This window comes from Suncus etruscus, chromosome 5 (assembly GCF_024139225.1).
Source record: "Suncus etruscus isolate mSunEtr1 chromosome 5, mSunEtr1.pri.cur, whole genome shotgun sequence".
Classification (NCBI taxonomy): Eukaryota; Metazoa; Chordata; class Mammalia; order Eulipotyphla; family Soricidae; genus Suncus; species Suncus etruscus.
Genome location: NC_064852.1, coordinates 18,991,615 through 19,277,332, shown reverse-complemented (window position 1 = coordinate 19,277,332; position 285,718 = coordinate 18,991,615). Strand labels below are relative to the sequence as shown.

General features: G+C 50.5%; 2 protein-coding genes and 2 non-coding genes across 4 annotated transcripts in view; 2 read left to right on the top strand and 2 right to left on the bottom strand.

Moving 5' to 3' along the window:
* The window catches only part of NTNG2 (netrin G2), a 47,960-nt gene extending 6,683 nt beyond the window's left edge, over nt 1–41,277 (bottom strand). The window contains exons 1-5 of the mRNA XM_049774108.1: nt 41,209–41,277; nt 40,190–40,877; nt 17,789–18,432; nt 1,436–1,608; nt 495–518 (exon numbers count right to left, since the gene is read on the bottom strand). Coding sequence (XP_049630065.1) covers nt 495–518; nt 1,436–1,608; nt 17,789–18,432; nt 40,190–40,402 — 1,054 coding nt within the window. The 5' untranslated portion in view covers nt 40,403–40,877; nt 41,209–41,277. The remainder of the gene's footprint in view (nt 1–494; nt 519–1,435; nt 1,609–17,788; nt 18,433–40,189; nt 40,878–41,208) is intronic.
* Nucleotides 41,278–112,999: 71,722 nt separating this feature from the next.
* LOC126010445 (5S ribosomal RNA) lies at nt 113,000–113,118 on the top strand. Its single transcript, XR_007496475.1, has one exon. It is a non-coding gene; the product is annotated as a 5S ribosomal RNA (ribosomal RNA).
* A 3,577-nt stretch (nt 113,119–116,695) lies between these two features.
* Nucleotides 116,696–116,858, bottom strand: LOC126009841 (U1 spliceosomal RNA). Its single transcript, XR_007496030.1, has one exon. It is a non-coding gene; the product is annotated as a U1 spliceosomal RNA (small nuclear RNA).
* Nucleotides 116,859–127,293: 10,435 nt separating this feature from the next.
* MED27 (mediator complex subunit 27) lies at nt 127,294–276,221 on the top strand. The gene is made up of 8 exons (XM_049774077.1): nt 127,294–127,537; nt 129,579–129,723; nt 183,051–183,181; nt 230,938–231,031; nt 255,970–256,077; nt 262,212–262,253; nt 274,532–274,609; nt 276,011–276,221. The coding sequence occupies exons 1-8, from the start codon at nt 127,335–127,337 to the stop codon at nt 276,143–276,145; spliced, it is 936 nt and encodes a 311-aa protein (XP_049630034.1). The 5' UTR covers nt 127,294–127,334; the 3' UTR covers nt 276,146–276,221.
* The last annotated feature ends 9,497 nt before the right edge of the window (nt 276,222–285,718 follow it).

Sequence of the window (285,718 nt, the reverse complement as noted above, 5' to 3'; positions counted from 1 at the left end):
GGACCCCAAGATCCAGCTTCTTTCTGTGTCTCCTGGTGCCCCTTACGGTTCCATCTCAGGAGGTGTATGCCCCAAAACGTGTTTCTGAGGCTGGGACAGGCCAGCTACTGGCTAGGGGCTTGGTCATGGGCCAGGAGTGGGCCAGGGCCCCAAGTCTGCCTTGATGCCTCACGATGTGCCCTAGCCCCGTTCAAGCCCCACATGACAGGGCTTTGGGGGAGAAGGAATCCTACACTTGCAAAGCAGGATGAGCTCAGGTTCGGAGAAGTATGGTGCAGAGCCCCCACATTTCAGAGCAGCAGTAAGGAAGCAAGAGGGGCTCAAAAACTGGGTGCACTCTGAGGAGAGAGAGCTCAGGTTTGGGAAAAGAGAAGCAGGGTGCGGAGTCCCCCACATTTCAGAGCAGCAGGAAGGAAGCAAGAGGGGCTCAGAAGCTGGATGCACTCTGAGGAGGGGGAGCCCATCTTTCCTCCCAGCACACAGTCTGTACTTACTGCCAACTGAACCTGCAGCAGCACCTGTGGAGAGAGAGGCGGGTCAAGGGTGCCCTGCAGGGCATGGGGTCCCTGTGGGGCACACACTCTGGTGTTAGGCCATTGTGGGCTCTGCTCCTCTCCCTGGGTTTGTGATTTTATGAAGATGCCTCTGGAGGAGGCTGGGGCTCCCCCAGGGTGTCAAGTCCTGGACAGGGATGGGTGTACCCCAGGATCACTCCCTGGTCTAGCTGAGTTGAGAGGAGATGAAGATGTGTACACATGGATCAGGGGGACACAGGCATCAGGGGCTACTAGACACAAAGGCACCACGGGAAGGCCCCCCCCCCCCGAAAATGTCAGCAGGAGGCAATAGCAGCCTCTAGGATGCAGATTCCCCCACCCCAGCTCCCCACTGCCTTGGGTCAGGGAAGGCCGAGCACAGGGCGTCTCCTCGGTCTGGGATTCAGGGCTTGAGGGAAAGAGTCTGCAGAGTGCAGGCTGAATTACAATGCCTGCAGGTGGAAAAACAGGAACACTCACACGAGGACACGCAACTTGTATTCATACATGTGCTTGTGTGTACATGCCGTGCCCATGTTTATGTTTTTACTAGGTGGTGTATGACACGTGTCTATGTGCCGGGCATATATGTGGCCACATGTTTGTGAGCATGTACACAACTGCATCCCCATCCCGTATATGCATTTGAGCACTGCACACGCAAATGCCCCTGTATTAGCATGTGCATATGTATACCTATACTTGAGCGCATGGTATCTGAGCACACACGTGTGGATGTGTGTATTCAAACATGTATGCAGCTTAGTGTGACTCTACCCGAGTACCCCTGTGCACAGGTGTGCCTGTTATCCAGCATCTCTGTACACGGATGTCCTGCCCCACAGCTCTGGGCTGACGGCAGCACCCCGGGGACTCAGCAGCTGCTCCGTGGTACCTACAGGCATTGGGCGAACCATGAGGCAGCGGCAGGTAGGAGCCGGCGCGCCAGGAGCGGGTGCGGAAGTTCTTCTTGCACTTGCCGCAGTCGGGGCCTGTGGTGTTGTGCTCGCACTCGCACTGCAAGCTGCCCTCGCGCACCGAGCACAGGTTGGCATGCAGATTGCATTTACACCTGCACGGGGCAGAGACAGCAGAGCCTAAGCACAGCCAGGCTGGGCGGAGAGTGGGCGACACCTGGGCATGGACTCCACTTCGGGGGTCCCAGGGCCTCCTCAGCCAGGAGGTGTTCAGGAAGCTGAGGTGACCTTTGCCCTCAGTGCTGGCTCAGTCCCAGGAGACCCCCGAGGGCAGACAAGGGAAGTCCTGCCCACCCATCCCCACACCCCTGTTGCTCCCTCCACTTATGTATTATTCATTCACGGGCTGAAATATTCATGGGCAACTCATTATTCTGGAAACTGGTAAATAAAGAGAAAGATCAGGCATTTGTCCTGCCTGTCCTAGGGAGACGGTACCTCAGGCAACCTCTAGATGTGAGGGGAGGCTGCTTTCTAGAAGCTTCCAGCTCAGAATTGCATAGGGTAGGAGAGAACTCAGAGGGCTCCATTTAACACCTGCTATTCACTAAATAAGTACATGAGGCCTATAGAGACAACTGGAATAGCACAGAACACACGAGCACAGACACAGACATAGGCATACAGGTACAGACACACAAATACACGCACACACACCATGTATATGTAGACATACACCACAGATGTGTACACACAGATAGACACAGACACATGCTTACATAGACACACAGACAGGCATACAGACACACGAAGACATAGAAAGACATGTACACACATGAAAATATATGTGTACAAAGGTTTACCCAGATACAGATACACACAAATACACATATGTACACAGACATACACAGGCCAGAGAAACACTTCCCCACAAAAGGATACCATCCCCACCCCTGCCCCACCTCCCAGTCTCAGCAATACAAGCTGAACTGGAACCTGATCAAGTCCCTGGGCCTAGCTACCCATTTCCAGGAATCAGAGGCCAGCACAAGGCAAGGGTGAGCTCACAGGATGCATGCAGAGCCAAGGCCTGCATTCAGGCTGTGAATGGCCAGGGGGACCAAAAAGAGGAAGGACAGAAAGGACAAGATGAAGGGATAGGACAGGAAGGAGGAGGAACTGGAAGGGGAGGAGGAAAGACAAGAGGGGAAGAGGGAGGATGGGATAAAGAGAAGGGAGGATGGGACAGGAGGAGGAAGAATGGATCAGGAGGAGGAACAGGATGGAGAGGAAGGAGGTAGGGATATAAGGAGGAGGAAGGATGATATGGGGAGGAGGGAGAATGGGACAAGAAGAAAGGAGGACTGAAGGGGAAGGAGAAAGAACAGGACAGGAGGGTGAGGAGGACAGGGAATGAGGAAGGACAGATCAGGGAGGAGACACAAGTCTCTGCCAATTTAGGGAACTCACAGTGACCTGCTCAGATCATCTCTGCCCACCAGCAAACCCAGCACTGACTGATGCTCACAGTGTTGGCAGATGAGCCTAGCTCCAGGCATGGAGAGGGGGACGTGGTGGGGTCCCTTGCCCAAGCATTGCTTAGGTTTCAACCGTCCTTATTTTCAGAAAGTCCCACTGAGACTCCCGCAGCCATGGCAATCAAGCCGATTCTGGGATCCTTGGGGACAGAACCTGGCTGGGGACAAAGGTAGACAGCAAAAGCCACAAGTCGACAGCTGCTGAGTGAGGTGGGGATGGGTCCCGTCAGTTCAATCTTCTTTTGCCTCATGTTGGAAGCTCCCCCACAGCCAGTTAGAGCCAGCTCTAGACTCGGGCCATCGCCCAGGTAGATCGTCAATATTTGCCAAACGCAAATTGCAGAAGAATGTGTGAAGGAAGAGCCTATTTCCATTCAAATATGCACAGGACAATTTTTCTTGGGCATCTGTTTGTGGTGTTCGCTGAGCCAGGATGATGCCTGTTGTGGAGGGCTGCAAAGCAGAGCAGGGGTGGGGGTGCCAGATAATCAGGGATATAGGAGAAGCATGGAGTGGGGAAACTTATTCGGTCCCACAAGTGTGGAGAGGGGCCCATAATGGGCTGCCTCTGCCTGAGCCCAAAAAGGGTGCCAGCCCAGAGTGAGCCCCAGTCCGTTCATGGATTAACTCAGCGTTTCGTGCCAGCGTGGGCCGGGTAAGCGTCAGCAGCCGAGTGTTGGGAAGATGCATGCGAGGACAGAGCTATGTGAGGGGTAGCAGGAGGCATGAGGGCTTGTCTCTACAATCTGTTAAACTTTCTGCCAACCTACAGTTGCTCTTCAAAAGTCCCCGAATCCACTGCATCACAAGAAGGAGGATCCTGCAGCTGCCATGTGCGGGACTCCTCCATGGCAGGCAAGCATTGGTGGGCTGTGCCATCCAGAGAACTTAGTGCCTGACATTTCCCCACCGTCTTAGCCAAACCCGACTCAAATATCAATTGTTAGTAAGTTCCTAAGTTAAACAAGGAACGAGGGACAAGCATGGGGAAGGGGGATGGGCAGCTCAGTGAGGACGAACCAGGACAGCTTCTAGGAAATACAGGTTTTGTTTTTGGGGTCACACCTGGTGATGTTCAGAGGTTCAGAGGTTTCAGAGGCTTTGCACCAGGGATCACTCCTGGCAGTGCTTAGGGAACCATATGGGATGCTGGGGGGTAGGATGGTGGGATCAAACCCAGGTTGGCTGCGTGCAAGACAAACACACTCCACTGTGCCAGCACTCTAACTCCAGGAGAGACACTTTGTTTTTCTGTGGGTTTTTTCTTTTTTCTTTTTTTGTTTTTTGGGTAACACCCGGGAGCACTCAGGGGCTACTCCTGGCTCTACGCTCAGAAATTGCTCCTGGCAGGCTCGGGGGACCATATGGGATGCCGGGATTTGAATCACCGTCCTTTTGCGTCTAAGGCAGAAGAGAGGCCTTACTGCTGTGCTATCTCTCTGGCCCCAAGGAGAGACACTTTGAAGTGAAGACCCAAGAAGCAAGCCAGGGCAGGAGGAGAGAACATTCTAGAAGCTCAAAGAAGAACTCAGCCAATGAAGTAGCAGCGGAGTCAGAAAGAGAGAATCTGGCTTTGAGCCCTTGGAATCTCCCAAATTCTCCAGAATGGGGTCCTCTGGGCTCAGTGGAAGTTTCTGGTCCTGTGTCCCAAGGTGCCAAGTCTGTTCCAGAACAAGGCTGGACCTGGGAAATAAGAGCCAGAGGAGGGAGGACCAGCAATAGGGCACAGTGGCCTGGACAAGGGGTTCAGTTGGGCAGTGCCAACTCACCCTTCCCTGCTCCCCTTCTCTAGCACATCCTTTATGTGTTTATGTGGTTTTGGGGGGATCAGTGCTGGCTCTGCACTCAGGAATTACTCCTAGTGAGCTCCAGGGACCATATGGGATGCTGGGGATTGAATCCGGGTCAATCGCATGCAAAGGAAGAGCCCTGCCTGCTGTGCTATGGCTCCAGTCCTGTTTCTATGTCCATGAGAAGTTCCTGTAAGCAAAAAACTAATGTTACTAGAAATAGAAACACAGGGTCCTGGGTTCCCACACAACTTTCCTCTCAGCAGACACCCCTGAAGGCCTGTACATGTATGGAAAAGGTGTGTATTTGTGGGAGGGAGTTTGAGAATCTGGTTAACCACATGCACAACCTGAGTCTCAGTCCTTCACAAAAGGGGATCAAGGTTGAAGGCATTGTCCATGGTGCTGAATATGGGCTGCCTTTCTTTGGGGAAGGGCAGGGGTTATACCTGTCAATGCTCAGGAATTATTCCTGGCCCTGCACTTAAGAATCATTACAAGTGGTGCTCGGGACCATAATGATACCTGAGATCAGATCCAGGTCAGCCACATGCAAGGCTCTTGCTCAAGGTTGCATTTTTTGTAGCTGCAACACCACCCATGCCCCAGTCCTTGGTCTGTTGGAACATGGAACTGGCATGAAAGGAGCAGGAGAACCATGCCAAGTCCTCCCATGCTGGGGACCAAGCCTTGGCTCTGGAAAGACACTAAAAATCATGAGGATATGGGACAGCAGAGAGAGATGCCCCTTGCAAAGACCAGTCTTTTTTTGTTTGTTTGTTTGTTTTGTTTTTGTTTTTTGGGCCAAACCCGTTTGATGCTCAGGGGTTACTCCTGGCTAAGCGCTCAGAAATTGCCCCTGGCTTGGGGGGACCATATGGGACGCCGAGGGATCTAACCGCCATCTTTCCTTGGCTAGCGCTTGTAAGGCAGACACCTTACCTCTAGTGCCACCTTGCCGGCCCCGCAAAGACCAGTCTTGTGCCTAGACCCTCTAGGTGAGCACACAAAAAATGCCCTAGCTCCTCCCCCATGTAGCATACAGGGGTCCTAAAGATCTAGTAGGCAAGAAACACTTCCCACTTGGACCCACAGAAGTCTGAGATAGATGTGAATTCACAGTCTTCACTTGCCCTCCGAAGCTCTATTTAACATTCCACCAAGCAATCCAGCTGGGCACCCAAATGTGTGGAATGGCCACAGGCCTCTGGCTGGCCCTGGGGTATTTTTAGAGTCAGCAACCTCAGGAAAAGATTGCTATCCTAGCACGCCTCAGAAATCTGACCTTGGCTTGTTAAAACACACAGGCTGGAGGCCAGAGCAACAGCACAGCAAGGAGGGTGTTTGTCTTGTACATGGCTGATAATGGGTTTGAGCCCCAGCATCCCATATGTTTCCCAGAGCCTGCCAGGAGTGATTTCTGAGAATAGAGCCAGGAGTAACCTGAGTGCCATGTGTGTGCCCCCCAAAAAAAAATCAAAAAAAAAAATCAAAACACCCAGGTGGGTGATGGTTGAACTTGAGCAACATAGCATGCTGGTGATGGGGTGGATTGGGGTTTAGTAGAGCTCTGGAAGAAACTGCCCAAGGTTAAGTCTTGGGCTCCCCTGTTCCCCTCTAGCCATCCTTGCCTGACCTGAATCTGCTCCAGTCTCCCCATCTCTCTGTTCCTAGCTAAACTGAAAGTGGGGATGCTACAAGGATGCTAAGAATTCTCAGCTGGGCAGCACTGCCAGCTGGAGCCCACAGAATATAGGGGACCCTTCCCAGAGGTGGGCTAGCCAACACCCATCCCCTGGCTTGTCAGAAGCTCTGGAGGGCACCATGAAGGCGATATTGAAGTGAAGCTGGCCTTCCTCCCTGCTCCTCTATGGTCTGTCTCTCTGCCTTTTCTCTCAGTCCAGCCAGAGGTCAGATCTCTGCGCCTGTGCACTGGTCTGTTCCTCTGGCCCCTGGAGCTTTATGAACTAGTTGGCTGAGGGGTTGTGAGGCTGGCCAGTCACAGGGCCTTTTGAAGACCCAGAGAAGATTCTAGCATGAGGCTGCTCATTCAACAACCCTGCAACTTCAACTCTAGAAGGCTGCATGCAGGAGAGAGAGAAGGAAACAGCAATAGACAGACATGAGGAGGGGAGAGGGCAGAGTTGGAACTTGCTCTTGCTTAGGCCTTTTTTGGTTTTGGTTTGGAGCCCCCTGGGGGTGCTCAAGAGTTACTCCTGGCTCTATGCTCAAAAATTACTCCAGACAGGGTGGGACCCTAGGGGATGGAAGGGGTCAAACTTAGGTTGGCTACATGCAAGGCAAACACCTTCCCCATTGTGCTATGACTCTGGCCCCAAGTCAGGCCCCTACTGCCAGCCAGACAAGCTTGTCTTGGTCCCCTTATTGTTGGGAAATGCCCACATGGGCAGCACTCCTGATCTTGCTGACTAAGAGGGATAGATGGAGGGCAGGTAGAAGGCAGGGCTCCTGCGGGCACCGCGGTCCCACTGGCTGGAGCATCATGTGGTAGAGGATGATTTCTTGGGATGGGAAACCAGAAAATGGGAATGTAAGGGGAGCCCTTAGTGCCCCTGAATGCAGCTGTGTGTGATGTAGGGGGGGATACACTGAGTCTCACTGCCCCCAGTTCAGCCTTGTCCCTACCTTCCTACCAGCCTTACCCAGTGTCTCTCTAGGTGGCGGAAGGCTCCCTTGGGGTGCCCGAGGGGGACATGCCCCTTACACTTCCTTCCCGAGGAGATGCACCACTGTGGTTTGGCAAACAAAGAGGCTGCCGGGCCAATGGGCATGTCAGGGATGCAATAAATATCAGAAAGGGCCCGAGACTTCTTATAAAAACTTGGTAGCTGGAAACAATCACTTGGACAAGAACTGGATGCTAGGGATCAACGATAGCACAGTGGGGGAGAGGGCTTGCTTGCATGTGGCTGGCCCAGGTTCGATCCCTGGCACCACACACGGTCTCCTGAGTCTACCAGGAGTGATCCCTGAGTGCAGATCCAGGAGTAATCCCTGAGCATCACCAGGTAGCCCTAAAACAAAACAAAACAAAGGAAAAATAACTTGATGCTGAAAGGAAGGAAAATGAGATGCATGATACCCCTTCAATAACAAGATTGCAAACCAAAGTGCTTAAAGGAAAAAAAGAGGGAGAGAGAAGAAAAAATGTCTGCTACTGAGGCAGGCAGGGGGGAGGGCAGGAGGGAAACTGGGGACATTGGTGGTGGATAACATGCACTGGTGAAGGGAGTTGGACACTATATGACTGAAACTCAGTCACGAACAACTTTGTAAATTTAAAAAATGTGTTTTAAAAATACCCCACTTGAGATCTATGGACATTGCCCATGATTTGTTGCTTCTCTGAAATCAGAACTTAACTAGGGGCCCTGCATTTTGTCTGACTGCCTGTCCCCACCATGTCCCAGGGCTGAGACAGAGTCATGAGGCTTGAGCCCCAAACCCTGGCAATTGCCCACCTAGAGAACCGTCTTCTTTTCCTGCCACGCAGGGGTCCCTTGCCCCATCCTGTCTGTGTGCCTGAGGCCCAGGCCTGAGCCCTGTGGGGAGGGGGCCATGCCTAGCACCGCTGTCAGAAGCACCATGTGGATGGAGGCCTGGCACGGGTGCGGGGTGGCTCTGGTGAGCGGGGCTCTGTGAGCGGGGCTCTGTCCTCTGGACTTGGAGCAGCTCCCAGACGGGCAGGCGGGTGGGAGGAATGTAGGTCAGGCACGGCTGCCGGAAACACTGACGTCATCCTCTTGTGGGGGGGAGCAGAGAGAGCCCAGGAACCCAGGGGTGTTCTGCATCCTTCCAGAGTTCCAGGGTGCACACAAGACAGGGGTTCGAAAAAAAAGACAGAGGTGCACTATCTGGGAGGACCAAGGAGCCCAGGTCCCCGGAGATTCCAGGCACTTCATCACCCCCTGCTGGGCTCCCCCCAGTCTTAGGTCAGTTCTGGTCAGTGGCACGACAGTGACCCAGCAGATGGCTGCTACCGTGGAGGCCAGAGTGGCTCTTAAATCATGGTCTCGAGTGCACCCGCTTGTCTTACTCGGGAACACAGTTATTTTGATTGATTTGATTTCTGTGGGGTTGATAAAACAGCAAACCTCAAACCTCTACCGGCCTGGGGCTGTTAGCAGGCAGGTTGTGTGTGTGTGTGGGGGGGGGGGTGTATGCTGCACACTCGTGCCTCCCCCACTCCAACTCTTCAGGATGAGTGGAAGCAGCTGAGGGCTTGGCCCATGGTGGGTGCAACCTTTCTCTCTGCCTTCTGCTCCTTCTCACGGGTCTTCTTCAGGTCTGACCCAAGGCTGAGGGGCTGGGCAAAGCCAGAAGAGAACAAGAGAGGTGTCTGGTGAGGCAGCAGGCTGGAATGGTTGCAGTGAGGATAGGGCTGCATAGGACCATGGTTAAAAAGCTGCATTTCGGGGCTGGAGCCATAGCACAGTGGGGTGGGCTTTTGCCTTGCATGAAGCTGACCCAGATTTGACCCCCGACATCCCATAGGGTCCCCCAAGCACCACCAGGAGTAACCCTTGAGCACTGCCGCATATAGCCCAAACAACCCAGAGATAACACCCTGGGACCTGGGTTCGATCTTTGGCATCACATGTTCCCTTTATACTGCCAAGTACAGATTGGAGGCCTCAGAGTTGGGGCCCCCCCAGCACTGAAGGGCCTGAGAAGCATCACTGAAGTGAGCCCAGTAGACCAGCAGGGTCCCCCAGTCCTCCTAAACATCACCTGAGAGACCCCACCAAACCCTGGGTTTCTGGTTTCAAGGATAGATGTAGGATGGGGTATATTGGAAGGGAGAAAGAGATTCCGAGTACTGAAACCATCTGTGCTAAAGCTGCCCCTCGCCTCGCAGCTGGGCCTGAGACCCTAAGAAGGGAGGGGGCCTGTGAGGTTCAACTACCTCCCTAGTGGGCATTTCCGGACTATCAGGGACAGATGTCGCAGGAACTTCTGGAACAAACGAGGCCAGCAATTGAGTTCACTGGTCAAATCAAATCTGGCACCGGTGGAGTTCTCTCAGTGAAGCACTTGAATGTGGCTTGCCTCCTTCCTCTAGCTGAGAAATCCTGTTATTCAGCCACTCCAGTGCCCATGGGGTTGGCTGGCTGGCAGCTGTGGGGCACAAGGTGCTGGGGCTCTGACCTCCATATGCCACCTGCAGTCAGGCTCCCTCCCTTTACCTGACATTAATAAGGGGGTTTGTTGTTCTGTCTCCTGCTGACTGACGGGGTGGGGCCAGGGCCAAAAGGGGTCTGGAGTCCCCTAAAGAAATGTGGTTTTAGCTAGGCCAGCTGAGCACTACGTCCCTACACATAATAAAGCTCCCCAGGTTTCAAGCACCCTAGGTGCTCTCAGACTATAGTCACATTGCACAGAAGGGGAAACTGAGGCTGCAGGCTGGGAGAGACTGACCCGGAAGATATAGGCTGACCCAGAAAAGGGAGGGAAGGCAGCTGCCAACATCCCCTGCAACCCAAAAGCCTCCAGATCCTCAGAGTTTTACCTTCACCTCCACCTTTCCCTGAGTCATTCTCGATGAATTTCTTATATGTGTATCAGTCCGTACCCCAAGATGTGCTTAGTGTCTCCCCCCCAGGTTGGAAATGCCTGCTCCCCTGGACACCTCTTTTCCTTGGCTCTGAGTCAAGCCCCTCTGGACAGTCTTCCTCTCTGATTCTGTGTCTTGGGGGTACTGCCTTTACTCCCCATATATCTCCCTCTCCTTCCCTGGGGTAGTCACATCTTCTCCCCTTATCTGACCTCAGGACATCCGGGCATCTCCTCACCTGCCCTTATAATCCGCATGTCCAAAGCAAAAGTAACCCCTATGTTTATAACCATGGTGCTTAAATAAAGTTATTAATAAACAAACCTAAAAAAAAAAAAGAAGTAATCCCTGAGCACCACCAAAACCCCACCCCAACCTCTTTGTAAGTGCTCATAGCACTAGATTTAGTAGGACTTCCTGCCATCTGGCAGGAGGAATAGGCCCCAGTACTCCAATGTGGGAGGGGGCTTCTGGGCAGAGGCAGGGACCCCAGGAGAAAGAACAAATACTGTCAGGGTAGGTGGGGTGCAGAGAAGATGAACAGAGTACTGCACGTGGGGGCTCGCTCACAAGTTATAAATAGAGGAAGAGGTTCCAGGGCTGTGATGTGGGATAGCCCAGTTCTACCTCCAGACAGAAAGTCCAGAGCACTGAGCTGGCAACAGTCCCCCAGCACCACAGGATGGATGTGACCCTAAACAAAACGCAGAGAACTGAGAAAGGGGAGTGGTGACGTAAAGGGCTGGAGCACAATCCTGGCATGTGTAAGGCCCCAAGTTTGACTCCGGGTACCTCAAAGTCTCCTGAGAACTGCTGGGTAAAACCCTACAGAACTGGGCCCCCAACACCGCTGTACCAGGCTGGGTACTGACCATTTAGGTCTACACCACTGGGCCTACTATCCCTTGGAATGAGCTCTGACCATCTCCCCAGAACCACTGGGGGCAGCCACTATTAAAACTATTAAAGGGGGACACAACTCTAAGGGGCACTTACATTGTGTCTGGCACAGCATGGTGTGAGCCTGGTCCCCACAAATGTCAGCAGGTTGGAGGGAACAAAACAGGCTGATAAGGACCATCCTTCCCTGGGGATGCCAGACCACAGGCAGCCCTAGAGAAGGGCAGCAGAAAAGGACCAAAACACTATGGATTGAGAGGAGCAGGAGATAAGCACAGTAGGAAGGGCCTTGCCTTGCACGAAGCTGATCAGGGCTCCCCTAAACCTGCTAGGAGTAATTTCTGAGTGCAGAACCAGGAGTAACCCCTGAGTGCCACTGCCACTTTATGTGGCCCCAGAAAACAAAACAAAAAAAATTAAAAATACGAGTGGCCAGAGTACTAGTACAAATCAGGCACTTGCCTTGCATGCAGCAGACCCAGACTCAGGTTCAATCCCCAGCACCCCATAGGATTCCCCAAGCACCACCAGGAGTGACACCTGACACAGAGCCAGGAGTAAGCCTGGGGCACTGCCAGGTGTGGCCCTGTAACTCCACCCTGGATTTAGGTGTAGCTACCTGAGACCCGCCCATTTTGGGGAGGGGTCTTGGGAACCAGATATTACGTGTAACCTTACCTCCAAGACCCCTCCCATTCCAGGGAGGGGTCTTGGAAGGTTATATAAAGCCTTTGACCCAGGGGATTAGGCTTTCGCCTTTGCCTTTTTGGTCTTTGGTCAGAATGGAGGTCAAAGGGAAGATGGCTGAAAGGAGTTAAGATGCAGGGCTAGCTAAGAATAGCAAATGCTTAAAAGGTTATGATATAAGCGACACATGTGGTGGATAGGGTATGAATAAAGTTGATGCATCCTGATGCCTGCCTGTGAGTGAGTTCAATACCTGTCGCTTTCCTGGACCCCAGACCCACCAGTTGATGGGGGATGAAGCCACATGGCCGGAGCCTAAGGACAAAGGCCTCCATCCTTCACCATTCACCACCATCGTTAATTATTTAATTCTACATGGCCCTAAACCAAAAACCCCAAGCTAAACCAAAAGAAACTTCTTTTTTTTTTTTTTTTCTTTTTTGGTTTTTGGGTCACACCCGGCAGTGCTCAGGGGTTATTCCTGGCTCCAGGCTCAGAAATTGCACCTGGCAGGCACGGGGGACCATATGGGACGCCGGGATTTGAACCGATGACCTCCTGCATGAAAGGCAAATGCCTTACCTCCATGCTATCTCTCCGGCCCCCAAAAGAAACTTCTATCTGTTCACCTGATACCCCTAGTTCAAGTCCATGGGTGTTCCCTGCCCCCCACGTTTCTCTATGAGGTCTTTGTCTTCTCCAGGCCCCACCCCAGCTAGAACTTGGTCCAGGCCACAATGGTGCTGGAGGAACCCAGCTGGTGCCCTCCTCCCCAACAACTCTGGGTTCCAAGCCAGGGACATCAGAGCCATCATTTAGTCTGCATTGTTGCCTGATTAGCAACAGGACCATGACTGTGTGAAGTCTCAACACTGCATCTCCTTGTTGCTGGACACCACCATCCTGCTGGGGGCCTGCATACCATAGGGAAGGCTGTTAGTGCCAACCTTCCCTGTCGCTGTGGCAGGATCACTCTGCACTGGGAGCAGCGTTGCTCACCCTGACCAACCCCGTGTCCTTCGAGGGCTCGGCCTACAGGAAGCAAGGCCTTTGGACGACACCCTTGACCAATCCCCCACTTACTCCTGCTCCCCTCAACCCATAGTGTTTTGGACTTTTTCTGCTGCCCCCCTCCAGGGCTGCCTGTGGTCTGGCATTCCCCGAGGAAGGATTTGTTCCCTCCAACATGCTCACACTTGTGGTGACCCAGCTGTGCCAGACACAATATAAGTGTCCCTTAGGGTTATGTTCCATGCTGAAGAGGTACTAGGGAGTTATGTGCCAACAGAAATGCAGGAAGGATTGAACAGAGGGGAGGCTGGACCCAAGGACACATCAGAGACAGCTCTGGGGGTTGTCCTACAAACAGAAACTCTCAGGCCAGCAATAGTCCTGTTGCTCTGCACCTTCAGGGACCAGCAACTTGCCTATAGCAGCCCCAGGAAACCATGTGCCAGGTAGTAGTTGAAGGCATAGAGCAGACAACGAAAGCCTGTCTTCAGAGGAAACACCCCTGAATGAGGGCCCAGACCCTGTGCATCTTTTTTTTTTTTTTTTTTGGTTTTTGGGCCACACCCGGTGACGCTCAGAGGTTACTCCTGGCTATGTGCTCAGAAGTCGCTCCTGGCTTGGGGGACCATATGGGGCGCTGGGGGATCGAACCGCGGTCCGTCCAAGGCTAGTGCAGGTAAGGCAGGCACCTTACCTCCAGCGCCACCACCTGGCCCCGACCCTGTGCATCTTAAAGAGCAAATGCCGCCTGGAGCCGAAGCCTGAGTATTTAAAAATTTTTTTTTGTTTTTATTATTTTTTTGGGCCACACCTGGTGATGCTCAGGGGTTACTCCTTGCTATGGACTCAGAAATCCCTGCTGTTAAATGTACATTTGTTGGGACCAGAGCACAGCAGGTAGGGTATTTGCCTTGTACACAGCCAACCTGGGTTCAATTCCTTGTTATCCCAGGTGGTCCCTCAAGCCTGCCAGCTTCAAGTTTGGGGCTCAGATCCAGAGCCCCTGTGTGCTCAAAAACCAAAAATAAAAAAAAATATATATATACATTTGTTAAAAAAAAAGAAAGAAAGAAAAGAAAGAAAGGAAGAAAGAAAGAAAGAAAGGAAGAGAGAAAGAACGAAAGAAAGAAAGAAAGAAAGAAAGAAAAAGAAAAAGAAAAAAGAGAAAAAAGAAAGAAAGAAAGAAAGAAAGAAAGAAAGAAAGAAAAAAGAAAGAAAGAGAAAAAAAAGAAAAAGAGAAAGAAAGAGAAAGAAAGAAAGAAAGAAAGAGAAAGAAAGAAAGAAAGAAAGAAAGAAAGAAAGAAGAAAGAAAGAGAAATAAAGAAAGAAGGAAGGAAGGAAGGAAGGAAGGAAGGAAGAAAGAAAGAAAGAAAGAAAGAAAGAAAGAAAGAAAGAAAGAAAGAAAGAAAGAAAGAAAGAAAGAAAGAAAGAAAGAAAAAAGAAAGAAAGAAAAGAAAAAGACCATATGGGACATCAGGGATTGAACCAAGGTCCATCCTGGATCAGTTGCTGCATGCAAGGCAAATGCCCTACCACTGTACTATCGCTCCAGCCCCCCTTCTTAATTTTCTGATATAAAGCAAAAGTTAGGTAAATGTGTTTAACCCTCTGTGGACTGGAGTATTGTAAAGATACTACAGCCTCATAGGCTGGTTGTTCCTAGCTGTGGCCTCCTAAACACATCTCAAGTTGCACCATTTGCTTTAGAATATTTTTTTCTTGTTTTCCTTCTCTAAAAATGATGTGCGTCTTATGGTCAGGTCTGTCTTATAGAACTAAAAATACAGTACTTACTGTTTCCACACCTAAATTAGTTTCCACATGTAAATGACTGACTGGATCTCTCTTCTGCTTATAAATTACTATTTCTGCTTTAAGTAACTGTTTCCTTTCCTGTTTCCTTCACTCATTGCTAAGTAAGTACCCATATAAAGCTTCCAGTACTAGCCAGAACTTTTTCTTCTTCCAGAATAGAAATTTTGCCCCATTGGTTGGCATTTCTCATCTTCCAGGCCCTGTGGCCCACCACTGTCTGTCTCAGAACTGGGTCTCTGTTGCTTGTGGACATGGGACCTGTAGGATGTGTCCTTTCTGTTCTACTACACTTATTGGGCTTGGCTGTGTGCAGAAACACTGCTTCCTTTGCATGCTGAAAGCTGGTCTGGAACACCTGCTGGGTCATTTACCTGTAGAGACCCTCCCAAGACTCCGCTTTTATTTCTCTGGAGGTTCTGTCAGAGCACCAGGGCTAGGGCTCAGAGAATTCCCTTAACTTGGGAGACCCCAACTGGGAGATCCACCAGCAGTACATGGGGGCCCAGCTTCACCATTCTGATATCCCATCTGCCTCCAGGCAAGGGCCACCCTGGGTGTACCTCCACTTTCTTAGCCCCCAACCTCAGTTTCACTGTCTGTCCCCCACCACCACCACCAATAATAGTTCTCAGCCCCGAGGTCAAATCACTCCATGTCACTGATGTAGCTGTCTGGGCCATGTTTGTTGCAGGGATACTCCCAACCCAGGAACCGCAGCAGATTTGGGCTGGTTCCACATTTCTCAGTTCTGGCTTCTCCAGTTGCTGTCTCTACTCACTCCCTTCCACCATTGCCCACCTTGGGCCACCTGAAATGTAGTAGTAGGAAACAGATCTAAATGCTGGTCTCAAGGGTCAGTAGAGAGAAGCCATGAGGCCAGGCAAGATGATATGCTTTGGGTGGCCCCTGAGGGCAGCTTGGATTGGGATCCAACTTTGCTGTAAGATTCTCATGTCTCTGAGCTCATCTAAAAATCCCAAAACAGGGCTGGAGAGACAGTGGTATAATGCAGCTAGTTCCATCCCACCACCCATGAGCATTGCCAGGAGCAAGCTTTGAGGCACAGTTTGAGTTTGAGTTGTGGCCCAAAACCAAACAGCAACCACCACTAAAATAAAAATAAAAATAAAAAACCCTCCAAGAAGGAAAAGGGAACAGTACCACTGGGGATATGTCCTATGAAGGAGGCATCAGGTCTGGCTTTCTCAAGGCCGTACCTTAGGGTTTGGGGAACTTTGAGGGCGACTGACTACATACAAAATTGTACCTGAAGTTCTTCTCTCGGCGCTCAGGAGGAAAAGGAGGCCAGAGCACAGACTGGCTAAGGCTCAGTGGCTCTTGGCAGGCCTCACGGGAGCGGTGCCATTCTGAGTCACGAAATTCCATGGGAATCCATCCCAGTGTAGTGGGAAGTCCCAGAACTTAAGAGGTAGGTCCAGGGACCTGCTTGGGAACAGCAGGGTCTCACCTGGAACTTGGGGGCTCTCTTGCCCAGCTGGGTTTTCCCATCTGATTTTGAAAAGGAGAAAAGCACAGCCTTTGAGGAGTCCATCAGATCTGGTGCTGCCCTGCCAGCCACCTCAGGACCCATTCATGCATGGATGTTATATTTCAGCCACCACCAGGAACCTACCACCCACGGGGGCGGTCAGGAGTTGCCAGACAAAGCTGGCAGGCAGCCCCTTTCCCCACTGCCATGTCACAAGAACTGATGCCCAGTAAGGAATGTGGCTGGCGAGCCTGAATCTAGATCTGAAGGGGCATCACATCACTTCCAGGTGTGCATCTCTGGCCCAGAACTCTCTCTGCTGTGGAGAATCACTCCTCTGACACGCCCCCTGCACCCTTGAGGTCTGGATCCACAGCCCCTTCACAAAGCTGACCATCTCCTAAGGATGAGGACAGTGTGGCAGAGGTGGGTAGGTGGGTGGGGGGGGTGTCAGCCTGAAGCAGATCTGAATCAGGCCTGCAACTCGTAGAAGGCATAGGGGCTCCCCTCCAACCCAGGGCAGCTGAACCCGTACAACCACAAGGTGCAGAGAGGAGCTGACATCAGCCCGTGTCCCCTAAGGACCCAGACCAAAACTTGGATTCGGTCAGGGAGACACTGCAGGCACTTGACCCCCAGCTTCTAGGAGAGAAGAGGGGCTTGAAAGCACAGGTGTAGGCACTGCAGGTCCTCACCTGTGCACCTGCTCCTGCACCTGCTGGTCCTGACCCCCAAAACAGACTCCCCACATCTTGGCATCTTGATATGCAGGTGCAGCTGGGTGAAATTAACCGAGCAGGAGTGAAATTAACAGGGCTGAAATCAACCAGGCTGATGACGTGAAATTAACAAGGCTGAAATTAAGCGGGGTGAGTGAAATTAACCAAGGAGAAGTAGGGGGAGCCGAGAGATAGCACAGCGGTAGTGCGTTTGCCTTGCAAGCGGCTGACCCAGGACAAACGGTGGTTCGAATCCATGGTCCCCCAGCCTGCCAGGAGCGATCTCTGAGCACAGAGCCAGGAGTAACCCCTGAGCACCACCAGTTGTGGCCCCAAAACAAAACAAAACAAGGAGAAGTCAAATGAAATCATAGCTGAACCGCTAAACCTACTAGCACAGCTTGGGAGGGAGGCTGGGGCACAAGGCCTACCTGCCTGTCTGTGTTCACTTTCTCTCCACTTCCTCACACAGGAGCCTCAGCAGTCCACGTAGGACACGCTTTTTATTTGACAGCCCAGAAGGCACACTGCATCTCTACTCCCCAATGCAGTGTCCTGAGCTTCGTCCCCACCTCTGCAACCTCCATCCAAACTGCCCTGAGTCCTGCTCCTCACCCAGAAGGTGCCCAGCAACCTCTCCCAATCCTAGCTTCGGCCACTTATATTATCAACAACCTTTCAGCTTCAGCTGCCTGTCTCTGGAACCACACACCTGTCCCGGGAACTAGGAACCGTCCTGAGAACCAGGCATCTATCTACCCGGCATCCAGGCATTATCCAGCCCAGCCGCCTGCCCATGTCTGTGGCTCACCTGCCCACGACCTCGATGTTGGAGATGGCGTAGAAGTACTTGTAGAGGTTCTCCCGCTGCACGTAGGTGCCACCGAGAGCAGGCCGCAGCAGGCGTAGGCGCAGATCGGTGAGCGTGAAGAAGTCCTTGAGGCCTTTGGCGCTTTCCAGGCGCGTGTACAGGTTGTCCATGTGGCGCAGGCCAGGCCCCGCGAAGATGGCGAAGCGATCTCGGACCTCGAAGCGCACATGTTTCTCCTTCTTGGAGCCGGCCCAGCGCGAATAGTCCTCGGTGCACAGGACGCGGTGTGCACCCGATGCTGCCAGCTCCCGGGCCCGGCGTGCTGGCATGCCGAAGGCCTCCATGCAGTCCTCTGCGTAGAATTGGTAGGGCTGCCACGTTCGTCCGTTGTCCAGCGACTTCTCCAGCACCATGGCCGTGGGCCGGCCGTACTCGAAGGTCACCACCACGTCGTCAGTCAGCTCCACGCTCTTGTTCCAGGACAGCGTGATGTTGGCCTCTAGAGGGCTGGGGTAGCGGCTCCAGGGCACGCTTTGCCAGTAGGTGGCCAGACCCTCGGCCTCCCGGTCCAGCATAAGCCTCGGTGGGTGTGCCAGATCCGGGTTGGATGCGTCACACTCGTTACTGCAGAGATACGGGTTCTCCTGTGGAGCCAAGGGAGAGGAGAGGTGAGGCCTGTCGTGTCCTCTTGGCACCCCTGACTCTGTCCTCTGGAAGGGGCCGTTTTGTGCTTTGTTTCTGGGCTTCACACAGGCCATGGGGAGAGTCCCAAGGAGGAGAGCCCTTTACCTTCCACAATGCCCTGCTCTAGGCCCTTGATCATGCTGTGGTGGCTGCAAAGTCGGGTCCCCTCCAAGGCCTGAGTGTCCCTAACATCTGGCCATCCAGGGTGGGAGGAATGAGTTGGGGGTATAGGGAGTGGGGGATGCTGGGACATGTTTCCACATCCCAAACACAGCACAGTGCACCACCAGGAGTGAACCCCAACCCCAAGATCACTAGGACTTTGACCTGAGTGTGCCCTGGGCAGGCTCCATGGCAACAGGTGTCTGGCCACAGGGAGCCCACCACAGTGCAGGAGGCTGGCCCCAGGTGCAGGACGGTTGAGTTGGGAGGGACGAGGCATTTGCCCTGACAGTTTCTCTCAGCTCTAAACTGCTCTTGGAAAATAGACCTGATGAAAAACACTGTCCCTGAGAGCTGCCCAACCTCTCTCAGAACCCCAGAATGCTGCGGCCTCTTTGATGAATATTTCAGGGGCTGCTTTGCTCAGAGACAAAACGGCTGCATTGGAGTTCAAGCTTTTCTCAAATGAGCCTCTCTGCTTGCACGGGAGGGGTGTGCGGCCCCCTGGGGGCTGTGGCTGTCCCCCATTCCCCCCACAATCCTGTGGGGACCAGCCTACAGCTCTGAAGTCCCTCAGCACAGGGACAAGTTCTCAGGTCACCCACGGCCCCTCAGGGTGCTCGGCTACAAAGCCAGCCTTGACCAAAATAGCTCTGTCCAACCCCCTGGAGCTGCCGTCCATCCCCCTTGCAGATCCTGGAGTGTGAAGAAAGGGGGCACCATTAAAGGGGGCACTGCATTGAGCAAGTGGAGAAACTGAGACTTAGGGTGGGTGAGACTGTCCTGGACTGGGAAGGAAGGTGGATTTCTGTCCTGGGGTAGCTGAAGATCTTGGTTGTCTCATACACAGTCAGGATTGCCCCGGGGTGCAGATGGATTATCTCTGTGTGTCACCCAAATGGAGAGTTGCTTTGAGCTCAGCAGCCTGCAGTGACCAGGCCTGAGGTCTGTCGGGGCACCAACCCTGCAGCTGCCCACACAACAGCAGGGAAGAGGCCCTTTAGCCCATTGGCAGGAACCATTTGGTGGGGGAGGAGGGAACCCAAGGTGGGAGCCAGCTCACCATGAGACATGGAGGCTGGGGGTAGCAGCTCACCCTTCCCTCCCCACTTCTGTTTTGTTTTGTTTTTGGGCCATACCCGGCGATGCTCAGGGGTTACTCCTGGCTGTCTGCTCAGAAATAGCTCCTGGCAGACACGGGGGACCATATGGGACACGGGGATTCGAACCAACCACCTTTGGTCCTGGATTGGCTGCTTGCAAGGCAAACGCCGCTGTGCTATCTCCGGGCCTCCCTCCCCACTTCTACCACCCCTATGCTTCACCCTGCAGAGTCCTGAACCCTACAAAGCCTACTGCGGGGTTGACCCCACCCCCATCTGCTCAGATAGGGCTTCTTTAGAGGTAGGGTGCAGAGACGCAGCTCAGCTGAGCTATGAGGGACACTTGTGCGCACCTGGAGGGGTGTCCCAGGGACGGGAGGGTCTGATACAGGGCAAGGAGGGAACCTGGCATTTTCACACCCCATATCTGAACCCACCAACTGAGGGGGTTCATGTTAGCAAAGCCTCCCACCGTAAGGAAGATGTCACAGGGAGCAGCCCAGGGGACCTACCTACCCTCTGTGCTCTGGGGATTGAACCAACCTTGACCAGGTATTTCCTTCCTCCAAAATTGGAGAAAACTGGTTATGGCAGCTTCAGTGGTCAGGCTGGGCACCAGTGAAGGGGTGTTGGGCAGGGTAAGGGGAGGCAACTCTGGGGGGGAAGATCCCCAAGATGATCTCTCTGAGACCCCTCCTTTAAGCTCACTGCAGCCTGTCCCATCCACCCTCCACCCAGCACTGACCAACTGTCCTTTGCCCCTCACTTCCAAACTGGTGTCACTGCAGCAAGCCTTGTCTCCCAGAGCTTCCCTGTCCACCTCCACCAGGAAGCCCTTCTGGCCTGGCTTGGTCTCTGGGGTCCCTTGTCCTGGGCTCTAGGGCCTCTAACAGTTCATCTGTGCTGAACCTCCCTCTGGGCCCGGGCTCCCAGCCACCACGCATGAGCTCACTGTGATCATTGCCATCATGTTAATTAGTCAGAGAATTAAATGGATCCGGCGCCTCTTGAATTGCTATTACCCCCCCTGGCTCCTAGCCACACCCACTCCACATCATGCCTTTTTCCTGGATCCTCTGCCCTCCCCTCCTGATCTCCCCCTCTGCTATCTTATTCCTGGAGGAGCCAGGAAGGGGGTATGGCCAGGTTCCCCTACACTGAGCCCCCTCCCCACCCCCAGCCCCACCAGGCCAGGCAGCAGATGGTCGGATACTAATGAATCAGCTTGTGTATTTACCATCCGGGCAGGCTGCAGCAGCAGCAGTGAGGACAGTAAATAAAGACCCAACCACGGCCAATGCAGTCCCCACTTTCTCCCAGCCCCCCAGAAGCTCGGCATCCCATTAACTGTTGAGGGGTATAGGGTATAGAATGAAGGCATGCAGGGCACCCTCTTTGCAACTATTTGCATGTATGCCTTTCCTTCCACTCTTCACTAGGAAGGTTCCAAGAAGTAGGCTGGGGTGGAATTCAGGCCCCAGAAATCCTATCACCTCTGAGAGCACCTTCAAGGTAGAGCTTTTTTTTTTTTTTTTTTTTTTTTGGGTGGGGGGGTCACACCCGGCAGTGCTCAGGGGTTACTCCTAGCTCCATGCGCAGAAATTGTTCCTGGCAGGCTTAGGGGACCATATGGGATGTCGGGATTCGAACCACTGACCTTCTGCATGAAAGGCAAACGCCTTACCTCCATGCTATCTCTCCGGCCTCAGAGCTTATTTTTTTTTATATTTTAGTTTTTGGACCACACCTAGTGATACTCAGAGATTATTCCAGCTCTGTGCTCAGAAATTATTCCTGGCAGGCCTATGGGGACCCTATGGGATACTGGGGATCAAACCCAGGTTGGCAGCATGCAAGACAAATGCCCTCTCTGCTGTGCTGTCACTCCAGCCTGGTAGAACTATTCTTTTTTCTTTTTCTTTTCTTTTTTAGTTTTGGGTCACACTTGGCAGTGCTCAGGGGTGACTCCTGGCTTTGTGCTCAGAAATAGCCCCTGGCAGACTCAGAGGACCATATGGGATGCCGGAAATCAAACCTGGGTCCATCCTGGGTCTGCCATGTGCAAGGCAAACTCCCTACTGCAGTGCTATCTCTCCAGTCCCTTGCAGAGCTATTCTTTTTTTTTTTTTTTGTTTTTGGGCCACACCCTGTGACGCTCAGGGGTTACTCCTGGCTATGCGCTCAGAAGTTGCTCCTGGCTTCTTGGGGGACCATATGGGACGCCGGGGGATCGAACCGCGGTCCGTCCTAGGCTAGCGCAGCAAGGCAGGCACCTTACCTCCAGCGCCACCGCCCGGCCCCTTGTTTTGTTTTTTTTTTTTTTTTTTTGGTTTTTGGGCCACACCCGGCGGTGCTCAGGGGTTACTCCTGGCTAACTGCTCAGAAATAGCTCCTGGCAGGCACGGGGGACCATATGGGACACCGGGATTCGAACCAACCACCTTTGGTCCTGGATCGGCTGCTTGCAAGGCAAACACCGCTGTGCTATCTCTCCGGGCCCAGAGCTATTCTTTTTTGTTGTTGTTGTTTGTTTGTTTTTGTTTTGTTTTGTTTTTGGGTCACACCCAGCAGCGCTCAGGGGTTACTCCTAGCTCTACGCTCAGAAATCACTTCCTGGCAGGCTCAGGGGACCATATGAGATGCCGGGATTCAAACCACGATCCTTCTGAATGCAAGACAAATGCCCTACCTTCATGCTATCTCTCTGGCCCCCGTGGCAGAACTATTCTTGAGACACGTACTTGCCTCATCCCTGAGACCAGATTCAGCCAAAATGAGACACAGCCCGAATAATGGGGCCCCAGGCAGGAGTGGGGGGGCTCTCCTAATGTTGTAGTCACACCTCTATCATCTAGGCGATGCTAAAACCAACCTTTGACTCTTCTGGAAGCAGGAACTGTTCCTTTTTAAAGACATTTCATTAGGGCTGGAGGGACAGTACAGTGGGGAGGGTGTTTACCTTGCATGCAACCAACCTGGGTCAATCTTTGGCATCCTATATGAACCCTGGAGCCCACCAGGAGTGATTCCTAAGTGCAGAGTCAGGAGCAATCACTAAGCACCACTGATGTGGTCCAACACACACAAAAGATAGAAATATGTATAAAATCAAAATGGTCCCCCAGATTCAAGGTCAGGAATTATCTTCAGAAAAATGCTAACATTCCACAATTTCTAGGAAAATTCAGGGGTTCCCAGAGCTCCCCTGAGAGGAAGCATCACTGCGAGTACGAGTTACTGGGGGAGCCTGAGGACACCTCGCTAGGCTCTGGGCTCAGGGCCGTGTAAGCTGACAGAGGTTGTGCTTGCTACCGAATCCCATCCTGTCTTGGGGGACAGTTCGGTGGGATATCCCCAAATAGCAGTGCAGAATTCTGGGACCCCAGTTACATAGGGGTCCCCCAGCAACCTGCAGGAGACAGAAAAGTGAGGCTGAGGCCAGACTCCAGGCATCACACATCAATGCTGGCCCCCACACGGCTCTGAAGCCTGAGGGTCCCAACCAAGGGGATATGAGGAAGTGTAACCCTTCCCCTAACTTCCAGTTTCCCTAACCTCTTCTTTTGGTATGTAAAAGCCCACCTGGATTACAGGGCCTTCACAGGGAAGTGCAGCACCTCGAATCTGTCTCTGGCCTCTCAGAGCTATCCAGGACCCCTCACATCTGTCTCCAGCCCCTGCAGGCCAAGCATTTCGAGAAGGACGAGAACAAGATTCTCGCAGGCACAGGGTCCTGTGAAACGTTTTGCCACTGCAGATCAGACCCACACAGCTCTGGAGCCGAGATGGGTGGGCTCCCAGCAGCCAGCTGCAGGACTGAGAGCAGTGGCCACAGCTGCAGGGTACTGAGTGCTGAGTTTTGGACTCCAGGCACTGCGTAAGCCTTGGAGGGACTGTGATGCTGAATACGCAGTGCGGACAGGCCTGACTGCTGCCTCACACCAAGCCATACCTCCAACGCAGCTGTGGGGTGTGAGGAGAGGAGCTGAGCCAGGCCTGTGCGGGGCAGAGCTAGCTGGGCACAGCCCTGGCACAGTCATGCACTGACTGCCAAGCACAGGACAGTCTCTGTTGGGCAGACAGGTTGTGGGCTCAGGGCCAGGGCTCCCCCTATTTCCCGCCACAACCTACCCAGCCATGTAGCCCATGCAGCTGCCTTCTCAGCCCTGCATGAGGCCCCCACTAGGGGGCAAGCACCCCCAGGATGACAGATTAGGGGCATGTCATGACCAACCCCAGCCTTGGGTCATGTTCACGGCCAGTGAACATCCATGCAGGAGTCCATGAGGAGGAAGGGGGTATTGTGTCTCAAGATCACTAAGCTTGGGGCCGGAGTGGTAGCACAGTGGTAGGGCCTTTGCCTTGCCCTAGGGCTGACCAGGATGCATGCAGGTTCGATCCTCAGCATCCCATATGTCCCCCAAGCCTGCCAGGAGTGATTTCTGAGCACAGAGTCGGGAATAACCCCCAAGTTCAACTGGGTGTGCCCCCCCCCCAAAACCAACAACAAAAAGATCTCTGGGCCAGGACGGTGGTGCTAGAGGTAAGGTGTCTGCCTTGCAAGCGCTAGCGTAGGACGGACAGTGGTTCGATCCCCTGGCGTCCCATATGGTCCCCCCAAGCCAGGGACGATTTCTAAGCGCATAGCCAGGAGTAACCCCTGAGTGTCAAACAGGTGTGGCCCAAAAACCAAAACAAACAAACAAGCAAAAAAGATCTCTAAGCTTGGGGGGCCAGGGCTCTCTCCCACGCCTGATGCCAGGCCTTAGGCCCCGCCTTCATGTTCAGCTGAACTCTGCTCCTTTCAGCCTGGCAGCCATGTGGGGCAGGATCAGATCTGCCAGTGGGTGAGACTGGCAGAGGGGGCTCAGGGAGTGCCCAGAAAATGGAGAGGTGGCCAGGATGGCTTCACTCCACTCTGCTTGAAGCAGGATAAAGGACACCAACTGAGCCTAAATGAGCATGCCTCATCTCCTGGCTCCAATCACCAAAGCCGGAACCTGACACCCTGTTTGTGGTTCAGCAACCCCCACCCCTGGGGTGGGAGGGCTCAGGGGTGCAGCCCTTGGGAGAGAGCTCACTGAGAGAGCCCTGAGGTGCTGGGGGAATTCTTTCTAACATGTTGTTTCCTACTTCTCGGTAAGGAAAGTTGCAGCAGGGATGAATAATTCACAGAGCGGAAGCAAAGGTCCTGGTGGGAGCCGCTTCTAATTCTGGCAGCTCTGACTCTGAGACTCTGAAGGTCTCTAACCCCCAATCCCATCGCCCCCACCCCACCCCAACTTCATTGATCCCCAGCCCTCCCGTGCCCCCTCTGCACCCGTAGGCCCCTGGACACTGGCAAGGTGACCGTGGGTGTGTATGAATCAGCGGAAACTGATCCCAGGCCCTCCTGGCCCCGCCTTGGACTTCTCTGCCCTGGCACCTCCTCCCTGCTCTGAGCTACTCGGGCTGGGGAACCCTGGAGCCCCGGGAAGGCCTTTTCCTGGACATGCCCTTCCTGGACATGAGCCCCCAGAAACCCCAGGAGGGCCCCACGCACTGGTCAATGCTTGGCCAGTCAAGGTGGGCGTCTCCCCCGTCTCAAGGGCAACACATCCTCTTCCGCCGAGGGGTCCCCAGTCAGCTCCTGCTCCCAGATTGTTCTGGAAAAGAAGGGGTGGAGCATCCCTGCATATGCAGCCCACTGGACTGCTGTACAAGCACTCTGGTGCGGGGTGGGGTGGGGGGACAGTCTCTTGCCCACACCCCAAGATTGTCCTCCATGTTGTCAAACCTTGAAGACCCTCCCTGAAGCTCCAAGCTACTCACATTCCTTCTGGCTCAGCAGCTGGGGACGAACACCTGACCCTGGGATGCCTGGCTGAGAGGTTGGTGCACCCCATCCGGGCCCGGAGAGATAGCACAACGGCGTTTGCCTTGCAAGCAGCCGATCCAGGACCTAAGGTGGTTGGTTCGAATCCCGGTGTCCCATATGGTCCCCCGTGCCTGCCAGGAGCTATTTCTGAGCAGACAGCCAGGAGTAATTCCTGAGCACCGAGGGTGTGGCCCAAAAACAAAACAAAAAACAAAACAAACAAAAATGGTGCACCCCATCCAGCAAGTCTGTACTATGACATGGGGTGGGGCTCTGAGGTGCAGAAGAACTTTCCTGAGCAACCCCAGGAACACAGGAATTCGTGTCAGGCAAAACCTTGCGTCTCTGGGCTTGCATGCCTTTTGTGATGGGCAGCTCACTACCTCACAGAGCAGAGAGCCAACTGAGTAGCTCTGTTCCTTAGGGGACTCTGGGGAGTGGGTAGCAATGCATGTCCCCCCCAATTTTGCTCTGAGGCCAGCCCTCTTTTCTCTGCACTTGGTGCTGTGTGCTTGGCTTGTGCTTTCAAACTGATCAAGAGACTGGGGGAACCCATAGAGCTGGCTGGCCTGTTGGGGAACACTCCGAGCTCCGTCCACCCCCTCCACCTCTTCCCTGCTCCCCCATCCAACCTGCTTCTACAAGCACAAACCCAGAAGGTCCTTCCAGCTGCTCTGCCTTGGGGAGTGCTTCACCCAAACTGCCCCACACTTACTTAAAAAAGGAGAGAGAGAGAGAGAGAGAGAGAGAGAGAGAGAGAGAGAGAGAGAGAGAGAGAGAGAGAGAGAGAGAGAGAGAGAGAGAGAGAGAAGGGAAATGAAGCCGCCAGGAAGAAGGGGAAATCGAGAAGGGTTGGAAGGGGAGGCCAGAGAAGGAGGGAGGGAGCTGGCTCAGGACTCAGCCGCTTACATTATTGATTCGGGCCCCAGAAAATGCTTAGAGAGAAGGAACCTGGTCCTGCTCTCTCTAAAAGCCTGTACAGAGCCTCTCTCTCCCTAAGCACAGCTCCCACAGCCTTCCCAGGGAGGCAGCACTGCTGACATGAATATTTTATCACCAAGGAAAAACGCAAAAGTGGCTTTGGGTTGTGGGGGAGGGGCAAGGGCTGGAGCCCAACAATGGGGGGTCTGAAAGAGTAAGGGGGGGGCCCAAGGGGCTGGGGGTCTAGAAGAGGGAGAGAGGCCCAAGGAGCTCTGCTGGAAGCTTGACCTTCCCAACCTGGCCCCTGTGCAAGGGGAAATGGGGGGTAGGCATTCCCTGGTTCTGGGGTCCAGCTCCTTCCTTACCTGCTCTTTTTGTTTTGTTTTATTTTGGGGCCACACCCAGCATGCTCAAAAATCACTCCCCGTGGTGCTCAGGGACCATATGGGATGCTGGGGATTGAACCCGGTTGACCACATTCGAGGCAAAAGCCTTACCTTGCTGCAATGGTAAGGCTGATGATAGCTGATCTTTAGCAAATGCTGGTGTGTCTTCAGCTCCCCTGCCAGCCCTAGGTCCCTCCTTTCAGAAAATCCAAACAGGGCAGGGAGGGGTGTCGGTGGTGTGGGCATTTGCTTAGCTGAGCTGAGTTCAATCCCTGGCATCCCATATGGTTGAGCCTGCCAGAAGTGATTTCTGGCTAAACAAACACACACAAAAGCCCAAACAAAGCTGGTCCTGACCCTCCTCCCCACCTCCCCTATACCCTAGGTTCCTCGGGGGATCTTTAGCTGCGCAACTCTGGAGCAGAATTTCTCAGCTTCTCCATTAAGAGCCATCTCCTGCTTTTCTAGGTGGAGCAATGAAGGTACAGATTTATCAGGGCTGGATTGATTTGGGGTGCGCTGTTTTCTGTTATTTCAGTAAAGGTGGGTTTCCAGGAGTAGGGGTGCACTGAGATTTTCTTTTTGAAATGGCCAAATAAATCTGGGAACCCCTGAGGTTGGAGATGGGCTCACCCCTTTGCTGAGATAAAGCCACAAAATAAATAAATAAACAAACAAATAAATAAATAAATAAAACTGGAGGAAACACTGCTTTTGGCCACTGCAATTTGGCGGAAGTTGATGACTTTTTTTTTTTTTCAGGCCACACCTGTTTGATGCTCAGGGGTTACTCCTGGCTAAGCGCTCAGAAATTGCCCCTGACTTGAGGGGACCATATGGGATGCCGGGGGGATCGAACCGTGGTTCTTTCCTTGGCTAGCGCTTGCAAGGCAGACACCTTACCTCTAGCACCACCTCGCTGGCCCCAGTTGATGACGTTTTTTTTGGGGGGGCCACACCTGGTGGCACTTAAGGTTAATCCTGACTCTGTACTCAGAAATTACTTCTGGCAGGCTCAGGGGATCCTATGGGATGCCCCTATCTGGACTGAACCCAGGTCAGCCATGGGCAAGGTAAACACTTTTCCGGTTGTGCTACTGACAAGTTCCTGACTTGATGACATTTTTGTGACCTTGCAAACCATGTGCAAAATTCTTCCCAGTTTTCTGGGGACTCTAGGGGTGCTTCCTTCAGACCCTGGGGCCCCTCCAAGTCCCCAGACTTTCCTGACACCCCCCATGACAGAGTGCTAGGAGGAGCACTCTGTCCTGAGTACCCAATTCACTGTGGGAATCTGCCTCATTTTTCTTCCCCAGCAAGTCTCTAGGTTAAATGTACAAAGGGGTGGGGTAGAGGTTTGGGGGTCCCCTCATACAGTATAGGACTCTCCTGCAACAGGGCTGTTTTAGGGGGTGGGGTGAGGAGACCAGTCCTTGCCAGTGGCCTCCAGCCCTGACCTGTTGTTGCCTCATGGGGGAGGAGCCAGGCTCCTGTCATTCATTCATTTATTCATTCAAGTGAATTCACCTATTATTTCCAAACATCTAGAGAGACAGATAGCAGCAGAGACATCAGCACTGGGGAGGCAAGGGCCCAGACCAGCACTCCGGCCCAGCTCTGAAGCAAGCCAAGTTGCCAGCTAACCCCCAAGCAGAACCCCAAATTCTGCACAGGTCTGGCCAAACTAGGGGTGCCAGGCACAGCTGGTTCAAAGAGGATCTCCATGGTGACCATTGTCACCAGCCACACCCCACTTTACCCACAGGACAGCTAGTCTGCTGTGAGGACGGGAAGTCCCCATGAGTAATGCCCAGGTCATCCTGTGGGGAACTGGAGGCTGGGAGGGATCTATGCTAGTGGGATTCAGAAGGATGGGAGCTGGTTGTGGGGAGCTGGCCAGAGGTCCATGCTGGCCTGATAAAGCCAGTGTCCTTCCAGGAAGGGCAGTGAGGAGCCAACACCCCCAGTCCCCACAGGGGTCCAAATCAGAGGCAGGGGCATATCCTGTACCACAAGCTGCCCAAGATTTGGGGGAACCAGCAAAAACTCCTGGGGGCAAAAGAAAGGCTTCTGAAACTGGGAAGCACCTGGAACCCCTGGGAACTCTGAGTCTTCTGGAGCTGGGGGTGTAGGAAAAAAGCCAAGGGATGTTCAGAGCCCCCAGTGATATCACAGTGCAACCGCTTAGTACACTTCTGGGGGGCTTTGACCCCTTCCCATGGTGGCAGGGTCCCTGGAGTACCCCATGATCCTGGGACAGGTGCTGGGAAGTCAGCCTAGGTGCCCTGAATTCTGCTAAGAGAGAGAGAGAGAGAGAGAGAGAGAGAGAGAGAGAGAGAGAGAGAGAGAGAGAGAGAGAGAGAGAGGCAGGGGAGCCAGAGTGGTAGAGCATTTGCCTTGCATGTGGCTGACCCAGGAAGGGTGCGAGTTCAATCCCCAATCCTCGGTATCCCATATGGTCTCCCAAGCCAGGAGCAATTTCTGAGCGCAGAACCAGGAGTAACCCCTGAGTACTTCCGGGTGTGGTACAAAAAATAAAAGAGGGAGGGAAGGAGGGAGGGAGGGGAAGAGGAAGGAAGGAGGAAGGAAGGAAGGAAGGAAGAAAGGAAGGAAGGAAGGAAAGAAGGAAGGGAGGGAGGAAGGAAGGAAGGAAGGGAGGGAGGACTGAAGGAACGAAGGAAGGAAGGGAGGGAGGGAGGAAGGAAGGACTGAAGGAACAAAGGAAGGAAGGAAGGAAGGGAGGGAGGAAAGAAGGAAAGAAGGAAGAACTGAAGGAAGGAAGGAAGGAAGGGAGGGAGGAAAGAAGGAAGGAAGGAAGAACTGAAGGAAGGAAGGAAGGGAGGGAGGGAGTGAGGGAGGGAGGAAGGAAGGACTGAAGAAACAAAGGAAGGAAGGAAGGAAGGGAGGGAGGGAGGAAGGAAGGAGTGACTGAAGGAAAGAAGGAAGGAAGGAAGGAAGGAAGGAAGGAAGGAAGGAAGGAAGGAAGCAGGCTGCATGGTCCTAGGAAGAGCAGTCCTGTGTCTTGGGGTGGCACATGGCCCCCCAGCTCCCTGTTCTTCTGCATCTGATTCCGGGCTGAGAATTGTCAGACTCCTGGGAACCGAGTGGGGAAGGGCAGCCCCCCATCTCTAGCTCATTGCTGGCCACAGATGTGGTGAGGCTGGGCGAGGGGCCCACCCTAAAGGTCAGTGAGCTCCGAAGGTTTTTGCAATCTGCATGTGTGCGCAGAGTCTGGGTTTGTTCAGTGTGTGTGTTCAGTACATGTGTTCCGTCTATGCTCAGTGTGATCAGTCAGGGTATTCAATGTGTGTGCAGCGTGTTCAGCATGCATGCACGTGTGTTCAGTGTGATCAGTCAGGGTGTTCGATGTGCATGTGTCATCAGCACATATTAACCATGCATATGAAAAGTGTAGTTTTGTGCATGTGTATGAAGAATGTGCATTTTCCCAGGAAACACTTCCTGCTGTTTAAGAGGGGTCTGCTGCCCCCCATCAGTAATCCTGTTCTGGGGTGCCACTCTGTGGCCTCCCTGCTTCTTCTGTGACCCAGATCCCTGGGGCCTGGTGCTGATGGCTCTTCTCACTTCTCTGGGTGTCTTCAAGTTCAGAAGCTGATCTGGGGAGACAGCAGTCTGAGGGCAGACAGATCCCTTTACTGCTTGCACTGAACTCAGGTCCCAAAGGTGATGGAAGAAAGAGCTCCCCAGGAGCACCAGGGCCAGCAGCAGCTTCAGAGTGAGCCCAGCTTTGTGATGGGGCTGCATGAGGAGATAGATATGGGCAGATGGCGGTGGTGGTGGAGAGGTAGCTCACTCCCCCAGAACCTGCAGTTCCCAAATGCAGGGGTAACCACCGTGCCAGGTCAGGCCACATCACTGTTATAGTCACCTACAGCATCTTCTGGGGGATGATGGACCCATGGGGTCATGGCTCATCCCCTTTCATTTGCTGACCCATGTGGGGACAGATGGACAATATGAGAGGTATCAGGACAGAAGGATCCAGAACCCCAAGAGAGTGGTTTGAATAATAGTACATTAGGGAGAGCGTTTGCTTTGCACGCAGCCAACTGGATTCAATCCTCGCCATGCTATAGGGTCCCTCGAGTCTGCAGGAGTAATTTCTGAGCACTTAGCAAGGAGTAATCCCTAAAAGCCGCCGGTGTGGCCCCAACCTTCCACCAAAAAACCCAAAACAACAGATCCCAGAGACGAACTATGCTTGGGAGATGAGCCAGGACTCAGGGATAGCCAGTCCCAGGGCTGGTGGGGGCAGCTCAGAACATCCTGGACACATCTTCAGGGTTTAGAAGTCTGACTCCTTTGTTCTTCTCCCTGAGAGTAAAGCACCCTTCGGCCACTACCAGACACATGGGGCCCCGCCATGAGAGTCTGGAGTACAAGACATGGTGGGCTGGGTGGGACAGACCAACTTGTCTCCAGTTGTGCACAGGCAGGTCAGACCCTCTAGTCCGAGATCCCCATCCTTCCTCCTAAGCAAGCTTGTCGCCTTCCTGTCATATGATGGTGGGGGCCTCTTGGAAGTGTGACCTAGAATCCCAGTCACATCTGATGGCTATGGCCACTCCTGCTGTGACAGCCCCGGGCAGGGCTCACACACCCCACTGAGCATCCCTGTGTTAGAAAGGAGATACTGACTACCCCAGGGGCTGCAGGGGCTCCCAGATGCCTCTGTTGTCCCATTGCCAGCATGTGGGGTGACATCCCTGGACTGAGGGGCTGAGGAGACGTCATCCTCAGAACCCTAATGTGCTGTCCCAGGACCCCTCACTAGGGGCTAGAAAAGGTAGCCCATGCTTTCAGGTGTCAGTTTCCCAGGCAGGAAAGGTAAGGATAAACTTTGGGACTTTGTTATGAGGTTCCCAGCACCCTAAGGAGTTCCTATGATCCTGGAAGGGCTGGAGGGCCACACAGCCAAGGTCAATGCCCCTAAGGGTTGAGAGATGTCCCAAAGGGCTATGGTGTCACCATGAGGGGTCCCCAGCCCTCTGGGCATTGTTGAGAAATCCCCCAAAAGTGCCTCTAATTAGTTTATTCCCCATGAAGGTCCTTATAGGGACAAAGACACCTCTAGCCTCAGATGGCTCTCAAACCCTTTCCAGACCTCCTCTGTAGTCATGGGCACATGTGTGCCACCTACCATTGACAAACCAAGTCCTGAGGGGCAGAGGGGACAGAGGCTGGGGGTACAGAGTGGGGCCGCAACCCAAGGAAGTCACGGCTCCTCCAGAGCCCTCTGCCATGGAGCCCTCTGCAAGCTTTCAGCCAGAAAAAGAGAGGCAGAGAGGGAAACAGAGAAAAATGGGGGTGTGGGGGGAGGCGAATTTGAGCCTGGACTCTGGCACTCACCTCTGGAAGCTTGATTTTTCTCAGCTTGGGTCAACAGGACAGGACAGGAAGACATAGGAAGAGATGGGATGGGATGGGATGGGACAGAAAGGGACAGATGAGATGGGACAGGAAGGGATGGGACAGGATGGGGAGGGATGGAATAGGATGGGATAAGACAGGTCAGGACAGGAAGTGACAGGAAGTGACAGGAAGTGAACAGACAAGATGGGACAAGAAGGAACGGACTGGGGTTGTGTCTCCACACCAGCAAGTCGCTTAAGTCAGAAGTCTCTAGGACACATTGTTCCCTGAACACTCCTGTCTTCAGCACCAACTTACGAGCACAGAAGCATTCCTGCCTAGGGATGGTGAAGTGAGGTTCCATAGGGCACCAAGAAAACAGAGCAGGGAACACAGTCTCTCTCTACAGATGGTGCTGACAGGGCTGGGGACCCCCTCGATAGAGGGGTGATCTCCCCCATACCCTAAAAGTAACCCAGCCTGAAGCAAAGATTGAAAAGCAAACAAAGCTAAAGTACAAAAGCCAGAGCCAGAATGATAGCACACCAGGGTGGGTGTTTACCTTGCATGCAACCAACCCAGGTTTGATCACTGGCTTCCATAGGGTTCACCAAATCCTGCCCGGAGTGATTCCTGAGCACAGAGCTAGGAGTAACCCCTGAGCACCACTGGTGTGACCCCCAAACCATAAAGCCTTAGATGGAAACCTGGGGGTGAGCATTCATGGCCGTGAGGATATCAGTGTGTCTTACATACACAAGGAACAAGCCACAAAAGGAAAACTAGACCAGTCTGACTGAAAATCCTGAGCCCAAAGAAACAGAGAACTTTGCAAATCATCCATATCACAAGGATCCTGATCCCACAGCTATTATACAAAGCATGCACCATCCAACAACCAAAAGGCCCCCAATTCCAAACGGGCAAAGGTCATGCACCAATATTCCTCCAGAGAGTCAGCCCCGCTCATCATGACTCACTAGGAAATGCACATCCACACCCCAGTACGCTACCACTTACACCCACAGAACTGGCCATAATAATAACAACAACAAAGCCAGAATTACACACTGGGAAGGATACGACACAGTGGGGACTCGTACTCGGCCGATGGGGACGCAAATTGGGGCAGCTGCCTTGGAAATCTGTTTGGCAGAGTCACCCAAATTCCAATCTACAATTACCATATGACTCAGTCACTCCTCCTGGAGGTATAGATAGACCCAAGAGGGAAAAAAAAAAAAAAAAACCAAAATCATTTTCCACTGCAAATGCCTATATAAAGGTCCTTCCCACTGCTGCACACGAGCGCCACCAAGAGGAAACAACAGGGTTGTGCAAGGATTGATCCAAGAGGTACTGGGGGGGCGGGGGGAGAGAATATTACTCAGCCTTGAAGAGGAAGTTCTGCACAGGATGGGCCAGAATCAGACTGCAAGGAAGAAGCCAGGCATAGAATCCAATAGACTTGATTCCATTTGCCAATGTTTGGAATTGGCTGCACTGTAGTGCCACAACTGATGGGGTAGAGGGATATGGGGGAGCTGCTGGTACTGGGCATGGGGTTTCTGTATGAGGAGGAAAATATCTTGGAAGCAGAGGGAAGTGGTGCTGGCATTCTGTGAAGGTGCTAAATGCTATTGAAATCTGGCAAAAAAAGAGAAAATGTGATGTTACGTGGTTTTTACTGTGGTAAAAAATTAAAATGTTCAACTGTTAGTTTCATTGCTTGGAAATTTCACCTCAATTAAGAAATGTTTAAAAAAAATAAATTTGGGGGGCCAGAGAGATAGCATGGAGGTAAGGTGTTTGCCTTGCACGCAGAAGGTCGGTGGTTTGAATCCTGGCATCCCATATGGTCTCCCAAGCCTGCCAGGAGCGATTTCTGAGCATAGAGCCAGGAGTAACTCTTGAATGCTGCCGGGTGTGACCCAAAAACCAAAAAAATTTTTTTTTGTTTCAAAAATGTTTAATTGCCTTCCTGGGGCCAGAGTGATAGCACAGTGGGAGGGCCATTTGCCTTGCACTTGGCAGATCTGGGTTTGATACCCGGCATCCTATAGGGTCCTTCAAACTTGCCAGGATTGATTCCTGAGTGTAGAGCTAGGAGAAACTCAAGTGCTAAAGATGTGGCCCATAACTATATGAACAAACAGAAGACAAAACATTTGGGCCTGGAGAGATAGCACAGCGGCGTTTGCCTTGCAAGCAGCCGATCCAGGACCAAAGGTGGTTGGTTCGAATCCCGGTGTCCCATATGGTCCCCCATGCCTGCCAGGAGCTATTTCTGAGCAGACAGCCAGGAGTAACCCCTGAGCACAGCTGGGTGTGGCCAAAAAAACAAACAAAAAACCCCAACAACAACAACAAAAAAGAAGACAAAACATTTAACATCTGTGCACTGTGCTGAATTTCATCCTGAGAATATTATACTAACAGGGTTTGGAACAAAGAAACTGCCAGGTACTATTCAGCACAGTCCTCAGACCCTGACTCTGCATCAGGGGTACCCCCTTTTATCTGAACCAAGGCTGTGTCCCAGCCAAGATTTCCCCGAAATCTTAGCAGGCAGCTGGCAATCACAGGAAGTGCAGGATGAAGAGCCAAAGCTGGGTGTGCTCAGGCACCCAGGCATGTTTGGGATCCCCAGAATGTTCCATTGAGTTCCACGCTCTGACACTCCATGCCCTGCCAGCAGCTGGTATTGGAAACACATTTTCACATGTTTAAGCAAACCAGCCACAGCTACAATCAAACTCACCCAAGGCCAGAAGCAGCCATTTCAGTGCCTTCACCAGCACTTGGGCCCTATAAGGAAGGATTTAGTGTCCCTCATGGGAATGAGGACAAACTCTGGGAAAGAAGCAAGTGTTGCAACTCTACCTGGAGTGCCACTATCTGCCCAGCACACTTGGCACCACTCCTGAGTCTGCCAGGCCTTGTGCCTACCCTAGGCCTGGGCCTTCCTCACCTGATGGCTCGCACGACCTCAGGCCAGTCCTGCTGCACCACTTAAGGGTGTCACTTGGGTCTTTCTTCCTTGAAACCTTCCAAAACCTTTGACCCTACCTGACCCCACCATTGCACCTCCAGAAAATGGGGCCTTCGGGCCCCCTAATCCAACCTGCTTTGTCCAAGAGTCGGATTCAGGGGTGACACATGCCAGCCTTCCACTGCAGGTTCTCCGGCCCCAACTCCTTTAATTCTTACAGCTTCTATGGGAGAGGAGTCTTGGAAGAACCATGCCCAGTTTCAGAAGAGAAATCCAAGGTTTAGGCCCGGAGAGATAGCACAGTGGCATTTGCCTTGTAAGCAGCCGGTCCAGGACCAAAGGTGGTTGGTTCGAATCCCGGTGTCCCATATGGTCCCCCGTGCCTGCCAGGAGCTATTTCTGAGCAGACAGCCAGGAGTAACCCCTGAGCACTGCTGGGTGTGGCCCAAAAACAAAAAAACAAACAAACAACAAAAAAAAAACAAAAACAAAAACAAAAAGAAATCCAAGGTTTAGGGTAACTCAGGACTGAGGCAAAGTCTCACCATAACCCATAGGAATGGCACAAACATGAGTCCTGCTGTGAGCCTGGGGTCTGGGGAAGTTGAAGAAGGGGGTTCAGGGGCATTGAGCAGGTCAGCGGAGTCTGCAGGATGGACCCAGCTCAAGAGCACACACCTCTGGCGGGAGGAGGTACCTGGGTGGGGCCGTGTCACATTAAATGACATCTGTGACCTTGGTTATATCTGATGCTCCATGTCAAGGCTCAAGGTGAGGGAAGCTGGAGCACCCCAGCACTCGCCTGCCACCTGCATTTTGAACCCAAGGAAGGCAGGAAGCAGGCTCTGTGGAAGAGCTCAGAGGTGCACATCAGAGGCTCCCTGCTTCTGCTTCCAGCCTAGGAAGTTCCAGGCTGCCCTGGTGTTCAAGTGTCTGCAGAGAAGGATGTTCCATGTTCTAGGTCTCAGGATGGTGCAGATGAGGCATCAAAATAGAGCAGGTGAGATGTCAGGATGGCCTAGATGAGGTGTCAAGATGGTGCAGACGAAACATCAAAATGGTCTAAATGAGATGTCAAGAAGGCCTAGATGAGACATCAAGATGGCCTAGATGAAACATCAAGATGGTGCAGCTGAGATGTCAAGATGGCGCAGGTGAGATGTCAAGGATGGCCAGATGTCAGGATGGCCTAAATGAGGCATCAAGATGGCACAGTTGAGATGTCAAGATGGTGTAGATGCCCTATCAAGATGGCCTAAATGAGGCTTCAAAATGGTGCAGATGAGGTATCAAGATGGCTTAGATTAGGTACTTGTGAGTATCCAGGACCCCATGTTGCAAAACTCACACCTCACTCTAAGCATGATGATAAGCTTTGTATTCAGAGTAATTTTTTTCTCCCAGGACACTGGTGGGATGGACAAAGCGGCACCACTATTACAGAGGGGGAAACTGAGGCTGGAAATTTTCAAGAATTGCTCAGCCTGAAGGTGGCAAAGCAAGGAGACAACTCAGATCCTAAAGAATCTGTGGCTGTAGCCAGGGCTGCCACCAATCTTCTCTCTAGAACCTTCCACCATGGGGTTTTGTAAGACGATACCCAGCAATTAACCCCAAACAAAGATGTTCCCCCATCTTCCTTTTTCCTTTAAACCTATCCCTTTAATATGTTCAAGTCCACTTGGATAGGTACTTCTCTTCCCCATCCCACTCTGGACCTTCCCCCTCCTGATGAATGGGTACAGGTTTAACAAAGAAAGAGTCTGGCTTTGGTGCCCAGAGAGTGCCACGAGGCAAAAAGCAAACTGACTCAATGAGTCTCTCCTGGTTGGCTTGGTTTATTAATTCTTCGCAGCTACCTACTGTCATCAGACCCATCCGCCTGGGGGTGGAAACACGGTGCGTAGGATGATTTCACAATGTGGGGAGATATTTTACAGGTTTGACTGCAGTTGAAGACATATACTCAGGAACTATTCCTTCCTGGCGATGCTTGGGGGACTCTACGGAAAACTAGGGACTGAACCTGAGCCAGCCTTGTACAAGGCCAATGCCCTCCCCATTGTGCTATCGCTCTAGCGCTGTTGGGTTATTTCTGTGATGTATCTGGATCTCCCAACCACCAGGCTCTCTTGTTTCAATGCAGATTCCAACTCTGCGGGTTGATGGTGGGGGATGCCAGGGGCTCTGCATTTCTCACCAGACTTATTTTTGGGAGCCATGGGCAGGCTGGGCTTTGAGGCTGGTCCAAACACCAGCCTGCTCCAGCCTGGCCATTCTTCCTCACCTCTGCATTCCGAGGCTCAGGGACTGACGCTGGTCTCAGGCACCAAGAGGACCTTCTCTGGTTGGGAGCCATAGGTGGGGCAGGAGCATGAAGACCTCCTTCACCCCACCATAGTCTTATTAAAAATTTGCCCTTGCTTAAGACTCTGCTGCTGCAAGTTTGTCCTTATTCTTTTCATTGTGCATTTAGAGCCATTAGGCTTTATTTTTCCTTTTTGTGTGTGTGGGGGTCACACCCAGCAGTGCTCAGGGTTACCCCCTGGCTCTGTGCTCAGAAATTGCTCCTAGCAGGCACGGTGTGTGTGTGTGTGTGTGTGGGCGGGGGGGACTATACGGGATGCCGGAATTCAAACCACTGTTTGGCCTCTTGCAAGGCAAATGCTATCTCTCCGGCCCCAGAGCCAATAGGCTTTTATTTATTCATTTATCTTAGTCTCCCTTCTCCTGCCCCTTCCTCACGAGTTAGAATTTACAATTTCACTTTAGGTGCCTTTCAGGACAGAAATCAAGGGGTGAGGGATGGGAGCACAGAGGGTCTCTACCCTAAATCCCGAAAAAGGCCTGTGGACCCTCTTGTACCCTTGAGGGGGCTCAGTTCCAGGGTCCTAATGAGGTGGAAAACTCCTGCTTACAGGCGGGGGTGGGAGTGGGGGGCTAGGGACGGGGAATCCCTGGTTTGCAAAGCTGAGGAGGGGGGAACCTGGGACCTGGGCTGCCGTTAGGGCGCCCCCTGGTGGCTGGTCAAACTCGAGCTTCCCTTGAGCTCCAGGACCAAATGTGCTCAAGGTAAGAGACTGGCCAGGAAAACTGTCCGGGAAGAACTGTGACCCAGGACATACAAGGAGTGCACAGTGGTAGCCCCCAGAGCTTGCTCCACAGTCCACTTTACAACAGAAGAAACGCAGCCCAGGAGGCAGGTTGGGCCATGGGGTAGGCACACACAAGCTTCTGGAACCTTCTAGAGTGGGTGCCCTTGGCAGGAATGAGACTAATCTCTCCTAATCCCTAAAGCAGGATCAGCAGGGTGTGCCCTGAATGTGGCCCAGAGGTGACAGTGAGGCACAGGCACAGGTCCTGCCCTGGGCAGCTGCAGACCTTCTGGCCAGGGGGCTGAGTCCAGCAAGATGCATTCTCCCTGCAGAAGCCCCTCTTCCTTCCTCCCCTCCCCAGGGATCCTTTGTAATCTGGGCTGAGATGGGGGGAGTCCCACCCGTGGTGAGAATTTAAATACCTAAATAGGGGTGGACTCACAGAGCCCCAGCTTTGTGAAGATAGTTTCCCAGGATAAAGGGAGCTAAAAGCTCCACTGAACCTAGGATTTGGGCTGGGCCAGTCTCAGACCCCAGGCAGGGGTGAAACTCCCCACCCAACCCTATTTCTGGGGCATGACAGGGGCTCTGACGTGCAGCCCAGAGTTGAATTTGGCTTTGACCTTGACCTATAGGGGTTTCTTCTTCCAAGACACACATCCCCATGATTCCCCGGGACCCTCATTGCAGCCCCAAGCTTGTGTCCTGGGCTCCTCCTTTCCTCTCCTGTCAGCCACGATGAACCACAAACAGTGCTTAGGCCACTGATAGCTTATGTCCCATGGGCCCCCCATCAACACCATGACCTGAGGCACCCCGAGCATGACCTTAATCCCCTCCTGCTGATGGGGAGGCCCCAGAATCCTGCTTGGGCCAGGCACTTCTGGGGGACAATTTAGCCGGACCTTCACTCAGTCCCAGCTTCACCATTTCCTGTGGCAGTTGGGGGTCTCAGTATTGTCCCCAGCAAAGAAGGCCCACCAGGATGTCTCCGTGCTCACCAAGCACAGTATATCCACATGATTCATAGCACAGAAACCACGCAAGAGGGGTGTAGAGTCTCCGCCTACTGCTGCTCCCTCCTGTCCATCAACCTGGCCCAGACATGACAACACACCCAAGGGGGTCCAGGGCCAGAGTCCCCACCCTCAGCATCAGTGGCCAGAGACACCGGAGCTGTAGGTCTAACTGGGACTCAGGTGATAACACCTAAACACAGCCCACCCCTTGTCCCCCTTAGCCAGTCACTGCAGCAAGAATGGAGCTGACAGATCAGGGCCCACTCACTACCCCCATCCTGTTCTTGCATTGCATTAACTCTGCAGCCCTTGAACCTGTGCTTGCAAGGCCATTGTGTGGCATGAGCCCATGGCCACGTGGCACAGGGTTTGTCCGGCCTGGCCAGGCAGAGTGATAGGAAAGTGTCCAGGGCACTGCCTGGCAGGTCCGAGAGGCTTCTTCAGTCCAGGGGGGTAGGCAGGGTACACGTGGCAGCCTGCAATGGCTAAGGTCCAAGGGTGATGGCACCCCCATTGCGCATCCTCAGCTGCCCCAGGATGCTGATATCTCCAGGTTAGCATAAAGACATGCTCCCAATTCAAACAGCAGAGCACAGGCCTGAGCAATAGCACATCGAGAAGGGCATTTGCCTTGTATGCAGCTGAGCCAGGTTTAATCCCTGGCATTCCACAGGGTCCCCCGAGCACCACCAGGCATGAGTAATTCCAGAGCTGAGAGCCAGAAGTAAACCCCTGAGCATCATCGGGTGTGACCCAAAACCCAAAACAAAACAACCAAGAAACCCTGCAGAGTGGGTGGCCCGACTTACGTGGGAGCAGAACCTCTCTGGGGGGTCCCCACATGTGATGCCTGAGGGCTCCACCTTCACCCTGACGTAATCCTTCAGGCGCATCACCTTGGGCTGGCAGGCGTAGAACTCCCAGGTGGGGCCCTCGTCCGTGCTCACCCACGACTTGCAAATGTCATAGTCAGCAGCGGCCAGTGAGAGCCAGTGCAGAAGGACGAGGAACAGGGGCTGCATGACTGTGGTGCCTGCGGGTCCCCTAGCAGAGGAGCAGCAGCTGGGTCAGCGGGGACCGGTGGCCTCAGCATGGAAGGACTGCTGGAACTGGTGACACTGACGCCAGATGGTCTCGGGGCCTCGGGGCTGGGTGGCCGACGGGCGGGTGGGACGCTGCTCTCTTTCTCTCTCTCCAGCAGGCAGGAGGGAAACCTCAGAGTCAGCTTTCTCCTGCGCCTGGGCACACCCCAAAGTAGTGTCCTCCTAACCTTGTCATGGTACCTCCCCCCCGGCGAGATGAAGCTGATCAGATGGGGGGGGGGCACCTCTCAAATTGTGACAGTGGATGGAAATGGGATAGGGAGCGACTCCGTGGGGACCTGGCCCAAGGCCGGATCCGATGGCTTTGAAATTTTTTGTCCTTCTAATCAATCCAGGTCTTGAAAGGGCCTTAATGTGGGCTGTGCTCAACACAGCTGCAGCAGTGCCCTTTGGCCTGTAGGGTCAAAGATAAAATCACGAGAGAATGAGTGCGGGGAACTGCACATTGGAGAAACACACACACACATATACACACACACACACCAGAACACACAACACACATATACACCACACACACACACACACACAGCCCCCAAGAGGGACTGGCCTTGGTGTCTCACACCAGTTAGTAACAAGATTTCACAGAGGCTTAAAGTGACTCTGATGTGTGGCTGGACAGAGACATGAAAGAAACAGCTCTCACAAGGTGTGTACTAGGGCCACTCTGCCTGGGTTGGGGGGTGGTGACAGACATGGATGGGGGGGTGGAGGAGGAGTCCTCTAACCTTGACCGGGTGCCATCAACAGCTTAGGATGAAGTTTCCAAAGCACCCGCTCTCCATCCTTCCAGGTACACTAGCTTGTCTTTCATTGTAACCGGGAGGGAGAGAGAGAGAGGAGAGGAGAGGGGGAGATCATTAGCAACAACACCTGCAACAAATTAAAGAGACCGAGAGAAGGACGCTGAGGAACAAAAGTGACTGGCAAAAAATGCACAAAAAACAAAACAAAACAAAAAAACAACAACCCAGGTTGCATTAGCAAAGTCTCCCAAGGAAACTGGATGCTTTTCATTAAATATTGGAGTTGCACATTTGGAGATAGGTGGAAAAAAGAGGGGTAAAAATGGTGGGGTGTGTCTGCTCCCCATTCAACACCCCAGGGGTAGGCGGCCAGGGCTCTGTGGGGGTCTGTGGCTTCCAAAGACATGCCCCAGAGCCAAGATTTAATGGTTGGCTTTCAAATACCACGAGTCACAAGTCAAAATGTCAAAGTCGTTAGCACACCGGGACTATGTGCCAGCAAGTGGGCGTGCGTGGCAGATAAACAGAGGGGCTGTGACATCAGTCAGCTGCCCAGAGAAGGTGGCTTCCACCCCAGATGGGAAGGACCCTGGGGCTGGAGCAGGAGGAAACTACTACATGACATGCGACAGATCACTGTGGATCTGGCCCTGAGGGTCTATGTGCTCTGGATCACGCTTGTAAGCAGCATATCCCTGTGTTCAAGGAACCAGCCAGTAGTTTAAAATGCTCCTAGCTGATTGTTGCGATGAGGGAAAGCCCGGCTCCAGCCTGAAGGGGATTTGCTACAGGCTCCATCCATGACCAGAAACCGGGTCTGGCCCATGCCAGAGTCTGGCCCAAGCTGTCTGCCAATGGGGCAGAGGGAACAGCAATGAATCAAGGCACTAGCAAAAGGGCTGAGGAGTCATTCCAGCTGTTCTGCAGACCAGGAGTGCCTGAAAGCCCTGCCTGTCCCCCTCACCTCGGCCTGAACCTCCTCATCTCTCATTTCAGAGGGTCCCTAAAGAACTGACGGCATTTCCACAAAACCCCATTCTGGGCCCAGAACAGAAACTCACTCCTGGTACAAGGGCCAAGAAGTAGACGTTGCCCGAGGGGAAACTTGGCATGTGGCACCTCCGTTCCCTACCAGAAGCACCCCCAGAGTCTCTTCCCAGGCCAGAGTGAGGTGTGTGAGAGATTATAAATCTGCATTAAGACTGCAACCCCTGGCCCTCTCCCTGATGGAGATGGATGAGAAGCTGGACCTTGCCCCATGTCCCTGCCCCACGGGGGCCACCCAGGAGAGCGGAAGCCAACTTCCATGGCTTCCAGGGCTGCCCAGCCTTGAATGCGTGCTCCTTGCTAGAAAACTCCGCCTGGTGACTATTTTTACAAGCTGAGAAAATGTAGTAAAAATAAAATAGCGGCCGGCAAAGGTTTGGATGCCTCTCTCTTTGAGCAGCCCAGAAAACAGCAAGATCCTAATTAATTCTCCCAGCCACGGGCTCCCAACTGTTCCCTCACAGGTAGGGAGGCACTGATGCTGGGGACACCGATGCTCACCCCCCCCCACCCCAGGGCCCAGCTGCCAGCTGCCTTCATCAGCCCAGGGTGTGTGTGTGTGTGTGTGTGTGTGGAGGGGTCCTGGACAGCCTCTTGGGGGTGTTGGTGACTGGCATTCGGGAGGTGAAGAGAGCAGGCTGGGGGTGAGCTAGACTGAATGGCCCATCTATTCAGCGCTTTAGAGCTTGGGTTGGTGTAAAAGCCAATATTCCCTGGAAAATGGAGAGTGGGGGAACCAACACAGCAAAATCTGCTGGGGGAAGTAAATGTGTTTACAACTAGTCAATCAATTGGGCGTTGCTGGCATGGGAAGGGGAATTGTGTTTCCAGTTCTCTAACATTACTGGGAGCTTTAGCCAAAAAGAAAAAGGAAAAAAAAAATAATAAAATCCAACAAACCATGCTGGAGGGAGGCGGGCAGGGAGAGATGTAGCGCCTGCGACGGGGACTAACAGGCGGAAAACTGGGAGCCAGAAGCCAGTAGGGGAGATGTCCGAGTCGGCAGATCCCCACGGATCGCTTTCTCCTTGGCAAATAAATAAATCTTCACCTGATATTATTAAAGAAACTGCGGCTCTCAGAAACAAATAGAATCAATGCGCTTTCTTCTCTTTTAACGGTCCTCGGGAAGCGGGGTGTGGGTGTGGGGGGTGCTGATGGCCAGGGTATTAAAACCTGAAAATTAGATTTTGCCAGATTTCTGAACTCGGGTTTCTCGGTTTGATTGAATTAGCGCCTCTCGGAGCTTGGCTGGGCTCGCGAGCGGCTGCTCCCGAGTTAACCTACCGGCTGCGCCCTGGTATCGTGGGAAACTTGGCACGAAGGGGCGCGGGGGGATCCCGGGAGGAGGTGACCCGAGGCGGGGCGGGGGAAAGGGGTTCTGTTCTGCCTTGGGGGCCGGTCCCGGTCCAGGCACCCCGGGAAGCGGGATCTGCCCGCGACATGCTGGAGTGAATGAAGGTGCGGGAGTGAAGGAGAAAAGAGCTGGAGGAGCTTGGAGAGCCCCGGGTCAGGGTTACTTTCTCGGGGCCCACCCTGCCCCAAGCTCCCCTACTGCCCATTGGGGGGGAAACTCTCGGTTTGGGGCTCCTGGGCTCTCCCCAATAGGAAGCTTCTCAGCTTCCAGTCCAGCGTGTCCTCCTACCCCAGACGCCCTCTCCGCTGGGTGGACGAAGGATCCCTAAAAGTTGGATTCGGGGCGCTGGGCTGCGATCTGGTGGACTTGGCGCCGGCAAAGCCCATGCACAAGGTTGGGGAGACGCTCGCCCCACGATTCTGCAGCGGCTCCCGCTTTTCCGAAGTTGGGCGCGAACGCCCCACTCACTCCCAAGGGCCCGGCGGGGCGCCGACAGTGAGCGAGCGAGCGAGCTAGCCAAGCACCCGGGAACCAGTTGCCTCGTCTCCCCTGCACCCAAGTTTAGCCCAGCCTAGCCAGGCAGGGTCCCGGGGCTCCCGCAAAATCTCCTGGAGCCAGGGGGGGACCCTCCCGGAGAGCCGCGATCCTTCTACACCTCTTCCAGCCGCGTCTCCCCGCAGGTTCCCGCGCCCCCAGACCCGTCCCAGGCCACCCACCCAATGCAAGGCGCAACCAGAAGTTTGCAGCCAGGAGGGCGCGGAGTTTCCGAGCCCACGCACACTCACCGGGTCCGGCGAGGAGAAGGGGTGCCGAGGGAGGCTGAGTCCCCGCTTCACCGGCCCCGCAGCAGCCTCCACCCATCCCCGCCGCGAACACGCAGGACGGGGCGCGGAGCCCCCGGGTGCGCGGGGAAGCGGTCGGGAAGCGCCGAGACTACTCGCTCAGGCTGCGGCAGCCCTGGCACCCCGATCTCGCTGCCAGGAGGAGGAGGAGGAGAGGAGGAGGAAGAGGAGGAGGAATAGGAAGAGGTGGAGGAGCAGGAGCAGGAGCAGGAGCCGCCGCCAAGGGAACTTTTGCAGCCGGCCAGACTGCAGCGGCCGCTGCTGCCCGGAGCTCAGAGCCAGGCGATCTGAGGATCGGGCTGCACCGGGCGAAGGCGAGGCCCGAAGGGCTGCAGCCGGGCGGCTCCCGCTGCGGGCTCAGATCGCGGCCCGAGCGCCCCGCAGCCTCCGGGAGCCCCGCGCACAGCCGCCCCTGGAGCGCGGGCCGGAGGCAGGGGCCGCGCGCGCCGCCCGCATCGCTGGCCGGGCCGGGCCGGAGGTCGCGGCTGTCAAGTGCAAACTTTGGGGACCCCCCTGGGCAGCGCGCCGAGGACCGGTCCCCGAGCCGGGTGCGCTTGGCGGCTGCCAATCCGAGCGCCCGAGCATCGCCCCCTGGCCAGGGCGCGCGGCTTTGGGCCAGATGGTGCCAGCCGGCCCACGAGCGCTCAGGTCAGGCTGCAAGTTAAAGCCGTGGCTCAATCCTCTCGCCGGCCCCGGCCGGCCAGCACCATCGCGGCTTTTATCTCTCGGTCTGATCCGGGCTGCGTAACTTCCTCTGTGTGTCTCCAACACACCATCCCACCTCGGAGCAGCGGTCTTCTTAAAGGTGCAGGAGAGAAAACTGGAGAAGCGACGGGGGGGCGCGCGCGTGGGGCCCCGCGGGAGCGAGCCTGGCCTGGTGCTGCTGCAGCTTCTGAGGGTGCATAGGGTATGGGGGTATGGTAGTGGCTAAGCATCCCCACCGGGACCAGAGGCCGGTGGGTCCCCGCGCATCCACGGCCTAAGAACCCCACCCCGGCCCGTGGCTTTCCTATGCGCCCCCACCGCGCCCAGGAGCTGTTAGGGTGCAGGGCGCACCCCTTGGGTGTGGAGGGCTGCCCCTTTTGCTGTCAGGAAGGGACCCCCTTGGGGGTGAGTCAGTCCGCCCCTCCCACCCCCCATGGGCACAGCTCAGGGCTCCACTCTGGCTCCCTCTGGTGAAGGGCCCCACGAGCAGTGGGTAACTCGGAGTGGGTGGGTGGATTTGGGGAGATGCGGTGGGGGAGCATCTAAGCACACGGCAGAGCCTGAATACCAGCTGACACATCCCGCCTCCACCCTCATGGGCCCTGCTTTCCACGAGCCAAGCCAGCTTGGGAGTGGGGGGGGGATGAGCACTAAAGAGGGGGGCAGGGGGCCCTCACTCCCCACTCCCCAGAGCGAGAAAGTCAGGTGTAGGTGGACCCCTCCTTCTGGGGCCAGGGCTGAAGTCAAGGGGAGCCTGAAAGCCTGGGCAATCAGAGGAATGTTCCCTGCCAAGAAGCTTCCCTTGGCTGCAGAGAGCACCCCCCCCCATCACTTTCCAAGAGGGACCTGTGGTCTCAGGGTACTTGGACTTCCACAGGGGGGTTAGGGGTCTTGTGGGGGTGCAGGTATAGGAGCAGTAAGAACAAACTGGGAGCCTGGAAGCAGAGAGGGAAGGATCCAGGGCCCCAAGGTCACAGAGGGTGTGGGCTGGGGAACAAGGTTTGTACCCTCAGTTCCGCCCTTTAACTTGCCTTCACTAACCCTACATTCCTTCCCAGGGCTCCCCTTGGCTGGGAGTGGGGGTCCTCAGCCTTGAATTACATCCAGGAGCCTGTGAGCAGGCAGACAGACGTCAGGACAGAGGCCAGCCAGCTTACTCCTAAAATACCAGTTTCTCGGCCACCAGTTTCTTGCCAGGGCTCCAGGCAAATCGCTCTGGTGTGTTCCCCAGATTGTTCCCTACAAGCCGCGGGACTTTGCTTCTAGGAGCGGAGGCCTGAGTTACAGGTGCTGTCAACAGACGTCCAGGAACTGGCCCAAGGTCACACAGATAAGAGAGAGAGAAAGGCTGGGCCTCCACAGTCGATGCCCACCTCTCAGATGAGCATCTCCAGTGGCTTCTGAACCTCAGTTTCCCCACCCACTGCCAGGACACTGAAGTGGGAGAAGTCTTGCCTTTCTTTCCCAAAGATGGTTCAAAATGAGGGTGTGGAGTGCCCCCTTCTGCAAGGAGTTCTCCCATCCTTTCTCAGCGTTCCCCACCCAGAGGCGCCCACCCCACCTGGAGAGCAGAACCCCCTCCCTCCTGCTCCATCTCGGGCTCCCTGGCCTCAAAGCCACCAGCAGGAGGAGAAGCAGCTGGGAAGAGAGCCGAACTCAGCGGTTTGATTTTTAAGCATTCAGCCTGCAGGCAGCAGCGAAGGGCACTGGGCGGATTCCCGGCGGGCAGGGTGAGTGATGGCCAGGTCGGGTTGCAGCCGCTGCCGCCGCCCCCCCCCCCCATCGTCCCTTGCAGGGGCCTCATCAATTCCTATGAGGCCCCCTCCCTCATCTCCATCAGGACTCTGACTGTCAGGAGGAGGGTGGCTCTGGGTTCTAAGCCAGTCAGGGGCGGGGGGAGGGGGGGGGAGATCCCGGGCACACCCTCTCAGTTACTGCAGGGAAGATCAGATCGGGCAGGCCATCCTGGAGCAAAACCGCCCTGGGAGGCGCCCGCTTTCTCCCAACTCCCTGCTCTTCACCATGCTGCCACCAATAGGCCAGTTTGTGTGTCCTGTTCCCTCCTGGCCTGTCCCTGGAAACCAAGGATCAATGCAAAGATCACTGAGCCTAGAGTTAGGCTAACGGGTCTCTCAGTTTCATCATAAGGAGCCATGTGTCCCGCGTGGGTTTGTGTTTGGGGGGTGTGTGTGTGTTTGTGTGTGTGTTTGTGTGTGTGTGTGTGTGTGTGTGTGTGTGTGTGTGAGAGAGAGAGAGAGAGAGAGAGAGAGAGAGAGAGAGAGAGAGAGAGAGAGAGAGAGAGACTTTGCCTTGCTCAGTTTCTCCATCTGCAAGGGAGAGAGCCTTGTCCCCATAGAAAGGTGGTCCCCTGCCAGGGCTGACAATTCCGGGGTGTCAGCAGGTCAGAGCCTTTTCAGGACAATGAAGAGCTGAGCTGCCAGAGCCGGGGACCAGGTGGCAGAGTGCCGACCATTCTGGAACTTCATTAAAGGGGCCCTATGACAAATGACCTTTTCCCTGCCGCGAAGAGCAGCCGAGAGACCAGGGGCACAAAGTGTTAATGAATCTCCCCCCCCCACCTCACCCCCGCAGCAACAGCCCCTGCGGCCCTCCGTCCTGGGTCCTGGTGGTGTATTCTGGCTGCTCTGCACTGTTCTTGCTGCAACTGTTTTTGAAGAATCAACGATGGAGAGAGAGAGATAGCGGCAGAACAATGCATTTATTTCATTGGACTCTGCCGTTTGGAAAAGAGGTAGCTGGCTCTCCTTTCTAATATATTGTATACTTGCTTGTACGTGGAATTTGTTATAAAAATGCAATCAAAAGTCTAAGCGGTGGGGGGGGTTCCCCAGGGTAGTGACATGTTTCATGACACAAATCTTCATCTATGGACATTCCTATTCCACTACCTTGGTTTTTCAGCTTTGTGAGAAATACAGATTAGTTAAGTTGTAGGGAAAGACAAAGTTTCTTGGAAAAATGATTGACTACTGGGGTGGGAGGCTGGCCTTGCATACAGCCGACCCATTTCATCCCTGGTAGCACAGGGGCCCCTGAGAAAGTGAGCACAGAGCAAGAGAGCAGCAGCCAGCCCACAGCACCTCCAGGTGTGGCCCAGCCATTTCTCTGGGTCCCCCGTAGTTCATGGAGAGAAGCCCCCAATGAGATCCAGGATTTTAGGGCTTTGGGAGAGAGAGGCTGGACAAAGGAGCAAACTGCACTTTTGCACAGAATGGACTCTAATGGGTGCCCCCCTCTATGTGTCTCCCCCCTCAGACCATTCTTAGCAATGCCAGACAAGAATCTGATTTGTCCCTTTGACCTTGAGTAGCTGAGACTCCTGGGAAGATGCTGGGAAGCAGCCCAGGCCCAAGAAGGGGTTCGCAGCCATGGGTCCACAGCCCAGCCAGGGTGAGGGCAGAGGGAGCAAGCAAGCATCAGCCCCCAAGGTCCTCAAGGTGATGCCTGTAGGCTGTGACAGAGACTGTGCAAACACAACAACGCTTCCCCACTGGCTCGGGGCGCCCAGCTCTATCCGGCCTTTCATTAATTATGGTTACTGTATTAATCATACATGTGATTAATTCAGTAATGGTGATTCAGAATGGATCACATGTTACATGGAGCCTTTTATCCACACATCTTACTCTTTTTCTCTCTCTCTCTGTCTCTCTCTCTGACTCTCATCTCTCTCTCTACCCACGAGAAACCCAGAAACAAGCCTTGTGCTGCACTGAAGAAATTTTGCAACAGCAGAAACAAAAACAAACTCATAATTTTTTTTTCTTTTTATTTTTTCTTTTTTTTTTGGTTTTTGGGCCACACCCGGCGATGCTCAGGGGTTACTCCTGGCTGTTTGCTCAGAAATAGCTCCTGGCAGGCACGGGGGACCATATGGGACACCGGGATTCAAACCAACCACCTTTGGTCCTGGATCGGCTGCTTGCAAGGCAAACGCCGCTGTGCTATCTCTCCGGGCCCCAAACTCATAATTTTTTTTCATTTTTGTTTTTGTTTTTGTTTTGAAGGGCCACACCCAACAGTGCTCAGGGCTTACTCCTGGCTCTGTGCTTAGGGATCATTCCTGGGCAGGCTTAGGGGGTCGACCATATGGGGTGCTGGCGGTCAAACCTGGGTCTCCTGGGTGGACTGCATGCAAGGTCAGCATACTGTACTAAATATATTGCTTTGGACCCAGAGCTCATGGTTTTCTGTCAGACTGGACTGGGCTTGCCAGCTACCCTCCAGGCCCATCTCCCTGGATTGTGGCTGAGCTTGTTCCCTTGGCAGGAAAGCCTGCCTGGACCCACAACTGATGGGCTGCTGTAGGGGGTGAGGAGGAGGGACCAGCCGGGTGTGGTTCAAAACCAAACCAAACCAAACCAAACCAAAACAAAACAAAACAAAAAACAGCCTCTCAGAAAAATGTCTGACCCAAAGGCAGGCAGTGGGGAAGGTAGGAAAGAAACTGGGGACATTGGTGATGGGAAATGTCATACTGGTGAAAATGTTGGACATTGAATGGCTGAAGCTCAACCATGAACAACTTTGCAATTGCGAAAAAGAGAAAAATGCAACTGTGGGGCTGGAGAGATAGCATGGAGGTAAGACGTTTGCCTTTCATGCAGGAGGTCATCGGTTCAAATCCCAGCATCCCATATGGTCCCCCGTGCCTGCCAGGAGCAATTTCTGAGCCTGGAGCCAGGAATAACCCCTGAGCACTGCCGGGTGTGACCCAAAAACCACAAAAAAAAAAAAAAAAAAAAAAAAAAAGAAAAATGCAACTGTATTATGAACAACCTTATAGCCTTGGTATTTAAATAAATAATTAAACAAACAAACAAACAAAAAGAACAGTCTCTTTCTGGGGTTCCTGTAAAATTTACATGCAATGCACAAAAGGCTCTTTGTCCCAGCGCTGAATGAAAGGCTGGCCCAGCCTATATCCAAGTCCCTCTCCCTCCTTCTTTTTGTGTTTTTATTTTTTTATTTTTGGACCACACCCTGCAGTCCTCAGCCTTACTTCTGGCTCTGTGCTCAAGGATCACTCCTGGCAAGCTTGGGTGACTCTATAGGGAGAGATGCAGAAGTCAAGGCCAAGTCAACTGCATGCACCTTTCCCGCTGTACATTTTCTCTGGTTCATCTCTCTGCTTCCTGAGTTTCTTAGCTGTAAAATGGGAAGATGGGATGGGTGTCGTGGGACAACTCTGGTAACATCAGGGGTTACTTCTGATTCTATATACACGAGTGACAGATCCTTGGCGGTGTGTTGTCCAGGATCTGAGCCAAGACTAGCAGGATGCAACCCTGTTCTATCTCTCCTGCCTCCCCATAGGAAGACCCCAGGAGCACTTCCTCTAGGCACGGCTGGGATTTGGGGTTCAGAGTCCAGCACCCCAGACTCACCATCTCCTCATTGTGTAATCATGGTCAAAGGCTCACCATACCAATCAACCCTCTGTTGCCGCTGCTAGGACAGGAATTGTCATGCAAGTGGCCAGAGCCAGTGTCAGGACTTCCTGAGTCCACACACAGACTTGTATGGCTTTTGGGGAAAGAGTCACCCATCTTATTGGTGCCAGGAACAGGTGCTTCTGGATGCTCTTATGTTTTTCCTTTCCCGGCTCTGCACAAAGGCTCCAGAGCTGAGTGCTGCACAGATAAGCCCATGGATGCCTGGAACCAGCCATCCGATGTGGGATATGATCAGGACAACTCCAGCATCCCAAGAAACCTGGGTTCTTTTTTGTTTTGTTTTGGGGCCACACCCAGCAGGGCTCAAGGGTTACTCCTGGCAGGCTCGGGAGACCATATGGAATGCCAGGGATAGAACCTGGGCAAGGAAAGCACCCTCCCTGCTGTACTATTGCTCCAGTTCCATGAAACCTGGATTCTGAGAGTGAACTTGGCCCTACCCAGGAAGCAACTCGGCCAACCAGGCAGACTCCCACAGCTCAGTGATGCCATTTCTGGCCTCAACCTGCTTTCAGCCAATCTCTTCTGCCTAAGGGTGGGCCAGAATGATATTGCCCTGCACACAGTTAACTCAATCTCCTGCATCCCTTGAGCACTGCCAGGAGTAATCCCTGAACACAGAGCCAGGAATAAGTTCTGGATACTACTGGGTGTGTCCCCAAAACAAAAAACAAAAAGGAAGCTGGACTCTTCATCTGAGAAGCCTGCTTCTTTCTTTTCCTTTTCCTGGCACTGGGTCTAAGGAATGGAAAAGAACTCAGCTGTGGGCCCTGTTCATGGGCTCATGACCTTGCCACAGCCCCTGTGATCTCTAAGATATCCACACTACTGCATGCTATCCACCCGCACCAGTGGGCCCCTCTGTGGGGTCCCAGTGTGCCCCTGTCCTCACCCATGTCTTCCGACCTTTCAGTTCTCTGTTTTTATCTAAGGGTGCTCGGTGCCAGGGAAGAGAAACTGGCTCCATTGTTTTGCTCTTCCCTCATCTGAGATGAGAGAAGGTGGTTCTGGTAATTGTTTCATGGAGGACACTCCCAGAGCTGGTTTATTCTTTATATTTATTTTATTTTTTATGAGACACACCCAGCAATCACACTCAGGCGTTACTCCTGGTTCTGTACTCAGGGATCACTCTGGCAGTGTTTGTGAGACCATACAGGATGCTGGAGATCAAACCTGGGTTGGCCACATGCAAGGCAAGTGCCCTCTCTGCTGTGCTATCAGTACAGCCCTTTGACATGTATTTTAATCTGGAAAAAAACAAGCCATACTTCTAAGAAGGTTGGTGTGAATAAACAAGAATCTTGTCCCCTTACACCACCTGACAACCTGAGTGTTTCTGTTTGTTTGGAAGCCACACACAGCTGTGCTCAAGGCTGACTCCTGACTGTACTTAGGGATCACTCCTAGTAGGCTCAGGAGACCCTGTGGTGCTCAAACTTGGATTTGCTGTGTGCAAAGGAAGTGCATTATCCGTTATACTGTCTCTCTTGGCCCTACAGCCAAGTAACCCTGGCCAGACCTGCAGCTCTAGTTCCTGATCCACTTTGTCCCCTATGAGCTCCAATACCCCCCGATACCCCACACCCCACTCATCAGAGCTTTCGGGTCTCCATCAAGCTGGGAGGTTGATGCTGTCTGGGAGTCCTCTTTGCACTTGTTAACAGCTTCAGATGCTCTTAGCCCCTGTGCCTCAGTTTGCCCAGCACGAGTGTTTCTGAGTGATCAACAGACAGACAGCTCCCCAAGGGGTGGAGAAGCAGGCAGGCTTGGTAGGAGCTGAGCATGAACATGAGATGCCACAGCACACATACCCCACATTCACACACATACATACACTCACACACATTCAGACACACACACTCATATACATGTACACACGCATACACACACATTCACACACACACAGGAGGCCCAGAGCAGTCACACACACACACACACACACACACACACACACACACACACACACACACACACACACACACACACGGCCCAGAGTAGTCAGAGCAGCAAGTGTGGCCACCAGGGACGCAGAGGCAGTGGCCGGGAGCAGGCCTCGAGCTTCGAGCTCAAACAGAATTGCGCTTACAACACATGGCGGAGCAAGCATTGGACAAGCACTATGGGGAGCTCCTGGGCATGAGGCTGGAACTCCTGGGCCCTTTCCAGAAAGATCCTCCCAGGGCACCCTTAAAGCTGGGCTGCTGTTGCACTGACCTGCAGAGGACACTGCTCCTATTGGTACTTCAAATGCCCCATGCAAAGACCAACAAGGCCCTTGGGGACAGTCTCCACTCACATCCAGGTCCTCTTCCTGGAGACCACTAGGCCCTCCCCAACCCACCAGGCCTCACTAGATGCTACTTTGATCACTCAGTCCCGCATTCTCAGGGCTGAGACACTTCGAAGTGTCTGGAGAGCAGAGTGGACCCTCCCGTCTCACAAGACACCTCTGGGTGGCCTCCTCCTGGCCTTCACTCAGGCCCCACTGGAGGGACAGGCCACAGCAGAAAAGGAAGGGGGCTCGGGTCTCATGGCCTCAGAAGGCAGCACCCCCCACCCCACTCTGCTCCCTACCAGAGTCTCTGGGTCTCTTAGCGCCTGCTGCCCCCACAAAGCTCCCTGCAGGCTCGTGAGCCACCCACCACGTGTGTTTATAGCCAGAGAACACAGAGGCCTCGGCTGTGGGAGCCTGAGGGAGTCTCCAGGGCTGGCCCACCCCTACGTCGCTCACAGTTTCCCCCAGAGATGGATCTAGAGTAGACAATTCCCCAGGAAAAAATGGGTCCTGTTGTGAGGATCAGGCACGGAGGTGTCTACAGCTTAGTCACAGTTAGACAGTGTTGGATTTGACATGTGGGCTGGGCAAGGGGAGGCTTGTGGGGGGGCACTCTAAGGGCTGATCTCAGCATAGCAGGGAAAGCTCACTACCCCAGCCTGATGGTCCCACCAGCATCAGAAGAAATAACACTGGGGGAGGTGTTTGCCTTGCACATAGCTGACCCCAGTTTGATCCCTGATATCCCATAGGAGTCCCTGAGTCCCACTGGGAGAGATCAAAATCAAATCCAACCCAAACTTGGCTGAAGATGATTACAGATACCAGTCAAGCAACCTGCCCTCACCTGCTTCTTGGGGATCATGCCTTGGGGGATCAAGGCCCCTTCCTGCCACGAAGAGGGCAGGTGGTCTTCTCAGCTCTGCACCAGGCAGGGTGCAGAGCAGGCAGTGTGGGGTGCTTCCAGTCGGTGTGGGAGCGGAGTAAGGTGAGCCCAGGTGGGCCAGCCATGCTGTTTTCGGTCCTCAAGCCCAGTGCGGGTTATTAATATACTGCTGAGTCAGGGGGCTCTTGGTTTCAACATCATGAGATAAGCAGCTCTAGGGCCACGTGCACCCTCCCTTCCTCTCCCTTCCCACCTGCCTGGGGGCCAAGTACTGTGCCCAGAGGGCCGCTGTTGGAGAGTGAGAAGTAGGGGAGGAAATAGACTCCAGCCCCCCTCTACCTGCTGAGAGAATCCTCACCTCCAGTGAAGTAGAAGCCTCATCCCCCAAATCCAGGATATTGAGGAGACTCAGGTTTGGAAGCAAATGCCGGAAAAGGAAATAATCCACACACAATGAAGAGGGCAAAACAGGTTCAGGAACTTTTCTTTTCCTTTTTCTTTTTCTTTTTTTTTTTTGGTTTTTGGGGCCACACCCATTTGATGCTCAGGGGTTACTCCTGGCTAAGTGCTCAGAAATCTTGCCCCTGGCTTGGGGGGACCATATGGGACACCCGGGGATCGAACCGCAGTCCTTCCTTGGCTAGCTCTTGCAAGGCAAACACCTTACCTCTAGCGCCACCTCACCAGTTCCAGGTTCAGGAACTTTAACATGTAAGCCTTCCACTCCCAAGAAGTAGATAGTTCAGTGCTGGAAAGCCAGACACATAAGAGAGCTTTTTCTGAGACCCAGGGTCTTTATTAGAAGCCCCAGATCACACCTGGGATGGAGAACAGAAAGTCTAAGGCACCAATCCAAAAGGTGCTTCATCCAAAAGTGTTTCTGACTAGGCCATTCATCTACAAAACGGTGAGAAAATAGTCCCTGCACATGGGGCTGGAGAGATAGCATGGAGGTAGTGCATTTGCCTTACATACAGAAAGACGGTGGTTCGAATCCCAGCATCCTATATGGTCCCCCGAACCTGCCAGGAGCCATTTCTGAGCGTAGAGCCAGAAGTAACCCCTGAGTGCTGCCAGGTGTGAACTCCCCAAATAACAACAACAAAATAGCCCTACACAACTTGGGTAAGTGGAACCTGAGCACAGCCATTGGAGGGGCGCAAGGCAATGGCTTGATGTCCAGGACCCTGGAAAGCCCTCATGGGTCTCTCTGGGGCCTCACAGAGAAAATGGTGTCATTGCTTCTTTGTAAAACCAAGGTTCCAAGATGAAGACCAAAGACCCTGTAGCTCTCACCAGATCCCACCAGATCCCATGGGATCTCACCAGGTTCCATTGGGTCCACTGGTCCCACTAGACCCCCATGGAACTCCACAAGACCCAACGAGATTCCACCAGATCCCAGTGGATCCCACCATGTTCCCCATTGGATCTCACCAGATCCCCCACTTGATCCCACCAGATCCCCTTTCAGACACCTTTTAGAGTTTCTCCCAGGCTGTGATGGAATTTCCCCTTACTTCTTCCCTGCACCCTTCCCTCTGGATTTTAAACTCCAGGCTTCACCTCTCCTGGGCTTTGAACTCCCAGGGCCTACAGTAGATGCTCAGTAAATGTTTGGCAGCTATGCACAGACAAGGAAGGCAGGAAAGGCTGGAGTCTGGTACTAGGGCTGGACTCAGGGTGCCCACAGGTGGGGCTGCATGTCAGGAGCTCACAGGATCAGCAGGGTTGATAGTCGGAGCATTTATAACCAAATAATTTTGAGTTCTTACTCCGCAGTGCTCATTCCTGTTCCTGTTTCTACTCAGATTTGTATGCTTGGAAGCCAATGGATATTGTCCACTGGGAACATCACAGCATCATCCTGGATAGTTCCTGGGGACATGGAGCTTCTACAGGGCTCCTGGGGGCTCCCCTGATTTCCAATTGCTTTCATTGTCCCAGAGGAGTAGGAGAAGCAGGGAGGGGAGAGGCTATAACCTGCAGCCACCACCTTATTAGCAAAGGAGAAAACTGGGCTCAGCCAACACTTTGATCCCCTGCTGCTTGGAAGTGGAGTCCAGGACCATTGACTCTGGGCCAGGCATTGCTTCAGGCTGCTCCGGTGGCCCATGCCATCTGTGCAAAGACCAACTCCTCTTCCTCGAAGCAAGTCTGAAGCCAAAGTTAGCACCAGTGGTGCATGGGTGTGGAGCTAGGGGATTACACACGTTTCAGCCCCTTGATGATGGTGGCAGGGGGATGGGACATGGGAAGAGGAGGAATTTGAAAGGTGTCCAGACGCTCACACACTGGCCCAGGATCTGGCTTCCTCCACCCATGGTCCAGGCTGGCACTCAGTGCCGGGACCCACCAGGGAATGGGAGCCAGACAAAGGGAAGCCAACCCATGGCTTTTTCTCTGTAATTCCTGCGCCCCGGGTGTAAGGCTGCCATCCATGGCAACAGCATTCACACTCGACGAATAAAAGCTCCTACCAGCTGGACCAGTTATTAAGTGGAGCCCGGGGATTAATGGGCAGGCGTGTGCCAGCAGCAGGCTGTCCCCCACACTTACCCTGGCCCTCCTGACAGCCGGCCTGGAGGGAAAGGGCTTGCTGGGTCTTTGGCCCCTGTACCCTGGTCCTGGCCACCCAGGACCCACATTTGCACCCCAGGTTCTGGTCTGAACTGGTGGTTTCCCCTGCTGGGACTCGATTTTCATTCTTTTGAATGGGATTGTGCCCTCCCCCACTTCTCCAAGGCTGCATTTGGATCCCACAGAGCATTTAGTCTCCAAAGCACTTAGCACACAGCAGCCATTGATACTTGCCTATTTTCTAGCGGGTTCTTCCAGACAACAGCTGACTTTTTAGGAACGACCCTGCCGGGAGTATCATCAACAGGGCCTGGGCTATGTTATATCCTCTGACTAACTTCCTCTCGGCTTCCCAGTCCTGGTTACGGCTTTTGTGACAAAGATTTGGGGGTGTTCTATAATGTAATTTAAGGGCTGGAAAGATAGCACAGTGATAGGGTGTTTGCCTTGCATGTGGCCTACCTGGGACAGACCCATGTTTGATTATTGGTATCCCATATGGTCCCCCGAGCCTGCCAGAGGTGACTATTGAGTGCAAAGCCAGGAATAACCCCTGAGCATTGCCATATGTGGCCCCAAAACAACAACAACAACAACAAAAGTGACTCAAGGAGCCAGAGCAATGGCACAAGTGGTAGGGCATTTGCCTTGCATGTGCTAACCTAGGACAGACTGCGGTTTGATCCCCCAGCGTCCCATATAGTCTCCCAAGCCAGGAGCGATTTCTGAGCACATAGTCAGGAGTAACCCCTGAGTGTTGCCAGGTGTGGCCCCAAAAACAAAAAACAAAATGAAACAAAACAAAAAAAAAGTGACTCAAAACAAAGCCAGAGCAATAATACAGTGGGGAGGGAGCTTGCCTTCCGCGCAGTCGACTCAGTTTGATCCCGGCATCCCATAAGCCCTGAAGCCCACCAGGAGTGATTCCTGAGCACAGAGCCAAAAAAATAAAACAAATGAAAAAGGAATGTGACTCATGGCCATTTTTGTTTGTTTGTTTTGGTATCTTTGAGGGTCACTTCTGACAGTTCCTGGGTCTTATTCCTGGCTCTACACTCAGAATTTCATCCTGACAAGACTCGGGGTAATCTATGGGGTGATGGGAATCAAACCTAAATTGAATTGCATATAAAGCAAGCACCCTCTCTGCTATGCTAGCTCTCCGTCCCCCTATTTTGTTTCTTGTTAAATTCCTTTCTCCTTGCCCCTTCCCTCTATGCTTGATGCCCCACACTGACTCTGATGCTCAAGGCAGGGTGCTCTCTGACATTTGCAGCCTTCATTCCTGGGGCCTCACATGTGCTTACAACCACAATCATGTAACATGATCTCAGTTATTATGGTAAATCTCACACACGTGTTCACCAGGGACCATATTTCCTGGCCCTGGAGTTCAGTGGCGTTTGGGCTCTTTTTCCTAGTCTCCCAAAATTGTTGTGGGGCTGCAGGAGACTTTTTTGGCACAATGGAATGATCAAGCATGTGGGACCTCAGGATTTGAACTTCTGACTATGCGTTTGTAAGGCAAGGGCTCTAATCCACTGTTCTATGCCTCTAGCCCCCACACAGTCTGACTGAAGGAATAAAAATGACTCTTGTGGTGGGCCAGAGAGATAGTTTTTGTGTTCCCTGAGTACTGCTGAAAGTGACCCCCATGTACCGAACAAAATTGAAGTAGTAACAACGCGGGAAAAAAAAAAAAAAGAAAAAAAAAGAAAAAGCAAAGACAGAAAGCAACACTGGCCTGGAAAGAACCAACATTTTTTTTGTTTGTTTTTGTTTTTGGGCCACACCTGGAAGCACTCAGGGGTTACTCCTGGCTCTACACTCAGAAATCACTCCTGGCAGGCTCGGGGACCATACGGGATTTGAACCAACGTCCTTCTGCATGCAAGGCAAATGCCCTACCTCTGTGCTATCTTTATGCCCCTGAAGGAACTAACTTTGTGTCTTTCCACAGGCCAAAATAGCAATATCAAGGGCATCCCAAGAACAGTAACATGACTGAGCTGGAGTTGGGGGGAGGAGATAGCATAGTGGGGAAGGCATTTACTTTGCATGCAACAGACCTGGGTTTGATCCCCCCCCTAACCTAATGGCTGAGTTCTTCATCTCCCCCCCAGTCCTGTCCAGGAATGACTCTTGAGCTCAGAGTCAGGAATAAGCCCTAAGCACAGCTGGATGTGAACCCCCACCACCACCACCACCAAACCAACCAAGAAAGGAAATTAACCAAGTGAAAACTGCATGAAAGACTGGAGTCATTTCCGGCCAATCTCATTTCAGAATTAGGAATCTGTGAATGAAGGCCACCCACAGAGTGGGAGAAACTACCCAATACCCATCAGATAAGGGGCTAATATCTAAGATATACAAGATAATTACAGAACTTAACAAGAAGAAAATCTAACTCCATCACAAAATGGAGAGAAGAAATGAACAGACATTTCCTCAGAGAAGAAATACAGACGGCAAAAGGCACATTGAAAAATGCTCCGCATCACTAATCATCTGGGGGATGCAAGTCAAAACAACAATGAGGTATCATCTCACACCACAGAGACTGGCACACATCACAAAGAACAGGAACAATCAGTGCTGGCGGGGATGTGGGGAGAAAGGAACTCTCATTCACTGCTGGTCGGAATGCCATCTAGTCCAAACTTTATGGAAAGCGATATGGAGATTCCTCCACAAACTGGAAATTGAGCTCCCATATGATCCAGCGTTACCACTCTTAGGGATTTACCCTAGGAACACACAAACACAATATAAAAAAATGCCTTCTGCATGCTTAAATTCATTGTAGCTCTATTTACAATAGCCGGAATCTATAAATAGCTCAGATGCCTGATAGCAGATGAGTGGCTAAAGAAACTATGGTACATGCGTACAATAGAATATTATGCAGCTGTCAGGAAAAAGGTAGTCATGATATTTTCCTATATGGACTTGGAAACTATTATGCTGAGTGAAATGAGTCAGAGGAATGGATAGACCCAGAATAGTCTCATTCATCTCTGGGATTTAAGAAAAGTAAAAGACAGTATGCTAATAATACAAAGAGACAATACAGATAAGAACTGGAAGAACTGGACCACGATAGAAGCTTACCACAAAGAGTGGTGAGTACAGTTAGAGAAATAATTACACCAACAACTATCATGACAATGTTAATAAGTGAGGGAAATAGAATACCTGTTTTGAATACAGGCAGGGGGTGGGGGGAGAAGGAAAATGGGGGATATTCCCTTCCTTACTCCTATATTCATTGCAGCGCTATTTACAATAGCCAGACTCTGGAAACAACCAAGATGCCCTTCAACAGATGAGTAGCTAAAGAAACTGTGGTACATATATACAATGGAATACTATGCAGCTGTCAGAAGAGATGAAGTCATGAAATTTTCCTATACATGGATGTACATGGAATCTATTATGCTGAGTGAAGTAAGTCAGAGGGAGAGAGAAAGACGCAGAATGGTTTCACTCATCTATGGGCTTTAAGAAAAATGAAAGACTTTTTTTTTGGGTTTTCGGGCCACACCCGTTTGATGCTCAGGGGTTATTCCTGGCTACGCACTCAGAAATTGCCCCTGGCTTGGGGGGACCATATGGGATGCCGGGGGATCAAACCGTGGTCCTTTCCTTGGCTAGCGCTTGCAAGGCAGACACCTTGCCTCTAGCGCCACCTCGCCGGCCACTGAAAGACATTTTTTTTTTTGAAAGACATTTTTAACAGTATCTCAAAGACAAGAGAGATGACGGCTGGTAGGGGCAGCTCATGACATGAAGCTCATCACATAGAGTGATGAGTGCAGTTGGAGAGATGGCTACATTGAAAACTATCATAACAATGTGAATGAATGAGGGAAGTAGAAAGCCTGTTTCGAGTACAGGGGTGGGGGGGTGGGGAGGAGGGAGATCTGGGAAATTGGTGGTGGGAATGTTGCATTGGTGAAGGGGGGTGTTCTTTACATGACTGTAATCATACAACTATAATCATGTTTGTAATCACGGTGTTTAAATAAAGATAATTATAAAAAAAAGAAAATGGGGGATATTGGTGGTAGGAATGTTGCACTGATGAAGGGCGGTGTTCTTTTTATGACTGAAACCTAACTACAAACATGTTTGTAACCATAGCACTTAAATAAAGATATTATTAAAAAAATAAAAAAAGAAGAATTTGTGGATGGAGGCCCTGGATCAGACACACAAACCTTACTCAGCAGAACATAGGGAGGCAATGTGGGTGCATGGTCAAATGTTGCTGAAGAGAACAGTTATGGGAAAAACAGCCAATTCGATGTGACAAGGCCAGGGCTGTGTCCAGTCTCTGTTCTGAGCCCTGAGTCCCTGCTGCTGCCGAGAAGGACATGGGGGCCTTGGGGAAAGATGAGGAAATTGCTTCACTGCATTGACAGAGAAGCAGCCGCAGGGCTGGACTTGGAAATATTAAGGATCTGGGGCGGGTGGTGGGCGGGCATGCAATACTGCGGAGTGCCAAGGAACCGCTTGCTTGTTCCTGTTATTTATTTATTCTTTTGGGTTTGAGGCTGCAGCGAGTCATATGCAGGGCCAACTCCTGACTCTGTGCTCAGGGATCACTCCTGGTGGGCTAGAGGGAAACCCTTATGGGACCTTGGAGATCCAACCCAGGTCACCACTTGTAGGCAAATGCCCTATTCATTGTACTATTGTTCCAGCCCCAATTTTTTTTGTGTGTGTGTTTGGTTGGGTTTTGATTATTGAGTCACACATCTCACTCCCAGAGGTGCTTGGGGATCATGGGATGCCAGAAAAGGAACTTGGGGTTCCCATGTGCTCTAGCACTTGGTGCCAATTCCCTGTCCTCTTTAAAAATGTGTCCTGAGGGCCCGGAGCAATAGCACAGCAAGGAGGGCATTTGTCTTGCACACAACTGACCCAGGTTTGAGTTCTGTCATCCCATAGGGTCCCCCAGACTGGCCAGGAATGATTTCTGAGTGCAGAGCCAGAAATAACCCCTGAGAGTTGCCCTGTGTGACCCTAAAACAAACAAACAAACAAATAAACATGTCTCAAGGGCCAGAGAGTCAGTTTATCAGGTAGCAAATGAAATATTTGCTTCTAATGTAGCTGACCTGGGTTCTATTCTCAGCCAAGAATGATCCTAGAGCACTGTCAGGAGTAATCCCTGAGCATTGCTGGAGTGGCTTCCAAACCAAAAATGTACCAGCAAATAAAGAAAGAAAGAAATGTATCTCAGAGAATGGGGAGGTCTCTCAGAGAAAGAGCACCAGTCTGGCATATCTGCAGCCCTGGGCTCTGTTCCTGGCACCATTTGGTTCCCCTGGGCACTGCTGGGCCACAACACCTGAGCACCAAGCCAGGAGTAGCTTCAGAGAACCCCCCCCCACACACACACACACGAGCTATTTCTGAGCAGACAGCCAGGAGTAACCCCTGAGCACTGCCCGGTGTGGCCCCCCCCCAAAAAAATACATACATACAAAATTTCAGAATCTGAGTGGAAGTTTAAGTTCAAGGGAGACAGAGCCCAGTGTTGGAACGAAGAAATCCTGGGTTCTACCCCTGGCACCCCATGATTCCAGACAGACAGAGGTGGGGTGAATCAGGCAGGCACCCCCCACTACTCACAAACCACACCCTCAGCCCCAGGGGACTTTGCTACTGACCTAGGAGGTCCTCAGCAGGGATCCAAACAGAAGATCCCAGCTAGGGAGTGAGGGAGGAACAGGTCAGGAATATGCAGGCATAGAAGAAAATGTGGAGGGGCCAACCTGGGGGGGGGACTTCGGGAGCCACCCTGCCCCACCACCCTGTGCCATCCTAAACCACTGACTGATTTGAATAGAGTCAGAGGCCCAGGAAGCCCAGAATCAAGGTTCTAGAAGATTCCCGACTTAGGAGACTGTCTAATGGGCTAGGAAGTGGCCCTGAGTGAACAGGACAAGGAGGGGCAGATGGGGGGGGGGGTCACAACCATTCCTGCTGCTAGTCAGGGCTGGATTCTGTCACGACAGTCAGTGCCAAGCACTGCGTTAAAGACAGCAATCGGGTTAGAGGCTTAATTGGATCATTCGATTGCTTTCCTGGGAGAGCTGCTGTTTAATTAAAGAGGGCCTGAGACAGAGCGGGAGGCCGGCAGGGTGAGGGGCCATGGTGCCTGTAACACAGCCATGGGCTGCTGTGGGCAAAGGGGTTGGTGAGACCTCAGGCTTCTCCAACCAGCTGAAGCTTGGGCCTGAGGCAGCAAAGCCAAAGGTGATGGTGCTGGCCAAGGGTTAGCATGTATTTGCATATATTTACATCAATTAAGGCTTGTCTGTTCCACTCTTCCAGCCCAGCTGTGTGACCTCAGGGAGGTACTTAACCTCTCTGAGCCTCATAGCTGCTGGGTAAAGTAAGGGATTTTAAATAGTTGGGCTATTTTTTAGGAACACCCAGCAGAGCTCGGGGCTCCTCTTGGTTTGTAGCATGGGTGCACTTCTGGTGGCGCTCCAGGCCCCCCATGCTGGGGCAATCAAACCTGGGCCTCCTAGATACAAGGTGGATGGAAAGTTCATGTTCACTGAGCTCTCTCTCTCTCTCTCTCTCTCTCTCTCTCTCTCTCTCTCTCTCTCTCTCTCTCTCTCTCTCTCTCTCTCTAGTTTAGGGGTCCTCAAACTTTTGAAATAGGGGTCAATTCACTGTCCCTCAAACTGTTGAAGGGCTGGACTATAGTTTTTTAAAAAAAATCTATAGGGTCTGGAGATATAGCACAGCAGTAGGGCATGCAGTCAACCCAGGATGGACAGTGGTTTGATTCCTGGCATCCCCTATGGTCTCCAGAGCTTGCCAGGAGTGATTTCTGAGCAGAGAGCCAGGAGTAACCTCTGAGCACCAGCGGGTGAGTTCCAACCCCCTCTATATCTCCTCAAGAGAAGGTTTTAGGGGCCAGAAGGATAGTACAGTGGAACAGGTATTTGCCTTGAATATGTCCTACACAGGTTCAATCCCCAGCACCTCATATTGTCCCCTGAGCCCCACCAAAAGTAATCCCTGAGCACAGAGCCAGGAGTAAGTCCTAAGCACTGCTAGGTATAACTCAAAAAGCAACAACAGGGCTGGAGCGATAGCACAGCGGTAGGGCTTTTGCCTTGCATGCGGCCCAATACAGGATAGACCCTGGTTCGAATCCCAGTTTACGATATGGTCCCCCAAGCCTGGAGCCTGCCAGGAGTGACTTTTGAGTGCAGAGTCAGGAGTAACCCCTGAGCATCACCGGGTATGACCCAAGAAGTAGGGGGAAAAAAGCAACAACAACCAAAAAAGTTTTCTATGAGTTCAGTACTTAGTGTGGTCCATGAAACTCTGTGTGTGTGTGTGTGTGTTTGTGTGTGTGTGGTCTGTTATTCAGGACACACTGGCTTCTTTTACATCTGGCAGCTAGCTCATATGATGAGGCAAGGGGCTGGAGAGATAGCACAGCTGTAGGGCGTTTGTCTTGCACAAAGCCCATCCACGATGAACCTGGGTTCAATTGCCAGCATTTCATATAGTCCCCTGAGCCTGCCAGGAATGATTTCTGAGTACAGAGCCAGCAGTAAATCCTGAGCGCAGCTGGATGTGCCCCCCCCAAAAAATCCCAACCAAACAAAAAAACATGATGAGGTAAGGTGCCCTCGTGAAGGGGCACATCAGCTTGGTCTTGCCAATATGTGCCAGTTCTACTCACAGAGAAATAAGTGGCTAGCACCTCTCAGACATGGAGAACATTCCTGCTATACCACTGACCAGGCACTTAGCAGAAAGCAGAAGCTCTGAGACCTACGACAGACGCCATGTTCCTGCCACCCCTGCTGCTTCCCAGGCCTGTGCAACCAGGATGGGAGTCCAAGGACCAGTTTTCCCCCTTGTTTCAGGAGCATCATGGGCTGAGGCTCCTGAGTGTCAGGACCAGGCCTGCCCTTCCTGGCCCTGATGGGCAGTACCAGGCTGTGCCCCCAAGTGGTTTCTGTCTTTGTTTTTGTTTTGGGCCACATCTGGCAGTGCTCAGAGGTTACTGCTGGATCTGCATTCAAGGATCACTCCTGGCAGTGCTCAGGGGACCCTGGGTCAGCTTCATGCAAGGCAAGTAAGTACCTTATGTGCTGTCCTATCGCTTCACCTTCCGAGTGACCTTGCTTCCTTTCTTTCACAATCTCCGGTAAGACACCCCAACATCTTCCTCGACACAGCAGAGCCATCAGTGGTTCTGCACTGTGATGGGAGCTTTGTGGGGGGCGGACAGGGCCCCCTCTGCCCTGCAGGGGCTACAGCTCTGGTTGCTGTTTTGTTTTTCACAGTGCCTGTCCCCACCCGCTGCTGATTAGGGTAAGCTCAGCCTCCCCCTGCCATGCCCTAGCCTCTCTTCCAGAAGCTTCCATGGCGCTCAAGTCCAAAATCAAGCTGTGAATCACACAGTGCCCACCTGACCGCTGCTTTCTGGCCACAGGGTGTGGGGTGGACGCTTTGGAGCTACTTCTCCTTGAGGTTGGGAATCTAGGCACACTGGGGCACAGATCCTTTGTGAGTGAGTGGCCAGTGCTCTCCCAAGGGGACCATTTTTTTTTGGAGGTGGGGGGAGGGATGTGAGCTCTGGAGAGTATGGGGAAGGGCTGAGGCCGCCTGTCGTGAGAGCAGAAATCAAGGGCGAGGGCTTGTGTGTGAAGTGGTTTTCTGAGGGGCATTAATATTAATAGCGCCGTTCCAAATAGAATAATGAGCAGGGCTCTAATTAATCATGTTTATGGCAGCCTTGCTCCCATTTTCATGCTGCATTTTTAATCAACAAGTCTCCCAGGGGCCTTCCGGCTCGGGAATATTAACAGGACAGAGCGGCTGCTCCCCTGAGGAGCCCCACCCCGGCCAGCATCACAAAATACACACATACACACACACAAAAACACACATACAAATACACACATGCACACATACAACCTGCAATCTGCTGTCATAAGAACACTGGCAGAAGGGACGCTCACACAGTCATTCAACCAACACTCAAAGTTCTGCTTTTATACCAAATGTCAGGCACTCTGCAGCGCAGAGCCCTCCGCAGTGCAGGGAGGCTTCCTGGAGGAAGCTGTACATCGAGGCTGAGCTCTGAAATGTGAGTAGACGTCCCGTGAGGTCTGCATGCCCAATTGGAAGGTGGGCGGGGCTGACTATGCATAATGCAGGGTTGGGGAGTTGCCCACGCGTGTTCTCAACCCTGTGGTGCCCACACACTGGTGTGGATAAACAAGAAGAGGTCCCCTCTGTGAGGGGACATCGCTCAGCCACCCAAGAAAACCGACCCGGCCTGCACTCTGCCTCAGGGAGACTCACGATCTTTCCCCAGATCAGAGAACCAGGCATAAAAAGACCAAATATCGCGAGGCTACCTGTGTCTGAGATTCAGGTCCAGAACAGGCCACTGCAGAGGCCACATGGTGGACAGTGGGGAAGGAGAAATGCCTGCTGGGTTTCTGGTTTGACAGACTTGGGGACGAGGAACCTGTTTGGAATTAGAGGTGGTGGCTTTGCAACTGCGTGGAAATCCTAAATGTCACTAAACGGTTCCTTGGAAACAACAAGAGTGAGGGAAGCGGAAGGAGGGAATGCAGCCAAGCACACAGGCTCTGAGGCCTCCCTTGGATGAAGCACAATAGGGGGGCCCCATGGGGCTTGTGCGCCCTCCCCTGCCAACACTCACTTCCGGGGGTCTGAGCCATAGCACATTGGGGAGGGTGTTTGCCTTGCACATGGCCAACCTGAGTTTGATCCCCGGCATTACCCATAGCCGGAGCACCACCAGGAGTGCAGAGCCAGGAGTAAACCCTGAGTTCCGCTGGATGTGGCCCCCAAACAAAACAAAACAAAACAAAACAATACACAGAAACACTCACCATCCTCTCAAGACAAACGCCTTGAAACCTGCAGTGGGTCTGCCCACGTGCTGAGATTTGCAGTCTGTGAGCTGCAGTACAGAAAGGGGCTGAAATGTGCCCAGCAGGAACAGACAGATAGATGGAGGGAGGGCTGGACTCTGCTCGGGACAGAGACAGAAACTTGCTATCAGACGGGCAGCCACAGTCCTGTTTCCAACTCATCCAAAGGTTCCAGGATTTCCTCTTTACTGATAAAAGAAACCAGGTTCAGAATTGGCCCAAGCAATAGTACAGCTGAGAGGGCATTTGCCTTGCCCACACCCAACCCTGGTTTGATCCCCAACATCCCATAGGGTTCTCTGAACCTGCCAGATGTGATCCCTGAATGCGGAGCAAGGAAGTAAACCTTGAGCACCCCTGGGTATGGCTCAAATGCTGAAAATAAAATTTCTTTCCTTGAGTCATCAGTTGCTGTCTCATAGCTTATAGGTACCCACAAGCCTGCCTGGTTGCCTCCTTCGGGACCATCACAGGGGCCTAGCCATCTGCTGCTGACTCTTTATTTTGCTTTGTCTCATTTTTAGGGCCACAGCCAGCAGTGCTCAGGGCTTACTCTTGGCTTTGTGCTCAGGAATCACTCCTGGCAGTGCTCGGGATGCTGAGGGTCAAACTGGATAGGCCACATGCAAAGTAAATGCCCTCTATGCTATACTATCGTTCCAGCCCTATTGCTACAAGTTCTTGTTCGGCCTGGATCTTGTGTGGTTGTGCATACCCCATCTGCAGACAGTGATATTCCTTCCCACACACAGAGGGTGCTTGCAGCCAGCTCTACGATGGCCTTAGGTGAGTACAAAGTCACACATGGCTGTCGTGATGGGCAGAGAAGGGCCACTGGAAAGTAGAGGCTGAGATCAGCTGACTATATAACTCATGTATTGACTGGCCAAGAGCCCCAGTATCCCTGGAGAATCTTGTCATCCACCCAGACCGCCAGGAGAGGGGCAGCAGCGTGGGGCGGGGGCACTGGCTCTCAGAAGCTGAACTGGCCCCAGGGCCAGACTTCCCTGCAAAGACTTGAGGTCCCTGTAGTAGGCTGGTGGCTTTCAGGGACAGACTTTGGGGTGGAGCCTGCAGTTTGTCACTGCGGCTCACACAGGCAGGCCTGGTGGTGGCAGAAATGAGAGTACATCGGGGTCCCTGTGGGGCCACTTTGAGCTGGCCATTTTCTGGCAGAGCGCTTGGTCTGTTCCTGGCCCTTCTGAGGCTGATCATGGGGCTTGGCTTTGGCTCCGCATCGATCTGAAATCTTACTGCCACCAAGAGCAGAGTGCGGCAGCATTTTTAGGACTGAAAAGGAAGTCGGGGAGCAAGGCCGCCGGCCGGCAGCCCAGAGACAGGGACAGAAACCCTGAGAGGGAATCCCATTGTGGCAGGAGGGAGCCGAGGAGGAAGATTCCAGAACATTTGCAGATGCTCATTTTTTGCTTTTGCATTTTTTTAGGGTGTGGGTGAGGCTTTTTGACAACAATCAGAAGGGGAAGATGCAGGGTATAGACACCTACCCCAAGGTTATTATCCCCCCCCAGGAGGGGATGGAACATGGGGTATAAGTGAGAGGTTTCTAATGGACGGAAAGATGGACAGCTGGACAACTAGACTGAGGGTGAACAGTCTGGCGAGGGAAGGTGCGGTCCAGCAATCAGTGTCCATTGTGACAGGAGAGCTGGGGTGGGGGCAGCTCTTGGGGCTTGAGGCCCCGCTCCCCATGAGCTGCTCAGAGTGGGGGGCTGTGGAGAGGCCCAGAAGCAGGGCTGAGGGGGTGGGCGGGCGGGCAGGCAGGCAAGTGCACGAGAATCCCATTAAGGAACGTGGTGGATCGATCGATCGCAGGAAGGTTTAAAAGCTTCTCCGGCTGCCCGGCCACGGGGGCACTGGCAGGGGAGCTGTTTGGACCAGCCTAGGCGGGAGTCATCTCCGGTGGGGGCAGGGGGGTGGGGGCGTTCAGGCAGCAGGTGCCTGAATCACTGGGGGAAGTGAGACAGCTGCTGGGTGGGGGGCACATGGTCCAGCCCCAGAAACCTGCCCTGTGACCTGTCCCGCCACCCCCACTGGCTCCTTTATCCCCTATTTGAGAGATGAGATGCTGAGCTGGGGCCAGGGCTCTCCCTAGGTGATGTGGCTAGAAGGTTCTAGGCCTCTGCATCTTTTGCACCTGGCTATCCCTTCTCATCTTTTTTCTTTCTATTTTCGTGTGTGTGTGTGTGTGTGTGTGTGTGTGTGTGTGTGTGTGTGTGTGTGTTTGGATGCCATACCTAGTGGTGCTCATCGGTTACTCCTGGTTCTGCGCTCAGGAATCACTCCTGGCTGGGTCCGAGGACCCTATGGGATGCCAGGGATCGAACCCAGGTCAGCTGCATGCAAGGCAAACACCTTCCTATTGTACTATTGCTCCAGCTCCTATTTTTTTTTGTTTTGTTTCAGGACAGACCAAGGTATGAAGTATGAGGTCTCCGTTACCCCTTATTTGAGCTGGCCTCAGAGAGTACCTCATTTCTGCTCATCTGCGGGTCGAACATGAGTCACAGTCAGGGTGGGGGGGGTGTCACAAAATCTAGATGGTGTCTATGCCCTTACTAGCTCAGCCCCATCGCAAGTGTCCCAGGAACACCATTACTGGTGCAGGCATCTCCCAAAGGTGGAATTGGGGTTCTGAGTCAGGTTTTCTCATGGCCCTGGGACACAGCTCTTGAGTTTAGAAGCTTTAAGGGTACATTCTCCACAGGGGGCTTCCAGCTGCCAGTCTCTAGAGCTCTCCTTGGCTCTGGCCTCTTCAGAGAGATGCTCCCCTCCCAGAAATGGTGCTGCCACCCCGTCAGCCATTCTCTTGTGGTCTCAGGAGGCCTAACACCCCTACTTGGCTCTGGGCCTTGAAGGTCCCATCCACTGCCCCTCTCGGAACAGCTGTAGATTCTTTAGGACTGACTTCTCCTCTGTCTTTGCTGGTGGCTCCATCATCGTGCCCCTTTCTATAGGCTGGGCCCTTTCCTTTGGCCCCCAAACTTGAAGCACCCCCTGTTTGGTCCTCCCTGTGATATTGTTCCCAAACTATCTGGCAGATGGGAACTCTATATAGCAACTGTTTTGGGGGACCTCATACAGCAACAGTTCCAGAGATTCTCCTTGAGGTAGAAGCTTTTGAGACAGTTCTTCAGAGATGGGAAGGACAGCACTAAAAGGGGACCATCTCCCCATGATCAGTGGTTACTCTCAGGCTTGACTCTGAGCCATCTCTTTCCTCCCTTACAAAGAGCTCTGGTTAAGGGAAATTACAAGTCACTTGTATTGCCCATGTGTTACTATTGAGACATTCCTAAACCTCAATGTTTATGCTTATTTTCTCCCTAGCACCTCATTCCCCTGGTTATTCTTCTGCGATGGATGTTCCTGGCCCTGCCACCTGCTCTTTCTTTCTTTCTTTCTTTCTTTCTTTCTTTCTTTCTTTCTTTCTTTCTTTCTTTCTTTCTTTCTTTCTTTCTTTCTTTCTTTCTTTCTTTCTTTCTTTCTTTCTTTCTTTCTTTCTTTCTTTCTTTCTTTCTTTCTTTCTTTCTTTCTTTCTTTCTTTCTTTCTTTCTTTCTTTCTTTCTTTCTTTCTTTCTTTCTTCTTTCTTTCTTTCTTTCTTTCTTTCTTTCTTTCTTTCTTTCTTTCTTTCTTTCTTTCTTTCTTTCTTTCTTTCTTTCTTTCTTTCTTTCTTTCTTTCTTTCTTTCTTTCTTTCTTTCTTTCTTTCTTTCTTTCTTTCTTTCTTTCTTTCTTTCTTTCTTTCTTTCTTTCTTTCTTTCTTTCTTTCTTTCTTTTTTCTTTTATAAGCATTGTTAGCATTGAATGGAGTAAAGTGTCTCTCTGGTCATCAGCCTGGAGACCTATACTTTCCCGAAGAATGTTCTCAATCTGGAACATATCAGGGGAATGGAAGTTGACCCTCGCTGACTAACAGGGTTGACACACTTATCATGATCTCCTTACTTCACCCTGCCCATTAATTCATCTAAGGAGGACCCCAAAGTTGGGCCTCGGGTCATTTCTTTCAGTACCCCAGAACCACACTGCACACCTTCCAGTATTGTTAGCTCTGTACCCCGAGCTCCACCTGTAAGATGGAATGACAGATTCTGCCATTTAAAGGATATAGGCCTTTATATAGGCAGTTTAGAAAGTCATGCCTGTGGTTGACTCAACTGTTCCCCTCACCTCACAGATACCAGTGTTATAAACATACCCCAGAATCTTTGAATCTGGCATGTGGCCAAAAAGACTTTATAACTGGAACCATGGGGAGGATCCTGGGATATGGGAGGTATTCTGGGACATGGGGGACACTTCAGGTATCACAGGGTTCTTATGACATGGGAGGAGAAGGGACAGGAAAGCAGAGGTTTGGCAGGGTGAGGAGTGGGTGTGTGTGTGTGGAAAAGGACAGCAGGGTCCTCCCCAGAGCCTTTAGGATGAGGAGTCCTGGGGGAGCCACTACCAACGGGACCCTGTTTAGTTCCCGTATTTAGGTTTTGTACATCTAGCTGCCAAGGGTGGAGCTATTTTCTTCTGCAGGGTGGGTATGTTACAGCAGCTGCCAGTAACTAATACTTTCCATAGAAATTGATCCCTACCCCTCCTCCCCAAATAATCCACCTGATTCTCAGCACTGCTTCTCCAAGCCACTTCCCACCACAGTGGCTTCATAATAAGAGGGAAACTTCCCCTCAGCCTGCATGTCTGACTTTGGGGAACCCTCCATTCAGCCCTTCTTCCATCTGCCTTGAATCTACAGGGGGAAGAGGGACCAAGAACCCAGGAAGATGCCCTCTGGCTGCCTGAAATGGAGATGCCTGAATGGGCAGCAGAAGCTCCTTCTTTATAAAGATGGGGATAGAAGAGTCCAAAGGGATGGTCAGAGAGCTCAGGGAGCACCGACACCTCAAGACACCTCAATGCTCAGGTCACCGGAGTAGGGTATGGGTGAAGAATGCTGGGGAGGGCTGTGTGCAGCCCAGGATAGAGTCAATTCATGCAAGTCCTCTGTCCCTCTAGGCTATCTCTCTGGGGAGGGCTTCTGCCCTCATCTCTGTCCACCACTGGGAGGGGATGGGATTTAATCTCCGATCCCTGGATGGAGTGGATGGACTGTTCAGCTCTGGGTCAGAACCCTCCCCTCACCCAGCTCAGTGAGGATGGTCCAGAAGTGCTTGTGGAATAGGGCCGAGCAGCAGTGTCCACCCTTCCTTGGCCACTGTTCGACCCAGCTTATCTCCCAAGGAAGGAGCCCAGCCAGGAAGCTGTGGAAAGGCTACTGCCAGCACCGAAAGACGGGAACACTTTATCATAGAGAATTGACACAAATCAGTGCAAGGGAGAATGCGCAGCCCATTTGTCAAGAGAAGGGAGGTCTGCTAAGTGCAGCATGGAAATTTCTAGGAGGGCCTGAGGCACTCCAGACCTGATCTTTTAGTGAGGAAACTAGCCAAATGCCTGAGTAAACAGAAAAAAAAAAAAAATGGTGGGAGGCGGCTGTCAAGGTGGCTCAGCCCTGCTCAGGCTCTGCTGCACGAGAGAGAGAACTAGGTTCAGGGGCCGAAGAGATAGTACAGTGGGGAGGACATTTGCCCTGCATGTGACCGACCGAGGTTCCATTCCCCGAATCCCATATGGTTCACCAAGCTAGCCAGGAATGATTCCTGAACACAGAGCCAGGAATAACCATTGAGCATGGCCTGGTGTGCTTCATATCGCTCCTCCTCCCAACATACATTCTGGTGTTGACTTGGCCATTCATGAACCATCACATGCCAATGCCATGTGTGGGGCGTGGCCTTTGCTGGAGCTCCACCCCAACCTCAGGACTACATGGGGCAGGGACTCCAGAAGGCCACGCCCTTCCGTGTGGACATGTCCTCTGTAGTCCCAACCTTGGGCCAGGCCTCTGTAAGTGGCTGTGGGACGAGGAACATGGGGGCATGGCCTCTGCAAGTTGCTACTGGACCAGCACCGCTGACCCCAGCTATGGCCTTTTTTGTTTATTTGTTTGTTTTTGGACCACACCTGGTGATGCTCAGGGGTTACTCCTGGATATGCACTCAGAAATCGCTCCTGGCTAGGGGGACCATACAGGACGCTGGGGGATGGAACCATGGCCCGTCCTAGGTTAGCGCATGCAAGTCAAATGCCCTACCGCTTGCAACACCTCTCCGGCCCCCAGCTGTGGCCTTTTAAATTGCCTAGAGAATTGGAGCGGGCTCAACTTCCATGGGCAGAGCAGCTTCTATGGCCTGGGTGCTGAGAAACCTTACACAGGTGAGATGCAGAGGCTGGAAGGGTGGGGACTGTGGAGCCAAGGCTGGGTGGGTGAGCCCTTGTTCCAGCACAGATGCATGTGGAGAAGGGTGGAGCTTCAGGCTAGTTTTGCTCAGTGCTGACTCCTGGATTCAACCTCTTCTGTCGTGGTTCCCTGCCATTGACACCAACAATCAGAGGGACACAACCCTGTGGACCTTAATACCTTGAGGATATCCATAGTGCCCATTAATCTCTATGGAGGCCCAGGACTGTAACCTCCTATCTCTCCTTTCCATGGACTCAATGCACTCAGAATTTGCAGGTTTTAGGAGGGCGTGGGTCTCTGTGGCAGTGCTGGGGGCCACCCCTGTGGTGCTTGGGGGCCACCAGGTACCCGACACCCTCCTTCCAGTGCAGCCTTAGGCTATACCCCTCACAACCCTGCTGGCTTCTCCTGTGTCTCTCATTCTCTTCCCCCTCATTATCGTTGGAAATTGGGGGTCCTGGGGTCACACTTAGAACCCTTTTCTTCCAACAGGAGAGGGCACAAGGTGAGAGTAGGAGGGTACCGCTGGCATTCATTCCCTCTTCATCTACTTCACAGGTAGGTATTCAGCTATGTTGTACTAGGTACCCGGGAGCTTGTCAAAGCAGAGTATGTGACCCCCATCCAGTGCTCTAACGAACATAGGCATGAAATCATTGTAACCCAGATAATGCCTGTGTAAGAAGCCCTGGGGGTTCTTGCTCAATGGGCCTGGACTGACCCCTAGAGTCTGGACTGTTCTTGAGTTCCACAGGCAACTCAGCACTTGGGAGGACAGGGAATTGCTACCTGCAGATCTGGCACTTCCCCTTTGGCCCAATGGCTTCATGGATGCACACGTATGCAAAGCGAGTGTTTGTGATGAGCACTCATGTTTGGGATGAGCATGACCAGGTTTTCAGGACTGGGCTAGGTGGAATACCATGCAGCTGTGAAAAAGGGCTGGAGTAGTGGTGCAAGCACTAGGGAGTTTGCCTTGCACGCAATAACCTAGGACTGACCAAAGTTCGATGCCCTGGTGTCCCATATGGTCCCCCAAGCCAGGAGTAATTTCTGAGCTCATAACCAGGAGTAACCTCTGAGCTTCAGGGCTGGTTGGTGGCGCTAGAGGTAAGGTGTCTGCCTTGCAAGCGCTAGCCAAGGAAGGACCACAGTTCAATTCCCGGCATCCCATATGGTCTCCTCAAGCCAGGGGCAATTTCTGAGCGCTTAGCCAGAAGTAACCCCTGAGCATCAAATGGGTGTGGCCCCAAAAACCAAAAAAAAAAAAAGAACCCCTGAGCGTCACCAGGTGTGGCCCAAAAACCAACAACAAGAAAGGAAGGAAGGAAGGAAGGAAGGAAGGAAGGAAGGAAGGAAGGAAGGAAGGAAGGAAGGAAGGGAGGGAGGGAGAGAGAGAGAGAGAGAGAGAGAGAGAGAGAGAGAAAGAAAGAAAGAAGAAAGAAAGAAAGAAAGAAAGAAAGAAAGAAAGAAAGAAAGAAAGAAAGAAAGAAAGAAAGAGAAAGAAAGAGAGAGAAAAAGAGAGAAAAGAGCCAATCAACACACAGCTGTGGACATGTCCCAGGTTCTTTGCTTAGGAAAAGGAACAATACTTAGAGCTTGTCACTTTTTGGACAGACAGGCAGAGAAGAAATAAGAATGTATTGCAGGGGCCGGAGTGGTGGTACACACAATAGGGCATTTGGCTTACACACGCTAACCTAGGACACGGTTTGATTCCCCAGAGTCCCATATGGTCCCCTAAGTCAGGAGTGATTTCTGAGCACACACTCTGTCACTGGGTGTGGCCCAAAAACCAAAACAAACAAACAAACAAAGAATGTATTACATCTAAAACAGAACTCATTATTTGTGTATGGGGGGTGAGAGAGAGAGAGAGAGAGAGAGAGAGAGAGAGAGAGAGAGAGAGAGAGAGAGAGAGAGAGAGAGAGAGAGAACACAAAGGCAATCCAGAGAATTGAAGTGACACGATGCTCGTCCACAGAGGAGAGCAGTGAGGACAGTAGGGGCCACCATCCTTAATTGTTTCATTTGGGAGTCGCCTGCTTTTCAGAAGTGAGGTTGGAGGGTATCAGGGGGTAGGTGGGTTTGAGCTCAGTCTTGGACAGGGACCCGGTGTGTTTCCTTCCCCTGGGTCTCTGCCTTTGAGGATGAGAACAGGCCCCTCCCCTCCAGGCTTATGGGGAAGAGAAGTGAATGTTCCAGCACACGCTTTAGCTGGCGTGGCTTTATGCTCCCAAAGGTCACTCACTCAGGAGGGGCTGCATCCAGGAGATGGACAAAGTGTGGAAAAATGAAGCGCAGGTCAAGAACCTCCCTACACCTCTCAGTAACAGCCCAGACATTCTGCTTTGCCTTTGACATGTCTTCAGTGTCCCCAACTGCAGACCAGGAATCCCAGAAGGCCTCCCCTTCCCTGCCTCATCCATCTCTCCTGTGCCAGCACAACCACTACTCACTGTCCAGATAAAGCTGTGCTCTGTGCTGCGGGAGAGCCACATAGAGCCAGAGCCAGCGGAACCAGTGAGGTTGCAGGGAACCCCAGAGGGCACCCCAGAGCAGCTAAGGGGCATTGGCCATTTCCTGTCACTCAGCCACTGTGTTTCACACAGCATGCCCATCACCAGGCAGGACTCAGGACTGGGCATCATGTGCTTTGGGGTTAGAACTCCCCTCCCCATAAGAGTAACTTTAGTGGGGCCGGAGAGATAGCACAGTGGTGGGGCATTTGCCTTGCATGCGATCAACCTGGGAGGGCTCCAGTTCGATTCCCGGAGTCCCAAATGGTCTCCCAGCCTGCTGGGGGCTATTTCTGAGAGCGGAGCCAGGAGTAACCCTTGAGCATCGTGGGGTGTGGCCCAAAAAACCAATCAATCAATAAAGTTTAAAAAGAAGATTAACTTTATTTACTTTAGTTAACTTTAGTCACTGAACTTTCTTAGACTGTGCTTCTTGGGTTGGAGTTACTTCCTGAGTGTTAGGAAGGAGCACCCTGAGATCATGTATGTAGAGTGCTCAGAACCCCAGCAGACTCTCCTTCATCTTCCTTACTGTCCACTTCACCACCTGTGTCCTGTAAGAAGGGACAAGCCAAAGGGGGAAAAAAAAAGAAGTGACAAGCCAAGGGACCTTGGATTGCTTTAGTTCCCTACAAGGAAACCACCAAGCAGGGACCAGAGCGAGAGCACAGTGGGGAGAGCATTTGCCTTGCAAGCGTCCAACCCAGGACCAATGGTGGTTCAAATCCTGGGCATCCCATATGGTCCCCCAAGCACTGCCAGGAGTGATTTCTGAGCTAGGAGTAACCCCTGAGCACCACTGAGTGACTCCAAAAGAAAAACAAACAAAAATAAAAGGAAACCACCAAGCAGAAAGTACAGATGGACTCTTCAGTCATGCCACTAATGCTCTGTGTCTCAGATTTCCCAGGCATAGCACAGGACGGCCTCCCCTCCATCTTGGAGCTTGGGTGGTGGAGCCCAGGAGAGGAGGCGGGCACGTGTGTGAGGCACACAGCCTGGCACGTTCTGAGGGGCCGATAAATGTCAGCTATTAATTATTGTGATCATCAGCTAATGAGGCAGCTCGTCTGCTTTTTTTGCCAGCTGGACCACATCAGCCCCTGTGCTGGCATCATCCATCCAGAGCCTGGTGTAGGATGAAACCAACTTCCTGTGCACCCCGAGAAGGCGTGTAGGGCAGCTGGAGACAACTCAGCGGGGACAGTTTTAGCTGAGACACACACACCCTCATGGGGATGCAGTGAATCGTCACTCACATTAGCAGGAGAAGATATGGGGTTATCCAAGCCCTAGGCCCTGGGGTGACTCCTTCAACTTCTAGACATTCCCAGCATGCACAGGGACCCACATTCTCTGCACACACACACACACACACACACACACACACACAACTCACAACTTCCCTGACTGGAATTTCCTCCCCACTGTCTCCTCAGCTATACACGTTTACATTCCAGGAAAGGAAAAAACTCAGACTCAAAGGGTGACAGTACCTGGCACAGTGGCTCCTGGTGACCTCAGTTTGTTCAGGGGTTCCAGTCATACCCAGAACAAGGGATACTAGGACAAGCCTCCTCCTGGGACAGGAGATAAAAGAGTCACCTACAGCTCATGCCCAGGGAACATACGTTCCTTTGCAAACAAATACTCTTACTCTGGGGGACCAGGGCGATAGTATAGCAGGTAGAGCATTTGCCTTGAACACAGCCAATCCAAGTTTGATGGCTGGCATCCCATAGGGTCCTCCGAGCCTGCCAGGAGTGATTTCTGAGTGCAGAGCCAGGAGTAACCCCTCCTGATTTCTGAGCATCACTTGGGGTGGCCCAAAAACAAAACAACAAAAACAAATACTCTTACTCTGGGTCTCTTTAGAAACAACTTTATTAAGATGAACTTCATGAATGGTGGAAATCGGTCACTTCAATGCTACAATTCAATTGCTTTTATCTATTTATTGGTTTTGGGAGGGGGGACAGTGCTTGGGCCACTCCTGGCAACAAAAATTTAATTTTTTTTCTTGGGGCCATACCTGGTTGCCCTCAGGGGTTACTCCTGCCTCTGTGCTCAGAAATTACTCCTGGTAGGCTTGGGGGACCCTATGGGATGCTGGGATCAAACCTGGGTCAGCCATGTGCAAGGCAAACACCCTACCTACTGTGCTATTGCTCAGATAAAATTCAATTTTATCTCTTTATTGGTTTTGGGAGGCCACACATGATGGTGCTCAGGGTCACTCCTGTCACAAAACTCCAGGATCACTTCTAGTAGAACTGGATCATGCTGTGGAGCTGGGGATAAAACTCAAACTTCCATTTTTCAAGCCTTTCTCAGCCCTTTGCACCCTCTCCCAGGCCATGTGTGTTGCACCCAAGGGAAATTGCTAGAAAAACCTTGCTCCTCTAGGGACCTGTCAGACACTCTCCTGAGTGACTCTGAGCCCCCCACATGATAAAGGACAGCACCCCCTCTCTGTTGCTCCACCCTAGCTCTCCCATGCTGGCCATAAGGGAGTGTGACCTGTCTTTTCTTCCTGGCCAACAGTGCCCCATTTCCTGTCCTTGTTTTGTGAGGTGCTTGGCCGCTCAGGACAGAAGCACCTTAGATGGGCTGAAGCTCAAAGAGTGTGTCGTAGCTGAGGAGAGAACAAAGAAGCACAGAAGCTGCTGGAAGTTTCCCTGGGCTAGAGCCTGTGTTTCTCCTTGGCCCCTTCTCCCTTTTACCAGCAGTGGGGTACAGGCTAGCCTGGGACTTCTATGGGCGTGAGTCTTGGGGTCACCAACAGATCAGTCTCCAGGTCTCTGCTAGGGGGACCAGCCCTGGTCTGTCTACCAGGATCTGGGGGCACCATTGTAGGAGAGTGAGAATCAATAGTGTGTGACTCTCGAGAATCCTCATCTCTTTCCTTTCCACACTGCTTTGGAGACTGAGTCCCAGGTTGAGCCCCTCAGCAGACTCTGCGCCATCTGTGTGACATTTGGCCTCTGCTTGTTGAACTTTCAAAGTTTCCTGCTGTTTTTTGTTGAACTTAATATGTGCACTTCTTTTTCTTTCCTTTTTTTTTTTTATTTTTGGTTTTGAAACCATACCTAACTATGCTCAGGGGTTACTCCTGGCTCTAAGCTCAGGGATCACTTCTGACTGTGCTAATGGGACCCTATGTGATGTCAGGGATTGAACCCAAGTTAATTGCACGCAAGGCAAGCACTCTCCCCACTGTGCTATCACTCTGGCCACAACATTTATTTTATTGTTTAAGTAAAATAAAAATTTTTTGTGACTTTTGGGCCACACCTGGCAGTGCTCAGGGATTACTCCTGGCTCTGTAATCAGAAATTACTACTGGCAGTCTCAGGGGACTGAGATGTCAGGAATCAAACCTGGATTGGCCACATACAAGGCAAAAGCTCTACTGGCTGTGCTATCATTCTGGCCTAAGTCAAAAATATTTTTTGATGGGCCAGAATACAGCAAGGAGGGCACTTGCCGTTTAATTTTCATATGATCCTCTTGAGCACTTCCAGGAGTGATTCTAAGCTCAGGGTCAGGAGTAACTCCTGAACACTACATGGTGTGGCTCAAAACTATATATATATATATATATATATATATATATATATTATACATATGTATTTTATAGTTTATACATGTATATATGTGTATAGACAGATAAATCATGGTATGTCCCCTGCTAGGTAAGTATATATGTATATGGGCTGCACTATTGCTCTGGTCCCAGGAATGAGTCTTGAACTCAGAGCCAGGAGTAAGTAACCCTTGAATACCATCAACTGTAGCCAAGCAAGCAAGCAAGCAAGCAAGAAAGAAAGGAACAAAGGAAGGAAGGAAGGAAGGAAGGAAGGAAGGAAGGAAGGAAGGAAGGAAGGAAGGAAGGAAGAGAAGGAAGGAAGGAAGGAAGGAAGGAAGGAAAAAAGAAAGAAAGAGAAAGGAAGGAGGGAGGAAGGAAGGAAGGAAGGAAGAAAGAAAGAAAGAAAGAAGAGAGAAGAGGAAGGAAGGAAGAAGAAAGAAAGAAAAAGAAAGAAAGAAAGAAAGAAAGAAAGAAAGAAAGAAAGAAAGAAAGAAAGAAAGGAAGAAAGGAAGAAAGGAAGAAAGAAAGAAAGAAAAAGAAAGAAAGAAAGAAAGAAAGAAAGAAAGAAAGAAAGAAGAAAGAAAGAAAGAAAGAAAGGAAGGAAGGAAGGAAAGAAGGAAGGAAGGAAGGAAGGAAGGAAGAAAGAAAAAAAGAAAGAAAGAAAGAAAAAGAAAGAAAGAAAGAAAGAAAGAAAGAAAGAAAGAAAGAAAGAAAGAAAGAAAGAAAGAAAGAAAGAAAGAAAGAAAGAAAGAAAGAAAGAAAGAAAGAAAAAGAAAGAAGGAAGAAAGGAATTAATTTGCCTCTAGGCACTGTGGAAGGTTGAAAGAGAAAATTGGGAAGGGGGTTTTCTGGCTGACACAATGCTGGCCAACTCCATGTGCTCTTCCACACACCCCAGGGGGGCCCCCCATAGCCCTGCTGGCTCTTGCCAGAATGGCCAGAAGGAGAGAGAGTGGGGAGCCTCTGGGCCAGCTTCCAGAAGCCACAGCCCTGGAGCTCCACCCACTGTCCCCAATTTGCCCTTGGGAGTGTGGAGCTGATTTCCAGGTTGGGGCCAGCCCCCCTCATCCATGTACAGTTAGAGCTCAACTGTGGGCCTGTCCCGGCCCCTCCAGTCACCCCACTTCCTCTGACATGCACTCAAATCCTTTGAGATGTTCCTACTTTGGATTCAATAATTAATATGCTGATGATGGGGTTGGAGAGGGAAGCTGGGTCGCACAGTGCGGCTAGCATGGGGCAAAGGTGACAAGGCCGCTACTTCTCTCTCTCTTCACTCCCTCTCTCTTCTCTCCCTCTCTCATCTCTCCCTCTTTCTCTTCCTCTGTTCCTTCCTCCCCCCTCTCTCTTTTTTTTTTTTTTACCCTTTCTCCTCCTCCCTTTCTCTCTCCCTCTCTCCCTTTCTCTAACTCTCCAGTCATGGGGTCCTTGCTAGCAAGGCCCGGAGGAAATCCCCACTTTGAAAGAGAGAGAGAGTGAAATGGATCATGGGGCACTGGAGGGGGGGGGGTAGGGCCACCTATTGACTCACTAGGTTTATTTTGGGGGCTGTTGGTGGAACATGAGACTCGCTGATTGAAACGAATTGATCCATCGCTGGAAATTGATCTCAGTTCAGAGTTTTGTCTCTACTCCAGCTGCGATGGCCTGGGAAGTGGCTTTCTTCCTGGCCGGCTTTCTCTGCTTGGGCTTGGAGAGCCCAGAACCCCGTCCTCTCATTGTCCTCTCCCCAGCTCCCTGGATTTGGAATGGGGCCGGGTCCCCAGGCTGTCAACCTTCTGCTCGCCTGTCCCCACCGCAGGAGCCCCACATGCAGACATCGAGGCCCAGGGATGTTGCAGATGGGCTGTTTCACAACCTCAGAAGAACCACCATTGAGTTTCCAGGTGCCACCTCTGGTGGCCAGAGGAGAGGGTACGGGAGGAAGTTGGGTCCTCCTGAAATAATACATTTAGAATCTGCTTATGCCTTGGGGTCTCTTGAAGCCCACCCTTCTGTCTGTGGTGAAGGGAAGGCTGGACGAGTGGAGAAGCCCTGCCAAAGGTGAGGACAGGGTGAACCAGCTCCAGGTGCCCAGCCAGCTGAGTGTTGACCTGCAGAAATTTCCCAGGATCAAAGCTGGCTATAAATGAAGAATTAACATGATCAATGTTGGCATCATGGATGCTGCCAACAGCAGCTCAAGTTTCTCTCCATTCTTATGTGATAGGCCTTGTCTAGGCAGGCTTTTAAGGTTGACTTTCCTCCTTTTGGTGTGGGGGGAGGAAGGGAGTCCCCCCCAACTACTGCTGGGCCTTCTCCCTTATCTAGGAGAGCCTAGAGGAAGGTGGGATAAGGCAGCGCTCACCTGGATCCCTCTGGGTAAACAGTTACAGCAACCAGGGCCCTGGAGGAATTACCTAACCTACTTAGTATTTTGGGAAAATCATAGTAGCTACAGCTGCAACCCGGAAATGCCAGGGAATGGGGACGTGATAGAAATATCCCTGAGGGGACCCAGGGGTCTTCTCCAGGATTCCTTGTACTCTTGCACCTTTGCCTCTGCCCTCTGGATTCTATATGGATTGTCACCATATAGAGTGCTGCCAGTGCCCATTTGTTTGTTTTTGTTGTTTTTTGGGCCTGCATGCTCGGGGTTTACTCCTGGCTCTGCACTCAGGAATCACTCCTGGCAGGCTTGGAGGACCACATGGGATGTTGGTGATTGAACCTGGGTCAGCCTTGTGCAAAGCTAACACCCTCCCCCACTATGTTATGGCTCCAGTCTCATAGAATCGCTTTTTTTTGCTTGTTTGGTTTTAGTTTGGGGGCTTACTCCTGATTAGGCACTCAGGGATCACTCTGGCAGTGCTCAGGGGTTATTCTTGTCTCTGCACTGAGGGATCGCACATTATGATGATTGGGGGACCCTATGGGGTGCTGGAAATAAAAGCTGGGTCTGCCCTGTGTAAGGAAAGTACCCTCCCTGCTGCATTCTAGTTCCAGCCCTAGAATCCAATTTTATTAAAATGTTTGCTCTCATATCTTATGCAGCTTTCCTTGGAAGGGAATTCTGGCCAGGGTGGCCAGAGCCTGATTTTGAAAAAGGGTTCATGCACCCGACACCCCCAACTGACAAGGGTCTGGCCAGAGCTCAGTGGACAAGTGTTTGTTGGGCCTCTATTTCCCATCTTTAATAAAGATCTGAGGACAGAGTAAACAATGAGTGACATTTGCATAAGATCCTGATTTGGGAGGCCCAGCTCGTTCTCTCCTCTTGAGTTCGCTCTCTGTCTCTCTGTCCTCTCTCTGATCTCTGTCCTGTCTCTGTCTCTGTCTCTCTCTCTCTCCTGGGAGGGCCGGGAAGTAAGTCAGGGAGAGTCCTGGAAGGTGGGGGGAATGTTGAGCCATCAGTGGAAAATCACAAAAGAAGGCTTGGCTCAGAGGGAGAAAGACAAATTCAATTGGGAAGTGAATCTAAAACAGGCTGTTCCCTGGAGCAAACAACGTGAATATTCTGCTGGAAGAGCCAGAAGAGCAGTCAGCACTGGACGGGGGTCATGGGGGAGAAGGGGTGACAGGTGACAGAGGTGCAGGAAGGCTCTATGTGGGCCAGTGGGGGATCCCTATACCCCACTGCTCCTCCATGCCTTAGTCTCAGTGACTATGTCTACACTTGGGGATGGTCCGGTGGGGTGGGAGGGACTCTGGGGCAGGGCATCCTCCTGGTTTCTTGGAGTCCCAATCTCCCATAATCTTCCAGAAGGCCCTGTAGGCTGCACTGGAGGGGTGGCTCCCAGGTTGGGGAATATTTGGGGTTTCATGGGTGCAGGTCAGTCAATGATCATCAGGACACAGCCTGCAGCAGAAGAGAGCTTCTCAGAGGTGGCAGGTGTGGTCCGACTTGATCCCTTCCTAGCTGTGTGACCTTGGGGAATGACTTGGCCTCTCTTGAGATTCTCTCTCTCCTCGGGAAAATGGGGACAGCAATAGGCAGGTGGGGGAAGGGACAGAAGGCATTGAAGGGGCTTCAGGGCCTCCGTGGACCTAACAAGTGATGAGATGGGGTGACCCTCTGGCTTTGCTGCCCTGTATAAGTACTTCTTTCCCCTTCCTTACCCCCCACATCTACCCCAGACTTTTCTCACTTGGCCAAGGGCGGAGCTTCTGGGGTGATGGCAACACTGATAATCCGGAAGTGTCAAGGTGGGCTTTGTGCCTTCGGTAGGCAGTGCCCCCTTTGCTGACATCATCTCCCAGGCTCCCCTCAGCCAGATGCTCAGAGTTTCTGAATGTGCTCCCTGTGCAGATTGGACTGAAGCTGCCGCCTGTGGCCAGCATGGTAGAGGGCCAAAGGAGCAGCCAGCTTGGTGTTTCCTTGGGACCCAGCCTTGGGCTTGGCTGTGTAGATACCCCAAACTTAGCCTATCACCCCATCAGATGCTCATCCTTTATCTCTGAGCAGTTCCCTCTTTGTCCTGATTTTTTTTGTTTGTGTTTGGTTTCTGTTTGTTTGTTGGGCCACACCTGGCAGTGCTCAGGGGTTACTCCTGGATCTGTGCTCAGGAATCACTCCTGGCAAGCTCAGGAGACCCTCTGGACCCTCTGGGATATCAGGGGTTGAACCTGGGTCACCCACATTCAAGGCAAGCATCCTTATGGTTCTGCTATTGCTCTGACCCCTCTTAGACTTTCTAAGCCTGGGGTTTTTCAGCCAGGAGCCAAGGATCATTGTGCCCACCCCATGGTGGGGTGAGAGAGAAAGGGACCAGCCCCTCCCCTGGAGAAGTTTTGTTTATGGCTGGTGCTCATAAAAAGCTAGTGGTTGGGACTAAACAAAAGCTTTAGGCCTGTAACCTTAATTAACTATGACAGAAATGTGCATCGTTTTATCCAATAAACTCCAATCAAGTGTTTTATTAAATTTTATATTATCATGGAAAGGTCAAATGTCTTACAAACATGGGTCTTTGGGATCCATATGATATAGTACAGAAGCCAGAGTGATAGCACAGCAGGGAGGGCATTTGCCTTGCATGGGGGGCGGGAGGGGGGACCTGGGTTTGATCCTGGTCACCCCCTGTGTTTCCCCAGCATACTAGAAAAATTGTTGTGTAAAGATCCTGGAGTAATCCCTGGGTTACTGGATGTGGTCAAACCAAACCAAAACAAAAAAAGGAGATATTACAAAAGGTATGGTGTTTGCCTTGTGTATCACCTACTTAGGTTTCCTACCACATATAGTCAGTTCCCTGGGCACTGCAGGGTGTGGGCCATATAAACTAAAAAAAGAAAAGCCATCTTTTGTGGATTGAGATGGCCCTGAATGTGTATACAAAGAGCACACTTTGCATGTGGGAGGCCTGAGCTTGCTCCCCAGAACTATGCAGTCCTCCAACCTCTACCAGGAAGGATCCCAGCATAGATCTAGGAGTAGTTCCTGAACACTACTGAGGCTCAAAAATAAAAAGAAAATCAAACATACATAATTAAACATGAATTTGGGGACTAGAGTGGTAATACAGCAGGGTAATATTGCTTTGCATTTGCCTGACCCAGGTTCGGTCTCTGGCATCCCATAGGTCCCCTGAGCACTGCCAGGAGTGATCCCTGAGCTCAGAGCCAGAAGTAACCCCTGAGCATTGACGCTGAGTGTGGCCCAAAGACAAAACATAAAACAAAAAATATCACATATATCTTGTCATCTTTCCCAAACGGGTCTTCCTTTTTCTGGCCTCAGTTTCACCTCCTGTCAAACAGAAACCCTGGAACAGAGTAGTGGCTAAAGAAGTTATGGTCTGGGCCAGAGAGATAACACAGTGGTAGTACATTTGCGTTACATGTGGTTGACCCAGGATGAACCTCAGTTCGATCCCCAGTGTCCCATATGGTCCTCCAAGCCAGGAGCGATTTCTGAGCGCATAGTCAGGAGTAACCCCTGAGCGTCACCAGGTGTGGCCCCAAAACAAAACAAAACAAGAAAATAAGTTATGGTCATTTGAATAAACACGGAGCACTAAATACTCCTCTGGGAGAAAAGTCAGAATCTGTCTTTTTGCTGCCCCGAACTGGAACTAGGGGTGACGCAAATGAGGGGAGTCAGGGGGAGAAGGACCAATGGCTGAGCCCAGTGGGAGCTGGAAGGAGCAAACAGGGGGAATGGACAGTGTGAAAACCCCCACACAGACAGACAAACTAGGGTACCTGAGTAGGTAAATGTAGGACCAGGGCAGGAAAGGGAGGGATGAAGTGATCACAGTAATGCTAATCAATTGTTTAATGTATATAAATTATACAAACACTTATAAAAATTATAAATTTATGTATAAAACTTATATATTTATACATTTATTTATAAACAAATTATATACATTCATATAAATAATTTTATTATAAACCAAAAAGAGATAAATATACTAACCAAATAAGAAGGGCCATCAGACCCAATTCCAAATAGAAAAACTGAAAATTAGGAAAGTAAACAGACATACAACTAGTGGGCACAGTCTCATTTTGGATGCCCCATTTCTGGACACAGTGGACCCATGTGAAAATGGGGTGGGAGGGCAGTCATAGAGGGGAGGAGTGATGGATGATCCTCAGAAAAGCCTGGTGTAGACGGATTGCCCAGGGACAACTCGCAGCTGTGACAGTGAGGGATCAGCCTTTTCAGACATTCCAGACATTTCCAAGCAGGTTGCCCTGTCATTCTAAGCCCGTGCTTGCTTGGGGCACTTCAGCTCTGTTGCTGTGGCAAGGACCGTACCTCAGAACTTGTGATGTCCAGAAGGAGTGTAGAGGTGAGTGTCTGGGATCCCCTGTTCCTATCAGCAATAGCAGCGTGAGAGCAGGAACCCCAAGCATGCCCCCCATAAGCCACTTGGACAGACAGATTTGGGATCTGTTGTTCTCTCAATCCCGGGGGTCTGCAGAGCTGCATCAGGACTATCCTAGAAAAGCAGTAAGCAGGACACGCTGAGAATGGGGGGTTGGCAGAGCCATTAAATGCCTAGTTTGGGGTCCTAGCATAAGGCCGAGGTGGCAGTGCAGCCTAGCCTAAGTGCAGTGGGGGAGCCAGAGAGATAACATGGAGGTAAGACATTTGTCTTGCATGCAGAAGGATGGTGGTTCGAATCCCGGCATCCCATATGGTCCCCAGGAGCGATTTCTTTTTTTTTTTTTTTTTTTTTTGGTTTTTGGGCCACACCCGGTAACGCTCAGGGGTTACTCCTGGCTATGTGCTCAGAAGTTGCTCCTGGCTTGGGGGACCATATGGGACACCGGGGGATCGAACCGCGGTCCGTCCAAGGCTAGTGCTGGCAAGGCAGGCACCTTACCTTTAGCGCCACCGCCCGGCCCCCCCAGGAGCGATTTCTGAGCGTAAAGCCAGGAGTAACCCCTGAGCGCTGCCGGGTGTGATCCAAAAACCAAAAAAAAAAAAACAAAAAAAAAACAAAAAAAAAAATAAAGTGTGGGGGTGAGGGGGCTGGACAGATGCCCCAAATTTATTCTAATCCAGGTGCTACTCCTGGCTTTAGCACTCAGAAATCACTCCTGGCAGGTGCAGGGGACCATATCCCCTTCTCTGCCCAGGACTGCTCTTTGCAAGAAGGGAGTATACTGGGACCTGAACACTAGCACTGGGGGAAGGATATTTGCCTTCCACATTGTCAACTTAGGTTTATTCTCCAGCATCCCTGATCCCTCAAGCCTGTCAGGAGTGATTCCTGAGTGCAGAACTAGGAGGAAATCAAGTGCCACTAGGTGTGAACCAAAAAAAAAAAAAATCAAAACAATGAAAATAAAAATAAAAAGGGGCTATAAATAAAAAGGGGGGCAGAGAAGCAAGTGATGTCCAGGGAAGATGGAAGCTTGTTCAAGGCACCACTGTCTTGTTTTTTTTTATTTTTCATTGTTATTATTTTGTTTTTGTTTTGGGGACACATCCAGCTACATAATCCTGGCTCTGCACTTAGAAATTACGCCTGAGGGGCTGAAGAGTGGCTCAAGCAGTAGGGCATTTGCCTTGTACACACTAACCTAGGATGGACCTCGGTTAGATCCTCCAAGCCAGGAGTAATTTCTGAGCACATAGCCAGGAGTAACCCCTGAGCATCACTGGGTGGCCCAAACAGAAATTACTCCTGGCAGGCTGAGGGGATCCTATGGGATGCTAGAGATCAAACCCAAGTTGGCTATTTGTATGGCAAACACCCTCACCACAGTGCTATCCCTCAGGCCCCTTCACCACTGTCTTTTTAGGAAAAGCCAGCCAGTGCTCTGCTAAAGCCCAAGCCCCTGAAGCCTGAATAAAACTCCAGCTGGACACATTTTCACAAACTCCAGAATATCAAAGTCCCTGGGACTGCAGGCAATGACTGAGGTTCATTTCCAGGTAGCTCATGGTCAGCACGATCCAATCTGGTGTCCAGACCCATCTTGGAAGGGTCTAAGCAGCCTCCAGCCCAGCGGGGAAAATCAGGGGCAGGGCCCAAGCTGAGGGGTGGGGGGACAGTCTCTTCTGATCCCTGCCCCCCTACCCCCACCCAATGCAGTCCACCCCCCTATTTGGGCAGGTATTTGCAAACCGCTTAGGCACACAGGCACACAATCAATATCAGAAAAGATAAATCTACGGCAATTGACTCCAGGCTGGACTGTCTCTAAGTGACAATGAAGAATGATCAGCGCTTGAATACATTGCATTTTGATCTTGAAATCTTTCTCCAGAAGCCGTGTCGATATCAGAGCACTAAATAATCTCTAGATAGCAGAAAGACACAGAAACAATTTTTTTCTCTCCCTCCCCCTCAACCCAGCCCCTCCATGGAAGATGGATGTAGCTTTTTTCAAAAGGCCCTTTAAATACTCCAGCAAGGAATTAGCTCTCTAAATGCCCGACAACGACTGGCCGCCTTGTCAGTCCTTGGAGGACGATTTGAATATCTAACTCCGCTCTTCCATCAGTGTTCTTTAAATAACAGTGCTTGGCTCTCAGGCAGGGCTCCAGGCCCTTTCCAAGCCCTGATGAATCCATCCATCAACGCTGCCTGTAACTTCATCCCTCAGCCAAGCTCCGTGAACCAAGGGGGGAAATTGAGGCAGGGGGAAAGATGATAGTCTTAGCTAAGCCAAGTCACTTAGAGACTCAGTTTCCCCCTCCAGTGTCAGACCTCCAGTTGGTTCTGGGGACTAGAACTGGGTCAGTCCAAAATGAGGGTCTGGGGGCCAGAGTGGTAGGGTATCTGCCTTGCAGGTGTTAACCTAGGAAGGACTGCAGTTCTATCCCCCGAGTCCTGTATGGTGCCCCAAGCCAGGAGCAATTTCTGAGCACATAGCCAGGAGTAACCCCTGAATGGCACTGAGTGTGGCCCACAAACCAAAAAGAAAGGAAGGAAGGAAGGAAGGAAGGAAGGAAGGAAGGAAGGAAGGAAGGAAGGAAGGAAGGAAGGAAGGAAGGGAGGGAGGGAGGGAGGGAGGGAGGGAGGGAGGGAGAGAGGAAGGGAGGGAGGGAGGGAGAGAGAGAAAGAGAGAAAGAAAGAGAGAGAGAGAAAGAAAGAAAGAAAGAAAGAAAGAGAAAGAAAGAAAGAAAGAGAAAGAAAGAGAAAGAAAGAAAGAAAGAAGAAAGAAAGAAAGAAAGAAAGAAAAAGAAAGGAAAGAAAGAAAGGAAAGAAAAGAAAGAAGAAAGAAAAGAAAGAAAGAAAGGAAGAAAGAAAGAAAGAAAGAAAGAAAGAAAGAAAGAAAGAAAGAAAGAAAGAAAGAAAGAAAGAAAGAAAGAAAGAAAGAAAGAAAGAAAGAAAGAAAGAAAGAAAGAAAGAAAGAAAGAAAGAAAGAAAGAAAGAAAGAAAGAAAGAAAGAAAGAGGGTCTCGTGAGAAGCAGGCCTGGAAGCAAACATCGGCACAGGAAATAATCCACACAGCGAAGAGGTACAAGAATGGTTTCAGGAAATCCAATGCTCAAGCAAGAAATTCAACCACCGAAGCTTTCTGCTCCTAAGATGGAGTACAGCTCAGTGGAAGAAGACTGAAAAATGAGCCCCTGTCTTCCTCAGACCCCCGTTTTTATTGACAAGAATCAGGCCCCACCCTAGGGTGGGAGAAGAATACCAAGTAGGGAATAATCTAATATCCCATCGCCAGATCACACCGTAGAGTGGAGTACAAATATTGATTAGGGTAGGATTAGTAAGGTGTCTTGTATGTGGAAGAAGCCACACATATATAAGCAGGTTACTACATTAGTTAGGCCCATAGAATACTTGCATGTCTCTGTAACATGTAAGGCTTTGAGGAAACAGAAAAAACAGCTTCTTTCCAGCCCACTAGGCATTGGGGTGAAGGAATGTTGGTTGAACAATAAAAACAACCATTATGCATTGAACCAATGTCAGTCCTACAAACTGTGCTAAGTAAGATATAGCCCTGGGAGATTCACAAAGGACTCATAGTGACTGAGGCAGGGCAGGGCAAGGCAGGACCGCAGACTTGGTCTAGTCCCAAGTCTGTCTGTGTGTGAGCTCACACAAGAAGAGATCCTCTTCTTCCAGCTCCCTCAAACGCAAAGCAAGGGGATATGAACCCAAAGAAAACCTTTGTAATTGTCAGTGCTATGAATTCTATAGACAGGCCACGGTCGAGTGCTGCTGGGCTGTGTAGAACTGGGTGTCTACATAAAGTGCACTAGCTTTGAGCAATACATCTTCGTTTACTGAACTGAGAGAGTCAGTAAAGCAGCTATAGACAGCTGCCACCCCCTTCCATAATGCTACAGAAAGAAAAAAAGATTAAATATTAATCTACTCTAGTGGTACTGGGGAAAGGAGGGCTGCTAGAGAACATGTTAAAAAAGACAATAAAGTTTCTGACATTAAAACACACATACACGCACACACACAACTGCAGTTATGCTGGAGAAAGGAGAGTGGTGCTCACTAAAATATCCCCCACCATGAGATATGGAAATAGGAGTACCAAGCAATGGAAGCAGTACTGCAGCAGAAACCCCGAGTCCGTAGGTTTATAGTGAGTCAGGGGTATAAGGAGGAGGGGCTCCAAGTTTGGGGCTGAAGACCCTTTTTCCACGAGCATCTTGTAAGAATCTCTAAAGGTTGATATTTTGTTTGATTCTGAGCAAATTGCCCCTCAGCGCCTTGATGACTTGGGAAATACTCAAATCTAATCAAGGGGCCCAGGGCCGCTCATCAGGACTGATTAAGAAAGTCGTAATCTAATCGATTTGCTCTAACCTGTCTGGAGATGAACTAAGAACAGAAAAGGATTAGTCAGCATCCAGCACCAAAAAGGGGCATCGTGGAACAGGAGCTGGTCCATCCCCAGCCAATGCTGCTTCGTAGAGAGTCAGTCTGCAGTCATGGAGAGTCAGGTCTCCAGTCCCTGGGACATTTGGGAGAAGAGTCCCATAGGCCAGCATGGGACAATAGAGGTCAGCCCACTAAAAAAAAGTCCTCTAAATTCCAGCAAAGTGCTGCCTTAAAATCCAAACAAGACTTACTCATCATGTCTATGGGATATGCCAAGTAATTGGAAAAGGGAAAGCAGTGTTTGAAAGGAGAGGATGCCAAGATTACACTGGGCCCCTGAGAGTAAGGTGGAGAAGGGCAGAGAAGGAAAGTAAGTGAGATATGAAGAAGAGAGAGAGTGAAGAAATGGAGAGCAGGGATCGAAGGGGTTTGAGTGCATCGGAGTGTAAAGGAAAGGAGAGGTAAAAAACCTAAAGCACAGAGTTAATAGCACCGAAAGCAAGAGGTCAGAGTTTCAACAACCAAACTTTAAAAATGGGGCCTGTTGAGAGAGGTGGGTGGCAGGTGGTGGAAGGGAGGTAACAGGGTTCCCTGGTGGAGGAAAGTTGACACTGATGGGATTGGTGCTAAACACCAATGTCTCAGACTCAACTATGAATAACTTCATCAATCATTGGGTGTTAATAAAATTATTCCATTTGTGTTTTTTTGGGGGGGGGTTGGGCCACAACCAGCAGTGCTCAGAGGTTGCTCCTGACTCTGCACTCAGAAATTACTCCTGGCAGTGCTCAGGAGACCACATGGGTTGCTGGGGATCAAACCTGGGTTGGCTTCTTGCAAGGCAAGAGCCTTATCCTGTACCCTGATGTATTTTAACAATTATAAAAGTAATTGATTCTAAGCTTATTAAAAATCAGATGCAATTAAAAAAAACACTTATCCTGGTTTAACCTGGAATTTTCCAAACTTATTCAGAGGTAGGGTGGGAAGGAGAATGTCTGTGATTACGAAACACTGTTTAGGAGAGAAGGATCTAAAGATTTAGATCAAAGGCAATAATTGGCCCTGCAGAAAAAAAAAGATAATGAGAAATAGGAGAAAACAATTCTGGAGAGATGAGAATTAAATGCTAAATTAAGATATACAGCTGATGAGGAAGATCTTGCAGATAGTCTGTCAGAATGGATATGTGGGATGTACGCTTTCATTAAGTATTTTAATGATAGAAAAATAAATATCAATAGATAGACATTTAAGACACAAACTATCTCTGAAATTTGCAAAATGCAAACAAGAAATTGTGAGGGAAGGTGCTCAAGGCTTACTCCTGCCTCTGTGCTCAGGTATCACTCCTGATGTTGCTTGGAAGGTCATACATGAAGCCAGGGATGGAACTGGGTTAGTCACATGCATGGCAGGACCCTTAACTCCTTGCTACCTTCCCTAATATTGAGAAATAAGTCCTAATATGAAGAAATAAGTTCGGAGTGGTGGGGCAGGTGGTAGAGCGTTTGCCTTGCACATGCTAACCTAGGATGGACCACGGTTCAATCCCCTGGTGTCCCATATGATCCCCCAAGCCAGGGGCTATTTCTGAGTGCATAGCCAGGAGTAACCCCTGAATGTCACTGGGTGTGGCCCAAAAACAAAAAAAAAAAGAAAGAAAAGAAAAATGAAAGAAATTTTAATAATAAGAAGAAAGCAATAATAATAATAATAAATAGTTAAAATAAAGAAAAAGAAGAAAAAGAAAGCAATACTGATTGACTCTAGGGGTAGGAATTGGGGTGGGGGATAAGAAAAAAAAGGTAGAAGGAATTTCAGAGCATTCATTCGCATTTGAAACCAGGTAAATGTCTGTGTGCCTCAAAGTAAAATAAGAATATTGTGAATCCAATACATCTCATTCTGTGGGAATGAACTGAGGAAGGAACCATGGTTAAGAGTCACAGCTTCTAATCAGAGATTGCTTTGAGAATCTTTATGCCACAAAATAAGAGAACCTACAAGAAATAAATAGGTAAATTCTTGGACTCCTATAATCTCCCAAGCTTGAACTAAGGTGATCTGGAATACCTAAACAGACATCACTATTGAGGGAATTGAAATGGTAATCAAAAGGCTTCCCCCAAACAAAAGCCCAGGCCCAGATAAATTCACTAGTGAATTCTCTCAAACCTTTCAGGAGGACTTACTACCTATCCTTTTCAGACTTTTCCAGGAAATTGAATAAGCAGAAACACTCCCAAATAGTTTTCATAAAGCAAACATCATTCTGATACCAAAAGCAGACAGAGGCATCATGAGAAAGAGAGAGAGAGAGAGAGAGAGAGAATTATAGGCTGATATCCTTGATGAACACAGATGTAAAGATCCTCAACAAAATACTAGCAAATAGAAACTAACAATTCACAAAGGTCATACATCATGACCAAATAGGAGTCATCCCAGTGATACAAGGATGGGTCAATGTACATACATAAGTCAACATAATACACTATATAGATAAAGGGAAAAAAATTGGGTCACACCAAGCAACACTTAGGGATTACTTCTGGCTCTGTGCTCAGAAATAGTTCCTGGCAGGCTTGGGGGACCATATGGGATGCCAGGAATCGAACCCAGGTCCATCCTGGGTCTTCTGCATGCAAGGCAAACGCCCTACTGCTGTGCTATCTTGCTGGCTCCAAGAAAAAAGTTTAAACAAACAAAAAAAAAAGTCACAGCTTCACTCTTTTTGTTTCTGTTTTGGGGCCACACCCAATAGTGCTCAGGTGTGTTACCCCTGGCTCTGCACTTCAGAAACCACTCCTGGCAGGCATGAGGAGCATATGGGATGCCAGAGATCAAACCCAGGTCTACAGCTTGCAAGGCAAATGCCCTCTCCACTTTGCAATGACTCTGGGCCCCATAGCTCTATTCTTAAGGTTTTATAGCTTGGGGCTCAGCATGTGTGAAACCCCGAGCTCTATCCCATCACAGCACCATATGACCCCCAATACACACACCCATACATCACTGGGTGTGAACCCGGTTAACTTTTCAGAGAGACCTCATGACTTCCCATATCTCTTGAGAGACTCTCTGCCTATACAAGGCCCTGTATAATCTTTCTTTTCCCTCCTTATATTCCAGCATCCGCAAAGTACTTCAAACAGGCCATTGGCTCTGTAGCTTCACGCAAACTGGCTGATCTTTCGAGTTGGATTATATTCCACTTCCTAAATGTTTTCAAACCAACTCATGCCTACAGATTCAACATTCAGGTTTTCTAATGCAGTGCCTGCATTCAAATTTGTTCATTGGGTTCTTTGCCATTTGTTCTCAAAACGGGAGGTATTATTGGGAGGTACTGGGAGGGCTGCAGAACCGCTATCCATGGTCCTGATTTCTTCGTGACTCTGTTTCTAGTTCTGGCTGTGAGCACTGGAGGTTGGACACTAGTTACAGAATCTAAATGTAGACATAGAAGCCAACCAAGACGAACTCTCAGGCGTCCCTTTTTCACTCTCATTGTGTCATTTGGATTCTAGGCATGAAGAAAATAAAGCATGGCCTTCCTCCCCCACCCTCCCAATTTGTTTAAGTCACTGCCTCACGGGCCAGGGCTTTTTCTGACCCTTGAGTTGAATGTGCGTGAAAAACAAACATCCAGAAATGAGAAACATGACCAAGAGAAAGGGCTACTTTCAAATCCTCCACAAAGAGACCTCTAAAAGCTGGGCCTTGTCCCTCTCGAGAATTACTTCTGCTCTGTGTAGCTTTTCTTAGATGACATCTCTTTCATCTTTTAGCAGTCAAAGAGAAACCGAACTGAAGTGAAATAAAATCTTGATCTGGGCAAAGCTGGGGTGAGATCACCCATCTTGGGGTGGGAGCTGGGTCAGGTACTTTGCAAACACATTTTAGATGTGCATCTTTCTCTTCAACTCATTGGCGAGGGTTGCCTTGGGAACCAAGACACAAAGAGAAAGTTGGGTGATTAGAAGAGTAAACAGCTCTAATTCCCTTCTCCTTCCTGACCCCGTGTTTTAGAGGGAAGCAGCTTATTTATGAAAATGTTATCATTATGTTTTTTTTTAAATTGGCATTGCAGGGACTGGAAATGAAGCCCAGGATCAAGCACTTACCTTGTCCACGAGAGGCCTTGGGTTCAATCCTAGCACCACAACACAACTTCGCAGATAAAGTAAAATAAAGGTTTTTGTTTGGTTTGGTTTGGTTTGGCTTGGGGAGGGGGGCATACCTGATAATGCTTAGGACTTACTCCTTGATCTGCACTCAGGAATTACTGGTGGTACTTGAGGGACCCTATGGGATGCCAGGGATCAAACCCAGGTTTGCTGTGTGCAAGGCAAGTGCCCTCCATGCTGTATTATCACTCTAGCACCAAGTGAAATGAAGTTGACATTATAAATCTGGACAGATATTTTTCCATAGCTGCTTGTTTGTCTATTGATTCTTTTGGGTTGATCATGTCTCAATCTTGATCTGATTAATGTTTAGAAGTGTATTCTCTTGCCAGGATGAGAAATACACATTTTTGAGAGCTGAAACCAAAGAAGGTTTCATCTGAATCAAAGGAGAGATGATATATGTGTAACTGACAGTCTTTTTTATTTTCCTTTGGCAGAGGACATGGGGGCACACCTGATGATACTTAGATTTCACTCCTGGCTCTTTGCTCAGAAATCACTCCTGGAAGTGCTCAGGGGACCAAATGGGATGTTGGGGATTAAACGTGGGTCAAATACCAACTATACTGTAGCTCTAACCCTAGAATTTGTGTAGTTGAAGGTCTTCTTTTTGGGGGGGGTCATACCCAGCAGCACTCAGGGGTTACTCCTGGCTCTATGCTCAGAAATTGCTCCTGGCAGGCTCGGGGGACCATATGTGATGCCGGGATTCAAACCACCATCCTTCTGCATGGAAGGCAAACGCCTTACCTCCATGCTATCTCGCCGGCCCCATAGTTGAAGATATATTTTTTTTTTAGTTGAAGATTTTTTTTATTGGTTTTTGGGCCACACCTGTTTGATGCTCAGGGGTTACTCCTGGCTAAGCGCTCAGAAATTGCTCCTGGCTTGGGGGGACCATATGGGATGCCGGGTGTTCGAACCTTGGTCCTTCCTTGGCTAGCGCTTGCAAGGCAGACACCTTACCTCTAGTGCCACCTCTCCGGCCCCTTAGTTGAAGATCTTAATGAGGATTTGGATCCAATTTCTCAGGCCTTTTCTTACAGATCACAGTACTAAAGAGTCAGTACTTTCTTTGTAAATACATGTGGTTTCTGACGTATTGTTGTTGTTGCTGATGTTTGCATTTTGTTGCAGGCATTTCTTTTGTTTGTTTTTGTTTTTTTTGGGGGTCACCCAGGAGGCACTCAGGGGTTACTCCTGGCTCTGCACTCAGAAATTGATCCTGGCAGGCACAGGGGATTATATGGGATGCCAGGATTCAAACCACCATCCTTCTATATGCAAGGCAAATGCCCTACCTCCATGCTATCTCTCTGGCCCTGAGAATCAATTTTTTTTTATAATTGTTAAAGCACACAACAGACCCAGGATAGATTTTTTTTTTGAGAAAAAACTTGGGTCTTTTGGAGGCACCAAATGACTGGAGGTCTCACTTGTAAATGAATAGCCTGAAGCATCCCACTGCCTCGCTGTGTGCAGGTCTGGCTTGGACCTGGCTCCATCCTTGGCTGACGAATTCTGAGCTAAGCTTTCAAGCCAAAGAGTCCCACTCCCCCAATTCATCCTTCTCCTGAACTTCATCTCTTTGCCTGAAAGATCTTCAGAATTCTAGATGCTCAGATTTGACATCCCTTTACAGTTCAGGTCCTCGAAGTCAAGAACTCCCAGATTTTGAAAGTATGCAGTTTGTTTACTGAGAGTGACTGTTTACTAGAATACTAATTTGATAGTAACATCTATATTTAACATCTATATTTAAACAAAAGCCAAAAAAAATTCCAGTAGTTATTCTAAGAAAGTGATTAGAGAATGTCTTCATAGAGAAAAGGCTCAAGTTCTACTGAGAGCTGGTGAGAAAGCATTATTGGTAGACAGATCGATTTCTGAATACGTTTGCAGGGGAAGGGTGACATGAGATTGTTGTGTGGAAGGGACATCCGACAGGCTACTGCACTTAAGTGGAGGGAGCTGGCAGAGGGTTCAGGATGAGGTGGTCATGAGGAAACTTTGGGACAGGGCACCAAGTCTGAATTTGCTGATGCTGTTTGGGGGTTACACCCAAAAGTGTTTAAAGCTGATTTCTGGCTCATATATTGCTGCCAGGGCTCAACCAGGTCAGCCACATGCTAAGCACATAACCCTACCTTCGTTAGACTATTACCCCAGCCCCACCAAGTTTGAGTTTGATTCTATATGCAAGGAGAAGCAGCAGGAGAGTTTGAATCAGAGGGCTGAGTAATAGCCTGATTTACGGCTTTAAAAAATGCTCTTGGAGGGCCAGAGTGATAGTACAATGGGGAGAGTGTTTGCCTTGGATGTGGCTGACCCAAATTTGATCCCCAGTATCCCATATGGACCCTTGAGCCTGACAGAATAATTTCTGAATGCAGAGTGAGGAATAACCCTTGAGCCCTGCCAGTGTGGCTCAAAAACAAAAAGCAAAACAAAACAAAAAGATGCTTTTGGCTTCTGGGAGGTGAATAGACCACAGGGAGGCAAGAACAGGAAGAGGAGAAACCAGAGAGAAACTGCAGCAGTGTTGACACCAGCGATGCACATAGCTTGGCCCTGGGAGGCACTGGTGGGGCGGGGCATGGCGGGCAGTCAGATTCACAGCACATTCAGGTGTGGGACCAGCCAGCCTGAGCTGACAGATCGGCTGGCGTGTCTTACACCAGGATGCTGCGGGTGTAGAAAACAAAGAACCAGATCCCAGAGGAGCTGCAAAGGTCAGGAGAGTGATGCTTAGAATGGGAGATGCTCAGCTCCACGTGGGCCAGTCAGTGCAGGCAGCTGGCTCTGGGGTTAAGAACTGTTGGAAGATATGATTGAGACGCAATCATGAACAACTTTGTATCTGTGAATAAAAATGTACTAACTGTATTGTGAACAACCTTATAACCACGATATTCAAATAAAGTAGTTAAAAAAAAGTGCTGCTGGATGAATTAATCTGATCATTGTTCAAGTCCTCAAGAACTGCATAAGGGGCCGAGGTGATAGTACAGCAGAGGATGTTTTTCTTATAGAGGGTTGACCTGGCTTCAATCCCCAGCATCCCATAAGATCCTTGAGCCAGGAATAAATTCTGAGTGCAGAGCTAGGAATAATCCCTGAGCACTGCTGGGTGTGGCCCAAAAGAAAAACAGAACAAACAAAAGTACTGTATGAAACAGACCAGCTAGCATAAACGTAATCATGTTTTCATAGAAAGAGCATTAGGCTGCCCAACGTAGCATTGTGAACAATTTATTTCCTTCTGTACTTTCTAAGTTGTCTTTAAAGGTGACTACAACTCATAACCTGAAAGAGTCACTAAGATGATTAGTAATAATAATAATAATAATAACAATAATAAATCTCCTCGAGTCTTTTTGTGGAGAGAGATGTGATTTGGTGGGTTGATTGGGCACTGCTTCTCTTGCTACTTCTGCTGTCTTGCTAACTCCTTGATGTTGGCTCTTTTTTTTTTTTTATCTATTTTGGTTTTGGGTCACACTCATCGGTGCTCAGTGATATCTCTTGGCTCTGCGCCCAGAAATCACTCCTGGAGGTGCTCGGGGGACCCTATGAAATGCTGGGGTCAAACCTGGATCAGCCGCATGCAAGGCAAACACCCTCCCTGTTGTGCTGTTGCTATGGCCCCTAGCTCTTACACAGCTGCAACCTTTGGGCATTTAGCTCCTGGCCCATGAACCTGCCCTTTCTGGCTGCTCACCTCACCCTTCTCTAAGGTCTTACTGGGATGTTTGCACCTCTAGACTGTATAGGTAGGCCAGCTGCTTGGCACTTGAAAGCCCCCTGCCCAGTGAGGCACATTCCTGCTCTGCAGATAAAACAGTGTCTCGGTAGCCCAGTGATGGGCCGCAGAGTTTGCTGTTTTCCCCCAAATGTTTTGAGGTTTTTCCCTCCTGACAACTGTGCTCCTAGCAGGCATGTTGAAAACAAGAAAATGAAAAGGAACCTCCAGGGCCATACAATTCTCAGCAATGCCGGGAAACATTTGCTTCCTCCGAGCTGTCAACACAATTATGCCGAAAGGCGCAGCTGAAACAGCTCCATTGGGCTGAAGTTGGGGTTTGGGGAAGGCAGAGAGGGGGTTGCAAAGGCTTGAAACCCTCACAGCTAGCCAGAAGGAGGAGACCCAGCCTGCCCTGGGTGCTCAGGGACAGGGACAGAGCTGGTGCATTGAGGTGGTGCTGAGGTGAGGACAGCACCAGCCTTGACTCAGAGCCCTCCTGGTGAGTGCACGCAGACAGGGCATGAGGAAAGTGGGGTGCCCCGAGGAGGCAGAAGTAGGGGATCCCTTCTTCCTAGGGTGTCCACAAATGTTATCTCTCACACTTCAGATTTTTTGTGTTTTTGTTTTTTCTTTTGGGTTTGAGGGCCTCCTGGCTCTGTGCTCAGAAATCACTCTTGGCAGGCTTGGGGGACCCTATGGGATGTCATGAAGCAAACCCTGGTTGGCTGCTGTGCTATCACTCCTAGCAGTTCTTGCCTTGCTGCATGCAAACAGGGGACCGGCCAGTATGTGGTCTTCAAGAAGTTTTGTTTCCTTTGGATTGTTGATTGCTACGTGGGAAGAAGGGAAGCCCCTGAGGGGTGGCATCAGAGCCTTGGAGGGGTGGGGGAGCTCTGCTCCTCTTTGCCCTCCTCCCACCTCCCACAGATTCTAATTTTGTTGGTGTAGAGAAGAGTGGGCCCCGCCAGCAGTGCCAGCTACTATTATTGAGCAGCGCATGAGTCACTCATTCAGCATCTTACGTGCTTGCTGGTCCAGAGGGAAAGGCCGGGCAGACCCCGCTGGGTTTGTTGCTCAGACATCCGGGAAATAGTATAGCTAAGAGGTCCCCTTATTCTGCCTTTTTCCTATTTAATTTTTTTAAAGAGGGCCATAACTGGCAGTATTCAGGGGGTACTCCTGGTGCAGAGGACTATATGGGATACTGGGTATCAAACCTGGGTCAGCTACATGCAAGGCAAGCATCCACTTCTCTGTACTGTTTCTCTGATTCCTTGATATTCTTTCTTCTTATTTTATTTTTTTGGCCATACAAGGTGGTGCTCAAGTGTTACTTGAGCTCTGCACTCAAGAATCACTCCTAGGGCCCAGAGAGATAGCACAGTGGCGTTTGCCTTGCAAGCAGCCGATCCAGGACCAAAGGTGGTTGGTTCGAATCCCGGTGTCCCATAGGGTCCCCCGTGCCTGCCAGGAGCTATTTCTGAGCAGACAGCCAGGAGCAACCCCTGAGCACCGCCGGGTGTGGCCCAAAAACCAAAAAGAAAAAAAAAGAAATAAGAATCACTCCTATTAGGCTCTGGAGACCCTATGAGATGTCAGGAATTGAACCTGGGTCAGCTGCATGCAAGGCAAGTTCCTTTTTCTCTGTACTGTTTTTCCAGAGCCCTGATACTCTTTTCCTGAAGGCAGATTGAAAAAACTAGGGCCACCCTGATAGAACACAGGTCCTGCATTTGAATGTGAAGGTGCATGTCTCTGTTTACAGGGGAAGAGGCAAGAGTATGGGTGATTAGCCAACTCACCCAGTGGGTTGCTGGCTGAAGCTGTATCCAGCCCAGGTGTGTCAGCAGCCACCCAGGGTCCTGGATGTAGGTCAGTCTTGAGATGTCTGTGGAGTGGCTGGGTGGACCCGGCCTGTCTGATGGTTCGAGCCCCTCACCACCCAGTGAGTATTTTCCAAAGTTTTGAAGTGATTCATTTACCTGTTTTATAAATCCAAGAGACACTGAATGACCTGACCAACTCACACTGCAAACACGTCTCACTTCCCATGCTTGGGACTCGAGAAACAGTTTTTGATTCAGGGTTTTTCTTCTTTGCATCTTCAAGAGAGTCAAGGGCATGACAAGGCAGATTTCTCCAACCTGGAGGAGAACTCTCATGTGGGGAGAGGGATCTTGTCAGATGGTCCCTGTGGGCTGCTGGTGGGCCTCAGGGTGTCCTCAGTAATGCTCAGGTGGACTGGAGGTTTTTGGGAGCTGTGCCAGGACAAGTGAACAAGATTGCCCTTCAAGGCTGATATCTGTTCTTTTCAATTTTTGTTTTCTTTTGGCCACACCCAGCAGTGCACAGGGCTTACTCCTGACTCAGGAATCACTGCTGGATGTTTGAGGGAGACCCAATGGGATGCTGGGGATCAAACTGGGGTCAGGTGTGTGAAGGCAGGTGCCCTCCCTGCTGTCCCATTTCTCTAGCCCCAAGGCTGATGTTCTTCTTAAAACTTCACAACAGAAGACAAAAGACACGAGCCTCATTTTTGGGATTGTGGTGGTTTTGGACCACTCCTGGTGGCACTCAGGGATTTTTTTTTCTGGCTCTGCTTTCACAAATTATTCCTAATCGGCTCTGGGAATCCTATGAGATGTTGAAGATTGCATCTGGGTCAACAGTGTGCAAGACAAACATCCTACCCATTGTGCCACCAGACATACCTCATTTTAAGGAAATAATCCAAGACAAATGGCAAAATATCCTTTCCTTTTTTTTAAAATTAGTTAATTTATTTATTTAGGTTTTTGGACCACACCCAGTGGCACTCAGGGGTTACTTCTGGCTAGGCGCTCAGAAATAGCTCCTGGTAGGCTTGAGAGACCCTAGGGATTGAACCAGGTCTGTGCTGGGTTGGCCACATGCAAAGCAAACGTCCTACCATTGTACTATCTCTCCAGCCCCTGTTTTGTTTTGTTTTTGTTTTAGGGTCACACCCAGCTGTGCTCAGTGTTTACTCCTGAGTCTGTGCTCAGAAATCACTCCTGGTGGGCCCGGAGAGATAGCACAGCGGTGTTTGCCTTGCAAGCAGCTGATCCAGGACCAAAGGTGGTTGGTTTGAATCCCAGTGTCCCATATGGTTCCCCGTGCCTGCCAAGAGCTATTTCTGAGCAGACAGCCAGGAGTAACCCCTGAGCAACGCTGGGTGTGGCCCCCCCAAAAAAAGAAATCACTCCTGGTGTGGTTTAGGGGACCATAGGGATGCCAGGATCAAACCCAGGTCAGCACATGCCAGGCAAGCACCCTCCCTGCTGTGCTATCTTTCTGCTCCCTTTGCAGAACTCCCCTTTCTTGCTTTCTCAGATGAGCAAGTATAGATTTGTGCCTTTTGTGAGCTCTGGTCAGGACTTAAAGATCCCAGTCAGAGCTCCAGAAGTCATTGCTGAATTTACCAGGAAGCAATTCAGTTGGGATTATTCTAGCATGGTGTGGGCAAAGGGAACAGGCAGTGAGAGAGAAACCCTGAAGGTGCCTGGGCACAGGGCATGGGAATGAAATTGTCTCCTCCTGCTCCCCCCCTGCGTCCTTCACCTAGAGTCCTTGTGCAGTGCACACCCTGCGCAACCACACTTGGCATGCCTGCAGGAAGCAGTTATTTCAGATGGGCTGTGAAGCTGGAGCCAGGAAAGAGACAACATCTGTCATGTACACCGCCAGGCACCGAGTGCCGAGCGCCTCGCCTGAGTCAGTGTTGGTGCTGCATTAAGTCAGTGTTGACAGATGGAGGAATAAAGGCAGAGAAAGATGGGGTTAATGACTCACAGGCTTGGATTGCCAAGTCTTTCATCCTGGAGACCCCAGCTCTAGGGACACCCATGACTTTGGCCACTTGTGACTCCTCATGCCTCATAGGTACCAGTACTGCCCATGAGCCCCTGAAAATAGACCTTTGATATTTGGAGCATGAAATCAATAATAAGTGAAAAGTCTTGTACTTCCGAAGCTTCGAGATTTATGGGCTGATCTCTTTAGGTGAAGCAAATCCTTCAATCTTGACTCTTTTTTGTTTGTTTGGGGGCCATTTCTGGCAGTACTCAGTGGTTACTCCTAGCTCTGTGCTCAGAAATGACTCCTGGTGGTGCTTGAGGGATCATAGGGGATGCTAGGGATGGAACCTGGGTTGGCTATGGGCAAGGCAAGCACCTTAACCACTATGCTGTCTCTCTGACCCTTTAATCTTGGCTCTTGCAAACTAGGACATGGAAAAAATAGCTCTTTCTAGGGATGGTGTGGTTTAAAATTTCCACCATAATTTGGGGGAAAATGGAAGAGAGAGCCAAGAAATCAAGAAAGATACAATGGTTCCCCAAGTGTCTGATATCCCTAGGCTCTACTACAGGTACAAAGAAATCTGTGAAAAACAAAGATACCTCACGGGAAATGCAGAAATCACAGTGCTAGGAGACTCAAAATGATAGTACAGCAGGGAGGGCTTTTGCCTTACATGCAGCTAACCCATGTTTGATCCCTGGTATCCCATAGGATCCCCGGAGCACCATCAGCAGTGATCCCTGAGTGCAAAGCCAGGAATAGACCCTGATCATCACTAGGTGTGGCCCAAAACAAAATAAAACAGAAAATCCTGATTTCTGCTGAATCTCTCTTGAATAAAAGGTACAAGCCTCCTGGGGTAGAGACAAATCATCACTTGAGATAGTGTTTTCGTCAGGCAGTGGCTCCCCCATCCCTTTCTGGGAGATTGGGGGACCCAGCAGAGCAATGGGGACAGCAAAGGTCACACACTGTGTCTCTCAGCTGCTGGAGCAACCAGCTGTGCCCACATTTCCAAAGTACTGGGGCAGGGTGGGTGTGGGGGATGAGCTCGCACCAGGCCCCCTGCAGCCCAGCGGGCAAACACTGACCCTGCACCCGGCCTGCTGCCAGGGCTGTGGGCAGTGATGGGCCCTGGGCCCCTCCTGCTCGCTCTCTTCACTTCCTCGCTGATGGCCAGGGAGGCCAGAGTGCTTCGTGGCCTCGCCAGGCCCCCTACGGGCTCGCTGTCCTTCCTCAAGATTCTCTAGCTTCAGTGACTTAATGAGGTTGAAGAAAGAGAAAGGAGGGCTGGTACCAGCCTGGAACACACACACACACACACACACACACACACAGACACATGTGCACGCAATACACACAGGCTTAAACGCACATACATATGATTGTGGACATGTACATGCACAAACGAACACACACATGCCTGGCCAGCATTTGCCATCTTCCCTCCTGTGCCTGGTTCAAGCTTGAAATAGCTTTAGTGAAGTCAGACACGAGCTGTCTCTGGAGTCAACAGGCTTCTGTGCCTGAGCATTTAAAGCAATTCAAGCCTCCCCCTGATCTCTTGCCCCAGGCCAGCACCTCCCTTTGTTTCATCTTGGATTTTGGGTTATAAATCTTATCCTCCGGTCTGGCTGCTCTAGGAAACAAGGATTTACTTGTTCCTTTGCTGTCACTCACATATGCCCGCACACACACAGACACTCCTGCAAAACACACACACACACACACACACACACACCCCACCACCACCACCACCACCACCACCACCATACCATCCACAACCATTCTGCTTCTCTTCATATGAGTTTCTCAGATTCTATCTTCTCATAGACAGAACTGTGAGCAGCATCTCATCTGCACTCTGATGACATTTGTGTTTGTTTTCATTTTTGTTTTATTTCAATTTTTTGCCACTCCCAACAGTGCTCAGGGGCTAATTCGGACTCTGCACTCATGAATCACTCCTGGTAGTGCTGAGAGGACCCTAACCTGAGATTGAACCTGGGTTGAACACATACAAGGCAAACACTCTACCCACTGTGCTACGCTCTGGTCTCTTTTGTTTTGGGCCACACCTAAAGATGCTCAGGGCCTCTTCCTGGCTCTGCACTAAGGAATCACTTCTGGCAGGCTTGGAGGAACCTATGAAATGCTGGAAATAAGGTGCTGGGTGATTGCATGTAAGGCAAGCACTTTACGTGCTGCTTTTGTACAACTTTATATTTCTCATCACTTTCAAGTTGCATAGCTTTCTATGCGGTTAACTAGAACTTCTCTCCAAGCTCGCCATCATAACCACTGAGCTCCTGCTGATATGACGACTCCAATCCCCTGTGCCTGTGTGTTCGGCTGAGAAGTCTCTGTTTCGGACCCCACCAAACTGATCACAGGACTGGGTCTGGCGCTCTTTTGTAGCCAAGGCATGGCAGGCTTTTCCAGCCTGATCTTTTGATCTTTGTCCCTGTCCTGGAGCATCATCACTGCTTTGTGGATGCTCTCTTCCCATTTTCTTGGCTTCTCATTTTGCTATAGTACAATCTCTAGAAGCTTCTAGAGCAAGGGAGTATTGAAGAGGAATGGGTTATACCCAAATTCTCTGAAGTGCATTTATTTCATGCTTGGACTTGGTGGCAAGACAGTCAATTCCTACCTGGGGATTACTATACATTTGGAAGATCCTTCACCTTCTTTCCTCCTTCCTTCCCTCCTCCTCCTTCTCCTTTCCTCCTTCCTTCCTTCCTTCCTTCCTTCCTTCCTTCCTTCCTTCCTTCCTTCCTTCCTTCCTTCCTTCCTTCCTTCCTTCCTTCCTTCCTTCCTTCCTTCCTTTCTGAACCACACTCAGCAATACTCAGGGGATACTTCTGACTTTGCACTCAGAAATCACTCTGGAAAGCTCAGGGACCAATGGGATGTCAGGGATTGAACCCAAGTAAGCCAAGTGCAAGGCCCTCCCCACTGTACTATTACTCTGCAGTCCCCCTTCATTTTTCTTCCTGTCCTCAATGTTGATGTCAGAAAGTCCAGGAGTTGGATCCCCTAACCTTCAGGGATAGTCCCTGAGATCTTTTATTCTGCTCATGTGCCAGACATATAGGAAGCGCTTCCAATTTGAAGAAACATGCCTGGCACTTTTGACGAATCACCAGGTCTGATTTTTTTTTTATCCTTTCCTCCTTCTTTTCTCTCAGGCTTCCTTTTTCTTCATCTAGGCACTTCTATTTTTAGATATTAAACTTCTTGGACTGCATTAGGCCATAATGTCCCATCCCCAAAGATGTGCTTGTCCTAATCCCTGAAACCTGTACTGAGTGATTTGGCACAAGGAGCTTTGCAGAGATGATGATGATGAGGCTGAGGACTGTGAGCCCGGAGACACTTCTGTGCTCCTTAGGGGGACCTAGTGAATCACAGCAATGTTTCTAGAGGGAAGCAAGGATGAGAAAGTCAGTTTATGGGGACAGAGTGATAGCATAGTGGGGAAGGCATTTACCTTGCATGCCAGATGACCTAGGTTTCATCTCTGGCATCCCATATGGCTCCTCCAAAGCTGCCAGGAGTAATTTCTGATTTCAGAGCCAGAAATAAACCTCTGAGCTCAGCCAGGTACAGCCCTATAACCATAAAATGGGGGGCTGGAGCAATAGCACAGCAGGGAGGACATTTGCCTTGAATGCAGCCAACCTGCATTCAACCACATTCCATATGGTCCCCCAGTCACCACCAGAAATGACCCCTAAGCACAGAGCCAGGAGTAACCCTGAAGTACTGCTAGGTGTGGCTCAAATAAAAAAAAAAAAAAAAAAAAAAAACACTAGGGGCCGGGCGGTGGCGCTGGAGGTAAGGTGCCTGCCTTACCTGCGCTAGCCTAGGAGACGGACCGCGGTTCGATCCCCCGGCGTCCCATATGGTCCCCCAAGCCAGGAGCGACTTCTGAGCGCATAGCCAGGAGTAACCCCTGAGCGTTACCGGGTGTGGCCCAAAAACCAAAAAAAAAAACAAAAAAAAAAAAAACACTAAAAAACAAAAACAAAAACAAAAAAAAGAAAAGTCAGTCCAAGACCAGTGAAAAGCATAGGTGAAAACGGGGTGTCTTGTGCCTTGCAACTGGGGAGGAGACCAGGAGACAAGGCAAGCAGGAGACTTTTAGAATCTTGGGCCAGAGTCTGACACCATGATTTGACCCCCTCCCCAGAGCTGAAGGGGAATGAATGTTGTTTGAAGGTACTGAGTTTGTGGCCATTGGTTTGATGGGTGGTCTTCCTAGAGTGATAGCACAGTGGATAGGACATTTGCCTTGCATGCAGCTGGCCCAGGTTTGATCCTGGGCACCCCATATGGTCAATGAGAAACAGGCAGCTTCTCCTCTGCCTGCCATGCCACCTGTGTCTACCCTGAGGAGCACAGATTGAGAGCCCCCCATTTCCTTCCAAGCCCTCCTTGAGCGAGATGGAATTGCAGTGCTGTCTGTTCTTCCCTGTCTCTTCACTCCCACAGCCACCTCCATTGCAGACACTTAACGGGTGAATCTGGAGCCTGATTTTTCTCCTCGATGCCCTTCAAATGCTAATAAACCCCAGGAATGAGCAAATAAACTGCATCAATTTTTTTCTTGTCTCCTTTCAGCAGCTCTGAGAAGTAAGTAACTGTTATCCTTTTCAGGGGTGAGAGAGGGGGGATATTCTTCCTGGGGTGCACGGAGTAGAAGGGGCAGGTGGGGCAGGGGAAGTTCAAGATTTGAACTCTCTCTTTCTGCACCTTAAAACCACATGAACTGGGGCTGGAGAGATAGCATGGAGGTAGGGCATTGCCTTACATACAGAAGGATGGTGGTTTGAGTCCCAGCATCCCATATGGTCCCCGGAGCCTGCCAGGAATGATTTCTGAGCGTAGAGCCAGGAGTAACTCCTGAGCACTGCCAGGTGTGACCCCAAAACAAAAACAAACAAACAAACAAAAAACCCCACGTGAACTTAGGGCCAGAGTGATAGCACAGTGGGGAGGATGTGAGGAGGGTATTTGCCTTGCACACAGCCAACCTGAGTTCAATCCCTGGCATCCCATAGGGTACAAGAGCACTGCCAGGAGTGATTCCTGAGTGCAGAGTCAGGAGGAAGCCATGAGTGCTTCTGAGTGTGTCCCGAAAGCCGCAAACCAAATCATAACGAAACAGAACAAAAACCATGAGCTTACTTGCTAAACTATGGTTTAGCAACTTTTCTTCCTTGAGCCCCTCTGACCATCACTCCTTAATGTAGAGTCTTGCCTAGACAACGGAGAAGAAGCATCTTAACTTAGATGCTCTGCAGCTGCTAGAGGGTGAGATGGGGGCCGAGTGGCCCTGCTATAGATGGAGCTTTCTGAGAGACCCCAATTCTCCTAGCTGCAGGGTGAGGAGCTCCAGGCATTACCATGTTGCTTGGGGATCCTCAGAAACCGGCAGAATTCCAAAACCACAGTGTCATCATTATCATTTTGTGTGTGTGTGTGTGTGTGTGTGTGTGTGTGTGTGTGTGTGTGTGTTTGGGGAGGTATTTAATCTGTGCTGCCTCAACCACCATTTTGAAATTGGGCAAAAAAAAAAAACACCCAAATACAGCCTCATATATTTAAACATATATATTTTTATTTTTATAGAACTTAAAAATAAAACACATTGATGTACATTCTCCCAAGTGCCTGCCTGCTGAATTCCTAATGTAATACAACATGACTCAGAGCTAAATTTAAAGAGAGAAGCACATATGTTTAAGGCAGGCAGCAACTTTCAATCGGAGGAGAAACAGAGGCAGAGACATTTTTTTTTTTTTTTAGCGTGTGAACGGACTGAGTGCAAAGTGAATTATCGCCAAGCCATCTGGGAAGTCTGCTGTTTTTCAGTGCCTTCACAACTCTAATTTTAAGCCGTTATTTGGCCTTTAAATAACAATATCTTTTTTTTTCTTTCCATTGGAATTTGCACCAGATTCTGCCTTTCTTGTGCTGTTTTGACTCCCAAAAAGAGACCTATCTTGGAGAGCAAAAAAGAGCAAAAGTTATTGAGCGTATTACTCTGCAGCCTGGCTCTGGGGAGGAGAGGAGAAAAAAAACAGCAGTCTGATATTTTGCAAATGAAGTTTGACATATTCTGGGATGGCATATTGCACTCACCACAAACAGGCTGGTCATGCCCAGAGGGGGAAGCTGAATGCAAGCCCCCTGAAAAAAAAAACCAACACTTGCCATGCACCATCTAGGACCTTTCAATGGCCCCGCAGGACTATCATTTATGAATGATCTTGCTTTGGACACAGAAGTAAAAATGTAGTATTGCAGGAAGGAACCTATTTCTTCTGGTGGGTGAGGGCTTGGGTCACACTGGATGTTTCTAAATGTTACTCACCCCCCAGCCAGGAGAATCGGGATCTCAGGAAGCTCCATCTACAGCAGGGCCACTCAGCTCTCCTCCAGCAGCTGCAGGGCTTCCAAATTGAGATGCTTCTTCACGGTTATCCGGGCAGGACTCAGCATTCAGTAGTGATGGTCAGAGGGTCTCAAGGAGGAAGAAAAGTTGGAGGATGTCTTTAGATTAGCAACTAAATCAGAGATTTCTTCTGGTTCTCCACTCAGGGATCACTCCTGGCAGTACTCAGAGTACCCATGGGATGTTAGGGATTGAACTTGGGGCAAGCCATGTGCAAAGCAAATGTCCTGCCCGCTGTGCTAATGCTTTGGCCCCATATGCAGACTCTTTTTTTTTTTTTTTTGAAGGGGGTTGAGTCACACCCAGCGGTGCTCAGGGGTTACTCCTGGTTCTACGCTCAGAAATTGCTCCTGGCAGGCATGGGGGATCATATGGGATGCCAGGATTCAAACCACCATCAGGCCTGGATTAGCTGCATGCAAGGCAAATGCCCTGCCACTCTCTGGCCCCAAGGAGGGATTCTTTTTAAAAATATATATTTTTTGTTTAAATTTGAGGCAGAGGCAATAGCACAGCAGGGAGGGAATTTACCTTCTATGTAGTCAATCTGGGTTCCATCCCTGGCATCCAATATGGTCCATTGAGCCCTCCAGGAGTAATTATTGAGCCACTAGTTATGGCCCAAACACAAAAACTATGTTTTTAATTAAATTACCGTGAGAGGGGCTGGAGAGATAGCATGAAGGTAAGGCATTTACCTTGCATACAGAAGGATGGTGGTTCGAATTCTGGCATTCCATATGGTCCTCCCCGAGCCTGCCAGGAGCGATTTCTGAGCATAGAGCCAGGAGTAACCCCTGAGCACTACTGTATGTGACCCCCCCAAAAACAAAACAGATGTGAGATACAGAGTTAAAAAGTTATTGATAGTCGTGGGCCAGAGTAGTAGCACAGCAGTAGGGTGTTTGCCTTGTGTACAAATGACTCGGGACAGACCCAGGTTCAAGTCCCAGCATCCTATATGATCTCCCTTCCAACCCTTGAGCCTTCCAGGAGCAATTTTTGATCACAGAGCCAGGAGAAACCCCTGAGCGCCGCTGGGTGAGGCCCCCAAAACAATTAAAGAAAAAAGTTATTGATAGTTGAGTTTCAGTCATACAATGTTCCAACACACATTCCTTCACCAGTGAACATTTTCTGCCCCCAATTTCTCTAGTTACCTTCTCATCCCCACAGTCCCCACCTTCAGCCTGTCTCAATAGCAGACACTTTCCTTCTCTCTCTGAGACATTTTTTATTTTTAAAAATTACTTTGTTTAAACACCATGGTTTACAAGGTTGTTCATAATATAGACCCCCCCCCACAGTTACAAAGTTTTTCATGATTGAGTTTCAGTCTTATGATGTCCAACACGCTTCATCAGGGCACATTTCCCCCCACCAATGTCCCCAGTTTCCCTCCCACCCTCCCTTGTGCCTTCCCTCCTGTCTCCCTCTATGGCAGATATTTTTCTTTTCTCTCTTTCTCTCTCTCTCTTCCTCTCTCTCTGACACTATGGTTTGCAATATTATTTCTGAAGGGGTATCCTGCCCAGTGGACAGGCCAAGAGTGGAATTGCCCTGCACAGCAATTCCACTGTGGATATCCCAGATTAATGTCTGCTTGCTCCCTCCTTGCATGCATTCTCTTGAGTGTCCATAGTCTATTAAGGCTTCACATGAAGGTGAATTGAAGGCCATAGCAGCCCTCATTCCTGTTTTTATTCCCTTGCCCCAAGTTAAGTTTGCTTCTCTCTTCTGAGGAAAGAACACATTGGTTCTCTTCAGGAATTAAGATGAACGTGTGTGTGTGTGTGTGTGTGTGTGTGTGTGTGTGTGTGTGATAGAGAGAGTGAGAGAGGGATGAGAGACCCCAGAGGTGATGTCTATATTGTCTATATGGCTTTGCTTAATTTCTGTCACAACACTTCCATTCCTTCCACAGTATCTCTGCTGGATTTTCTCAGAGATAGATAGGCACTGTGTTTTTCTGAGGAGTGGAGATTGTCCAAAGGAGAGAGAGGTCCAAGAACCCACCCCCAACCACACACACACCACACACACACACACACACACACACACACACACATAATCCCAGGCTTTCTGCTTCCTCCCTCAACCCTGAGGAAACTGGGTGGGTGCCAGAGGAGACACTCAAGGAGCCACATCTGGTCACTTGTAGCAGTGCTGGTGCCATTTTGTTCCATAAACACAGAAGTGTCATATGATCTTACCCCTCATGTCTTCTCTCCCTCTTCTTCTTGTACACGCCAATTTTACCTTGTCACTCCTCAGACATCTCCTAAGCAGACCAACTTCAGGCATTGTGTCTCGGTCCAGTTACCTGTTTGGTTTCCCTTCTCTACATAGTGTACTTTAGACATATCTATTCTTTCAATCATCTACTTCCCCTCACAAGAATATGGGTTTAAGGCTGGGCCTTTGTCTAGCTAACTATATGGGTCCTGGTGAACCCCCTCACAAGAGTGTGGGCTTAAGGCTGGGCCTTTAGCTAACTAACTATGGATCCTGGTGAACCCCTGGGGCCTCAAATGTGCCCAGCATATAGTATTCTATTTATCAATAATTATGGGATGGACATTGGGGACCAGTCTCAGCATCCATAGAATATGCAGTAAAATAGACTTGAGAAGTGCGGGTTAGCTTTACTGCTAGATCCTTCCGGAGTCCTTTGTGACTCCTGGGTAAAGTAATTCTTTCTTCTTTAAGTGCTCTTCACATGCAGCCGTTCAGAGGGCCTTGATCTTCAGGCGGCTGAAGTCAGAGTTGACTTGCATTCACATCCCTGCTATTCCGAGCAGCTCCCAGAGAGTAATCACTCAAGTGACGACCAGAAGGCACTCAGACAACACAAGACATAAAAAAAGAAAGAGGTCTTCTTCCTCCCTCTGTTCTCTTCACTGCAAAGGTCTGGGAGATATTTTGGTGGGAACAGTTCTGCATGATAAAAACCTGCTCTAGCCAGTATAACCGGAGGCTGAATAGCAACTTGGGGGAGGTGAGGTCAGATGCATCTCAAAGAACTTTCCTCTCTGCTCAGTTGCATTCACTATAATGTCAGGTACCACTTAGGATTATTTTAAATCCTTTCATAATACAACAATAGAGAGATGAATTAAAAAGTGGACAAATCTTGGGGCCAGAGAGATAATATGGTGGTAGGGCATTTGCCTTGCATGCAGAAGGATGATGGTTCGAATCCCGGCATCCCATATGGTCCCCCAAGCCTGCCAGGAGTGATTTCTGAGCATAGAGCCAGGAGTAACCCCTGAGCACTGCTGGGTGTGACCCCCCAAAAAAGTGGACACAATCTTAAATAAAGATATGTATTTTAAAAAAAGAAAAAAAGGAAAAGAAAAGAAGTAGACACAAGGGGCCAGAGTAGTAGCACAGTGGTTAAGGAGTTTACTTTTCAGGTGACTGACATTGGGAATTAGCATTCCATATGGTCCCCTGAGCCTATTAGGAGTGATTTCTGAATGAGGAATCAGGAATAACACTTGAGCATCACTGGATGTGGCCCTAAAACAATAAAATAAAATATTAAAAGTGGACACAGAATTTGAAGAAACGTGTCTCCAAGAAAAATTCACCAATACTCCAGGCACCCACCAGGATGCTTAGCAGAGTCATTCATTAGGGAAATACAAATCTAATGAGATTCCAGTCCAGAGCCACGAAGATGACTATAATCAAAAGGGCAGACAATAGAAAGTGTTGGCCAGGATGTCGAACCTAATTTTAGCCTTCACACATTGCTGGTCCGAATGAAAAATGATATAGCCACTATGGGAAAACAATTTGGCAGAAATGGAAAGAGTTACCATCTGACCCAGCAATTCCGCTTCTAGATAAATATGCAAGAGAATTGAAAACATATGTCCAACACAATCATTTGTACACAAGCACACAGAATATTCAGAGACAGTTATTCCTAGTAGACAAGAATATGGAGGCAAACCAAATGCCCATCAAGTGTTGAATGGCTAAACAAAAGGGCTTGCCCATTGATTTTGGCCATAAAGTGGATGAAGTACATGTTCTGACACATATGAATTTGAAAAACCGTGCTAAGGGCAATCAGCCGGACATAAAAGAATGTGTATAGTGCCTGATGCCAATATGGGAAGTTTACCGAGTAGATAAACCCTGAGGAAGTCATTAGTAGGACAGAGGGTGGGAAAATGTTCTGCTGGGAATGGTGGTTCAACCCACTTCTTTACTAAAAACACTTTTACTTTTGAGGTGAATTTTCAGGGGCAGTACATGGAATAGCTTCAGTGAAGTTGCTTCTTCAAGGCCCCTCCTTTGAGTCATTACACTTAATAAAAGTGATTACCCCGGAGAGTTTGTACATCTTCAAATTCATTATGAAAACAAAACAAACAAAAACCCAGCTGCAAACAAGAACAGAACCAATGATCATTTCCACAGCCTGCCACTTTCTTCTCTGGGGCACAGGATATAATGCTGTGGATTGCCTTGTACAAGCCAGTGTTTGGTCCTCCCATCATTGCCAGTTGTAACCCCTGAGCATCAAGCCTGGAAGAAGGCCTGACGACTGCCAGGTGTAGCCCCAAATAAAAATAATGATAATAATAATAAAAAGTCCAGGAGGTGGAGAGATAGTATAGTGGGTAAGATGATTATCTTGCATGTGGAAGATCCCAGTTCAGTCCACAGTCACACCTGGGCCCTTGAGCATTGCCAGCTAGGTCTCTCAAACCCAAACATTGTTTTTAAAACACTAAATGTTGTCTACGGCCATACCACCCTGAATGCGCCTGATCTCGTCTGATCTCAGAAGCTAAGCAGGGTAGGGCCTGGTTAGTACTTGGATGGGAGATCGTCTGGGAATACCAGGTGCTGTAGGCTTAAATTAAAACAAACAAACAAACAAACACTAAATGTTGGGGTCAGAGATATAGCATGGAGGTAGGGAATTTGCCTTGCATGTAGAAGGACAGTGGTTCGAATGCTGGCATCTCATATGGTCCCCATAGCCTGCCAGGAGCAATTTCTGAGCATAGAGCAGGAGTAACCCCTGAGCGCTGCTGAGTGTGACCCAAAAACCAGAACCAAACCAAACCAAACCAAACCAAACAAACAAAAAAAAGAAATCTCTCCAGGCTTAGGGGACCATATGGGGCACAGGGGCTCGAACCAAGGTCTGTCCTGGGTCAGCTGCATGCAAGACAAACGCCCTACTGCTGCGCCATCACTCCGGCCGCAGTTACTTTTTTTTGGGGGGGGGCATACTGTGGCTCTCAGGGGTTACTCTTGGCTCTGAACTTATAAATCATTCCTGGAAGACTCAGAGGACCCTATGGGATGCCAGAAATCAAGCCCAGGTTAGCTGTGTACAAGACAAATTCTCTTCCTGCCATGTTATTGCTCCAGCCCCAATGGTTACTTTTTTAAAAATTTTATTTTATGGAGACAAAGATGCAAAGAAAGAGGACAAGGTGAAGTTACAGTGGGAAGACGATCACCCATAAACAGAATCCTCAGAAGAAATCCCCTTGCTGATACCTTAATTTTGAACTTTCAGCCAAAAAACATTAATAAAACAAAACACATGCACAATTACTTTGTTCCTCAAGTCCCCAGATTGTAGTACATTATAACATTTCTTAGCAGTACACAAAGCAATCTAAAGTCACAAAATTTATGTAACTCCTTTAACATTGAAGGCATAGTATTTTTTTTACAGTTCCATGCACATGCATATTAATTTAAGTTAACCTCAAAAGTTTAAGTGATAGATCTTGAGACTTCCTGATCTGAAGTTTAATACTATTATATTAGTCTGCTTTTGACTTTTCTTTTTTAATTTATTTAAAGAAAGTATATCACATAGTTGACACAATTGATCATAATACATTTGTTTCAGGAAGAACAAAGACAAAATTATTATTTTCTTCTTCACTCTCTATCTCTCTTTTTTTAAATATGAGTCAAAGGAGCACAGCAAAAATGGTGTTGAGTGGCAATTGTTGCTTGCATAGGCCTAGTGAAATATGGGGGACATGGAAAGGGAAAGACTTGGCATAAATACAAGGAGACCTTAACCCCTGAAGGTTGTCCAACCCAAGTCATTGTCTGTAGTGCCAATGTATTTTATTTTTTACACAGTTGCTGTTGCTGGTGTCAGGTTTCTGTAGTTAAGATCCTGGAATCTGTGCATATCCTACATCAAAGTCAGGATGATGTGGAGAGTCCTTTAGTTTCACCTCACAATTAGAGAGCAATGCAGAAAGCCCTTCCTGAAAGCAGGTCATTGTTGTTAAGTCTTCTGGGTATTAAGGGAAGTATCTTTTGAGTAGGTTGATGCCAGAGCAATGGTAGGATCTTCCCTGGTAGAGGATTGCCTCCAGGTGATGTTATAGATAACCGTGGTTGTTTTGTAGATGGCATTCCTGGTTCAGGGGTGAATGGAGAATATCCATTCTTCTAAGGCCTGAGCCAGGTCAATATGACAATGTTCAGGGTGTAAGGTCCCATTGCATTACAAGATTTGTGTGTTCCTATTTATATTAGATAAGAACTTGTTTGTATGTATAGTATTTTCCCATTTTATTTTATTTTATTTGGTTTTGGGGTCATACCCAGCAGCACTCAGGGGCTACTCCTGGCTCTATGCTCAGAAATCATCCCTGGCAGGCTCGAGGGACCATATGGGATGCTGGGATTCAAACCACTGTCCTTTTGCATGCAAGGCAAACACCTTACCACTATGCTATCTCTCTGGCTCCATATTTTCCCATTTTAATGTGCCTATGCAAAAGAGGAACAATGCCACATGGCATCATTGGTGCATACGGGGGACACTAGAACAAGTCCAACAATCCCCGTATCTCGGTTCTAACATAAGTTTTAAACTGAGGGATTCTTCTACCAGAATTCCATATTGAACAGATCACAAAGAGAACAGACGAAACAGTGGGGAAAAGTGTCACTGTATATGAGAATAAGAGTTATAGCTGTTAAGGAACTACATATAAGATATTCAAGGTAAAAAGGGTAAATGTAGGGTAATAATAGTTGGGGGTGAGGAAGTGAAGGACTAGAAATGAGTTTATAGGGTGGTGGGCAAGAGCAGAATACAAGATGGACATCCTGCATATGCAAAACCTACATTAATCATAGGGAATACTATTAATATATACTGTATGCATGGGGGCTAGCGTACATTTGAAAATAAAGACTGGTGAGAAAAATAATTGCCAGTAACTGCCCTAGTGCAATATAGCATTTCCTAGCACCCCCAAGCTAGGGGAAAGGCCTTCAGCCTGGGGTCTCCCCTAACCCCATGCTGGCAAGAGCTAGCCTCCAGAACAGAAAAGGATTTGGAGCCAGAAACCAGACATCTGCCCACCCTCCTCTCCATGCCCCTACTCACTAGTGCCGGGGGAGGGGCCGGGAAAGTCTGGGGACCCCTTTAGAGTCCTCCCAGCACCCACCTTTTTGGCCGCCTGGGCTGGCACCCAGGGAAAGCCTGGAGTCCAGGGGGGAAGTGGGGGATGGCTGGGGGCCTGCCAAGCCTCCCAGCACCCCCAGGCTAGGGAGAAGGCCTTTGGCCAGGGGTCTCCCCTAACCCCATGCTGGCAAGAGCTAGCCTCCAGAACAGAAAAGGATTTGGAACCGGAAGCCAGACATCTGCCAATGGTTACTATTTTTAATTGGGGCCACACATGGTGCTGCACAACTATTACTCCTGGCTCTGCACTCAGAAATCATTCCAGCTGGTGCTCAGGTGACCCTATAGATGGGATGCCAGAGATCAAATCTGGGTCAACCATCTACAAGGCAAGTTCCTTACTTGCTGTGTTATCGCTCCAACCTGTTTCATTCTTCCTTCATCCACTCTGTCCCCCACTGATAATATTTTCAAACTACATTCATACAACCTCAAATTTCACCTATACATAAAGCTTCATATGTGTCTCTAAAAGAGATCACTTCTAAATATATATTCAAATGTTCTCTATTGTCATACAAACTTTTCAAGAAACCATTTGTATAATGTCCTTTTATTTAGTTATTGCTATGGAAACGTAAAAACCTGAATAGTAACAAGCACAAGCAGTGTTTACAGGAGGTGGCTACTGTGTGCCAGACAGTAGCTTTCCCACCCAATGAGCCAGGTGATTTTCCATCCTGGCCAGAAATGGGGGGCAGAAGGCAGACCCTTCAGCCTGACTGCAATAAATAGGCACCCCTTAACCTCTGCTGCTGGCTGGTCCCACCTGATTTCCTGTTCTCCTGGCCTGCCTTTACTTTGGGGTCATGCTCTCTGATTGTGTGACAAGAGCTGCAAGGCACAGTGGCTGAAAAGAAGTTTCTGGAACTGACATAACTTAAAATACGCTGTAAATGTATGAAACACAAAGAAATTAAAAGACTTAAAAGAACCAGACTATTAACAATCTTTTTTTTTCTTTTTTTTTCCCATGGGAGAGCACAAACACAGTCCCACATACCACAAATTATGCAGTTGAGTTTCCCACATTTGGGAAGATCGCAGGGGTCAGCACATCCGGAGTGCAATGGATAAGCCTCACCCTGAGAAAACCACCTTCGTGATCATGGTATCTCCCCTGCCAGGTAAGTATCAGACTGTTAACAATCTTATTAGTAATATTTGTATTGAAAGGATGATTTGGGATATATGAGATTAAAAAAACTGGTCAAAATTTGTCTCACCAGGAGCTGGAACGGTGGAGCATGTGGTAAGGGCATTTGCCTAGCATGCGCTAACCTAGGATGGACCACAGTTCCATCCCTGGTGTCCCATATGGTTCCCCAAGCCAGGAGTGATTTCTGAGTGTATAGCCAGGAGTAACTCCTGAATATCACTGAGTGTGGCCCCAAAACCAAAAAAAAATTTTCATCTCACTTATTTTTTTGCCTTTTTTTCTCTCCTTTTTTTGTTTGTTTGTTTTTGGGCCACACCCAACAATGCTCAGGGGTTACTCCTAGTTCTGTGCTCCGGAATTACTAATGACAAGCTTGGGCCATATGGAATGCTGGGCATTGAACCTGAGTTGGCCTCATGCAAGACAAAAATGCCTTTTCTGCTGTGCTATCACTCTGTCCCTATGTTTTATTTCATTCTTTTTGTTTTGTTTTGTTTTGGGGTCATACCTGGCAGTGCTCACCTGGCTCTGCACTCAGAAATTGCTCCTGGCAGGCACAGGGGACCATATGGGATGCCTGAATTCGAACCACCCTTGGTCCTGGGTCTGCCTCTTGCAAGGCAAATGCCCTACCTCTGTGTTATCTCTCTGGCACTATTTCAATTTTTTTTGTTTGTTTTGTTTTTGGGCCACACCCAGTGACGCTCAGGGGCTACCCCTGGCTATGCACTCAGAATTGCCCCTGGCTTGGGTGACCATATGGAATGCTGGGGATAGAACTGCGGTCCATCCTAGGCTAGTGTGCATAAGGCAGAGCCTTACACCCTGTGCCACCACTCTGGGCCCCCCGTTTCATTCTTTATTCTTTATTTTATTTTATTTTATTTTGGTTTTTGGGTCACACCTGGTGGCGCTCAGGGATTACTCCTGGCTCTATCTCAGAAATACCTCCTGGCAGGCTCAGGGGACCATATGGGATGCCGGGATTCAAACCACCAACCTTCTGTACCTCCATGCTATCTCTCTGCCCCCCCCCCCCATTTCATTCTTAATTGGAACTGAAGAATTAGGATCGCTTGTGGTAAGGTGGGCTGAGAGGGTCAGTGTATAATACCCATCATGGTTCTGAGGCTCGTGATTCGGGGTGAGTCTGACCCTACCACCATCTAGAATGAGCCACATGTCAGCCATCACATCTCCAAGCTCACCCACACTCAGCTTGGTAAAGACCCATTTCTTGGAGATGTGGAACTTCAGGTGAGTGGGGAACTTGAACTGGGTCTAGCACAGAGCCTCCAGCCCATGCTCCTTGTTCTATAGTGTGGAGTAGGTGATTGGCCAGGATGACTTGGCTAATGTAGGTTCTGAGAACAATTACACACCAGTCTGCATAAAGAACTATCTCCAGAGTCCCTAAGGGATTCTCTATATGAGGTTGGGGCACTCCCCAGAACATTGTTATTTGTCAACTTTGTATACCAGGCCCCATGGGTACATGGTTGTCTTTATTTTATGCACTTCTTTCCTTTAAAAAACATTTTTTTTAAATTTAAACCATTGTGATTTAATAGTTATTCATAATTGGGTTTTATACGTACGATGTCTCAGGACCAATCCCACCACCCATGGCAACCCTCTATCAATATTCTCTGAGTCCATCCCAAGCCACTATCATTCTACCAGCCTGCCATCTTAATAGGTACCTTTTTAAATTTGGTTGTTAAAGTTTGGATCTCGTGATTTCATTGTTGCTGACTCTGGTTTGGATATTTAGTTATGTCCTTTCTTAACACCACCAAATGCACCTGAGGCCCCTTACATCTTTCCCTTTTTCAGGCTGGATAATATCCTGTTGTCTGGATGGACCAAACTTCGTGAGTCCATTTTGGTTGATGGGCACTTGGTTGCTATTGTGAATAATACTGTGCAGAACAGGGTGGGTGCAGGACACATGACCCTAAAATCCTGCTTCCCTTTCTTTGGGGGGAGTCCTCAGTGCAATTGACAGAATTCCACTTTTACTTTGTGATAGAAAGATCCAACTTTCTTCTTTCATTTGCCTTCCTATCAATTGTTAACCAGGGTCTCTTTTTCTCCACATCTTCCCCATAAATCTCTTTTTCTAAAGATGACATGTGTGATTCCTTTTAATAAGACTATGAGATAAAGCACGGTTCACGTCTATGGCTCATGCCCTGTTTCCTATGTATTCATGAATAGAGGCTGGGGGAGGGAAAAGAGCTTGACTTCCCAACCTGCTTTGCAGGTAGAGGAAGTCAGGTGACATTGTTCTGTCCAATGAACTGCAATTCTGGTCCACGTTCTAGAGAAAGTCAGTCCATGCCATTTTTACTTCCTTCTTCTTACAGAATTGGGGTCCAGGCATCCTGCTTCTACCATGAGGCTGTGCTTAAGGAGGATGGATCCCTGATGAGCCATAGATTCACTGCATATTGTACTTCCAGTTCACGTCTCACGTGAGATCAATAAATCCTCTCTTCATGCTACGTTAGCATAAAGTCACTTTATGTGCTGCCTTTAGCTTTTTTATGTTCTTGTTGATGGTGGCCAAATTCTTTCCCGAGCACATCAGTTCATGCCTCAGAGGTGGGGATGAGATTTGAGGTCACGTCTGTCTTCTAGCATCCAGGATGTCTGTACTCCAAAATTCCTGTGTCACCCGAGAGTGGCCTGGTGACACCAATCATGTAAAAAATCGGGACTAGGCTATCCTCTGCACCTGTTAAAATACCAACTGGGAAGAAGATTGACAGCCAAATGGTGAATAAACCTCAGTTGTGGACAAAGTTTCTATGTTTCAGAGTATCCACCGTTATATTGTTTCGGTGGAAAATTTCAGCATCACCAATAAGAGAGTTCAGAAACTATGCAAAACCATCAGATACCACACAAATGTTCAAGGAGTCTCTGATGGGATAGCACAGCAGTAGGTCATTTGCCTTGCACAGCTGATCCTGGCATCCCATAAGGTCCCCTGCTAGGAGCGATTTATGAGCACAGAGCCAGAAGTAACCCGAGTGCCACCGGGTGAAACCCTAAAACTAAAAACAAACAAACAAAACCCAAAAAAACAAGAGTATGTGAGGCTGGAGAGATGGCACAGAGGATTGGAGCACAACTTTTGAATGTTGAAGCCCCTGGTCTATCCTTGACACTGTACACCCCCCGAGTGTGACTCCCCAAAACCACCCCAAACTGAATGGGTGTATATTATATACAATATTGAGTGGTGGAATTATGCCCAAATATTGAGTGGTGGAATTATGCATGACTTCATTGTCCTATGTATGCTTTTCCTAGTTTCCAAATTTCCAAGTGGGTGTTGTAGGATCAGGCAACCAAAGCCTCATGTTTGCAAAAACATCAGCTCTAGGTCCACAGAGAGTCTTGAACAAACGGGTCTTGTGTCAGGATGCCCATCTACTTTCCATGCCAGAGCTTGCCAAGAATTGAAGGTGGGGGTTGGCAGGTGTGGGGTTGCGGTGGGTGGGGGCAGCACACAGATATATATCTGGATCTTGCGGGCAAGGCTTCTACCTCTGTTCCTCACGTGCTTGCTGCCCACCCTGCTCCCCACAAGCCTGGTTCCTGGACACAGAGCCTCAGGGGGAGCAGTGCATGGCTCCACCCCTGATTAAAATGCTCCACCACATAACACAGTAATAGAATGAGAAGGTGATTTCTCCCTCAAATGCGCTGCGGTTGAGATGCACCAAGAGCTGCTCCACTTTGCTTTGGCCTAATGTGTGGATGAGAGGGTCCAATCTGCAGTCGTTGGCTGCTTAATTATGCCTGAGCTGAGAGCACAGCAGACGCGCCCACCACCATGCACGTTGGTTGATTAAGTGAGCGGCCAAACAGGCAATCAATAATTGACTCAAATATTCAACACCCCGCCTGGCTTCCTGTGCTGGGAAGTTTCTGAGAGAGCGTGGTTCACTGTTGGATGTTCTGTAGGCCTGGGGCTGCTCAAGGCTAGAAGCTTGGCCACTTGTGTGAGTTTTCTTCAGACCCAGGGAGTAGGCTGCAGGCAGGTTCAGCCAGGCCACACCCCTACTTGCAGTATTTGGATTTGTTTAAACTTTATTTATTGATGAATTGATTCATTGATTGGTTTTTGGGCCACACCTGGTGGCACGCAGGGGTTACTCCTGTCTCTGTGCTCAGAAATCGGCCCTGACAGGCTCAGGGGACCATATGGGATGCTGGGAATTGAACTAGGGTCTGTCCTGGGTTGGCAGCATGCAAGGCAAATGCCCTACCACTATGCTATCTCTCTGGCCCCAAGTTTTTTTCTTTTTCCTTTTTAAGGACTCCCCTCCAATACTGAAGGCCATCAAGATCATACTTGGCAATGCTCAGGAGTCCATGTGATACCAGGGACCATACCCAGGGCCTTAGGCAAGTCGGGAATGTTCTCCAATCTTCTGAGCCATCAACTTCACAGCCCTACTTCAAACTGTCTATGCCTCTATGGCATTTCATGTCCTGTTTAGCCCTGGCCATCTAAGAAGGCTGATCAGAACCATACTCTACAGAACCCACCATTCTCCAGGTAGCTGTCTTTTTGCTTTTGTTTTGGGATCACATCTGGGGGTGCTCAGGACTTATTCCTGGCTCTGCCCTCAGGTATCAGTCTTTGAAGTTTCATAGATCCTATTGGATGGCAAGAATTGAACCCAGGTCAGCATGAGCAAGGCAAGTGCCCTGTCCAGTCTGCAATGAGTAATTTCTGAGTGCAGAGCCAGGATTAATCCCTGAGCACCACTGGGTGTGGACCAACCCCCCTCCAAATAAAACAAAAACAACAAAAAAGTGGGGCCAGAGCGATAGCACAGCAGGAGGTCTTTTGCCTACCAATCCAGGACCAATGTTGATTTGACCCCAGTGTCCCATATGGTCTCCTGAGCCAGGAGTTATTTCTGAGTGTATAGCCAGGTGTAACCCCTGGGTGTGGCCAAAAAACAGACAACAACAAAAAAGAGAATATATATTATATGTAATATATATGTATATATATATATATATATATATATATATATATTAGCAGATTGGCTTGAAGTTAATGATGATAAACTGAGTCTCAGCAATTGAGAAACGATGGCTTGTGAGTGTGGAGGACCCCAGGCACCCCTGCAGGACTTAGTGGTGGGTACTGGGCAGAACTAGACCGGTTTCACTACTGACTCTCCCAGCTGTGTGTGTGTGTGTGTGTGTGTGTGTGTGTGTGTGTGTGTGTGCGCGCGCGTGCGTTTTGCACAATTATCAGACACAGTCCCGTCGCCTCCACTCCCTGAGTCATTCCTTCGAATGCTTGCATCTCGCAGAGCTGCCCTCGAGACAGCCTTCAACCTTCTGCCACGAATGCCAACAGGTGCCACAGACATTCTGTGGCCTCTCGCAAGCGGCTGTGGTTTTCAACCCAGCCCGTTTCTCCGGCGCAGTGCTCAGCAGCCCGAGAATGCTTTATAATAACTAATTGATGAGGGGGGCCCTTCTTCGTCTGGGTGCTTCAACCACATGCTCTCTGAGTCGGATGCGAGGCTGCAGCATGTTTTAATTAAACACTGACAACTTTAATTCTGATTGCTCATTCTAATACTCCTGAGCTGATAACACCAAGCTAATGGCTTGTTCATTTTGGAGAATATTAACAGCAGGGTGCTGCTTTCACCCAAACAGAAGATCATAATAATTAAAATCTGATATCGTTTGAAATGAACTCCTTGAAAGTCATTCATATCCACCACCACCACCACCACCCCCAACCACACACAGATGCAAGCATGCAAGTGCCAACATTCCTCAGAATTTATGAGGCCTCAGAGAAACTCGGTCCATTCTTTCCCGAAATGGAAAGTTCTCCGGGCATAGTGATGAAAGAGCCCTTACTAGGTTCAGGGGAAATTCGTGTTTTCCACGGATCAATTTCTGAGTTTCCCAGAAGAGGGGCACCATGAGAAACCCTGAAAATGAATGACCGTGGGAGCCGAGTGTATTTGTACTTTATTGCCCCAATCAAGCCTAAACTCTGAGTGCAGAATGAGACAAAGGGAAATATCAGTGTAGGGGTGGGCGGCGGGCAGAGGAGGGACCAAGCAGGAGGGAGGTTTGAAATCTAATTATACTAAGACAAGAAATAATTTGGAGAGAGGAGCCCAGAAAAATTAACTCATTGTTTCCACACATTTACCTGGAACCTTTGTTTACTGCTCTGACCATACAGGGTTACCAGACCGCTATGGGCTTTTTAGTCTATTCTTTCATTGTTGATTTGTATTGGGGGACCTATCAGGCAATGCTCAGGGCTTATTCCTGACTCAGCACTCAAGCACTACTCCTGTTTGTTTTTTGGATTTTGTGTTACACCCAGCTGTGCTCAAGGGTTACTCCTGGCTCTGTGCTCAGAAGTCGCTCCTGGCAGGCTCGAGGGACCACATGGGATGTCGGGATTCGAACTGAGGTCTGTCCTATATTGGCCTCGTGCAAGACAAAGACCTTACCATGTGCTATCACTTCGGCCCATCACTCAAGCATTACTCCTGGCAGTGTTCGGGGGACCCTATGGGATGCCGGGGATTGAACTCATGTAGGCTGCATGTAGGGCAAGCATCCTCCCCACTGTAATATGGCTCTGGCCCCAAACTGTTAAGAGTCTGTAATCTCTACTCTCCTAGAGAGAGTGAAAAAAATCAAAGCCAAACCCCAAACAAGCCAACACATGTCGACATTTTTCTGTGCTCCTGGAAAGAGAGAAAGTCTGGCTATAAAAATCCTTGAAACAAAAGGCTAAACCATACACTTCACAGGAAACAAAAAACGCAGCACACACCCCCATCCAAAAAAGCCCAATTAGGAGACACAGTTAGTGGACAAGCTTGTAGTAACAGGGTTGTTTCTTCGAGATAATTGGGACTAACAGGCCCATCACTTCTTGACAGAGCCAGAAGCCCCAGGAATGGTACAGGCTTATGGTGAATTTTCTTAGCACCATCTCCTAACTGTGATCTGCTCTTTCAAAGGTTTGCTTGCAGGCTAGAGTAATAGGACAGCTGGCTAGCTGTCTGTCTTGCATGTGGCTAACCAGGGTTCCATCCTCGGCATCCCATAGGGTCTGCCAAGCTCCACTAGGAGTAATTTCCAAGCACAGAGCCAGGAGTAAGTCCTGAGCATCACTGGACGTAGCCCTTGAACAAAAATAACAACAAAAATCGCACAACTTTGGGGCCAGAGCGATAGTACAGAGGGTAGGGTGTTTGCCTTGCACACAGTCAACCCGGGTTCAATTTCCAGCACCCCATATGGTCTCCTGAGTCTATCAGGCACAATTTCTGAGTACAGAGCCAGGAGTAACTCCTGGGTGCTGCCAAGTGTGGTCCAATGTTCCTCCCCAAAATAATTGCACAATTAGATGTTTCTCCCTCTTTCTCCTCTTTTTTGTTTTTGTTTTTGTTTGGGGGCCACACCTGGTGGTGCTCAGGGGTTACTCCTGGCTCCGCACTCAGAAATCACTCTTGAGGGACCATATGGGATGTTAAGAATAGAACCTGGGTCTGCAAGGCAAATGCCCTACTGCTGTGCTATCTCTCCTGTGCTACTGGCAACCTCTGAAGGGGAGGTGGGTGGAGGGACAGGAAAACAACTGTAAAACCCGAGACAGCAACATACCTCTCACTCTTGTGGGATTGGCCATTCATTTCCACAGTGTCTAAGTGCTGTTTTTCTCATGCAGAGCAAGCACACACCTTGTTTTGGCAGAATTTGTCTTTCCTCTAATACAAGTAGTGGATCTGCACTGAGGTGATGGGCCAGGAGGGTTGAGGCTGGAAAGAATGGGGAGATTTTTAGGGGGTGAGATGAATTATCTACATGATATTAATACTGAGGGACATGTAGAAACAACCTATTTTGCCATGATCTTGTTTCATGTGGGCATACTCATTTTTATTTGGGCAGTCAGTCACACTCCTTCACACTTTCTGGGCAAAGAGATGGTCCAGAGAGCAAAGTGCATTATCAAAATCATGCACTTACTAAAGTACTAACCAAAAAGCCCTCATATTTCAAGGCCAAGAGCACAATCCTTGGGTTCTATTCCTTCTATCCTGCATGCACTGCTGGTTGTAAAGACCAAACACTCAAAAGGAACACAGATCTATCTTTGGCCTCACCAGCCACCAGGGCAGATCAGCCAGGACTCAGGACACGGGCATTTTCTTCTCTCTGGCTCATTCCTTGAGTAGCTGTTTCTGTTTCTTCTTTGTCTTTTCACACACGCACATCTCTCAGGAAAGTGAGGTCCACTTAACAGTTTAGGGCACTCTAGTGATGAGCTGGTAATTCTCAGAGTTGGCATTTTTGGCTGGAACATTCCAGTACAGCCCTTATGCCTGCAGCTCAGTGCATTGTGGCATGTGCTGACTTTGTTCTCCGGGGTGGGAAGGGCCTTGAAAATCTGTATGAAGGGATGATGCCAGGTTTTTCACTGGGTAGCACATTCCAGCCCACCATTTACAGAATAAGGAAATTTCTATTTTCCTTCTTCTGGGCATGCACTTAGAATTGAAATGATTGGACTATTATTTCTCCTTCCGAATTAATGCTGTGGAATGCTACTTGGCCACTGTGTCAGTATCCTCCACATTCACCCACTAGTTTCAGCTTCCCTTGATGCCAATCAGAATCAATTATTATTCGTATGGTTGCCAAATGCTAATTGTCCTCCTCCTAGGCCTTCTAATTTATGAGTTGGCTTTCTACTGCAGGGAAGAAACGTCCCCAGCCCCAACCCAATTTATGTATGAATCTGAGCTTATTGCATTTGATAATCATTAAAACTCTTTTCCTCCAAAACTGGACGATACTTTGTCACCCTGAGTCAACTTTTTGGTTCTTCAGAACCAGACAGTGGCAAATTGCAGGAAACACAAAAAAGATTCTGTATTTCCCAGTCACTACTAAGAAAGCCGAGTTGCAGCCTGACTTCCTCATGTCAAGATTGGTCCCCTTTTTCTGGAGCATCTTTTCATTTCAGAGAAATAAACCTCCCAGGAGGAGAGCATCCTCTACTCCAGCATTTTTCAACCACTGTGCCGAGAGATATTGTCAGGTGTGCCGTGGGAAAAATTTCTAATTACATCCATAACATGTGGCTTTGGCTCACAAGTAGACCAAATCATTAGCATCATTTATTATTTCATAATAAAGTCATTATAACATAATTTCTTTGTGCTTATTTGATTCCTCTTCAAGAGAATTACTTTCTATATAGTCAATATAGGCACAGAGTTAAATTCTTTTTTTTTTTTTTTTTTTTTTGGTGGTGGTTTTTGGGTCACACCCGGCAGTGCTCAGGGGTTATTCCTGGCTCCATGCTCAGAAATTGCTCCTGGTAGGCACGGGGGACCATATGGGACGCCGGGATTCGAACCGATGACCTTCTGCATGAAAGGCAAACGCCTTACCTCCATGCTATCTCTCCGGACCCTTTTTTTTTTTTTTTAACATTTTCTGTTTTTGGTTTTTGGGTAACACCCGGCATCGCTCAGGGGTTACTCCTGGCTCTACGCTCAGAAATCAACCTTGGCAGGCCCGGGGAACCATATGGGATGCTGGGATTCGAACCACCGCCCTTCTGCATGCAAGGCAGACACCCTATGTCCATGCTATCTCTCGGCCCCCCCCCTTTTTTACCATTTTATTCATTCATTTATTTATTTTTGTTTTTGTTTTTGTTTTTTGGGCCACACCCGTTTGATGCTCAGGGGTTACTCCTGGCTAAGAGCTCAGAAGTTGCCACTGGCTTGGGGGGACCATATGGGATGCCGGGGATCGAACCGCAGTCCTTCCTTGGCTAGCGCTTGCAAGGCAGACACCTTACCTCTAGCACCACCTCACCGGCCCCTTATTTATTTATTTATTTATTTATTTAATTTTTTTTTAACATTTTCTAATGATGGTGTGCCTCATGATTTTTTTTTCATGAAATAAAAAAGTGTGCTTTTGCACAAAAAGTTTGAAAAACACTGCTCTTCTCTGCCCTTTTCATTCGCACCTGCCTTCAGGTGTTTATTTGTGAAGGTGCCTTTGTGTTTATTTGATTCCTATTCGAGAGAATTATTTTATATTTAGTCAATATAGGCACAGAGTTAAATTTTTTTCAACATTTTCTAATGGTTGTGTGCCTCCTGATTTTTTTTATAAGAAAAAAGTGTGCTTTTGCACAAAAAGGTTGAAAAACACTGCTCTGTTGAAAAGGTTGAAAAACTCTGCCCTCTCCACCCGCACCTGCCTGCCTTCAGGGCCCCAAAGGGCGGCGCTGGTGCCGGGAAACTACATCTCCCAGAGGCCCCAGGGCGTGCGTTACGTCATCAATGCGCGCGGCGGCGACGGCGGCGGCGACTGCGACGGGCGCGCTGTAGGGGCGGCATCATGGCGGACGTGCTGAGCGTAGGTGTGAACCTGGAGGCCTTCGCCCAGGCCATCAGCGCCATCCAGGCGCTGCGCTCGAGCGTGAGCCGTGTGTTCGACTGCCTCAAGGATGGCATGCACAACAAGGAGACGCTGGAGGGCCGCGAGAAGGCCTTTATCGCGCACTTCCAGGACAACCTGCACTCGGTCAACCGGGACCTCAAGTAGGTACCAGGTCCCCATGGGGGGCCCTAGCTTGGGACGCTCAAGATCGGGGGCAGCACGACCAGCCTACCCTCCACCAGGGCCATCCCCCCACTTCTGCCCCTCGTGTTCGCACACTGTCCCTCGTCTCCAAGCTTCTGCTATCCCCTTAAGGGACACCCCAATACCCCATCCCAAGCTTTAGAGGTTCCCTTCCTTTTGCACCCCCTGAGTGCTGGCTGGCTTCACAGTTCTGGGGGTCCCCTGATCCACAGGAACTTGCTCTTGACCCTCAGGCTTTGACAAATGGGGCCTGGACCACCTGTCGAGCCTGATCCAAGCCACCCGCATCCTGCACGGGGGTGACCCAGCCTGACCCTGGGGCGCACGTCTGTAATTCCCGCTTGCCTCAGCTCCCTTCCCCAACTTGCCCCCCTTTCACCTCCACTTTTCGAGCTTTTCGGGGTTCAGTGGGAGCGTGGCTGTCACCCCTCTGGACAGCCTCGCTGGGTCGCTTCGCTTGGGGCTTGGCTGTTTTCCCCCACTTTTTGCCTTTTTCAAGGCAGAACTCAGCAAGGGGATCCCCACCCCAGGTCATGGTGGTGGTTGCTGGCAGCCACTTTGTTTGTTTTTTTCCTTCCCCAGTTGGTCCCTTAAGAAATAGGTGGGAGGAGAATGGAAGAAAGAGGCCATCCCAAGGCGGGTGCCCCTCCCCGAGTTGTCTTATGCCTTTTTTGGGGGTGTGGACTGGATATCACACATCTCTCTCCAGCTCCCCCAGCGTTGGCTGTTGGCTGGTGGGTGTCCAGTTAGTGGTTTTGCCACCCAAAGGGACAGGCTGGGGGTTCCTCTTTGTGCCAGTCCCCCCTCTGGGGGGACACCGTGCTAAGAAGTTTGGGGGCTTTCCTCACCTTTGTGTAATAGCGGCAGGAAGGTGGCTGTGGGAAAATTGTTCTCAGAGCCCCGTGATGAGATTTGGGGTGGCCCTGGAAGGTGCTGCTGCTGTTGTCTTACTCTGCCCGCTACTTGGGGTGTCCCTGCTGGATGGAGGCAGGTTGACACAGCTCCCCTTGGTGGCTTTCTGTTCTATTTATTTATTTTATCTCTTATTTTGTGGCACCATCCTTGAGCCTCATGAATAGATTGGTGCGTATGTGAAGATTATCATCATTTGTCCAGGTACTTGTGCTTCTGCCAAGTGTAACTAGGTACTTATCAGAAAGCGCTCAGGCAAGGCAGTGTTCCACATCTCTCAAAGTCTCCTCTGTCCCGCAGTGCTGTTTTCAGTCCTGGTTTTAGGGGCGATGTTGACCCCATTGCTCATTTCTCTTCCTTCTCTCCCAATGGCAGTCAAGACCCTGCTTTTCTTTTCTTTTCTTTTCTTTTCTTTTTTTGTTTTAATTTTGGTTTTGGGTCACACCCAGTGGTGCTCAGAAATTGCTCTTAGCAGGCTCGGGAAACTATATGGGATGCTGGGGATCCAGGTCTGTCCCGGGCCAGCTGCATGCAAAGCAAATGCCCTACCACTGCTATCACTCCAGCCCCAAGACCTTGATTTTCAATTAGGACAAATTCCTAGGAACTTTGGAGATGATCTTTTAAGCTTACAAAAAGTATTTCTTGAAACTGGAGCCATAGTTAAGCGGGGAAGGCATGTGCTTTGCATACGGTCAACTGGGGTTCAATCCTCAGCATCCCATATGAGCCTCTGAGCACCTCCAAGAGTGAGCCCTGAGTGCAGATTCAGTAGTAATCCCTAAGTACTGCCAGGTGTGATCCCAAAACCAACAACCAAAAAGGATTTCTTCTGTGCTCAGGAGTAAGTCTTGGCAGTGCTTGAGGGAGACCCTCTGTGATGCTGTGGATTGGACCAGGGCAGGCACCTTAACTCTTGATAAGGGTATTTCTGTGGGTCCTGAGAGATGGTACAAGAACAGGCTAGTGTGAGAAGCGGTTTTTTGGCTCTTGTGGTTGATCTAACACCTGCATCTTTTTTTTTTTTTTACACCTGGATTTTAGTGTGCTTGACTTCAATCCCTCTTTCTTTCTCACGCTTTGCAGCGAGCTGGAGCGTTTGAGCAACTTGGTGGGCAAACCGTCAGAGAACCACCCCCTCCACAACAGTGGGCTGCTCAGCCTGGACCCCGTGCAGGACAAGACTCCACTCTATAGCCAGCTCCTGCAGGCATACAAATGGTCAAACAAGGTAAGGCCAGTAGTGGGACTCTGTATTGTTTGCATTTCTTCCGGGCAGGGAGGTTAGGGTAAGATTTTATTGCTTTTGCAAAAGTAAGATGTAGCAGAGTTGGAAGTTTCAGGATTACCTTGTGAGTGATGCTTTCTTATTTTCTTGTATTTGTTTTGTTTGTTTTCGGGCTATATCTGATGGTGTTCAAGGCTTGCTCCTGGCTCAGTGTTCAGGTTTATACCTGCTGGTCCTCAAGGGGGCCTATGTGTCACTAGAATCAAATAGAGTTCTGTTTCCTATTCTGTTTTCTCAGCCCACCTGTGAGCTGTTTCATTTTGTGATTCTTTGCAGTTGTTTTTTAATTTTATTTTAAAGTTTTTGGGTCACACCAGCAATGCTCAGTGCTTACTCCTGGCTCTACACTCAGAAATCAGTGGCAGCGTTCAGGGGACCCTATAGTATGCTTGAGATGGAACCTGGGTTGGACACACACAAGGCCGGCGCCCTCTCCAATGTACTACCTTTCCAGCCCCCTGCAGTGTTGTTTCTTTTTTGGGGGGCGGGGTGGTCTCCGAATCCTGCAGACCTGCAGATCTTGGAGACTCAGGATAACATCTTGCGATTCTCAGTTGACCTTGAACTGTCTCTCTGGCCTTCCTTTGAAGTCTCTGAGAATCAGTCTTGCGTAGACAAATCTGTTTAGAAAGTTTTAGATCAAGCGCATGGAACCTGGAGCTCCACTGTGGGGAGCAATTTTCCAGGCCACCCTGCATCCTACTGGACAGGCTGTGGCATGTACGTTGGTTCACCAGATTCCCAAAAGGTCCTGATCCCACCATGGTATGAACTATTGGTCTATTGGTGTTTCCCCAAGTGATGGTACTCTCGGGGTGCTGGGCTAGACTTGGATACAACTTGGAGGGCATTTTTGCTTATTTGTATTAAGAGGATGAGCTGGGGGCTTTTTTTCCCCCCTGGAGAGGAGGCAGCAGGTCTGGTGAGTTTGGAGCCCCTGGTGTGGCGCCCTGAGCCTCTCCCCGAGTGTCCCCCACCATCGCTGGAAGGACATCATAAGTATCTTTGATGCAGGTCCTTGTCTCAGCCCTCTGATGGCTGTGCCTCTACTGGGGACTGGGGTTCTGCATGTACTCCCCAGAAGTCCCTGTAGTAGGCTGGCCAATGGCTAAGATCCTGGACAAAGAAGCTTTACCCTGAAAACCATAGCCACTGTGCTGAGGCTTCTCAGGCCTGAGGAGTATGTCTGTTTGCCAACAGTGTTTCTAATGGGATGCTGTTGGGGTGTCTCATCTCCTCAATGTTGGATAACTGGGATGCCTCCGGGCAGGAAGGTGAGGGTAAGACTTTATTGCTTTTGAAAAAGTAAGATGTAGCAGGGTTGGAAGTTTCAGGATTACCTTGTAAATGATGCTTTCTTATTTTCTTGTTTTTTTTTTTTGTTTTTGTTTTGTTTTGTTTGTTGTGGGCTACATCTGATGGTGTTCAAGGCTTGCTCCTGGCTCAGTGGTCAGGGTTTATATCTGCTGGTGTTTATACCTGCTGATCTGGAGGCATCTGGGCCCCATGGGCCAGTTCCCTGGAAACATTTTTTTTTTTTTATTGTTGATGCTGAGGCTTTGGGGGCCACCCAGAATAGGGGCAGGGCCTGGGATCGAATTTAGGTCTTCATGGATGCAAGGCCAGTGCTTCTTCCACCTCTTAGTGTGTCCCTGCTGTGGTGTCCATCTTAGGGACCAGCCATGAAGGGCTCACTCCTGGGACTTCCCTCTAGCCTTCCCATTGTCTTGTACCCCCTTCCTGTGGATAAGCCTGGACAAAATTTGTGGTAGGCCTAGGTTCCTCTTTGAGCTGCCCTCAGGGATGTTTGCAGTGGTTCCTGTGGTGGGGGTCCTGATTGTGAGCCACAGAGGCTGCTCTTTCCAGGGCTATTAAAGCAGGAGCTGGTACTGGGGTGCCTGCAGTTAGCCCTGGGGATGTGGTAGGCAGAACTCTTCTCTGAGTGGAAACTCCTCTCTGAGAGGAAGGATCAGTTGCCAGTGGTAATGGCATCTGCCTTTCTCCTGCCTGATTCAGGCTGGCCTGGTGTCCCGTACCAGAAAGAGAAAGGGTCGGTCACTGTCACGTGTGACTGTCATCCCTGTGGGCCTCCTGGTGTCCAGGCAGACCCGACAGGGGACTTAGCTGTCTCAGTTGCTTGGTTCTACTCTGTTTGGTTCTTGGCATGGTGGGAAATCTCTGATGGCCCTTAATTTGCAGCTGGAGAGGTGGGGGAGGCCCACTTGAGGGTTGCGGCTGCTGGGTGGGAAAGTTGTAGAATCCTGTGGGCAGTAACCAAGGGGTTGATCATGCTGTCCTCTGACCATGGGTGTGGTCCTTGTGTCACTTCTTGAACTACTCCCACCTTCCCTGTGGGCTTTTACCTGCTGTGATATGCTTTTGGGTGACTGGGAGAGTCTCCCTCTTGGGAATCCTCGCATGGAAGCCTAGTGGGATGAAGGAGGGCTGATGGTGGTGAGTGGAAGCTAGGGGCATAGCTGGGGAACTGAAGCTGCTGAGTTGAGGGTAGCAGGAGACCATGGCCCTTTGTGCTGAAGGGGACTTGGTGGTTTGCTGGCTGGAATACTTTAAATAGAGGTTCCTGGGGCCTGAGTGATAGCACAGTGGGTAGGATGTTTGCCTTGCACACAGCTGACATGGGTTCGATCTCTGGCATCCCATATGGTTCCCTGAGCCTGCCAAGAGTGATTTCTTTTTTTTTTTTTTTGTTCTTGGGTCACACCTGGCAGCGCTCAGGGATTACTCCTGGCTCTACGCTCAGAAATCGCTCCTGGCAGACTCAGGGGACCTTATGGGATGCGGGGATTTGAACCACCGTTCTTCTGCATGCAAGGCAAATGACTTACCTCCATGCTATCTCTCCAGCCCTCCAAGGGTGAAGTAACCCCTGAGAATCGCCAGGTGTGGCCTCAAAACAAAACAAAAGAAATAGAGGTTCCTATTCCTGTTTTCCATCCCTGGTGGGAAAGAGGTGAGAAGAGAAATAAGTGACTGTTAGGTCCTGGAGGCACTGTGGGCTCAGGGCAGGAAAATTGGTCCCCAGCCAGCATCCTAGGGAGCAGTAAGAGGCATGTGTGAATGAAGGTGTTGGCTGGGTCCCTGGCCTGTGAGCTCACTCACCTGTTCCTTGGGGCTCCTAGAGAGGGACAGGGACTACCTCTGGCTTGTTAGAAACTAAGAATCATGCAGATATCTTGACTGTAGTAAGCCAGACAAAAGGCTTAATGATCTGAGCCACAAGGTTAAGTTGCATTTCCCCAACTTAGCCACCGTTCTCTCTGTGGAAACTTGCAGCCCGAATTTCTTTTGGTTTCAGGTTAGGATCTAGGAGAACAAACATGCTCCTCAGGGCCTTAAACTAGACCAAAGCAGGCTACATTTTATCCTTGAATTTTATCTATCATCTATCTATCTATCTATCTATCTATCTATCTATCTATCTATCTATCTATCTATCTATCTATCTATCTATCTATCATCTATCTCTCTATTATCTGTCTGTCTGTCTGTCTATCTATCTATCTATCTATCTATCTATCTATCTATCTATCTATCTATCTATCTATCTATCTATCTATCTATCTTATTTTGCTAGTTTTGAATGGTCATTTGAAATGTGGCCTGCACATTACTTGCTTTCCCTGTGTCTTTTATGGAAGCTGGCTGTTCATGGGCTAAAACACTTCTGTTGAGATAGCGGGGAAAGCTGATTCATTTCTTATTTCTGTCATGGGTGGCTGATGTTTGATTTGACTAAGAGGCTCTAGTGTAGATTGGGTAGATTATAAGCATACAAGAACTTCAGAAAGAAGAGAAAAGCATATGCGGAAGGATGCCTATATACCTGTGTTTGATCAATGCAGGAAGATGCCCCCAAGAAACCAGCCAATTTGCAGCAAACAGTTAATATTTATTTTTCTTGTCTCACAAATGACAAGTTTTGTGCATTTGTGTTCCTGTGTGAGGGTGGGGGGGATTAGTACCAGCAGTGCCTCTGTGCTGAGGGATTGCTTTTGATGGGGCTTGGAACCAGTTGGTTGCTGGGGTGTGTGTCATTGTTGCATAATTCGTGGCTTTATCCCTATACATTTACTCTGCTCCCTGAAAAAAACTTTTTATTTATTTTTATTTTGCTTTTGGACCACACCTGGCAGTTCTCAGGGCTGACTCCTGGTTCTATGCTCAGGAATCACTTTGGCAGGCTTGGGGGACCCTTTAGGATGCTGGGGATGGAACTTGGGTTGGCCACATGCAAGCAGACACATGATCTGCTGTACTGTGTCTCTGGCCCTGAAGAGAGATTTTTTTTTTGACTGCCAAAGTGTTCTTTGTTATCTTTCTTCAAAGAGTTGTAGCCAGGCAGTACATCAATACATTCAGTGAAGTTTGGGGTAACTGGTCAGTGTTAGCTTTCTGCGCCATTGGCTGAGCTGGAGGGAAACGTGGGAAGGGCTTGATGGCTCCCCATGAGGTGACGAACTTTGTCTTCCATGCTTTGAGCCACTGAGGCCTCCTTCATGCCTAATGACCAATTATTTCTCTTTGTGGACTCTTCTAAGTTTCGGTCAAGTCAGTTGGAATATTAACTACTTGGTAGTCGGCATCACTGCTGGGACACATTTAAAATGGAACCGAATTGCATGAAAGGCTGTCAGATTGCTGGGCCAGCACTTTGCCCACGCTCAGTCTGACAGTCGCACTGTTGGCTGCTCGGCTTCTCGGGAGACTGTCCTAGGAGGGTGACAGGCATGCTGGGTGCTCTGGAAGGGCAAGAGCTAATTGGCAGCAGTGCTGCCCTGACTGAGAGTTGGGCACAGTGTCTCCTCGTGCTCTGAACGACTGATGGCTCTTTCTGCAGCCTTCTGGGGTCTTCACCCACGTTTCATTGAAAAAAACCGGCCAGGGCATCTAGGGGTTATCTTTCCTTGGCGAAATGTGGGCCCCCGGGTACATCCATTTGCCTGGGCTGGGAGCTGAGTTATAAACATCTGTTTCCTTTTATGGTTTTTTGTTTGTTTTGTTTTTTGGGGGGCCACACTCGGCAGTGCTCAGGACTTACTCCTGACTTTGTGCTCAGAAATTATTCCTGGCTTGGGGGACCATATGGGATGTCAGGGATCGAACCCTGGTCAGTTGTTTGCAGGGCAACTTTCCTGCTGTCTTGCTGCTCTGGCCCCATAGAGATGTACCGTATTTTCTGGCGTATAAGACAACTTGTGAAACAAAAAAAAAGTCAACCTAATTGGGGGTCGTCTTATACGCTGAGTATATCCCAAAAAAAGGTTTCAATATGCCGCTAAACGAAAATTGTCTGAATATTGCCACAAAACGAATTTTCCAACTCGATCCTGCACCAATCACTGCCAGGCTGCTCGGACTGTCTCTCTAACTCAGCCAATCGAAGCAGGCTTTTGATGCATGCAAACTAGACAATGTTCTGGACCCGAATCTACACTGTCAAAAGCCTGCTCAGATTGGCCAGAGTCAGAGAGGACGTCTATTACAGTACAACCTTTGGACCTTTGCTTGTTGTGATTGGCTCACTGTGGAAGATACAGTTGCAGCACAGGAACATTCTGTCTTATACAGCAAATATAGGCCTAAACCTATGTTTTTTTTGTTTTTTTTTTTTTTTTTTGGTTTTTGGGCCACACCCGTTTGACGCTCAGGGGTTACTCCTGGCTATGTGCTCAGAAATTGCCCCTGGCTTGGGGGGACCATATGGGACGCCGGGGGATCGAACCGCGGTCCGTTCCTTGGTAGCGCTTACAAGGCAGACACCTTATCTCTAGCGCCACCTTCCCGGCCCCTAAACCTATGTTTTAACTGTAAAATTAGGAGGTCGTCTTATACGCCGGAAAATACAGTACTTAAAAGACACACTTCATTTGGGCTAAGTCCCTCCAGATGAGCTGCTGCAGAGGAGGTGGATACTGACATTGGATACTGCCTTCCCCTCCTGGAATCCTGCTGCCTTCACTACCCCAGGGCAGCTGGTCAAAGCCAGACTGTGCCAGGCTCCTGGAACTTGGTTCTGTTGGGGTTTGGGGTAAAGAGGGGCTTGTCTGAAATCTCAGCATTTGGGCAGGAGTGAGTGTTAACATAGCATGGGATTTACTGGATTCCTTTTCTATCACTACACAGTCTCCTCAGCCCTGTCAGGAGTGATCTCTGAGCCCAGAACCAGGAGTCAGCCTTGATCACTGCCAGGTGTTTGTCCCTCCCTCACCCCAAAAAAGAAGAAATGTCAGTGCCTACCTCTTAAGTTTTCTGTGCTTGGGTGCCTGAGTTCCAACCCTCACTGAGTGCCTTGACCAAGTGGAACACTTGGAAAGCCTCAGTTCCTCTTTTCTACATGGGAGAGATGCTGGCCAGAGAGCTGCAGTGGCAGTAGACCAGTGCCATGTGAAATGCATGCTGCAGCACCCCAGGATGGTAACAGGCAGGTGTGTATTTGTGGCACACCTGGTGAGGTGGCACAGGCTGGGCCGTGAGTAATTCTCGTCCCCTAGGGGGCTCCCACATGTGTGTCTGGTCTTCTCTGGATGCTATAAGGAGATGTCACTAAGCCATCCTGCTCCCCTTGGTAAGACGGGGTACACACACCAGGAGCCTGGATGGGTGGGAATAGCTTAAGTTTTGAAGTTGGCACCTTCTGGAAGCTGTTTCCATGCAGAATCTACAGCGCAGCTGAGCCTGAAACAGCAGCTGTTCTGGGAGCTGGTGGCTCATCCCCACCGAGCCTGCGGACTCGGCATCTTTGGCTATGGCAGTGGCACTGGCTTTTTTTTTTTTGTTTTTGTTTTTGTGCCACACCCGGTGACGATCAGGGGTTAATTCTGATTATGCACTCAGAAATCACTCCTGGCTTGGGGGACCATATGTTTCGCTGGGGATCAAACCCAGGTTTGTCCTGGGTCAGCTGCATGCAAGGCCAATGCCCTACCGCTGTGCTATTGCTCTGGCCCTGGCACTGGCTTTCTTCCTTGGGGTTCCATGTTGGCACATGGGGTCAGATGGGACTTTTTGGAACCTTTCACCTAAATAGGGAGGGCAGGGCAGTTCCATGGTGCTTGCTGGGCCCTAGGGGATAAGGGACAGCATTCCTGAGTGGTGCTTTCTTTACCTAATAATCAAGCATTCTAGTGACCCAGTCATGCCTACTTTCCTCATTTTCCAGGGACCTGCCCAGACCCCCCAGATAAGCTCATTTCTGGATGCCAGCTCACCACTTCTGATGCCTTTGCCATTTGTTCCCTGACAATGTTTTTTTTTTTTTTTTCTTTTTTTGGTGTTTGGGCCACACCCAGTGACGCTCAGGGGTTACTCCTGGCTCTGTGCTCAGAAATCGCTCCTGGCTTGGGGGACCATATGGGACGCTGGGGGATTGAACCTCGGTCCGTCCGATGCTAGTGTGGGCAAGGCAAACGCCTTACCCCCTGCACCACCGCTCCGGCCCTTTACTATGTTTCTTTATCTTCTACATCTGACAAAGCTGTTTGATTAGAATGTGGAGGTGTTGACCTACACACATATAGATGAATAAAGATAAACTCCTAAAATGCCACAAAATTGTAAATCAATGATAAGTCGATTAAAAATAAATGTCTTTTTAGAGGGCTGGAGATAAAATGCAGTAGGTAAGTGCTTGCTTTGCATGCAGCTGACCTGGATTTTATCTCCAGTCTCTGCATGTTTCCTCAAGCTTTTCACGAGGAGCTCTGAGCACTGCCGAGTGTCCCTGTGAGCAGAGGCTCTTTCCAGGACTTTGGCCAAACCTCATGTCCCTGTTCTTAGTTGTGGTTCACTAGAAACTCACTGGATTGGGATCTACCTGAACTCGAGTTTCTAAGTTTCTCAGTTTTTCTATAAAAGAGGAGATTGGGGACAGGAGACAGAGAGAGCTCAGGCTTAAGAGATTTGCCTTAATGGGGGCTCGCCCCAATTTGATTCTTGGCACTGCTCATTGACCCTGAGTGCAGAGCCAGGTGTGGCCCAGCCACAGGTATCGCTGGCCTGGGTCTGAGGTCTCAGGGACCTTTGTGCTTTGCCTTTGATGAGCTGTGGAAAGTTCTAGGTGAAGCAGGACCCGTGGAACACTGTCTCTCCTCTCCCAGGAGTGCTGAGTGCAAAGCAACCACAGTACCTTCCTCCATGCAGGTGGAAAGAGGGTGGAAGGACACAGCTTGGCATATGTTCAGGGGAACTTGGGGCCACCCTCTCCTCAGCCACCCAGCAGGACCTCTCCCCTGAGAACCAGCCATGCATGATTGGGGAGGGGGATGCTGGATGCTGCCTCCGACCCTCCACATCACAGGGGAGGGCTTTTGGGGTGGGGGCCTCACCCTACGCAACTGCCCGGCCCTTGCCCCTGCTGGCCAGGATCTCTGCCCTCCTCCAAGATCTGTCCTTTCTCCTCTTCTGCTGGGGCTCCTATTATTGACGAGGAGACAGGCTACTCCCTAGGGCACTCTGGATGGAGGGCAGTAGTGAAGCTTGGCCACTCGGCTGATTCTTGCTGCGACCTAGCCTAGAGCTGCCCACTGCCTCCCAGAAGCCTTACTTCCCTGCTCACCTCTGTATGTCACACACAAACCCAGGCTGAAGATGGTGATTAGCTCAGGGCCTGGCATCAAGTTTCTCCATGTCCCACTCACCGTCTTCCATGCCTGACACCTCTTCCTTCCTTCCTTCCTTCCTTCCTTCCTTCCTTCCTTCCTTCCTTCCTTCCTTCCTTCCTTCCTTCCTTCCTTCCTTCCTTCCTTCCTTCCTTCCTTCCTTCCTTCCTTCCTTCCTTCCTTCCTCCTTCTTTCCCTCCCTCCCTTTCTTCCTCCCTCCCTCCCTCCCTCCCTCTCTCCCTCCCTCCCTCCCTCTCTTCCTCCCTCCCTCTCTTCCTCCCTCCCTCCCAGAGTAATGCCAGATGCATGCCCAGGTTGGGGCCCCATTACCAGTTGCTGTCAGTAGGCACTATTGGGCTGGGTTTGGTGCCTCTGTCCCAGTCTGTGGTGTCCCAATGGGCCTTCTACCTGAGGACCTTTGCACCTTCTTTTACCCCCTTCTCTGGGATGGTCTCTGAGATGTTGACCTGTTGCATGTTGTTAGGCACCCTTATCTTTGGTGTTCAGCTGTTCTCCTCTCCCCCAGGATTAGCCTCATCCTGTGTTCAGACTCAGACTTTTCTGGAACATAAGCTGATTGGGATTTACCACCTGGGGAAGAAAATCTGAGGGTCTGACTGCAAAATGTCTCTGAGGTGTGGCATTTGATGATGAATGATCGTACAAAGTGGTTTTTGAGTGTGGTGACTGTTTGGGTCCAAGGATTCTTTGCAAGGCTCCTCTCCTCCACCACCCTCTCTCCCTCTGTGACTTCCCTAGGCTATTCTCGAGGGTTCAAGTACAGGACCCTCTGAGTGAAGCCCATATGCTTGCACAAGCTGCTAATTCTTCATGACCCTGGTCCCCGGGTCTGCTCCTGCTGAGGTTCTGATACGTCAGTCTCTCTGGTTTCCCTGTAGGGCCCACCGAGCCCATCCTGGAGCCTCCTTCTTCACTCTCCTGGTAGGTTGGTGCTGCTCTGTAGGCTCCATGGCCTCTGCAGAATCCAGAGCCTGCCCTGCTGTGTGCTTGCGTTTTTCTTTCCGACTCTTCTGGCCCTGGGCATATGGTATCTCAGAGAAGCTTCTGGAAGGACCTGGTGGACCTGGTTTCTCTACAACATCCTCGTGGTGCTGCCTGCTTTGTTTGGGTTGGTCCCTTCTCTAGGGCTGGGCCGTGGTGCCCTGGTGGAGTCCTTAGGTGAGTCTCTATGGAGGCCTGACCCAGGTCCGAGTGTCAGGGCCCCAGTTTTGCCTTGGCAAGGCTGGACCAGAGCCCAGAGTTCTATACACACCAGCAGGAATATCCCCTGCAGGGAGGGCCCTGGCCTGAAGCATGAGGTGGGGTGGTAGAGGGCCGAGTGCTGGGCCTGGCTGGGGAATGATTCTCTTGAACAATGTCTGCGCAGGGAGGGGATTCTGGCTTGTGGCCTTGAGTGCTGAAGTATAACCCTGTTTTTCTGGACCAGAGTATTGAACTTCTGTTCCATCCTCCAGGCAAACACAGCTCCTGTGGACTCCAGGAAGGCTCTTACTGCTTTTCAGGAGGGCAGAAATGTGTCCGAGAAAGACAGTGGGCCTTCTGTCATTCTCAGTGGCCTGCACCCAGTTCACTCATTTGTTATTTGTCACGGTGACTTGGGGTCAGCAATCCGGGCCTTGGCGTGATATGGGGTGCCTCTGCTTCATTTCCTAGAGCTCGACAGAGCCCCACGGGGCAGGTTCACCCGTGGCTGAGGCTGGCCTCACATTCCCCCTGTTCATCACCCAGAGAGTGCCCTGCTCTCCCTGGCCACCCGGGGCTGCCTGCTGCTCTGTCCTATTAGCTGGAGTCAAAAATCCTCCATCACCCCTGACACTTGTGACAAGGATTTTCCAGGAATTTTAGAACAGGTCGAGTGAACTAACTCTCAGCTCTGTCTATCTGCGGGCAGCTCCAAGTTTTGAGTTGCTGTGGTGGGTACAGGTTCCCTTCTCCACCCTTGCCTTTTGCAAAAGGACTGTGAAGGCACTTGGGGGTGGGGAGATGACATAGTGCCCTCATCGCTCCAGGGCAGGCAGCGGCACCCTGTGGCCCTTGGTGTCCTGTTGTCACCCCAAGTTCCCTCGGACCTGCAGCCCCGAGCACTTTGCTGTCGGGTATTCGCGTTAACTCCCTTCGCTTCAAACCTGGCTTAGATGGTGACCGCGCTGGCACTGCGGCCTGGCAGGGCTCCCAGGAGCAGCCCAGGGCTCCCTGCCCGCCCGCCTGCCGCAGACGTGGAACTTTCACTGCAGTGCCCCAGGAGCTGTGCCAGCTGGCCCTGGCTTCCTGCTGCCTCTTCTTCAGAGCACTCGGCCACTGTCCCAGGTGGGCACCTGGCTATGGTGCTGCAGGCAGCCCCTTCCTGGGAGGCCGGCCCCTCCGCTGCACCACTGCTGTCGAGGAAGATTTTCTGAACTACTGGGGAACAGTGCCTACTCTAGGGGACCCCTGAAGTCTTCTGTTCACTCTGGGTTCTCGGGAACTGGGACAGTGTCATGCTGATCCGATGGAGGTGGGGAGGTGGTCAAAAACAGACAGTAGAGTCCGGTCTTTCTGGATTCACCCTCAGCCCTGCCATACTGTGGCATTTGGGGGCAGCTGGGCTGCTGCTCAATAGTGATATCACTGTCCTGTGTATCAGTGATGATGTCCCCATTCTTGTGTGCTTCCAGCAGCCCCCTGGAGCTGGGCCAATTCAGTCCTTCTATTTGTGGGGATCCCACCTCCCCCAATGCAAATGCAGTCACAGATTCTTCGGGACTTATAGCCTGAATTGTTTGAGAATTCAGGATTTTAATTTTTATGTGTTTTTGCCATGGTAGGGCTCAAATCTAGTGACTCACACGTGCAAGGCAAGTGTCCTTCCACTTTGCACCTACCTGGCTCCCCATATTTCAGCTTGAATGTGTTTTGTGGGGAGCAGAGGTCGGAGATGGCTCTTCACAGCAGCCCAGGCATCCTCACCTTGTTTTTGCAACCTGCTCACGGCTGGGCTTGCTGAAGGCTAATGCATATTAAGGGTGTTGGTTTTTTTCTTTTAAACTAGTTTGGGGATACCAACAGAAGGCAAATTGTCTTGATTATTTCAAGGCAGTTCCAGAAAGGGCAAAGGAAGGGTACAGTGAGAGTTGGGGAGTCTTTGCTTTATTTCCGCTCTGATACCTTTTCCTTGGTCGTGAAGGTCAGCCTGGGTAGGCCCTCCCAGAGGTGGGGTCTTGGAGACTATGTTCATTGCTACAAGACCCTGGTCTCTGGCTGCTTCCTAAAGATGCCCACCTGTTTAAGGTCTGTCATGCCATGGGGGACCACCATGCCAGAAACCCGCCCATGACCACCTGTCCTCCTACCCGTGGCAGGTCCATCTCTGCTCTCTGGGGAATCCTGAGCTCTCTCTGCCAAGCAGGTCATGACCAGAGGCCTTTGCTGCTAATTCTCTGAGCTATGGCCTATGTGCTGTGTCTGTTGCATATACACAGCCTAGGTGGGCGTAAGGGAACTTTTCACCAGAATCTGTGTTGCTTTTCCAGGCTCATATCCTTGTGGTGATGTTCCTCAGACTAGTGCAATTGCCTCTGCTCCTGCCCTTTACTGGGAGAGAATTCCGGCCAGCAGCTTTCTCTCAACCAGGACAGAAGGCAGAAGGCAACTACAAATAATTCGCGAGTGTTAAGCTCTTTTGTGAACACCTAGAAAATTAAGCTGTAGAAGTTAGTAAAAGGCTCAGGGTGACATATGCCAGTTGAGAGACTTTATTGAGGGGAGAGCAGGGTTTTTATGCCCTGCTCCAGTGGGAGGAGTAGTAACATAGGATTGAAACATAAACCAATCAGATTTGTACAAGTACAACAATTTTAACCAATGGGAGCATAAGTTCCTTTTTTGGTTTAGTGCGCATACTGCACATACACATTTTGATGGCGGGAAGGATAAGGAGGAACCTGGCAGGATGAGGGGAGGGGAAGCAAATTCTTAAACAAATAGCTAATTGATATTTACGCAAATACAATTTTTTGTTTAGCCTATTTTCTTTTGTGCAAGCAATAAGGATCACAATATTAACTTCACAAAAACATATCTATAACTATATGCTTGAGAGCAGGCACAAAAACAGGTTCCATGGAAAGGTTAAGGAATCTGGTTAAGCCAGATTCTGTGTGCTGAGCTAAATTTATTTGCAGAGTTTCTTGTTGGCTCGGGGCTATGCAAACTTTGTGGCTATCAGGCAGGCGGTGGAAAATTCATCCAGAGTTCCATTGAATATGTGGGGTGCACGGTCACTCACAGACTAGTGGTAAAAAAAAGGAAAAAAGAAAAATACTTAGTCAGCACCTCAGTCCTGCTGGCCCCCAGAAGTGAGCCCTGATCTTGGAGCCCTAGAACAAACTTTTAATCTTGGGGTCTTGGAATGAGCCCTGGTCTCACAGAGAGGGGCCAGACCTGTGACATTTGCTCCAGGGTGGGAGGATGGGAAATGATTGCCAGCACCCCTGAAATGGGATTCTGAGCTGGTGCACTGTGTGTGTGTGTGTGTGTGTGTGTGTGTGTGTGTGTGTTCAAGTACACAGTGCCAGGGATCAAACCCAGGGCCTCACACCTGTGAGGCCAGGCTTTTCCTTTGAGCCAGCCCCAGGGCTAGCTCTGAGGTGTTTTGCAGAGATTCAGTGAACTAGTGCTGATGAAGAACTGAGCCCAATGGTCTGGGGTGAGCTCAGACGGGTGGGGCACATGCTAGTACTGAGCTGGTCTCCTGCCTTGCCCGGTTCTCCCAGGCTTTTTGATGACCCCAGTTGTCTCTGCACAGCTGGGCTGGAGCAAACATCACACAACAGAACAGCCCGGGCTTGAAAGCTGCTGTTCCAGGAGCCAATGCTGTGGTCTGTCTGTGAGCTCTGAGAACCAGGTATTCTTGATGACAAGTCACTGCACATGCGAGTGAACACACACACAACACACATGCACTCACACACACACATAGATATGTCCCCGTACACCTATAGCAATGGCTGCCTCTGCTTCTCAGTGATTCCTTGGTGCGCTGGGTACAAGGCTGTGGGTGTATGAGTGTGTGGGCGTGTGGGCTGCCCTGGAACTGGGGATCCCATTGTCACAGCCTCCTGCTGCTGCCACCGCTGCATACGGCTGCATTTGCCTGTCCCCTGCCAATTCTGCTGGGCCTTGCCGCTCCGCCTGGGTGCTTTGGCAGGTCAGCCTTTGGAGCCATGAGGAGAGGAGCGGGCGCTCGCCAGCCCCATTTGTACTCTGATTAATTTATTTAATCTCTCTTGTATCAACCTGAGCCGATCATTACGCACAAATTACTGTGGAAACTGGACGCTTGTCTCCCTGAACTCAGCCTGGTGCTCATCTGTAGCAGCTCACAGAAGCTCTTCTTTTTCCCTCCCTGTTTGTCCACGCTGTCCACACTAGCAGAGATGCTTGGAGCTCGAAGTTTCTCCAGGCAGTGCATCTCCCTGGTGGACTACCATACTCTCATCTCTGTTCTCTGGAGAGCTCAGCTTCCTTCCCCCCCTGGGATGATGTGGCCACCGCTTTATTCTTTCAGGCCGAGTGGGGTTCCTAGATGGGGACAGAGCCATTGTGCTTGGGGCAGAGGGGGTGTGCAGGGCGAGCCAGGGCTGGTGTGCGCCCTGCAGTGCCTTTGCTTTTCCTCGTGCTGTCGCGGGCCACATACTGTATTTGTATCTGTTTTGTTTCTTTATTGCAAAATAAGATATATGCAGTGTGCATAAGAATTCGTTCGTAAGTTTTGTTTTTACTATAGTCAGACCCTCCAATGGTCTGAGGGACAGTGAACTGGCCCCCTGTTTAAAAAGTTTGAGGACCCCTGGTCTAGAATGAAGAGCCTCATTACTTCCAGGGACCCCAAGAAAGGCAGGGCACAGCTGCTGAGGCTTGGCACATGGCCGGTCTCCCAGCCCACAAGGAAGTGAACTTAGAGCCTTTAGGAACACTTCAGCGTAGAAATCCTCTGTTGTTGATCCAGTTTCACAGACGCTGCAGAAACAGTGGTTCGGAGCATCCGGACTCTTGCCCAGGACCTTTGTGTGACCTTGCAGCAGTTTATAGGGGAAGGTGTGCATCAGTAAAGGGGCATGATCCCCCTCCATCACACACATCACACAATTTCTGTGTTTCCTCCCCCTTCTCACCACTGCACCTCCAGGGCCTCCCATCCCATTGCTCTGCACCCCAACTGCCTGCTGGCATGCTGCACATGTAGCTGAGACTCTGACCTGTGGCTCCATTCTAGGCAGGTGGGTGCTTTTAGGCATTGGACCATCCCCGGGGCCCTTACATCATGCCTGTACTCTATGGCTTTCAAGAGTTTACTCAGAAATCATGGCCAGTTTTTCTCCTAATTCTTCATGTTAAAAACTTACCTAAGAGATGTGTTCCTGGAGAGATCATTGAGGGTTAGAGCACTTTTCTTTTCTTTTTTTTTTTTTGGTTTTTGGGCCACACCCTGTGACGCTCAGGGGTTACTCCTGGCTATGCGCTCAGAAGTTGCTCCTGGCTCTTGGGGGACCATATGGGACGCCGGGGGATCGAACCGCGGTCCGTCCTAGGTTAGCGCAGGCAAGGCAGGCACCTTACCTCCAGCGCCACCGCCCAGCCCCCACTTTTCTTTTCTTGCACATAACTGAACCCAGTTTGATCCCAACTCTACGTATGGCACCTGAGTACCACCAGGTGTGATTCCTGAGAACAGATCCAGGAGTAAAGCCCTGAACACTGTTTGATTTAACACACACCCCAAAAAGGAAAAAAGCCCCCAAAGCAAACAAGCACAAAATATGGGGAGGTGGTGGTGGAAAGATAGTACAAGGGTTGAGGCACTTGCTTTGTACTAGGCTGATCTGTGGCATCCCCAAGTCCTGCCTAGAGTGAGCTCACCCCTCCCTCCAAAAAAAAAACCTAACTACAAAAGAAGCATTACATTGGGGCTGGAGCGATTATACAGGAGTGAAGACACTTTTTTGAGCACAGTTTACCCTGGTTTTCACCCCTTGTCCCCCTGAGAGCCACCAGAAATAGCCCCTGAGCACTGCCACGTGTGGCCTAAACTTGCCCTTCCAAAATCCATCCAGCCTGCAGGGAAGCAAACAGATTACAGATTGTCTTTTCTCTCCCCTATGCCCTGTGCTTTCTTGTCTTTGCTGTGTTTACTGGGAGGATTGTGTAGGCCTTCAGGGGATTGGAAGACTGACTTTGCCGCCTACTGGAGCTTTACTAGTTCTAAGCTTGGTCTTCATGTAAGAGAAATGCCTGAGGCCCTGCTTAGACTCCCTGACGGCTGCCAGGCAACTCCCAGTGGCTCCTGATGGGCACTGGGGGAGACAGGTGTGCTCCAGTCAAGGTCTAGAGAGATGCTTCCTCTGTCCTAGACTAAATGAAGCTGTAAGGTCCCTGCAAGCCACTCCTGATGTCTCATGCAGAAGGAATCTGGCCAGGTGGTGGGAAAAGGAGCTGCATGGCAGGGTGATCCTGGCCAAGCTGGCCTGCCTGGCCCTGCCCACTTCCTCCTTTAGGGCACAAGGACTACTTGCTCCTTCCAGCTGTCCCAGGTATGACTCCCTTAGTGCTGGGACTTCACATGTTCCAGTCGCCACTTCGCTCAATTTCTTGAGCTGCAGCCAGGCCACTGTGCATGTGTGTCTTAAACATGTATGGCGCTCCCACCTGGGTTCTAAGGAGAATGGTATAATAATGCCTGGTAAGGGGTGCCTGCACCCACACAGTTCTCCCCCAAGCCCACTTTTTTTTTTTTTTTTTTTTTTTGGTTTTTGGGCCACACTCGGCGGTGCTCAGGGGTGACTCTTGGCTGTCTGCTCAGAAATAGCTCCTGGCAGGCACGGGGGACCATAAGGGACACCGGGATTCGAACCAACCACCTTTTGGTCCTGGATCAGCTGCTTGCAAGGCAAATGCCGCTGTGCTATCTCTCCGGGCCCTCAAGCCCACTTTCTTAGGGGTTGAGACATCCATGGAGCCCCAGCACTAGATGGCCCCGCCCATTGGTCAGGGATGCTGGCAGGGACGGGGGCATGTCTAGGTGTGGGGCTAGAGCTGTCCCTTCCTCCCTGGCTTCTCCCATTTCCTGCCTGTGGACAGTGGGCTCAGTGGACAGGGTGCTCTTGCAGGGCCTTCCTGGCTTTCTTCTGGGGTGCGCTTGGTGGTTCTGGAGAGCAGGGACTTGGTTCCTGCCCACGTAGATGCCAGGGTCACTCCTCTGTGCGGGAAGGGGGATGCTGCCCTCATTGCTCCCCTGACCGTGGCCTGGAGGTGGGTCACTGCCCATCCCTGCTCAAGGTGGCCACCTTAGGGATTTGGGGTCTGGTCTTGACTCCCTGAGGGGTCCTGGGGCCCCTGGGAGAACTCTGGTAGATGCAGGCAGATTCAGCCTGCTCTTAACAGGAGCAAGGGATGGTATTAACGTGGGGTGGAGTGTCTCCTGCCTGGGCTGCAGGGTATGGTGTGGGCACTGCCCAAAGGACCCTCGATGCCTTTGCAGGTCTGAGTACAAATTGCTGGGTAGGGGGCCAGTCGCTGCTGCCCCCACTAACCAGGGTACTGGAGCATGAGGTTCATGTATTCCTGTAGATGGGCCAGCATGGGGCAGATATGTGTGTGAGTGACCTTTCATGTAGGGCATATACCCTGGTATCTGGGCCCACTCTGAGAGGGGTTCAGTACTGCCTTCTGCAGCCCTGACCCCCTCCCTGGGGCCCAGTGTCGTATTGCCAAGCTTTGCTGTGAGGGGGTCTGGACCCCAACTCTGCTAGCCCTGGGCTACAGTGGAGACTGCCCCTGCCATCCCCCCAGTCATTTTTCTCAGCAACGCCAGTCATTGCCATGGAGATCTGGTCTCTGTGCATGGTTCTGGCTGTTTTCCCACCGCACACAAAGAGGGGGGGAAGGGGGTCTAAGAGGAGACCAGGGATCCCTGCTGCCAGTGGGTGCATATTTCCTCTTCACACACCTTAGGTGTGGGATACCCGCATCTCAGTTGCAGCTTTCATTTGTGGTTGGGCGGCTGCGTTGACCCACAGCTAAATCCTTCTTGATTTAATCGTCTCTGCTGTCCTGTCTGATCCTGTAAATATTAATTTTGTCTGCTCATCCGTGTGGTCCTCCACGGTCCCGGGGTTAATCACTGTTTTGGTATCAAGTGCTCTTCAGAGGCGGGGCTCGGGGCAGCTCCAACCCTCAGGACCGCTCCCCCACCTGAGTTGTCAGGGCTGGCGGCCTGCCTTAATGGGGGAGAAGATTCTACATTGGGAAATGTTGGGGTATTGCTCTTTTTCTCTTGGCAGGCAGAAGGAGGAACCCCTGGTATCTTCTCAACAGGCCCTGGTATGGTCTAGTACAGGCATGTAGGCAGTGGAGGGGGATCCTGTGTGCAAAACTCAGTGCTGGATGCTGGGGTCTTTGGTAGAGGGGCTGGGGGTATACCCTGCTTCCCTGGACACAGTGGGACAGAGGCCAGCCCACCCTGGACAGTTCTGTCTTTCAGAGATAACCCAGGAAGACCATTAAGGCTGGAGCATTCCTGTTGCTAGGGGAAGGGTCAAGTGAAACACAGGTTGAATGGGGGGGGGGAGTCTAAAACTGGAGTGATAGTATTGTGGGAAGGGCATTTGCTTTGCACATGGCTGACCAGGGTCTGATCCCCTACATCCCATAAGATCCCTTGAACACTGCAAGGAGTGATTCCTGAGTGTAGAGCCAGGAGTAGCCTTGAACATTGCTGGGTATAGTTTGAAAACCAAAACCAAACAACCTCCCTCCCACCCCCCCAAAAAAAACCCTTCAAAAGTAGATTCCTAAATCTTTCCATTGGGAAAACTTATATTCCCCACCACCACTTTGGTGATTTGGGGGACTGTTTTATCTCCTCTTTCTTGTCATTATGGGAATGTGGTGGAATGTGGGAATTGTGGGCTGGTGGCAGCCCGTGGTGGCAGCCTTGCACCTGCTGTATGCCCAGTTGTGTGTGTGGGGATCAGAATGTGGGACTGGGTACCCGCCTAGCTGTGTGAGAAGGGCCAGGACTGGGACTAGAGGCCGTGGTTCCCACCAGGTGGGCAGGTGTCTTCTCCCAGCCAGGCCCAATGCTGGCCCAGGTGATGCCTGCCTGGTTGCTTATGTCTGTCATTTTTCTTTCCTTTTATGCATTTTCCTCAGTAGTTTGGGATGCTGTGAGTCAGTGCAGTGAACCAAGAGGGGCCTCAAAACTTCGGAGCCTCAAACCTTTGGAGCCACTTGTCCTATCCTTGGCATTATGCCTCGAGTGGGCGGATGGTGCTAATTTCATTGCCACTTAACTAGGTTTTAATGAACCAAGCACCTATTGACTGTCTCAAGAGAAAGACACGCCTCTAGGGCCAGGAGAGGCCCTGGTCCTCTGGTCTATGTTGCTTATTCTATATATATTAGCCTGATGGTATGTATGAGGACATGAGGATTGACTTTGGAAATGGTGCTCATTGTGATGAGGTGAGAAAGTAGACCCCAGTCCATAGTGAGTCCCCCTTCAGCTAAGATCTTCCTCTCATGCCTGGGGGAGGGGAAAGGGAAGATGGAATGACAGAATGACAGTGGGAGGGCCTCTCAGCCTTTCTACTAAAACACTGAGGCAGGGCCTGGCTTCTCTCATCCCTCTATAGAGGTTAGCATCCAGTTTTGTGCACAGGAACCCCCTCCCCCAAACACTGCCTAAATGCCTGTGTCTGAGCTCCCTGAAGTTTTCTGAGATGACTTTAAAACAAAAGACCAGTGGCATTTGGGTCAATCTTTCCAGAAACACACCCCAGCTGGCCTTGATCTCTTTCTTTGTCATTCAAGAAAGGCCTCCCCAGTGCTGAAAGGAGAGAAATTGATATACGTGATACCCCTTCAATAACAATATTGTAAACCATAGTGTCTAACAGGAAAGGAGAGAGAGAGAAGAAAGAGAGAACATATCTACTCCATAGACAGGCAGGCGGGAGGGTAGGAGGGAAACTGGGGGTATTGCTGGCAGGAAATGTGTACTGATGAAGGGTGCTGGACATTCTGTGATTAAAACTCATGAATAAGTTTGTATCTATGTGGGAAAAAAAAGAAATGAAATGATACACATACAAATTCAGTGGATACACAAACTTGAACATACTTAAGAAGGTGTCTGCTATATTGGCAGGCTGGGGCAGAGACTGGGGATGGTGACATGGGATGGATTCTGGGAACATTGGAGGAGGTTCATGCTGGAGGTACGATTGATGCTAAAGCATTATATGTCTAAAACCCAACTTCATAAATCACAATGCTTTAAAAAATGTAATTAAGAGCAAGCCCGCAAATGCAGATGAGATGAAGAAATGTTCACATGCCATCTTGGGGAGTGGGAGTGAGATATACTGGGGCTCAGGTGCTTGCCTTGTACGAGGCTAACCTGGATTCAGTTCCTGTCATTGCATCGGGTCCACTGAGCCCACCAGCTGTGATCCCTGAGCACCATTGGGTATGATCCAAAGCCAAAACTGGGTGGGGCTCCTTTGGATCTGAGCTAATTTTCTTGCCCATGTATGACAGCACCTTGTGCGCTGTTACAGCTGCATGTCACAATGGTAAAAAAAAAAAAAATCCTGGATTGACATGCTGACTAAAGGTGTATGTGGATGCATGGATGTATGTTCTCGTGTGTATTCTGGGTGCTCTATGATTGCTGAGCTTTTCCTAGGATCTGTGGAGGGCCCGTTCTGTGCCCAGAGGTTGGTGCTTTCCTGGGCCCAGCCTGCCAGCAGATCTGCTGGTAATAATTACACTGGGGAAACAAGTGCTTCCAGGACCACCCGACTGAGCAGGGAAGGCTGAAGGCCTACTTGGCTGTCTGGGACTGCACACAGCTCTCCAGTAGATCTGTGCTCCACTCTGCAGTGAGGGTCCTGGGAAGGTGTCTGCCAGCTTTTCCCAAGGGAGCAGGTGCCTCGTGGAGAGGCGACACCCTGGGTTTCAATGGCTATTTGCCTCATATCTGGCTCCTGCCCAGGCCTTGCATCTCGCCTTATTGGGGCATCTCCCACCCCTGTGCAGCTGTGGTGAGTGGTGCCTTTCTTCCTACTACCAAGGCCCAGTTTGCCAGGGGTCTTTCTGTTTGTTTTTGGGTCACACTCGGCAGCACTCACAGGTTACTTCTAGCTCTGCACTCAGAAATTGCTCCTGGCAGGCTCGGGGGACCATATGGGATGCCGGGATTCAAACTACCGTCCTTCTGCATGCAAGGCAAATGGGCCCTACCTCCATGCTATCTCTCCAGCCCCTTGCCAGGGGTCTTGAGGGCCACCGTCACCGTTCTGGCCTGGCCTGACCTTCAGACCAAGCCCACCCTGGCTGCCTCCCTGATCTCAGACAAGGCCACAGGAATAGCCTATGGCTTTGTCTTTCCTCGGTGCGAGTGGAGCTTGGCTTTGCTTTTCCCCTCACTCTTTTCTGTCCTCCCATCCTGCCTGCCCTTCCTGCCCCACATCCGCTTTCCCGTGGAATCCATCTTTCTTTCTTTTTTTTTAATATATATAATATCTTTATTTAAACACCTTGATTACAATCATGATTGTGGTTGGGTTTCAGTCATGTAAAGAACACCCCCCCCTTCACCAGTGCAACATTCCCATCACCAATGTCCCAAATCTCCCTCCTCCCCACCCCACCCCCGCCTGTACTCTAGATAGGCTTTCTACTTCCCTCGTTCATTCTCATTGTTAGGATAGTTCTCAGTGTAGTTATATCTCTAACTACACTTATCATTCTTTGTGGTGAGCTTCATGAAGTGAGCTAGAACTTCCAGCCCTCCTCTCTTTTGTCTCTGAAAATTATTGCATGAATGTCTTTTATTTTTCTTAAAACCCATAAATGAGACTATTCTGCATCTATCTCTCCCTCTGACTTATTTCACTCAGCTTAATAACTTCCATGTACATCCATGTATAGGAAAATTTCATGACTTCATCTCTCCTGACGGCTGCATAATATTCCATTGTGTATATGTACCACAATTTCTTTAGCCATTCATCTCTTAAAGGGCATCTTGGTTGTTTCCAGAGTCTGGCTACGGTAAATAGTGATGCAATGAATATGGGTCTAAGGAAGGGATTTTTGTAGGAATCCATCTTTCTTGACCAACAGGCCAGAGCTGTTGAGATTCCATTGTGAGCAGTGCATTCATTGGTTTTTGTTGTTGTTGTTGTTGTTCTGTTTTGTGGCCACACTTGGTAGAGCTCAGGGTTCCTCCTAGCTCTGTGCTCAAAAATCACTTCTGACAGGCTCTGGGAACCCTATAGGATGCTGGGGATTGAACCTGGGTTGACAGTGTGCAAGGCAAACGCTCTGCCTGCTGTGCTTCTGCCCCCATGTGCTCATTTTATGTCACATTCCTAATAGCATAAGATTTTATTTCTCCCTTTTCTCTTGGGCTTAAACTCAGGCTCTATTGTGGTGTTAGGTGTTTTTTGTTGTTGTTGTTGGTTTTTTGTTTTTGTTTTTGTTTTTTAAATGGTGTTTTTGAACTGAAGTGATAGTACTGTGGGTAAAGTACTTGCCTTGCTTGTAGCCTACTCAGGTTTGATCCTCGACATCCCATATGATCCCCGAGCCTGCCAGGAGTGATCCCTGAGCACAGAGCCAGGAGTAAGCCCTGAGCAGAGCTAGATGTGTCACCCCCAACCCCCTAAAGGCTTTTACTTTAAAATTGCACAAGGTCCATCTGCACGTGTGTTATGTTTGTCTCTGGCCTCTGCTGAGTCCTTGTGCAGCAATTTCCGATGCTTTGGATGGACGTTCGCTCTTTGTTCTCTCCGGATCTCCCTTTTGGTTTAATTTCCTTTCCTTTCTGAAAATCTCCTTTCCCTGCTGAAAGATTCCTTTTGGTGATGCTGTTGATTCTCTGCTTGGGCAGAGGAGCAGGAGTGTGGCTGGTGTGCCAAGGGGATTCTGAGCCGTGGCTGGGGGTAGCAGGTTTTCTTTGCCAGGACCATCTGGGTCTGGGGTCTGTGCCCAGTTGTGTCTGGGGGTGCTGACCAGAACCTTCTGGACTGCATCAGTCTGTAGTACCAGGTGCTGAGAGCTGTGGGGAGCAGCGAGCCCCTTCCCCTGCCTCCGAGCCCAGCACCCGCCAACAGCCTCGTCTCGGGAACACTGAATTCTCTCTCTGATTTTTTCCCACAGTCTGCAAAGCCGGGCCCTGGGCCGCGAGGGGCTTAACTAAGATTACCCGCATCTTTGCCTGGACTCCCACGTGTGTCTTCTCTGAATGTGCCCTAATAACTATCGATAGCAAGTTCATCCCTCCAGAAGCCAAGCCCGACCTTTTGCGTCCTGCTGACGCTGCGGTTTCTCCACGTGTTTCTCTTGCAAGTAAAATCAATGGAGATATATCTCAGGAACTTGATCTGCCCACTGAAGTGGTCAGGCCCCACTGCTATGCAGGGGTCCCTTCCAGGCCTTCCTTCCCTTGTGTCAGGCTAGGAGTCACACAGTCAAATGGATCAACTGAGCTTCTGCTCTGAAAGGCAGGTTTGGACACATGCAGGGTTGGAGGGAAGGAGAATTCCCTCATGCCCACCCTGTCAATCCGTCACATCCTGAGCTGGGCGGCAGGGGTGCCCGTGTACCACCCAGCCGTGCCCCCAGCTCAGTACTCTTGGCTGGTGCTGTTTGCTTGGAATTTACGGCGCTGGCTCCCAGGGCCTCTTGCCAGTGCCACGAAGGCAACGCCCAGTGTGCCTTTGCATTCTGAAACTTGGTCACAGCCAATCTGAGCTGCCTCTGAACCAGTGTGGCTCGCTCCTGGCTGTTCTTATCCTTGGTCCACGGCAGTTCCCCACCCTTGGCCCCCCGGAGGCTGCTGAAGGACGGACCCAGCGCAGCCCTGTGGCTGCTGAGCCTTGCTGACAGGCCCAGAGGGTCCTGCTCTCGGCCTTTCATGTGGGTCTGGGCTGGCGAACAGATGGAGGGGAAAAGGCCCGAGTGCCAGCCAGGGAGGGTGGGACCTTTACGTTCGCAGAATCAAAAGAACAGTTGCGTTATTAGTGGCGCTCAGTGTGACAGCTTGACATTCTGTAATTGCCTGCCGAGACCCGGCTACTTGGGAGTGGGGCGCTTGCAAATGTGTCAGGTTCAATCTTCTCCCCCCCCAAAACAAGGAAGCCTGGGCTGATTTGAATAGTTGGAATAATTTCACATCATTTATTAACCAGCAGCCCTAGGAATGTTTTTCCGTGCTGTGGTGATTGACTGGAGGACTAGAAACAGGAGGCATTGATACTCTTGCATTCAAGGAACATTCCCCCTGCCCCATCCCATTCATTCTTGAGACAAACTTTGGGTTGGGTTGAAACATCTTAAATGTGACTTTATTTAGTGTCCTGGGAGAGAATGTTGAGATTATTGCAGTATAGGAAAGCAAAAAAATTTTGAAGGTGGGGAAGCTCGCACCCAGAGGTGCTCAGGGCTCACTCCTGATTCTGCACTCAGGGATCACTCCCGGTGGGGCTCAGGGGACCCTATGGGGTGCCGAGGATGGAACTCGGTTTGACTGTGTACAAGGCAAATGCCTTCCCTGCTGTGCTATTGCTCTAGCCTGGCAGTTTGTTTTTTCCCCCCAAGAAGCAGTTAATTATTGTTTTCAAAGGAATCTATGCTCATTATTCCAATGTGAAAACATAGAAAAGCAGAAAAGAGAGAGAAAAAAGGCCTCTCTCATCTCGCCACTTAACTCCAACCCATTAGCACTTGCTGCTCCTTCTTTGCAGTCTTCTCCTTCAGATAGTGGTTGTGTGTTTGTTTCATTGTCTTTACTCTCCATAAACAGCGAAAATGACCCATGTGATAGCCGGATGTTCTGTAATGTCCCGAGCCCATTCTATCTGGATAAAGTTGCTGTGCTATTCCATGGCAGTATTGTGACATGACATAGACAGAATTCAGAAGAGCTGAAAAAAAACTCTTCCCCCTTCAGCCTAGGACCCCTAGTTTGTACTGTTTTCCCTGCAACCTGGAAGCTCTGTTTGCCACCATCTGATTTCTGAGGGGCTCCACATCCTGGTGTTGGAACTTATAGCCTCATGTGAGCCTTCTGAAGGACAGAGCCCCGGTTGCATGACTGACAGGCTCAGGGGCATTTGGATATTGGTGTCTTTTAGAATCAGGGCAAGATTTTCTAGAAACTCGTGCTGGGCCAGACTTGTAAGGGACTTGGTGATAGATAGTGTGTGTGCCTGGGTCTTTCTCCTGCATGAGAACTAACACACCACCTGACCAAACCACGCTCATCTTCTGCTCACCTGTTGAAGCCCTTATGGAGGGGCCAAGTGAATGAAGGGGTGCGTGTGTGTGCGCGTGTGTGTGCATGTGTGCGTGTGTGTGTGTGTGTGTGTGTGTGTGTGTTGAGAGAATTGGCCATTTTTTCAGTGGCAGGTGACATGGATGAGGATCTTGGACACCCAGAGATGTTGAGGGGAGGTGACTGGGCTCAGTATGATCTTAGCTGTGAGCATTGTCACAAATGGAGGTCCCACTCAAACTGAGATGAAGGTTCTAAGTGTCTGTGGGACTTTACTCTGCAGGCAGCATTGGCTGCACCTGGCCTTGGAGGCACGTCATCTACATCTCTACCTGTCCTATGTGTTCTCAAGTTGCGTCCCTGTGCTTCCAATTCTTTTTTTTTTTTTTTTTTTTTTTTGTGTGCTTCCAATTCTGAGCTGGCTGTTGAGTCACTTTGTTCTCTGCAGGGAGATTCCTGGACACATATCTTGGCATCTTTTTTTTTTTTTTTTGATTTTGGTTTTGGGGGTCACACCCGGCAGTGCTCAGGGGTTACTCCTGGCTTTGCACTCAGAAATCGCTCCTTGCAGGCTCGGGGGATCATATGGGATACCGGGTCTTGAACCACCATCCTTCTGCATGCAAGGCAAATGCCCTACCTTCATGCTATCTCTCCGGTCCCCTCTCTTGGTATCTTTTCTACAAATATATTTTTCTTATTTTTAAAAACTCAGTATTAAATTTTGTTTAGTTTTGTGTGTACCCAAATGTTATTTGATGCTTTTGATTTGGTTCTATTTTCTCTTTGAAAATAGACACAATTTTTAAAGTAATTAGTTAAATCTGTTGGTGTTTCCCTTTTCCTATTTTTGTTTTTGGGCCACACCCGACTGTTCTCTGGGCTTACTCCTAGTTCTATGCTCAGGATTCACCCCTGACGGACTCAGGGGACCATATAGGGTCACATGCAAGGCAAACACCCTACCTGCTGCACTCTCTGGCATTTTTCTTTTTTGTTTTCTGTTCTAGAGTGATAGGATAGTGGAGAGGGCACTTTTCTTGTATGTACCCGTGCTTGTCCTCGATGTTCCCACTCCCACCAGGGGTGATCCCTGAGCACCGAGCCAGGAGTCAGCCCTGACTTCTACTAGGTACGCCCCCCCCCCCAAAAAAAAAAAAAAAAACAAATGACCTACAATAGAACAAAAGAACCTTAGATAGCAGTTGTGAGACTCATATCTTTATTCCTCCCAGGCTATTTTTCTGTGACTGGATTTCATACTTGTAAGTCTAATTGATCTCAGTTCTTTTGATGTATGAGGTAACACAACATCCCCCCACCCCCTTACACCCTCCGTTTTAAAGACACATTCGTAGAATTAAGTCTTTATTTTGGCCTTGTCAGGCTCTCATGAAGCAAAACTGACCCGAAATGGACACATCAGTTAGCGGCTCCATTGGCCTTCATCCCACAGGGAAATTTCCACCCATGCACTCGGTGGGTCAGTGTGCCCCGGTTTGGATCATTTAAGCAGATACAGGATTGTCCTTCAGCCACCGAGGTCTGTGGCTGCAGAGCAGATAATTAGAAACAAAGTCAGCTTGCAGGCCAGACCTTGGTGCAGCGTTGCTGGCTGCCAGGAGCAGCCGCTGCCCGAGTGGGGAGTCTATGCCACCTCCCTCTTCCCATACCCTAGCCAGGGCCCTGCACTCCTGGCCCCCACCTCTTGTCCCCCCCCCCGGGGGGGGGTTTCTGGGGAAAGGGCCCTGGTGAAATGGGTGGGATTAGGCGGGGAAAGGGTGTTTGTACACTGCCCATGCGTACCCACACCATCAGGGCCCCAATTTCCTAGCTGGGCTATCCCCAGCCCATTCTTTTCACCTGATTTCTCCTCTTCCTCTTCCTCTTGCTCTTCCTCTCCTTTCCCTCCTTCCCTCCGGTCACTGCCTTAGTCACATGAAAACTTGCACTTCAATGCTGGGAGAGCAGAGGAGGGCACAGTGCCAGTGTGCCACCTCTTGGGTGGGGTAGGCACAGGCCAGAGCTTGGCGCTGCCCAGAGAGGCAGGTGGCAGCGTGGCTGTGTGGCTCTCCCCACTTCCCAGCTTGTGGCTTCTCCGTGCTTCATGGGTATCCAGTCCATCCCCTCCAATGTCAGATGCGGGGTAAGGGGTTCTCAGCCTCAGAATCTTCCCGAGTTATAGCTGCTGCAGCTGCTGGAAGCGCTTGCATCTTCTAGAAATTCTTTCTTCCCAATTCTTTGGGTCTAATAGCGTGTATTTTCATTTACTCTCTTCCAGGAGCCACCAAAGGGTTTTTTTTCCTTTTGTAAATTATGAAAGATTTTATTTATCAAATAGGAATCTCTTCACATGTGAAACAGGTGTCTGAGATGTATAAATGATAATAAAGTGCGCCCCATGTATGCCTCACTGGAGAGACCAGGACTTCGCCCTGGCCCCTCATACCCTCCTAAGCTCCCCACACCCATTCCTCTGGGATCCCCGCCAGTGTCCCTACCATGCAGCCCTTGGAATCTGCGCTTTGTTATTACCCAAAGGCAGGCAGATGTTTTTATTCCTCCTCTTTTAGATGGCAAAATTGAGCCTTTAAAGGTTAAATGAGTTGCCCAGGGTTTGGCAGTAAAAATAACTGTGATAGAAGCATCAAATCTTGGACTCTGGTAATAGATATATTTTTTTTCTTTCCTTTTGCAGACACTACTACCTCCTCATTTTGTGGGTGACATTAAGCTTTTCTGGTCCCCTCCTCCTTCATCTCACTGTTACCTTTTTTTTTTATTTTTTTGAGGAGGTGTGTTTGGGCCTTACCCAGCAATGCTCAGGGCTTATTCCTGGCTCTGTGCTCAGGGATCACTCCTGGTGGGGCTTGTGGGATCCCGTGAGGGCCCGGAGGTTGAACTGGGGTATGCTACGTGTGAAGCAAACACCTTCCTTACAGTACCTAATAGTAACTGTAGGTTTCTGGAGAGGAAGTTCAAGTTGTTTGGGGATACTTGAAGTAGGGGAGAAGAGGGAGGAAGAGCAGGCAAGTGATCCCTCTGAAATGTGTCAGTGGCTCTGGGGTGTGGGCTTGGGGTCTACTACCCCATTTGCAGACAGAACACATACAGATGTGTGTGTGTGTGTGTGTGTGTGTGTGTGTGTGTGTGTGTGTGTGTGTGTGTGTGTGTGTGTGTGTGTGACCGAGGGCATATGGCCAGGTCCCTGGGGTCAGCACCAGGGCTCGAAGTAGACAAAAAGCTCTTTCCAGAGAAGCGAAATCTTGGGGATTTTCCACTGGACCCGTTCAGGTTTTGGCTAATTTTATTTACTTTTTACAACTTCTATCAATATTCAGGGCCCAGAAAGTGGAGCCCAGTGAAATCATTCATGGGCACAGTGACATTCATTTCAGGGCATTTCAGGGCAACATCAGACATGCCTTGATCCCTCACCTCTGCCCTCCTGAATGTCAGGACTGTCCCTGTGGTGGCGGGAGAGGTGCCAAGTGTGTGCGCCCACACACCCACCCACCTACTCACACCTTGGTTTTTTCCCTCTGAGCTGTGTGTCCTTGGACAAGTGACTTCACTTCTCTGAGCCCAGTTTTTCTCACCTCTCAAACGAGGACCACATGGGTCTTGGGTCGTGGTCCCCCGGACATAAACAGGTCCAGGTAAATGAGATTGTGTATTTCAACACTCCAATTGGCTCCAGGAGAGTAGAAAGCTAATCAAATGTAGCTTGGTCCCTGTTTTAAGTCCCTATCTTTCGTGTGAGGGAAGTGGAGTCCTGAGGCTCCACTGGGACCAGGTCCCCCCTCTCTGAAACCCTCTGGCTGCCACCCTCCCTAGCTCTGCCGGACCGGCAGGGTCCTCACAACAGATGGTGGTGTTTTGAATTAAAACAATTTAACTCCAGATCCGTCAACTGCCAACATCAAACACCCTTAAAAGAAGGAGAGAAACTCATTATCAAGAGTATTTAAGCAGAGTAGGTATTTAATCTAGCTGAATCATTTGCATTCCTGAGAAGAAGAAAGTCCTGGCAGCTGCTGCCCGAGGCTAGGCCCAGCAGAGGGGCAGGAGCCCCCTAATTGCTTCCACAGTGAACCCCTCCCTTTGCTTTTCTGACATTCGACACTAATTTGGCCTTCAGTCCTACATTCTTAAGCCACTTCGGGTATTTTAAAATTTAAACACATCATCTTGTTTCTTTGTCCGCAGTCCCGCCGTGCCCCGGGTTGGCAGTGGAGGCTTTTCCCGGCCTCTCCCTCACTGCGTGGTCTGCCGCCTTCTGGGGGGCCAGCGTCTCCCCGCCGCATCTTCCCCACGGACCCCTGTGGTTCTTCCCAGACCCGTTTCCCCATTTTTAATTTTAATTGCATTTTAAATTTTTTACATTGAATCGTGGTGAAATCTGCAGTTACAAAATTGTTGATGGGCTGGGTTTCAGTCATGCCGTGTTCCAACATCTGTGCCTTCACTAGCGCACGGTTTCTGCCACCCTCCTCCCCATTCTTTTTCCTTTTAGACACTGGTTTGCAATCTTGGTACTGGAGGGCGTATCCTGCATCTTACTTTCCCTCCTTTCAACCCCCAGTTCTTGTCCAGAGGGATCATTCCCAACCGTCATTGTCATAGTGGTCCCTTCTCTGCCCTCACTGCACTCCCCTACTCTCTGTGACAAGCTTCCTATCATGGACTGATACTCCTGGCCCTCGTTTTTATTCTCTTTGGGTATTGGTCTCATACCATGGTTGTTATTTTTTATGCCCCACTGATGAGTTTGATCATTTTTTCTGTCTGTCTGTCTGTCTGTCTGTCTGTCTGTCTGTCTGTCTGTCTGTCTGTCTGTCTGTCTGTGACTCACTTTGCTCAGCACTAATTCTCCATATCCATCCATGTCTCACTATATTTCTTGTCTTCATTTGTCCTAAGGGCTGCATAGTGTTCCATGGTGTAGCTGTGCCACAGCTTCTTCTTTTTTTTTGGGGGGGGGGTCACACTTGGTGACGCTCAGGGGTTACTCCTATCTCTGCGCTCAGAAATTGCTCCTGGCTTGGGGGACACTGGGGGATCGAACCATGGTTCATCCTAGGTCAGCCGCGTGTAAGGCAAACGCCTTAACACTTGTGCCACCGCTCCTGTGCCACAGCTTCTTTGTTTGCTCATCTGTTCTTGGACACTTGGGTTGTTCCCAGGTTGTCCTGCTGCCCTCTTTGCTCCTTACCCAGACCCCAAGTTGCACCAGTTGGACACAAGCTGTAGGCTCAGAGTTCCTGGTTTAGCCTAAGGTGAGCCACAGTGTCATCCTGCTCTACAGATAATGTGGGGGCCCCATTCCCCTATATTCTGGCTCTTCATGTCTGACCCCCTGGGTTCTGGTGTAGTTAGCCTCTTGGCTGTGGATCCTCTTCTTCGCCTTTGGCTCTAGTGCTACTGCTGCTGCTGCTTCTTTCTCTTCCCCTTCCTCCTGCTCTTTTTTCTCTGCCTCTTCTCCCTCCTCTTCTTCCTCCTTTTCCTCTTTCTCTTTCTCTTCTTTCTCTTCCTCTTGTTCCTTCTCATTCTCTTCTTCCTTCTATCTGGAAATGCTCAGGACTTACTCCTGCTTCTACAATCAGGAATTACTCCTGGCATTGCTTAGGGGACCATATAGGATGCTGGGGATTGAACCCAGATCAACCGCTTGCAAGATAACCCCCTACTCTATTCTATGGCTCTGGCCTCTACACCCCTGCTTCTGAGTGTTCAGACCAAGGCCAATTTTGCTGACCCAGGCCTGTGGCCTGTCCTGAGGGGTGTGTGTGGTGCAGGGGTGTCAGGCAGGGATGTGTAGTGCAGGGGTATATGGTATGGGTATGAACATGTGAAGACCGAGCAAGCACATTGCTTCACTGTCACTGCTTTTAGGTGTCTGGCATTGTCACCCCGAGTGCAGGACTCAGCCGAGGGTTTGTGGTGGTCGCACTGAACAGCCCAGGCACAGAGATCTGGACCCATGTCTCGATGGGCTCTCCTGGCACTGTCTCCCCATGCCTACCTCAGCTTCCGCACACTGCCTCTGGGCTTCTGCATGGCCCCACCTCCTCGTCCCAAGACTGGCTTTAACTCTGCTCCTGCAGGGGAGTCAGGCACAAAGGTGATGCCACTTACTTTTTCATCCCTTAATCATTCATTTCCCCGCCGCAGGGAAGAGCGAGAGGCTGCACAGGCTTGAAAGGGCTGGGCAGTGCAGGGCGCGATGGCTGGTCGCTGTGCATGACAAGGTGAATCAGAGCCATCAGCCTTCTGGAAGACTCCGTCAGTCAGTGTTGTGGGTGAGGAGTCTGCGTGCACAGAGCCTGCGGAAGGCTGGTGTCTGTTCTCTCTTTATCACATGGCCCTGATGTCGTTCACTCATCGTCAAACACAGGAAAAGGGCCGGAGTAACAGCACAGCTGGGAGGGCGCTGGCCTTGCACGTGGCCAACCCTTGCTTGATCCCCGGCAGCCGATGGGTCCCCCCAAGCACTGCTAAGAGTGAGAGCCCAGAATGCTGATGGATGTGAACCCCCCTTCTTGGAAAAAAGTCTGCAAAACAAACAAACCCCTAATGTGGGTTCCTGGAGGGAGAAGGATGGCCACAGAGAAGACAGGCTGGCTCAGGGAGGGGCCTGTGTCCTGAGTGGCTGGACTCCCCCCCCAACCTTCCAGTGTCAGTCATGTAGGAGACCCCTTTCCTGTGTGTCTTTGTGCCAGGCGAACCACTGCCACTCCTTGGGTACCCACTCAAGGGCTGACTGGCCCAGCCAGTGGCTGTGGTGTGAGGCAGTGCAGCTGGTAGGGTCCCAGGTTCTCTGCTCACGCAGACCCCTGCCTCCCTCCAAGAGCAGCATGTGGGGAGCTGGGAGATGAGAAGAGGGCTGCAGGAAGCAAGTGCAGGGGGCAGTTGCACTCTGGAATTGTGCCTCTGGCTAAGGTGGCATTCCCAGGTAGTGCTCCACACATAGCTATCTAGGGAGATGCAGGTTTGGTTGGGGTTGGGTCGGGTTTAAAGGTCAGTGTCAGCACCACCTCTTGCACTTGGGCTCAACAAATTTTCCATCCGGAGGCTACTCACTCTTTGATCACAGGGAGACCTCACTGTCCTCCCCCATTTCCTGTAGCTTCAGAATTCGAGTTGATGGCAGAGGCACCGCTGACCTTTAGTTCTGATTCTGTCGTGGAGTTGCCGATCCTAAATCTATCCTGGAGACAGGACGCAGTGTGTCTGGTATATGAGTGAGTGAGTGAGTGAGTGAGTGAAGTTACTGGGTGGCTGTGGGAGCCTGGGGTTGCAGCCCCCCCTTTTTTTCTCATTTAAAAAAACAATGTTCAATTTATCTCTTTGGTTTTGGGGCCACACCAGGCAATGCTTAGGGCTTAATCCTGGCTCTGAGTTTAGGGATCACTCCTGGTGATGCTCAGGATCAAACTTGGATGGGCAAGCCTGCACGGCAAACACCTTCCCTGTTGGACTATTGCTCCTGACCCCAGAGGCCTCTTTTTCTTAGGGCCTTTGAAATGGACTGATGGCGGTGAGTTCCAAGGACATGTTCCACCCTCCCACTGGGTGTGGCAATACTGGGACCTGGCATTGTCTGGTCTGGAGCTGTGGCTCTGGCTGCCTTTCTGGAAAGAGGGGGAACCAAGCTCTGTGGCAACCAAGGTGCATGTACAGAGAACCATTAGGGAACCACCAACTCTGAGGCCACATACACTGCTTGGGGCGCCTGTTGGTGCTACCTTGCCTTTTTTTCGTTTGTTTGTTTTTGTTTTGTTTTTTTTGGCCATACCTGGTGACGCACAGGGGTTACTCCTGGCTATGTGCTCAGAAATCGCTCCTGGCTTAGGGAACTATATGGGACGCTGGGGGGTCAAACCATGGTCCATCCTAGGCTAGTGTGCACAAGGCAGATGCCTTACTGCTAGCGATACCACTCCGGCCCCTACCTTGCCATTTATTTATTTATTATTTATTGCCACACCTGGCAGTGCTCAGGACTGACTCCTGATGGTGCTCAAAGAACCCTAACTGAAGCCTGGGGATCAAACCTGAGTCAACCACATACAAGGCAAGCATCCTCCCCGCTTGCTATCTCTCCAGCCCACCACCTTTGCCCTTTTGTGCTGTCTGCTCTTGCCATGTCACTGTCCACTTTCCTCCATGATGTGGCACCCCCATCGCTCCTGTTGCCAAGAGAGCTCGCCATACCCACCATGGCTGTGGCTCAGCACATGGAGGGACCATCTGTTCTTAGAACCATTCATGCTTTCGGCCTCGAAACATGAATTGCCTGCCACTCACTGGGCTGTGGCTGTGGATTCTGTGTGCCAGGAACTCATCTCTCAGTAGTTCAAACACAGTTCGAGATGAATGTGCCTGGAAGAGCCACCATGGCCAAATGAGCCAATAGCACACAGGTGGCAAGGACCACACAGGCTGGCACAGTGCCTCTGGTCACTCCCTTTCTGGTATGCAACACTTGTGTCTGAAGGTGTGACAGAATCACCAGTGCCTGGTGACCCCTGGATAGCCCCCTGGTGAATGAAGATAATAGCACTTCCAGTGATTTGCCTGCAAGGTATCCAGGCTTGGCTATGTTCTCTGGCCTGGTAGGACCCAGCGGGGTGGAAGGGCTCCGCCTCACCTGGGCCCCATGTGTCTCCCATGGCATGTCACTGGAACCTGCTTTTGTGGAGAGCTGGAGCTTGTTGGGTGCCTGCTGCTCCTTGCACACGCGTGCACATTCCCCTTGGCTTCCCTCTTGCCCCACACAACCCTTGTCTCTTTATAAACGATCCCCTGTGGCCACTATCAAGTGTCAGGAGGCCCATGCATCCCCTAGATCCTTGCTGTTTTGTTGAGCGTCATCTGTACTTGCAAACTGGAAACTCAGAGGTCCAGGTGGTCTCCTGAGCATCTTCCTTGGCACCTGGAGTTGGAGTCTTTTTCCACCATGATGACAGTGTCCTGTCTTCGCATTTGTGTGTTGCCATGCATGTTTCTCAGGATGAAAAAATTGGGGTGAAGGACAGTGAATGAATCACTGTTCCAGGAGCATCTGGGCCGTAAGTGGCACATCTCGGTTCAGGCCTGCTTCAGCTCTTCCTGCACCTTATTCCCTGCACTCACAGTGGGAACATGGCTGGCTTTGACCACAGCAGTGACTGACTAATGGGCGGTGACAATCCAGAAGTTTTTCTTCTTTCAGCCTTTCACACTTCCTGCATCTCTTTGTCCTATCGTCAGCTTTCCAGCATGTGCACAGATGCCCCCCCCTGTCTCTCTCTGTCTCTCTCAGTGTCTCTGTCTCTGTCTCTCTCTTCTCTCTTTTCACTCATATTCCTGTTTCCCTACTAGTCAGAGGACCTTGTGCTTGCCATTCTGCCTGCCTGAAGCTGTGGCCTGCCAGGACGCACTGCCGATGTAGGCAGTGGGTCCGTGGCCCTGGGGCTAGAAGAGGTACCTGCCTCTCTCCCATAGCAGCAACTGGCATCCGGGCTTGTGGTGGTTCCCAAGAAGACAACTCTACTTTATTTCAGCATTTCCAGAAGAGTTGGCTGAGCCCTATCCTCCCTCCCTGAGAACAGTGACTCATCTCTGCTGCTTCCCAAAGCTTGGGGTATCCTCGTTCTGTACCTAGGAGAGGAGGGACCCTGTGTCCTTGGGGCCCTTGACTCCCAGGGCCAGTCTCTTGGCCCCATTCATGGGGCACCTGGCAGCCCTGGCCCTGGTAGGGCTTGTCTTCCTCCTTCCTAATATAGGGCCACTCTGGCATCTTTCCCCAAGTCTGGAGGACCCGGACAGCATCACCTTGTATGCCTGGCTATGGGAAGCTTGCTGGGACAGATGGCTGTGCAGACAGATGGCTTTAGGGACAGAATCAAGACCCATCTCCATCTCCTCCCCAGCAGCCCACACTGCCACTTGCTCCTGGTCTGCTCTACATCTTCCTAGCCTCAGGGTAAAGGATGGCCTGGCTCTGCTTTCACCTGTGAACTCCTGTCAGAACTGCCTATGGCCCCCTATTGGCAGGAGCACTTTTGGGGTACATTGGGGTCAGACTCATCAGAGAAAGTGTGGGGAGAAGCACAGAGGGACCCAAAATCTGCCCCCCCCCATGCCCTTATTCCTCAGAGGAGAAGCCAAGCCAGGCCCATGACCAACCTTGCCCCATAGCCTATAGCCCCTTGCTGTGAGTGGCCCTGTTCACTGCACAGCATGGTTGCAGGCTCATAGACCTCCCAGGCCCACCCCCTTGGGTACGGGTTGTTTTGCTCAAAGTCCTCCCTGCCCAGTCTTCAATGCAAGTCCGAGTCTCTCCTTAGTCCGGATCCCGTGGTGCCAACATGCAAGAACACCATCTGCATGGCCACTCATGGACATTGTGCCTGATCCATAGACAGGAGCGTATTTGTTGTTGTTGTTCAGCTCAGTGTTTTACTTTGTGGCCTGAGTCTGGAATGTTCTTTCCTTGAAGAGGAAGCGGCACCCCAAGAAGGCCTTCTGTCTCCTTGAGTTGTGAGGGCCAAGACCTGGCTCTGAGCTGTCTTCTCTGCCAACGTCTTTTCAGATTCAGCATATGTGTTTGCGGGCGCTCGCACGTGCGTGCGCACACATACACACCCACACACACGTGTGTATGCTTCTGACTGTATGTGACCAGGGATCCAGGCCCATTCCTACATTACTCACTTCAAAATTGAGTTTTGGTATGTGATGAGACAGATCGTGTACAATGTCCATTTCCCCCCCCCCCCCCCGACTTTTTTGTTTTGTTTGTTTGGGGGCCACACCTAGTAGTGTCAGGCTAGCTCCTGGCTCTCTGTGCTTGAGGGACACAGACCTGGGGGTGTCAAACCTGGGTTGGTGGCTTTCAGAGCAAGTATGTCACTCCCGCATTTGGCCAGCCCCTATCCTGAGCCCTTTCTCCTGGGCCCGAGTGTGCTCTGAACCAGACAAGGTGCAGGTAAGCCTACTCTATGTCAGCTGCTTGGCCGGTGTCTGCTGTGTTTGAGGAGCTAGGCATGGTGCCAGGGCCAAGGGGACCAGGTAGAGGCTTCAAGGAAATATGGCCGGACACCTGGTTTATCTGTACTGCTCTGCATCTCATGTCCCGTCATCACTCAGCCTCCTGTCCCTCTGCTGAACTGGAAGAGTATGTTTCCGCTTCATCTCTGGGCAGAGCTCCGTGTCAGGATCAAAGTGAAGAAGCAGCTTTGAGAGGTGTGAGATGGGCCCGCTACAACTCCTTGTACCATCACAGTCCCCATGCCAGTGACCTTCTGTCTTTGAGGCTGGTTTCCCTTTGATCAACTTAAAGTCTTGCTTTGTCCGCCAACACGCTTCTTCCCTTCCCGCTTCTGTGCTCTCCCCGGAATCAAATAAAGGCAACCGACCGCTTGTTTTCTGCCTCAGATCTGTTTGTATTTATGAGAGCTAATGATGTGTTGTGCCTGGGGGTGGGGGGTGGGGAAGGACGACTGACTTGCTCCTGATTCTGGAGGTGGGGAAGGGCAGTGCCACCAGATGCGGTCTCTTCCTCGCTGTTTAATAAAGGCTGTGGCGCGGCTCTGGGGCCCACATCTTTCCAGCCAGGGCCGTGGAGATTACACTGTTATATTATTAATGTACCCATCACACATGCCTTGCATTTAATATAGAACATAAGAGGCTCACCTAGCATGAATGAAAACATCTCAAATTGAAAGTGTAGATGCTATAAAAATTTTAAGGACAGGAATGTGTTACGCTTGAACTTTTGAAAATAAAAAAAATGAAAATGAAAATATGTTTTTTTAATTTTTGCTTTTGGTTTTTAAGCCACACCTGGCAGTGCTCAGGGCTTCTCTTGGCTCCGCGTTCAGTGAGGGTTTTGGGGGGAACCACTTAGGGTGCAGGGGCTGGAACTCAGGTACATGCAAGGTAAGTGTCCTGCCTGCTGTACTATGGCTTCAGCCTCCTAAAATGTTTTGTCTCTAAGATTTAAATATTGAAATTATAGTGAATGTTCTTGGGTCTTTGAGTAGGGACTGGGGGACATGTATAGGAAGGAAGGAAGGAAGGAAGGAAGGAAGGAAGGAAGGAAGGAAGGAAGGAAGGAAGGGAGAGAGGGAGGGAGGGAGGAAGGAGGAAGGGAGGGAGGGAGGGAGAGAGGGAGGGAGGAAGGAGGAAGGAAGAAAGGGAGGGAGGGAGGAAGGGAGGAAGGAAGGAGGGAGGGAGGAGAAAGGGAGGGAGGAAGGAGGGATGGAAGGAGGGAGGGAGGGAATGGAGGGAGGGAAGGGAGAGAGAGAGGGAAGAGGGAGGAAGAAGGGAGGGAGGAATAAGGGAAGGAGGGAGGGAGGGAAGAAGGAAGGAAGGAAGAAGGGAGGGAAGGAGGGAAGAAGGAGGGAAGGAAGGAAGGAAGGAAGGAAGGAAGGAGGGAAGGAAGGAAGAAGGGAGGGAAGGAGGGAGGAAGGAGGGAAGGAAGGAAGGAAGGAAGGAAGGAAGGAAGGAAGGAAGGAAGGAAGGAAGGAAGGAGACAAACATCTTTCTAGTTCATGCGAGTAAGGACCTAGAGCCTTGGACAGAGCACTAGAGCTAAGTTTTACTGACAACTATGAGCTGGAAAATGAGCCAGGCCCGGGAGCAGCCTTGGCATTATTAGCGCATCCTGCCCGCCCCACCAGCATCTCAGAGCACTTGGAGATTCATATCGCAAAGCCATCCGGAGGCCCCCCCCCATGACATTCCGTAGGGTAACCTTTGATGATGAATTTTCTTGCCCTTTTTTAGGGGAGCGAAAGGGGAGGCGGTGGTATACTTCACAGGACGCTAAATTTACCAAAGTTTCACAAATTGAAATTGTCTTAGGGGGAGGGAAAAATGTCAAGTGATTGGCGATCGCAGGACGCGCCCGCTCTGGCATTTTCCTGGCGCCTTCTGAGCTCAGCGTGGTTGGCGCGTGGGATGGCAGAACCAGCTTGAGTCTCGTCTGGGTTCTTTGCTACTGAGTCTGCAACCCCAGACCGAACAGGGCCCCTGGATTCTTGCTTCCTGATTCACGGGATCTTTCCTTAAGCATTGCTAGCCCTTGCCCTGTGTGGGCAAAGCCTGGTTACCAAATGTCAGGGGGATGTAATGGGTTGTGCTCATCTATGTGTAGGGAAATGATGGACCTCAGGATCCAAATGCCTGATGGGCATTTGCAGTTGAACAAGAGGTTTTGAGAAACGAAGCTGCTTGTGCCTGATGGCTGTGTCTAGCCCTGACTCTTTCCTTCCTTCTTGTGTGGACCAGCAGAAAAGAAAGGGCCTGTGGTAGCTGTCTTCAGTCCCTGACGACTGCAAGCATCAGTTGTTGAGAAAGTGCCTGCTCACCAGGAGCCTCTTGTAGTGTTCCCGCACACTCTGCTGAGCTGGAGATATGGTGCCAGGTGCTGCTTGCAAGGCCTTGGGGGAGAAGGGACAGGAAGGGTGGGTGGTGCTTGAAAGGATCTCCCCTGGCCCAAGCCGGGATAGCTGGTTTTGTGCAAGATATTAACTTGCATGGGTGAAAATGGAGAAGTGTCTTCTAGTTCATCTTATCATTTAGGTCAGGCCGCAAATGGCCCTCCGTACAACATTTTGTGGCCCTGCCCTAGAGGAATCTTTTTTTGTTTTGTTTTGTTTTAGTTGTTTGGGTTACACCCCCAATGTTCAAGGCTTACTACTGACTTTGCACTCAAGGATCACCCCGACTTTGCCTCCTGTGGCCCCCAGGTAAATTGAGTTTGAGAATTTGAGAATTTTAGGTCATTTCAAAAACATTAACAATTTTTTTTAAAAAAAAAACCGGGGGATCGGGAGGTAAGTGGAAAGGAATAGAGACAGTTCCTTGGCAGCGCTGTAAGCGGTGGGCCTATTTTCAACCCGCGCTCGGGAACACTATTGGCTCCTTTAGTTCAGCTTTTCGAGAAGAAGGCAAGAGGCATCACATGTGTGGGCTTGCTCGGTGCCTTTTGCCAAAGCGCAGACCAGAGCCGAGTTCAGCTTGCTGTGGTGGCGGCAGCTCTCTGCACCCCTTTCGTTGGCCTGGTAAATGCTGCCCGACAGGAGCTTCGGGCCCAGGCCCAGTTTCTCAGGTCTCTTGTGCTCCGTCCTGATTGGAAGCACGGAGTATGTGGGGCACCTGGGGGGGGGGGGCAGCCCGCATTGGCAGCAGCAATGCTTAGCACCTCGCCCACCATGGCCACCTTCTGATGGCACGGGCCGAGCTTCCTGCACCTCATTATTTCTACAACCTGAGTGGATTTGCAAATTAATTGATGCGTGGGCGGGAAGGCATCTGCTATTGTAAAAGCCTGGAGCGGTGGCAGCCAGAGTGGAAATGGAATTAAGTGTTACTCGAGTGAGCTAATAGTCCCCAGGTGAGGGCGCGCTCTGGCCCAGCCTGCCTGGTTTATGGGGGACACAGCGCCTCCTGCCTTTTCTCCTCTTGGTTTTCCTTTTTCTTTCCGTCAAAGGCATGAGATGGAGAGTCACTCGGGTGAAGTGTTTGCTGCCCTTTGCCCACTGCTCCTCGTCCTGTCCTGGGGCCTGTGAGGTTGGAAATCACCCTCCTGACTCAGACTGAATTGCTTAGATGTGACTTGAGCTGCTCCTGCTGGCCCGGTGGTGGGAAGTGGCCTGTCCATCTCCTGCACTGTCCTTCCAACTCATTCCTGGTCATCGACCTATCCTTTGTGCTGAGAAGGCTGAGCTAGATTGTTCCTTTCATGAAGTGTGTGTGTGTGTTATCTTGTCTTTCATTGACCCTCTCTCCCCCTGCCCCCTTTATCAGCTGTCCCTGCCCCCAGCCTCACGGACCTCTCCTTTGCACATGTCCTGACTTCTGGGATCTGGCAACTGGGCCATTCCACTGGGTCTGGATCCCCTCAGACCACTGGACTTGCCCACACTAGTATCTTTTTTCCCACCTTCTGAGCGTCCAGACTGAGTCCAGCTCGGGAGTCACTGCCTCCCCATGCTCCTCTGCCACTTCTCTAAGCAGTGCTTAGGGAGCTGCTGCGGGGCTGGCTCCTAGAAGTGAGCAGCTCGCCCTCCTTCCCCTCCCCTCCCTTCCCCTCTCTTTCTTTTTTTTTTTTTTTTTGGTTTTGAGTCACACCCGGCAGCGCTCAGGGGTTACTCCTGGCTCCACGCTCAGAAATCGCTCCTGGCAGACTCGGGGGACCATTTGGGAGGCTGGGATTCGAATGAATGACCTTACCTCCATGCTATCTCTGGCTCCCTTTTCTTTTCTTTCTTTCTTTTTTTTTTTTTGAAGATATTTATTAATCTTTTTGTTTGTTTGTTTTTTGGGTTACACCCAGCTGGGCTCAGGGGTTATTCCTGGCTCTACATTCAGAAATCACTCCTGGCAGGCTTGGGGGACCATATGGGATGCCAGGATTCCAACCACCTTCCTTCTGTATACAAGGCAAACGCTCTGCCTCCATGCTATCTCTCTGGCCCCTCCCTTTCCCTCTCTTACTCTCCCCTCTCCTATTATTCTCTTCCCTTCCCTCATCCCCTCTCCTTTCTTCTCCTTTCTGCCTGTGAGCACCCCCCCCCTCCACTGCTCCCCATGTGTCCCTCCCGCAGCCCACTTTAGCATTGAGGGAGCACTGCCGAGTGGAACAACCCCCACAGTGCTTCCTTTCACAGTCAGGCTGCAACATCTGAACTTCTGGTTTAAAACACACTTAGATGTAATGAGCTTCCAATTTCCCATTGGTCTTCTCCTTTCAGGGGTGGAGAGGACAGCGGGAGGACACTGGCCTTGCACATGGCCCATCTGAGAACCATCCCTGGCCAGCATCTCATCTGATCCCCTGAACACTGCCAGGAGAGATCCCTGAGCACCTCTAGGTGTGGCCCAAAAGACTAACAGCAATAACAAAAAAGCAACAAAACTCTTTTTTATTGCATGGCCACACAGGATTGTGTGGGCATTTGTTGATTCAAACTAGATTGATTGGTCTCTGGTCCTCGTAGACTAGCTAAGTAGCTACCTGATATTTCATGGGGATCCCTGAGAGCTGTTTGATACCTCAGGGTTCTCCCTAAGAGCTCTCTGAAACTTCCATGTACTCCCTGAGACCTGCCTGATAACATTATGGTGCTGCCTAGGAACTGACTGATACTTCATGGTTCTCACTGAGAGCTCCCTGATATTTCCTGGTGCTCCCTACGAGCTGCTTGATGCTTCATTATGCTCAGGAAGAGATGGGAAAAGACATGAAGCCCTCTTTTGCAGCCTGGTCATCTGCGATCAGCTTCTCTGGGCAGCCCATTTCTAGGAAACCTTGACTATATCACACTCAGACCTGCTCCCACCTGTGGGGGGCAGGGGAGAATCGGATCTTGCCTTGCAAGGTCACCAGGGCAAGGTTGTTCCCCAATACATAATGTGACAATGTCCCTGAGAGGCCGCCCACTACTCAGGCACAGGCCAGGCAGATGCCTCCCCTGAACAGGACAACGCTGGGGACTGATCTTGTCAACCATACTCTACTTTCCCCCACAGTGAGACTGGCTAGGAGGAGGCTCTCAGGGAGGGCATCAGATAAGTTCATGAGGATGAAACCCCCAGGGTGCCTTCTTGCTGTGAACTCCATCAGCATCACCAGCAGGAGAGGCAGCAGGAGTCTCCTCTGGAACCCCAGGAACTAGGGGTCCCTCCCAGCTCTGGGAGCCTTGTTGGTGGTATTGAGGGTATTGAGGGAAGACTGTAAGTCTCTTCCTGGCTTCTAGACTAGATCCTAAGCCACCTAACTTTAAGTTACTGAGTCTTGTGGCTGGAAGGCACTTGCTTTGCATATAGCCAATACATGTTCAATCCCCAGCATCCCATCGAGTCCTCTGAACCCTGCCAGGAGTAATTTCTGAGCGCAGAGCTAAGAGTAACCCCTGAGCACTGCTGGGTGTGGCCCAAAACCAAACCAAAAAATGTTACTGTTTTTTTTTGTTTTTTGGTTTTTGGGCCACACCCATTTGATGCTCAGGGGTTACTCCTGGCTAAGCATTCAGAAATTACCCCTGGCTTGGGGGGACCATATGGGACGCTGGGGGATCCAACCGCAGTCCTTCCTTGGCTAGCACTGGCAAGGCAGACACCTTACCTCTAGCGCCACCTCTCCAGCCCCTGCTTTTTCTTTTTGAAGGAGCCCTGGCTTGGGGGTGGGGGGCTTGGGCCACATCCAGTGATGCTTAGGGGTTATTCCTGGCTCTGCACTCAGAAATCGCTCTTGGCTTGGGGACCATATGGGACATGGGGGATCGAACCGTGGTCTGTCCTAGGTCAGCTACCTGCAAGGAAAGCGTCCTACCGCCGTGCCACCACTCTAGCCCCAGCCCTGCCGTTTTTGATGGGAGATGCAGCCTGCTGGGAGCCCCCACTCTCGCCCTCTGTGCCACTGTGAGTGGCAGTGCACGTGCACTCACCTGGATTCCATGAGCTACAACTTAGGGCCCATGCTCTGCCTGTTTCTTTTTCTGCAATCCTAATGCAAAAATGCAGCTCACAAGTCTATTTCCGACCTTATTAAAACATCATTTCCCCTGCCCAGCTCCCAGATTTCTGTGCTAAATCAGAGAGAGGCTGCTTGTTCAAATAGACATTATTCTTGTTTGGAAACGCTGCTGGCCTGTCTTTCTCCCCACCCTCCCCACCTTGGTGTTTTGTTGCCTTTTTTTTTTCTTCTTTTTCTAACCCTGCTGCACCAAGGCCGTTCTTATTAAATATCATAATTTGTTCATTGGAGAGTTATTTGTAAACTTAATTAACTCTCTGTCAGTGTCTGAGTTAATTTTCCCCCTTTTAATTTCAGCCTCCCTGGTCTGGGGCTGCTGGGCTCTGGCCTGTCTGGTAAAGGCTTGGTAAATAGTTTGGAAATGCCAGTTGGTGATGTATGGGCCTCCTTAACATTTCTTTGATTTATGTGTAGTGCTGTGGAAAAAGGCAAAGAAAGCAAATTATATGGCGCGAAATGTTGCCAATCCTCACTTTTTTTTTTTTGACTCTTGGTTTTAAAAAGTACACTTATCCATCAACTCTGATGGATTTTCTTTTTTATACAAATTGAAATTTTAACTCTGTGGAGACTTGGCCGTGCGTGGTCCACTTGTGCTCACTTCATCAAGTGTGGCTCGACCTGGTACGGCATGGTTGGGATGTGGGTCTGCAAACCTGTCTGCAGCTTTTGTGGGTCCCAGCCTCACTCGATGCTTGCGCCCCAGCTTGCTGAGTTAGGTACCATTGGGATGTGACAAGGGGAAGTGTCCCATACCAGCCTCATAGCATCTGTTTGTCAAAGCCTCGTTTCTTGCTGGCCAGTGAGAGCCATATCCTTCTAGCCACTGGACATCCACCATGTTGGCCTGGAGTCCTTCAAGATACATTCTGTGGACCTGTGCCCCCAGCTCAGAGCCTACAGGCCTGCAGTCCATGGTGACCATGCCACATTGTGACTTGGTGTGAGGAACTGTAGTCTGCTCTGGTGCCATCTGACAATACTAAAATCAGGGTACTGGACTCCAGGCAGGGTCCAGCCGTGAAAAGGGCCAAGATGGCAGGACCCTGGGATATCTGGGGCACGAAGCCTTCTGGGTCTGTGATGTGGGAGAGGGAGGCTGGGCCCTAGGGTTCCTGAGATGGAAAGCCTCCTGGACTGCCCACTTGAGAGGGCTGCAGGGGTTAGGTTTAGGATTAGGCTTAGACTTGGGCGACTGCCCATGTCCCGAGACCCCTGGTGGGTATTGTTGATGTGCTGGCTCGAATGGCTCTACCTGAAATGCCATGTTCCTTTGTGTTGCACCAGCTGTGGCCCTCGCCAGAGCTTCTGGGGTCCAAATAGGTTTTGGATTTGGGGGAGTTTGAGGTTATCACAGGGTGCAGGTCCGAGACCTCCTGTTTGGCCTCAAACCTGCAAGACAGCGCAGCTCACCCCAAAACATGCCTGGCTGCCACACTGGGAGCCACGTTGAGCACCCACGAGGATGAGAGGGCGCTTTTGACTTTGAGAACTTCTCAGACATTTTTACACTGTGGGGGCACAACGGTTCTGTGGTGCCAGATTCCCTTCCCGTCCCCTGTTTCTAGGGTGTGAGACACCAGAAGGCACTGGGGAGGAGGGACGCAGGCGCAGATTCATGGGCGGGTTGGTGTAGCGGTGGGTCATTGGGAGGAGAAACAGGCCCAGGGCCCCCAGGAATGCTGCAGCCATTTCTCTCATTTTGTGATTTCTTGTGGGTTAAGGGGCTTCCCAGGCTTCCTAGGGGCCACATCCAGCACTGCACTGGACATGCAGTATCTGTTCCCTACCACACTTCCACCTTATCCCAGCTGCATGCTAGTATGGGGTTCTACACACACACACACACACACACACACACACACACACACACACACACACACACACACACACACACACACACACACACAAACACACACAGCACTTTATCCCAGCTGCATGCTAGTGTGGGGGTCTCCTCACACACACATACACACACAAACACACACACACATACACACAACACAAAACCTGGACATGCAGCATCTGTTCCCTACCACACTTCCACCTTATCTCAGCTGCATGCTAGTGTGGGGGTCTACACACAAAACCTGAGTCTCTGTTCTTCATGTACCTTGGAGCCTCTCAGCAAAGCCTGGTCAGCTCATGGGTACCAAGAGGAGACAATCTAGTCATGTCTGTTGACCTCACTGCACGGGGATTCGGATGCCAGGGACTCCTGGCTTGAATTTTTGTTCAGGTCTCCCCAAGCTGGATGCTCATTCATTCTATCATTCATTCTATCATTCGTTCGTTCATTCGTTCATTCATTCATTCAATTTGAAAGCTGCAACATTGTTGGGACCATGCCTTGCACCAGAGAAGCTAGGTAGCATAATGTGATCGTACAGCCACCCTCGTGTCTGCCCATCTGTGTCCTGACTTGACTCTGTGACCTCAACCCAAGTACCAGCTTCCAGGGCCTCAGTTTCCCCATCAGTCAGAGAGCCAACTTAAATAGTGCCTCTCTCCTAGGGGGATTATAATGGTGAGTTGAATAATACCACCCCCAGTTCTAGGTGAAAACTCTGGCCAGAACAGTGGTTTCTGTCTCTCTCTATGTCTGTCTGTCTGTCTGTCTGCCTGCCTGCCTGCCTGTCTGCCTGTTGTCCAGCTGCAACCCCTGTTCAGAAGTGGGATTGACCAGTGACCACCCACCCAGACCTACCTTCCCGGAGCCCACATACTTGGCAGATCTTGCCTTTGATTGTCCCTTGTGCTCCATGTCCATCCAAGTAGCCATTGTCCTCAGTGTCAGCAGACATGGGGCCAACAGACATGGGGCCAGCCTGCCTATATGCTAGGAGCATAGTTGACTTGTGGTCTCCAGTTTGGAGCACCAAGTACAAGGAAGCCATTTCGGAGTGCACAGCTGCACTCAGGAACCTCCTGACTTGGCCCTGAGTTGGTTCAGTACCCTGTTTGCCTGGCATCCACTCCTGTTGCTTCTTGTGGGTGGAGGAGACCGGCACTGTGGCTCCTTTCTCCTGATCTGACGATCCCAAGGATGTGTGTCTACATGCAGGTCGAGTGCATGACAGATGATGGGTGAGCAGCCCTGGGCTTGCACTCAATAGCAGACCTAGGAGGTTGTGGGAGAGTTCGTGAGCAACACACACGCGCGCGCACACACACACACACACACACACACCCCTCTGTGGTGGGCGGGTCACAGCTGTGTGGGAGAGTTCGTGAGCAGCGCACACACACACACACACACACACACACACACACACACACACACACACACACACACACACACACACACACACACACCCCTCTCCCTCTGTGGTGGGCGGGTCACAGCTGTGTGCCAGGAGTGCAGTCCTGAAATGGAGTCTACTCTTAGTTCACCCTCTCATCTGGGGCTTTTCCACCAGATCAGCCTCATCCTTGAGCCCAGGGACCATGGCTCACATGTCAGTTGTTTTTCTTGAGTTTGGGGTCATCCTGGCTGTGCTCAGGGCTCACTCCTAGCTCTGCGCTCAGGTATCACTCCTGGCAGCGCTTCGGGAACCCTATGGGATACTGGGGATTGAACTTGAGTTGGCCACATGCAAAGACCAGTACCCTCCTTGTTGTGCTACTGCTCCAGCCCCAAGTGTGAATTTGGTCCCAGCCACTTGGCTCAGCTTACATGCACCTGCCTCTGGCCATGCTTGGGGTCAGCAAAAATCACTAGCTCCTAGAGCAGTGAATCAGGGCTGTGTGTTTTATCCCCAGAAATGAAAGCAAGCCAGGAAGCGCCTACCCCACCCCCTGGTGCCCAGGCCCTGGAGTTGCTCTGGACAGTGGACTGGATGTCCGGACAAACTTTTCTGGGACCAGTGTGGAAGCACTCAGCCATGGGTCATGGTGCTTGGCCTTAGTTGTTCCATCCCAGCCAGACCTGCATCCTTCTCGCTCCCCTTCTCTCCCTTCTGTCTCCTCTCGCTCACTTGGCAGAGTAGCCCCCGCGCCGGCCGCCACCTCCATATTTAGCCCCGTGGCTGTCTGTTTCCTCGGCGGGGCTGCTCAGCTGCCTGAGTGATATCTCTGCCAGCTGATTGGCATCACCGAGGTCTGATACCATGTGCGCAGCTGGCACACAGACGGGAGCAGTTGTGGAGGAGGCCTATTAATAAAGGTGTGAGCGGCGCCAGGACGTTTTGGAGGAAGGTTCCTAGCCACCCTGGGCCAGTTACTGGCCTCGCTGGTGCCCTGGGCGGTTCTATAGTGTGGCCAGTGCAGGGCTCCTAGGCAGGTGAAGCCCAGAAGCCTTCATTCAGCTTTAAGAGTGCTGCAGTGAGCAGAAAGTGAGTTCTTTGGAGGGGTGGGTCCTTCTGCAGGAGGAGGAAAGGGCTACAGACCCATTTTGGGGAACCAGCACATTTGCTGATGTTTCCTTCTTTCTCTCAGCCCACACCGATGCATTTATGACCAAGAGACAAAGATCCTTTGCCCACAGAGCCACAAATCTCTTTTGCTTTTTAAACTGCGTTTCTATCCAAACGACTTATTCCAAGATCAAAGGAAAGAGACGCAGACTATTTTCTAATGCGTGGATGAAGCAACCTCACAAAACAATGAGCTCCGTGGCAGTTTGCTGTAGCTGTTTTCCTGGGCACAGCTAATGGCCAGCGAGCCGGGGGGCTTCCCTCCTCCGAGTGATGTTCAAAGGCGCCTCCTCCTCGCAGGCAGCTCTTTGTCGGGCGCAAGAGATGGAGCATTTCAATAATGAGGGGCAAAGGGCTTTGCGATTCAAAGTGGCCACGAAGTGAGCCTGATCCTGCACGCCTCTTGATGCTGCTGAAGGTTTAATGGTTTGGGGGGACGGTACAGGGCGGGAGTTTCAGATAAGAGCTTCCTGGTTCTCTGGTTCTCATCTATCACATTAAGCATAGGCCTGCTCAGTGCGGGTGTGACATGACCCCCAAGGCCCCAAAAACGCAATAGCCAAACAACAACAAAGAAGGAAAGCAATTTATGTATAGATAATTTTAGCAAAATGGTCTGTGATCAGTAAATGTTGGACTTATATACCTATGTCATTTATATCTATATGCTTGGACATACATCAGAAATTTAAGGGGCACAAAGGGCTTGTTGAGTGGAGCTGGGTCTGAGCTATCCAGAATGTCCTCAGTCGTGATCTGTCTTGCAGCCCAAGATTTGGTTCTGTCAGTTCTGTCCTGCCATTCGAGGCTCAGTAAAAGATGTGTCAGAGTGACTTTCTGTGTCTGTGGAGGTGTCAATGAGTCTGTGAAGGGGTTAGGAGAAATCCTCCTCTCCTTTCCAGTATTTAGTGAATCCTTAAAGAGACTGATTTTTCAAGTGAGACAAACCCACTCTTAGTTGATCCTATGTTCAAGTCTTGAAGTGGTTGACGTCAGTTCGTCTTGGATTGATGCAGCTAGGAAGCGATGAAGTCCATGCATTAGCACATCCCAGCTCGTTGTGGTGCTGAAGGACGAGGCCTGACTGAGTGCCTGTGAGGGTTAGGTATGATGAAGGATTTCTGGTTTTTCCTCAAATATCTGTCAAAAGCAGGTTGGTCGGTGGGCAAAAAGGAAGCAGCAGAGACCTGGCAGGGCCAAGAGTTTCTTGCTCACGTGATCAGTCAGCGGCAGAGTATGGGGAAGCCTATTCTAGAAACAGATACTGTGGCTGATTCAGGTTCCATCCCAAGCACCCGATATGGTCCCAGGAGCCCCACCAGCAGTGACTCTGAGGGCAGTGCCAAGAGTAAGCCACAAGCATCGCCAAATGTGACCCCAAAGCAAAACAATCCCCCCAAAAAAACACCTCAACGGGGCCTTAGAGATAGCATGGAGGTAAGGCATTTGCCTTTCGTGCAGAAGGTCAGTGGTTCGAACTCTGGCATCCCATATGGTCCTGTGAGCCTGCCAGGAGCAGTTTCTGAACATAGAGCCAGGAGTAACCCCTGAGCGCTGCCGGTGTGACCCAAAAACAAACAAACAAAAAAACAATAAAAAATACTCCCGACAATAGACCTTGGTTTACTGTATGATCTCTGGGTAGAGGTTGTCCTTAGTAACTTTAAAATAAATAAGAAACACAAAATAAGCGTTTGTCTTTATTTCTTTCTTTTCTGTTGTTGGGGTGGTACTGAAGGAACACACACATGGACATGGTTGTGGCCCAGGAGCCCTAAGCAGCAGAACTTTAGGATCGATCTCTGTCCTTGACAGAACCACGGGGTCACTCTAAGCCTGTCCCTGACAGAACCCGGGGTTACTCTTTGCCAGTCCTTGACAGTAGAACTACGGCATCACTCTGTCTCTGATAGAATTATGGGTTTACTCTCTGCCAGTCTCTGAGAGCAGAACCAGAAGTAACTCTGACATGTGGGTAGGGCAGGAATTGGACTCAGTCACTGGCAGGTGCTTTTATTTGGCCACTGAGTTGTGTCCTGTAGTTTCCCTGTGTTGGGTGTGGTTGCATTTGGGCCTCAAGACTATGGGCTTGTTTCAAGCAGACTGTAGAGAAGGGACTGTCAGGAGGGAGGCAGCTTGGTTCAATCTTTGGTGGACATGGTGCCCTCACTACCTCACCACATATGGCTTCAGGGCACTGGGTGAACTAATAGGGCCATTATTGCCTCCTTGCTTCTTGCTGGAGCCCAGACCCCTTGTGGTTCTCATAGCAACCCTGAGGGGTCACTTGCAGAGTGAGGTGACACTCGGGTGGCTGGCAAAGGGGGTAGGGTGAGTGGGGTCAGGGTGGGGGTGGGTAATAGCATCCCACCCCTTAGGCTTGCTGCCCTTGGTGCTTGTCACAATTTTGCAGGTTGCATATTACAGAGCAACTGTTCTGGGGAAATAAGCTTCAGGTTTTCCTAATTGTGCTCAGGGGTTACTCCTGGCTCTATTCTCAGAACTCACTCCTGGCAGGCTCGGGGGACCATATAGGATGCCGGGATTCGAACCACCGACCTTCTGTATGTAAGGCAAATGCCTTACCTCCATGCTATCTCTCCGCCCCCCAGGTTTTCCTAACTTTTCAACCAGTGTTTTCCCCAGATAATTATGGGTTTTTACAAGTGTCCTCAAGTAGGGAGGGAGAAAACTAGTAGACCTAGTTGATTAAGAACAGAGTTGAGAAGTGACCAAAAAAAAAAAAAAAATCAGTCCTGAGCTGGTCATAGAAAATAGAAGTTTGAAATGACTCAAATGATCCAGCCAGAATCCAGAGCACAGCAAAAGAGCCATTTCTGCTGTGGGGGACTGTTGGCTGGTCAGCAGCTGGTTAGTGGTGCCAGATCCCGATGCTGTAAGATGCAGTGCTTCCCTTCACCTTCGTCATCTTCATAGTGGTTGGGGAGAAGTGATCCTGGATGGAAACATCACATTAGAACTCTGATAGGTTCCCTTTTTTGGGGGGAGGCGTTGTTTCCATGCCACAGACATTTGGAGTGGAGTGTGTTTATTGAAGTAGTCTATTTCTTTTTCTTTTTTTTTTTACTGAAAATATTACGGAACCTGTAATCGAAACTTATGGCAGCATTTTTGGGCGTGATATGTTCCTCATGCTAATTTGTGGCTCGGCACTGAACTCCCTTCTGTTGTTCCAGAACCATTGGCTGAGCCGCCGCTTTCCTGGAGTCTTTTCCGCTCGCGACTATGTTTCATGGAATGAACTGTTGGGTGTATGAATAATGCATGACTCCAGTTGGACGGGAGCTGCCTGTCAGTTTTATTAACTTTGACCTTTTCCCCATTATAAAGATGGTCCGGTAAATATTTAATGCCCCCCTTATAGATCTTGATGGTCGGATCCGTGTTCCTGGAAACCCAGACACATATAGATGATTAACAAATGCTGCCTGATCACTGTGAGTCAGCTTTTGGGGGTGAGGGTGGGCGAGGGGAAAGGCAGGCTTTGATTCGGGGAGAGGAGACCCCTGCTCCTGCCTCAGTCTGTGCTGTCGGAGGTGCCGGGAGGCTGCCGTCATCTGGGCCTGTCAAGGCAACAACAGAGCCCCCTCAGATGGACAGCCGTCAGCCTGCTGTCCTGCTGTTGGCTTGCGCAGGAAGCAGAGTGGTGCCAGGTGGGCAGAATGCACCCGCCACTCTGCCTCGTTAGCAGGACACCGCTCTCTGAGAGTCAGCAGGCCAGAACGGCTGAGCTTGCAGAGGCCCCTAATATAGGATCCAGGCAAGGAGGAGCACAAGGAGGACTAGGCCAGGCCCTGCCAAAGCCGCCAGGCCCTTCCCGTCCAGAAAGCCCCACGCATATTGCTCTCATTGCAGATTCTGGTGGGAAGATCGAAACCCCAAGTAGCTGACATTTGGAAACATTGTCTTTCAAACTTGTACTGTCCCTGGCTTCCATTGATTTCCCATTTAAGAAACCTGTAGGAGAGAAAAAAAAATTAAGGAAATTTGAGCAAAATGCATTGGTCTAAGATGACTTGTTAGAACCCCGATTATCCACCACGCCCCCCCCCCCCGTCCATTTTTATTCTGAATGTGTTGTGTCTTCGTCTCGTCTTGTGTTGCCATAAGGTTTGCACAGGAAATGGAGCAAATAAATCAAGAGCCTCTTAAAAAGCAATATGGATACTCCATGCCAGACACTGCAGCCTTGCAGGGTCACTGGGTGGCTTCACTTTTATAGCCCTTCTCAGGGAGCAGATCATTTCCATGGGTTTTGTTTCCTCTGGCTTTCTGATCTTTGTGCAGTCCTGTGTCCAGAGGTAGGTCAGGCCGTTTCTCTTTCAGAGTCATATTACTACCCTCTGTATGCAGGCCTGGCCTCTACCTCTCTGCTCTGGCCCTCACCGGTTCCATTCCTGAGAGCCAGCGGCTAAACGCTGACTATGCGGATGAAACCCAGGCTCTGAAAGAGCATTTTGAGAAGAAATTGATTGAAGAGCTTCGGAACAAATTACTGTTTGTATGTTTGGTTAATGCTAAATAAATGTTTGAAAGGCCTGGCTTGGTTGGAGGAGGAGGAGGAGGAGGAGGAGGAAACATTTGGATGTTATAAATGATGTCGGTCAAAAAAAAATCTGAACTTGGCATTTTCACATCAGGGCGTCTTCTTTACATCTGTTCAAAATTGGGAGCTCTTTCAAGGGTAATTTTATTATAGAGAGATTGATGACAACCCATGATCAAAAACATCGACAGACAGGCTTTCAAAAAAGAAGCTTCGAGTCATTGTCCCGAGTCATGTTGGCGCTCAGCTTTATTTGGCGGGCCAGAGTGACAGGTTGTATGTTCAGTAAGATCCTGGTAACCAGCCTGGCTTAGGGTGGGGCCACAGAGGGCTTTGGGACCCAGGGGAATGTTATGCTTGCTGCAGATGCTCTGCCTGGTGTGACGGTCCCCCAGGTGTACCTGCTCATCAAAGTACATCAGGCTGGCACACTTGAAATATGGGTGTTGAATTGAATGTGAATTATAACTCAATAAGGTGGAAGTGAAAAGAGCTTTTAAAAAATATTTACTTTTTTTTTTATCCCTCTTGGTTTTGGGGCCACATCTGGTGATGCTCTGGGCTTACTCCTGGCTCTAAGATCACTCAGGAATCACTCCTGGTGGGGCTCAGGGGACCATATGGGATGTTGGGAAAACACCTCCCCTCCCATATATATGTGTTTATTTTGCTACACCTGGTGATGCTCAAGGGCCACTTCTGACTCTCTGCTAAGGAATTACTCCTACTGGTACTTGAAAGACACCTATGGGGTGCCAGGGTGGAATCTGGTTCAGTTTCATGCAAGGCCAGCTCCCCATACACCAGCTGTCCCATTGCTTCCCCATCAAGGTGGAATTTTTTTTATCATGTTGGGTATGGAAGTAGCACTTTTCTGTCAGTGGGAAAGTGCAGGGCTGGGAAAGGGCAGTAAGTGCTCCACCCAGAGGGACCTCGAAGCTCCGCATTGGGCATAGATTTCTGATGGTGCTGGCACTGAGCTCTTGGCTGCATGTTACCTTCCACCAACAGTGCCCCTCGGGGTTGGCAGTGTGAGGTGTTGCGGGGGGGGGAGGGGCTGTCCCCATTCATATGTACTAACAGCGCAGCTTCAGGAGCTTGGGGTCAGATCCTGGCCTTCCCCCAAAAAGCCTGGCCCAGTGGTGCTGCTTTTCGTCCTGGCCCACTTTGAGGCTGTGGGTCTTAGAAAGTGCCATGCTCTGCCTTCCTGCTCTGGGCTCTGTAGTTTCGTGGTACTTCCTTCAAGCAAAATGGGGCAGTGGCCAGAGCACCCTGGGTAACCTCCTTTCAGGAAGATCCTGGATCTTAGAGAAAGGGGCACAGGAGTTGAAGCCATTTACAGAAAGGATCTATGAAAGATGATGCAAAAGGAGTACACTGGGAACCATTCGGGAGCAACTTTTTTTTTTACTCTCTGTTTACAGCAGAATCCTGGTTACCCTTCCCCCCCTTTTGGTGTTTGGTACTTGACCTCAGCAAAATCCTGGAGCATTATTTCCATGTTTGAATCAATTATCCTGTTATTGGGAAATGGATTGGGCGTTTAAGAGGCTGCCAGTTTTGCTCGCCACGATGCTACAAATGCAGGTTTCTTATTCTGCTTGTCCATTTCTCCTTGGGAATAAAATATTAGCAACTATATGGGAAACTAGGTAGATGTGTGTATATTTGGGGGGAATGAAATGTTAGCAACTATATGAGGAATTAGATAGACTGTGTATGTGTTAGGGAAATACATCAAGTTCGAGTAGTATCCAGTCTCTGGTCCTCACCAGCCTCCCTCTGCTCTCAGTTGCAGTACCATGCGGGACTGGCTTCTGGCCTGTTGAACCAGCAGTCCCTGAAGCGCTCTGCCAACCAGATGGGCGTGTCTGCCAAGCGGAGGCCCAAGGCTCAGCCCACCACGCTGGTGCTACCGCCGCAGTAAGTAATGCCTGGAAAAGGGCTTTTTGTGCACACGAGATCCTTTTTTTAACCAGGTCTGTGTGTCACTTGCTTCGCAGGCCTGTGTGCATGTGGCTGTTTCTGGTGGTTGCTTGCTTTGGCATGTGACTTTCCCCGGCTTGAATGTTCAGAGTCCTCAGAGCTCACCCAGAGCCAAGCCCTTTTCTGGACAGTGACTCTTCCCTCCTGACAAGGTGGCAGGGCTGGAAGTGACTCAGCTTTTCTCGAGCATTCTGGAGCTGGGTAGAATCACTCCTGGGTGGCTGCTCCTGGTCCCACTAGAGGGGATGGGGTGTCCTGAAGTGTGTAGCTCAGTGCTGCTTCCACAAGCCATACCCTCTGCTGGGTCACACCAGGGAGCCCCACTCTTAGAATCCCATAAGGATCCCTGCTTAAAACACACACATACACAGACATATACACGCTCTGTGCTCAGTGGATTATGCAGTGTTGGGGATCAAACTCAGGCCTGTACCCCCAGCAGTCATTGTCATCTGGTTTGCCTTGTCCAGGGACCAGGGATTTCTTTCCTTTGCTTGTGATGTTCCTTTATTCATTCCCTCCTGGGCTCTTTTGTATCAAAAGCCTGTTGAGTGGGGCCCCAACGCTGCCTAGGGGATATGGAATGGAAACTGGAAGAATGCATATGTTTTCTGTGTGTGGACCCACTTCCGAGTGCCCAGTGTTCCCACCCTGCCCTTATGGTGGTCGTCCTCCCTGTCCATCTTCAGTCACGTCAGCTGGGAGGTGCATTTGCAGGTGAAAGACTTGGTGGTTTGCCTCTGCTCAGGGTCAAGAATCCATTTATTGTGAGATTTGCAAATATTTGAGATTAGCAGAAACTCGTGCTTTTTGGTAAGCAAAGAAATATGTATGGGCCCAGGTAGTGGGGAACCTGATAGAGATTGTCACAGGCCCTGGAGAGGCTGGCTAGATCCTGCACCCCAAAACAAGCGAGTACTCTGTATCTGTGTGATGCATGGAAGGGAAGCAGGTGTTGATGAGTCGGCTGGTGACTTTAGGGGAAATATAGAACCTGTTGAAGGCCCGTGATGGTGGTGGTGGTGGTGGTGGGCAGGGATATCACAGAGGACTTTTGGGGCTCTTTCCTGTCATTGTGGCTAAGCACAGACCACTTGTGTAAATTTTTTTTGGGGGGGGGGTCACACCTGGTGGCTCTCAGGAGTTACTCCTGGCTCTGTGCTGAGAAATTGCCCCTGGCAGGCTCAGAGGACCATAAAGGATGCCAGGGAATCGATCCAGAGACCTTCCTGGGTTGGCCTCATGCAAGCAAATACCCTACCACTGTGCTATCCAGCTGGAACTCTTCATGGACTTCCATGCTTAGGGTGCCCATAACTAGCCCCAGGAACATGGCCTCCTTTGTCAGCCACAAGCACCTCCTTCTGTTGCTCTGGCCCTGCTGCATACTCCTCTCATTGCCATGAGAAGTCGAGTGGGCCTTGTAAAGCTTGTCACTTTGCCTGTGTGGACTGTCCACTGAGGCACGATGTTTGGCAAGAAGTGAAAGACTTTTGTGTGGTTCCCCCCTCTCCCAACAGGAGCTAGAGTGTGTTTGTTGCTAACTCTCTTGACAAAAGTCAGTTCTTGGTCCATCTGTTCACCATTTGGTAATTTGCATTGGCTTGAAACCTGTTTACAGGTGACACGCTATCCTGAGGACACTTAGCAACTATTTTAAGCTCTACAGCAATCAACAGACTCTGTTCTCATGCCAGGAGGGGAAAAAAAGAGGTTCACAACTGTCATTATAAATTTACCATAAATCACTCAAAGTGCTTCGTTTCAAGGAGCAAAGTGGTTCCTGTGTCCTAAGAATACCACGTGAAAATGATTTCCTATACCCGACAGCTGATTACCTGTGAAAACTGATGGCTGCTGTTTTACCCCATGGGGGGTTTGTTTGGCTCACAGGATCCCAGAAGGTCTTTCTGCAACTATTGTCGGGGTGCAGTTTCTGGTTCTCAAAATAGTCAATGAGTTTTAGTGAACATCTACTCTGTGCCACTTACCTGTGCCATGTCTTTGGGGGTAGCAACACCAGTAAGATACAGCTGCTGGCCTAATTGGGTTAAAAATAGAACTCTAGGAGTGTGTGTATAATGTAGATTCAAAACAAAGACAAGACCATGAAGCCTTGATGTGCCAACCCAGTTGGCTAGTGAGTGTCAACTTCCATCCTTCCCGTTCTTTTGGAGTGGTACTTTCCCCCGAGCTGATGACCGGGAAAGAATGGGTCCCAAGTTCATTTATTCTATCCAAAACAATATAAGACAAGCTGGGATATGTTCAGGGTGGCAGGGCAAAAGTATAGCCGTGGGGAGTGAGGCACCAGGGAGAAGATGAAGTTTATACACTGGGGTTTAGGAATAGGGAGCAGCACAGAGGGCAATAAAAGTGACGTGTAATCTCCCTCAACTGGAGCTGTCTGAGGGAGGAGAGTAATAACTGATCATAGAGAGGTGGTTGAGCTCCTCTTTGTGCTGCCCCCCCTCCCCCCTATCTCTGGAGCGGTGTCTCTGAAGCTTTCACCTCAAGGAGAAACCCTGGAACAGCTGTTCTATGGTATTTTCCAACAGTTGCTTTACTGGGCAGTCCAGGAAGAGCGGCACTTTATATTACACAATCCAACACTTTGTGGTATATAGTTGTGGAACAGAAATAAGCAGCCCCCTCCAAAATATTATGACCTTGTTCTGTATCGGAGCCTACTGTTTCCTGAGCGGCATGGTTAAATATTAACTTGATTTAATCTACAAAATGTTTAGACCTGCGGATTAGCCATGTCTTTTTCTGTTCTATAGAAGAGCTGCCATAAAAACTGGGTTGTTAGGATGCCAGAGAGTTAGCACAGAGTTAACACAGGACTTTTGCCTTGCATGCAGCAGATTCGAACAGATGGCGATTCGAGTCTCGGCATCCCTTATGGTACCCCGTGCCTGCCAGGAGTCACTTCTGAGTGTAGAGCCAAGAGTAAGCCCTGAGCGCCGCTGAGTGTGACCCAAAAAAAACAAACAAACAAGAAAACTTGGTTGTTAGCATGATGTTATCCTCAATGAAGAGTCACTAAGGAGATCTTGCCCCAAATCCTCTAAGGTTCTCTAAGTAATCTGTCAGCTCCATTACAGAATAGTTTATTTTTAGTGTTTTTACAATTTGGGGGGTGGGTTGGACTCCACTTGGAGACTGTGCCAAGCTCTGGGAACCCTGTGTTGAACCCAGGCCACGGGAAGGTGAGTACTTAACTATTTCCCAGCAGTAAAGGATGACTATTGAGTTTAGGGCCCTGGCTAGAGGAGGTGCTGACCCAAGCTTGGCAGAAGCTCAGTCCTACAGGTCTCAGCCCAGATGGCTGTGGCAAAAGACCCTGTGGTGCTTCCAAGATTCCTCTCCAGAGGTGTCCAGGGGTGGCTAAGCATCCTGGTGACATGGGGAAGGTACAGGTACTTCCAGAGGGCAGGCCAGGCAGGCCGAAGCTACCCTGTCTGGCCCTCGGCACCAGGAGACACCCACATTTTGTTTGATTGGGAACTCACAGACTTCTGAGGGATCCAGACTGCTAGTGAAGACATTTCCCAAGGTGGGACGTGAGCCCGGAATCCCCCCTGCTTCAATGGACCTAGCATGTGCCGATTTGGGCCTCAGAACTCTGGTGGCTGAAGGAGAGGAAGAGTTTGGGTCTTTAGGGAGCACTGAGTAGAAACGGGAAACCAAGAGGCAGGCAGTGTTGCCAGTCACAAAGGGTCTATCCGCACTGCTGAGGAGAGCGTTATGCTGTTTCTCAGGGTCTCTCCTTCTCCCCCAGTGCAGTGAGTAGACCCTTTCCTGGGTTCTTGGTACACGTGACCACGTTCACATTCCCAGGATCTCCCGCAAAACCCCATACTCCCTTCTCTGCTCTTGCCCCTCTCTCCTCTGCACAATGTATCCCCCTTGGAAGCACTGATTCTTTCTGCTCAGCACACATTGCTTTGCTGTCCCAACTCCTGATTTCTATTCCAGCCCCCCAGTTCTGCCTCTTCTGGAAGCACCCTAGAAACAGACTCTTTTAAATGCTGCATCTCTTGCTCGTGCTGAGGGCTCAGACTCGCTAATGTGTGGGTCAGAGGCTCCTGCCAAGTTATCACCTAATAGTGTTCCTGGAGCTTCAGGGTGCTGGCTAGTGGCAGCGCTTAACCTGTGCTTCTCTTCTGGTGCTGTGTCTTGCAAGCCCAGTTTGGATTGTTCTTGGGTGACTTGAAGTTCCAAGAGCAGAAAAGCACCACTAGATGGGCCACAGGCTGCAGCCAGTCTGCAGAGCGGGTGCTGCAAGAAATAAGTCGTCCCCCCCCCCCCCCCCAAATAAATGAGATTGCCACGGGCAGCCACTCTTTTGTTTTGTTTTGGTTTGGTTTGGTTTGGTTTTTTGGGCCACACCCATTTGACGCTCAGGGGTTGCTCCTGGCTATGCGCTCAGAAATCGCCCCTGGCTTGGGTGGACCATATGGGACACTGGGGATCGAACCGAGGTTCGTCCTATGCTAGCGCTTGCAAGGCAGACACCTTACCTCTAGCGCCACCTTCCTGGCCCCATGGGCAGCCACTCTTGGCTCTGTGTATGAAACCAAATGAGCTGGAGCCTCTTTATGCTCCCATGCACAATGACCCCCAAGGAAGCCCCTGGCTAATGGCACTGAGGCTTGTACAGCTACAGCAGGAGAAGCCCATCTGTTCTTGGAAGGCTCCTGTAACTCTCAATAAGGCCCAGTTACTCTCCTAGTGATTGTCTCAGTGAGACCCGAAGGTGCCTCCCTCCCTCCTCTGGGCACTGCTGGTCCAGGCTGCGCCTCTCCTGGACTTAGCTGTCGAAGCTGAGGGGAGCTGATGCTGGGTGGGACTCAGGTTCCCAATGTTTCCCCAGCCCAGAATCAGAGCTTTCCCCAAGCCCACCCTGAGACTGGGAGACCTGTACCAGGGTGGTGGTGTCGACAGCGGCGCCATCCTTGCCTTGCAGAGGGGCCTCATTTTCTTGACTGCATCTCGTCCCCTCAGGCGCTTGCTGTTTTGTCGAGTGTAGAATCCAGTTATAAGTTGATAAGTTGATATTAAATCCTTCAACTTTGATGGTGATGAGCGCCTGGAACAAGAATGTGTGACATCTCTTTATTGTTTATTCTGCCTCCAAGCCACAAGGCAGTGAAGCATGCAGGAATGAGGAGCTGGATGGCTCGTGCCAGGTACTTCATGGGTGTCGAGCCTTGCACCCCTAACCCCTCGTTCAGGGGTGCTCATCAACCTGACCTGCCTGCCTGAACCTAGGGCAGGGAACAAGCAGGGTGCTGGCTGTTACTGAAGATACTGTTAGGAAACTGAGAACAGGGCAACTCTTAAGTTTCCTGTGTTTGGGGGGAAGAAAAGTCCTCAAAACTTGGGTAAGAACTCGCCAAGTCCCTCTTTCCCCTATCAGCAAGTATTAAGTAACAATATTCATTAAATACCACTGAGAGATTGTGTAATAAAGAAATAATCCTCGGCCTAGGTGGCTCCGACACTCCAGAAGAGTTGGAATTGCGAATATAATTAAAGATTAAGACATTGTTTGCATTCTAGAACATGGAGCCGTCTCCGCCTTCAGTGTGGGGCCGTGTTAATAAGGAGGAGATAAGTTTCCAATAACCGGCTCTGCCAAAGCTCATTTATTAACCTCTACGGTGCTTAGGCAGGCTGACTCTGTCCTCCTCCTCCCCTCTTCCAGCCACATTGGTGTCGCCATCTCCCCGAAGAGCACTGGGTTCCCATCTCAGCACACAGCCTGTGTCCTTTGGGCTCAGCTGGGAATGTCACTCACTGTCACACTCGGCCTGGTCACTAACTATTTCCTTCTATTTTGGCAACCAAAGACCTTTCAGTCTTTTTCTTTTTTGGATTTGGGGCCACTTCCAATGGTATCAGGGGTTACTCCTGGCTCTGTACTCAGGGACCACTCCAGGTGGGGCATAAGGGATCATATGGGATGACAGGGATTGAACCCGAGTCAGCTTCATGTAAGGCAAGGGCCCTTCCCCTCTGTGCTATCGCTCCAGCCCCACCTTCCACTCCTTCCCTTGAGGCCAGTCTCCTGGGCAGATGCGGAGACTTGCCAGGCAGGCAGATGTGCTGTTGCCAATAGCTGGCCTGGGCCGAGCAAGCTGACCTGACCCAGGTATGGGCTGGGACCCTCTGCACTGCTTTCCTACTATTTCTCTTCTCTTGTCCGCAGAGCTTCATCTTGGCCCTGGTGGCTGTAAAAGTTTAACTGCTCCAGCATCACTTCATTTTCTTCTTCGGTGTTTTTTGTTGCTCCGGGCGATTTGTCACTTTTCACTTTTATTTGCCCTGATATAGACCCGAAAGGTATGTGGAAACCAAGGCCACGGGGTCTCTTCTCTATGTGTCTAGACTCTGCTGGTGTGTTAATCAGTCTCCTCTTCGAGGCCTCGGGCCTGCCCATGCCCATCTGTGCCCCTTGTGCCCTATAGGAGAGCCAGGAAGACCTCCAGGGGTTGGAGAGGCATCTAGAGTTTGTCAGAGAGTGAGAATAGAAGCCCTGGACACCATGCTGGAAGGGAGGGAGGTAGCCCCTGCGTGACCAGGAGCTGGGCTGGCATGTGGCGTGGGACACCCATGCTGATGAATCAACCAGTCCAGCGCCAGACTGCAGAGAAAGTGAGGGAGGCCTTTGTAGCTATGCTGGGAAGGGAAGCGGCTGGTGTTGCTTATCTCGGAGCCCTTCTCTCTGGGCCAGAGCCGATCGGGAGAAATAAACGAGGAATTCCTCATCAATATTAATGCGAGAATCTGTCTGTGGAGAATAAATACAGGCACATTTGGTTTTAAATGCTCTGTGGCACTGTGATCTGTGAGCCTATGTGCCAGGAAGGCACTTCTTTTCCCCCAGAAGGGACCCTCAGTCCAGTACTGCTACGATTGGGCGGGAGGACCCCGAGAATGACCGATGCCCTGTGCTTTAAACAGTGTCTCGCCAGGAGCCAGCAGGAAGCCTGCATCCTGCCCTTAATCCAAGCAGCACTTCCCAAAGTGGGCTATGCTATCCCAGGTGGGTGGGGCACCTGGGAAGATCTGGGGGCTTTTGTGGCCTAAGGTGTAGGGTGGGGGTGCTGATCGAATTTTTTTCCCCTGAAAAGGAGGCGATGAGCCCAGTCCGCCAGTTTATACTTTCTCTTCAGGATCTTTCTGGGCACCTCAGGGCTCTGTGGGCTGGACTCCTGTTCTGTGGCATGTGCGTGTGTTCCCCCCCATACACACACACACATACACACAAACTGTAGAGAAGCATAGAGTTCCTCTGAGGGCCTAATCTTGTGTGTGATCAAATACTCCCAGAATAGTTGGCTAGAGAAGGAACATAACAACATGGGTGAACCCCCATATGCCAGTCACTCCTTCAGTGGGGATTTGAGAGGCCTTGCGGACATGGGTCTTAAGGGTCTGTGGTTGAATTGTTGGTGCAGGCCAGAGCTCTGGCCGTCTGGGTGCCAGCCAGCCTGGTAGAAGACAGCTCAGGAGTAGGTGAAGTGTGCCAGGTGAAATCAGCCACCCACTGCCCGACTTCTCAGCCGCCCTGTCCTGGTTATCTCTGACCTGCTGTGCTGTGGACTCAGAACTGGAGTGAGGCCTTCCCTGGACCCAGAGTCCAAGCAAGATCAGTAATACAGAACCCGGCTCTGAAGCGCGGAGTGACAGGGCAGCCTGGGATTTAGTTTAAAATGGTCTTTCATTGCAGCCTCTGATTGTATCTCCCCTCTGCTTCATGAGCTGCCCCAGGAAGACAGCTGTCGGCTGTGGTTATGACATCATTCTGGCCCTTCATCCCTTACTGAGCCCAGGAAGAAAAGGAACAGGTGTGGGGGGTCTAGGGGTGGGGGGGTGGCAGGATAGTCCAACTCATCAGATGGAAGTTGATCTTTTATTTTTTTAATCCCCTTTGCATAACAAAGAGTTAGAGTGCAGGCATTGTTAATATTTCACACGCTGCCATTTCCAGCCAATGGGGCCTGTAAGCAAGACTTTCCTTTCATCTTCATCCTTTCCCGGAATGGCAAGTAATTTTGGTGGTCTCTTGATGCGCTCTCTCCTCTCTCTTCTCCCCCCCTCTTTCTTTCTCTCTCTCTCTCTGTTTCTCTCTCTCTCTGTTTCTCTCTCTCACTCTCTCTCTCCCACCATTATTATTATTAGTGATAAGTATTATTATTAGTGATCTGTAGATTTGGGACCAGAAAATTCCAGTTTACAGCTCTCATTCATAACAGAGCACTGAGCCAGGAGTTCCTTCCACTGTCCTGAACCCCCTGAAGAGTTTCCCCTGGGCACTATGCCTGGAGCGGTGAGAGGCTAGGGGGCAAATGGCCTTTTCTCTTAGCCATTTGGGCTGGAAGCGGTTGGATTTGGTGGCACCTACCACCCTGCTTGTCTTTACTCACAGTCAGTACCAGGGTGGGGGTGGGTGGGGATCCTTTAATCCTTCAGTGTGAAAATCCTGTTCTCAGCCCTGAGTACTGCTATTTCTGGACTCTCCAGATGTGGCACATGTCTCTGATTTTGCTTAGCAGGACAGGACACTGTCTTTTATAGATGTATCTGGGGGGGGGGGCCTTGTCCAGCCTCCACGATGCTGAGCCCAGGGCCTTGTAGGTCCGTAGAAGGAGCTATTAGGCAGGACTCTCCTTAGGGACATTCAAACTCAGGTGGATATATCAGGTGAATGGTAGTGTACCTGAATGACCTCCCAGGCCAGGGTCCTGCCAGCCAGGTTTGGGGATCCACATCTGAAGGTGAAGGGGCCTTGGGAGTAGGGGTACCTCTACTCCAGGCCTATTGGGAGGCAAGGTAGGGGGTGCCTAGCTGGCCACGTTTTCCAACAGTGCTGTTCTGGAGGGCAGCAGGCAGGCTCAGATGGGTGGGGTTCTGGGGTATACCTGTAAGGGGGGGATGTCTCTGAGATGAGAGACCGGGCCAGAGAGGGAGAACCCAGGCAGAATTTTGTAGCTGAAACGACAGGGGAAGGTGGGCACTGGCTCAGACACCCCCAGGCCCTCGGTCTCCCTGCCAAGAAAAGAAAAGACAGTGTGCTGATAAGGCATTTTCTTTCTTTGAGTATGTCCTTATCTTATCGCATGGCATGGTCTAGTTAAATTAGGATCTCTAAGTGTATTGCTCTGTCATTGTGGTACTTTTAAATGCATTTATGTCAATCAGAGCTGCATGATTTAATTTAATGCAGTTCCAGTATGCTTTTATTCTTTACTGCTCTCTTATTTTCTTTTTCTTATTTCATTTATTGTGACATGTTGGCCTTCTTTCCTGAAAGTTTATTATGTTCATTAGTCTTTATCTTTTTTCTGTGGAATCACACCCTGGCCTCACATAGATGAGTCTGCCAGTGAACCTTCTCTCTGGCACCTTGTTTGTTTGTTTGTTTTTGGGCCCCCACCCAGAGATGTTCAGGGTTTACTCCTGGCTCTGAACTCAGGAATCACTCTGGGCAGTGCTGGGGGGAGAGGGGGACCCTGTGGGGTGCCAGGGATTGAGCCTGGGTCAGCTGCATGCAAAGCCAGCACCCTCTCTGCTGTCCTATTTTTCTAGCCTGCTACGCCTTTTTTTGTTTGTTTGTTTTTTGTTTTTGGGGCCACACCCAGCGGTGCTCAGGGGTTACTCCTGGCTGTCTGCTCAGAAATAGCTCCTGGCAGGCACGGGGGACCATATGGGACACCGGGATTCGAACCAATCACCTTTGGTCTTGGATCGGCTGCTTGCAAGGCAAACACCACTGTGCTATCTCTCCAGGCCCATCCCTTTTTTTTTTTTTTAAAGTAACTTTATTGGGGTGCATAAGAAATAGAACAAACTGCATTTGGGGAAGCCTGTATCAGCAAGTGTTTCTGTATCTTTTTTTGTTTTTGTTTGTTTTGTCTTTGGGCCATATGTGGCTATGTTTGGGGTTACTCCTGGCTTTGCACTCATGAATCACTCCTGATGAGTCTTGGGGGATCCTACAGGATCCTGGGGGTCAAACCTGGGTTGACCATGTCCAAGGCCAAGTGAATCTCAGGATATGTGGGAACCCCTCCTGGTACTTCTGGGCCAGCCTGGGTGAGAGGTTAATACAAGGGCCCAAGGGTACTGTGATGCTTGTCCTTGCAGGGCTGGAGCCACAGTACCCCAGCCCCCTGGTGATGCTTTGGGGGACAGGTAGCACTGGACACTCAGCTGGAGCTTTACACAGGTAAAATACATGCCCCTAGTTCCCGGCAATCACCCTGAAGTGTGATTGCCTTGTAGGTTTGTAATGATTTCTTCCTTATGTGCCCTTTTTTTCTTTTTATTTCTGGGCCATACCCAACTATGTGCTCAGGGCATTGCATATACAGATTGGGGCCAGCCACGTGCAAGCGAACACCTGACTTCCCTGTGCTTTCTCTCAGGTCCTTGCACTAAAAAGTTTTTTTTTTTTTTTTTTTTTTTTTTGGTTTTGGGGCCATACCCAGCTGTGCTCAGGGGTTACTCCTGGCTATCTGCTCAGAAATCACTACTGGCAGGAATGGGGGATGCCGGGATTTGAACCACTGTTGGTCCTGAGTTGGCCACTTTCAAGGCAAACACCCTACTGCTGTGCTATCTCTCCGGCCCCAACACTAAAAGTCTTTTGAGAATTGTCGGTCCCTTTTTCTCTGCTGAAGTTGGAAAAGGCCTCAATGCTGAGCTGCATCCAGACCTGGCATCGCCTGTTACTGGGTGAGATAGTATCAAGTGCCAGTGTGTACCCGTCCTCCCATCAGTTACTGTGGAGACTTGCAGGCTGGAAGCCAGGTGTTGCTGGACTAGGGGATGGAGTCTCCTCAGGGCCCAAATCACCTCAGCTTTCCCATCCCGAGTCGGAACAGGGGTCTGCAGCCATATGTGTCAGCTTTGAACTGGCCACATCCTGGGTTTGGGTTTGGGTGTTTGCCATTGGATTTTGAGTGGATCTGCTTCTAGCCCCGCCCCAGAGCACACCAGGCTGTCTGCAACTTGGGAGTGCTGGGTATTCAGGGATGGCAAAAGGCCTAGGGGAGGAGGTGTCCAGCAGACAGTGGAAATGCCCCACTCGCAGCTCGCTGAGTCTTGCCGCTTTCTAGCCATGAACATTCAGAGCACCCCAAGAACAGGCCTAGCGATTCTCCTGCGCTCTGCCTACAAATTTATTTTATTTGTCTCTAGCCACTAAGCCGGTATAAATCCCCAAACACAGCAGTGCTGGAAAGAGGTTCTTCCCTTATCTGACATAAAACAAAATAGACTTAGAGGGTGCAGCGGGCCTGAGGAACTAGGGAAAGATAAAATCATTAGAATGAATAAGGATGAAGTTACTGGCAGCAAAACCCACATCCGTCTCCCTCCCCTCCTGCGCTCCACACTTGTTGCTGTGTTTGGGGATGCAGGGCCTGCCTTGGCATCAGCGGTGGGCCAGGAGCTTTGTCATCAGTCTCCCCATTCTGTTTATTGGGGCTTATTTAGGGGAACACAGGGCCCCTCTAACCTAAAGCTCTCCTGAGGCCAGTTAGTCGGGTGCAGTTTTTGCTGTAGCTGTTGTGGAGGGACCCACCCAGCCTGTTCAAGACTCCTCAGTTCATCACTTTCTCATGGAAGGAACTGATGACACTGCCTCCAGGGAGCACCGGCCCTCTGCCCTCTGGTTTTCGGCAGCTCCCACACATCCCCCCCCCCCCACACACGCTCCCACTCTTGGGGATGGGGCGAAGAAAAGGAGGAAGAGTTGGAGAAATTCAAGAATTCAGGAACCAGTGTCTCTGCAGACCTGTGCTCCACCCTCTGTCTTCTGGATATGGGATCCAGCCCTTTCGGGACCAGCAAGAGGCATGGGTGCTGCCTCTCTGTACCTAGTCCAACCCTGCCTTGGTGCCTAGGGCCCTGGAGCTCTGCTGGGCTGGGGCTGGGGCTGGGCTAGCGGCACTGACTTTTGGCAGAGGAGCAAACCTTGCTCAACCTGTGGGGTGGAGGTTTCTGTGGAATGAGCCTAGCCTGGAGGCTTGGTGTCCAGGATCACTGGGGGAGAGTTCAGGCACAGGGCATCTCAGGCAGGAAGCTGCCTCCTTTCTCCCCAGGCACACCTTGTTCCATTCACATTGTGGGTCCTCTGTGAGTGGGGGGGGGGCACCCAATGTCTGGGTCTAGCACAGCCTGGGTGGGCCCAGGTTACATCATGGTGGGTTTCCTGGCGCCCAAACTAAACTGCATTTCACCAACTTCTCAGGAGCAGGAGCCACAGTGGGATTTGTGGGTGTCCGAAGGGGGCGTTCTGAAAACCAGGCATAGCAGCTGACAAAGCACATTGGAGGGGTATGTCTCGGGCCTTGCAGTGCCCCCCTGTGCAGTCAGTGTACGGCACCCCCTTCCTCTCGTGGTCTCCCTGGTGACAGTGAGATAAGAGTGGCAGGCAATGGTCCGGTCCCTACCTGTCTCCACTCGCTTCATGATTTGCGTGGTCTGTACCATGTGACAAGAGCAAGGGCAGATCTGCAGAGATATCTTTGTCTTCAACCTTCCTGTGGTGCCTTCTCAGGGTGCCGACCTAGCAGCCTGACCCATGGGACTCTGTCGCCCCCAGAGTCTGTCCTGTAAGGGTCAAGTTTCCTATCAATGCAGATGGAGCCGGTGACAACCATGTCCCTTCTTTTCTTCTCCACCTGGATTCAGTTAAAACGATGTTTTCTGTGGTTGTCTCCGCCTGTCCCCCCACATGACATAATTATGTCTTCTTTCCAGACACCGCCCTGGGAATTGGGTGGCAGAGGATCGTATCAAAGTGGAATGGCCAGATGAACCTTTAAGAAGCTGTTAACAGGCCTTCTTGGTGAAGGACTTGGCTAGTAATAATTAATGAGTCCAAGACAGTGAAAAATCTATTAGTTCCTTCCGGAACCTTCAAGGGAAAATTAAATTTCACTCTGTGTGTTTGTGTTAAGTGTGTTTTTATTGCATTTTAATTTTGAAAACGAAAATCTGTATGACGCGGGGCCAGGAAGGAGGGAATTTGTGATGAATGACCGTCTCCGGTTTCCAGGGTGGCCTGTTGGGTGAGTTTCTGGCCAAAGTGTTGTAAACCCACGCTCCAGAGCTTGGAGAAGGCTTGGCTATGCCTGTGGAGTATAAATCTGAGCTTGGTTCGGTGAGGGTGGGATAAGCACCAGAGGGGCTATTGTGTTGGGTTTGGGTTTTGGTTTTAGTTTCGGGTTCACACCCAGTGGTGCTCTGGGGTTACTACTGGTTCTGTGCTCTAGATTCACTCCTCGCAGGGCTCAGGGGACCATAGAGATGCTGGGGATCGAACATGGGTCTTATGCATGCAAGGCAAATGGTCCAGAGGCACTCTAGGGCAGGTTGAGGGCACCCTGGGCAGGTGCCTTCGATTGTAGCTGCCCAGTATAGATCAAGCATTTGTTGCTTTGCATGGAGCCTCTGAACTAGCTGGGCAGGAGTCAGGTCTTTGAGAAATGTCAGTGTGGTGGTGAGAAAAGTGGGCCCATGTCTCTTCCTCCGCATAACCTTGAATGTCTGTCATTTTGGGGGGCCTTGTCTGTGGGCTCCTCAGCACAGTCCTGGGTGTCCCTCTATCCATATCTGATGCAGGTTCTGTGCATACTAGACACCTTCATGGTCTGCTGGAGGGTGGAGTCACTCGCAGAGGCACATGGGGACTATGGCTCTGGACTGCTGCACGGTTAGTCCCCATTGGGGCTGCTTTAGCCACAGTCTGGAGAGTGGGGAGCTATTCTCAGGTTTCTGCAGTGACCACAGTCTTAGATTTGCTCAGAGCTTATTGCTCAGGGCACAGCCATCAGGACACGGTCCAGGGTGAGCCTAGGGACCTCAGGACCAGAAGGAGGCCACCAGCACATGGCAGACCCTGCCTAGTGGACATGCTGATCGCACCAGCCATCTGTGGCATCAGTGCTAGAGGTGTCTGGTATCTGGGGGAACCACTAGTCTCAGTGTGTTGTTTGTAGCCTGAGATCATGGAAGCAGGGTACATACTTGGGTGGGAACTGCTGGATTATGGAGAAGGAAGGAACCTGAACCTACGAGAGCAAAAGGTGCTTGGCCAGGCCGGAGCTCCTGGGGCCAACTCTTTGCAGGCTCACTGGGCTGGGGACTGAGCTGGTGACTGAGCTGTAGGAGTGCAGTCAAAGGGCTCCGGCACTAGTTGGCTAGATGATCTGAACCAGATTTGACCCCTGAGCACCGCCAGGTATGGCTTCCAACAAAAAATGTCAATGAACCAGGATGGCAAAACTCAGATTATCTAGCCAGCTAGTGCCGGCTGACATGGGTGTGTTGTTTACTGTTACTGTTTCTACTTTGGGCTTCCTTCAGATATATCCATGATTTAAAGAAGTTTAATTAGAACTAGAATCAAGTTGTGCAGCTGCCTGAATGTACTTAGCACTGCTGAGCTGAGTGTGTGTTATGCATATTACGAATGCCAGGGCTTATATCACATGGTGTTGTTGTTGTTTTCAATATGTTATTCACAGGCATGATTAAAATGATGCATTTTGTGGTACGTATATTTTGCCAGATAAAAGATGTTGCATCTCGGGGCTGGAGAGATAGCATGGAGGTAGGGCCTTGCATACAGAAGGTCGGTGGTTCGAATCCCGGCATCCCAGATGGTCCTCAGAGCCTGCCGGGAGCGGTTTCTGAGCATAGAGCCAGGAGTAACCCCTGAGCACTGCCAGGTGTGACCCAGAAACAAAAACAAACAAACAAACAAAAAAAGATGTTGCATCTCTCCTTGCCCTGCTTGTGGGTCCAGCCAGTCCTTAAAGTCTGGGAGTCAAACCAGGCTGGCTTTTTACTCCATTGTTTTGCTGAGCAAAGGAGCAGTCTTAATTGGTGTAGACTGAATGGTGGAGCATTTGCAAAGCATTATCAGCAAATTATTTTCTGAGAGTCCCTAACAATTTATCTAATTATCCTAAGTCTGGGATTCTTCATCCACAAAATAAGGACTAATAATGTGAGCACCTTACCGTGGATCAAGGGGTTAGGTGCAAAGTAGCTCCCTCCGATTCCGGTCTGTCTCCCTGCACATGTACATGTGACCTTGGAGGACTCTCTGTGACTTGGAGCACCTACTCCCATACCCTGTTGCTTTGGAACTAGCAACAGTGACACCCTGCCTGTTTCAGGAGACTGTGGTAGCAACTGTCCGCTTGGTTGCAGTGCTGCTGAAATGGAACAAGGTGGTGATAACAGTCGTGACCTGGGGAGGTGGGCTGGGGAGGTGCCCCGGTGCTGAAGAGCATGCCTGGCATATCTAGGCACAGGCTCAACTCTGGCACTGCATGGCCATCCCCACGCTGCCAGATGCTGGCCCAGGGAGCCATGGCTCAGAAGGGTGTCCTGCAGCCTCCTGTGTCTCAGGACTGTCTTTCAAAGCTCACTGGCACAGTTCACAGCTTCTTCATTGGATAAACAACCATGACTATTTCACTAGCTAGCTTTGTGTCCTCAGGCTAATCTAAGTGGCTCCAAACATTTTCTCCAGATGTACCATCACTAAAAATATGTTTTTTAAGTATGTTTATTTAAGTAACCACGATGCTATAGAAAATTTTTGAAACTTAGAATTTTTCCAGTTGAATGTGGCTTTATCTGTCTGCATTATAATTTTCCCACCTCGTTTACATTGCAGAAAAATATACATTGTAAAGCCAACTCACCCGCTTCTGTTTTGCGGCATAAAATAAATTCTTAAATTGAATCATTGTGAGATATACAGTACAAAATTGTTCATGGTTGAGTTTTAGTCATACACTGTCCCATGTCACAATACTGTCCTTCTGACTGTGGGGATTATGTGAAGAGTAACATAGAGTAATGGCATAGAAAGCCATGTAGATGTGCATGATGAACATATGGCAGACTGTGTGCTGGGTGGTTTTAAGGCATCCTCAGAGCTTCAGTCTCCCTCGTCCTCCTCCTGGGACTCAATGACCCTGTGGCACCGCACTGGATTACTAGATCCACTAGATCAGGCCTTCCTGAATGTCTCCCTTCAGGACTTCTTTTCACCCAAGGAATGGAACCTTTCCAGAACTAATTATGTTAGTGCCCCTGCTGGGAATCTTGCTGGCTCAATCCTACTCAGGCAGTGATAGAAATACTGGGTACACTGGGTTTAGGGTGCCAGCAGGAGTGATGTAAGGGGACAGTGAGAACCATACCACTCAGATGCAGCATAGTGAGTGCCCAGGGAAGCACAGGCAATGGGGTGCTTGAGGGTTTCCCTAGGAGCCCACCCAGAATGGGTAAGACAGACCTGTGTCCCTGTTCTGTCCCTCTCCAGCCCTCTCAGGGCTTATATGAGGTCCCTGTGGTTTTATTCCCTGGATCTCCCCCATGCCTGGCTTTTGGGACCCTCTTCATATCTGCAAGCAGGCATATTCATGGTACACCTCAGAGACCCCATGACCTGGTCCATACTGGGGAAAGGGGCGGGGAGTGAATAAGAGGGGCGACATCCCTGACCTGGGTCATTGGTCCATTGGAACCAATGATGGAAAGGACAACTGGACACGTTTCTGGGGACATGGTAGATACATGACATGATGAGGGACACTGAGAATAGGTTGGAAGGCATATCAAGGATCCAAGGAGTCTCGGTCCAGAAAGGTGACAGGCACCAGCTGAGCTGAATGAAATGGCATGGGTTGGTGGGTTGAGACAGGATGGGATGCAGACAGGACAGGACAGGACAAGATGGGTTGGATCCCCAGAAGGAACTGAAGTTGCTGGTCCCCGTGGGCCAAGCCTCGTGTGCCAGAGACAAGAGTCTTGTTTTATAAATTGTTGTTGGGGGGGGGGGACAGTATGTGCTCCTTTCAATTATTAAAATGTCCATTTAGCATGTTTATGAGCACAAATGAATTCAATTATTTCAGGAATAGAAGCAAAAGATGGCATGGCACAAAAATATACAGTATAATGAGGCTATTAATGAAAACACTTACCATACCTCTGTGTGATAGAGAGGCTCGGAAGGCGGGCACTAAATATTTACGGATCTGTCTGTGAGGCACATTTTTCCGTGCTAAAAATATTCATTGTTAATGACTGGAGGGAAGGAAGGCGGGGTTTTGTGTAGTAATAAACTCCCGCATGTTCGTCTCATACCGGAATCAGGGCCCACTTGGTTCAGTAGTGCAGGCAGCCTTGACGAGCAGAACCAGGGTGACGAGGAAAGGGGTGTCCCTCGAGTTGAGCCACAACCGAGACCTGGCCCGGGGTCACACAGAAAAAGGGCTTGGGAACAGGCCTGTTGGTCCAGGCTGGTGTGTCTGTCTGTCTGCCTTTACCTTTTCTGCTTCTCACGGGAAGCTTCAGGGTGCTGTGAAGATCAAGGGCACGCACACGATGTAGTTACAGCCCTTTTATGGAAAACACTCCAGGTGCATAGAAGCAGAGGGCTACTAGTGCACCCCCATACCTGTGGGATGGAGACTCACACATATGTGTCTTCCTCCCTACTCCAGAATGCCCGCCCCAGCAAAGCAGGCTGAACAGGGTCAGTGGTCCAGAACTGAAGTACATTTTGCTGAGGAAAGTTGTCAGCTCCTTACCTGCCCAGTACCCCTCACCTCTCTCTCTCTTCCTGGCTTTGGTGCTGGTCTGGGCTACATGGCCCCTCTGCTGGCCCATGGGCCTCTTCTCTACTCTGTGAAGACTTCCCTGAGCCACCTCACCCTCCTGCGCACGGGTGGCAGATTCTCTGGAACCTCATGGGGTTTTCTGGGGCACACAGGATTATTTTCTGCAAACTAGACCAGCCAGTCTTCCTTCCACTTGGCTTCTTGGTTATGGGGGCAGAGGGTGGTTAACCCATTCTGCAGCCCAGAGACTGCAATATTATATCTATTTTGAGGGAGAATATTCTTTTTTTTTTTAAATAAATTTTTTTTTGATCGAAGTGTATTACAAGTCTTTGACAGAATTATTTACGGTACATAGTGACAATGAATGAAGGGCATTCCCACCACCAGTATTGTCCTCCCTCCACCCCTGTTCCCAGCATGTAACCCATATCTGAGGGAGAATATTCTGTCCTCACCCTGTGCTTCCAAAAAATGGGAAGCAGGATTTATTGTACTTGAACCAAAACAAATAGTGGTTTCCCCATCAAATGTGCACCGATCGCTGTGAATGAGCAAATGTTTGTACAAGGTGTGAAATGAAGTTTCAGATTGTGGTAAAAACGTGCATCGTAGCCAGCAGCTCCGAAATCACACTTCTATTTTGGGTAACAATTTCCCTGCTGCTCTTTGTTGCAATTAGGAGTCAAGAAATGATGCCTCACCCAGCTTTAGCTGTGGGCCAGGGAAGTTGTGCTGATTTCTGGTAAAAATAAAACTGTTCGTTTGTAACCATGGTGCTTAAATAAAGATATTATTTAAAATAATAATAATAAATAAAATAAAACCTTCCTCGAGGCCTTGTTTTTAAAATGTGCAATTTCTGGCTGGCTGGCTCTCTTGCTTTCCAAGTCCCTGTTCTATCTCCCTTTTAATTCTGCTTTTTTTCCACTCTGGAGATTATCCTGTTTCTCTGGAACTTGTATTACTCACTTTCTTCCCTCCTCATATCGAAGTAAGTTGCTTTCAATGGAAACTTTTCTTTTTTGGGGCCAGAGCAATAGGATAGTGGGGAGGCCTTTTGCCTTGCTTGCAGCCAACTTGGGTTCAATCCTTGGCATCCTGTGTTTTACCCCATCACTACCACCAAGCACTGCCAGGAGTGATCCCTGAGTGCAGAGCCTTGAGCATCACCAGGTGTGGCCCAAAATAAGCCAACAACTATCTCGCTCTGTCCCAGAATTCGGGGTGGTTACGATTTTTGTTCCTCCAGGTTTGATTCCCCAGTCTGCTCCACTGAACGGTGTCTTCCACTAACAGGAAATTGAGTCGCATCATTGCTGGCTGCCTTCTGCCCCTGGAAGCCTCACGATGCAGTGAACTAAGAAGGCTCCTTAGCAGCGGCCAAGTAGTTAAAGGCCATTTCTTGCGTCTATTTTATTTTGTCTTGTTTTAATGGGACTAATGCGTCTATCGGCCTTTCCACCCACCAGTCAAAGCTCATTTTCAAGAGTGAGTTTTCCATGAGAAGCAGAATTCACAATGATTGAATGTGGACACTGATTTCCAAGAACTAATTGGAAGGCATAACTGCCTGCTGTCAGGGTCTCCCAGATAAGCGAAGCATGATGTATTATTTTGTGCCCCTTTACCTTTCTGCCCGGAGGTCCCATTTGTTGTGCGAGAAGACAAAGTGCCACCACAGGAAAAAGAGCTCTTGTGTCTGCTGGTCTCTTCCCAGCGCCTTGAAATCTCCCCCAGCCCATCAGCATTAGCTGATAGCCTTCCTCCCTTTGCTGGGGGGTGGGGTGTGGGAGGGGGTTATGAGCATAGTCAGGCGTATCCTGAACGGAAGAATTTTTGTTGGGTGCAGCATTTGGTGTTTAATGAAGCGGTGGGAGGGGGCAGCTCACCTCTAAAGCAGCCTAAGGAGCTCCTGCTCAGTAAGCGAGAACTCACCTTCTCTTCCCCCCCCCCCCCATGAGCTGTTATTTCCCTCCCCAAGACACAGAGGTTTCACTGTCTTGGGACCAGTTTGCATCAAATGCGATGGGAAGCAGCAATTTCATGGCCTGAGCTGCGCTTCTGAATGGACAATTCATGTGGCGTTATTAGGGTTGAATAAAGAAGTGGAAACATTCATTTGGGCAGCCCCCAAGATTTGCGGAAGGAAGATTGCGTAGTGGCTTGTGAGTGGAAGGGTTTTACTTTCCAGCCCCCTCACGTCCCTCCAGCCCCCCACTCCTTCCTCTTTCTACCACTGACCACTCCTGTTCTGAAGCAGGGGTGTCCCAGAGAACCCTGTGTACTTATTTCTCCCCCAAGTACCCCCCCATACAAGCTGTAAGGAGGACTCCAGGTACCCCCGAGTGATGATAACTCAGTATTCAAACTGTGGGTTTTAGGGCTAGAATGATAGTACATCGGAGAGAGCACTTGCCTTGCAAGTGGCTGACCTGGGTTCAGTCCTCGAGATTCCATAGGGTCCCCCAAGCACTGCCAGGTGTGGCTCCCAAAGAAACTAAAAACTAAATCAAGCTTCAGGTTTTAAAATAAATAACTCTGTTTATCTTCTCTTGACTCAGTCTTGTTATAGTTGGGGAGGGGGTTTTTGGGGTGCTAGGGATTGCATTTAACTGTGTGGGGCGACGAGGGCTGGACCTTAGGACCTTACACATGCAGGGGGCAGGAGCCCTGTACTGAGCCACACCTCCTGGACCCTAGAATGGCTTTTGATATCCAAGTATTGGGGGGTGTATTTTTTTTTATTTTGTTTTATTTTCTTTTGTTTTTTGAGTCACACCTGGTGGCACTCAGGGGTTACTCCTGGCTGGCTCTGCACTCAGAAATCACTCCTGGCAGGCTCAGGGGACATATGGGATGCTGGGGATCAAACCCAGGCCATCCAGGGTCAGCCTCGTGCAAGGTCCTGCCGCTGTGATGTCTCTTTGATCCCTGCATTTTCGTTTTTTAAAAAAAAAGTTGGGGGGCTGGGAGGGGAAATTTGCTCGTTTATCATATGCTTTCCATGCTAAAAGGAAAGTACATAAGGTCCCATTTTAATCCATGTAAGTGGGAAATGGCACAAATACCTGGTTCTTGGCTTCTATTTACTCATCAGCTCAGTGTTTCTAGAAAATGATAAACCAGAAAGAAAGATGCTGGGTGCCACATCTGGCCCAAATTAGGTGTCCACAGTGCCCCTTCCACTGCCTCTGCAGAGCCAGAGAGTGTCCTGGGGACACCCACGGTCAGGAGGGGACAGCAGAGGTGAGAGATGCAACAGTGGCCACCCCTTTCACCAGGCATTTTCTGTCTCACATCTCCCAGGCAGAGAAGGCTGTGGTGAGGGTGGCTTGTTTCACAGGTTAAGGCCTTCCAAGATAGGATTAGGATTTGTGGCATAAATGGGAGTGCGGGGAATATTCGAGGAAAGATGAGGTGATGTAGTTGAAAAGCAAAACTGTCTTTTCAGGAGTTCTTTGGAAGTAGATGAGAGAGCAAGCTCAGAACTCCTTGGAGTTGCTCTTCCAAGCAGTGCTGAGAAGGGCCTTAATGCAAATGGCACCTCTTTGACTATTCTTTTTTTCTGCCTTCGTGAGTTTAATTTTTCAGAGAAATTGGGGTGCTGGAATAGGCCTTCCCCACATAGGCATGTCCCTGCTTGCACCCCCAGTCAGTCTCTTTCACCGGGCTGGCTGGTTCCTGGTGACAGTGGCAGATTGTCTCGGCTGCATCTGACCCACTGTCATAGAGACCAAATACGCAGAGCGGTTCAGGCCCTGAACTTCATCTGCTCTGCCTTCTTCATTCCAGTACTGTCATTTGAATGTCTTGCTCTTGATTTTCTATTTCTTTATTCTGTTGTTTTTTTTTTTCTTAATGTCAACCCCTCTGTGCTCAGAGATCACACATAGTGGGCTCGGGGGACCCTATCGGTGCAGAGGATGAAACTGGGGTCCACTGCGGTTCAAGGCAAGTGTTTTACCTACTGTACTATCTTCATCTCTCTGACTTGCTATTTCAGACTCTCCAATGAAAACATCTTTGCACATAAAGAAGCAGCTCATTCCAATAAACACAAGTTGAGCACAGCAGCCATCATTCTTCTAAATTATTTTAAAGCCCATTTAAGCCATAGCGTCTGCCCAGGAGTCTTTCAGTAGGTGTCACCGAGAGCAGACTCTGAAAGGGCATAATCGAATCACGGTTGCATAACCTTGCCCAGCAGTTTCCAAGTGTCTGGTTATTCAGAGGTGGCTCAGACCCTGCTTTGTGAAGGAGCAATTTGGCTTATAATCTCATCAGGTTCACACCCAGTGATTGGCCGGCGCACCTGCCTCTCTCCCCATCACAGTCGTCCTGACTCGTTCCCTCTCTCCTCGTCCTAGCCACCACTTCCTGTCCTGATCCTCTCTGGCTCTTGTGCAAGAAGCACTGTAGTACTTGGCTGCAGTACTTGCCCCGTCTGGATTGCTCACTGCGAGGCTGGTAACTTGGAGCAGGACTTGGTCAGCGGCAGAGTTGATGTGCTTGTTTGTTTGGATGAGACCTCAGTATTGCCTGTACTAACTCCTCCCAGGAGCACAGCTGAAGGAGTTTACTACATCTCTCCTTCCAGGAGCACAGCTGACTGGGCCCCTCACTACTTTCTGAGGAAAGCAGCCAGGGTCTCTCTGCCTCCCCGTTGGATTTCTGCAGGCGGCCTTGGCCTTGTCTTTCAAGGACTTGGGCCACTTGTGAGCCACCATTTGGACCACCATAGTTTCCTCATTAAAAACACAGAAAAACACCATCTTGGCCATTTTTCAGGCCATTTTTCAGCCTGCATCCCTGTGAAGAAAATGGCAACCGCAAAAGGTGTCTGGAAACCAACTTTTCTAATTTGCCCTTAACAGTGATGGCTTGGACACACACCCACACCCACAGGGGATCGGTCCTGAGCTACCTCCTCGCCCCACCCAGGCATGTTTGGTTGCTCTTTTTTTTTTTTTTTTTTTTTTTTTTGGTTTTTGGGTCACACCCGGCAGTGCTCAGGGGTTATTCCTGGCTCCAGGCTCAGAAATTGCTCCTGGCAAGTACGGGGGACCATATGGGGCGCCGGGATTCGAACCAATGACCTCCTGCATGAAAGGCAAACGCCTTACCTCCATGCTATCTCTCCGGCCCCCGTTTGGTTGCTCTTGTCTCTTCCAAAACTAGTTTCACCACAGAGCCCGATGCAGTAGGTTTATTGCCACTGGAGGGTCCTGGTCGAGATGGCTGTGGAATAAGGTTCCAGAAACCCCAGCTGGGAGGAGGAGCTGTTGCAGGATTAATCTCCCTGGCCCTCTGGGCCAGCAGCGCTGTGAAGAATTGTGCCCTGGCTTATTCTTAAAACGGGCATCACCATCCTCTCTGCTGCTAGAGCCCCAATTAGTGTTCTTGTTGCACACAGGCATCCCAAGTTGCCGAGTTAGGATCTGGTTCTGAGAGCTCAGGAAGGGAAAGGCCCCGCTCATAATTACAGCATTCTTACAGCCTAATGACCTATTTGGCCCTCTTTCCTGATTAGATAATAGCGTGGTGGGTTAGATGCAGAACGTGGGTTCATTGTCACATTCGTTTGATTGGCTGCTTGGATGTGTTTTGGTTGCTTCAAACAGTTGTTTGTGGGTTTTTTGTTTTGTTTTCTTTTCAATAGCAGCTAATGAAGCAAAGTGTCCAGAGGTCATCCTGTCCGGAAGCAGAGAGGCTCTGAAGCATTTTCTGGGCTCACTTTCCCTTTTTAACAGCAGCATCGGTTTGAGCGCACCCACCGAGGCCCTCAAGCATGAACATCTATCAGTGATACCCTTTATTCCTCTCTCGTGCCAGCCTGGCACGGGGCCCTTCACTTAGCTCGGAGCCCTGTCACCAAATTCACCCACTGCCTGACATCAGCCCTTGCTTTTCCTTGTTCTTGGCCTTTGGTCCTAAGTGCTTCTCCCATCATCAATAGTTGAGGATGGTGGAGAGGATCGTAGAACCGCTTGCCTTGTGGTGCTTTCGCATCTGGTTCAACTGCAGACCCGAGAGGCAAGCGGCTCTGTCCATTGGGTCTTTAGCTGGCTGATCCAGGGCTCAGCAAGCTCTGGTTCCCCTTGGTTGCTTTTATGTGTGAGGAGTTTGGCCAGATCCAGCTCCAAGGCCCCTCGCTAAAGCATCCTCGCTTTAGTCTTTGTTTTTTGTTTTTTGTTTTTTGTTTTTTTGAGGGGGGAGGATGGAGGGGGTAGGGTCATAACCAGCAGTGTTCAGGGGTTACTGCTGGCTCTGTGCTCAGAAATCACTCCTGGCTGATTCAGGGGACCATATGGGGTGCCAGGATTTAAACCAACATCTATCCTAGGTTGGCTACGTGCAAGGCAAATGCCCTACCACTGTGCTATTCTCCAGCCCCTCACTTTAGTCTTTGTGGAGAGCAAATGTCTCCCTAGAAAGTAACCATTCTTTGATACACCTCTGTACTTGCACATCCCTCCTTGGTGCCTCCTCTCTCACACAGCAGTTTTTGGGGATGGCTATAAGCTAGTAGTCCTGGGAATGACAACCCTCACAGATGGACAGGTCGGCAGGCAGGCAGACAAGAGTGCTCCTGACCACTGCAGTCTGGGTCCTGTGCCCTGGAAGCTGCCTCTTGTGTGGGCCTGAGGGACATCTTGGGTGTATCTGTCTGTCTCCTTTTGTTTTTGTTTGTTTTCTATTTGGACCACACTCAACCATGCTCAGAGCAGACTTTGTATTCAGGAATCATTCCTGGTGGTGCTGGAGTCGGGGGACCATATGTAGGATGCTGGGGATCAAACCCATAGCCAGCTGCATGCAAGGTCAACAATCTCCCTGTGGTACAATCATGCTAGCCCCCTAGATTCGGACCCCTTGAAGGTCGCGGTTGCTGAGAGTTAATTCCTTTGCCCATTATTTTTCAGTCTCTCTACAAACCTGTGCCCTGCACAGGTCTGACCCACAGTGGGAAGTCACTTTCCTCCATTACTTCTTCTTTCTCTTCAAAGAAGGAAACTAGGAACTGAAACCCAGAGAAACTGTGTTTGCTCACACTCAGTGGAACTCTACTTTTGGAGCAGAATCCAAGATTTGATCAAACTATACTTCTGTCCCGGCAGCCATGGGTTTGGGTGTCTGCACTGTCATTCTTATCTTACTGGGAGAACTGCTGTTTGGACTAGAGGTGGTTGTCAGTGACAGGCTTACCAGCGGGATTTACAGGAGAACGTTTATGTGGCATTAACCCTCTGATCACCTTCTGAATAGTTGCCCTAATACTAGGTGACTCTCTACAACATCAATTATCAGATGAACTGGGCCGGAGCAATAGTACAGTGAGGAGGGCATTTACCTTGCACATAGCTAACCCAGGTTTGATCCCCAGCATTCCATAAATCCCCCGAGTACCACCAGGAGTGATTCCTGAATGCAGAGCCAGGAATGAGTCCTGAGCACCACCAGTATGGCACTTCCACCCCACAAAAAAGAATCAGGCAAATATTTTATAGTAGAGGGTTAGGTGGCTTTATTTGGTGATAATATGAAGACCCATTCCTTCTCATAAATGTTGGCCCCGAGATAGAAAAAACTTACTTGAGTATTCAGCAGGCCTCTTCCAAATCACATTCTAAAGGATAAAATATAAATAACAGTAACCAAAACAAGTTTTACAAATGACTGCAGAAGTAATTACGTTTCTTTTTATGGCTTTTCACTTTGGCTTAAAGGTCAGAGTGAAAGTAGCTGAGAATAAAACTTGGAACCAAGCGGATGAGAGCAAGAATTGCTCTTGATCTGTAGAGCAACAAGAATTTTACACCTGTCCCTCCCTTTTCTTCCTGGCACCCCTTGTCCTGATGGAACATGGAGGAGATTTCTAGAAAAGCCACAGGGTGAAGGTGGCCACGGAGGCTGCTCACAGCTGGGATCTAGGGAGGCACAGAGAATGGAGTATGGGTGACACTGTCTGCACACCCTCAGCCAACCATGCTTTTCCCCAGCCCTCCGTGGGGTGGGTTGTCAGGAACCCCCAATTCTGTCTTCTCCACTTCTGAGAGACTCAGTGACTCTGGGCAGCTTGCTCCTCACTGGAGCATTGTCTCACAGAGCAGGACTTTGCCAGGTCGTTCCAAACATAAGAAACATGAGTGTGCAGCTTGGCATGCTTTGGGCACCCCAGTTCTCTATTGTGCTGGCTGAGTCTGGCCCCAAAGCTCCAGGACCGTGTGTTCATAACAAGACAATTCTTGTGGCAGAATACCCCAAGGTGCAGCAGATCCCCACTTTGTACATTAGCAGAAGACAAGATGTCATGAGGGGAGGTATACCTCAAGTTTACAGTTCTCAAAGAAAGAAAGATCTCTCCTAAGTAACCGGAGCTCTTGGGATTATTGAGAACCTCCCCTTCTGGGGGTGATTGCATAGGGGGAGATCGGGCCTTAGGAAACCGGGAGAGGGGAAGACTAAGTGGCTCCAGCTGGTGGCCTTTTCCAGGCACTATGCAGCTAGTTTCCATGCTCATTGGCATCCTGGCACTTGTCAGAGCACAGGGATGGTGCTGGTAGGACTGGAAATGGCCCACTTCTGGCTGCCAGTGGGCAGCACTTCCCTGAGGGAGGTTCCCCCTGGAATCAAGGCTGGTTGGCCTGGAAAGGCAGGGAGTGCACAGGTTGCTGGTTCAGATCTTGGTAGAGACGGAATCGGCCTTAAAGACCTGCGAATGCTGGCTGTGCCTCCCAGTGGATCTTTTGCTTTACCAAATTCTTTGTAAAGGCCGAAGCAGCAATTACTTCCTATTTTCAGTACAGAGAGATCCGTCATTCCTTTGGCAAGAAATTCTCAACATTTTCAAAGCCATGAGGTTTTATTTTCAGACGCGCACCTGTTGGCAATACAAACCAATATTCCTGAAATTCTCATACAGGAAGGTGCTACATTAGTGGCGTCTGGACACTTTGCATCTTCTTCCCTGCACACATTAAGGCTTCATTGTCTCCTTGCAGTGTGACAGTAAGGAAGTGGGTATTCTCCACATTTTGCTGATCATTGGGACACACAGCTCCCGGCTCCCAGCTCCTCTCAGCCTTTTGAAATATAGCGTGCCTTTGTTTCCCCTTTTTTCCTCTTCCAGGATAGGTTGGTTTGTATTTGTTTTTGTCTTTCTGTGCAATACACAGCTGTGTGTATGTGTCTGTGTGTGCCTGTGCTCTGTCCCCAACTACACAGCATTTTCTTTCACTCTCTCTCTCCCTCCCCTCCTTGGTTCTCTATTTAATTACAGTGCAGCATCTCTGAGACATCAGCCTTTGATGCAGCAATAACGGAACGGGACGTCCCCGCTAATGCTATAAATCTGAAGGTGTTTTGTACTGAGGACTCGATCCAAGTAGAAACTGGGATCTGAAACTTGACCTTACTTTGCATGGAGGGAGGAAAGGGACGGCTTGTTTTGGTCTTCATTCCTCCCAAAGTCTATGATAAATATTCATTGGCATAGCCTCTCAGATTTGAAATCTTTAGGTCCGTGTCGGAACAAATCCAATTAGAAGATATTTGTGTTAGAACCAGGAGACTGGGGGAGGCAGCAGTGACAGCGCTGTTCTGTTCTGTTTGGGGTTTTTTGTTTTGGGTCCATACCCAGTGGTCCTTGAGTTACTGCTGGCTCTGAGCCCAGAAATCACTTCTGGCAGGCTTGTTGGAACCCTATGCAATGCTGGGGATCAAACCCAGGTCGACTGTGTGCAGGGCAAGTGGCCTCCCCTCTGTACTATCACTCTGGCCCCTGGGGTTTTCTGTATAAGCTAGAGCCTTGTGCGTGTGTTTACTGTCAAGTCTGACACTTGCCCGCACAGCTGGCCTACCTCTGGGTTGTTACCCACATGTAGACCTCAGCCAGGCTACATGCACATGAGACTTCTGACACTGATGTCGGTGTGACAGCATTGCTGAAATGTCACTTGGGAGCTGCTGCCTCCTGTGCAGAGAGCAGCTCTCCAAGATGAACCTCTGAACTGAAGGGAAGGGGGAGAGCAGACAGATAATTGGAACCAGACCTGATTCAGGCATGAGTTCCCATCAAGTCAGTCAGCAACATCTCTGAGTGACGTCTCCGGCCCCATCTTTCCTCTGTCCCACTGCCAGCACCGCAGGCCCAGCCCCTCTCCTCCCTTCGGCCTGTGCATGCTCAGTGCTCAGCCTTCACTTGTGGGCTGTGGGCTGTGGGCTGTGGCCTTGCACCAGGCTGCCTGTCTCCCCGCATGATTGTGGCTGTCCTAGTGGTGCTCAGAAGGTGGGTGGCATGAACCCCAGACCCACCCACTCAACAACAGATGGGCAGTTTTTGAAGGTGTATTCAGCCTCTCCTCCTTTGGTTTTGTTGTTGTCACTACTATTCTCCTCCCTTCCCCTCCCCCCTCCCCTCCCCTCCCCTCCCCTCCCCTCTCCTTCCCTCCCCTCCCCTCCCGTCCACTCCCTTCCCCTCCCCTCCACTCCCTTCCCCTCCCCTCTCCCCTCCTCTCCTCTCTCCTCCCCTCCCTTCCCCTCCCCTCCCCTCCCTTTTCTTCCCTTCTCTTCTCCCCTCCCCTCCCCTCCCCTCCTCTCCCTTCCTCTCCCTTCCCCTCCCCTCCTCTCTCTTCCCCTCCCCTCCCCCTCCCCCTCCCCTCCCCTCCTTTCTCTGTGCCATCTTCCCCCCTCACAATGCTATGTGATCTGTCCTTAGGTTTCTATTTCTTTGGTCTTTATTTCTCAGCTTTTTTTTTCTTTCTTTCTTTTTGCTGCTTTCTTTGTTTTGGTTTTTTTTTGTTTTGTTTTTTTTTTTGGTTTTTGGGCCACACCCGTTTGACGCTCAGGGGTTACTCCTGGCTATGTGCTCAGAAATCGCCCCTGGCTTGGGGGGACCATATGGGCCGGGGGATCGAACCGCGGCCCTTCCTTGGCTAGCGCTTGCAAGGCAGACACCTTACCTCCAGCGCCACCTACCCGGCCCCTTGCTGCTTTCTTTGAATCCAACCTTCACATGTCTAAGAAATTCTGTTGCAAATGTTCTGATTCCAAGTCCTTGCTGAATTTTAGGCCAAGAATTTGAGCTTAGTTTGAAATCATAGGCAATTATAATTTGAGTTGTTTATTTTTAGGGGGCTTTATTTGGGGTCACACCCAGTGATGCAGAGGGCTCCCTCCTGATGGGGCTCATGGGACCATGTAGGGTGCAAGGGATTGAACCCAGGTCAACTATATCAAGGCAAGTGCCCTCGCCCATGTGCCATCTTTTCAACTGCAGTCACCCTTCTAGTCAGCTCATGGTAGTGTCCCCCCCACACCCCTCTGCCCATGCTCCTCTGTGGGTGGAGCATGCCCTTGTCAGTGGGCTCACATGGCTGGGTCCTCTTTAGTAGGGAAATGTGTTTGATCCTGGAGACTTGGTGATTTGGTATGTGTGTGGCTTCAAGTCCCCCAACTGCGCCCCCCCTCCCAGCCACCACCCCGCTCTGTAGCGGCCCTGGGGATCTTGTGCGAGACTCCCAGATACTCCATCCATCTTTCTGTCGCCTGTGCTGGGGGAGATCTGGAGAGATTTCTGCAAGTAACGCTGACTCCATCAGATTAACTGTCGCCTAAGAGGCCCTCCCTACGCCCTCTCATCAGGCTTCTCGTCCCCTGAGGAGCTCTGGCTGCCTTCACCTCCCAGGCAGAAACTTCACTTTCTTCTCCAGAGCTCATCACAGGCTCCTGATCCCAACTGGCCTCCCTCCTGCCACTCCAGATTCTAAAATGTTTCCTACGAGCCTTGGGCCTTGGAGTCTATGCGAATCTCCCAGCTCCATCTCATCACCACCTGACTCCTGAGCTGGCCCTGGTGGCTCCTTAGTGTCATGGGGACCAGCCCAGGGGCCCTGAGCCTCACTGGGTATGGCCCCCATTTACCCAGAAAGCCCTGTGGACCCTTCGAACACAATTATCTTGCCCTGACATAAAGGTTTTTTGTTTATTTGGGGTTGGTTATTCTTGGCTCTGCACTCAGGAATTATTTCTAGCTGTGCTCTGGGAGGACCCTATAGGATGCTGGGTTGAACCTGGTCAGCTGGATGTAAGGCAGACACCCTCCCCACTGCACTACCAGTCTGGCCCCAAGAAAAAAGTTTGCGTGTGTGGTGTTTTGTTTGTTTGTTTGTTTTTGTCATCTGTTTATTTTTGCTTTATGGGCTATACCCAGAAGTAGTTCTCAGGGGTTACTTCCAGCTCTGCTCTCAGGGATCATTCCTGGTGGACTTGGGGGATATGGGATGCTGGAGGTTGAACCTGAGTCAGCCATATGCAAGGCAAGTGTACTTGTACTCCTTGATGTACTCTTGTTTTCTTGGCACCTAAACTACAAAATAGCATAGCGGAAAGATAGCAGATAAGGACTTACTACTATACCTTAACTAAATACCACCAAAACACAAACTCATACCCTGCATCCTGCCAGTCAAGACGGAGGGTGGTGCTGGTTGCTCTGTCTGTGACCAGTGTTGATTCAGACGCATGGATAGGAAGACTGTGGTAAGGGAAAAGAGATAGAATTGGAGATGAGCAAAAGGGGACACTGGCCCCATTCCGCCCCGAATGGTAACCATGGGCCTCCACTGTACCCCTGGGCTGGCGGCCTTCCATCCTGTTGACACAATGAAGGGCAGGACCTTCTCAGGCAGAAAAATCTGTTGCCCTACACCAGCCTTTACCCTCCAAATACAAAAGTCCTGAGACAGAAGCGCTTTCTGAATTGGGACCCTGGGCTCTAAATGTAGCCCTGGTAAACGAAGAAATAATGCCTCATAAAGGCACCTCACCCGCCCTGCACTGGGTCTAATTTTATCGCTATCTCTTTGCAAGTTGCTTTCAGGCATTGTTTGTTGATTTGATTTGCAGTGGTGGCACCAGGGAGAGGTGGGTGGGGAGGCGATTAAGAGCGAGTTCTTGGTGAAGCATTCTGAAAATAGTACCTAGTACCGTGCGTTTCTGAAAATTTTGAATTAACACCCACAAATTGGAATGGCCCCTGGGTTTGTGTTTTGCATAAGCTCAAGAAGTGAGCTTCTTCCAGCGGTGCGGGTGTGAGCAAGCGTTCCATTATGAACGGAATCATGATTATCACAAACACATGTGGAGCACGCTGCGGGGGGAGGGGGCACCTCTCATTACTCATCCTCGCTCCCCAGAATGTAGTAGTAGCCAGCCTGGTGAGCTGAGATTGAGGCAGGAGCAGCTCCTCCTGGGCTCATTCAGACCGTTCCTCCCAGTGGCCTACCTCTGTCCTGACCACTCTGCATTTAAACCCTTTCCTCCTTGTCAGATGCCCGCAAGGCTGGCGCGGGCATGTTTCTTAGACACTGAGAAAACTGTGGTTACTGAACTTCATTCACCAGAGAGAGGATTTGAACTTGGGTGGCTGACGGGCAGAGCAAAATGGCAGTGAGCTGACGGACATCCTACATGCTCCAACTTCCAGCCCGATCTTTTGAAGTCTCTGGAAGAACAGAAGATTGTGTTAGCCACATTGCAGATCCCTGAAAATCCAACCACATATCAATCCTCCTCTTTCCTGCTTCTTGAAATCTCTGAATCTTGGGGCATCTACATTCTGTTACACGGTGGCTGGGTGCTCCAGCGCCCCCTAAGGACCAGGGAGTGTTATGACTCCTGGGACCGGGGTGTTGGAATGCTGTTTCCTGGAGATGATGGCCAGTTTGAAAGGGAATTGGGAAGGAGAAGTACGGAGCCAGGGAGACAGAGCCCATGGTCGGATGGTAGGGCAAACTATGCCTTGAAGGGGAGAGGCCCCGAGGTGATCTCCAGCACCCCGTGACTCCCCAGGGATGGAGCTCTGTGTAGGAGCCATGCCTAGCAGGTGTGAGGCCCTGGTTTCGACCCCTTGCATGAAATAACTTAATAGTTGGGAGGGGGAAGACAGGCCAAAATAAATTATTTTGGGGGGGTTGACTTCCCAAGCAGTGCTCTGAAGCCCTCAGGCCACTCCCTGTGATCATTGGCCAGCAGAGTCAGAGATCAATGTTGCTTGGACCCTGACATGTCGGAGAGGGGTCTCAGGGTCTATATCCGGATTTCCGATGGAGGACGCATACACTCTTACCGCTAGACCATCACCTGCCAAGTGACATTTTTGTTTTGTTGGAGGGCCACCCCTAGCAGGCTCAGGGTTGACTTCAAACTCTGCTCAAGGGCCACTTTTGATGGTCCTCCAGGGACCCTTTAATTGTGGGTGGAACTGGCTGCATGCAAGCCCAACCTCCTCCCCCCCTTGCTGTCAGTGCATCCATCCATGGCTCCAGCCCCAGGGCCTCTGCTGATGGAGTGGGTTGCTCTGGTGGGTTTCCAGTTAAAGAGAACAAATTATTTGAAATGAACACATTGATCTAGTAGCCTGTTACTGGGGGGTTCCCACTGTGCTCAGCACCCCCAGATCTCCTCAGAGAACTCTCACTGGACACACAGGAATAGGGTTTCGGGGTCGTGTGTGGACCCCAGAGTGCTCATTAGCTGGCACTTCGGGCAGGCAGAGCCCTGGCCTTGGGCCCAGAGCCAACTTCTGTGGACCCTCGGCCCACGGAGTCATTGATCAGATGAAAAAAGACCAGTTAGCAAGCGCAAGTTTGCCGGGCTGCAGGCTTCATGAATAATGTGTTCTTCAGTTAAAAACAGCACTTTAAGCAATTGTTTCAACCTAACCATTTGGGAATGAGGGAGCGAGTTCATGAATAATTTATTTTCAAGAGAAAAGATTAAGGGATCTGAACTTCTTTCACCTTCTCAGACCTTTTACCTGCCAATGATACTGACCGGATAAATAAAATTCATAATGCTTGGATCATGTGTATAGGTTTAAATACTTTATCTTTTCAAAGAAATAATGAGAGAGAAAGACAGAGAGAGAGAGAGAGAGAACCCTAGAGCTCAGCCTGTGTGTGTGTGTGTGTGTGTGTGAGAGAGAGAGAGAGAGAGAGAGAGAGAGAGAGAGAGAGAGAGAGAGAGAGAGGAGAGAGAGAGAGAGAACCCTAGAGCTCAGCCTGTGAAGACAGTGTATGGAAGAGCCAGGCTTAGAGGGCTGGAAGAGGTGTGGTATTTTCTGTACCACTGAGCACGAATTAGCATAGAGCTATGGGAAAGCCAGGACCTTGATCTGTCCTTGTCTCAGGAAGGGACCCATCAAAGCCCCCCAGTGTGATCCCTGGGGTTTCCACATGAGCCTTTCCACTCACTGAAATTGCCTACCGTCTTCCAAGACATGAAGCCTGTCCTTACTTCAGGGATTGTGTGAATTTGGGTGGAAGTAACACACTAAGAGTCACAGTAACCCAGGTCCTCTCCCCATCCATGTTTATATCCCTGAAGAGTTCCACATTTCTATATTTGGGGGGGGGTCCTATCTGATAGATATGGCAAGAGTATTGTCAGTGGGGGGGACATATCACTGACCAATCTCAGATTGGAAATAAGTTAATGCATAATTACTGCTTCCAAACCCCCCCTCTCATCTCAAGCTCCACCTCCTGGCCTCTGACTACCGCACCCCAGCCACAACAATTCCACAGCAATTCCAGTGCAGCAGGAATTGTGATTCATCTCCTAGAGTAGTTATGGCTAGCCTTTTTGAGCCCAAGTGCCCAAACTGCCGCACAATGCCCGGTCCTCCCAATGGCCAGTTCAGCTGTGTTGCCAGGTGAGCTGCAAAGCAGACACTGGCACACTCACCTTCCACCACACTGCATATCTTAATTGCGGACCTTCCTGCATGCCAGCTGCAAGGCCTTCACGTGCCACCGCTGGCATGCATGCCATAGGTTCGCCATCAAGGTCCTAGAGGAAACTGAGGCCAACCATGTGGCCAATCACCTGGACTCACAAGAATGAGTGTGTTGGTCCTATGCTGGACTTACCTGCCCTCGAATTGCCCACAGCGTAGAGGTTCCACTACTCCCTTCTTGATTCTCAGAACAAATTGAGACACGAGAGCTGGTTGTTGGGGAAGTGTGTTTTGAGGCAAGCAGCCACACACGCCCTCACAGCAATGAGAAGCCAATGCTTATCAATGGGGAAGATGAGGGGCTGAGCTTTAAATGCAAGCACAGGGATCCGGTTGATGCTTGTATCAGTCAGAAACTCTTGGCATGTTTTCTTGTTAGGAATCAACGTGTTTTAAAAAGACATTCGTTAATAAATGGATACAGGCATGTGTCGACTCCCACAGAGGGAACTGCAAAGCAGAATCTTAGCTGAGGCGGAGGAACCCCCTCCCTCGTAGTGGTGGGGTCCATCGGATCAGAAGCTCTTCGGCCAAGGCCCACCTGGCCCACATCATCTTTGCCTGCACACAGCTCTGTGGGCCTGCAGAGCTTCGTGTTGGCGAGGACCAGCCTCCTGTTTGGAGCCAGTCACAGTTGAGAGGGCAAAAAGATCTCCCTTGAAATTATCAAAACTTAATTTCTGGCCGTTTTGTTTCAGAATTTCTAACCTCAGGGGGTCTTTGTTCTCCCACACTCAAACTTAATCTCCTCGGAAAAATTCCATTTCCTCCTGGTAGAAATTGAGTGGACATGGCTGCGGTAAATGATACGGCTGCAGTTCACCCTGAGCACTGGAAAATGAACTTGCAGACGGCCGGGGAGGGCCGGGATAGAAAGACAGCGCGGCTTGAAAAATGGTTTCGTTGAACATTCTGCTTCAATATTATTTGACTGGTCATCGGCACCAGCCTTAGAAGTACGTTTTTTTTAAAGGTTTATTTTGGGTTTGGAAACATTCTCCTGAACTAAAATAGATGAATCAAGTGTGCTTGAATCAATGCCGAAATGCCATCCGCACCTGCAGATTGAAAATCATTAGCCAGTTACTTGAAAAATCCACGTGAGATGAACCTGTGGTGCTAAGCGCTTCATTCAGCTTCTCCAAGGATGGGGAGAAAGTCTAAGGACTCCCCAGGAAGGCAGCGGAGTAGGCCATCACACTGGCTTTCCCCACGTTTGTTTCAGAAAACACCAAAATAGAAATTCATTGAACTGCGGGTCGCACCTAGTGGGAATTGTTTCTGGCAGGCAGACGTTTTAAAACAGGCACGTCATTCCTCCAGAGTCAGTGTTTGGAGATCGACCGGGAAGATTTCTCGCCACCTTTCGAACAATTTCAGATGCGACAAATAAGACTCTAGCCACAGTGGACAATTGCAGGAGTGGGGAAGGACGTGGTGCCCGTGCAGTGGGAAAATACAAACAAGAAAACGTCGCAGGTGTCTTCAGGGATACATCAGCCTGTGCCTGGAAGAGCTTGTTAGTTCATAACGTGGCTGCTCGTGTTGACCTCATTGTTGTTTTTGGTTGTCATAAGATCTCTTATAGGGAGACTGATTTGAAATGCCTGAGGTCTGAGGCTGGCCCAACAAGCACTGGCCCCAAAGGCTTTTTCTTTCCTTGAAGGTAACCAGCTCCAGCACCTGCTTCCATTCTCCATTGATAAAAAAAAAATGTGGGTTTATGGGGCCAGTGCGGTAGCACAGTGGTTAGGGCATGTTTGCCTTGCATGCGGCTGACCCGGGTTTGATTCCCAGCATCCCATATGGTCCCCCCAAAAGCCTGCCAGAAATGATTTCTGAGCACAGAGGCAGGAGTAACTCTTGCTGGGTATGCCCCCAAAACAAAACAAAACAAAGTGAATTAGGTCCTCAGATTCCTGGCAGACTTGGGAAACCACATATGGGGTACCAAAGTTCGAAACCCAGGTTGGCTCTGTGCAAGGTAAACACCCACCCTGCTATGCTCTCGCTATCACTCCGGTCCCATGTTGTTAGTGTTCATAAGCCTGTAAACACCGTGGATGTGCTGTGGACAGGAATTGATTTCATGCACTGCCGCTGCCTCTGTGGACAGGGCAGGGCTGGCAGGGCACTGTCTTTGTGCCCTTCTGGCAGAGAGCAGAGGCCTGGGACCAGGAGTGAGTACCTGTTTGCGGCGTGAAGGAATGGTGGGAGGAGAGCACACCTCCCCTGTCTGGCACAGATTGCTTGGCTCGTTAATGAAACCCAAGGCTCACGCAGCCCTCACCCCCCACCGCCTTCATTAGGCCTGGGAACTGGAGGGCAGCAGTTGGGCATTATTTACAGGGCAACTCGAGCCAGCCCCCTGGCCCCAGCCGCCAGCTCCCCCAGCCTGCTGTCCTGATGAAAGGCTCGAAGGCAGCTAATCAAGTTCAGATGCTTTACATTGTCGAGCTCCCGGGGGCGTCTTTGTTCTTGTTGTGGGATCCACAAAGAACCTTTGAATTAAAAGCTGGGGAGCGGCAGTGTTTGGGGGGGCAGGAGAAGTGTTGGCCTGAGGTGGTGATGCCTGAGGGCCTCCGCAGGGCCCGCCTTACCCACTCCTGTTACACACCGTTGGCTGGTTTTATGGGCACTTTGACCAAGTGGGTATCACCCTTGCTCACAGCAGGGAATTAGAATCAAGAGTTGAAAAGCAGCCCTGGACCTGCCTGTTTTCCTTCTCTGGATGCCGGCAGATACCCCCTCCCTAAAACCGAACGTTTCTCCCTACCTGTGGCATGAATGATTGTTAACTAGGCCTGCTTCTCTTGGCTCCTGGACCCACTCTCTCCGTGGCCAGCATTTCTCCCACTCAGAAAGTTTGACCTAATATTTAACAGTCAGACTCTCATCATTCCCCTCTACTCAGAAGAATTGATCTGTCCTCACTCAGCACCTGCTCTGGGCATTTATTTTTTTAGTGTTGTGCCACTCCCCTCGCATCTCTGCTAATACCAGCCCCTTACCCTGTCTGCTCACTCTGTCCTTCTTGCTTCCAAGACCCCTCTGTGTTGCCTCCGCTGTCTCATCCCCTGAGTATTACTCACATCACCGCTGCAGCTGCCTCTTTCTCCTTCCCTGTTTGCATGTCCTCGTCCACGTTGACATGAGGCCAGATGCTGAGCCTGAGCGAGGCTGTGGGTTTGACTCATTTCCCAGGCTGATTCACTGAATCCTCCTCATCGGGGGTTTTAAGCAAAGGGAGAGGGGTGCCCCAGCGTGCTGTGAGCTGGGCCCGAGCGTGAAGCATCTGTTCCCAAACCCTGAGAATGTGGCACGTGTCTGCATGCCGTACACTTGAGCACCCCCGTAAGTCTGACCATCCCGCACAGGTATCCTACCTGGCAGGTCAGCGCTTGGTCTGGGCCATCAGGGACAGTTGGAAAGGGCAATGGTTGACCTGGCCTGTCTCTACTCGACCCTGGTGGCTGAGATTCTCTTTTCAGGAGCAGGTGTCTGACAACGAAACAACCCAGGACTTGGCGTTTCTAAAGCTGTTCATATTTATGCAAAGATTATATTCACCTCCTGAGTTTAGAGATTCTTGCATGGAAGTGTCTCCCTTATTTGCCCTTGAATTACATTTGTCCTTGGAGCTCCCTGCTGGGCCCAGGAAGAGTTCCTTCCTATTAAATTCCTTGGTCACCAAAGGCCATTTCCTGATGTTTGCGTGACATTTGCCTGTCATCCTTAGACTTTCTGGCCTCCTTTCTGGTTGTCAGTTTCCCTGAAACTTCATAGCCACAGTGTCCCCTGCTGTCCCCCAATAGTCTTTCAAGCCATGTCTTACCAAAACTGTACCCAGCACTTAGTTCTGCTGAAATTCATCCAGTCTCAGAGAGCCTTCACTAGAGGTGAAGGAACCAGAGGGTTTGAATTTTCTTTTTTGGTGTGTGTGATTACTCCTGGCAGGCTCAGGAGACCATATGGGATGCCGGGAATCGAACCTGGGTCTGTCCAGGTCTGCTATGTGCAAGGCAAATGCACTACCACTGTGCTATTGCTCCAGCCCCAGGGGTTGAATTTTCTGGAATAATCATCAACAATGGATGGTTTTCCTGCCTCTTAATTGCCACATTGTGCATTTTGTTGAATTGGACCCTCAGAGAGCCTCTCAGCCACAGAGCTCAGCATGGCTGGATGGAACCTGGGGCTCCCTGCTTCCCAACCCCACACACCTCCCTACATACTCAGGGGAAAGTATAAGTATGTTCAGGGGCTGGAACTATAGTACATCAGGAAGAGCATTTGCCTTGCATGCATCCAACCCAGATTCAATCCCTGGTATCCTATTTAGTCACCCAAACCTGCCAGGAGTGAATTTTGAACTCAGAGCCAGGAATAACACCTGACACCTCTGGGTGAGGCCCAAAATCCAAAAAGAAAAAAAAAAAGCATGTTCAAAGGACAGAGTTGCTTGGAGTAGGAACAAGTGTTTGGTGGCTACCCATCTGCACGGTGTGCACGTCCAGGAAAGATATCATTCCCTGGCGCTGGCCCATTTTGTCCTTAAAAATAACCAACATCGTCCTCATTTCTAGGTGAGAGTTGCAGCCCCCATCACCTACCTCGTTTGGTGGAATAGGATTCATGTCTGCCCAAGGTGCTTGTGGTCTCCCGTCTGGATGCCTCTGCTTGTTCTGATGTTTCCATTGATCCTTTGAGAGTCTGGGCCAACATTGTCTCGAAGCCTGTCCAACAATTGCGGCAAAGTCTTGCTTGTCTCTGAGACACTTTGAAATCCACATGGGCTGACATGAAGGCAAAGGGCTGCAGGGGACAGGGTGTGATTGCCAGGTCCTGCCTGGTGCTGGGACTTCCTCCCATCCTGAGCCATCCTGTGTTCCAAAGTTGTCACAGCTGCTCATTAATGAAGCCCAGCTCTGTGCTTTCCTCTGAGCTGTTTAGGGCTGCTCCTTTCCTCCTGGCTTCCAAACCCCCAAGATGCACGTGGACTACCCACAGTCTGGCTTCCCGTCAACCGCTAGCTCTGGTCATGTTTCCCTGTGGCTCAAGAAAACCCAATAATTTGACTCATTCATATTTGAGCTGAATGCAAAGACTGGCTGATACTTTAAGCATATGGGATGCTGGGAATCAAACCCAGTTGGCTGTGTGCAAGGCAGGCACCCTGCCTGCTGGACTATCTCTCCAGTCCCCTATTCTAAGCATTTTGTTTTGTTTTGTTTTGTTTTGTTTTGTTTTTGGGTCACACTCGGCAGTGCTCAAGTCACTCCCGGCTCTACACTCAGAAATCAATCCTGGTAGGCTCGGGGGACCATATGAGATGCCGGGATTCGAACCACCATCCTTCTGCATGCAAGCCAAACACCCCCATCTCCATGCTATCTCTCCAGCCCCCTAAGTATGTTTTTTTTTTTTTTTCAAGTTCAACCCTACTTTTTGCAGCCAGGAGTGGGATGGGCAAACCGTGTCTGAGTTAGCAGGTTGATAACTAAGGTCCTCTCGACTTTTCCAAGTGCTGGACCATCATGGCCAGCATATGGCCTCTCTGGTCCTCATCCTAAGGCCCCTGGGTAGTGCTAATTAGGGATCATTCCTTAGCCTTTCTCTTTGCAGGGATTTAAAGGCCTTGGGGTTGGGAATCCTGGAGTGTCTCTGCTCGGCATTTCGCCTCCTGTCTCTCTGGTTTGGCCCTTCTGGTACTTTCAGAAAGTGGCATCATGCAGAAGAAAGTGATATGTGCTTCTCTGTGATTTCACACTGCTGAGGGCACGTCCAGGGATCATCAGGTCTCAAATGTTCCTTTTGTAAGACCGAGAATAATGTTCCATCTAAGTGTATATGCAACAAAGTCATCCACAATAGCAATTCTAGAGTAGACGTGATTATGGTGTATTATCTTTTCTTGTTCTTGGTTTTACCTTTGGGGCCATCCCTCATTGTGCTCAGAGCTGACTCCTGACTCAATGATCCCAGATCACTCCAGAGGACCTTATGGGGTATCTGGGATTAAACCCAGGTCTGCTCTATGCAAGGATACTTGTAGCCTCTTCAGACTTTAAGCATGCATATGCTTAGATTTTCCTCCTGTGTTCATTGTGTGGTATTTTTCAAGGCTTAATCATCTCATCTCTACTGTCAGATGCATTGGTGTCACTTATGATATTATTGTACTATTTTTTTATTTGGGGGGGGGGGAGTGGACCGTATCCAGCAATACTCGGGTTATGCCGGCTCTGTGCTCAGGGATCACTGGTAGCATTGCTCTGGGGACTATGTGGGGTGCTGAGGATCTAGTCTAGGTCAGCTGTGTACAAGGCAAGTGCCCTACCCACTAGGCTGGTTTTTTGGCCTCATAATGCTTGTGTACCCTAAATAACATGTCCTTTTCCTCCTCATCAGTCATTCTTGATGCTGGAAATTGATTTTTTGTTGCTGGCAGGGGCACAGATTGGGCCACACATGGTGGTTCTCAGGGGTTACTCCAGGCTCTGTACTGAAATTAGTCCTGGCAGACTTGAGGGACCCTGTGGGATGCTGGGGATCAAACTGGGTCAACCACATGGAAGGTAAAATGCCCTAACTGCTGTGCTATCACTCCAGCTCCTTTTGTTGCTTTTTCACTTGATGAGTTTATCTGGAGGGATCTGATTTTATTAGTTTTCTTTGCAATAATGTGCTCATTGTTCCAGTGATTCTGCCCTGTTTTCTAATGTCTCGATTCCACTCATTTACAAAAACTTCCTTCTACTTGGTATTGAAATCACTTATCTTCCCCCACCCCCCTAATCTCAGCATTCTTCAAATGGAAGCTTAGGTCTGGAAGTCCTTATTCTTTTTCTACATTTTTAGAAACTGGAAATTTCCCTCCGAGAGTAGCTCTCGCTGCATTCAACACATTTGGATGTTTTTAGTGCTTGCTGGGAAACAATTTTCTTGTCACCCTTGTGGTTTCTTCCCATTCTCGTGAATGATTGAGAAGCTCTTGAGCCTCTCGTTCCATGGGGCTCACTCACTCTGTTGCCATATCATAAGGGATATTTCTCAGTTGTGTTTCTCTTGGTGTTTGGGGGACACATTCCTGGGGGGGGTTACGGTATTGGTTTGCAGGTGGCACATCTTGCTGGATATTCCCTCAGATGTCTATCCCTGTTAGAAAAAGTCTTTGCAGCAGTGTGAACCCTGGTTTCTTTCTGCCTCAGTGTGGCACACGGATGCCTTTCCCTTTCAGTGAGGTCTGAGAGTGAAGATTCTAGAGTAGGAGAAAACATTTTACAAAGGTGAGCTCTATGTTTTGTTTGGTTTAGAGGCCACGCCCAGAAGTGCTCAGAGTTATTTCTGGCTGTTCATTCAGAAATCACTCCTGGTGGTGCTTGGGAGAACCTATAGATGCTGGAGATTGGAACCAGCTAGGCCATGTGCAAGGCGAACACCCTCCATACTATACTGTACTATCACTCAAGCTCCAGGTCATATCTTTTGGACATCAGACTCTTTGATCAGCGCATATTTTCTTTTCACTAGCTCTTTGCTGAGATCCGGCCTTAGCCTGACAGATGAACTCTAAGACTTTCTTAGCTGCTAAGGGTTTTTCCTCTGAACATGTGGACCACCTATCCTATCCCAGGTACCCTATCCTGGGCCGAGCCCTTCCTGGGCTGGAATGTCCAGGAGCAGCGGGAGTCAGTTTTTGGGGTAAAAATGATGGGTGCTAGATGCTAGGACAAAGGGCATGGAGGAGGGAACAAGAGTGGTGGGGTGGCTGGTCTCGAGGCAGAGGCCAGTGTGATGCCAAGAATTTCAGACCTAGCTGTACCCATGAGTGGTGTTCAGTGGGAGTTCTGTGAGATGAAGCTGGCAGGAAGCAAATTGTGAACACCCCCATGTCAGAAAAATCATGTCTGTGCCTGGCTGATCCTTCCCCAGGGGCTCTGATTCCTGGAACCCAGGTGTGGGGGTTATGGAGGATGGGGGCACTGTCCTGCCCTTACTCTCCTCCCCACTCCCCCAAGCCTGCTGGAGGGGCAGTGACGGGAACCTGTGTGTGCCCCTTTGATGGGTAGTATCCCTCTGCTGTGCATTGGCTTGCCCTAGCCCTTTACCATCAGGTGTCTTTCTCCACCACCCTCCATCCCTTCAGAATTCCTGTTGCTTTTGACAAACCCAGTGGGAAGCTAGAGTGGCAAGAGGTTGTTGTGACAGCCTCCAGGCTAGGAGAAGAAGATGGTGGCAGGTGGTGGTGGAGGCACTGAGGAAGGGTTCTAACATGGACCCTTTCGTGGTTCCAGACAATCCAGTATAGATCCCATCAATCCATAGATCCCTGACAATCCAGCATTGATCCCCCCATTGATCTACTGATCCTGATGACCCAGCATTGATCTCCTATTGATCTATAGATCCTGGCAATCCAACATTGGTCCATAGATTCAGTATGGGGTCTGGTATAGATCCAGGATAGATCCATCCATAGCTTCCATAGATCCCATTGATCTATTCACAGATCATTGGATTCCTTCCTGTGTGGGTCCCATGGCCCCTCATAGATGCTGGTCTGGGAGCAGGTTTGTCTCTCCAGCCTACATGCCAACCAAGGACCAGCAAACACTGTCTTTCTACCTTCCTTCCCTTCCTACCTACATTGTAGGAATGTGTACAAATAGGCCAGAAGCCGAAAAAACATCTCCCGCCTGCAGTTAGTGCTGCTCTTGGGCGATTGACTGGCAACTGGCAGAGTCTTTATTTTCCTTCAGTTTCCACAGAAGTCCTCTCCTGAATGAGGCCTTGTCACTCCACATCAGAGGAGCTGTTAATACAGCTAATTGCTTGTGTTAAGCTAAGTGCCTCCTTGCCCATCTCTCTCCTTCCATCCGTGAACCAGCCCTGCTGAGGGGAATCTTTGTCCATGTTCAGGATGCAGGGCAGGGGAGCTACTGAGTGCCATGCCCAGCTTTCTAAGGACACTAGCAAACTCTACATCCCTGTGTCCCAGCAGACAGGGAGGCCCAGCTCGTGAGCTCAAGGGGACAGAGGGACAGGGCCTGTGACAGGCAGATGGATGAGGGGTGACATTGTGGAACAGTTTCCCCATGGGGCCCAGGAAGGAGTTCCTCTCCTCCAGAAGTTTTTTCAGCAGAGATTTGACCTGGGGGTTTAATTACAAGTGTTTGCTAGGGTACCTTCTGTGTTGGGGTGCCCTTCGGGGCGGGTCATCCCAGAGGCCTCATCTAGGAAGGACATGGTTCCAGTTGCTCTCCGTGTCCTGGCACGAAGTGACCTGGATGGTGCCCACTGTGGAGGGAGACAGGGAGGGTACCAGGTGCCCCAGGTCTAGCTCTCTGAACACAGGGCATCTCTAGTCTGGACTCTTCCTTTTAGTTGGAGAAACAAGTACAGGTGAGGTTCTGCCCCCCAGGATCTTCTATTAGTCTGAGATGAGCCCACTTGCAAGGGATCCCTGAGTGGCATCATGAGGGGACCCCTCCTCTTCCTCCCTGAGCTGGAGACTCAGATGTCTCTCTGGGATGCTCTGCCCTCAAGTGGGGCCACTAAAGCCCCGACTTGCCATTTTGTGGGTGTTTTTGTCCTGGGGAACAGTACAAGAGATCTGTTTTTTGTTTTTTTGTTTGTTTGTTTTTTGGGTCACACCCAGTGGTGCTCAGGGGTTACTTCTGGCTGTCTGCTCAGAAATAGCTCCTGGCAGGCACGGGGGACCATATGGGACACCAGGATTTGAACCAACCACCTTTGGTCCTGGATCGGCTGCTTGCAAGGCAAACGCCACTGTGCTATCTCTCCGGGCCCAGTACAAGAGATCTGTAACCCCAAACACCACCCATTCTGCCTTTTTGCCTGGGCAGGCAACTCTTACAACTCCAGGTACCCTCATGCACCACACAACCCTGAAACCTTCCTAGTATGTTCTCTGGAGCAGTAGCAGGTCGGTGGGGAGGGGGCACTGAAATTGTGCTCTACCCACACATCTGTGGGGCCTGGGGGCCTGCCTCCTCATGCAATACCCGCCTTCACCCCTGCCTGCGTCTCTGCACCCTCTCCCCTCCTGCCTTCCCCTACCCATCTTGCGGCCACTGTCATTAATTGGTGTTGTTGCCATGGGCCGCTTTTCTTGTTTGGGTTTTTCTCTCTATAACATGTTCAGGCTTGCAAAGGGGTAGATGTCAAGAGAAATGAGAATTCCTCCCCGAGCTTAAATACAGTGTTTAAGTGGTTTAGGGAAAACAGAGATCCTGCAAGATTCTCGGAATAAATCTTTAGTACACGAGGAAGAAATTTAGGGCAACACCAACCATTGCTTTCTAGTGTCAGATCACTCAGATGAAACCCAGTCAATGTTCTTTGCACCGTCTGCTCTGTAACAGCCAAGTACCCCTGGAGGGTGGAGCTGTCTGGTGGAGAAGGGCTGGGGTGCAGGGGTGAGGCACAGACCAGAATAGGGAGTGTCTTTCCTTGACATACTCTGCTGAGATGGCCAGGGCTGGGTGAAATGCTGCTGGCCTTCCCTGGAGTCCTTGCAAGCCTCTGGGAACATGGCAAGAAGACATGGGCAATTTAGCTCAAAGTCTGCATGGCACATGCCCCAGTGGGATGAGTGTCCAGCACCCACACCCGGGTTGATTTTTCCCAGTAATGCCCATTTCTGGAGCTGCAAATTCTGGCCACAGCTGCTGTCTTTGGCGGACACCAAGCTGATCTCTGTGTTCCCAGCCCATGGTGGACAGGGGAGCAGGTGTCCATCTGCCTCAGGCCTCTTTCTGGTTCCACCATCCCCCAGAGCTGTTCTATTAATACTTGTCCCCCACCCCTCACCATGTCTGCAGGTGGGGAGAAGGAAAGGCTGCTGCCCCTGTGGGCAATACTGTTTAAGTTCTCCTAGAGCTGCCAACCATTCGCAAGTGCTGCCTGGCTGGCCTCCGTCCAGGCTCACTGGTGTCGGATTTTCCCCTTTTGAGGAGGGGTCAGACCAATGAGCTCGCAGCCATCTGTGCAGCCACTTATTTTCGGGCTCCCGCAACAATCGTTGGCTCGAGTAGATAGATTCTCAACCTGCTGGGTCGGAGCTGCACGTTTCAGGAAGCCAATGCTCCCCAGCTGCCTTACATGGGCAGTCTCACTACCAACTTGGTTTCCTGAAACACCTCGGTGCTGGGGTTTCTGCAGCCTGGGTGGGCTCCGTGGAAGTAGCGCCGGGTGTGAGGCCCCCTTTGGGCACCACTTTGGTTCATCCTCTGCTCAGGTGCCTGCAAAGCTGCCACTTTGGGGGCTCCTTGTAGCTTGATGTGTGTGTGAGACTCACTCAGTGTCTGCCTGCTGCTGGATGGGGTGTTCTTGGAGGCTCCCAGAGTGATTGTTTCCCACACCCTGGGATCAGCTTGCATGGTGCACCCCTGCCAGCATGGTGGGGTTCTCTGTGCTGCACCCCCTCATTCAGTGGGTGATTCAGGACTCAGTTATCCAAGGCACTCTTGAATAAGGTAGGTATCCCAATCTTGCAGAGCCTCAGAGGGGGAGACAGACTTGAACCTTGTCATCCTCCTGGGACAGGAGACCATTTAGCAGGGCCATGCAAAGTGTCCAGAGCCCAGACAACTAAGGGAGAGTCTAGAACAGGGGTCCTCAAACTTTTTAAACAGGGGACCAGTTCACTGTCCTTCAGACTGTTGGAGGGCCAGATTATAGTAAAAACAAAAATTATGAACCAATTTCTATGCACACTGCATATATCTTATTTAGAAGTGAAGAAACAAAATGGGAATAAATACAATATGTGGTCCACGGGCCGTAGTTTGAAGACCCCTGGAGAAGGATACATACTGTCAATGGGGACACAGGGCTGGTCTGGGTGCGAGTTGGGAGCAGTCTTGGAGGGGCTCCTCAGGACTCAGACAAACTTGGGGTCCCCGCTGAACAGTACTACAGGGGCTACTGTCGTGTTAGGGCCCACGGGATCACATTCATGCTCAAACCTCATTTCTAGAGCAGGCATAGGCTTTGAGCTTACAGAGGCCTGTGGACACAGGAAAGAGTTGGGGGTTTGGAGCTTGGTTGTCAGAACATTTTCAAAGGGCTCTGACCAGGGAAGATGTGGGAGCTCAGCTCAGCGCCATCAAGGAGCCCCAGCATCTCTCCCATGTTTGCAACAAGACTTCAGTGGGGCTGGATCTGTGAGTCCTTCTCCCAAGGTTTCCGAGGTCACAGGGGACTTTGGGGGTCCCGCACACTAGTGCTGTCCTAGGGCCAGTGAGGCAGAACTGTCTTTTCCCAGTGCCTACTACTGGAGTGGGGTGGCCTCTGTGCCCCGCTGTCCTATTCCTCTGTGACTCAGAACATGAGAGTAGCAGCCCACACTCCTAGAAGCAGGTCCTAAGAGAAGCAAGCAGGTTGCACAGCCCAGTTTCACTTTCCTGTCCCGCCCCCCCCAAAAGGCCTGCAGCCTTTGGGAAACTGAGGGCTCCTGAGCAGCTCCACCAGCCACTACCCACTGAATGGTGGTGCTCTCCGCTCTGAGAACTGCTGGCAGGCACCCAAGCTTGGCTTCCTTCTGAAGCCCATGAGCTTTGAGGCCCACCTTGCTCTGCACCTGGGACTGAGTGGCTGTTCCTGGCCACCAGCCGGCCCCATCAGCCGGGAGAGGCGTGCTGCCCTGGGCTGGGGAAAAGCCTCTGCCACCTACCTAGGAGCAGCAATCTTTCCAAGTTATTACCCCATAAACAGGCTGACAGATAGGTGCAAATTGTGACTCACTGCTCAATTTGGCACTAAATTAACGTCTTTCTGGGCCACCGCGTCTGCTTGAGCACACTGGCCTGCCGGCTTGCCTATACACCAAGGGGAGAAACGACAAGGAATTTGGTCTTGCCACAGAGTGGGGCGCACAGGTGCCATGTGGGAGGACATCCCGCTGTTCCTACCTGGCCTGGTGCTATACTCAAAAGCAGGGTGCACCACTTCCTGCCAAGATAGTGGGGGGGGGGTCCGTGGAGGCCCCCCTCCCCTGCCAGCCATCCCTGGACAGACAGGAAGGTATCGTTTTGTCTGGCTGCAGACACAGGCGCTGCGAGCTTTATTTCTTCTGTCAAGGCAGCGGCGCTGGATTTGTGTTTTGAAGGCTGGGTCTGTTTGAAAATGAAATGTTTTGATTTTTTTGCTTCGAGGATTTAGACATTGTTTTTCCTCCTACTGAAGACGCAGCTGACTTTCTCTTTTTTTGGGCAAGTACATAATGTCACCTGGAAAAGGGAAATTTGCATCTCTTTATGTGCGGCAGGTGAATGGAAAACAGGCTCCTTGAAGCTTTTTTTTTTTTTTTTTGGCTTAGTGAAATCTTTGCATCGATTTTTCTGAGCTTCATCTGCAAGCATGTCATTTGGGATGGAAACAAGCAAATATCACTCAGACGCCCCTCATTTGCCTGAATCTGAGTGCCTCTTTCCCTGGAGCTCTGTTTCTCCTCTTCCATAAAGGGGTTCAAGGTCGGGCAGTAAGCCTCCTGCGTGCAGCCAGGCTTGAGGGTCTTCACTTTCCCTGTTTCCAACTGTCAGAGAAACTTCTCAAAAGTGTGGGCACCTTTAAGGCACAGGGAAGGCATCACCCTTTGTACCGAGTCGTATGGGGAGGGCTCACTATGTCAACTACGTGATGCATTTTCTTTAAATAAAGTAAAAATAAGTATTTGGGTTCAGTCCCCGGCATCCCATATGCCCCTCCCCCAAAAAAAACCACCACCTATCACAGGGCCAGGAGTAAACCTTGCGCATTGCCCGGTGAGACTTATTTTATGAAACAGAAAGTAGAAGATGAGTTCAGATGTTTAGCAAAACAGAAAAAAGTTCATCCAGGGCGGTGAGCCATCCTGGTAATGGGCCCCAGCAACAATAGGGGAGAAAGTGAGGTGAGGGCAGCGTACAAAGCAGAAACAGGTAGTCGGAGAAGGTCGCTGTCTTTTCAGAGTCAGTGGTCAGGGAGGCGACAACTGAATCCTGTCACCAGGAGCCAGTCCCATGGCCATGCCTCTGAGTAAAGACCAGAGGAGCCACGATGGGATGGGTTGCTGAGGCCAGAGTAGATAGAGGGAGTAAGATTTCTCAGGAGGTCTTAGGGCTTCATTTCCCTTCTTAAACAATTGCATTCTACTCTCTTGACAGAAATGGGGCATGCCCCAGCCCAATCCTCACCTTTGCCCTTTGTCTCTCCAGGTACGTGGACGATGTGATCAGCCGCATTGACAGGATGTTCCCAGAAATGTCTATCCACTTATCCAGGCCCAACGGGACATCAGCCATGCTTCTGGTGAGTTCCTCTTGTCCCGGCCCAACAGGATGTCAGCCATGCTTCTGGTGAGTTCTGATGAGTTTCTGGTGAGAGGACATGGCCTGGACAGACATCTCTTGGTTCTGATTGGAGGTTCTGCAAGGGAGACCTGTGTCTGTCAAGAAACTGTTTGTTGGGGCCAGAGCAATAGCACAGTAGGGTGGGGGTGTTTGCTTTGCACTCAGCTGACCCACACTCAATCTCTGGCATCCCTTTTAGTCCCTCAAGCACCATCAGGAGAGATTTCTGAATGCCGAGCCAAGAGTACCAGACAGGGACAGCAGGGAGAGTACTCCCCTTTAATGGGGCTGGCTCAGGTTCAATCTCCAACATACCATAGGGTCCCCCAAGCAACCTCAGAAGTGATTCCTGAGCACAGAGCCAGGAGTAACCCCCTAGTATCATCTTATGTGGCCTCAAAACCAAAATAAATAAATAAATAAATACCAACAATGGGGCCCGGAGAGATAGCACAGCGGCGTTTGCCTTGCAAGCAGCCGATCTAGGACCAAAGGTGGTTGGTTCGAATCCCGGTGTCCCATATGGTCCCCCGTGCCTGCCAGGAGCTATTTCTGAGCAGACAGCCAGGAGTAACCCCTGAGCACCGCCGGGTGTGGCCCAAAAACCAAAAAAAAATAATAAAAAAAATAAAAAAATACCAACAATGAAGGGTTTGACGCCCCTGCTCCTTGACAAGGAAAGAAAGCGATTTGTATTTGTCTTCCAAGGCGTGAAGTATTTCCTACCCCTGTTAAGCAAATGAATTATCTACATCTTCGGATTCCCTGGACCAGCAGCTGAACCATAAATCCTGCTTCCAGGGCTTTTGACAGGGCCCAGAAAGTTAATGAAGACGAAGGGGAGGTGTCCTGTGGAGATGGGCTGGTCTGCAGCGTCCATGGGCACTGGGCTTCCATTTCCGGGTGAAGGGGACTACTGGGCGCTGAAGGGCAGCAAGAAAAGGGGTTAGAGGAAAACAATGGGCACAGGACGGTCATTTCCCCTCCCCCCCCCCGCTTCTTCCTCCTCTGCTGCCTCTTCCTTCTCCTCTTCCTCCTCCTCTTCCCACTTTTTTCTTCTCCCCTCCTTCTCCTTTTCATTCCCCTCCCCATCTTCCTCCTCCTCATATCTGACATGTTCAGTGGCTGCTGCAGACATGGGTCTAATCCCCGAAGTGCAGGGTAGCCATGTTTAGCCACAGGTACTTGCTGACAGCCTGTGATCCTGGTCGCTCATAGGTACAAGCTGCTTCCCACCTCTTACATAACCCCCAGCACATTTTTGCCCGCACTTCGCTCTGCTCCACTCCGTGGGGGCTGCAGGGAGTTGTGTAAGCCACTAACTCCTGAGATAATCAAATACATGTTGCTTCCGCCCTTTGAAGCGATGAGCTCAGCCGCCCCAAAATAAATCTAACTGTTGATATTTAGCTTCAGTTCATCTCCCGCCCAACATCCCATTATTAATCTTCTTCCAACAGTCAAAATATTGTTAGATCTTCACTGAGTCAGAGACAAGATTAAGCAGCTGGCTTCCTTCGGTATTTAATGTATTAATCTCTAATTTCTGTCCCCCCCCCTTTTTTTTTTATCTCTTTCTTGGTTTTTGGGCCATGCCCGGCAGTGCTCAGGGCTTGTTTCTGAGTCTGCGTTCAGGGATCACTCCTGGCTCAGGGACCACTCGAGGAACCATATGGGATATCAGAGATTGAATCCAGGTTAGTCTCATGCAAGGCAAGCACCCTCCCCGCTGTGCTATCGCTCTGTCCCATTAATCTCCCGTTTGTGACTGAGCCACAGGGTGTGTGTGGACTTGAAAGGGGAGAGGAAGGCGAGACTCCAGCGAGATCTGTGATGCACGCTGGTTTGAAGTGACTCTGGTATTCCCTGACTGGAGAAACCAGTCCTTGACTCTCAGTTCTTTTTAGCCACGGTAATTGACCTTCCGTTTCTTTGCCGTGTTTGCCCTTAGCTTCCAACCATGCAGCTTTTTTTCCCAGACCTTTTAGACACAGTTTCTTTCTTTTTGCTCTCCCAAGCTCTGAAATGGGGCATGGGGGGGAAGTGGTTTGAGCCTCAGTTTCCCAGTAGATTCGGTCATTTTCAGCCTCAAACAGGTGAAACTGACCCCTTGCATGGACCCATTGTTGGGAACTACAGGCTCCTGGCAGAGTGCTCAGAAAAGATCTTCTGGCTCTGTGCCTTTGAGACGATGCCTCAGTATCCCTGGACTCACTGGGCCCATGGAGCTGATTCTCAGAGCCATGAGGATTAGTCAGGTCCTAGTGGCCTGGCAGCTGCAGGGCAAGTGCCTGCCTCTTAGTACTCTTCTTTGAGCTCAGTTGCAGCATGTTCACAGCAGGTTCAAAGAAGACAGCGCTAGGAGACTGGCCAGTCCTGGCACTGGACACCATAGTCCTGGGGACCAAGAGTCACCTGAGTGGCATCACACACTGTCAGGAAAGTAGAGAAGGACCCGAAATGGTGGAGGCAAAGCTGGGGTCTGGCCAGTGGGCAGGAGTCAAGACCTCGCAAAAGGCCGCAGGCACAAGCTGGGCTGCAGACAGGCTACACAGGGGCCTGAGAGATAGGACAAGATAGGGGATAGTACAAGAGTACTTGTTTTGTTCACAGCTGACCTGAGTTCACCCCTGGCATCTCATAGGGTCCCCTCAAGCTCTATAAGGAGTGATTGATCCCTGAGTACTGCCAGGTGGGGCCCAAAACTGAATCAGAAGGAAAAGACAGTCCAGGGAGTCCACTCAGGAGTGATAAACTCCCTAACACTAGATCCTCAATTTAGGGCATGTGTCAGCCAGTTTCCTTGCCTACTTGGTCCGTCCACACCCATTTGGTTTAGGTTTTGTTTTTTGAGTCATACCTGCCAGCACTCAGGGCTTACTCTTGGCTCTACACTGAGGAATCACTCTTGACAGGTTCAGGAACCTTATGGGATGCTGGGTCAGCTGAGTGCAAGGCAAATGCCCTTCCCATTGTGCTCTTGCTCCAGTTCCTTCACTTCTTTATTTCTCACAGTGACAGACATTTGTCACCCTCACCTTAGCCAAGCCATATTGCCTGCACTCAGACAGGAAGACCGGTGGGGGTGTTGGAGCACAGGACCCTGCCGGGAATAGTGTCCCCCTTAACTCATCCCCCCCACTTCCCTTTTCTGGGGGAGAAGCTCTAGCATTTAAATCAGGAATGCCTGAAGGACATTGTCTTCAGGTTTTGAGGCTCTGACTTGTTTTTAAAGTTAAAATGAATGCCTCCCCAAAAAAGTTTTCATCCCATGTTTTATTTTTCTAATTATGTTTCATTTACCTGGTTGTTTTAGCTCTACCTTATTCATAATTTTGCTGATACCTGTACATTCCGTTGTCCGGCTATATCCTAATTGCGTTATCTTTTTTTTTTTTTTCTGTCCTCAGTCATCTGATTTGCTGCTGGTTTTTCTGTCTGAGGAGCAATCTATTCTGAGCAGTCCTGTCCTGTCCCTCTGCCTTCATGCCCAGGGGCTGCTTTTTTCTGGCCCTGTTCCCAGGAGTGAAAACAAGCTGAGTCTAGGCAGTGGGTCTAAACACAAGGTGGGATTTCAGTCTAGAAACATTTTTAGTTGACGAACCTTAGGGGGGTTATTGAGGAGAGTAGTGGTCCCTGGCTTCTAAAACCTGCAGTCCAGAGGTCCTACATTTTAATCCTATTGGTGAGCACCCCCCCCCATTAAGAACCTCTCTACCCCAACTTAAAGGCCAAGGTCAGAACATCCTGCTATAGGCATGAAGTTGTTTGCCTTCCCATGGAAATGCTGAGACGTTTGTCCTAAATGGCTGCACAAAGTCACACCTTCCCAGCAGTTCTGAAGTGAGAAAAGATTCTCCCAGACAGAGAACGGGCTTGTCCTTGAGACATTTTGAAGCACGCCCTGCCCCATCCCTCTACAGGCACCAAGATGCTGGATCGACCAGTCACGCCAACAGTCACTTAAAAGTCTCGGGCCATGTTTTAATGTTGCTCTCACTGCCTGAAGTCACTGTGAAGGCCTTTTTCCCCCCTTTTCTCATTTTATGAGGTGAACAGTGAAACCCAGTTTTTATAGTTCTTCATTTTTGACACATAAAACCACATTTTACCAGACCTGATTCCAAGGATATTGATTTTTTTTTTAAGTCTCATTTTTTGTTTGTTTGTTTTGTAATACCCAGAAGTACTTAGGAGTTTCTCCTGGCTCAGGGATTAGTCCTAATGGGGCTTGGGGGATCGTATGGGATGCTGTGGATCGAACCCAGGTCAGCCATCTATACGGCATCCTCCCTGCTGGACTTTTACTCTTGCCCCCACATCCATTCTTTTGTGTTTGTTTGTTTGTTTGTTTGTTGGGGGGTTTGTTTGTTTTGTTTTGGGACCACACCCAGCAGTACTCTGTTTACACCTAGCTCTGCATTCAGAAATGTTTACTCCTAGCTCTGCATTCAGAAATCACTCTCGGTGGCTCAGATGACCTTATGGGGATTCTGGGGATTGAACCCAGGTAGGAGACCTGCGAGGCAAACGAGCACCCTTCATGCTGTACTTCCGCTCCAGCCCCACATCCATTATTCAAAGCCGCTGTTCTCAAGTTCCAGTCTGGCCACCAGAGGGTTCCAGGCCCCCATTCTGGGCCATACAAAGCCAACATCACATAAATGCCTCTCCAGTTCTCACTCATTTCTGATTCCTGCCAGCACGGGTGCTTGTGTCCTGAAACCTTCCTGTTTGTTTATAATGACTCCAAGATATAGAAAGACGTTGTGGCCCCAGACGTGGGCTGTGGTGGCAGTGCCATGCTTGCATACTCACTTGTAATGGACATGCCCAGACAAGGTGGCACAGGCAGGGAGGCTTGATTCAGTTCCATCCAACCTCTGTTGGTCTGGACATTGTCTTACACAGCCAGAAAACATTGAACGTGACCTGAATTTCAAAGACTTGTTGAGTCTTTGGAAACATGAGGAGCAGGGTGGCTTATGAGAGGGAAGCTGAGTGCCTCAGTGGGGCTCCGGGTGTAGCATGAAATAATTAACGATGAGGCTGGATGGTGGAGGATACCATCCAGCCCACATGGCTCTGCAACCTCCATGCAGCCGGCGAGTTCCAGGCCCAGGTGAAATCACTCACACGCAGGCTTCAGGAAGAATCATCTTTATTCATGCCCTAACCACCACAGGTGTGTGGCCTATGTCAACCTTTTAAGCATTCAGCTATATTATGCTAGCCCTGCATCTTATCTCCTGTTAGCCATCTTCCCTTTGGGCTCCATGCGGCCCAAAGATCCAAAAACCAGGAAACCAAGCCGGGCCAAAAGAGAAACGGCAAAAGACAAAAGGGGGGCCGAATCCCTTTCGTCCCAGGCTTATCTAACTTTTTCCCGACCCCTCCCAGGAATGGGAGGTCTTGCAGGTAGGGTCACACCTATTATCCGGTTAAGACCCCTCCCAGAAATGGGTGGGTCTTAGGGTACACCACATTTCCCCCTTTTTTAAATATTTTCATGCGCCAACGTAATAAAGTGAAAATTAATATACCAGCCCTTTTCAAAAACATATTATTTGCAAAATATACTTTACACCTGTAACCTAAAATTCTATTAATGCTTTTTTACCAAGCACTATTTCGGAACTTTCATGTTCCTATATTTTTAAACTATATTGGGGGAACTTCACTGTTCCTATATTTTTCCTATACACAAGTACTTCAGCATACATGCATAACATACATTTTAAAAACAGGCTAAGTACATTAAAATACACAGTAAAACATTTTGCAATTGAAAATATTAACTCTGAAAGACAACAAAACACATTTAAATTATAAAGAAAATGACTTAAGACAAAGATGCAGGTGGTTAGAAATTAGATGTTTAAATGAGCTAAACTGAATGACTTCCCTTTTATTTTTATTTTTTAAGTACTAAGTAAAACTTATCCCATCACCAACTATGAGTAAAATATTACTACCCACTAATTTTCTACACCTAAAACCATAGTTCAGATGATTAATTTGTCCCACGTTGATCTCACCACGTGGCTTCTTTAAACTTTTAAAGTTCAGATGTTTTGTTCCACGCTGATCTTACCACGTGGCTTTCTTCCGTAGTTCCAGGCTCCGCTGCCGGTTTGTGATCTGGAGCGAGGATTTCAGGTTTTTCGCTTTTCCGGGCAAAGCTGAGCCCAGCCAAGCCGATTCCAGCCGAGATCCCAGCCGAGCCGAGCTGCTTGGAGCTTGCCGCTTGGAGCTTTTTGCCGCAGGGGCTTCACCGCTGCCTTTTTTCCCCTCTGGGAGCACTTTGGATGTTCAGAGTTCCAAGTGATTTAAACTAAAAGTTCAGTTCGAAATTTCCAAAGTCGAAATCCAAATTTAAGCCAAAGGTCATTTTCAGAAAATCAGTCCATTTTCAATAGTCTTTTTTCTCCTCCTTTTCCAATTTAGACTTTTAATAAGTCTTTGAAGAGGCCCAGGTTTTTGTTTCTTGTAACAAAGTTTTAGTTCTGGGCCTGAGCCTGGGCTGGAGGTGATGCAAGCTTCCACCTCTTTTGTTTTAATTGCCCTTGTTTCCCTAGAAGGGGTCACGGCCATGTTTGAACATGGCTGCACGTGGCCCAGTGTTTTGGGCTCAGTGCACCCGAAAAGAGCCAAAATGAAACAGAAGAGCAGAAATCTCACCATTTTCGCTGTTTTGTTGGGTTCAGGATTCAGGTCAAAGTTCGGAGCGCCATTTGTTCGGGCGCCATTTGTAGCATGAAATAATTAACGATGAGGCTGGATGGTGGAGGATACCATCCAGCCCACATGGCTCTGCAACCTCCATGCAGCCGGCGAGTTCCAGGCCCAGGTGAAATCACTCACACGCAGGCTTCAGGAAGAATCATCTTTATTCATGCCCTAACCACCACAGGTGTGTGGCCTATGTCAACCTTTTAAGCATTCAGCTATATTATGCTAGCCCTGCATCTTATCTCCTGTTAGCCATCTTCCCTTTGGGCTCCATGCGGCCCAAAGATCCAAAAACCAGGAAACCAAGCCGGGCCAAAAGAGAAACGGCAAAAGACAAAAGGGGGGCCGAATCCCTTTCGTCCCAGGCTTATCTAACTTTTTCCCGACCCCTCCCAGGAATGGGAGGTCTTGCAGGTAGGGTCACACCTATTATCCGGTTAAGACCCCTCCCAGAAATGGGTGGGTCTTAGGGTACACCACATCCGGGTACAGGGTTGAAAGGTATTATTGTATGAGGTTTGCTTTTAGGTGAGCAAGGAAGGCCAGATGGTGGCTCTGGGGTTTAGGAAGTGCCTGAAGCAAGCATATGGTCCTGAGTTCAAACCCCACCAACCACCAGAAGTGACCCTGAGCATGAACTGGGGGGTGAGAATTTCTTAGCCCAAGATGTCTCCCACATTCTACACACACACACACACACACACACACACACACACAATAGGGGATAGAGGATTAGATAAAACAGGTGCATCAAAATCTTGAGCATTGCAGTGCTCAGGGGGTACTCCTGGCTCTACACTTAGCAGTCACGCCTGGCAGTGCTCAGGGAATCGTATGGGATGCTGGGGATCAAACTTGGGTACGCTGCATGCAAGAAAACACCCTCCCTACTGTGCTATCGCTCCAGCCCAGATTTGAAAATTTGGTTTGGCTTCAACAATCTTTCTTTTTTAAAATATTTATAATCAGAAGCATTATGGAAGGCTCTCCAAATGTTTCTCCGAACTGCAGAAGAACAGGAGCAAATAAAACCCCACCTGAAAACAATTGCATCATAACCGTCACCAAAAGACCAAGAGGCCCCAGACTACAGGTTTTGAGTCCGAAAAGGGACGAGGCTTGTCCTCTCACTGTTAAGCTTTGCCCAGGGAAAAAGCTTCGTGTGCTCCTCACAGCTGTGCATGCTGTATTATTTCATCACGTACACTTGGAGAAAGAATGGCCCCATACCAAGGGGAAAAGAAGTTGTGATTTTCAGATGTCTCAAAGTGATGCCTCCAAAAGCAATAAGACTTCTCCAAAGGTGGGTGGACTTGTGTGTGATAAAACAAGTAGAACAAAGTGTTAGCAGTTCCTGAACCTCACTTGTGGGAATACGGTGTTCACTCAAAGTTCTTCCAAATTTTTAGATGTTTGAGAATTTTTATAATAAAAATGTGGAAAAATAAGCACCTCCATGGAAGAAACCTCCCTCCCTTCAGAGGAACAAAAGAAACAAAACAAAGCAGGAGAAAAACTGTTTGGCACAGCACTCCTAACTAATTCTAATGTCCTTGGGCACCTGGAAAGGTGGGCACAGGGGAGGGGGATGAGGGTGGAAATCCTTAAATCAAAAATTTAAAGACAAGAAATAAAAAGAATTGAAGCTGGAGCAATAGCACAGTGGTAGGGCATTTGCCTTGCATGCGGCCAATCCAGGACAGATGTTGGTTCGGTCCCTGGTGTCCCATATGCTCCCCCGAGCCAGGAGCAATTTCTGAGTGCATAACCAAGAATAACCCCTAAGTGTCACAGGGTGTGGCCCAAAAAGCAAAAAAAAAAAAAAAAAGAAAAGAAATAAAAAGAATTGACTGCATATCTGTATTAGAAAGGAAAGGATACAGTCTTGGTCTGAATTAAAACTGATTCAAGACAAATTAAGTAAAGGGTATTTAAAAAGTCTGGGAAGCGGCCAGAGAGATAACATGGAGGTAAGGTGTTTGCCTTTCATGCAGAAGGATAGTGGTTCAAATCCCGGCATTCCATATGGTCCTCTGTGCCTGCCAGGTTTGATTTCTGAGTGGAGAGCCAGGAGGAACCCCTGAGTGCTGCCGGGTGTGACCCAAAAAAAAACAAAAAATAAAGTCTAGGAAACAACAAAGAACATAAAATATAATAAAACAGGCTTGAGAAAATGTGACTGAACCTAAGAAGAAAAACAACATATAATGAAGTGGAGCCCACCACAAGAAAAACCAGAAATGTCTAATAGAACCAACTAATTTCTAAATCTAACCCTGAGAAAAACTTCTAGAAACGGATGGTTTGTGAATTGAGCAGCTCATGGCTCTTGAAGAAACTGCCCAGCAACACTGCAGATAATATTCAGAGTCCAAGAAGAAAGAAAAAAAATTCACAAGTCACAAGACTTCTTCTCAGCAAAAAAGAGCAAATAATGTACACAACCAACCAGTCTATAAAGCAACAATGGAAACTCATTCTCAAAGGAAGCATGCTGGCCAGGGAGATGGCTCTGAAGACTGAGGCTAAGGATGTGGGTACTCAATCCTAGCACCCCCTGACCAGCCTCACTGTGAGCCCCACAATATCTTTTTCTCCTCCCCCAATTAAAAAAGTCATCGAGGATTTATCTTTTCAAATATCAAAGCTAGAAGAAAAAGATTTCAGCATATATGAATACCTGAGCCTTTAAGAGGCTCCCAAGGAATGTTCTAAAGGGTGAACGAACTTCAGCCAGTGAGAGATGAGTGGCAGATTTCAGCTGTGGGTGGGTAGCAGGCTGGCACAGTTTCTGGCAGATTTAAGATCAAAACAAAGATGAGAAAAAGGGCAAAGAAATTCTAAGTAAGTGATATCTGGTCTCACACAGTAGAAGTCTTAAGTCAACATGGAACCGGTGAAGATGAAAGTAAAACAGTCTTGCTTAGTTTTGTATGTCCTAATGGGGGACAAGCCCGAGAAATAGCACAGAGGAGGTAGGACTCTCTGTATGCCATGCATACCAGCTGACTCCCAGTTCATTTCACTAGCATATATGGTCCCCCAAACAGCCAGGCATGAACTCTGAGCATGCTAGGTGTTGCCTAAAATCCACCCACTCAACCTTACCCCCCCCCTCCCCAAAAAGAAAGAAAAGGTAAAAAAAAGATACTCTGAATCTAGAATGAAAACTCTGGTGTTTGGCTTTGGGATAGACAGAAGAGTTTGGGAAATAAAACCAACTCAAAATAGACATGAGTACTATGAAATGAGATCCCTGATAAAGGGACCATAGCGAATCCATCTGGCCTCAATCAGAAGAGACGAGTTGAGAAAGCCGGAGTGACAAACGTACAAGACAATTGGCAGGCTAGGAGCGCGCATCAGCAGCAGAGCACAGCTCCAGGCCATCACTATAAGGTCGTGTCTTCAGTATTGTGAGTAGAGGGGAAAGCTCCCCCCACACTGGCCTCAAAACAAGAAACAAATCATTGTTCACCCCACCTTCAAACACAGATCCTGAAACAATAATTAAACATGAAAAGATGCCCAACCTTACCCATAATGAGAAAAATGTAAATTCAGACTGTACCAAGGTACCGTTTCTCAGAGACCAGATTGGCTCAAGGATGCCAACAGCATTCCGCTAGTGAGGAAGAATAGCTGAGCACGGGGTGTGTGTGGTAGTGGGGTACTGTGCATACAGAAGACAGGATGCACACTGGACACAGATGATCTCAAAGGGTGTTGGGACTGTCTGAGGACTGTTGGCTTTTGTCTTTGCACCCTGCAGCCTGAAGACACCAGAACTATGTGTGATTACTGGCACCTACTCAGAGCTGCCAAGTGCTGAGGTTAGCCTGCATACCTGTACAGAGGAGGGTATAGTGGGTGCTTCCGACTCAGCCAGACATGGGCCCTCTCTGTTCTTTGACCATATTTAAAGAACTGAGGAGCTGTGAGTTGTGTGCTGAGTTCCAGGTAGACCATCAAGGGAGAACGCAGAGAACACAGTTTCTCTCCTGCCAGAAAGCAATAAAAGAGGCCAGGCCATTAGCACAGGCGGGTTGGGCATTTGCCTTGAATGTGGCCAACCAGGGTTCAATCCCCAGCATCCCATATGGTCTCCCAAACACAGTCAGGAGTGATTCCTGAGAGCAGACCCAAGAGCAACCCCCCTGGGCATTGCCGGATGTGGTCCAAAAAAATAAACAAAATTGCAGCAGAATATTGATCTCCTTCATAGGGGACACACACAGGAGAAAGAGAAACCATGAGAGAATCGGGTCCAGGGTGGGTAGAAATGGGAGGACAAAAGCTCGGGAAGGGGAAGAGCATCTGAGTGGGCCTTACCATGCGGCTTGCACCTTTTGCACAGAAATGTCACATTCTCTAAGAATAGGTCACGGACAAGAGTGTGCATATGTTAAAAGATACACGCGGGCTGATGGACAGCTCCCTAGTCAGGGCTGCATGCGTGGGGAGCCCCAAGTGATACCAGCCCTGAAAGCCCCCAAAGTAATACTACCGCTCCCCACACACATACTCTATCACCAAGTACTGCCAGCAGTTTTCCTCTGGGTCCAGGCATTGAACCCCTCAGCCAAGTTGGCCAACTAATGCTGGGAAGGGATCTTGGGCATCTTGAGCACTGCCTGGGTTTGCCCACCCCCACTCTACCTTCCAACCCCCCCAGCCAAGTCAGGTACTGCAAATAAAAACAAACACCGGTGTAGTCCAGGCAAAAATCTCCATACTCTTTGCGGGAGGGATGGAGCACTAACCTAGTAACCTTGGAACTCAGCCCTCTGACTAAACCTGTAATGCTCTGGACTGTTCTGGACCTAGAGTCACTCCCCTGACCCCGTGAGTGTTTTCCACGGGGAGGAGGGATGAGCCCTTCCAAACCCAGGCCCTGGAGAATTGAGCCACTGGTGGCCAGCAGGAGCTGGGTTCCTCCCTGGTTACAGAGACAACAGGGACAGAAAAGAGAGAGGACACGGGTCAGCCACTGGCACTTCTGCTATGGCCAAATTGGCAGGCTAAGACAAGCAGAGCCTGTTGGGTCTGTGTATTGTCACAAGTATCGTATTTTCCAATGTATAAGACGACCCTTCAACCCATGAAAAACTTCCTAAAAGTCTTAAAAGTAAGTTACTTCAAAAAAAAAAAAAAAAGTAAATTACTTCTTAAAAGTAAGAGGGGGGCGGATCACTCATCCCTGAAGCTGGAATAAGTTTCAGCATGCCATTTACCGGCATATAAAACGACTCCCAACTTTTAGGAAGTTTTTCATGGGTTGAAGTGTTGTCTTATGTGCCGGAAAATATGGGTATCAGTCTCCCTGATGGGAATCTGGCTTCAGGAAGAAGGAAGGAGGAAGGTCGTGATCCAGCCAGGAAGCATTCATATGAGAGTAAGCCTACAAGCAGTCAGGGAAGCAGTGGAGATGCCCCATGCTTCAAGCAGCCTGGCTTCAGGGCCCTGTCGCCAACTAAACCTGGGCACTGAGCTAGGAATATTAACTAGAGTCATGGATTAAAGCCTCAGAAACGGGCCAGAGAGATAGCATAGCAGTAAGGCTTTTGCCTTGCACGTGCTGACCCAGGACAGACGGTGGTTTGATTCGGCATCCCATATGGTCCCCCGAGCCTGCCAGGAGTGATTTCTGAGCACAGAGCCAAGAGTGATCCCTGAGCACCACTCAAAAAAAAGGGGGGGGGGGGCCGGGCAGTGGCGCTACAGGTAAGGTGCCTGCCTTGCCTGAGCTAGCCTTGGATGGACCGCGGTTCGATCCCCCGGTGTCCCATATGGTCCCCCAAGCCAGGAGCAACTTCTGAGCGCATAGCCAGGAGTAACCCCTGAGCGTTACTGGGTGTGGCCCAAAAACCAAAAAAAAAAAAAAATGGGGCCAGAGAGATAACATGGAGGTGGGGCATTTGCCTTGCATGCAGAAGGACGGTGGTTTGACTCCCAGCATTCCATTTGGTCCCTCGAGCCTGCCAGGAGTGATTTCTGAGCGTAGAGCCAGGAATAACCACTGAGCACTGCCAGGTGTGATCCTCCCTCCCCTCACCCCCCGCAAAAAAAAAAAAAAAAAGCCTCAGAAACAGCCATAATTTACCAGTGCACTGGAGAATGTGCCAGACTGGGGAAGCACTGTATGTGGGGTAGTCTGATGGTGGCAGGGAAGTGCTGTGTCCCTTGTAGACTGATGGTAGTGGGGGGAGTGCAGGTATGCCATGTCGTCTGATACTGTACTTGCTCCTTTCCAAGGCACCCCTGACCCTCTCCCACTCATACACTCGCAGTACTGTGCGTGGAGTATGGGAGGATGGGGGACAGCATGGTTGCTCGTTTGTCCCCTCAAGACTCTGTTCTTTCTTCCTCAGATCCAAAGCCGTTCCATCCCCAGGCTCCCACTTTAGCCCCATTATGCCTGTATTACAAGGACAGGTTGTGAGGAACTTGAGGGTGTGGTCAGCAGAGTGGATTCATAACCAGAGAGAATCTGATTGGCTTCGAGTGGATCCATGACTATAGAGAGTGTCTGGTTGGCCCTGAGTGGATCCTGGACTGTGAGGAGAGTGTCTGAATAGATCCTAAGTGCTTATTTATTTGGGGGGCCACACCCAGTTACGCTCAGAAGGCCATATGGGTTGTGGGGATAGAAGTCAAGTCAGCCACATACAAGGCTAGTGCTCTCGCCACTGTGCTACCGCTCCGGCCACATCACTGGTTTTAATTGCCTCCAGCAATGCCTGCATCCTAGCCCGGCTGAAGATGCTGAATGGAGGCGCCACGGTCTGACAGTTTCCTGTTAGTCTCTCAGGGTCATTTGCCACCCGCTTCTCACGGCCTGTCACATGGTCCTATCAGAGCCACGGGGATCATGATAGTCTGTCTTGCTCAGAAACAGTGCTATTGATCAGAGTCCCTCACAGCCTGTCTCAGGAGTTTGTTTGGTCTTGAGTGAGTGGAATCCTGGGCTGTCAGTGACGGGAAGCAGAAATGTTGCTGCTCTTCCCGAACCTTCATCTTTGTTGGGGGCAGTTTCTATCATGGGTGCCAGATGTCTTGACCCATCCTGCCCCTGATTTATGCACAGCAATGGAATCTCATTAGTGCCTGTGGACACTGCGTAGACCAAGCTTATAAGTAACTGAAACCTTCCTGAGCTGTGTTAAATCTCAGAACTGTTTTTAAAAGCTCTCTACCCAGGGCCGGAACGATAGCTCAGTGGTAGGGCATTTGCCTTGCACGTGACTAACCCAGGACGGACCTCAGTTCAATCCCTGGCATCTCATATGATCCCCCGAGCCAGGAGCAATATTTCTGAGTGCATAGCCAGGAGTGACCCCTTAGTATCACAGGGTGTGGCCCAAAAACCAAAAATTAAATTTAAAAAATGCCCTTTACCCAGTATTCGACATTATTTCCTAAGCCCAGCCTATCCAGGGTAGTTTTCTTATTCTTGAGTATATTCTCAGTAGCTGACCCCAGCTCTGCTGGGGCTCAATTCCTTGTGGTTGGCAGTTAGAAATACCAGGAGAGCATCTATGGATGTGTATGGACTGTGGCTGTTTTAATGATAAATCCATAGCTGTCGATGATAGTAGTTCAGTAAGGTCTTAATGAAAAATAATGTCACTGTGCTGCCTGATGTAGTCGGAGCAGCTGGTCTCATCTTCATCCTCATTATTAATCCAACTAAAGACAGAGCAGACTTTGGGTTCTTGGGCTAGGCCCTGGGTACCACTTCTGCCCTACTCCTCTTATTCTGTAACCCCAGGCACATAACTTCATCTCTGCTGTGGTGCAGGAATGATGGGCAAGGTCTCCTCTAGCCCTCCCAGAGACCCAGCCTCTTCCACTTCTTAAGCATCACTCTGTCTGGTGCTCCATTCTGGGATCAGCCAGGTCTTGGGTGGGTTAAATATGGGCCCATAACACAGTCATGGATTTCATTCCATTCATGGAAACACTGTCACCCACTGAAGGTTGGGACTTCAGGAGTTCTGTAGGTTGTTCAAGGTCACAGTGCCTGGCAAAATGAGAGTGAAATCCAGGCAGCTCCTGAGGTCTGGTTCCTCCTATCCCTGATTAGTCCCCAAAATACAGGGGTCCAAGCCGCCACTGGCCACGGGGGTAGCTGACCATGGCCCAAATTTTCGTGAGGCTTTTAGAAAAAAACAGTGGGTCTGACCACTTTTGATTTTGGTAGGAAATACTTTTTGACCCTGTTCTATCTGACTTTCACTCTTTTTTTTTTTCTTTCGATGGGCTTTATCAAATGATTGTTTTGTTGATGAATTCAGCTTTTGGGACTTAATCTGCAGATCTATACCTACTCTCAAAGGGAGAAAGGGTTTTAGAGTTTCCATTCATTCTCATTAAAATCAGAACATTTGCATCTTAACTTTTACATCTTGTTCCAGGAATTTTAAGCAGTCTGATTGTATGGAAGTGGGTCGTATTAATTGCAAATGGGCTAGACATCTGCTCGCTAAAACAGAATGATTTTTGATTTTTTTTTTTGTTAAGCTCAGTTTTGTTTTTATATATGATCTATCAGAGTGATGAAGTGAGGACTGTCAGTGAGGCTGGTACCGGCAAGGATTTGCAAAGACTTATCATGTAGCCATAAAAAATGAATTTAAGAGTGAACTTTGGGAAGTTCCTGAATGGGGAGCGATGAAATGTCTTAGCTTTAGTGGATTTTTACCCACAGCTCTCTCGCCACTGTCAGTCTTGGGCACATCTCTCCATGTCTGCATGCTAGCCCAAGGCCAATGGGTTCCAGACCCTGGGACATGCCCCATCCCCCCTAGCTTCATCACCTGCAGGGAGTGAATTGAGCGTGCGTGCGAGGGATGAGGGGTGCCAGGTGGGGAGGCAGATGGCAAGTTAAGTCAAGTAAGCTCTCTCTTCCCTGGTATACAAGTCAATAGTATTTCCCCCAAAGTGAAGTTTCTAGAATACTTGCAATTAAGGAATTAGTTATGCCTCAAAATTTTGGAGTAAATTAGCAGTCTTGTTATAGGTCAGGGGTTTCTAGGAGGAAGTCCCTGTACATGATTTACCTTCCACACTTCCCCAGACTCCCACTTAAGAAATGTCGTCGTGGGAAATGTTCCAAGTACTCATCCCCATATTAAAAAGGAACCAAGAACTAGCAATGGACTGTCACACTGCTTCAGGTAGACTTTAGCTCCTCCTTTTCTCTTCTTGCTCTCTGAATCTCACAGAGCAGCTTCAAAGTAGCAGCAGCTTCCAAACCCCCAGGAGAAAGAGTGGAGTGGAGCACAGGAGGGAGCTCTGGCTTCTGTATGTGCCAGAGAGGGGAGAGGGGCAACAATACCCAAATTAGAATCCATGAGTCAGACTTTGCAGCAGAAGTACCCTGGGTGAGTGGCATTTTCTTGATCGGCACTGGGGGCCCCAGGCTCCGTCAATATTGGTGGAAAGAAGAAATTTGTTGGCTGTTCTGAGGCCTTTTGCCAAAGAGATTGCTCCTGTTTGATATACCATCATCTCTGTGTCGGCATTCATTGCCAAATGTATATAATCGTTCACACCTTCTCCAATCAAAGGTTAAAACACCGAGAACTCTTCCTTTTCCTGTAAATAGCAGATGTCCCTTTTCATCCCGAAATAACTGTGCCATGCTCCAAAGCAAATGTTCCCGGGCATTATTCTCAGGGCGGGCTCAGATTTCAACTGTTTGATAGACTGGCTGCTTCTTCGTCCATCTCAGCCCAGTGGCAAAATAATGGCAAATGGGGAGGGGAGGCCAGCTCACTGGGAGCAGGAAGCTCCCTGGTACCCAGGAGGGTGCCACACAACAGCTGGGGCCTGTGACCTTGAGCTCGCAACCCACCACCGCTGCAGTGCGCATCCGATCCTGTTGCCATCTTGCCCGCTCGCTCAGCCAAATCCCGCCACCGCTCAGGGAAACATGGAAACATGTCTCGTTACCCAAAGGAAGCATCACTCCACGCCCTCAAGATGGGGCAATCATTTAGAACACTTAATTTGTGTTGACTCTTTATTGGCGCACCATTGCAATTAAGTTAGATTAATGAAAGGTAAATTCCAGTCTATACTTGGGAAAAAAAAAACCAGAAAAGATCTCTTGTAAAGATCCTAATTAGTATGTGTGTTTATTTAGCCTCTCCTGGTTTAATTGCATCCCATCTTGCTATTTACAAACAGGCGTCATTAAAGAATAATGAGCGTGTGAAGACATGAATGCTGGCGGCAGATGAGTGGGTGATGGGGGCGGGGGGAACAGAGGGGAAGTCAGCAGTGGAAACTGGTTTAGAGCAAGGGAAAGGGCAGCCTGAGGGATCTGGAGGGAGGACAGAGACTGCCAGGCAGTAAGAATTGGGCTGCTTTTCACTTTCTCTGGTTGCTGTGTTGTCTTGGAAAGATGAGCACATGCACATACATGCACATTCATCCATGGCTATGGCTGGGCGTGTCCAGTTCCCTCCAGCCTGCATGGTGCATCAATGAGGTTTTCCCCAGGGAAGCTGAGCAGCGTGTCCTGGGGCCTGTCCTGGGTTGCGCATCGGTCCCTCCGCAGCCCTGTTCATTAATGTCCACAGAGCAAAACAAACTGGTTGTCTTTTCACTGATGCCACTAACTGATGAATCCCAGTTCTACATCCTGGCTAGAGCGTCATTGCAATTAGAAAATGGCATCAGGACCAGAGCAATGGCACAGTGGTAAGGTTTTTGCCAGGATGGACCTGGGTTTGATCCCCAGTGTCCCGTACAGTCCCCCAGGAATGATTTCAAACACAGAGCCAGGAGTGACCCCTGAGCGTCACCAGGTGTGGCCCAACCCCCCCCCAAAAAAGGAAAGAAAGCAGTATCTCCCTTTTTTTGGTTTTATTTGGGGGGGGTTGTTTTTTGTTTGGGGGCCACACTCAGTGGCACTCAGGGATGCTGGAGATTGAACCAGGATTGGTCGTGTGCAAGGCAAATGCCCTTCTCACTATACTATCGCTCTGGCCCCAGTTTCGCCCTTTTTTTAATGGGTACTCAATCTCCTGTATTCTGCTTGGGTCTGACAGACTGGTGGGAAAGGCTGAGATTTCATGCAGGAAAACAAGAAGCAGCAACAGGAAAACTGCCAGGAGCCTAAGACAGACACTCAACTATCATTGGAGAGTGTAGTTGGTCAGTGGCCAGGAGGACATGTCATGGAGTCCAGCCCTCGAAGATGCTGGAAATTCGTGCCTCAGTTTCCTCTTATGTCTTGTCATCATGGCCAACAGGTGCTTCTGAGGATGCCTGCTACATCATTACAGTTTGGTGCTATTTTAGACCATAGTAAATCCTTATATTTCTCTGGGTGGGTTGAAGTCCATAGTTTAATTTATTTAAAATCTGGATTATAGGAATTCACAGTTTTCAGTGCATCTTTTTTGTAATTTTTCTCCAAACAAACTCCAGTTTAATTTTAAACTACCCTAAATAGAAGCAAAAAAAAAAAAAAAAGAAAAGAAAAAGTTTTCAAGTGTCCTAACCAGCTACCTTATCACACACAGGGACCAGCCGGGCGTGTGCGACCGTCTCTTTGTTGTTCCCTTGCTGCCGTTCCATTTTCAGCTCACAGAACTGTGGGGGCATATTTTCCCATTCATATTAATTGGATTTTAAAGTGACCTTGTCCATGTATTGATTTGAATTAGAATTTTTACATCAAGGTCAAGTTGGTACGCACCCGACAGCTGAAATATTAAAAAGCCAAGCGCTGCCTTAACGGTATCGACAGGAGAAGTGAAGCTCAGGGGGCCAGCTCCAGGTGGGCCGGGAGAGCCCTGGGGAAGGGGCACCCTGCAGGGAAGGGCAGCCCCAGGTCAGACAACCATGTCCTTGTCCTGGAGCCGATTGCTCCAGCTGATTGCTTTTGGGAGTTGGGGGGACTAGTGCACGTCCTGCTATATCCCCAGAGTATGCCACCCATAGTACTGTCTGGTTCCACCTACCCTCCCCAGTTCTGTTTAGGACAGACCACCTGTCATCTCCTGCTTGTTTGCTACTTTGGTCCTCCATACCTCAGATACCCCTTAGGACCTTGTGGTACAATGGTAGCATGTCTGACTTCAGAAAACCCCTCCCAAAGAGGAAGATTTGGAAAAGGGGGGTTTTGGGGGGTGGGGTTGCTTAGGAGGCCTTAGATGGCAGAGGGGATCAAACCAGTGTCTGTTTGGGGGGCTAGAGCAATAGCACAACAAGTAGGGCATTTGCCTTGCTCATGACGGACCTGGGTTCAATACCTGCCATCCTGTATGGTCCCCCAAGCCTTCCAAAAATGATATCTGAGTATAAAACCAGGAGTAAACCCTGAGCACCGCCACATATGGCCCAAAAACAAGAAAACAAAACTAAAAATAAACCAGGGTTGGTTGCATTGCAAGGTAAGCACCTCAAGCTCTGGTCTCTGTTAAGGTTTTTTTTTTTTTGGGGGGGGACATTCCTGATGGTGGTTATGGGGTGCTCCCCACAGAGCTCAGAGGACTGTGCGGTACTGGAGCTTGAATCTGGGCCTCCTTATTGTGCCGCCTATACTCAGCTGTGTGTGGGTGGAGACCATGCACTAGGTACAAGAGTGAAGAGTGGTATTTTAGCCCCTTTTGGCCCAGAGTTCCAACGCCAGCAGGACCACTTTGATCTCTTCTTTCTCTGGCCTCCATACAATATAAGGGTCTTACAGCCCAACTAGGAGAAAGCTTTTCATGAGTGGGCCCCACTGGGCACTGCGCTGTCTTTCCCTGTACTGGCCCCAACCTTTGGAAACTCCCTGAAGTAGGCACGGACAGGGAGAGCTGTCCCCAACCCTTTCTGCCATGCCTCTAGCCCTAACACCCTCATACATGAAGACTTTTTGTATTGGTTTGGTTTGGGGGCCACACCCAATGGCGCTTTGACCATTACTCCTGGCTCTGTGTCAGAAATTATTCCTGGCAGGCTCAGGGGACCCTGTGGGATGTCAGAGATTGAACCCGGATCAACCACATGCAAGGTAAATGCTCTCCCCACTGTGCATTACAATTCTTATGCACAGAGCAGTTGTTCCCTGCACGGTCCCAGAAAAACCGGGTTGGAAGTAACCAGGTCCTCTGCACCATCCGGCTCACTGGTCTGCCAGTGTAGACCCAGTTCAGTGAGCACCATTGTGTCTAGTTTCAGAGGGTCAAGGGGCAGCTGTGGATCTGGTGCAGTGTTGACTCCACTGCCACTCCCTCCACCTTCCCTTCCTGCCTGGGACTCAGCTAACCAAGAACTAGAACTGGGCTTTGCAGAGCAAAACCGGACCAGCCACACCTATCTGGCCAACGGAAAAGTCCACCATGCAGAGGACTCCTGTACTGGGTCCTCACAGGGCCCTGGGACAGCTCTTCATCCCTGCCCCCTGCCTCTGAAACTCCCGGGGACCTCCGGACAGCAGCAGGAGGAGAAGGAGGAAGAAGAGGAGGATGAAGCCAGCTCTGTGCAAATGTGAACTGAGTTTAGAGAGCCGTTACCGTGGCAACCACAGCCGTTCCATTGCCAGATGGCTGCTGCTCCTTCTGGGCTTCGCCATCGCAGCCCGTGGCCGTAGCTAGTAGTGCTGGCTGGCAGAGCCTTGTCCACAGACCTCTAGGTGCAAGGCCAGGCTGGCTCATCTCAATCCCAGCCACAGCAGCTTCACGCATCTTAGGGGTAGCCACCCAGTGGGAACCTGAGAAAAAGCAAAAGCAACTTGGGAAGCCAGTGGGAGCTAGCTGCCTATGCTGAGGGAAGCTGAAGGCTCACTGCCTCCCAATTCCAGCCATGAGCTGAGCTGTCATTGATTCCCCCGTGAGCCTCCCAGTCTCCCACTGAGGACATGTAGACAGAGCTGGTTGCCTTAGCTGCATGCGCAGTGGTAGATAGGCACTGAAGCCCGGCACACTTGACCTCCCCCTGCTCCCTGGCTGTCTCAGGGAGTCATTGAGGCCAGACTGGCTAGCCCCGAGGTAGCCATCTCTCCCCGAAGCTGGCGAATTCTTGGTTACTGTGGGCGCTCCCAGCCTGCCCTCATGACTTGCTTGCTTCGAGTCAGCAGGCAAGTTGGCAGGATCACCCCTTCATCAGTGTCCTGTGGCTCGTGGTGGCCCCTCATGGGCTATCCTAGGCACCAAGGGGGGCAGGAGAGGAGCTCTGGGTGGCTAGGTACCTGGTCGTTTCCCAGCAAAAACCAGGGCATAGTCCATCCCAAAGTTTCCACATACAGCCTATCCATCACTCTGCTCCTATTGCTTCCGCTCTGTGCAGAGCTGAAAAGAGCCAGGCTGCCTTCTCCATTAGTGACCAGCAGGACCTTCCAAGCTGCACAGTGCCTGGCAACTTGGGACATAGAGAGTGACCAAAAGTAAGACTTGGGACACAGATATCTGAGAGCGCGCCAACCTCACCCACACACAGGCCATTGACACACTCCCAATTTTATTTTATTATTTCTTACAGTTTGAAGGTCTGTGATGGTTTCTCCTGTATATGTAATTCCAGCACTGGTATGCCCGCACCCTTCCCAAGGAGCCCAGCTCCTTCCCTCACGAGCCCAGTTGTTGGGTTCAATTCTGCCACAAAGATCCTTTGGCCCTTTGTTGCTTTCTTGATGTATAAGTCATTACACCCCCCCCCCCAAGATAATTCTGGATCCATCCCTTCTCTCATGACTGGCTTCACTCAGAAAATTCTCTGGTTCCATCCAGGTCACAGCAAATTGCATGATTTTGTTCTTAGCGCTATATAATATTCCATTGTGTGTATGTGTGTGTACATATATGCATGTGCCTGTTAGGCCTGGAACAGTTGGAGAGGTGGCAGAAGACAACAGGAGTAAGGAGTCCAGCAAACAATTTCTCCAGCAGTTCAACAGAGACCATCATTCAGCCGGAGCAATCTGGCAGGAGCAGCAGTGGTTGCTAGCACTTGAGACACACACACACACACTCTCTCTCTCTCTCACTCACTTTCTCTCTCACACTCACTTTCTCCCCTCTCTCTCTCTTTCTCTCTTTCTCTCTATACCTGACCTCCGGTGGCAGTTACAAGAGGCAGGTGTCTGATAACTGACATTGTGATTCTTTTTTTTTTTTTAAGATTCTTTTTTGGGTCACACCCAGCTTTGCTCAGGGGTTACTCCTGGCTCTACACTCAGAAATTGCTCCTGGCAGGCTCGGGGGACCATATGCTGGGATTTGAACCACTGTCGTTTCTGCATGCAAGGCAAACGCCTTACCTTCATGCTATCCGGCCCCCGAATATTGTGATTCTTAGAGGGACAGTACTTGCTTATGGCTGACCAGTAGGGTATTTACCTTGCACACAACTGACCCAGGCGATGTGGTTTTGAGCCCCAGCATCCTATATCATTCCTCAAGCCAGGAGCGATTTCTGAGCATAGAGCCAGGAGTAACCCTTGAGTGCTGCTGGGTGTGGCCCGCCCCCAAAAATGAATCTGTTTCCTTATATATAAAACAACTTTTGGGGGGGTCACACTTGGCAGCACTCGGGTTACTCCTGGTTCTACGCTCAGAAATTGCTCCTGTTAGGCTTGGGGAAATCATATGGGATGCCAGGATTCGAATCACCATCCTTCTGCATGCAAGGCAAACACCCTACCTCCATGCTATCTCTCCAGCACCTAAAACAACAAGAAAAGAAGATGGGTAGCAGGGGCAGAGAGAGAAGACAGGGGTGATGCACTTGCTTTGAACACTGCTGACCTGGGTTTGTTCCCCAGCACTACATATGGTCTCCTGATTACAACCAGATGTGTATCCACACCCTCTCCCCCCCAAAAAAAAATGAAAACAGAAAAGGAAGAGAAGTAGTGGGGAGTGGAGGTGAGACGTGAAGGAGGGAGTATTTATACTAATCTGTTTACTTCAGTTTGTGGTTTTGGATCTTCCATAATAAAAAGGTTTCAATCAGGACATATGGGTGAAGGGGTAATTTTATCACATTACACTGCATAATCTTCACAGATTTTATTCCTTTGTTTATTTTGCAAAACAATGGGGTATGACTGTTATGTCTCCTTAAGTTTTTACTGTGTGAGTATTGCTTAAAATCAGCATGCGGCGATAATGTAGTGACAGTGATTGTGGCAAAATGCAGTATTTCGGTTTGATTTTGTGACCCCCAGTTTCTGACCAGAGTGAAAGGGTGGGAGCTCATGATAACACAGAGGTTAAAACACTTGTCTTTAAAAATAAAAATAGGGCCCGGAGAGATAGCACAGCGGCGTTTGCCTTGCAAGCAGCCTATCCAGGACCAAAGGTGGTTGGTTCGAATCCCGGTGTCCCATATGGTCCCCTGTGCCTGCCAGGAGCTATTTCTGAGCAGACAGCCAGGAGTAAGCCCTGAGCACTGCCGGGTGTGGCCCAAAAACCAAAAAAAATAATAAATAAATAAAAAATAAAAATAAAAAAGACACTTGTCTTAGGGACTAGAGTGGTAATCTAGCAGGGCATTTATTTGCCTTTCAATCTCCTGGGTTCAATCCCTGGATCCCATAGAGTCCCCTGAGCCTGCCAGGAATAATTTCTGAGCACAGAGCCTGGAATGAGCCCTGAGTACAGCTGAGTGTGTCCCCCCAAAATAACCAAAACAAACTAGAACCCACTTTTTTCCCCCAACCTTGCCTTTCCTCTAAGTCCCCTTCCTGCACATACACTACACTCAGAATCCTTCACTAATCACTAGTCATTTCTCATCATCCAAGCTGTGACCTCACTAAATGTTCAGTGGGTACAGTGTTCCTGAGCACTGCTAGCAGAAAGTAGATCTTCTGGACCAGACTGATAGCATGGCAGGGAGAATGTCTGCCAGGAGTAATTTCTGGGTGGAAACCCAGGAGTAACCCCTGAGAATCTCTGGGTGTGGCCAAAAAAGGGGGGGGTCCTCTCATCACTGGCCCAGATATAGCTTGCCCTGTCTTTCCCCGGCCCCATGTATGTTCCAGACCATGATAAGCATGTCTGTGACTCAGACACAGCCACCTGTTGACCAGTCTAGCCTTGCTCACAGGGGTCCAAGCAAGAGAAGTCACTGAGGCCCAGAAGAGGCTGGGGAATCTGAACAGAATTCTGAAAGAAGGAAAGCACTGGAAACTGCTGCCCAGTCATGTTGCTTCTTTTTGCGGGGGGCAAAGGAATCACACCTGGCGGTACTCAGGGGTTACTCCTGGCTTGGCACTCAGAAGTCGCTCCTGGCAGGTATGGGAGACCATATAGGATGCCAGGATTTGAACCACCATCTGTTCGAATCAGCTGCATGCAAGGCAAATACCCTACCACTGTGCTTTCTTTCCAGCCCCCCACATTGCTTTTTTTTTTTTTTTTTTTTTTTTGGGCCACACCCAGTGGTGCTCAGGGGTTACTCCTGGCTGTCTGCTCAGAAATAGCTCCTGGCAGGCACGGGGGACCATATGGGCCACTGGGATTCGAACCAACCACCTTTGGTCCTGGATCGGCTGCTTGCAAGGCAAATGCCGCTATGCTATCTCTCCGGGCCCCCATTTGTTTCTTGAAGATCAGTTCTGAGGCTTTGCGTTCATCTCCAGTGTTTGTGGGAGGACTACTTCTGTACTTGGTACCAGGACTGAAACAGGAGTGTGGGGTGGCTGGGGGCTATGGTGACTTGTATACCTATTCGCTCTCCCTCTCTGTCTCTGTCTCTCTGTCCCTCTCTTTCTCTCGGCCTTTCTCGTGCCCTCTCTTCTCTCTCCCTCTCCTCCTTTCTCCTCTCTTCTCTTTCCCTCTCTCTTCCTCTCTTTCCCTCTCCTGCTCTCCCTCTTCCCTCTCAGGCCACTCTTGCCTACAGCCGCCATGCCACAGTCTCACTTCCGAAGAAGCCTAGCTTCAAACAGAAAAAAAGAGAAAAGGAATTGACTTAGTCCAGCAAGAGCAAGATACAGAATTCACAGGAGAGTTGCTAGGCCAGACATTAAGCATCAAAGGGACTGGACTGCCTGCAGCCTGGGGGCTCTGACAGCAGCCCCCTCCCCCCCCCCCAAAAAAAAAAACAGAGGGTCCTCCGGGACCATGCTGGGCAGGAAGCCTCTCCTCAGCACTTTGCTCAGCTGCTCTGGGTTGCTGGTGCCAGCACAGGTTCTTAACGTGCCCCTACATGTCTTCCTAGGTGACCTTGGGGAAGGTGCTGAAGGTGATCGTCGTCATGCGGAGCCTCTTCATCGACCGCACCATAGTGAAGGGCTATAACGAGCGTGTCTGCACCGAAGACGGCAAGGTATGCGGGCTGGGCTGGTATCCCCCGACAAATGCTGTGGGGCCCCAGATAAGCAGCCTCAAACACAGGCCATTGCACAGAAACCTTCCCCACTCAGGAAGATGAATGCCTGACAGAAATTATGTCTTTGTTCCCCTACTTGCATTTCTCATCGGCTCTGCCTTTTTCTTTTAAGCTTGATGCCCTGAGTTGAATTTCGAATTTAGTACCTTAGACCCCAGTTGCTTCATTAAATGTCTTCTGAGGAAATGGAATTTTTTTTTTTTTTTTTTTTTGCCAAGTTGCAAGGCACATCAGTAGCCCAGGGTCCTGCGTTTTTGCTTTCCCCAGAACCACCAGGCAAATTCACGGCAGTTAGAAGTTAGACAAGCAAGTCCCAGTGATGCTCCTTGTCTGTGAAAGAACAAGGAGCCCTCGGGAAGCAGCTTGTCCACGGCCAAGCACCAAGCCGGGTAATTGAAAAGGGGTGAGCGCTTTCCATGGGTGCCTGGGGCCTCACCTGCATTCGAAGGGTGCCCCTGACTGCGAGCTCCATCTGTCTCTCCAAGAGCAGCCGAGGATACTAATGGGAGCTGACAGCCTTCATTTGTGTTTGCTGCCCCGATGTAATGAGTACTCTGCCCAAAACCCTCCCAGCACCCCGATCGGTGCCCCGCATTCCTCTCACCCGCCCCTCTCTGGAGCTTTCCCTTCCCTGGAGCCCCATTCAAGTGTGACCATTACCCAATCTGCACCCTTGCAGCCCCATGACCATATTGTAATGACAGAACATTCTTCAGACCAGCAGCAGGGTAGCCCCTCCAGTGTAACATAGCAGTGGGGTACACGTGGGATCAGAGGCATGGTTGTTGAGGGGTGTGGTTTTGATTGGGTATGGTTGGGGGAATGGTCTCGCTGGTGTGGGCATCTCTTGGGGTGTGGTCTCACTGCTGGGTATTGCTGGAGCATGGTCTCTTTGGGTGCGAGGCCTCACTAGGGCCTGGTTTTGTTAGGGGTGTTGGTGGCTGCCCATCTTTGCAGAGCCTGGGAAATCAAACCAAGTAGTAGTACAGCACTACTTGGAGCACTTCCCTGTGGGCAATTGGCCCTCTTTTGGAAAAAATAAAGTTTGGGAAGCAAGTGTGGAGAAGAGAGCAGAGTGTGGGGCACTCTGAGTTCTGATGTCTGAGAGCAGTTTTTGTTGTTGTTGTTGTTTGGTGTTGGGGTCTGAGGCACTCTGAACAAGAAATTCTGAGCTGGCAGGGAGTCCTGGATCCACATATTTGCTTGGGTTTGGCCCTCACACCTATTCCAGGGCCACTGCTGGAAAACCACCTACCTTGCTGGGAGGTGCTGAGGAAACCATCATGCCACTTGAGCCTCCTGCTATGCTTCCGGAGAGGCCCTGTGCAGGACAAAGGCACCATCCTGGAGGTTCTAGTGTCCATGGGCCTCATGCTGAGCAGACTGTACGGTAGCCTCAGAGAAGAAAACTGCAACTTGGATGTAGAAGGACAAGGTACCATCACACCATGTCGGACCTCACCCATCACTCCTCACCATCCATCTGCCAGGACCTCGGGCCCAGAGCCCAGGAAAAGCCTAAGGAAGGGAGGAGAAACTCTTGTTGCAGCCAGAGGAGTCAGGAGCCCAGTGGGCCTGGGCCTGGGAGTGTATCGGGCCAGTGTGGCTATCCTGGGCTCTGCGCTTCTCAGAGAGAAGAGGGAGTATGCATTAGCAGCTGGAGGTCCCTGAGCTCCCCATAACCATGCCCAGGCACCTCCTAGGACCCTCCCAGGGGTCCTCAAACTACGGCCCGAGGGCCACATATTGTATTTATTCCCATTTTGTTTCTTCACTTCTAAATAAGATATATGCAGTGTGCATAGAAATTTGTTGATAATTTTTGTTTTTACTATAATCTGGCCCTCGAACAGTCTGAAAGACAGTGAACTGGCCCCCCGTTTAAAAAGTTTGAGGACCCCTGCTACGCCTTGAAGCTGTGCTAGGCAGGGACCCCACAATGTGTCAAGCACCCCTATTTTGTCATTGTCCAGGAACTTGAATCCTTTTCACCAGAGAGCCTCACCAGTGACTGCTAGGCTAGAATGAAACCCTTCATTCAATGAACCCTCCTTGTTTGCTGAGCACCCCACAAGTGGGAAAAAGAAAAACATGCTCACAGGCTCAGAGTGTGTGTGTATGTGTACGCGCGCAGTTGCTGTGTGAAGCATCCAGGCACCCCCTTTGGCAGTGGCTCTGAGCCTGCTATGTGCTATAGAACAAATCACCTTTGCAGTTTGCCTTGCAGAGTTGCATTTGCTGCATTAGAGCCACCACCACTCAGACCCTCACAACACTGAACAAAGCTCAGAGAGATGTCCCCAACTCTCCACACACACACCAGGGCACACTGTGCCCTCACCCCATTCCTGGCCAGTATGTGTTCTCAGGAGACACTAGCAAATCTGCTGCCTTGTCCGTTGTGGCCGCCACTGCCTCCTGCCCCCTTCTCGCTCTGCCTGGGACGTCTGTGTCTGAATCCAAGCCAGTCGCCTTGTTGGTCTAATCAAGTATCGCAGTGCACAGGACTCGTGACTCAGTGGACAGGCAGGCCCAGCCCAGGCGCTTACCTGGTCCTTGTTCTCCTCCAGCACCCGCTGACTTCCAGAAAGAAAGAAGTTCCCATTGAGTGGATCTTATTAGGGGAATTAGGTTCGGTGCATGCTAGAGCTTCATTAATTACCCCGTATCCATTTTTTTTCCCCTTAAATAGGCAGCTCTTAGCCTCCTGGCAGAAGAGGGGAAAGCAATGGGGGTATCAAAGGGAGCCTTCAAAGTCAGCCCGCGCGTCTCCCGGGGAACTTCTGATCCCGCGTTCTCCCCACTTCAAAGTGGGCAGCGCGTGCGCGCGGAGGGCGCGGGGCCGCCGAGGCTGGATCCGATTTCTCTAATAAGTGTTGGCATCAGCCCTGTTTGATATTAGATGCGGGGAACATTTTGATTTGTTAGCGCCTTTGAAATCGTTCAGACGACCTTCAGGAGAACGGCCTCTCTCTCATTTCTTCTTTCCGGCAGGGAGGGGGAGCCCGAGGAAAGGGCCGGGGGTTCGTTCGCATACAGAAGCTGTCCTGGAACTAACTGGGGGGCTCTCTCAGCACGTTGGAGGTGCAGAGAAGGAGATGCTGGGGAGCTTGACTGACCTCAGAATGCCTTCTTGGTAGTGTTCAGCTGTCGACAGCACCACACCCAAGGCAGGAGGGATTGGGGTGTTTGGCTGGGCCTGGCCTGAGGGTGATGGGTGAGCTCTGTCTTATGGGCAAGCAACCGCCTGGGGTTGCTGACTCTGCAGCACGAGACTTGGATTAACCACACCTGTGCTCCCTAGGGGTTCATGGGCCTGACGTGACACAGAAGTGAATTCAGATTGAATTGGGGAATGAGTGGACAGGCCACCCAGTTTTCTTCTCCCATCATTCAGTGAAGATCAGGGGTCACCGGCTCAGGAAGCAGATTTACCTTCGATGGACTTGGATCCAAGAAGATCAGTGGGCAAGTAGGGCCTGGGTTAGTGTCTATCCAGGCAGACACCCCCCTGGACATTCACTGTCACTTAGAGACACGAGGGCAGACATGCTGCTTCATATTCTGTGCCTCAGTTTCCTTTCTGGGAGCCAGCGAGGGGTGGGGCAGCCAGGCCCAAAGTGACTGAAAGCAGATTCTGCCCTGGTTGCTGGCAGCTGCCTCCCTGCAACCTGCCAGGCCTCCACTTTGGCTCTACCATTTTCTGGCTTTTCGATCCTGTGTGGTGACTCAGGTGACCCCAAATATATCCAGTGTCTGGGGAGTTTCTTCTGTTGCCCCCCTTAGGAATAGACCCTCATCCACCCACCCCCACAGGTCTACACCCTGGTGGGCTTCCCCACCTGAAGACCTTAGAACTCTGGCAAGGTTTTATCCTTCCTAGGAATAGAACCGAGACTAGTGTCTCACTTCTCAGATGGAAAGTTGGTAACATCTAGAAAGCCTGTTTTTGCATCTTGCAGCCAGTGAAAAACAAATGCAACAAAAAGGTGGTTATCCCTGCTACTGCGGCGCTGGCTCAGGCTCATAAATATGCACTTGGCTCTGCCCAGCTCCCTGAAATGAATCCTGAAATCTTCCTGGCCCCGAGGAGTGCTGGGGCACCGGCCCCAGGAGGCTTTGCTTCCAAGGCTTTCTTTGGCATAAATCTAGCAGAAAATAAAGTGTGGGCCACCTGCTGTGCCTTCCAGCGCAAGGGAAGCCCATTGTTGCCCATGCCATTTCTAAGCCCCAGCACCTGGTCCACAGGGCATATTGTCCAGCGTCCTTGGGTCCCAGATGGCTGCTGGCTGCCCTGGGGTCCTGAATAAGATCTGTGGGCTGGTTCTGCCTAAAGAGCAAGCATTTGCAGAGGATTAAGTGTGCTATATTCTGGGGAGGTGCAGCCCACCTCGAGCATAGCTCTCGCTCGCTTGCTGTCTGTGTGTGTTGCTCTCTGTCTCTGTCTCTCTCTCTCTCTCTTTCTTCCCCTCTTTCTTCCCCTCCCCCCTTCTCCTGGAGGTTTTTTGGGATATGGTCATTTGCCAGAAAAGATCTCCCTTGTCCACATGCACATGGAGCTTCCTCTTACCTGCCTGGCTGCAGTTTAGGGCGTAAAGGCAGGGACTGGAGCAGAGACAGCCATGGCTTCTGGGAGGAAGGACTAGCTTCACTCCGGTTCAGACTGTCGAAAATGCAGATGTAGCTCCTTTGGCATTTCCCTGTCATCTTAGCAATGTTTAATAGAAATGTAAAATACAGATGGGCTTTGAATGCAGGATTCAGACCACAATCTCAGAATGATCTATAAAGGACCAGTTTTCAAATACTGGAGCCCTAGACTGTGGGGTGAGTCTCGGGGACTAAGTCTCAGACCTTTCTGTTGAGGTTTCCTCTGGGAATGTGGGGAGACTGTTGCTCCCCTGTCAGGGTAGAGTACATGCTGTTCTGATGATCATCAGTGAGTTTGGTGATTGATGGGAAGCAGGCACCCCCTTTCTGCTGAGCTTTTGGGTTGTTGGGGAGGTTTGTTTTGTTGTTTTTATGATTTGGAGGCCACACCCAGCAGTGCTCAGGGGCTTACTTCTGCCTCTGAGCTCAGGGTTTATACTCCTTGCAGTCCTGGAAGGACATATAGGATGCTGAGGATTGAGCCTAGGCCAGCTTCCTGCAGGCAAACACCCTCCTGCTGTGCTAATGTTCTGGCCCTGACCCTAAAGCAGCTTTGTCAGATGAGTCCAATGAGTGATCCCAAACTATTGTTTCTTCTTTTGAAAAATCAGGTTTCAGCAGATTGGGCCACCACTTTGCCCTGAGTGTGTGTCTGTGTAGGGCCTGGAGCCTGGCATGGAGCAGAAACCCAACAGCCAGGAACCTTCCTTCCATATATCACAGCCAGAGACATAATTGGACTTAGCAATTGTAGTGCTTGGGCAGTTTTGCACCTGCAAGAGGTCAGTGAGGGCCAGCCAGGCAGCAGGTCTGAAAGCCGTCTCTGAGGCAGGAGAACTGACAGCACCCTTCTGAGCCATTGCTGATGGTGCTGAAGGCAGACAGCAGAGGAAGGCGTGTGGGAAGCCAGCAAAGCCAGGACATCACATGCAAAAGCCCTGCAGTCGGCTAAGTCTGTAGGTGGCTGAGACTCCCCTCTGTTAGGTGAGTGGCCAACCTACTCCTGGGCCTTGGACATGATCAGAACCTATGTACCCCCAGGAAGGCCCTGCAGTACTCTTCATATTCCTCCAATATAAAGACCCTATGATTCTGTGATGTTACTTTTAGTTATTTGGGGTTTTTTATTTGCTTTGCTTTAGGAGCCACACCTAGCAGTGCTCAGGGGTTACTTCTGGCTCTGCACTCAGGAATTACTACTGGTGATCTCAGGGATCATATGAGATGCTGGGGACAGGACCTGGGTCAGCTGCATGCAAGATAAACTCCCTCCCCGCTGTGCTATTGCTTCTCTGGTTCATGTTGTTGGTTTGGTTTGGGTTTGGGTTTGTTTTTGTCCAGCTTAATAAATGGAGCTATGTTGTCTGAAGCCCCAAATTCTCCACTGGATGGTAATGATCTTTTTATCTTTCTTCCCTCAGCTTGATATATGGTCCAAGTCCAACTACCAAGTGTTTCAGAAGGTAAGTTTGCTTTTTGCTTCCTGCTTGGGTTCACAGACCAGCAAACAAAAGGCCTGGACCAGACACTTTGAAAATCGGGGAGGCGGGCCAGAGAGATAGAATGGAGGTAAGGCGTTTGCCTTGCATGCAAAAGGATGGTGGTTCAAATCCCTTATAGTATTATATATGGTCCCCCGAGCCTGCCAGAAGCAATTTCTAAGAGTGGAGCCAGGAGTAACCCCTGAGCGCTACCAGGTGTGACACAAAAACAAACAAACAAAAAAAAAGATCAGGGAGGCACCACGTGGAAGGTTGACTTTGGTTCTACTCAAGTGGCCTCAGGCCATAGTCCCCAGACTATGTTTTTGACCTTCCCAGGAGATGCTCAGGAGTCTTAGGACACCCCTTGTCTCATGCTTGGCCCACTTGTCTCTGCAGTTTGATGCTCAGATCTGGGTACCCAGGGCTCATCAGGACCTGCCTGCCAGTGCTCAGGGGCAGCTCAATGCTCAGGGCTCATACTCACATTGAATGAGACATGACCATCAGCCCTTTGACCCACCCCAGAAATGTTGGTGTCGAACTGCAGCATGTTTGTCCCCCTCGGAAAAACAGTTGAGCCCCCAAGGGAGGAGATATCCCACTATTAAGCTGACCCCTCTCTGCCCTGCTTGTCACTTTCTCAGCCCTTGTGGTTCAGACCAGTGTGTTTGCAGTGGGCTGAGGGCCAGGCTCACCCTCAATGCTGCACCCCTATGCCAGCTCCTCCAGACTCAGCAGTACCCCTGTCCAGCTCTGGGTTAATGTTTCCTTGGTGACGAGGAAGCTTAGTGGGTTAGGTTGTGCTGTAAGTAGTGTGAGCAGGTAGTCACAGGGAGCTCTGAGGAGGACAATGACCAGGAGAGCCCCATGTGGTCATCGCAGGGTCTTCAGGAGCAAGTGGGATGTGGCCTGATGTAGGCCTCAGGTGCCAGTTAGTCCCATCTCGGCACCCTGGGGCCCAGGGTGTAAAATAAAAATAAAAATCCACAAGTGGTGAGATCGCCCCAAGCACCGTGTTTTTAACCCCTTAGGCAGACGTGTCTGAAGAAGCAGAGTACAGCAGAGAAATAATACCAAGTCAGTCAAAAGATTAATTGCGGGGCCGGCAAGGTGGTGCTAGAGTTAAGGTGTCTGCCTTGCAAGCGCTAGCCAAGGAAAGGACCTCGGTTTGATTCCCCCTGTGTCCCATATGGTCCCCCCAAGCCAGGGGCAATTTCTGAGCGCGTAGCCAGGAGTAACCCCTGAGCATCAAACGGATGTGGCCTAAAAACCCAAAAAAAAAAGATTAATTGGAATTAGTCTGCTTTTTCCTCGTGGCCTCTCATCTCTGTGCTCTCTGTCTCTGAGCCCAAAGCTAGAACCAATTTCCCAGATTCAGAGGGGGAAGGTCTAGTTATCCAGGTGGGCTTTTACATATCAAAAGAAGTTACCAGGGAAGTCCTGGGAAAACTTTTATTTGGGGTTGATAGCTGGGTATTACCCTTATACACGGAAGCACCTGGTGCTGGAGGAATGTGACTTTGAGGCCAGCTGAGGGGCCCCATCTCAGGCTCTGGCCAGGGGTGTAGGAGCTGGAACCTGTGGGTGGGCTTTTCTTGTCAGGAAAGACCCAGAGAGGAGACATGGCCCCAGGAGGAACAGCCCCAAACTTCTTGGCACCTACACACAGCCCCTCCACAGCCCCGCCCTTCCAGGCAGGATCCAGCAGGTGAAGAGAGATACAGAGCATGTACCCATCTGCAGCCTCTACTCAAAGGAGCCCAGAGATCTCATGACACTGTCCATGTAGTGGGCACCCTCCGTAGGCAGGCAAGGCTTGACCATGTGGGTAGAAAGTGAGTAATTCTCACTCACAGCCAGACTGGCCACAAGCCCCTCCAGGAACAGCAGGAGAATGTCAGAGAGACCACTTGGTCCCAGCCCTCCCATGGGCCCAGGCATTGAGTGGACCTGGATGGCCTCGGAGTGCTTGAAGGGCAGTTTTAAGAGGACAGGTGGCAGCATAGAACCATAACTGAGCTGGGCTATAGACTCAGCTCTCCGCACTCTGCAGAAGCCTGAATGTGTGTGCATTTGTGTGTGTATTTGTATGTGTGTGTATCACATGTGTGCACATGACTAAATGTGTGTGTGTGTGTGTATTGTATGTGTGTGTGTCTCCTCTCCCTCCCTTTTCTCTTTAACCTATCTGAACCCAGACACTGGCTCTCCCAAGCACTTCCCAGGTGTATAAGACAGGAGATACCCCCTCTCAAGCTTGCCCCCCCCCCCAGTTCACATCTGGTCAGGAGTTGAATTCACACGAGACTGAGCTGAGCAAGGGGTGCCATAAGTTGTGGGAAGACTTGACCCTTGGCATGCCCTCCCCCTGTGGCCCTGAACTCACCCAGAACTGTAGGTTTGCCCCCAAAAAAGGCCCCCAAAACCCCTCTGACTCCTGTACTAGCTGAGTGCCCTGGATGCACAGAGCGGAAACCCTGCCCCAGCCTGCCCTGGTGCCTCTGAGCCACGGGCCACATCCCAGCACCGCTCAGCTCCAAACACAGTCCCCAACTCCATGCCCAAGACCTGGGCCTCTCTGTATTCTAGCAGACTCTTGAAGAAGTTGAAAAAAAGTTTTCTCCTTTATTTTTACTGTGCAGAGAGTCCAGTTTGTTGTTGTTGAAATCTTGTTTTTTTGCTTAGTTTGGGGATGACTACTCCTGGCTTTGCTCAGGGCTCTAGTAATGCTCAGGACCATGTGTAGTGGATCAAACTTAGGTTTGGCGCTTGCAAAGCAAGCGCACAACAGCACTCTGGCGTGTTTCTTGTTTTTCTCTAGTAGTTGAAGAACATGACAACTGTGTTTGCTCCCAGACTACCTGTTTATCTTCTATCCCTCATAAAAGGTTTTAGATGAACTTGGGACATGCTGGAACCAGGTTGTGAGCTGGACCATGCATTGACAATTCTTTTTTTTTTTTTGGTTTTTGGGTCTCACCCGGCAGCGCTCAGGGGTTTCTCCTGGCTCTATGTTCAGAAATCGCTCCTGGCAGGCTCAAGGGACCATATGGGATGCCGGAATTCAAACAACCGACCTTCTGCATGCAAGGCAAATGCCTTACCTCCATGCTATCTCTCCGGCCCCGCATTGACAATTCTTTTACCATTCAGTATGAAGAATCTCAGTGGGAGAGGAGCTTCATGCGTGCACGTGCGTGTGTGTATTTGTGTGTTTATGTGTGTGGACACAGAATGCACTGGAGTATTAAGTATTTTTGAATGCAAGCGCAGAATTTATTAGGAAGTTGTAAGATGTGTAAAAATGTGTGAAACACTGATTTGGTGAAGCATAGATTTGGAGAGGTTTATTTTTATTCTGCCTTGCCCTAAAAATAACTCGCCAGGCAGTCTTTGTATTTTGTCAAAACTCCAGACACCCGCGAAGGAAGCAGCGTGGATCGGCTGATAATAGTCCGTGTCCAGCCCTGCCTGGTGGTTTGTGGCTGTGACAATGGAAGCAGCTTGGGGGGGGGATCATCCCCCTGCCAAGGGGTTTCCTGAGGTTTCTGTGCATACCCCCAAGCCACCTCCAGTCACTTCTGCCTGCTCATCCTGTGTTTCCACTCTGGGAACTTGCCCTCTGGTAGTAACCCCTAATGCTTAAGAGAAGAGCCCCCATCTCAGGCCAGGTGGTGGCATGATGTGATAAGAACAAAGGGCCGGAGAATCCGAGGGTCCTTAGCCTGGCATGACCTTGTCAAAGTTCAAGAACCAACTAGAAATTTCCTGGACGAATAATACTCTCACATTGGAAAACTGACATCACCTGACCTCAGTAAAGCTGACAATAAAGGGCCAAGCAATGAGGGTTTGGTTTTTATAATCAGGCTTGCTTTGAGACATCAGGTTTGAGGGAAGAGGGCAGGAGGGGAGAAGAATGTGTGGTGGGGACCGTGACAGGCACCGGCCATAGGCTGGACTCCCTGTAACCCCAACGCCCTTGCCTGGGCCCAGACTCTCTCTGCCTGAAAGGCCCTTTCTTGTGGCGCCATTTTTTCAACTCGGCGTCTCGGTGGCAGTGATTTCTCAGAATTCTATTTTATTTTTCCCATCCACTCACTAAAAACTTGGGGCCTCCTGATGGAGGTTGCTTGTAGCATTTCCCAGCACAACGTGGTCTGAGAGCCCTGTGCTAAGCCTTCCCTCCAGGCCAGGCTACCTTCCAGGACCGAGGGAGGGCTAGTGAGCAGCAGAGAAGTCAGAGGGGACCCCAAGCACATGTGCACCTCAAGAGGCAAGAAATATAATCTAGGGGGCATCAGGCTTTCCTGGGAAGGGACAGGTCAGGCAGAATAGGGTACTCACAGGATGCTCCTGTGGTGCCCTCCTCCTCACTGCCTGGCATTGCTGGCATCAGCACTCAGCCTTTCCCTGCTGACACTGACCCTCACGGCTGCCTTTCTGCACCTCTCAATTGTGCAGCTACAGTTTCTGTGCTTTGTTTGGGCAGGCAGGGGTAGGGGGTCCCTGCCTGCAAAGATGGTCACAGCTTCAGTGTGGCAGGGCCGAGGGACATGGGGTGGGCACATGGGCCCTTTATCTCTGGAAGACAATGTCCAGAGCACAGAGGAGAATGACCACGCAGGTCAGGGGTGCGCGCCAGCCCATGGACCGCCGAAAGCCCCCGCACTGCCTTTTGTGGGTTGCAGGCGGCTGTCAGCATGGCCTCTCCCCCTCTTAAAACCCCACCCACAGGGCAGCCAGGCCCAGTACAGGGACAGCTGGCAGCAGGGCTTGTTGCTGGGTCCTCAGGTGGCCAGCTGTTCAGCACCAGCCTGTATCCTGCAGCGCCGCCTCAGAGAATGCCCCTCAGAAACGGGGGGTCCTCCCGAAAGGGCAGGAGCATAAAGGGCCAGCAAAGGTTTCCCGCGTCCGTGTATCTCTGACATTTAGACTCGGCGGGGGCGGCCTCTGTATCCATCATTTAGCTCATTGCAGAGCCGCACGCTTTTGCCCTGTCCATGGTGAACACGAGGCTGCTTAGGACCCTCTAGCTTGGCAGCACCAGCAACCCCCTCCCGCAGTCAGCGAATGAGGGACCTGGGTCACTCCACCAAGGCCTTCACCAGGCAGAGAAGGCCTAAACAGCCCCAGTAGTACAGCTCTGGGACCAAAAATAAAAAAGTACAGCTATGCTTAGGCTCCCTCCAGACCTCCAGAAGAAGCCTTGGGTCTGGGCCCAGGAACCCAGCTGGGGGTTGGGGCTGGCCGGGCAAGTGTTTGCCACATTTTCTGCATACACTCATCCATCCATTTGCTCACATCAGCTCTCATTCACTCACTTCCTTAGGCATTTGTGCTTTCACATCTTCCTTTGTCCACTTATTCCTTAACTTACCCACTCCCTTGTTCATTTACTTACTCATCCATTCATGTATCTGTTCATTCACTCTGACTCAGTTGCTTACTTGGCCACTCACTCATACTCACACTCGATTGGGGTCAGACTTGAACATGGGATGCTCACCAAGTCTCAATAAACTTCAGGACACAGAGCTGTGGCAGACACCAAATGTCCCCCAAGGGCGGGGACGGTCCTGCCTCCCTGCTCCTTCCAAATCCCAGCGGGTATAGGGGGCTATGTCTCCTGTCCCTACTCTACTGTCCCACTGGCTTGTGGCCAGCTTGCATGTCCTTCTGGCCACGTAGACCTAGGTCAGGACCAGCAACTGTCTGGGGGGGCCCACCCGTCTTCCATCACTGCCTCCCTTCTGAAGCCCTATGACCCCCCTTTTCCTCTCCTATAGAATGGGGGTTCTAATCTGCATCTACTCCCACAACTGGTGTGAGGGTGCCCAAGCTCAGAGGGGGCCCCTCTATGTGGCCAGCCAGGAAAGGGGGCCCAGATTGAAAGTTGGACCTTCACTCTGAAGGTGTAAGGGTGGCGCTGCAGCTCCTGGGGCAAACGTGGTCACCGGGAGACTCCCATAGTCAGCTCCCCAACCCCTGCATCTTTCCATCCTCGGAGGAGCCCACTGCAGATGCCAGTCTTCAGTAGAGCTGTGTGGCACTTGCCAGCTCCAGTCATTTCACTGGGATAAGGACACAGCAGCCTCACATGGTGCTGCCTTTTGCAGAACAGAACAAAGCCAGAGTTTTGCTGTTTTGTCTGCCTGCGCTGAGCGTGGCTGGGGCCATGGCTGGGGCTCCGGCATGATTATTCCTTGGATGGGCCTCACAGGGGCAGGGGCGTGGCCTGAGCAAGACTCATTGGTGGGGCGTGGTTTTTCTGCAGTGGGTGTGGCTTCTCCCTAGCTGGGTTTGCACTGGTTCAAGCTCTGGGCCTTTGGGATATGTGTCGGCAGACTCAGGCCTCCCGCCAGCATCCCCCAAGCTTTGCCTTTCCTGGGCACCGCTCCCTGTCTCCTGCCTAAACATGTGCTGTAGGAGAGCAAGGCCCTTGCACCCCCTCCCCAACCTACAGAGCTCCTTGGGCAGCCCCAGCTTAATGATGCTGCCCCTGGCACAGCCCCTCCTGTCCCGAGAGGGCTGTTGGCCCCGTCCCCCATGTACCCTTCTTTCTGCCCAGCAGAGACTGCGCTCTGCACACAGGGCTCCTGTTTGTATCCTCGGCTCTCGGCTGTGCTGGGGAGGTAGGTGGGTGGTATTGCCTGGATTTTTGTGGGGCCCAGATGTCCTTGATGTGCCCTGCTCACTTCCAGGCTGTTCTGCAGAAAAGAACATCACACCAAGTGGGCAGGTCTCAGAGCTCTGGGTGACTCTCCTGGCGGCCAGCCACAATCTGACATTTCAGGAGTGGCAGCTCGGAGCATGGTTCTCTCCCCTGAACGAAGGGCCTGGATCCCCTCCTCGGGGCCTCTGTGCTGTCTCAGCCCCACCCTGCCCTGTCTCCCCCAGCTCCACTCCCCACACCCCCACCATCAACCTGCCCCCTAATCCCAGAGACAGGAAAGGGGGCCTCACTCCAGCCACCTCTGAGCGCTTCTGCCCCCGGACTCAAGCCATGTGGCTGGCTGAGCTGAACAGGTGGGACTGGTCAGGAGTGGCCAGAAAAATTGGGGCGTCTGAAACCAGGTCCTCAGGAATGGCAGTGGCCACCTTGAGATGCTGATCTGGTCTCTGTAGTGCTGCACTTTATTTGGGGGAGGTTATCTCGGCTGTGCTCAGGGGTGACTTACTCCTGGCAGGATGCAGGGGACTTTACACAGTGCTGGGTGTGGAACCAAGCTTAGCTGCACACAAGACAAGTGCTGAATCCAAGTAACCATCACCAACCCCTGCCCTACACTCCAAAGAGGAAACTCCCAAACCAAACTCCTTGATGAGGGCTTCAGTACCAGCTCCCTTCAGCACTTTGTAGCCAAGCGCCAGACCCTGGACTGGACCTCTGAAGGCCAGAATGGGGCTGCACCTGCCTCCCTCCATACAGTGTTTCCTGCAGGTTGAGAGCCCCCTAGAGTCTGTGCAAGCAGCTGCCAGCAGAAAAGGAAGGACTGGCCATCTCTGAAGGTCCCTCATCCCTCCAAAGGGTGAAGCTCTTCCAGAGTACAGCTCAGAGACCACATTTGTTTCCTCTCTAGGCCACAGCCGCCTTCCTCCCTACCCCATGCCACATCAGCTCCAGCCACTCCAGATCAGACCCAGGGCCCCAGGATCTAGAGCTGCCAGGAACAGCCATACTCTATTTTTTTTTTTTTGGCATTTTTTTTAGCCATATTCGGTGACGCTCAGGGGTTACTCCTGGCTATGCGCTCAGAAATCACTCTTGGCTTGGGAGACCATATAGGACACCAGGGGATCGAACTGCCGTCCGTCCTAGGCTAGTATGGGCAAGGCAGATGCCACCGCTCTGGCCCCCACACTCCATATTCTTCCCACGGTGGGCACTCAGGCTTTGACACACCACTCAGAGTCTACTTGGCTCCTAAAAGACCTTCCTCCACGATCCATGGCTTGTCTACCTATATGCCACACCCTATGAGTCTCTTTTATCTCTTTGTGCCCGGAAGTCAGTGTTGGTTGACTTTGCTGAGCTTGGGGCCAATGGGTACCCCGAAACCCAGAACTTGTCTTGGACTTGAAGAGGCCCCTGGGTGGGCAGAGAGTACAGGTAAAGGTCTGCCAAGGTGAGCATGGAGATATGCAGGGAACACAAGCTCCAGGTAGTGAGGGGCTCCACGTCCTCTAGGAAACCTGAGGCCTGGCAGCCCTGTTTCACCTCTTGTTGCACACCTTTAATATCACTTTACTTTTTCCTTTTACTTCTTCTAAGGTAATTAGCACAGGTACCCTTAATAACCCTGGTGATTTATGTTAAACTCTGGCTAATAGAAGTGGCAGGGAAAGCCGCAGAAAGAAAGACACTTGCTGGTTCAGTAAGATCCCAAAAGCTGTTCAATAACCCCTGGCCAAAAATACACTTTTTCCATGACTGTCTGATTTTTTTGTACAACACTGTAAGCTGAGACCCCACTGGCCCCTCTCGGTCACAGCACAAAAAGGAGGTTCTCAGGAAGTGCAACCCTGAACTTGCCTCATGCCTCACCACCACCACCACCACCACCACCAGGCCTCCCTCAAACTAGCAGCTTCTAAGCTCACTCCACCTTAACTCCTCTTGTTCTGTGATCTTGTGGGGCAGATGAGGGAGAGACCAAGGCCCTGGCTCCCCCGACTTAGTGGCTGTGCCCAGAGATAATGGAAGCCATGGAAGGAAGAGCCCCTAAGAGTGCCTCTCTGGCCTCAAGAAGGGACGCACTCCTGCCCCCTGCTGGTGGAAAGTGGTGGCACCTGGCTGCTGACATCTCCCAGGTCCTGCCTCTCTCCCCTCTGGCTTTAACTGGGGCCTCTTCAGGTTCTTTTCTCACAGGCCTCACCCCGTGCCTTCACAGGGTGGGCAGAATAACCTCTGCGACCCCAGGGTCTCTGAAAGAGTTGTGCCTTTGTGTCCCGACCCTTTGCAGGCAGCTCAGTGACCACTCCCTGCTCTTTCTTCCACATGGAGATGCTGGCCCCCAAGTACATCCCCTCCCTGCCTATCACCCCTGTTCCCCAGTATAGAGCACAGCCTAGAGAGGTGGACAAGGCTCTCCCAGCTTCACCCCTTATTTCTCCCTGCACCTGCCATGAGCACCAACAGAGGGTGAGAGTTGGGCTCTGAGGCCAGTGTCCTGCCCTATTCACACAGTTGCCTTCAATGCAGCAGAGAATGCTGAGAATTGGGTGCACCTCAGAAAACATGGGACCAAGCCGATCACCCCACACTCTCCTTTCCCGTCAGGTTCCCTGCAAGCTGGACACAGCAGCCCAGCTCCATCACTAGGACCTTTGGGGTAGAGCAAGGTGAACAGTGAATTGTGGCCAGGGGTGAGTCACTGGCCATCTTAGCATGGCCTGTGCAGCTGGATCCATGGGGAGGTTCGGGCTATGTATGAGTGACGGGCTAAACTCCAAATCCAGGTGTCCTATGGCCTGGTTCCCCATTCACACACACACACTCACACACACACTCAAGCACACACACATACATACCACACATGTGGCTCGACTTCTATAGCACGTGCTCCCCAGTGCCCCCCTGCTCCCCACTCCTGGGAAGGGTGTCAGGAGCTCCTGGCACACAATCTGGCAAGGCACGGGGGAACGCTGTGACTGGCACCTCTGCTCCAGCACTGAGTGGCAGCTGCTTCAAGGGCTCCTGAAAGATGCTTTTCTCTAGCTCAGCCCAGCTTCTCGTCCCTGTCCTTATATTCGGGGGGCTCAGAGGAAGAATAGAAAGGAAAGTTTTTGAGGTAAAGCCACTGGGTGTAGAACTTGCCCCACGGAACCCTGGCAGGGCCGGGCATGCACCCCAATTTAAGCCAGAGCTTCTTCCTACAGCTCTTGGTGCGGGGGTGGGGGGGGGAAAGCTTGGTGCTTCCCACCCCTCTCTGCAGCTCCATCTCAGGTTCCTTGTTCGTCTTCTGTCTTCTCGGGGTCTCCAACTGCTTTGATCTCTCTCCCTGGCTCTTTGCAGACCTGGAGATCCCTCCCTTTTTCTCCCAGCATTAGTGTCTGGGCCCCCTGCAGTAGGCAGCTTTTATCTCCCAGCGGCATCTCATTAGCTTCGCTGTCTAATGGGGGCTGGCCTGGTGGTGCTGGAGTGTCTGGGGAGATTAGTCAATGGTGGGACCTGAAGCCCCTTCGAGGCTGAGCAGCAAAACAGCTTGTTGTTGAAAAGCACAGAACAAAAGGTCCCGAGGCCCGAGTGCTTGGACAGACTCGAAGGCCCCCAGGTCTCCTAAGGTGGGAATGGCAAACACCTACCATTTAGCAGTAAGGGAGAGACATCTTGCGGGGCCTTTGGGTTGTTCTGGTTTGGGTTGGGTTTCCTTTTATTGTTTGGGGGCCACACCCAGTGGTGCTCAGGGTTACTCCTGGTTCTGTGCTCTGAAATTACTCCTGGAAGGCTCAGATGTTGAGAATTGAATCCAGGTCAGCCCAGCCGTGTGCAAAACAAAAGCCTTACCACACTGTGCTATTGCTCCAGCCCTTCTTGGGGCCCCAAGGGATAGGCCACCTCCTCAACAGGCCAGAAATTCCCATATCCACAGAGAGAGGCTAGTAAAGGGCTCTCACATGGGGCCTGAACTTGGGGTTCATGGGGTGCAGGAGCCTCCCCAGGTGAGCATGTTCTGTCTGCAACCTTCACTGTGCCAGGTAGAGAGAACCCGGGGGTGGGTCTGGAGTCTGGGATGGGCTAGCCCAGGTAGAGGGGCACCAGGTGAGGCACCAGATGTGAGGGCCACCAGGTCTGCTTCAAGTCCAGAAAACAGTTGGCAGGTGGTTGGGCTTGGGCAGAGTAACTGGAAGTTTCACCATCAGCTATTCATGGAAGTCATGGAAAGGAAAAGTGCTGCCTTCCAAAGGGAAGGAGGTCCTCTGCTGGAAAGGAGGCAGCCTGTTTCCCAGACCCCACGTGGGGCCAGGGGACCGAGCTTGAGCCCACTGCTGCCAGTCAACCTCACGAATTTAAATAAACTTTGCAGAGTTGGAGCATAGCACAGCTCGTAGGGTGTTTGTCTTGCATGTGGCCGACCAGGTTTAATCACCAGCATTCCATATGGTGCCCGAGCCTTCCAGGAGTGATTTTTGAGCTCAGAACCAGGAGTAACCTGAGTGCTGCCGGTATAGTGACAACACCCCCTCCCCCCCCGCAAAAAAATAAAAAACATAAGAGCATTGCTTGCCTTAAGGGACTGCCTGCCTGCCTGTCAGTCAGTCAGAAATGCTGGAAATAGGGTTGTCTTGGACCTGCAGGATCAAACACTTTTCTCTGAGTCACTGGGATAGTGCATGATGGGAGGCAATTTCTGTCCCTTTCTTCATCCCTGCTGTAGGTGGGACACTGCAGCTGCCAGGGCCAAAGCTGTTGCTCCACAGGAATCCAGGCAGGCCAGGAGGAAACAAGTACCCTGGCAGTCCTCACTGTCATTCAGGGAAACTGAGGCAGTGTTCTGTATCCTGACCTCTGACCTTGGGTATACAAAGCTGGACCTGTTTCTGGATCATCCTTTGCCAACCAGGTGGGCCGTGGCCCAACTGGCCTGTTTGCCCCATAGCTACCAAGGCCCATAACATCCCCCAGGGTGGGGGGTTGGGGTTTGGTTGTGATTCCAGGGGTGTCCTCAGGATCAGCCCATGTTTGTTCTCAGTCACTGGATTCCTGTTTCCTCCGGGGTTTTTGACCCACCTGGATAGTGCCAGGAATTCCTGGTGAAGACAAGTCAGATAAACCCTGAGCTCTAGCTCTGCACTCAGACTTTGATGGGACTCCACCGTGCCTGCTGATGGAGGCACCCAGACATGTGCGGGGCCAGCTGGATTCCCCTCCTGGAGTGGTGGCCATGGCACCAAATTATGGGAAATGAGCAGCCATAGATCCCAAAGCATGAGGGGCCTGGAAGGACCTCAGAGAGATGACAACCTCGGGGCTGTCCTTCCTCCTTATCCCCAGAGTGCTCCCCCTCCGGCAAACCCTCCTGGGGGCACTCTAGCCTATCGGGATGGTCCTGGAATGTTCCTTACTCTGGTTCTGGTTCCCCGAGAGCCTATGTTCCTGTGTCTACACAGATAACAGAATCATGCACATGCATGCTCGCACACACACACACACACACACACACACACACACACACACACACACACACACTGGACTGCAGTTCCTGCTGTCTCTCCTCTTGGGTGCCCTCTGACCTGCCTTTCCCTTGCCACAGGTCACTGACCATGCCACCACAGCTCTGCTGCATTACCAGCTCCCACAGATGCCCGACGTTGTGGTCCGCTCCTTCATGGTGAGCCTCTCCTTGGGCCTGGGTGGGTCCCAGCCGGGTGCAGGGCCCTCTCAGAAAGGGACCTGCCAAGCAGCACCCTCTTCAACAGACACTCCACACCCGCTCACTCCTTCCTTCAGCCCCACAACACTGGGTTCTGTCTGCAGGGCCCGTGTGGACCCAGCATATTTGGGACTGGGCACGGATCTGATGCCCTGCAGGTAGTGTGTGTGCCCTGAACCCCTGCACAATCCTTAGACTTTCCAACTGACTCTCAAGTGGCTCCCAGGATGGGGAGCAAGCCCTCCAGGACCCCAGAGCTCGAGACCAGCCCTTGTGGAATGTCCGGGTGTCATAAGCTTTCACTAGGCCACTGTGGTGGCTTGAAGTGGAGCTGAGGAATCCTCACACATAACAAGTCGGGGTTCCACCCCACCCTCTGCAACCACCCAATGGCCAGTGCTCAGGGCCTGTTGCCCAGGTGTCTCCAACATAGGAGCACCCAGGCCATGATGGTATCCAGCACTGCCTCCGTACTCTTGTCATCATTGTGGGACCTTTACCTGCCAGTGCCACCCCAGACCTTGGCCATCGGTCAGGTTTAAAAGCCAGTTTGTGGGGCCAAAGTGCTAGGACAGCAGGGAGGGTACTTACTTTGCACGCTGCCAGCCAGGTTCGATTCTCAGCATTCCATAGGGTCCCCCGAGCGCCACTAGGAATGATCCCTGTACACAGAGCCGGGAGTAAGTCCTGAACTGTGTAGTGTGACCCCTCACCCCAAAAAAGAAAAAGAAAAGCCAGAAATTTCCCAGGAATATGCTCAGTTTCAGGGGTGATAATCAAGTCAGCGGTGCCCACCCTCAGCTGGCAGTTACAAGTCCAGAGCTGCTCCCGGTCACAGCTTGGAGCCAGGCAGGGTGTGGAGCATTCACTTATCTCCAGCCCAAAATATCTTACCCCTGGGGGGGTGGGGGGAGCATCACCATCTAATGGAGGTGGTTTGTCTCCGCACTTGCCAGCCTCTCCCAAGAGTGTGTGGTGACGGGATTAATGTGCACCCCCAGAGCCCGCTTGCCTCTAGGGCTCGGAAACTAGTTTATGAGCAGCTTTCACATGGCATCTCTCCTTGAGCCTGTGAAACCTGTCACGTGCGCCTCCGCACCTCATTCTTATGTATGACGCCTAGACCCTGACCCCCATCCCCCGCCCTGGGCATGCCTCCCGCTTATTATGTTACTCAGTGGCCCCAGACTATGCGGGCCCCTGGGAATGAGATTAGCGGGAGTCCCACTGCCCTTGGCCTGACTAAATCTGCAGCCAGAGGTGAGGGAAGAGGGGCAGTGCTGATGGTTCAGAAATGAAGCCCTCACCTTCCTCCAGGAACCCCCGCCCCACACCTCCCTTTTTCTCTTTTCTCTCCAGACCTGGCTTCGAAGCTACATCAAGCTCTTCCAGACCCCATGCCAGCGCTGTGGGAAGTTCCTCCAGGACGGCCTGCCCCCCACGTGGAGGGACTTCCGCACCCTTGAAGCCTTCCACGACACCTGCCGTCAGTGACGTGGTGTCTCCGTCTCCGTCCAGCTGAAATGACCCGCAGAGCCCAGCTGCCATGGATCCTCTATCCAGCACCTGTGAACCCACAGACCTCCCTGTGCAGGGACTGTGCAAATGAGGCTGGTCTCCAGCGCTGGCCTTTTTCTACAGACATATCTGGACTTTTTGGAGAATGGCCCTTCTTGGCTATCAGACAGACAGACTTATTGGGGTTGGGAACATGTTTTTGAATAAAGTTATTCTTGTGAGAAGTGTCTAGTTCTTGCTTTCAGGAGAGATAATAGCATCCATGACATACCCTACCTCAGGCCTCATTCAGTGGCTTGGGGAAATGAATTGGTTTTTTTAGGGGGACACACCCAGCAGTGCTTAGATGCTAATAATCACAATTTTTACTCCTGGTCTGTGCTCCAGGATTACTCCTGGCAGGCTTCAGGGACCATATGGGATGTCAATGTACTAGGATGCCAGGGATAGAAACTGGATCAGCCAGAGAAGTGCCCTTCGTACTGCACTGTGCCTCCGGCCCCAGAATGGGTTATTTTACTGGGAAAAGAGCATTGGAGTCTTCCTTGAGCATTGGCACAGCCTGCAGGGGTAGAGGGCCATGGTGGGTGTGTTATGGGGACGGTGGGTATAGATGGGTGGGAGAGACCCCCTCCAGAACTGGCAGGTCTGAGAGGCCTGTGGTTCCACCAGCTCCATCAACTCTACTCCCCAATGTACTCTGTGACACCAGCTGTACCCAGTGACTCCTCCCGTCTGCTGTGTTGTGAGGGCTCCAACCCACCTTGGCCAAGTACACTTGCTGACTCCGCCTTCACGTAGTGGCCCCTCCCTTCCACAGGTGATGCCTCCGCCCCATTCCCCCCACCCCCAGTGCTGCTGACTCCATCCTTCCTATACCTAGTGACTCCGCCCCTATTCTCCTCCTTGTGCTGCTGACTCTCCCTTCTTCACACACTGACTCATCCCATCCCATGTGCTCTCTCTCCTTCTGCCTCCAGAAGAATTCAGTGAATCCAACTCCAACTCCCACCTTGGACTGCATGGAAGCCACAGGCGGGGACCGCTGACACGAAGAGGCACCACCCTGGGAGAACCTTGGGTGAGACCCAGAGCTCATCTGACCCATTGCCCATGCACCCCAGAAAGTCACTCTTTGCAGTACTTTCTGCCAGGCTCAGGGACTCAGGTGTTCCAGTGGGCCCTACTTCTTCCGGGGGCTTGAGAGCAGGAGCAGGGCTATAAGGGCACCCAGCTGGGCTCAGTCCCTCTCCATCTTGGCTCCAGAACTGGGTTTCTCCTGTCCTGAGGTTTCCAGCTATGGGATGGAGTGCTGGAAACATTCTATTCCAAGATGGCAGCTGGTCTGGGGCACCTGCCTTGTCTTTCTGGGCTCTGGGGTTCCTGCCTGTTGCTTTGCAAGGCCACAGACTCTCAAAACACATCTGCTAAGATACTGGTAGCTTGCAGGTGGTCCTTTGTGGGAGGGGGTAAGGGACACCAGCATGGACTCTGTATCATGCCAGGCAGGTGCTCTTGGTAGCCACACAGGACAGTGGAGGACAGTAAGCATCCACCTGTGAGGGGTGACAGGTTTGGGTCCCAGCTAAACCTAAGGAAACAGCCCATCTGGGTGCTCCACCCTGCAGTGTTTTGAACCCTGGGCCAACAGAGCCTGCTAAGAACTGAGTGACTCAATTTAGTGAGTGGTGCCCATCTCCAGCCACAGGGGGTGCAAATGCCCAGATGCAGCCTAGTGGGCAAGGAGAAACCCAAAGGCTGCATGGGGTGTGTCTGGAGAGTGAGGAGCAGCTCCGTTTAGCTCTGCCAACGAGGGATGATGGGGAGCAAGGCTGGACCAGCCAGCCTCTGGTGGGGCTGAGGATCGCCAGCAGATGAGCCATGAGCACGGTCTCAGTTTCCAAAACCATCCCCTGTTTGAGACCCCCCTGTGCACCCACTTCCCTGCTCACTCTGCTTTCCCTGCTGGAGTGAGGCCTCATGGGAATAAAACAGAGCCCTGGACAGTGGAGGGGCCTCAGTTCACAGCCTTCCATTCCAAGGGTGCCCGGACCCCCACAAACTGCCTCAGCAGGAGCCCCTGTTGCCAGGCCATGGGCCTTCTTACCTTCTTGCCACGGGCAGGTTCCTGCTCAGCCCCCAGAAGTGGCCAGGCGCAGTCATGAGGCCTCTGAAATGGTCCAGACTGTGCGCTAAATTGGGACGTGCCTTTTGGTACTCGAGAGTCTTTACACTTCCCTCCCCCAGCCGTGGCGGGCGGGAGAACTGGGCTTTGTGCAAAGGCGAAAACTCTCCATGGCACCCCAAGAGGCAGCTGGGGGCCGGATGCTAAATCGGGAGTCCTTGAAGGTCACTTCACAAGGAGGGAGTTTGGGGGGGGCTGCATGGCAGCTCCAGCCACCAGATTTCTCAAGCTCCTCAGGGAAGAGGTGCCATTCACATTCCGAGGCCCTGTCTCCCACCTGCTGTCACTGGGCTGGTCAGGGGACAGCGGTCACCTATGTCTCATCAGAAGTGCTCCTGGGTGCATGGTAAGCCTGCCATGATCCAGTGCACTGCCTCAGGCAGCCCAGCTCCATCAGGGATACCCAGTGCTTTCCGCCACTCCTCCACACATCCCCTGATGGAAAAGCACTTTGAGAAAGTGCTCCCAAAGTACCTTGCACATTGCAGACTTGTTGCTCCTATAATTATGGTGCAGAGAGACAAACCTGCAAGGTCCCAGGACGTTCCCCAGGTAAGGCCTCAGCCAGGCATCAGGGGATGGTCAGGAACCCCAGACCAGCTACATCCCTGTCTCTGCGCTGAGTTTGCAATGTCACCTAGAGCTGTGTATCCGCTATGCTCTCCTCCTGCCTCCAGAACTCAGTGAATCCGACTCCCACCTTGGACAAGTGTGGAAGCCACAGGCCATGACTGTTGACATGAAGAGGCATCACCCTGGAGGAACCTTGGGTGGGACCCAAAGCTCATCTGATTCTCTGCCCCATGCACCCCAGAAAGTCACTCTTTGCAGAACTCTCTACCAGGCCGTGTGGGCCTTGGGACTCCAGAGCAGACAGGCCCAGATGAGCTCTCACCTGGGAATGTTACTTCTCAACCCTCACCCCCAGTCTCATCTACTCCCCATCAGGCTCTGCTTCTTTGATGACAGAAGGAAAACACCTGCTCCTCCAGGAAATGAGCTGTTGTGGCTCAGCAAAGCCACGGATCCCAAATTCCCAGGAGTGAAAATTAGCACAGACCATGCCGTGGGCATCTCCTCACCTTCCTGGAGATGGATATGCATGCAATTTTAGAGGGGGAAAATAGACTTCTAATTTACTCTATTTGTAGCCTGCTTTTTGTTTTGTTTTGTTTTGTTTTAGGCCACAACTGACTGGCTCTGCACTCCGGAATCACTCCTGGCAGGCTCAGGGGACCATTTGAGATGCCAGGGATAGAACCTGGGTTCTATCTACATGCAAGTCAAGTGCCCTACCCACTGTGCTATCTCTCCTGACCCTTGTAACCCTGCTTTTTGGAGGAAGAGGGCCACATCTAGCAGTGCTCAGGAATTACACTTTGAAGCCTCATCTCCCACCCTTTCTCCCTAGGTAATTTGACCTTACCTGCAAGACCCCGCCCATTCCTGGGAGGGCTCTTGGAAAAGGTAGATAAGGTATGGACCAGAGGGGATTAGGGCTTTTGGCTGGCTCTCTCGTGCTTCTGGTCTTTGGCCAGCATGGAGGTGAAAGGAAAGATGGCTGAAAGGAATTAAGATGCAGGGTAGCTAAGAATGGCTGTGCTTGAAAGGTTATGATGTAGGCCACACACATGTGGTGGATAGGGTATGAATAAAGCTGATGCTTCCTGATGCCTGCCTGTGAGTGAGTTCAATACCCGTCGCTTTCTTGGACCCCAGACCCGCCGGTTGATGAGGGATGAAGCCACGTGGCCGAGGCATCCATCCCTCTCCATCCACCACCATTATTAATTATTAAATGCAACAACACTTGACTCTGCAGTCAGGAATCACTCCCTGTGGTCCTTGGAGGGTGTGGGGGACCATATGGGATGCCGGAGATTGAACCCAGGTCAGCCACGTGCAAGGCAAATGCCCTTCCCCACTATCTTATCTCTTCAGCCCTGTAACTGACTTTGTTTTTCAAGCTCTTCTCTAACCCTGAGACTTCCAAATACAGTAGTTTGGGGACATATTCTTTCTTGGGGGCAGCAGAGTTCCACACTGCCCCTTGAGACCTCTCATGGATTTGCAACCGACTACCTCAAGACAGACATGGGGGGTACCCAGCACCCAGCATCTGAGGCCCCGGACAAATTGGGTACTAGGTAACTGGTTTTTTTGTTTGTTTGTTTGTTTTGGTTTTTGGGTCACTCAGGGGTTAATCCTGGCTCTATGCTCAGAAATCGCCCCTGGCAGGCACATGGGACCATATGGGATGCTGGGATTTGAACCACCGTCCTTCTGCATGAAAGGCAAATGCCTTACCTCCATGCTATCTCTGTGGCCCCAGGTACACACACACACACACACACACACACACACACACACCCGTTAAAAGAAGCCAATTTGTGCAAGAGGCCCTAGGCTTGGGGCAGGTGCACTAGCACATCAGGGAGGGCATTTGCCTTGCAGTTGCTGACCAGGTTTCTATCCCCAGCATCCCATATGGTACCCTGAGCCTAAATTATATCTGAGCACAGAGCCAGGAGTAATCCCTGAGCACTGCCAAGTATGGCCCAGAAACAAACAGAGATCAGACAGAGATCAGGGTTAAATCCAGTCTCATCAGAGCAAACAATTCAGTTTGTTAGCAAGAATGGAGGCAGGTGGTCATGGCCTAAGGACTCTGGGGGCTATGCCCAGTCCCAGTCCCAGTCAACTCTTCCTCTGGTCCTTTTATTCCTGTCACATGGTCTTCCCCACTTGGTGTGATTATGGTCCTTCCACTGAGCTATTGAACCTTAAGTATTGAAATGTTGGTTCACAGGCTGTTTCTCAGCATTTCCCAATGTCAACCGGTGTCTGATGCCCACACACTGCACCCTGGAACATATGCTAGTGTAGGGGGCTATGCACCCACTGAGCCCTGCCAAACCCCCACAGCAGGTCCCTCTGTGCCACAACTTTCTGCTCCCCTTTCCCAGACAAGTCTAAACTGCTCTCCAGCTTCATTCATTCACTCATTTATTCATTCATCACAAATGCGTCATTGCGGGCAGCATGACCCTGGAGTGTAATTCCTATCAGCTCTTCCCTGCGTCCACCTGTCATGTCTGTCCAATGCCAGCTAGCAGCTGAGTGATGCTCCCACAGTCCATCCTCATATCTGAACCCCATCCCCAACTTCATCCCTGACCCCCATTCTCATTCCTGACCTCCCATGCTTAATCTGACCCCCATCCTCATCCCTGGCCCCCCTACCCCTCTTTGTCCCTGAGCCTCCCCTTCCCATCTTCACCACTGACCCCCCGCCCTTGCCTGCCCTTCTGATATTTGCCTCTGCCCTCCTGGCCTGAGCTAATGGGAGCTGGCCTTTCCCTTCCAAAGGGTAGTTGGTTAAATTAACGATCCTCAAAAGGCCACGGTTCATTTGCTCTCCTGCCCATCTCCGGCTCCGAAGCAGCCCAGAGAAAGTTCCAGAACACTGGAAAGCAGTAGAGAAGGGGGATCTTAGAGAGAAGCACTGAGATTTTCTATACAGGGAAGTCCCAGGGGCTGGAGGGACAACTGGGTGCCCTCTGCCCCCACCTCAAAACTGATCACAGCTTAGGAGGAGTGCCTCCCATCTGCACTGTTCATCTAGTCTGCACTGCTCCCCCATTCTGCACTGCCCCCCCATCCTCTAGCTAACTGGCTCATCCTGCAGTGTACAGGCACCCCGTGAGCACCCCATGATGGTTCTGTACCCTGAGTCAGGGTTCAGTTCTGTGGGGCAATTCAGGCACCTCCTGATAGAGGAGAGCCCCAATCCAGATGTCTTGTGAGGTCACCTTGTTGGATCAAAGACTTGCCATCAGGGACCCCCAAATGGGTTTGGGGAGCATGTGTCTAAGACTCGAGGGTGCCTGTAATGGGATAAGTGTCTGAGATGGGGAACATACCTGAGATAGGAGGTGTATGCCTAAGATATGGGGTACATGCCTGAGATGCAAGGCCCATGTCTGAGATGTAGAGTACATGCATGAAATGGGAGTTTCATGCTTAAAATGGGGGTACATGTCTGAAGTGTGGGAGTCTATAGCCAGGTGCGTCATGATGGGCAGTTGGGATGGGCAGCTCTGGGTAGCATTTGCTGTTCTTACAATGTTGGAGCAGCAGCAGCTGAGATGTTACAATCACCACACCTGATTTGTCTGCTCTGATGCTGCCGCTCTGTCATTCTGTCCCGACATTTCCTGGGGCTGGCCTCACTCACCATTCTCCTCACCCCTGCAGCATCTCTATGGCCCATGGTGTCATTTGACTCTGGTCATTTGGCCCATGGTGTCATGGCCCATGGTGACATTTGACTCCAAGTGTGAGTGTATGAGTGAGTGAGTGTGTGTGTATTGGTCTGGGTGTGTGAATGCATGAGTATATGTATGTGTGTGTTTGTGTATATGTGTGAGCGTTTGTTTCTTTTGTGCTTTGGGACCACACCTGGCGGTGCTCAGGGTTAGTTCTGGCTCTACACTCAGTGATCATTCCTGGGGGACCTTATGAGATGCCAGGAATTAAACCCCAGTTAGCCATGTACAAGGCAAGCAACCTTCAAACTGCCCTATTTCTGGGTCCCCAGACTGAAGAATGTCTTGGTAGATGCATTTTTCCCGCTCTAGGGTACACACCCAACCTTCCTTCAAGACCCAAGTGAGGCCTCTACCAGACTTCAGTCTTGGCCCTTTCCAACAAGGAATGACTCGCCTCTAGCTATGTACAGCTTGGAAGAGATGACCAAAGAAAAAGGCAGGAAAAAAGGTACGTTTCTTTTACGCATTCCTTCTCTGCAGCTGCTGACCCAAGTGTGGGTGTGACAATGATGGCTGGCTTTCAGTAGCCCTCCTGGAACATGAGGTCGATCATGCAGAGAAGGAAGCCGAGAAGGAGACCCGGGGACTGGAACCCATCTGCTCTTTTATGGCAGGCTCTTTGTGTGACTCACATTTCTTCTGGATTTCTCTCCCTTTTGGTGAGTTGGAGCCTGCCTGGCATCAGAATATAATAGAAGTCAGCTCTTTAGAGTAAACTTCCATCTGTGCTCTCTCTCCCGACCCTCCCTCCTGCATTTAAGTTCCAGCAAGTGGCGGGTTTTGTTCTCCAGCCTCGTGTCCATCGTATCTGTGCCTGCCCGCCACCCCCAGTGCCATCCTGGCTCCTTCCTCCCCGATCATTAGCACCTTCATTCCACCAGCCTCCTCAGAGACCCGTGCGATTTCAGTGTCTGCTGGCGTTTAGCACTGCTAAAGGTTACAGAAAACGCCTTTAATCAAGAAAAGCAATTTAATGAGCACGTTCTGCTGTTATAGCTGCGGCCGCCTGTGCATGTTCTAAGCTAGCCCCTCCCCCCTTGCCCCCCACCAGTACTCCCAGATCCTCTTTGCGGCCCAGCAGAATCATTGGCTTCTAGTCACCTTCATCTCCCAGTCCCCCCCTTCATGCATCGTCAGCCCCGTTGCCACCATGCCCGCCTCGCCTCGGGAATGGTATCGATCCGCTGATTAAACCATCAAGTCCCAGCAAACTGTCATTTCCTTACTTGGACCATGATCCTCATCCCTCTGAGCCCAAGATAGCCACGGAGTGCAGACTTGCACCCCATGCCACCCTCCTTCTCGTACTCAGACAACAGAGGTAGTCTTGGGGGGTCCCAGGACCTAGATCACTGTGCTAATCCTGAGCAGAAGCCCTGCCCCCAGGGGTGCACCCAGTCATGGGTCAGTCACTCACCACTGCGTAGCAGGTGACCACAAAGTTGGGCCCCATGTGAGAGTTCAGAGTCCTGAAATCATACTGCCTCCTGAGCCTCAGGGGAGCCAGGGGAAAATGTGGTCACTGGGGAGCTAGGCTGGGCTGGACTGGGTGCTCCTTCTGGCTTACCAGGCCCTGTCAGCAGAGACTTCACCAAAGGGTGGCTCATGGTGATCCCCACAGGGCAGCAAGCACTCCCTCTCAGGAGGGTCCTGGCAGAAAGCAGGCAGGACCACATACATCACTTCCACAATCTTCTCTTTGGGGTGGTCCCTGAATCCTGCCACAGTCTCAGGGCAGCTAACTCAGGTTCATGAGGAATCAGGAGAATCACAGGATGTCCAGTTTCCTGAGGGAAAGTGAGACTATGTGGGAGGGAGGGTGGGGAGTTGGATGGATGGATGAGTGGATGGATGGATGGATGGACGGACGGACGGACAGACGGACGGACGGACGGATGGATGGGTGGGTGGGTGGGTGGATGGATGGATGGATGGATGGATGGATGGATGGATGGATGGATGGATGGATGGATGGATGGATGGATGGATGGATGGATAAATGGATGGATGGATGGATGGATGGATGGATGGATGGATGGATGGATGGATGGATGGATGGATGGATGGATGGATGGATGGATGGATGGATGGACGGTGGATGGATTATAGTGGATGGGTGGTTGATGGCTGGGTAGATAGATGGGTGGTAGGTGAATGAGTGAATGCAGACATAAGGCTCATAAGGCTACAGTACCATGAAGCTCAGCCAATTCAAATTCCATCTCAATGGCCCACCACACCAGTCCCTTTGGACTCTGTCCCCTATGTTTCTGCTCTTCCTCCTTGACTGCCCCCCCAAAACTGGGCCCACTTGGATCAGGAACTGATGGTCCAGCTCACTGTTTCCAGCCCCCAGAACCAGCCATGTAAATAGTGCTCAGTGTGGAAGGCAGCAGGGACATCAGCAGCTGGGATGCTGGCAGGGGTCAGGCATAGGGCCGGCACTGCCCAGTGCTTGTGTTTTTAAGTCAATAGAAAGAGAAAATGTTCTCTGTATTTTCCTTTGGTGTTTGGACCACATCTGGCAATGCTCAGGGCTTCTTCCTGATTCTGAGCTCAGGGAAACACATGAGGTGTCGAGGACCAAACCAGGTTGGCCACCTATAAAGCAAGAGCCTTACTTAACTCCTGAATTAACTCTTCAGCCCCACACGATTTCTGATTCTACATGACACACAGAGAAATGCCATTTTCAGAGCAAATAGAAATGATTCCTAACCTAGGGCCAGGGATGGTGTTCAGGCCACTGGAAATGGTTCCAGTGCTTGTGAGTAAGACCAGTGGGTTTCTTTCACGATTCGCCACACAGATCTTACTGCTGGGTCCTTTTTCAAGATTGCTTTTCACTGCTGTGGTTTCATATTTGTGTTTGTCTCTGGACTTGAGGCTGGCGCAGATGGTCTGGGGGCACTGAATTGTGTTAATATCTCCCCAGGACCTGTTTGTTGGAGAGAAAGAGTCCGAAAGAGTCCTCGCAGAGAGGATTACGTGTCCTGAGACAGTGCTTACCAGGGCAGAGCAGATGTGGGCACC

Coding starts and splice junctions, on each gene's coding strand:
- MED27 (XM_049774077.1), top strand. CDS start 127,335: ATGGCGGACGTGCTGAGCGTAGGTGTGAACCTGGAGGCCTTCGCCCAG. Junction 129,724..183,050: donor CATACAAATGGTCAAACAAG/GTAAGGCCAGTA, acceptor CTCTGCTCTCAG/TTGCAGTACCATGCGGGACT. Junction 274,610..276,010: donor TTGTGGTCCGCTCCTTCATG/GTGAGCCTCTCC, acceptor TTTTCTCTCCAG/ACCTGGCTTCGAAGCTACAT.